The following is a 288,358-nucleotide window of genomic DNA, read 5'->3' on the forward strand; positions in this document are numbered from 1 at the left end:
TGATACTGGCTGCATATATAACTTCCTTTTTTTAAAAAAGAAAAAAAAAATCTCTTCTTTAGGCTTCTAGTATTTTTCATTTTATACGTAAACATATAACATAGTTAACTTGTTGGAAAATTTAAAGCAACAATACTTGTCCTTGGTTGTTGGTATGAATACAGATCATTCCTTCCAGGTAGTAAATATTTTGTGTCAATAATACTTAACACTTATGCACTGAAGTCTTTTTCTTTTCTAAGTAGTTTTCTAAATATTTCTGAAAATAACTCTAATATCTCTTTATTTAAATAATTTCATCGGGAAATTTTAAAGTGCTGTGAGTATTTCGAGATGAAAATTAGTAAATATCTAAATATAATTAAAGCATAACAAAGAACGTTTCCATGCAGCTAAGTAATAAACTGTACAAAATTGAAATGAATTTCAGATATAACTTAACGAAATTTCGAGAGTAATTCTGTCCGCCGCTGGAAGGGAAGGCTCAAACAGAAAAAAAAAATTAGTTAGATTACAAACAGATAAAAACCTGAGAGCATTAAGTCTGTGCTATATAGAGGGTTATTCAAAAATTTCCAAAATAATCTTTGCAGTTCTGTGCAAATTGGGGGGAGGGCGCCTGTTAGAGAAAATCAGCCCGAATTTTAAGCCTTCAAGTTTTAATCTGAATTAAAGAAGATGTTTAATGTCTGTCAGAAGTATAACCTTGAATTACGATTTCAAACGGACCGTGTAACAGCAGATCGACGATGTTCTGTGATGCAGCCGACATTTTGTGTGACCTATAATTTCAAATTGATTTTGAGCAATAGTTCAAGAAAAAAATGAAGAACATTGTAAAATTACTTGTAAATATGAACATGTCAGCGCTTTAACTGAACAGAATTTATCTTTTGTTTATAATAAAAATAACGAAAGAAAGTATATAATGGGGTACAGCGATATTAATAAAAAAGGAAAAATTATGAAAATTATTTAACAAATATAAAAATAATTTTAATAAATTTCAACTTACTCATCTTAATCTACTGTCATAAGATTGCCTACACTATTGATACTATTCGAAATCTGCATCTATTTCCCGCTTTAAAAGACTTAGAAGAAACACATACACTCTCTTACACATTTTTTTTCTTTTACTCAGATCTCAAAACATGAAATCTCAATTTTACACGATATAGCAATGATATATTGAGTGGGAGATAGGCACGTTAATATAAACTTAGAAAACGGTAGTGTATTCAGCATAAACAGTCACGGTTTCTTCCCGATATAGTGAAATGTTCAAAATGTCTGGTATTCATCAATTATTAATCATTTCCAACTTTTATCTCAAAAGAGCTCATGCACTTTAAGGTTGTACTGCACCTGTAAGCCCCCCAGAAAAAAAATCAAATTCACAGGTATACTTAATAATAACAATTCATGTATATTTATCGAATATAGAAAACAATTTTTTTACACGTTGACTGCCGTGTCACTCACATTCTCGAGATATCAAAAGTTCTCAGTCATTACAAAATTTAAAGTGAGTAGAACAAGCCTGTATTTATTTTATATCTCTTTGTTTTAACACATTGCTCAGCGTGTGGATCACCTGTGATTCATACATTCTATCTAATTAGATATTTGCTTCTCTACTGCAATTAAAAGGGAGCAAATAAGTAAGCACCGTAGCGGATAGTGTTCCGAATTACAAGCGCGAATCTTGGCAGCGAACATATTAATCTAAAATTAATATAAATTAATGTATAAACTTTATAATGTTTTAAAGGAAAATAATTTAAACAAAATTATGGTAATGGAGCATCAAACATTTCTTAAATTATTTAATTTCTCTGGATTATTAATGCTCTGGAAATCACCCGACGTTACTCAACTACTGAAAAGGAAAATACGTAAGTAAATATATTTTATACTCTGAAATGTAGAAAATAATATCAAAATGTGTTGCCATTCTGATGATTCTTTTTAGAATAAGGAAATGCTTTTTAAAATATAATAAAACTGTCTTTCCTCGTTTAAGCCTTATTTAGGAAATCTCATCCATCAGAATCCGTTTTTGTTATTTCTTTTACAAATTAATGCATCCATGAGATAAAATTTCCTAATTTTTTTCTCAAGACGTATCAAGGAAAGAAAAGCTTAAAAAGTGTCCTGTTTTTCTTTAAAAAAAAGAGTTTTTATCTCTTTTGCGCTGTCACGGAACATGATACAGGCTTCAAATTCTCTCGCTTTTTTATCATGTCTGAAGCGAGAAGTTGATTTTATCTTTGGCATATTCGAATTTTATTTCTATGAATACGAAATTACAGTCATTTCACGGGCTAAGAGTTAAAGACATGGATCGCCAGGATAAGTTTATAATATCTATCATCCTTGCCGATTTTTCGTGAGATTTTTATGCTTTATAAAAAGATGGTGTTTTTGGGACTTTAAGAATTATGGTATCAAAAATAAAATAAGCTACAAAAAAGGAGTGATGAATGTAAATTAGATTTGATGAAAATGATTTCTGTATCAAGGTGTACGTACACACTAGAAGATTTTTTTAAAATTTTAACTTTAAAAATCCAGTTTTTTCATAGTAGGTCATTAATATATGTTTAAACTCATTTCAGTGAGAAAAAACATAATGAACTAATTATTAATTAATTAAATAATATTTAATGAGCTAATTAGCCTATTTTTTGAAACATGATATCTTAAATTCTAATTTGTACAGACACACAATTCTATTTGGAAATTATGCCTAATATTAGTCTTCATGTTGTCTGCCTCAATCAAGTTATAAAAATATACAGTTATTTTTAAACAATTTTTTCATCAAAGATGAATAGAAAAAAGCGAGATTTTTTCTGTGATTTTAACTTTCAAATAGCAATAAAAAATTTATTTCTATAAATATAACTTTGATTGAGGCACAAAACATTCGCTATTTCATACAGATTATTTTGATATATAAATAACTGTATTTGGTTCATTTCTTGTTGAGTTATGGTTGTTTGAATGAAGCAACATAGTGGAAAAATATCATTCTTCATAAAATGAGTTTTAAAAATACCGTAACTAGAGTTTTTACTGAAAGTACCTCAAGAAAAATAATTATAACTCGAGAAATATTTCGAATATTGACAACATATTGGTATCGTCTGAAAGCTAAAGGATCAGAGAACATTATTAGGCAATAAAAAAAATATTCGATATTTTGAATGATTTTCGAAGTTTCAAGTGTGTACATACACATTTCAAAATAATTTGAAACCGTTCAATTGTTTTATGGTTGTTGATAGCATTAATTTATACTTGAGGAGCAATTCAAAATTGTTTATTAAAAAAGAATGGATTTAAAAATTATAAACAAAAGCTATTGTTAAAGCCAATGAATTTATCTTTTATAAGTATAAATTTCAGTGGTGAAGGAAGATTTAAGAAAATTATTAACAACTCAAAAATAAATTTTCATAAATAGAAACACAATTATCCGAAGATCAAGCAAGACTAGAGATTATAATTCTTCAATTTATTTACAAGATGATAAATTATCATTATTACCAGTTATTATTTAATGGGAATTACAATAAGAAATATGAAATTTTTTAGTATAAATTAAAGGACATTTAAATTTATAATGTACAAATGTCATTGCTGAAATAAGATTTAAAACATGTTAAGAATTTAAGTATCAGCAGGAAATTACCATTCTCAAGTGGAAAGTCAGTGATTCTAAAACAATTCGAAAATCACAAGTGTTTAATCCATAATAATTATTTTAATTATACTCAGAAAGAAACAGACAGTTTTATTGAGCTAATTTTATTCAGTATTGAAATGGTAGTATTTTGTTTCAAGGTCTTGCCTCTTAGTAACGCAAGCGCTCACGTGCTCCACGTGTTTGTTCACGTTTTTGTAAATGCACGTGTTTACTCCACGTTTTTGTGAATGCACGTGTTTGTCCACGTTTTTGTGAATGCACGTGTTTGTCCACGTTTTTGTGAATACACGTGCTTGCTCCACGTGTTTGTCAATGCATTATTTCAAACACAGAACGAATTAGACAAATGTGATTCAGTGAGTGTCTTCAGTTTCAGTTCCTGAAAAGTTTGTACGTCCGTGTAGACTTGAAAACAATAATTTATAATTGTTATTACCTAAACGGATACTATATAGAAGTATTATCAAACTTTAGATCCGTTTCCCGTTTTGGACTGTTACTAATTGATTTTTCAAGGTACCTTGTGTTTCATAAGAGTAACATTGTTGTACTTATTTTTAAAAAAATATAATAGGCAGAAGTTATATCATTTGTAAAGTAAAAACTTGAGCTATATATCTCTTTCTTTGTCATTTGAACAAGACGCTCTGTTTTTTTTGTTTTTTTTGACATTATCAGGCATTGTAGTATTTCATTTTAGAAAAAAAATGACTTTATTTATAGAAAGGAAAATTATCACAGGTTGAATTGTACACACTAAGTTGCAACTTAATGTGTACAATTAACTCGAGTACAATTTACCTGAAACTTGCATGCTTATTCTGCTTTTAATTAGAATTCTTTTCTAGAATAAAAGTGAAATTATGGCATAATGTAATAATTATATATTGCATAAATAAAATATTTTAATTCACTATTTATTCGTTTCGTTTCGTTTTGACATATTCAGTGCTTCTACTACAAAATGAACTAATTGCTCATATATTACACAAATAAAACATTTTGGATGAATTTCTAAACATTTTCTCAGATTTCCCGAAATTCATCTGTGTCATTAATTTGTAGACACACTGAAATATTATAAAAGCTTCATTTTGTAATTTATTTTTGATTATTTAATTTTATTCTTTCTAGCTGAATTAGTAATGTACAGATTCAGAATTTAAAAATAGTTAAGAGAAAAGAGAATCGGGAGACACTTTGGGGCAAATTATACATTATTACACTTTTTAAAAAATATGGTTAATATAAAAATAATAGAAAACATTTTTCAAAGAAATAACATAACACCCTTTTATTAACGAATTCAAGAAATAAATTTAATTCTGAGAATTCATAGAAAATGTCATACAATATTGTTTCCTCATCACTTTAAAAATAGAACAATAGAAATGAATTTAAATAAGAAAATAGAAAGATGATTATAAAATGATGTATATGTTATGGTCAATTGATTAATTGTTTATTATTAATAATAAATGGTAAATGTGATAAATTGAATAAACACTTTTACTATTAATTTTATGCAAAGTGCTTAACCATAAAAATTCGCATGAATGGAAAAAAAATTATCATTGTCCTTTTTTTTGTAATCATACAATAAATACAATCACGGAATAAATTTCAGAGGATGTCATTTTTTTATTTGAGAATAAGAATAAGATTTTCAAAAATTCCGTTATAAGAGAAAAATTATCTCAGAAAATTCTTTAGAAAACTACAACCAAAATCTTTTGTTTGTTTAGTTAATTTAAAAATATTTCATTCTTGCAGAATTCGATACGTTATAATTTTTCCTTGCACAAAATAATTTGTACAATTGATTTCTATTTTCGGATAAATATACGTTTAATTCATAAATAAAACTTCCAATTATATCACATCTGAAACTTTCATCGACATAATTTCACCGAGACATTTCAAACAGAATGATAGTAATTATCTTAATGGCTTTGGTTGTCACTTTTCAAGATTTTTACACACATAAGCCAAATGTTTTTATACAATTTTCCGCTTTATATTAATGAAGCTGTGTGATTGGAAATACATCCCGAGGTGCAATATCTAAGGAATTAAAAATGGTTACTTCGCCCAGTCTATAGACATTCTGATATATTGAATGATCGAAATGCGAAGTTATGGTTGAGCTTTGGAATCATCAAAGGCCTTAGAGCAGCCCCTTTCATAAGAGGTACATCCCGTCATCGGTAGATGCAATCTTTTGGTGCAATATTTAGAGAAATAAAATAGTTTTCCACTTTTTTGCCACACCCTATATATGAATTGTTAAATTTGTTTAGTAATATAATTGAAGAAATTTAGGCTCACATTATATAACCAATTCTTTTTCCGTATTTATTATTATTATTATTATTATTTGCTATAAAGGAATGCCATTCTAATGAGAGTCGGGCAGATGGTCAATCTTCTAGCGTCTTTTTCTAATTGACAGCAATTCGGTTTAAATTACTATAAAGGAGCTTTCTTTTTCCTTATGTTGTCGTGTGAAAATAAATGTGATACTACAATCTTGGTATGTTACAATTTAAGAAAACCTCAAACCAGATGTTAGTAGATTGCCACTATGATATTGGTTTTATTTTCTTGACAATCATATAAGTGTTGTATTAACTAGCATTTCACTCCCTCATTAAAATAATCTACATCTGCTCTAATCACTTAATTGATAGTGATATCATATTCATAGATTTTAGAAGTATGGAAAACTCAACTTATACTTTTACATCAAAATTTGTAATAGGGGTTTTAATATCTTCTCGAAGGGCAGGAATAAAAATGTTTTGAACTGTTATTAAACTGCGATTTCGGATTTAGTATGGCAATTAACTATTTCTAAAAAGACTATTAAGAATCTTCATAAAAAATACCTGTTTCCAAAGTGGAAGATCAAAGTATATTCTGTTGTTTTGGGAAAGTGCAAGTACTTTGATATATTCAACTTTAAGAAAGCATGCAAAAAGATGTTAGAAGAATATCACTATGATATATATATATGAATAATTTTCCATATAATAGTGTCTGGATACAGCAATCTTTCATTCTAACTCTTTTCCAAGATAATGTTTTTCTCTTTGAGCCAAGATTAATAGAAAGAGGAAAAGCAGACATCGTATCTAGCAATTACTTGAAAATCATGGAAATTCTTTCATTCTTTCTTTGTCAAAATCTAGGTAGGGAAATTATTATGAATTTATTTTTTATCTCCTAATTAAAAGTCTCTTATGTGACTTTTGCATTGACATTCGTGAATTATGTTGTTATATGTTATTTTTTGGCGTCATTCCAGGTTATGCAGACGAGGCAGCTGCCTAGGTGCACAAATCTCAGAGAGGAACTTAACAACCTGAATAAAAGAATTTTATTATATATTTATATGATTAATATACATCTGTATAAATATTCAAACGCTAAAGATTATAAAATATTAGGATAACATTATATATATTTTTTTAAGTATGAACACCAGGTTTCCAACTGTTTCATTACTTTCACTCAGTTATTACTTTCTCTATAAGTTCTGAGTGTCTTCTTAAAACTGTTTTATACAAATGTAGGCAACACACAATCATGAGTCATAATAAATGAATAACAAATATAAATATAACTAGAATAAGTCATTAACTTGCTTATAAAGTTATAAATGTACTAAATTTGAAACTAAATTAACCAATTTGTTATAATAGAAACAGAATAATGCGAAATGCCTAAAGTCACAAAATACCTAAAGTATCCACTAATGTTAATTATCTGTTTGCATAACTTTTAACCATTTTTGTTAATAAAAATATGATACGATAAATTATCTCATAAAATATTAACACCCCTTAATAATTCAATTGATCCCCGAATTAGAATTGCCTTTATTGTTCCAGTATTAAGGGAAAAATATAATAAATTAATTTAAAAAAATGTACTGTATCAAATATAGACACATTTGGTGGGATATTAATACGAAACCTAAATAGGCCTCTTAAAATATAAATCTAAAATAGAATGAATTATTTTAATTAAATATGGCATGTTATTTTTTCCGATAAGTGGCGATATAATAAAACTGTCTGCACTTAATATACCGTTTTATATCTTCATGTATCATAACAATTTAATGAGGCGTTACTAGAACGAAATGCTGAAAGCAAAATATGCAGCATTTTCTACTACCGTTTATTCAGAACATTAATTAAATCTCAAATGTAATTAATGCTTTGAATGCTTTTCGACTCAAAAATTGCAAAACAAAACTTGTTTTAGAGTTAGTTTCAAAGAGAAAACTTAGTTTTCCTCTACGAATTTTGTTTCTTGTTTCGTTTCAAATGAAATGAATAACATTTGTCAGTCGCGCTGTCATCGCCATCTGTCGGACAAAGACAGAATAATTTGTTTCTGAAAATAAATGACTTCGGTGCTGTTTGTACTCTAATTTCGTAAATAAAATATCAGTTACTTGACTTCCTTAAAACTCATTCATAGTAAAATATCTTTAGTTCATAAATTTTAAAACTGTATCGAAGTTCCTAATTATTTTAATCATAAAATAAATTTTTTACAACTATATAAGGGTTATTAAATTTGACATACTCCAGAATTTTCAAACAAAAATAATAATAAAAAAACAGCTATCAGTAGATATTTTTTTTGAAAATATTCTTTTTGATAATATTATTCTTTTAAGAAAAATATTATCAAAAGAAATTAGAAAATAGAAAAGAAATTAAGAAATTAGAAAAATTTGATTTAGTTCATTCATTTTTTATTTATGAGCATTTATTCCCAATTTTTGTGTTTATTTTACCTTAGAATAGTATACATATGATCTCGCTTTTTAGAAAAAAGAAATTCACTTTTTTCGCAAGTGCAATAATTTATACAGCATAATTTATTTAAAGGAATTCAAATAAAGAAAAATTATTTAAGTCTTTGATAAATTTGTATATATGTCAAATGCTAATTTTCTCAAGAAAGTAAAAAAAAATGTGTTGATATATGTTTATGCTGTTATAAAAAGAAATAATTTGAATAAAAATATTAATTAAATTTATTTCTTTTTATTTGAAACATTTAAACATTTTATCCCACATTTTAATTTTTTTTTCTTTCCTTGGATTATTTTGTTTTATTTCACTTTTCTTAAAGAAGAGAGTCACTTTCTGCAGTAAATTATACAATTTGTAATGCCACTTTAATTTAAGGGAATTCAAAATTTAAAAAAAAAAAGTAATTGCATTGCTTTAAGCTGAATGCTGAATATGGGCACGCTAAAGGAAATAGAAAGTCTATACTATTTATGTGTCTTTATAACGTTGTAAAAAAGAAATTATTTGAATAAAAGGCAAATAAAATTAATTTCTTGTCATTTATTAACTTTCTGTCTCAATTTTTGTGATTAATTTTTCCTCTGTATATATATGCATACTCTCGTCTTTTTGAGAAAATAAGATAGGAGATTTTTAGAAATGAAACAATTTTTCAATTAAATTAGTAGGCCATTTTATGATAATGGCCTACTAATGTAATTGGACTACTAATGTAACGCAGCAACTAATGCAATGATATTTGAATCAATATTTTTCTGTTTTCGGAATACATTTTTTTTTAAATTTAATTCATCATGCAATTTTTTTTATTAATATTTTATTAATTAATATTCAAATAATCATATTATTATTTATTATGTATTTATTTAAATTATTTTTGTTTTAATTATTAATATTTTAGAAAAATTAAAATTTGTAGTCCAGAATTTGAACATTTAAAAAACACTTCCAAATAAAAAAAAAAATTGGAATGATATGTTCTTTGGTGTATATCATCATTGATGTATTAGCTAGAGACAAGTAAAAGTTTAACAATAGCTCAGAATTTCTTTCCAGAGTTTAAATGGCAAATGATAGATTATTTTTGTGAAATTTTGTTTTCTCAGAGTTTAAATGTTGGATAAATTTATAAAGTTCCATCATTGATATTTAATATTCTGATGATTATTCTATATCTCTAACACATTAGTAACGCACAGTATCATTATGGCAGAGCCTTTTTAATATAAAAGGAGAATAAATTATATTGTTTTGCTGCTTTAAGTGATAAAATACTTTATAATTCAATACAAATACAAATGCTTACATTTCATTTTACCCTATGTTCTAAAATATAAATTTTCCTTAACTTATCAACTTTATTAAAGCATAATTTTCTATTTCAAACAGCGCCACATAAATGATGCAATATATATATATATTGTATGCAAGTGACATAATTTTCTTTTTTAACTAATATTGCAAAAAGTCAAGCTAAAATGATTTGCAAGTGATATAATAAGCAGTTATTATTGAAAGATTTGCATATTTAAAGTAAAAAAAGAAAGAGTAAATAAAGTTTTGCGTGTTAAATACACATTTGTTTTTAAACTGATCAATTTGATTTTATTTTAATATTGGATATATATACTCGAATTCATGAATTTGTAAGAGCAAAGAGTATTCGCATTTTCAATTTTTTTAAATTAATATACTATATTTCTTGATTGCACTTGAATGCTGATATTTCTTAAAATGGAAATGATAATACCATGGTTATATTTCCCCCCCCCCCCGAAATTCCTCACTTGCAAGATCGTTGATTCTGAAACAAATTTTATATGCCCTCATGTCCAAAATCATGATAGATCTCTAGAAGAATTCATCGCTTGAATCTACAATAATAATCCATATAACTGAGTCTTACCACTGATTATTTGGAATTTATTTAATGTAACTTTAATTTCTTAGTTAGAGTCAATGTTTAAGATGATTTTAAATTTTTCTTTACACATAAAATTTTCAACAAATCTCTAGCCAAATCTGATGTGTCATATTAATGCAAATGAAATGTTTTGAAACGATTTAACATAATCCTGATATACTTAATATTTTTTGCTCTAAAGAGTATTGCATATTAAAAAAAATGCCATTATTTAATTGAAATTACCTGTTTTATAAAATGAATTTTGATTAGCTTATTTGCTCTAAATAATTAAAAACAAACATTGCCAGAATAAATGTTTGATTCAAAAATATTTATTACATTTAATTAATAAGCACTATTTCAGTGAGGAAAAAGTTTTTCAGTCATAATAACCTCTAGTTGCATTGCCAAAATGAATTAAAATTCCTTTTAAGGCATTTGATTAATTAATGAATTTCAAATACTTACTTTATTAAAAGTGAATGTCTGCTTGTAATATAATTAATATTATTGTTATTTTTATGATTAGACATCACAGTTCATACTAATTACTAGGGTTGGATTAATTAATTTTGGGTAATCTTAAATATTTCAGTAGAATTATTCTTTTCTCAAAGATTTTTAAGAATTTGATTTTATTAACTATTAGTGAATTAGTATTTATATTGATGATATATTCATCTTGATTCCCTTTTAAATTTCTGGAAATTCACTGTAGTAAAAAATATTTTTAAAGTTTCATATATTTATGATTTAATTACTTTTTAATGGTACAAACTGAGTTTTAAATGATATAAAGATTTGAAATTTTGCGAATATTATACTATTTAATGAATTCAAATTTTTTAATTAGTTTTTGTTAGAAATTATTAGAATTCGTAATGATTTTATAATATTTTTTTACTCAGTTTTCTCTCTGAAAATTATAGTAGAAATCTTAGATTAGCTCAGGCTTACCAGACATGCTAACTATGGCTTACAAAAATCATCCGGTAAATGTGCATTATGAAAGATGTTCAAAGGTAAAATAATTGAACGTACACAATGTCCACATGATAGGTGTACAGAGTCTAGCACTTGCTGAAATACACAAAATAAACTGGCAGAACACAATAATAGTTCTCAGATTGCAGTAAAGGGGCTCAGTGCATGATCCGTAATTTTAGAAGGAATTCAAGGAATTACAATTGACTGACTCGTTTTAGCAATAAAATGTTTATAGATTTTCAGACATTGCATAGGTTCTTCTAAAAAATCTCGGGATGTCTAGTCTTAATTGAGTTATCGCCAAGACCTTTGCATTTTCTAAAATCTTGTTTGTGCCAAAGTCCCAAAATTACCCCAGGTTTATCGACATTGGGAATCATGAATATTGGGAAAAGGAATGGGCGTTCAGATTTCGTCCTTTTCATCTGCAAGATTCAAAATCAATGATTTACATCCCGAAATAGTGCAGTAATAATTTCAAATGGGGGTGCTAACATGAATTAACTAAAACTTGTTCAGTACCTTCATAATATCATATTAATTTGGTTTTTGTATCCTTGGTATAAAGATTTGTGTTAAAAGACTATATACAGATTGAAGGAAGACTAGAGTTTTCTAGAGAATAGAGTAGATTGCAGAAAATTATTCTAATTTATAAAAAATAAAAATATATTAATTTTTTGCTTTTCTTCTAAAACTTTTAATGCTTTGCTGAGATCAAAAGCCGGAAATTTTATTCGACGAATCATCATTTTAAGTTGTTTTAACTAAAATACAATAAAGCACTATTCTCATTTTTTTATCATTTTACGGAAAAATATTTAATTTTCTTACAGTACAATGGAATGATATATTAGCAGCATTTTAGCAAATTCTGCATATCTAATAAACAACGTTGATTGTTAAAATTTCAATTTCAATTGCATTTCATTGCATTTATATTTCATTTTGCATAAATCCCTTGCAAAATATATGAAATTCCAAGGTTCACTGTGAAAATGGAAAACATTTAATTTTCTGATTGAGATAACTTGCTATTTTTCTGCTTTCAAGTATACATTTTACAAAAGATATGAAGGCACATAAATGTAATTTTCTATATTATTCATTAGATCGGAAAGCAAGCGTCGTATGTAACAGAAATAAAATGCTCTTTCTTTCATTTCTTTTTGCATTTAAAATGGTTGCCGTCTTTTTAAATAAATCATTTATGCGAAATATTAAGAGTATATTTATTGAGGTAATATAAAATTTATAAAGCAAGAAATTCTGAATACAGATTAAAAAAAAATACTTTAAATATTATTTTGCATTGCTCTAAATGAAAAAGGTTTCTATTCAAAATTTTCATTTAAAGGAAAATAAATATTTAATTACGTTTATTAAAAAGAAATCATTATTAAATTTATTATTATATGAAATGAGAATACAGTGCTGAAATATAACTCAAATACTTTGATTAAAAGTGTCTTTGCCCTTTTTCTCTATGCTATTCGCTTGATTTTTAATAAGTTATAAAAAAAACTCTAAACCCACAGTTGATTATTTATCGATTATGACTTTTTTTCAGGATTTAATATTCTTGTCAATAAAGCTTTCTTCATAATAAGTAAAATTTTGTTTATTACATACTCACTAAAAAATCTTTTTCACTGTAGAAAAACTTGTTTACATATTCTTTACACATTTTTAGTCAAAAATTAATTAACGATTAAATATCAAAAACAACATTCAACAACAGCTGGTTTGTCCGTGTTTTGTGTCAAAGGAAAGCTGTAAATGTATTTCTAAAAAACATCAAAAATAGACTTTTAATAAATTTTATGCAGCTGCTTTTTTCATTTTTCAAAGCGCATTGTTTATTAATATTCTATTTATAAACAAATCAGCAAAGGACAATAGATCCTAAAAAATTCTCCAGAGTATAAGAAATCATATGTTTCTTCCAACAGTAATTTTAATAAATAAATTGCAACAATTATATCACAACCTTTTGAAAAAATAACTAATTAATTAAAAAATTTTGCTTGCCAATAATAAAAGTACTACAGAGAGTCAAAAAGTAAAAGGGCATTTTAGAAAAGTTGTAATTATTCTAATGATAGAAAACTCAACATGCAACTCAACACTCAACATTTTCTATATAATCGCCATGGACTCAACGTACTATTCCCAACGTGCTATTTTTTTTTTTTAATTTCAGTCAGAAAAAACTCTCTGTCGTATCTCTAGACAGTTTTGTACCACACCAATGATTTCTCCATCAGTTTCAAATTTCCTTCCTCTTAACGCTTTCTTCAATGGTCCAAACATATGAAAATCAGTTGGAACCAGGTTTGGACTGTATGGAGAGTGTTCCAGCATTTCGAATCCTAACTTCTGTATTGTTTCGGCAGGCAGTTGGGCAAAATGCGGCCAAGAGTTACCTTGCTACAGGATGACACCATTTCGCAGTTTTCCACGACGTTTGGATCTGAGGGCAGGTTTCAGTTTAGTTCGCAATACATCACAGTAGTTCTCACTGTTCGCCCTCAATGGTTGACGTTGGTGGACTGCCCGATCTTTCGTCGCCATATAAAGAAGTTCTTCTCTGAAGCTTTCTATTCATTCGTAGATCTTGCTTCGGGATAAACAGCTCTCACCACACTGAGCTTGCATTCGACAAATAATTTACACAAGTTTAACAAAGTTCGAAATCAAAAGCGCATCATTACCCTTATTTACTCTATGGTGCAAATTGACAATGGAGCTGCCATATTTAACTTTCTATTACATTTAAACTATTAATGAGAGGATAAGAGTGACATGTTGCATAGAGATGTTGACAATTACACTAATTCAGAGCTGGATACTAGCAGTGTTGCTAAACCCTGAAAAGAGAAATTGCAATTTTTTTAAAATTTTTCCTTGTTTATATATCTAAACAAATTTTTTAAAATTATATTTGAGAAAACTCTATTTCAGCACGATTTTTTTTCAAATGAAACACATTGTCAATAGATATCGTATGATTCTAATCATTAAATTTCTCGCTATCAGTCAATCGCTATCTCCCAAATCCAATTATCCATTTACATGGGTTGCCATTTTACAACCCCTTAACCATAAGAAATAGAGAAATATTGAATCGCCAGTCTCAATGGGGATTTTAGTGGAGCGAAAAGAAAATGTTCCCCCTTCTTTTCAAACGATTAGAACAAAATATCTCTAATCAATTTAGATCAACTTCAATGTACCGTTAACATACGGAGTAACTGAAAGGAACAAGGAAGTAAAAAAATCAACCAGATATTCCGGCATAGATTTGTTCAAAAAGATGAGTAACATTGTAATCTTTGTTTGGACGTAGTTGTACACTCCCCCACAAAAATGATAAAAGCTCTTTGGAAAAAAAGTTACATGAAGAAAGATTTTTTTTCTATCATTTTTCTTATTGAAATAATTAGAAAGAAGCATACTAGATTTCTTATATCTAATACGCTTCTTCTTTCTGTAGAACAAAAGTTCCTAATAGGCTTCTAGAATAGTAGATAGTTTAGTTATATCATGTATTTTTGGGATTTTTATATGGAAATTCATGGATTTTTTTAATATATAAAAAATAGAATCAATTAAAGAATATTAGATGAAATAATATTAGATAGTATGGAATTGTATGCAGAGATAATAATGGAATTAGAAAGTCAGTCTTTCCCTACATCCATGTATTGTATAACAGCACAATATCGAAATTATTTAGGTTAGAGAGAAAATGAAAAGATTATTTTGCAATAATATAATTCAATTCATGAAAAATAATCATGAACTGAAATAAAATCTTACATTCAACTGAATATTATTTACAAAATTTCACATTTTTGGAATTTTTTCCCAAAATTTAGAAAATAGGAAAAATTCATAAAATGTTTTTAATGTAACGGCGCTTCATTACCATTTAAGTAACGGAAGTTAAATCAAGCTATGAATAACCAATTTGAAATACAGAGGGCATCAAACCTCTATTCTGAAAGTTTGTTAAAAAAATTACCATTAAAAACTTCCGGCACATATTTTTTCCCAAATAGTTCAATTTAAATGACATTACATACCTCATTTATTTATTTTAAATTAATAAAAATTAATTACTGATCTTATTTTTCAGCTTGTGAATATAAATATCTAGAATGAAGCTCAGGGTATCTTCTGCTTATAGCAGACAATTAATTATATGTAACTTTTCCGCTCACAAACCAATTTCACATTGCATTTACTGAAGTAAAATGAAATACTTTTCTTTGTTTGTTTACTCAATAAATTGCTTTAAGAAGGTGATTTCAAGTAATTAACAAAAAAATACGTTTCACCTAGTATCAAAATCATTTTGTAAAAGGCTATTTGCATAGTTTTATTATGTGATCCACTAAAGTGGATAATTAATGTTTTTGATGACACTTATCTAAATGCTAATTCTTTCGAGCGTTTAGCTCTTGATTTATTTTTCTGAAATTTTATATCAAGCTTCAACTTTGATCTTTTCAAATTAGACTAGTAACTGCAAAACTACTTCCTTTAAAAAATATCCATTTGGCTGCATTCATACTATAGCATTTTAATATTTTTAACATGTTTACATAAAAACATTTTTCTAATAATAATTATGTATTTATCTCTAGAAATAAATTAGTTGACGAAGATAAGAGTCTATTACAGAGATAGTATTTAAAATAATAGATTAACTTATTTTAATTTTTCTTTTGACTTGATAACTTTTAAATGCATACCGACGATGTATAATTTTTATAAAATCTAATGTTGATAGAAATACTTTAATGATATTTCCTGTGACCTTGAAAACATTCAACCATTCTCCTTAATCAAACATTAAGTTTGGACCCTGGAATTCTTTAAATTTAAGATTCTCTAAATTAAGATTTTGGAGATAAAAATGTCAAATCTCGGGAATCAGTAGAGGGTTTGTGGTTAGGTTTTTTCTCCAAAAAATCTTACTAAATTAAGTATGTATCTTTGTATGACATGGAATTAAGTATCGATATGTGTTTCTGATAGAATATAAATTAATCATGCATTTCATTTACGTCAAAATTTCTATTCTTAATTAATTTTTAGCATGTTTTGGAAATATATATCTACCATATTAACAAGTTTTCAAAATTTATGGGTAACTAAATTTAACAACTCATCTTTTATTCAGTAGTTTCATTTATTATTTTTTATTAATTCAATAATTCAAATAAATTGTAGATCTATGAATAAATAAATAATAATGAATAATGACTTTAATTTTTATATTATGTAGATATACCAAATTCCTTGATTTTATGTTTCCCTGTATGTCATGTTTCAGAAGATTCGGGACATTTTTTTAGTTTACCAGACAAGTGTTCTGGACTTTTTTTGCTGTCTCCAGAGTACATTCTGGAACTTTGCCGGGCCGCGGTGGCCTGGTGGTAAGGTTTCAGGTTCGAGACCCGATTCCACCGAAGAACCGTCGTGTAAGGGGGGTCTGTTGCCCGTTAAATCCGTTCTGATCGAACGTCCTCCCACTCGTGTGGAGAGGGGGGTGTCAGCTCAGGTGTCGTCCTCGTCATCTGACAGTGGTTCAAAATTACGAGGGCCTTCCCAAAATAGCCCTAGTGTTGCTTCAAACGGGAAGTTAATGTAACTAAACTAAACTAAAATTGAAACACGTCTTTTTAAATACCAAAAGTGCATGCTAAATATCAATGATAGGATGTAGAAATGATTATGTTACATAATTATAAATAAGGAAAATAATTATTATAATCAATAAGTAAGGATTTATTAATTATAATAAATAAGGAAAATAAGAGCCCATTCTTACATATTAACCTAGTTCGTATCTAGTGAACTTTTCGAGTGATGATAATATGTATTATAAGGGTAAGTCGTGAGTTTCATGTCAGAGAAATAAATACTAATGGTCGGTACCCAAATACTAGTTTAATTATTTCTTAGAAAACAATTTGATGTTCATACTGTGAAACTTTACATAATTACAAATAAGGAAAATAATTATTATTAACGATTATAAGTAATATGTAAGGGAATTATAATATTAACGAATATAACGATCCGTTCTTACATAATAACTTAATTCATTGCTAGTAAAATTTTGGAGTGATAATAGTATGTATTATAATTGTAAATCGTAAGTTTTATGTTAGAGAAATAAATACTAACGATTGGTGCCCAACTATTAGTTTAATTAATTCCTAGAAAGCAATTTAATGTGCATAGTGTAAGCCTTTACATAATTATACGTAAGGTAAATAATTATCATAAGCAATTATTAGTAATATGTAAAGGAATTATAATATGTGAGAAAAATAAGTCTATTTTTACATTACCTTAATTAATTACTAGTAAAATTTTGAAGTGATAATAACATATATTATAATTGTAAATCGCAAGTTTCATGTTGGAGCAATAAATACTAACAACTAGTAACTAAATACCAGTTTAGTTAATTCCTAGTAAACAATTTGATGTTCATACTGTAAACCTTTACCATTCTCTTCTTTTCAATTTTTAAATCTTTATTTTTCTAGGTTCTAATACATATTATGCAATGATCTGACTGCTCTGATATCCCAATCAGTCTTTCTCATCAAAATTATCAGATCCTTCAGTGACTGTCTCGCTGGGGACATTATACTCATTAACTAAATGTTTCAGTAAAACTCTTTCTAATCGATGAATCCATATCACAGCTATATTTATCAGCACCTTTATCAGAGCAACGACAACACGAAACTTAGGTACTTGCCTAGGGGCAGGAGACATTCCTGAAAGTCATAATCCCAAAGGGACGAAGTTCGGAAAGTATTCTACTCCTCAAAGCTAGGATGCCATTGTCAAATATCTTGTTAACTGTCAGCGAGGATTACCATCGTTGTGTCTCGGGCCACAGGGATCCATACAGGGTGGAAGTTATTGCTCTCATGGAACGACGAGGTAGATCCCTTTACGAAAGATCGAAGACATGCATGCAATGGTGTGTGAATTGTAGTGAAGCGAATTCCCTTAAGGGTATCGATTTTACGTTGAGATATGATCATTCTTTTTCGGTAAAAAACGAGAAATATTAATTCTAGTGTTGTGAATTCTTTCGAATGATGAGATTTTGGGAAAAACAGTATTATTAAACACACTACTTTCGATTTTTGATTTGCTATCGTTAAACATTCTGAGAATAAACATATGTATCTAAAAATGTATTTATTTTTGTTTTAAGAACTTCTGTTTCTTAAGAACTTTTACAAAATCTACATAATAATCATTTGGCTTAAACTTTTGGAGCGACTTTCTGAACAGATATGTTATTTTGGGAGATAAATACTGCCTTGCATACTCATTTTTGAAAACATATCAGTATTTTCCTTGAAGAGCTATTACTAATAATAAACTTGCTTATAATCCATATAAAGTTATTTAAAGGCTTTTGATTTTGGTACCATAATAATTTTTTAAATGTCTGTGTTCCTCCTACATTTTAAAAATTAATTTCACATTTATTTCATTTAAATAATATTCACTATATACATAAAATATTGGATTGTATATATTCAGTGATTTGGTACATAGCGGTCACTTAATTTGAATATGGCAGTTTCTTTTATACTATTCATAATTACTACCTCCATGCTTTGGCATTCAGAATAATTGGATGCCTCTGTTTGCCACGAATAGAAATAAAATAATATAAACTACACACATAAATAATAATAATAGAAATAAATCGGGCTGTTTCGTCTGCGCATAAAAGCCAACACTAGGAGTATCACAGGTAATAATCTTTATAGAAAAATTTTTACCCATCAATACCAATAAACCCAGAAAAGCAATGGCAGCATCGTTTTGGCCACCAGGAAAGCGAGAACTTACTTTATACAGTAACTAATAATTGTCATGCATGAGATGTTGGCCGATTTGAAAACATTTATTAAAAGAAAAAGTCGAACAATCAAGGATTTTTTAAAGATATTAGTATTATATCTGAGATATTCCCTCCTTAGACTAAAGCTTTTTAGAAAGCCAAATATGCCAAATAATTAAAGATATTTTAAAGATCTCGGTGCTATATTTGATGTACCTTTCTACGTTCACTCAACTTTGAAGCTTATAATAATGAAAACATGTACACATATACTAAAAGTATATACATTTAAATAAATGATATGGACGTCGTGATGGCAATGAGATTGGAACTGAGTCATAATGACAATCAGTAATTATGGTACTCCCACAGAAAAGCAGGTACCTTATTTAACCCCCATCAAGCAGTAGGACCCTGAGTTAACCTGCACCGATATATTCTGCGATCAGCCCCACAATGGTATTATGTTGAATAGGTATGCGATGGCAACCACCATAAAAGGAACGAATCATCACATCTTGAGTGTTTGGGCAAATACTCAAAGGTATTTTAAAGATATTTGTACTGTGATTGAAGTGTTCCTATGTAGGTACATAACTTTTAAAACAATAAATCAAGTAATTAAAAATATTTTAACTTTATTTATAAAATACATTCATCAAATATAATAATAAGATAAATTTTATTACGTAGGGGATAAAAATAGATTCACTACTAAATGTCACCTAAAGAAATATTTTAATCGGCGATAAATAAATGTTTCTTCTTAAGGAAGCAGGTAATGTAATAAATATTTTCTATCAAAATTATATAAGACATAAGCGAATGTTGCACTATTATTCTAAAAATTTAATTCACGTTGATAGCAGAATATATTAAGGTTTATAAATATTCATAAAAAGAAATTCTACAAAATAATTAATAATTTAGTCGGTGCAAAATAATCATCATCGATAAATGTACAAAACATATTTTTAAGAAAAACATTCACAAACTTAGAACTTTAAGAAAAATATATAAGACGTTGACGATAAATTATTTTTTTAGTATGTTATTTAAATTTACAAATTTTTCAAGAGAATGAAAGTTTTATAGATAAAAAGTAAAATGTACATATATAAAATCCCATTTACATAATGTTTAGAATATCGTCGAGGAGTAAATGCAGTTTTAAAATCTTTAAGCGAATTTGAAGACAAAGAATAATATTATCCTACAATTCTGTTAACTCTGTTCTAGATTTAATTCTGAATATCTTGTAAAGAATTTTCTCAGCAATTTTTAGGTAGTTGTAAGATTTTCCTTTCAATATACGTTATCATATCTGATAGATTTTCACTTTTCTTCAAATCATCACCTATTTCTTTTTCTATGAATGTTATTTTTACATGATTATGTATGAAATTCAGAATTGTTATTATTCAGAATTTTTTTTATCATGTGAGAACATCATGTTGTTTTGGTTAGGGGGTTTTGAAGCTCGAAACAGCGTAGGCAATCAATAAAGCATAAATATAAATTTCCATCATCATCTTTTAATAGCATATATTCTTACCTGCTTTTACCAGTATTCCATCATCATTATGCATGCTTCTTTGAAATCAGATGCGTTTTTAAAAGGTTAATCTGCTTTTATCAGTATTGCTTTACTATTACGTGTGCTTCTTTGACGGCAGATGCCTTTTTAAAAGGTAGACGTAAAACTATGACATCATATCTGTTAATTCATCTCAAAATCGTTCGAGTTTCCAAAATTTATATATATATATATATATATATATACAAAAGTATTAGAATCAAGTTAATAGGAAAAACAAAAACCAAATAAAAATTAAACCAAAAAAATTATTAAAAAATATTAAAAAAGAATCCGGCCTGAAGACTTTTTCAAGGGTCACCCTCAGACAGGGATTCAAATAAAGGGATTTTTTCTGTGAGGACATACAGACATTAAGTCTAATAATGATTCCTCGTGACCCGAAAATTAAATACTATGAAGTTCCTTTTTGGTTTTAGTTTAAATAGGTAATAAATTTTAGTTGCGATTTCGAAACTGTTTTGTTTTGTTTTCATTTTAGTTTCGTTTTCAAACTTTTTCTTACTTTAGATTGGTTACTCGTTCTTGCATTTGGTTGGAATTTAGCTGCAGGTGCGCTGTTCCACGAACTGCAAAATTTTTAAATAAAATATTTTTAATAGTTTTTTTTGGTGGTGGTGGGGGGTTCAATAGGTTTTTTGGTGTATTGCCTAAAAAATTTAAGAATTTTCACTTCATTTTTCCTGATTTTACTTTTTCGAGAATTCCTTGTTTTTTGGCGTTTAGGAGATATATTTTCACTTTAATAAATAAATTAAACTATGCAAAAAGTTAATAACGAATTTATCATAGCGCATGGCCCGTCGCGCGCTCTACCAAGGGGCACTGTGGATAGCTTTGTGTCAGGAGCATTCACGGAGAAAAAATTACTGACACAATTGTTTTGTTTAAAAAATCTTAAAAATACAAAAAAATATAAAATTTGTGGAAACGGAAAGTGTAGGACATGTCCTTTGGCAGATAAGGAACAGATCAAAAATGAAAACTCAAAATTACAAACATTCTGTAAAAACAAAAATTTGATTTATCTCCTTAATTGTTCAGAATGTAATTTAAAATATATTGGCCAAACTAGCACCGAGCTTAATTTAAGAATTAACAATCACAGATCCGATATAAAAAACTTCATAAAAAATAGGACCACTGACTTCGAACTGGAGCATTTTCAAAACCATAACTTTAGCAATATTAATATCTACATTCTAGAAGACAATATTAACGAATTAAACAAAAGATTAGATCTGGAAAACATTTATATTTGCAACCTGAAAACTTTATTTCCTTATGGTCTCAATAGTAAATTAAATGGGGAAGGTTATGCAGATTTAAACAATAATTGCATTTATAACAAATTTAACATTTTTAAAAATTTTCTAAATAAAGATAACTTTTCTAAAAGATTTAAAAGAGGTAAAGGGAAAGGAGGCAATTTTCAAATTATATTTGAGGAATTTCAAAATTACTGTAATCTGGAACACAATAGTGAAAACATTCACAGAATTAGGAAATACATTTTTGGTCTTAGAAATAATAAAATGAAATGGTTTTTAAATAATAAATTCGGGGAATTAGAGTTTAAAAATTCGTACACTAAATGTATTATTCTAGATCTTATTAAATGTAAACTTAACATTGGAAAAAACGATTTACTTTTTAATAATAAAAATAATGTTTACAAAGAATACTGTGTGATTAAATTCTTGGATATTTACTTCGAATATCTTAAATTACCCAAAATTATACATAATAATAATATATTTTTTCCTCTTGCAGATAAAACTAATGTATCAATAGCGTTTAGTTACACTTCAACTTTAAAGAAAAAAATTTGTAATTATAATTACTATAGCAAAAATTTAGATAAAATAAATAAAACAGATTGTTACTGTAACAAGGAAAAATATAAAGATTTTATAGATATTGATAAAGGTCATATTATTACAGGTAATTTAAAAATTATTGAATCCAACTCTTTAAGAGATTTGATGGGAAGAGGCACAAAATTTAGATTAAGAGAAAAAATAAACCATAACAAAATTTTGATTTCTATTGGTAATGATTTGGATGTTTTTATTGCCAAATTATCTAGAAAATACCACTGGCCTACGGAAGGTTTCGGGGAATGGAAAGTGAGAATTTTAAAGGAAATTAAAATAAAATTGAATACTGATTTTGACAGATCTAAAGAACGTGGGATTTATTTTAGTAAAACATTAAAAAATGAAATAAAAAATTTAAAAGAAAAATTTGTTATTACAGTAATAGATAAATCAGCAAATAATTTCTGTTTAATTTGTAAATATTATTATAAAGAACTTTTAATTAATGAATATAACTCTAATGCAACTTATATGTTAAAGAACACCGGGAAAAAGGAATTAGATAAAAGAATGCTAGCTTTCGCAAAAAAAACCAAAACTAAGACTTGCTCTCTTAACTATCCTTATTTATTCCCAACAGTTAAATTTCATAAAAATCCATTAAAATTCAGATTCGTAACCTGTAGCACTGGTAGTTATAATTACTATACGGGTAAACATTTCTTTAAATACTTAAAAATTATCCTGGACAAAATAAAAAATGAAGACAACTTTATTATTTCTAGTAACAAAGAAGTATTGGATTTTCTTAAAGATAACAACATTAATAAACTTAATACTTTTGATTTCGAAAATTTATACACTAATCTACCTCATGAAAAATTAATAAAGGTCTGCACTTTTATATATGACGAATATTTAAATGAAAATATCATTCCTAAAAATAACTGGCTTGAGTTATGTAATTTTAATATTACTGAAAATTACGTGTTTAATGGTATTAATTTTTATAAACAAGTCAAGGGCATTCCAATGGGGACAGCTTTCTCAAGTGCTTTAGCTAATATTTTCCTGCATTACTATGAGAAAAAAATAATTAAATGTAATTTAATAAACGGGTGGAGATATATTGATGACCTACTTTTGATTAACTTCGACAATACTGATGTTATTACTAATTGCTATCCAAAAGATTTAATTCTAAAAGATACAAATATAAATCAACTTGAGGCTACCTTTCTGGATTTAAAAATCGAAATTGCTAATGATAAAACAATAGTTGGTATATACGATAAAAGGGATGATTTCAACTTTAAAATAACAAAACTATGTAACTACCATTCCAATCTAAACTCTAAAATTTTCAAAAATCTAATTTTCTCACAAGTTAACAGGATCAAAAGGGTTTGCAATAATAAAAATTCTTATATTGAAGCATCAAATATCCTCCTTAAAAATTTAATTAAAAATGATTTTCCTAGAAATTACTGTAATGTCAATTTTTTAATTAAACAAGGTATGGTTTGGGATTAATCTTTTGGCGTAAATAAAAATAGAAATTTACTTGCATATTGGATCACTCAATAGATGGCGCTGGGTGCCTACCTCTGTTTACATAATTTACCGTTAACTTTTAAAAAACAGGAAATCACAATCGATTGTTTTAAAGTTTCGTTCACTGTTGGATGGTATGTTCTGGCCTTTTCGTTTTTAATTTTAATTTTAATGCTGTTTTTGTTTTTATTGTTATTGTTTTTATTGTATTTTTACTTTGTGGTTTTTTTCTAATTTGTTATTTTGTATTTCCTTTCTGTTAAAATGGTATATCTCTTGAGCATAATTTCGGGGGATTTTCGGGTCACGAGGAATCATTATTAGACTTAATGTCTGTATGTCCTCACAGAAAAAATCCCTTTATTTGAATCCCTGCCTGAGGGTGACCCTTGAAAAAGTCTTCAGGCCGGATTCTTTTTTTAATATTTTTTAATACTTTTTTTGGTTTAATTTTTATTTGGTTTTTGTTTTTCCTATTAACTTGATTCTAATACTTTTGTATCAATTCATCTGTGTTTTAGAAGTAGCTGCAATTGCGCTCTCTAAATACTATGAAGTTCCTTTTTGGTTTTAGTTTAAATAGGTAATAAATTTTAGTTGCGATTTCGAAACTGTTTTGTTTCGTTTTCATTTTAGTTTCGTTTTCAAACTTTTTCTTACTTTAGATTGGTTACTCGTTCTTGCATTTGGTTGGAATTTAGCTGCAGGTGCGCTGTTCCACGAACTGCAAAATTTTTAAATAAAATATTTTTAATAGTTTTTTTTGGTGGTGGTGGGGGGTTCAATAGGTTTTTTGGTGTATTGCCTAAAAAATTTAAGAATTTTCACTTCATTTTTCCTGATTTTACTTTTTCGAGAATTCCTTGTTTTTTGGCGTTTAGGAGATATATTTTCATTTTAATAAATAAATTAAACTATGCAAAAAGTTAATAACGAATTTATCATAGCGCATGGCCCGTCGCGTGCTCTACCAAGGGGCACTGTGGATAGCTTTGTGTCAGGAGCATTCACGGAGAAAAAATTACTGACACAATTGTTTTGTTTAAAAAATCTTAAAAATACAAAAAAATATAAAATTTGTGGAAACGGAAAGTGTAGGACATGTCCTTTGGCAGATAAGGAACAGATCAAAAATTAAAACTCAAAATTACAAACATTCTGTAAAAACAAAAATTTGATTTATCTCCTTAATTGTTCAGAATGTAATTTAAAATATATTGGCCAAACTAGCACCGAGCTTAATTTGAGAATTAACAATCACAGATCCGATATAAAAAACTTCATAAAAAATAGGACCACTGACTTCGAACTGGAGCATTTTCAAAACCATAACTTTAGCAATATTAATATCTACATTCTAGAAGACAATATTAACGAATTAAACAAAAGATTAGATCTGGAAAACATTTATATTTGCAACCTGAAAACTTTATTTCCTTATGGTCTCAATAGTAAATTAAATAGGGAAGGTTATGCAGATTTAAACAATAATTGCATTTATAACAAATTTAACATTTTTAAAAATTTTCTAAATAAAGATAACTTTTCTAAAAGATTTAAAAGAAGTAAAGGGAAAGGAGGCAATTTTCAAATTATATTTGAGGAATTTCAAAATTACTGTAATCTGGAACACAATAGTGAAAACATTCACAGAATTAGGAAATACATTTTTGGTCTTAGAAATAATAAAATGAAATGGTTTTTAAATAATAAATTCGGGGAATTAGAGTTTAAAAATTCGTACACTAAATGTATTATTCTAGATCTTATTAAATGTAAACTTAACATTGGAAAAAACGATTTACTTTTTAATAATAAAAATAATGTTTACAAAGAATACTGTGTGATTAAATTCTTGGATATTTACTTCGAATATCTTAAATTACCCAAAATTATACATAATAATAATATATTTTTTCCTCTTGCAGATAAAACTAATGTATCAATAGCGTTTAGTTACACTTCAACTTTAAAGAAAAAAATTTGTAATTATAATTACTATAGCAAAAATTTAGATAAAATAAATAAAACAGATTGTTACTGTAACAAGGAAAAATATAAAGATTTTATAGATATTGATAAAGGTCATATTATTACAGGTAATTTAAAAATTATTGAATCCAACTCTTTAAGAGATTTGATGGGAAGAGGCACAAAATTTAGATTAAGAGAAAAAATAAACCATAACAAAATTTTGATTTCTATTGGTAATGATTTGGATGTTTTTATTGCCAAATTATCTAGAAAATACCACTGGCCTACGGAAGGTTTCGGGGAATGGAAAGTGAGAATTTTAAAGGAAATTAAAATAAAATTGAATACTGATTTTGACAGATCTAAAGAACGTGGGATTTATTTTAGTAAAACATTAAAAAATGAAATAAAAAATTTAAAAGAAAAATTTGTTATTACAGTAATAGATAAATCAGCAAATAATTTCTGTTTAATTTGTAAATATTATTATAAAGAACTTTTAATTAATGAATATAACTCTAATGCAACTTATATGTTAAAGAACACCGGGAAAAAGGAATTAGATAAAAGAATGCTAGCTTTCGCAAAAAAAACCAAAACTAAGACTTGCTCTCTTAACTATCCTTATTTATTCCCAACAGTTAAATTTCATAAAAATCCATTAAAATTCAGATTCGTAACCTGTAGCACTGGTAGTTATAATTACTATACGGGTAAACATTTCTTTAAATACTTAAAAATTATCCTGGACAAAATAAAAAATGAAGACAACTTTATTATTTCTAGTAACAAAGAAGTATTGGATTTTCTTAAAGATAACAACATTAATAAACTTAATACTTTTGATTTCGAAAATTTATACACTAATCTACCTCATGAAAAATTAATAAAGGTCTGCACTTTTATATATGACGAATATTTAAATGAAAATATCATTCCTAAAAATAACTGGCTTGAGTTATGTAATTTTAATATTACTGAAAATTACGTGTTTAATGGTATTAATTTTTATAAACAAGTCAAGGGCATTCCAATGGGGACAGCTTTCTCAAGTGCTTTAGCTAATATTTTCCTGCATTACTATGAGAAAAAAATAATTAAATGTAATTTAATAAACGGGTGGAGATATATTGATGACCTACTTTTGATTAACTTCGACAATACTGATGTTATTACTAATTGCTATCCAAAAGATTTAATTCTAAAAGATACAAATATAAATCAACTTGAGGCTACCTTTCTGGATTTAAAAATCGAAATTGCTAATGATAAAACAATAGTTGGTATATACGATAAAAGGGATGATTTCAACTTTAAAATAACAAAACTATGTAACTACCATTCCAATCTAAACTCTAAAATTTTCAAAAATCTAATTTTCTCACAAGTTAACAGGATCAAAAGGGTTTGCAATAATAAAAATTCTTATATTGAAGCATCAAATATCCTCCTTAAAAATTTAATTAAAAATGATTTTCCTAGAAATTACTGTAATGTCAATTTTTTAATTAAACAAGGTATGGTTTGGGATTAATCTTTTGGCGTAAATAAAAATAGAAATTTACTTGCATATTGGATCACTCAATAGATGGCGCTGGGTGCCTACCTCTGTTTACATAATTTACCGTTAACTTTTAAAAAACAGGAAATCACAATCGATTGTTTTAAAGTTTCGTTCACTGTTGGATGGTATGTTCTGGCCTTTTCGTTTTTAATTTTAATTTTAATGCTGTTTTTGTTTTTATTGTTATTGTTTTTATTGTATTTTTACTTTGTGGTTTTTTTCTAATTTGTTATTTTGTATTTCCTTTCTGTTAAAATGGTATATCTCTTGAGCATAATTTCGGGGGATTTTCGGGTCACGAGGAATCATTATTAGACTTAATGTCTGTATGTCCTCACAGAAAAAATCCCTTTATTTGAATCCCTGCCTGAGGGTGACCCTTGAAAAAGTCTTCAGGCCGGATTCTTTTTTTAATATTTTTTAATACTTTTTTTGGTTTAATTTTTATTTGGTTTTTGTTTTTCCTATTAACTTGATTCTAATACTTTTGTATCAATTCATCTGTGTTTTAGAAGTAGCTGCAATTGCGCTCTCTAAATACTATGAAGTTCCTTTTTGGTTTTAGTTTAAATAGGTAATAAATTTTAGTTGCGATTTCGAAACTGTTTTGTTTCGTTTTCATTTTAGTTTCGTTTTCAAACTTTTTCTTACTTTAGATTGGTTACTCGTTCTTGCATTTGGTTGGAATTTAGCTGCAGGTGCGCTGTTCCACGAACTGCAAAATTTTTAAATAAAATATTTTTAATAGTTTTTTTTGGTGGTGGTGGGGGGTTCAATAGGTTTTTTGGTGTATTGCCTAAAAAATTTAAGAATTTTCACTTCATTTTTCCTGATTTTACTTTTTCGAGAATTCCTTGTTTTTTGGCGTTTAGGAGATATATTTTCATTTTAATAAATAAATTAAACTATGCAAAAAGTTAATAACGAATTTATCATAGCGCATGGCCCGTCGCGTGCTCTACCAAGGGGCACTGTGGATAGCTTTGTGTCAGGAGCATTCACGGAGAAAAAATTACTGACACAATTGTTTTGTTTAAAAAATCTTAAAAATACAAAAAAATATAAAATTTGTGGAAACGGAAAGTGTAGGACATGTCCTTTGGCAGATAAGGAACAGATCAAAAATTAAAACTCAAAATTACAAACATTCTGTAAAAACAAAAATTTGATTTATCTCCTTAATTGTTCAGAATGTAATTTAAAATATATTGGCCAAACTAGCACCGAGCTTAATTTGAGAATTAACAATCACAGATCCGATATAAAAAACTTCATAAAAAATAGGACCACTGACTTCGAACTGGAGCATTTTCAAAACCATAACTTTAGCAATATTAATATCTACATTCTAGAAGACAATATTAACGAATTAAACAAAAGATTAGATCTGGAAAACATTTATATTTGCAACCTGAAAACTTTATTTCCTTATGGTCTCAATAGTAAATTAAATGGGGAAGGTTATGCAGATTTAAACAATAATTGCATTTATAACAAATTTAACATTTTTAAAAATTTTCTAAATAAAGATAACTTTTCTAAAAGATTTAAAAGAGGTAAAGGGAAAGGAGGCAATTTTCAAATTATATTTGAGGAATTTCAAAATTACTGTAATCTGGAACACAATAGTGAAAACATTCACAGAATTAGGAAATACATTTTTGGTCTTAGAAATAATAAAATGAAATGGTTTTTAAATAATAAATTCGGGGAATTAGAGTTTAAAAATTCGTACACTAAATGTATTATTCTAGATCTTATTAAATGTAAACTTAACATTGGAAAAAACGATTTACTTTTTAATAATAAAAATAATGTTTACAAAGAATACTGTGTGATTAAATTCTTGGATATTTACTTCGAATATCTTAAATTACCCAAAATTATACATAATAATAATATATTTTTTCCTCTTGCAGATAAAACTAATGTATCAATAGCGTTTAGTTACACTTCAACTTTAAAGAAAAAAATTTGTAATTATAATTACTATAGCAAAAATTTAGATAAAATAAATAAAACAGATTGTTACTGTAACAAGGAAAAATATAAAGATTTTATAGATATTGATAAAGGTCATATTATTACAGGTAATTTAAAAATTATTGAATCCAACTCTTTAAGAGATTTGATGGGAAGAGGCACAAAATTTAGATTAAGAGAAAAAATAAACCATAACAAAATTTTGATTTCTATTGGTAATGATTTGGATGTTTTTATTGCCAAATTATCTAGAAAATACCACTGGCCTACGGAAGGTTTCGGGGAATGGAAAGTGAGAATTTTAAAGGAAATTAAAATAAAATTGAATACTGATTTTGACAGATCTAAAGAACGTGGGATTTATTTTAGTAAAACATTAAAAAATGAAATAAAAAATTTAAAAGAAAAATTTGTTATTACAGTAATAGATAAATCAGCAAATAATTTCTGTTTAATTTGTAAATATTATTATAAAGAACTTTTAATTAATGAATATAACTCTAATGCAACTTATATGTTAAAGAACACCGGGAAAAAGGAATTAGATAAAAGAATGCTAGCTTTCGCAAAAAAAACCAAAACTAAGACTTGCTCTCTTAACTATCCTTATTTATTCCCAACAGTTAAATTTCATAAAAATCCATTAAAATTCAGATTCGTAACCTGTAGCACTGGTAGTTATAATTACTATACGGGTAAACATTTCTTTAAATACTTAAAAATTATCCTGGACAAAATAAAAAATGAAGACAACTTTATTATTTCTAGTAACAAAGAAGTATTGGATTTTCTTAAAGATAACAACATTAATAAACTTAATACTTTTGATTTCGAAAATTTATACACTAATCTACCTCATGAAAAATTAATAAAGGTCTGCACTTTTATATATGACGAATATTTAAATGAAAATATCATTCCTAAAAATAACTGGCTTGAGTTATGTAATTTTAATATTACTGAAAATTACGTGTTTAATGGTATTAATTTTTATAAACAAGTCAAGGGCATTCCAATGGGGACAGCTTTCTCAAGTGCTTTAGCTAATATTTTCCTGCATTACTATGAGAAAAAAATAATTAAATGTAATTTAATAAACGGGTGGAGATATATTGATGACCTACTTTTGATTAACTTCGACAATACTGATGTTATTACTAATTGCTATCCAAAAGATTTAATTCTAAAAGATACAAATATAAATCAACTTGAGGCTACCTTTCTGGATTTAAAAATCGAAATTGCTAATGATAAAACAATAGTTGGTATATACGATAAAAGGGATGATTTCAACTTTAAAATAACAAAACTATGTAACTACCATTCCAATCTAAACTCTAAAATTTTCAAAAATCTAATTTTCTCACAAGTTAACAGGATCAAAAGGGTTTGCAATAATAAAAATTCTTATATTGAAGCATCAAATATCCTCCTTAAAAATTTAATTAAAAATGATTTTCCTAGAAATTACTGTAATGTCAATTTTTTAATTAAACAAGGTATGGTTTGGGATTAATCTTTTGGCGTAAATAAAAATAGAAATTTACTTGCATATTGGATCACTCAATAGATGGCGCTGGGTGCCTACCTCTGTTTACATAATTTACCGTTAACTTTTAAAAAACAGGAAATCACAATCGATTGTTTTAAAGTTTCGTTCACTGTTGGATGGTATGTTCTGGCCTTTTCGTTTTTAATTTTAATTTTAATGCTGTTTTTGTTTTTATTGTTATTGTTTTTATTGTATTTTTACTTTGTGGTTTTTTTCTAATTTGTTATTTTGTATTTCCTTTCTGTTAAAATGGTATATCTCTTGAGCATAATTTCGGGGGATTTTCGGGTCACGAGGAATCATTATTAGACTTAATGTCTGTATGTCCTCACAGAAAAAATCCCTTTATTTGAATCCCTGCCTGAGGGTGACCCTTGAAAAAGTCTTCAGGCCGGATTCTTTTTTTAATATTTTTTAATACTTTTTTTGGTTTAATTTTTATTTGGTTTTTGTTTTTCCTATTAACTTGATTCTAATACTTTTGTATCAATTCATCTGTGTTTTAGAAGTAGCTGCAATTGCGCTCTCTAAATACTATGAAGTTCCTTTTTGGTTTTAGTTTAAATAGGTAATAAATTTTAGTTGCGATTTCGAAACTGTTTTGTTTCGTTTTCATTTTAGTTTCGTTTTCAAACTTTTTCTTACTTTAGATTGGTTACTCGTTCTTGCATTTGGTTGGAATTTAGCTGCAGGTGCGCTGTTCCACGAACTGCAAAATTTTTAAATAAAATATTTTTAATAGTTTTTTTTGGTGGTGGTGGGGGGTTCAATAGGTTTTTTGGTGTATTGCCTAAAAAATTTAAGAATTTTCACTTCATTTTTCCCGATTTTACTTTTTCGAGAATTCCTTGTTTTTTGGCGTTTAGGAGATATATTTTCATTTTAATAAATAAATTAAACTATGCAAAAATTTAATAACGAATTTATCATAGCGCATGGCCCGTCGCTTGCTCTACCAAGGGGCACTGTGGATAGCTTTGTGTCAGGAGCATTCACGGAGAAAAAATTACTGACACAATTGTTTTGTTTAAAAAATCTTAAAAATACAAAAAAATATAAAATTTGTGGAAACGGAAAGTGTAGGACATGTCCTTTGGCAGATAAGGAACAGATCAAAAATGAAAACTCAAAATTACAAACATTCTGTAAAAACAAAAATTTGATTTATCTCCTTAATTGTTCAGAATGTAATTTAAAATATATTGGCCAAACTAGCACCGAGCTTAATTTAAGAATTAACAATCACAGATCGGATATAAAAAACTTCATAAAAAATAGGACCACTGACTTCGAACTGGAGCATTTTCAAAACCATAACTTTAGCAATATTAATATCTACATTCTAGAAGACAATATTAACGAATTAAACAAAAGATTAGATCTGGAAAACATTTATATTTGCAACCTGAAAACTTTATTTCCTTATGGTCTCAATAGTAAATTAAATGGGGAAGGTTATGCAGATTTAAACAATAATTGCATTTATAACAAATTTAACATTTTAAAAAATTTTCTAAATAAAGATAACTTTTCTAAAAGATTTAAAAGAGGTAAAGGGAAAGGAGGCAATTTTCAAATTATATTTGAGGAATTTCAAAATTACTGTAATCTGGAACACAATAGTGAAAACATTCACAGAATTAGGAAATACATTTTTGGTCTTAGAAATAATAAAATGAAATGGTTTTTAAATAATAAATTCGGGGAATTAGAGTTTAAAAATTCGTACACTAAATGTATTATTCTAGATCTTATTAAATGTAAACTTAACATTGGAAAAAACGATTTACTTTTTAAGAATAAAAATAATGTTTACAAAGAATATTGTGTGATTAAATTCTTGGATATTTACTTCGAATATCTTAAATTACCCAAAATTATACATAATAATAATATATTTTTTCCTCTTGCAGATAAAACTAATGTATCAATAGCGTTTAGTTACACTTCAACTTTAAAGAAAAAAAATTGTAATTATAATTACTATAGCAAAAATTTAGATAAAATAAATAAAACAGATTGTTACTGTAACAAGGAAAAATATAAAGATTTTATAGATATTGATAAAGGTCATATTATTACAGGTAATTTAAAAATTATTGAATCCAACTCTTTAAGAGATTTGATGGGAAGAGGCACAAAATTTAGATTAAGAGAAAAAATAAACCATAACAAAATTTTGATTTCTATTGGTAATGATTTGGATGTTTTTATTGCCAAATTATCTAGAAAATACCACTGGCCTACGGAAGGTTTCGGGGAATGGAAAGTGAGAATTTTAAAGGAAATTAAAATAAAATTGAATACTGATTTTGACAGATCTAAAGAACGTGGGATTTATTTTAGTAAAACATTAAAAAATGAAATAAAAAATTTAAAAGAAAAATTTGTTATTACAGTAATAGATAAATCAGCAAATAATTTCTGTTTAATTTGTAAATATTATTATAAAGAACTTTTAATTAATGAATATAACTCTAATGCAACTTATATGTTAAAGAACACCGGGAAAAAGGAATTAGATAAAAGAATGCTAGCTTTCGCAAAAAAAACCAAAACTAAGACTTGCTCTCTTAACTATCCTTATTTATTCCCAACAGTTAAATTTCATAAAAATCCATTAAAATTCAGATTCGTAACCTGTAGCACTGGTAGTTATAATTACTATACGGGTAAACATTTCTTTAAATACTTAAAAATTATCCTGGACAAAATAAAAAATGAAGACAACTTTATTATTTCTAGTAACAAAGAAGTATTGGATTTTCTTAAAGATAACAACATTAATAAACTTAATACTTTTGATTTCGAAAATTTATACACTAATCTACCTCATGAAAAATTAATAAAGGTCTGCACTTTTATATATGACGAATATTTAAATGAAAATATCATTCCTAAAAATAACTGGCTTGAGTTATGTAATTTTAATATTACTGAAAATTACGTGTTTAATGGTATTAATTTTTATAAACAAGTCAAGGGCATTCCAATGGGGACAGCTTTCTCAAGTGCTTTAGCTAATATTTTCCTGCATTACTATGAGAAAAAAATAATTAAATGTAATTTAATAAACGGGTGGAGATATATTGATGACCTACTTTTGATTAACTTCGACAATACTGATGTTATTACTAATTGCTATCCAAAAGATTTAATTCTAAAAGATACAAATATAAATCAACTTGAGGCTACCTTTCTGGATTTAAAAATCGAAATTGCTAATGATAAAACAATAGTTGGTATATACGATAAAAGGGATGATTTCAACTTTAAAATAACAAAACTATGTAACTACCATTCCAATCTAAACTCTAAAATTTTCAAAAATCTAATTTTCTCACAAGTTAACAGGATTAAAAGGGTTTGCAATAATAAAAATTCTTATATTGAAGCATCAAATATCCTCCTTAAAAATTTAATTAAAAATGATTTTCCTAGAAATTACTGTAATGTCAATTTTTTAATTAAACAAGGTATGGTTTGGGATTAATCTTTTGGCGTAAATAAAAATAGAAATTTACTTGCATATTGGATCACTCAATAGATGGCGCTGGGTGCCTACCTCTGTTTACATAATTTACCGTTAACTTTTAAAAAACAGGAAATCACAATCGATTGTTTTAAAGTTTCGTTCACTGTTGGATGGTATGTTCTGGCCTTTTCGTTTTTAATTTTAATTTTAATGCTGTTTTTGTTTTTATTGTTATTGTTTTTATTGTATTTTTACTTTGTGGTTTTTTTCTAATTTGTTATTTTGTATTTCCTTTCTGTTAAAATGGTATATCTCTTGAGCATAATTTCGGGGGATTTTCGGGTCACGAGGAATCATTATTAGACTTAATGTCTGTATGTCCTCACAGAAAAAATCCCTTTATTTGAATCCCTGCCTGAGGGTGACCCTTGAAAAAGTCTTCAGGCCGGATTCTTTTTTTAATATTTTTTAATACTTTTTTTGGTTTAATTTTTATTTGGTTTTTGTTTTTCCTATTAACTTGATTCTAATACTTTTGTATCAATTCATCTGTGTTTTAGAAGTAGCTGCAATTGCGCTCTCTAAATACTATGAAGTTCCTTTTTGGTTTTAGTTTAAATAGGTAATAAATTTTAGTTGCGATTTCGAAACTGTTTTGTTTCGTTTTCATTTTAGTTTCGTTTTCAAACTTTTTCTTACTTTAGATTGGTTACTATATATATATATATATATATATATATATATATGACTTAAAAAATAATAATATTCTCACATGATAGCTTGAAATTATTTTTTTTATCTGTTGTTAATTTTGTTCTGCTCCCACCTATACATCCTTCATGCACTTGCGATTGTTCCGGTTCTCTATATATTGATACATGTGGAAAATGACTTCAAATTATTTGCTTTGATTTTGATAATATATATTTAATTTGAGAATTTTTGAAATCCCGTTTCCGTTGACAAGATGAACACATATCTGAATTTGCTTATGTGAAATATGTTTCTTAAATTTGTGACTTTGAGAGAAAAAAAGTCAATTTCTTCATTAAATTATATAAGTCTTTTTTTGCTTCTAATGGATTGAAAAGGAGCCTTATTGAAAAAAAATAATTATAAAATATTAAGATTGAATATTTCGACAGAAAAAAGGCAAGATTTGATTTAGCAATCCTTTATGTTATGCACAGCTTTAATCTAATGCATTTGAAAGCAAAAAATCAAAGGAACTCCAAAGATTTTGGGTGTGGTGTTAAAATTTAATCAGTTATTATTTGCATAGAACTTTAATTATAAATATTACATTTATTTTTAATATAGGGTCTTAAAATTATAATTTCCTTCAAAAAATAATAAAAAGCATAATAGTGGATGTTTCCTTTAGTTTCTGAATATTTGTGATTTATCTCTTTTCTGTAGTATATCGACTATCGACCATTTACAATTTTCAGTTATTTATGGCACACACATAATATTGGGCCTAGAAACATGACATAAAATTTTTTGCCCTAATAAATATTATTTATAAGTTAATAAATGACGAAAAGTATTGTCTGTTGTAGCTGTTTCTAAATTGTTCAGTTCCCTGATATGATGCATTTATTAATAGTTAAAAAAAAGTGATTTTTTTTCCTTGGGAAATACTATATATTACCAAGCTATTATATAAAAATCAGTCAAAAAAGGACTCACAAATTTAAGTAATTCCTGTCATTCTTTTCCCATTAGATAATTTTAATTCCAATTACTACAAAATAGAAGAAAAATTTATGCAAATATTTTTCCTACAGAAAAAAAAAAAAAAAAAAAAACTATATATATTTTATTTTTTAATATGATTCTTACATTACCTAAGGAATAAATGGATTCAACTCTATTTCTTGCAATAACAAACGATTTTCTTCCCTTCAACAATGAAAAATTAAAATTCAATATATATAATTTGAAATTTCAGACAAACCGATTTATACGAAGAATTGAATGTAGTATTTAATAAAATGCTGTGAATTTTAAAAATAAAACGAATGTTTCCTGAATATGAGATGATACAAAATTTTATAATGATTCTAAATTTCATAAATACTTTACCTTAATTTTATAATTATGTACATTTTTTTGAAAAACTATGAATACTAATATTAATATCTTGCAGCAGCTAAATATATTTTATTTCAATTTTGGAAGTTATTGACTTAAAAATATAGAATTGTCTTCTAAAATGCCAATAAAGTTCTTAGGACGCTTCATTGCTTTTTATAATCTACTTGACTTTCGCACCATTTATTTAGATGAATAGGATATATTCATTACTATCAATCTCGAATCCTTCATTACTATGAATCTCGAGTCATTCATTACTATCATTATTGTTATTGTTGTTTGTTCATGTACCATTTTCTACATTTTACTTTCTCGTGTATGCTTCACCAGACATATTTATCCAAACTGATTATTACTAAGTTCATTTTGATTTAAAAATTAAATTTATAGTACCAAGGCACCATTAAAATAAAAATCGTGAATTGAACGACTAAATGAAAATAAATTACTTGGCAAACATTTAAGTAACTCTAGAATGAGAAAGAGAAACCATACGTTTTATGTATGAAAAATATTTAAATGTTAAAATTGAACAGAAAATATTTTATTATCTGTTTTCTACATAACTTCTTGTAGAAGAATTAAATTATAATATTTATCACCCTTATAATAATATGCTACTATAGCAAATAAACTTTTTTATAGTATGTCTTCAGAAAATGCACTTGGCTTTTATGCATTTAGTATTGTTCTTTGATAACATAGTTCCAAACGATAAATTTTAAATATGATTACCTGTTTTAAAAGGCATTAGCATTTACCAGGAATTTTAATTCTTTCAATTCATTACATTTAATAGGTAGTAGTATTTCTCAGTTGCTACTCGTCATAAAGTTATTAGAAAATTCATTTACTGAAAATTACTGAATTATTGAATGAATTTGTTTTATTTGTAGTATTTTCAACATTGCGTATCTCGATGATAATTTTATTGATAATGAAATATGGCCTCTGTCTTTTAAAATGTTTGAGAGCAAAAAGCAGACAATTCCTCAAACGCAATTCAATTGAGGAAATTCTATTCAAAAACTTTTCAATTCAAATATAGCAATTGAGAAAATTGATGTGAATCCATAACGAATTATCAAGTTGGTGAATGCACAGTAATTTTCTAAAACGTCAACCGATTAAATTCCTCCTTGACACAAAAAAAATTGTATTAAAACTCTCCAATCATATAAAAGTTCACTTTGGAATAACGCTTAATAGAATGCTTCACGACTTCTATGAATCAAACTTCATCCTTTTTATAAAAGTTACTGTGAAGATTAAAGTTGCTACCTTTCAATGATTCATTTGAAAAAAATATTCATTCAAGAATTTTTGAAATACACTCATGAGAAAGATAGAAATTTGCGATTTGGCTTGAGAATTAGTATGCATCCTTTAAAACCTTCAAGGTCAAATGCACATATGAGGAGATATTCAATAATGCAATCATGAATTCATTTCACCCCTAGTATTTTTTGTTTCAGTGAATTAGCTTATTTTTCATTTCAAATATTTGTATTACTGAATTAAATTTGTATTATTATAATTTCAATTTACATTGTTATAATACTAGTTTAAAGTGGTATTTTCCGCAGATATTTATGAAACGAGCTGAAAGCTGAAACTTTGCTAAGATTTTCAAAACATTAAGCATGTCAGTTATAAAATATGTTTCCCAAAATTATTATCCAGCTTGCTTTCAACTCATAATAATTATTTAAACAAAACAATGAAGATTTTGGTGCTCAATAGAGTTGAGTTTCAATGAAATGTGAGGAAGCTGATCTCAAATGCTTTGCTAGCATTAAGCGGAAGCATGAATTTAATGAACTGCTTAGTAATCAGCGCCATTAGAAGCCTAATTACTTTCGTAAGACTTTAGCGGGCAGTATTTGTTCTCATGTCCATTCTTAGCCACATTGACGTATGAGAGGAGTTCGTGCCATTTAAGATCAATAAAATTTAATGATCAAAAACTCATATGTAATACCAAGTCCTGTTTATACAAAATTCAATTACTGACTGAGTATTATACAATCAAACATACATTAAAAATTAAATTAAATTAATTAAAAGTTTTTTTAAGGTTGCAGTGTTTTTTTTTAATTGTTTCAGCATTACAGCCTTATACTCGACAAATTTTAAGAAAATGATATTTGCTACTGCATAACAGGTATACCATTTAAAAAGCAATGCATAGAAAATAAAAAAAATTTCGACACAGAATGGAAGATAATATTTCTTACAGAAATGTGCTTATTTTACAGAAAATATCTTAATTCCATGTTATTTTTATTTTTAGAAGACGAAAATACATTACGAAATGGTTAATCATCCATTTAATTAAACCAGCGCTTGAATTTAAATTGTATACATAAAATATATACGTTAGACTTAAACATTTCACATTAATTCTTTAAAACTTTCTGATAAGTATTATCCTTAATGTTATAATGCCTCTCCGTCAATTATCAAAATAAAAACAATCTATAAATTAAATGTCTAAATCGTTGCTCCAAATAAAATCACTTTATACTGTAAATGACAATTTTAAACTGAAGTGCCTTTTTTCTGTAAAAAAATATATATATTGAATTTCTATTGCTATTGAAGTATATTGCGTCTGGGCTATGAATTTCTAACTCGGATATCAAATTAGAAAATTGTTTTCCTTCACCTATGAAAGTTATTTAAGACATCGCAACATTCTATCTATAGTTAATTGCTTTCGCTTAAGTGTGTCTTCTTCCAAGTTAAATTTTAAGTGACATTGCTGTTTTTGGTTCACTGTTTTACTTTCGTAGTTCGTTAAATCTAAAACTGAATTTTCAAAATTTCATAATTCACATAACATGAAGTAATTCTGACTTTTAAAGGTATTGGGGGAAATAATGGTTGTCTTAAAATGTATATCTCGTCGAATTACAAACGTTCAATGATTATAAAAGTTAATATATACTCGTCTATGAACTGTAATTCATCAATACTTCATTGTCATGTTCATTTAAATATTTAAACATGATTTAATTTTGAACATCGATGGCTTTTTTTAACCTAGTTTTTCGTGATGTTTTATATACACCTTTCGATTATCAATAGATTAATGTGATATGATTAACAGATGAATAAATTTATCTATCTTCCGGTGTTTATTAGTAATCCCCACGGTTATTATTATTAAAAACTGATGTATCATATTAACTGTGGCATGTTTATGTTTAATGCTTTACAAAAAATTCCAAAGAGCAAAAATATTTTTTTTTATCATGTGAGAACATGATGCTGTTTTCGTTTGAGGTTTTTGCAGCCTCAAAATGCATAGGCAGCAAATTGCTGAAGCCACAAAATGCGTAGGCATCAAATTGTTGAAGCCTCAAATAGGCAACAAATTGGCGATTTATGGCTTTTGAGACATCAATTTCCCGCTTTTAGGGTTATTAGAAAATAATGCAGACGGTTGTCAGATTTGCCGATTTATCGCCAACTAAAAATACAACTTTATTTCCAAATTGTTCATTCTCTGAATTCTTACGAATTGTATTAATTAATTTAAGTCATTAACCATTTTTAACCGGTTTGAATCAATCACTAGACTAGCAGATTACGCGAGACTAGCAGTGTCAATATTTAGAAAAACGCTGTTTTTTTTTTTTTTTTTTTTTTTTTTTTTCATCTCAAAAGCGGTCGAGCTCCAAAACTTTGTTTGCCATCTGAAATTGAATATATATATATATATATATATATATATATATATATATACATGTATAGACACATGCGTAATATATATATATAATGTGATTGTTTCAAACCGGTTTAAACTGATTAATGACCAAATAATGACTTAAAAATTATACTGTTCTCACATTATAAATTGAAATTTGCAATCGATTTCATTTTATAGTTCTTATTTTTTTCAATGAAAGGAAAGTGAGCAAGAAGAAAAACGGAAGGCTATAAAACAGAATCTACTGTACCAAATAGCATCTGCATGCTTGTAAATTAGTATTCAAAGCTTATTTCCAGATCTTATCTTAGAATTTAAATTAGGCTGATAATTTAATTAGTCAAATTCAATGAACTTAGGGAAATTGAAATCCTATTAATGTTATTTTGTATTAAATATATTGTTGTAAAAGGTGTTTTTTTAATAGAATTTGTCCGCTTAATTTGTATTGTTTCACATTTGTAAAATAAAATTTTGTAATCCCTTTTTCTGTAACTAAATATGTTATAATTTTTAAACTTTGAACCTAATTCGAAGAGAATGCCCTGTTTGGATACTTTTAGAATCAAATTATCAATAATTGATTTCTATAAATTTTGATTCTATGTACATTATGACATCTGTTAGTAAATGTGAGAAATAAATTTGAAATGAAGACCAAAATTTATATGTCTTTTTTATTTCTAAACATTATTACATTTTTTTTTCTTTTCATCTGTTCTATGCATGTTAAAGGTTTATTTACCGTGGTATTATGCGATCTGAAAGATAGTGTCGTTTCAAGAAAGCAAAAAAATAAGATGTGTTTTTTATATTTGATAGTGTATCGTTGCACCATAGAAAAAAAATGTTTCTTTTGTCATGATCGAAGAAATTAATATTTGCATATATATTTAAATTTTACATTATTAACCCATATTGGACCATTCATAAAAACAACCATAATAGAAGCGTAAATTTTTAAAGACATGATCAAGGAGAAGGACTTACATATATATATATATATATATATATATATATATATATATATATATATATATATATATATATATATATATATATATATATATATATATATATATATATATATATATATATATATATATATATATATAAAATAAGTATTTTTTTTAAATACAGACTTTTCTATACATAGGGCAACGTTCCAATACACTAATTAAAATTACAAAAGTTGACTTACCTTATTTTATGAATGGAAATCCGAATTATGAGTGGAACCTTATTTTATGAATGGAAATCCGAAAATCAGCCTCTACATGAATATTGTTACTAAAGATTTTCAAGAAATTTTTTTTTCCTCGAATCTATATCTTATCGTTTAGTTTTATTCAGTTGTATAAATCTCGAAATGAAATTAATTATTTCTGCTGATTCCTTGAAATTTTTATACAACAGAATTTCATTTCATAGAAATTTGATTAACTACAATAGGAATAAAATGTCCACAAGCGAATGTTTCCTTCTGTGAATTAAATCTAAAATTTTTTAAAAGAAACTGGCAGGTTGCATTGTAAATTTTAATCGGATTGAGTTCTACCTAAGTTAGATTAAACATTTTTCAACAGACTTATAATTCAATCAAAGTTGAAAATCGATTTATAAACTATTAATTTAAAAAAAAAATCAAGCTCCCAACATTTAGTTTTATATTCTTGAACCGAATCTTTGTTATTAGCGAGACAAAGATAAGACATACATATTTCTAGTGGCGCATGATAAGACAGGAATATGTGGATGCGTGATAGTCGTCCTTTCAAACTTGAATATTTATCAAGTTATGGTTAAGAGTCGTGTCTGAAATGTTCTCATGTTGAGAAGTGTCAGAATTTAAAGTTAAATTGCCATCACAACCTTATTACAGCATTCATATATTCCTTTGCATGAACTCGCTATGTACTGTAAGTATAAATTTATTTTACGAAGTGACGCGATATCCTTTGCCCCATACAATATATTAGGGTGTCTTATAAGTTCCTTTCATCTTTCTAATATGAAATGAATAGACAATGTTTACTGCTTAAGATATTATTTATTTTGTGTATAAGAACCCTTTTCCTCTATTAACTTCTTCTATCTCTCAGGAAGCCTCATTATGCTTTCTTGTTTGGATGCTTGTTTTATGCTTTGTTGTTATGTTTTGGACAAGAAATAATCCTCGAGGTAATAGAGCAATAATAATTTTATTTCACTGATGGATTTAAAGCTTTTATCGTGAAGTGAATTTTTTAAGGACAGAAAGAAGAAATAATCAGACGGAGCGAGATCTGGGGTGTATGCAGGAAGCGGTAAAACATCCCAATCAAAATGTAAGAGTTTCTGTCTTACGACTAATGCAATATGTGGTCTCGCGTTGTCATGATGAAAAACAACACCTCGTCGGTTCATAAATTCTTTCCAGTTTTTTTTAAATTTTATTTTTATTTATTTACTTATTTTGCTATGGCAGCTTTCAATTGATCCAGTTAATGACAGTATTTCATAGAATTTACTGTTTCATTTCACCAAGAGGAAGGACCTCGTAGTAAATTATGCCTTTCCAATCCCACCAAACAGACAAAAGAACTTTTTTGGGGAGTAGTTCCGGCTTTGCGACAGTTGAAGGCTTATTGTCTTTACACCAAGTGCACCATGACATAGACGGCTAATAGATAAGCCTGCATGTTTGCACAAGTAGAGCCGATAAGGCCATTCACAGTGGGATGAAAACTTATTGGACGCACACACACACACACACACACACACACACACACACACACACACACACACACACACACACACACACACACACACACACACACACACACACACACACATATATATATATATATATATTATTGTCAAACGATTATTTATTTTTTGAACTCAAAAATTTTATTTTTTAGTAAATTAAGTAAAAAGTGCTCGAATGGATATGATAATTATATAATAGTATAATGGATATAATAATAATTTATATAATAATGTAATCGTCATTAGTTATACAGGATTATTTGTTTATATTGTAAATCTTTTTATCTTTTTTATCATTAATTTCGATTTAAATAAACTCACAGCGATATTTATTGCAGTATCGTTTTCACTATCAATTTTAAAAATAATATGATTATTCATTTTACATTTAGAGATTCAATTCTTTAATAACCTTATAGTATTTTTAAGTGAATAATATTAATTATACAGAATGGTAAAATTAATTCACATTAATTCAGTTTTAAAATGAAGATATTTTTAAATGTTAAATTAACAAAAAAAGTTATTTTTTTTTAAATTGTATCTTTATCCATTAATTTAAATCTCTTATTTTTTATCGAATGGATCTTTATATAAAAAAAAGAATAATATTTAACATTCTACAAAAAGCAGCATTTTCTACTTTATAATAATCTGCAGTTTTTTTACGACTTTATCTACGCCTTTCAGACAAAAATATAGGATTGTTAAAAAAAAAAAAAAAAAAAAAAAACTCGGTACAAACAACAATAAAGTTCTGATATATTTGTGCAATGAAAGAAAAATAAGTAGAAAAGAAAATAAGGTACGAAAACCATCATTAAGACCCAACCCCCAAACCCTTAGATACACGAAGGGGAAACATCCCGGCGCTTTTTCCCTAAAGAAAGGGAAAATGAGCATCCCAAGATTCAACTCCGCATGCGTCAATCCGGGAGATGGTGAGAGCGGAGTTTCTATCCGGTTTCCACTAGCAGTAGTCGAAGCCTCTTGCATCTGAAAGGTATGAAACTCGCCCGCTCTCGATCAACCCTTCTCTCCTAAAGAAGGAAGATGAGCACAGGAGATTCCACCGTTCATCGCTCCCAGGTCTTGCTGGAGATGCTGTGATTAGATTGCTATTCTTTGCCATCCTTGACGTTTGGATTTTCCACTCGAATAGATAAGGCAAAAGAAACGTTAATTCATTTATCCCATCATATTTTTATTTTTGTTATTCTTTACTGCTGAATTCAGTTAGAATGTCAAAGTGTCCGATTTTTTGGAGTCACTTTTAACTCGTCGTGAGATCTGAGATTTCTAATTTAGACAATTCAAAAAAGAAAAAAAAAATGAGAGACATTATAGAAGATGAGAAAATGTAAATTGGTGTAAATTTATTTATGAATTTCATACTTTTGGAAGACATTTTGTATGAAATTATGTGTGTGCATGTTCGAATAGTTAGCGTTTTTAATATGAATTGGAAATTCAGTTAAGATAAATTTTGAATTCAAAAGTGCAGATCAAATAAAAAAAAACATTTTTAAGATAGTATTATTTATTTCTAAAACATTCATTGTACTAATTTTATTTAAAAATATGAAAACGGCTTAAGTTTTAATTTGCTTGATTCAATGTTATGAAGACAGTTTAAATCCCACTTAATTTTAAGACATTAAGTAAATTTTACATCAGATTTTAAAAGGAAATTCCATCTTCGGCTTTTAACTGATACAATATCATCTAAACGATACTGAGTGAAACGACAGAAGAGAATGATCATTTCGGAAGTATTTGCTTTGTTTCAGTTGCTATGGTGAATGGTAATATTTAATTCAAACATTTCGCCTCATAAATATATGGTAATTAAGATCAAATATAATCAGGAACTGCAACAATATCCATTTCGTGCGTAAACCAATATCCATTCATTCAGTCAGCGAACTCAGAAACTTCTGCTGAAATAACTGAACAGTTTATTTCACGATCTCAGCATTTCGAATATAATCACTCTTTTCCTGAATGTGCTTAGTGTATTTTGACTTACCTTTGGAATACAACTTGAAATAAAAGTGAAAGACTGTATTTTGGATTGCTTACAATATTGCCCATCGTTTCAAAATGACAACAAGCAGAGCTAGAGCAAGAGGCCGACGTGATTGGAACTTATGGCGATGGACTGCTGTGTGCTTGCAAACTCTTACTTTTGAATGTGTTTTGGTTTCGGTAAGGCATGTTGAACCAGATTTACTACAGCTGAGCTCAAGAGTGGTTACAACTCGCTATGGTTCCTTACGTGGTTTCATGAGTAATTTGTCAAATCGCCAACTTCAGCCAGTTGAAGTGTTTCTAGGCATTCCGTATGCCGGGGCTCCAAAGGGTCCTTTGCGTTTCATGCCACCAGTAACTTCGCCACATTGGAAGGGTGTCCGACTAGCTGACCAGTTTGGACCCGTATGCCCCCAAAAGTTTCCAGATATTGCCAATGAAACAGAAGCACTGCAGAAGATGCCTCTCGGTAGATATCGATATTTAAAGAGACTTCTCCCTTATCTGACCAATCAAAGTGAGGATTGTCTTTATCTCAACATCTATGTACCGAGCTCTGGTAAGTAAAGTTTTATTTATTATATTCGGAAAACTTTTTTAATGCGATTTTCGTTATATTAAATACATTAGTAAAATAACATTTTTAATTGCATAAATTCGGATATTGCATAAATTATTTTTTTAATACTTATTATTTAGTACTAACTACATTTGATTTAATATAAATAATCTTATGTTAAAATGTGGCGTTCTGAATTTTTTCTTCTCGGAATATGGATTATTTCATAAATTTATTTCTGGAAATATATTATGATGTTGAGGTTATATTTTATACAAGAAACTTCAAAAATGGTAAAAAGAATGAAAAGTTAAGACAGTCATCTATAATCAATGTAAATATACCTAAAGTATGTGTTCATTTTTATATTTAATACTAAATAGGTATTTGAATCTAAAATATTTAATGGCGAAGCGATAAATGTATTATCTAAAGCGTTTATTACACTATTTTGTTCAAAAAAAAATTAAGAATTCATGAACTTAATTGGCCCCTTGAGATATATAAAAGGAAGCACAAAAATAAATGCACTCCAGAAAAATCAAGTAAATTGAATTATTTCAATATTAATAATTTCGCCTGTACTACTATTCAATTTCAAAATCACTTTATTCAATAAATGTTCTTGCAATATATAAGAATAATTATATTATTTAAAAACTTTTTTTTTAAATTTTTGCTCAAAGATATTGCCTCCGTTATATGCTATAAAGATAAATATCTTGATTAGGTACTTCATACAGTAAAGATGACTATGTTGATATCGCTTTTATTATTTAAATCATTTGGAAATTAATTTAAGTATGAACGTTTCGAATAAAAGTGAATCTTGAAATTTAACAAAATATGTTTCATAATAATAATGATGCGAGTATGTAATTGAAAAACTTATATCAGTATATTATTGTATTTAACAACGTGTACACAAATTTATATAAAGTAATATTTTATTCTCTTTCATTTAAAAAAATCAAACTTTTACAAAACTGAATATGTAATTAAATTACAAAAAAGTACATACAATGCAATTAGCGACTATTTTAGTTAAAATATCAATCAAAACTGATGATAACAAAAGAAATAAGATAAATAACTTTATAAATTTTGAAGAATAAATAGATTGGAGTTGGATATCTATTCGAAAATTGCTTAATTATTTACATATTTATTTACGATACATTCATTTCGTCTGATATTAGATTTTTTTTTTACATTTTAGTATTTTTTCTTTTTAAATTTTCACTCTCATCTTTAATTCTATTCTTATATGTAGAACTAAAATCTTTTACTTTTAATACTAAATAATAAATCAGTTAAAATGCGATATATAGTAAACTAAAGGATGAATTAATGAAAGACATTAAATCTCAGACCCTAACGAAAAACGGCAATGTCTATTTCTTTAGTATTCAACAATCCTTTAAATTTTTATGAAGTTTTTATTTTGACATAAAAATCATTTCAATTAATTCTGAGATGAAAAATTAAAAATTATAACCACCAATATAATTAACAACTTATTTCAATAATAATTTCTCTCTCTCATTTTTTAAGATTTATCTATATGGTTCGACAATAATTTTATATTTCTTTTTAAAAATGATAATATCTGAAACTAACGGAATTTTTATCGATTCACAAATCAGTAATAGCTTCGACTTCTTCTTTGATCCATCTTACAAAAGTAGGCTATTTCTAATGAATCTTTGAATCACTGAACGAACGCTTATTGTTATGGTGTAATCATGATCAACGGAACCTCTATCTGTAAGTAACAGAAATGCTATTTTCCTATTCTGGGAAATTAGGTCAAGTAGTCTGGGCATTTAGAATCAGTCTTGACTAATATCTTTCATCAAATTAATGAGCTGGAATTTTTCAAACCTATTCATGCTGAGCTAATGTAACGAATCTTTATTAGGAGGCAATAACTTTCGCAAGACTCGCTCAAGAAAATGAATGAATCATTTTTCTTTATAAGATAATTGTATTCCTTTCTTTTTTATTTCATACAACGCTTCTCAAACTTTCAGCATCATTAGCTTTTTTGTAACAAGTTATAATCATCTCTAAGAAGCACGCTTGCGTGTAGAGCGTCTGAGTAACCATTGATCAAATATGAATTCGAAAAAAAAAAAAAATTGTGTATTTTTTTGTTTCGATATCATATCATATCCCTGACACTCCGACACGCCCGAAAGCACACGTGTAAAGAAAACTGAATGACTGGATCGCCGCAATAGCAACATTGGCGGGAACTGTGGTTGAGTCCTAAAGGCCATCACCGGCCACGGTACAACCCTTCCCGAAGGAAGAATGTCCCGCCATTGATGGAAGCTGCCAGATCCCCAGCCTATTTGTATTACCCACCTGGGTGATGAGATCCAACCACCATAACGGAAGATCCAACCACCATCATCGTATTTTCGAGATGCCTCCTCGGGGGGGAGAAGTTCTGTTTCGATGTATATGAGTGCAAATCAAAACTGAATCAAAGTATGTGGATGACGATTGTGGATCGTATACGCAGTATTGTTGAATTAACAAAATTCACAACTGAAGATTAATATGCTTTTATCTTATATACTAAACAATTAACACTACTATAATATAAAATTACTATGTATCACCATAATATATTATAAAATTGCACGAATACAATAACGTTGAATGCATTTTACTATAATTTAATAATATTTTTCCAGTTTTTTTGTTTTTATTAAAGACATAAAAATTATAATTAGATGGATTTATATCAATATTCATATCAACAACGTTCATATCAATATTAATATCAATATTCAATTCAATCAATATTCAATCAATCATATCAATTTATATCAATAACTTCTCTTATTTAGTGATGCTTTTCACAAAGTCTTATTGATCGAGAAATACTGACATTTAAAATCATAAAATGTTCTATGCACGTCAAAGTTCAGAAAAAAATGGAAGGTCTCTAAACAATTTCTCTGAATTCTGACGAACATCAAAGATTTATCTTTAAATAACGCATGAATAAACCAAATACAGATTCACTTTTAGATCAATAACGCTTTTTTGAATACTCCTCGGCTTATCCAGACGGATGAATAAATGGCAAAATATTTCTTTTCTTTCTAAACTTTCTGAGAAAAGCAATTGAAACCAAGCAAAGTATTGATGAACGCCACATAAATTTGAAACTAACTTTGAAATAAAATTCTCTTTCTTTCCGGACCTATAGTCAGTTCTTTTCAAACAATGGAAAGAATGGGAAAGTTCAATCTCTACGCGCGGATATTGCTCTAAAATCATTTTGTTTGTATTCGCCTTATCAGTGTTCTGTCTCGTAGTTCCTAAGAACTCTTTCAAGATATTTAAGATATATTTTGTTCTACATAGTATTATCAAAATTTGACGCTGAATTGAATTTATCTTTATTTCTGTTTCTTTTCACAAAGATTTTGATAAAATCGCTATTTCGAATTCAACTATCATGACAATAAAATAAAAGTGATATCATAAAATATGAGAAAAACAATAATTTTGAAATGATAAATGTGTCATGTATGTATAACAATTATTATATATATAAACTAATAATTTTCATAATTTAAGAATAAAGATTGTTTAAAATTCGATAAGTTCGCCAATTAATTGAATCTTTTAAGTATTCTACTTCCTTACATCTCAAAATTCTTCCAAATAAGTCATATTCTCAACTCAAAGGATAAGTGGTTTATTGCTTGAATAAAAAAAATTGCAAATCATCAATCATTAATTAATTCTATAGTTAAAAGAAATGACGAATATTGTTAAGTAAATTAGAATTAAATTTTTTGTTAATTAAATTTTTTGATATTAATCCACTAGTGATTTATTTTTCTAAATTAATATAGGTTTAAACACAAGAGTAACGTGATTTTGCTTTCGAGAAATTAAATAAAATAATAGATTCATTTAAATTTATGATGTTTTGTCATTTCTTCCAAATTGTGTATTACCAAAATTTTCACTTGTATCTGAATATCAAAAATGAAAAACATGTTAAATAATAAAATGTATTATCAGATTTGAAAGAAAAAATATTTAATCATTATTAGTATTTGAACATAAATCTATACTTATTTTTTATGAGGGAAGATTAATTTTTAATAAAATATGTCTCAGCAGTTTTCATTATTTATTATTCAGAAGAGTTTTCTGCACTTAAATTTTGTTTGAATGTCATGTACATTTACAGATAAAGATATACTTCTGTAAGGAAACGAAACATGAAATGTTACTAAATGTTTTCTTCTAAAAATTGGTACAATTAATATTTTTTTACTATTTTCTTAACAATCTTTCAATGTGCTTCAGACTTTCTACTTCAACGTTAGCTAATTAATCAATGACAACTTTATTCGAGATACCGTTAATGGGATTTCTACCTGTCTAGACATGCGCATATTCTAGTATATATGCAACAATATAATTACTCAATGAAAGCCAATAATACGATTTCTTTAATCAGATTGTCAATTCAACCGAAGTAATATTGCAGTATTTTCATCAAGAAAAGTAAGCTAAATAATACTGTCTAAGATAAACTGTTCTCTTTGACAGGAAATACTCACTTATTCCTCTCTAACCTTTCATTCTATTATGTTGTTCCTTTCATTAAAAAGGATGACTGCGGATTTTTTCTTTATATGATATAAGCAATATTGTAATTGAAAACTTGTCTGCAGATCAGTAATGAATCGAAGAATTAATATAATTTTATTTTTGAATCACGGAAATTCTATTAAGCTTTTTTTTACGTTGAATTTCAAATGTAGTAAATTAATTATTGTTCTAATATAATGTCACACACACACACACACACACACACACACACACACACACACACACACACACACACACACACACACACACACACACACACACACACACACACACACACACACACACACACACATATATATATATATAAAAAATAAACATCATGAAATAATTAAAAAGATACAGCTACGTAAGGAATTCAGAAATATGAAATCAAAACTCGATGCCAATGCAAGCATTTAAAAAATAAGATTAATAATAATCAAAAATTTTAAAATAATTAATATTGCGCAAATATATGATTTCATTGAAAATAGAATTATCCCATTAAATTATGCCCTTAAACTATTAACATTCGTATAGAACAGTGAAATGCTGTTCTTATTATTTAATATTATAAAGAAGTCTTATTATTTAAATATGCTTAAATCGTATTATACAATTAATTCGTTTTGAAAATTTTTATTATAATTTGATATCATCCTGATTCATATCTGTGATTTTTAAATTAAAATTCTTAATTCAATTCAGTTAGTATTTTTAAATGTCAAAATACAGATTTATATCAATGTGTTAGAATCATCTTACAATCGATACAAAATAATCTAAAACTTTAAAAAATAAAATTAATAAAACTTATTCAATTAATAAAATTAGTTAAACTTTTATTCAAATAAGGATTTGGACGCATGCAATTTATTAATTTATCATTCCCATTTATTTTCAACCGTTTCGTGAAAACCTATTCAATCACATAATTTCATACCTTATTATACATTTTAAATCTTAAAACTTAATCTTTAAAAATCTTTACTTATATCTTAAAAAAATAAAACAAGCAAAGAAATAACCTTCTTTATCACAATTATTTGATGCAGATGCAGTTATTATGAGGAAAACTAGAGATTTCATAATAACTATTTAATTCAGAAAATATAATTTAGGAGAAATTATAAATACATATGAATGTATAAGCGCGTTTAGCGACACTATTAATTTATCATTGTTTCTTTATTTTCAGATTGCAATGCTATATTTCTTCTTGTCTTTATTTCAATATGTCAACAAATATATAAAAACTTCAGAGTACAATAGTTTGAATTATTTAATATAGTATCCAAAAAGTATCAATACAGTTTTAAAATTTTACAACGACAGCTGATGAATAGATAAATCAGTGAAAGTCATAAAATGGGAACTTGACATAAAAGTAGTTTCGCTTCGTTTTACTCGTCCTATAAATGAAGCACGAAACGTATTAAGACTCGATTTTTTTAATCATTTCTCGATTAAAACTTGATAATTTTTATTCTGTCACAGATTAAATGATTGAATAGTGCATTTTTACATACCTGGTCATGTTTCCTTCATTTAATATAATAAATTAGCATCCATGTCTGTTTTAAATAAATATAGCACATAATGAGATATTTCGTTATATATAGATGCATACTAAGCAGTTCCCATATTTCATCAACAGCTGACTTTAACTACACAAATGTAATAAAACATATGGATTCTTTAACCCTCTCTAGGGCCGTGGGAAGTAGGCTTCCCACCAAATTTATCAATATCTGTATGAATTTATGTAGGTTGGCATAAGTTCTAACAATTTTTTTTTAGAAAGACAGAAACTTAGATGCTCTGGTTCTTTATTTTACGCAAAATGATGTGTCTTGATTTAAAACTTAATTATTAATTAACCAAATTAATTAATTAATCAAATTAAATTTATCTAATAAACTAAATGAATCCCTTTTCTTATTCTAATTTCAAGCCTAAAATATTTTAACATAATATGACTGGAAAAAAATGGCACTTTAAAGGGTTAAATGAGAAAAATGAGATAAATTTCTTTATATTAACTCATAATTTTTTATTAGAAATTGCATAGCTTATCTAAACGCAAATTCCTTTTTTGTAGATTTGAGACATTTCAAGAAACATTAAAAGGACAAATGGGACTTGTTAAGATATCTAAAAGCATCAATTCTCAAGAACACAACATGTCATAGTTTCAAAAGATTATATTCAACCCCACGCTATTGCAAATAAATGCTATAACAAATCATCTATAGAAGTTTCTGGAAATACTTCTAACGAATAAAACATTTCTACAGAAATGAAACATTTTAAAACAAATATAGGTCTTACGAAAATTCCACCAGATGCTGTTGGTTATAAAACATATTTATAAATCTTCTTCACTATTAAATTTATTAGTTTCTTGAATTTGGATAATGTTTAATACATATGTTGCATTATTTATTTCCCAAGATCGTTTTAGTGAGTGGAATGCGAGTGAAAGCATTTGGCTTAGGGAATATTTGCTGAAGAAGTACCTGAAACTGCTTACATGCAGAATGCGTTGTCACTTGCACGCAACGACTTCCTGATTTGAATCTGCATTAAATCAAATTAATGATGTCACGCAAGATAAAATGAATGAAACAGCCGATTGCTTTTCTTTATTGTTCTCCCGAGCAATCAATTAAATTATTTTCTTACTTTATCTTTCAGCGACTGGGAACATATTTTATGTACTCATGTACGCAGTAAAGGAATAAAATCGTTTTCACTGTTGTAATCTAGCTAATCGACTCAAGAGAGAATAGTGAAATATTCTGTTTAAATGATGATTAATATAATATATTCCATAAAATAATAATTCTTAAAAGTCTATAATAGTAGATATCCTTGATATTTTGCCTTGTAATGCAATTGTGTGGTTTCTTATAGATGCCCTCTAACGAATATATATTTCTTAAATAAAGTTTGTTCTTTTTTTATCTATAAAAATAACTTTACAAATTAAATAGTGTAATTTATCAAAAATTATATAGCAAATTCAAATTTTAAATAATATGCATATGTTTATTGCAGTCTTATAAATATTATGAAAACTAGAAAAATTGAAAGACAAACAATGTTTTTAAATCTCCCTCGTGTACTTTGAAATATTAAAAAAAGAAAAATAAACTAAATAAATTGATATGTCAAGAAATTAAAATAAGTATGCTTATATATAAAAAATCGAAGTAAAAAACACAGGAAAAGAAATATTATTTTTGCAAAATAAAACGAGAAAAATAAATGCAAAATATGTCGCAAATTATCTTGATAGTGATTAATAAAACGGGAACAAACTAATGTATGAAACCATTTAATAAATATACTGCGACCTGGGACACTTTGTTCCCGCCTATTAATAAATCCTGTCTTTTCCTGCTTATGATAATTAAGCCATGTGTCAGAAAATATTTATAAAAAATATCTTAAATGTATCTTCTCTTATGATTTTTACGTTGATTTTTTAATGTATTTTTAATAAGGTATTACATAAAAATATTATGTAAACAAATATAAAAGGATCCAATTTTCACTGTAACCAAAGATTTTTTTTATTTAAAACTGCAATATATGTTAAGAGATAAAAAAAATTGTTTTTAATATTCATATTTCTACAGAGGAAATATGTACATTTGATCAAGCATGTAATTTAACAAAAAAATGTGTAAATACTTTAATATATACAAAGCGCAGATACCTTAAAATACATTGAAAGTTAGTTGTGATGAAAATTTATTTAGATTTGAAAAGCTTTCTGAAATTAATGGAAAAAAATGCTAGATGGCAACATGGCGGCCATTGATGGAGGCATGTCATATCAGCATTATAAATAAAGATACGGAATTTTTGAAAATGTGCTTAATTTCTAAAGAATTTTGAAGAGAAAGTTGCATGGAGTTGTTAGAACTATTTTGGATGTCTTAACATTGCATATTTTGAAAGATTTTTACAGAATGGAGATATTTGTGGATGAAATACAGGCAATATTCCTTTGTTGAACCAATTGTGGCGCCATTTAACCTTTAGAATGAAAAATATAGAGTAAACCGCAATAATCTAATAACGTAACGAAACGTTATAGATTACGTTCGAATGAAAATAATTTCTCATCTGATTAAAATTAGAAAATAAACAGAACAGAAAATCAATTGAATTAGAAAACCAACAAATTCTATAAAAATGCATATAGGTGTTAGAAATTTGAAAACATTAGTAACAACCAACTGCTAGTGTAATGCATTCCAGACAGTGATATAAAAAGAATTTTGGATATTGTTAAAAACGTCCTATAGTGTATAAAGCAGAAAAATAAAAATCTTAAGAATCAGATTAATGGCCAAGGGATCTTCAAAAAAGACTAGAATAAAAGAACCTTTGAAAGAGCAGAATTTTATATTGGAAGAGTTTAAGATATTCTGGGAAGAAAGAAAGTTTATTTCACTGTTAAGAAATTTCAGAGCTCCAGACATCTGATTTTAAAAACCAATCATGCGTTTCCGAAAGTATGCCTCAGCGTGAAATTTGTGAATTCAGATCCAATCGGAATGACTGAAAAATAGAAACTTTATGGATCATTAATTTTGCTTCAGGTGCTTAGGATATATTTCACCAAAAAGCAAAGGACTGTGAAAAAAGTTCGCACTGTTGAAAATATGCTTGAGAAGACAAAAATTGTAGTTGCGATCTTTCTAATAATGTCGTAAATCGTAGTAGATTTAACCGAAATAAAAGATCCATCCTACAGTCCATCATGTAAATCATGGACTGTATTGTAGATCTAGTTACCAGCGTTTACAGCGAAATAGGTTGTATCTTAGATGCAATATTAGTCATTTTATCTTTCCATTAACATTTTCTCCATTAGCATTTTTTTATTTTTTATTTCATAGTTTAATAGATACACAGCAGCTGATTTTAAATGCAGAAGCTAAGAAAATAGCTGTTGCTCTTATTCAAGATCCCTATTTTGCCAACGACCTTTTTTCTTGAAGAATTATTTTACAATTAAATTTTTGAAATAGTTAACTTATCCGTTATCATCAGGAACGAATAGCTTTCAACATTCTCGGGCATAAATTATTTCGATTATAAGATTAATGATGTATAAGATCATAGATGCAATGGAATACAACTATTTTTATATATATAAAGCTGCACGAAGGAATACAAATAAAAATTTGGCACTATCAAATCAAAAGCTATGATTGCGGTTCGGAGAAAAAATAAAAATATAAATGACAGTCTCACTCTTTATGGATTACTCCTTTCCTGAGAGAAGGAGTAAAAGTACCTTTGTATTGTTCTAGATAGCAAATTTTGCTGAAAACAACATACTCTGCATCTATTTTACTGATGTGAAAATATTCCCCTCGGACTTAAAAGGGTTGCCAGAAATAGCTTTGGAGTCAAATCCAGCGTCAATCCCCACATTTACAAACTGAGCATGGTCCCATTTATATGTAATAGCTTATGAAAGAATATGTAAACTGCCGGCTTTTACGAAGAATTCAAAGAAGAATACTCCATCCAGTTGTTCCTAGATATCAAATAATATACCGTGGATATGTATTTGTTATTCTGATGTATTCTACTACTATTTATAATAGGAATTCAATAATACAATAAAGAATTAAATCTACAAATATCCACAACCCTTTTAGTTAACACAATTATATTCGGAGACGAATTTTCTGCTGTTTGCTTAATGCCACCAAAATAATTAAAAAATGTAGCCCTGATTTACGATTTTCAAAGAACAAATTGAAATATAACAATACAGAATGATACATTAACGTCATTTTTTTCACATCAATTGCTTTTTATATTACAAAGAATAATTGGGATTCGTAATAAAGTTCTTACAAAATACATTAAATATCCTTATTTGTATCCTTACTGTCTCTCATCTTTACAGACTTTAAATAAGATTTGGATTCAAAATCGACTTAATGTTAAACCCACATATTCTAAAATTAAGTCAGAGCACATGTGCATTAGGTCTTCTTTCTTTTGTTCGATGTTAATTTGTATTTATTGGAATGATCGTGCAAGTCGATGTTCAAAAGAAACAACAAAGTTAATTGTTCTGTATCTAATGAATTTTCAAATCTCTTATTGCAAAAATATTATTAAAGAAAATGTTATATTTGAGATGAACTATTTGCCTCAAATCTTATATTGCACAACTTGCTACTGAAAATATGTCCTCTATTTAGAGGTATTTAATGATTAATAATTCTAAATGAAATTTTAAATGTACACTGTTCCTAAGTAGGCATGTTTGTTTCTAAGCGTACTTGAAACTTTTCATTTTAACGACTAAACAATTCATTTGTCATCTACATACTTTTATACCGACTCCAGAAGTGAAGTCTAAAATAACAAGCATCCGGTACCTTCAACGATTAACAAATTTCTTCAACATAAGGCAATCAATCTGCCATAATATGAAAAAGATCTATGTTGCATGGGTTCCTCTTTTTGTTAATTTTTTTATAAAGAAAAGCAGTTTTCATATCATTTTAAATATATTGACAGTATTTTTTCCATATTACTTTAACTGAAAATTCTACATGTACATGCTTCAATATATTTCTGTTTTCTTTTACAAAATTTACTATTATGGTCTATTTGTTATGTCTTAGTAATGTTATTTGGTTTGTTATACATTCGTTTTGCTTCATTTCTTGTACATGTTTGTATTTTATCATATTATCTTATTTATTTTATTCATATGTCCTTCGATAATGTCTCATTCTTTTTACTTAAGATATTCGTACGCGTGCAGCAATTATTGTAAAATTTTTGCTTCTTTCTTAGTTAAAACTTTATCTTTTCTCATTGAAAATAACTTCCACTGTCAAATGAACTGATATTATTTTTTTTAAATTTTTTATTATACTTAATGGCAGAAATTTTTAACATTATTTTATCATTATTATTATTTTTAACATTATTTTATTAAATAAATTTTATCATAAATACCCACCCCTAACAACGAAAAAAGTATAGAAAAGAAAACAAATAATTATTTTTTCGGTCGAATACGACAGACAGAATGGTTTAAACTGTGAATATATATTTCTTTTATTATAATATTTTAACTTTTATTGTACTGATATCCTCATATAATTTCGATAAACGTTTGCGATATCATTTTGCTATTAAACACACATTTATAATAAAGAAAAATATTTTCTTATTCGCTGATATTTAGTTATGAAAATGTGTTTATTTGCCAAATAAATTTTGTAGTAACATTGTTTAATTTCTTGGCAACTACAGAGAATACTATCTAGTAATTAACCCAGATACATAAACTTTGCACAAGCGTTTTAGAAACACAACTAATTTAATGAGTGAATGCATTTGTATTCTGCTAAATAATTGTGTTTCGCCCGAACTGAAGCAGATGTACTGAAAAGTATTAAGTGAAAACGTGAAAATTCGTTTATGCCCCCAAATAATACTAAAGGGAATTATTTGTTAAACAATGAGCACAGTTTGTCAGGATACATTCCTTTAACATTATAATTTCCTTTGCTTCTTTCACATATCCTGGTATAAGTTAAAATAGATTGTAAGTTTGAATTAAAAAAATGCATTTTAAATAAATATATTTAAATTTTCTATTTATAAAATTTAAATTAGCTATGTTTAGTACATTTTTTTAAATGTTTAATTAATACTATTACTGTGGAATATTATGTAAGCTTTCCTGCTTGAGTCCTTTAAACCTTCTTCCAGTTTTCTTTTTATATTCGCTTCTTGATATTTTTTTATCCCGGCTGTTTTTTTTTTATTGGTTTTAGGTTCTTTTGCATTCCAGTGCTCATACGTATGAAAAATGTTTGGAATGGCTAGTCCTTTAATAGCTATTTAAACTCCGGTTTTTTTTTTTTAAATTTCAGTCTCTCTCTCTCTCTCTCTGCAAATATATATATATATATATATATATATATATATATATATATATATAGTATATGGAAAGTATCTCTTACAACCCCCCAAATATTCATTTAAATTTTTTATTAATTCAAATTTCAAATAAGCCTCTTGAATTGCACCTTCCCATTCCCAAATGTTTTAAATGCTAAATTTGAAAACTGTAAATCAAATGTCCCGTATAACGCCAACATGCAGACAGATGGACAAATATTCACTCTTATTATCAGTGGATCTCCACTAAAAACAAGTAATATATATAAAAAAAATTAAGTCATTTCCTTCTTAGGTCAACAAAAAAATTATTTTAGTTACTTTTTATTAAATAATTACAATTAATATAAATGTGAATATACATGCGTCAGAATTACAATATTGAGTGACAAAATTTTTTAATTGAATCCCTACTTATTTTCTTATATTATCTATATATATATATATTGTATTATTTATGATGGAGTGTCGCGTCAGTAATCTCAGAGCTTGGCGATAAACTTGGCGACCACTTGGCCATATGGCGACGGATTTGGCGACCAAATAGAAATTACTGGTTAAATTTAATTAATTAATTAATTAATATTTGAGAAAAAACTATATTAACATCAAGTGTCATCCACTACAAGTTCAAAAAAATATATTTGAACTTGAGTGGATGAATAAAAAGTATTTTATTAACGATTGAATATTTGAACAAGATATATATATATATATATATATATATATATATATATATATATATATATATATATATATATATATATATATATATATATATATATATATATATATATATATATATATATATATATATATATATATATATATATATATATATATATATGTATGTATGTATGTATAGGGAAAGTGTGAACTAATAGTAAGAATTGGATAAATATTCACTGAGTATTTATGATTACCGGAGTAGTTATCGTAATTACCACACTGGTATAATTTATCGAAATAGTGGTGATTTTTAAAGCATGTAAACATCTCCGAATTTCTAACATTGGCCATCATTAGAGAGAGTCAATATTAAATAAGTTTCCTTCCTACTAAATTTGCTAGGTTATTCGGCACTGGCATCAAACCTTACCTTATTGTATTCATCACCTTATGACAAATGAATGTCATATCCTTATTGTGGCTTCGTATTTATTCTTGTAATATTTATATCAGTGATTGCAAACTTTAAAGGCTTAGAATGTATAGAATAAAATATATAATATCTATTACTTTATCGTTTATTTTTTTGCAAAATCTGAGCTTTCTTTTAATGTTACTAACACAAGTAATTCTGAATGTTTTAAATTCAGAGTATATTGTTGTATTATTATGAAGCGGTATGCTTTCATATATTTTCATACCGCTCCAAATCTTCTGACGCAAAGATGGAATAGAATACAATAGTTCCATTCAGTTGTTCAACAGCGCAATAATTCTTCGGGAGCCGTCTTCGTGACGGGGGAATAGCTACAAACTAATGTGCACTTAGAAATGACCGCAATAAATCTGGTGTGTCTGATATATCCTCACATTTATAACTTAGTAGAGCGGAGTATCGATCATTTAGTATGAACTTTGGTGAAAGTTACGTAACTCCTCATAGTAGATTATATTTCCGTTTTGAAAACTGTAGTGCACAATAAAATGAACTTCGTGGGGAAAAGTTTTTTTGTGACGTGAGTTATATTTCGTTCCATAATATTTTTTTAATGCAAGAACTATATCAATCTATCATTTATTTATACTTAGTTAAGTTTAGTTATATCAATGTCTCATTTTAAAGCGACACTAGGGCTATCTTGAGACGGATTTCGTAATTTTGAACTGCAGTCAGATGATGAGGGAGACACCTGAGCTCGCACCCACTCTCCAAATTTCCACCCCACACCAGCAAGATAACATTTGGCCCTGACGGATTCAACGTAAACCAGACCCAACGGCTCTTCAGTGGAATAGGATCTCGAACCTGAAGCCCTCCGGTTCCGATACCTTACCACTAGGCCATCACGAATTCATTATTTATTTTTGCTTCGTGTTATTAATATCGTAATTTATGTGTTTGGAATATCTCGTAAGCTAAAATGTTAATAATATAAATTCAAATCTTTTGAATTAGGTTCTGAAGTGAGGATATAACAAAAGTTGAAACAGATAGAAAAATATTACGAAACACCAAATGAAAACATCACTGTATCGATGGAATATTTTTTAATATGGTTAAATTTTTCTGTAATAAAAAAGGATGTGTAGCTTGGTATTCAGTGTTTGGATTGAGTTACCTCCACTCTAATGACAGAATGCACTTGCTACAGGAGAAATTGTATCGAGGCGAGTCATGGGTATTTAGATTCAAAATAAGTTTCTGACTTCACATAGGACTTAGGACGGTAGTAAATCTGGCATGGTTGCCAATAAGAAACATGTAAATATAAATAAGAAAATGTTAGCCCTTATTTTAAGGCATACTTTTATAATTTTATAATATTATAATGAATAAAACCAGATATCCATTAATCTTATCATAATATATAGAAAATATTCTATTTCTTTAATTTAAATTCATTACCTTTCCAGAAGTGAAATGATATTATAGCAATCTAGTTCAAGCCTCATTTTTCTCTCCTAAATCTACTTTAATTCTAATTTACAGGCCAAATATATAATTAGAAGCGATTATCCATACCACGATAAGCTTATAAAATAGAGCTATATATAAATACATAAAGGTAGATTTATGAATATATATTTCAATGTCAAAGAAAATTTTTGTAAACGACATAAAAATAATTAAACATAAATAAAGAAGAAAATCCTTACTGAATATGTAAGTTTCTGAAACAATTTTATTAAAGAGCGTTTCATGATTGTTACATAAATGCATCAACAAAGTTAAATTAATCTATTTTTGTTACATTAAAAAATAATGAAAAAGCTATTTAAGGAGCAATTAATTCTGAAAAATAAAAAATATTAGTTAATTTGTATTAATCTTTATTGTTTTTAAATGGGCACGCTTCTTCAAATTGTAATGTTTCCTTTCTCAGCAAAAAGTATATTTTGACTTATTAGTGATGAATTAGATGGTGTTTCTAATAATTCTAGGACTTTGTCTTACATCAAACTTATATCCAGTATAAAGAACTAACAAATATTCCTTACTGGATATGTAAGTCAGTTCAAAGTTTATGATTCATTGAAATTAATATGAAAGGATTTATAATAAATCCTGTTTAATTGCCTATTTTTTTTTCAGAACAAACTGGTCAACGGCTCTAGAAAAAAATTGTTATACTCATATTTTAATCAATTACATCAGTATTTCTTAGTTTTGATATATTAAAAAGATGTATTACTTAATATTTTGCAACAAGCAAAATAAGCTGGAACTCGTTTCTTTTAATAATGATTATTTCCTGGAATTATTTTTTAATAATGATGCAAAGAATCATAATCATTATTTTTTGGAATTAGTTGGGTTTGAGATTAATCTTGTTTTATGCATTGCGAAAATTAACTATTTTTTTTAGCCTTATAAATATTAATTCACTGTCAGCCAAACAGAGAAAAATATTCTACTTTACATTGCATTGTTCGTCTTTCAGACAGTATATTGTGGTATTACATGTTATAAATTTTTATTAGTTTAGTTTACTAGTTACAAAATTAGTTTGAAGCATATCTTAAATGTGCATGAATTCATCCAATTCTATGGAGGAGACAGCATATAATAAAAATATTCTCCCGACAAGCTGGAAGGCAAAGGCATAATCTAAGTTACAATCGGGAACATAAATTGTTGATGTTAGAAAGAGTTAAAATTAGGCCATGAATACGCTTTTTATTTCCTATCTTCTAAGATATTGCAGCTATCGAAAAACTTTAAAGGGTTTGTCTTACTGAGGCGCTAATTTGACTAATTGGATTTATTTTACTATCTTCAATATTAAGAAAGTTATAGCAAAATGAAAATTTCAACTCTCTCCCCTACCACCTCTCTCCACTGCCTTTGAGTTAGATGGGCTATTTACAAACTCATCCGAGATATTTACATTTAAAACAACTTATCCCAAGAGAATTAAAATCCAAAAAAATTACTCTATTTACCCTGTTCCCAAGATAACATAGGCAAAGTGATTACAATAGTCTTCCTATAGGAATCTACCTAAAATCATCATAAAGCTCTGTATAGAAATGGAGGTGGAAACAAATTGAGTATCCTGATTTGCATCAAGAGATCGAATAAAAATTTTCATGAATTTGATGATATCAATTGTTTTTAAAAATGCTGCAATTTCGGCATTTTCTAATTCTTTTAAAGGTGCATGATCTGACCTTATCATTTTTTAAAAAGTAAATACTAACAGATTTGAAATAAAAACAAAAACTTTTTTGTGAAACTGAAACCGACAGAACTTAAGAATTTCACTTCTGTGAAGGCAAAGAAAAGTATTTTAGATAAAGTAGTTGAGAAAATGCATTTTCAGCTTATGACTTTTGTATGGGAAGTTGGCAAATGCAACAAAAATCATTCCGCTGAAGAATATCGGATTTCTGTTGGAATCGATAATGGAAATAGGAACTCTCCAGGCAGAAGAGGAAGGCGAAAAATTCATAGGAAAATTTTGTTTCTGTGAAACCAATTTCAATTTTTTTTTTCTTCTGATTTTTGATGTTGGATATAATTTATAAGGCTCCGATTGTTATATATTATTCTACATAGAAAATAAAATTCAGAAAAAAAATTCTAAAGTGCAATCTTTGTAAAATGCAAGGGATATTTGAATAAAAGTAATAATAAAATCTGCTAACACATTTGATAAAATTGGAAATTCTTATATAACATATATTTATATAAGTTAAAAAAATTATTAATTGACTCCTAACATAAAAGTTAATAATAAATAAAATATTCGTTTATTTTTCGGTTAGAAATTATAAGAAAAATTTTGGAGTCTAAACACATACAAGTCATAAATAAAAAAAAAATATATATGATCAATCTAATTTCTTTATAATGTATAATTTATAAATTTATATGGTTATAATGTTATTATGTTGAATATAATTTTTAAGATTCGAATGATATATATTATGAAGATAATATATACTTATATTTCTTATTTATGATAATACTTCCGAATAATATATTCAAAAATTATATATATATATATATATATATATAAGGTGAAATACTAAATTATTAGAGAATAATATCTAGAAAAACATAGCTTCTAAATTTCAACTTTTTTTTTTTATAATGCAAGGAATATTTTTATAAATATAGTTATAAAGTCTGTTGACATGTTTGGTAAAATTGAAATTATAGAGCATATTTCAATTTAAATTAAAAGATAAAGCATTGATTGACTCCTAAAATAATAGTTAATAATAAATAAAACAATAGCTTTGTGTCATGTTAGAAATTATAAGAAATGTTTTGGAGGCTAATCGCATACAAATGAGAAGGAACAAATATGCTCTACCTAATACCCTTATAGGATGAAATTTCGTATAATAAAATAATACAAATTGCTCTGTACTAATTTTGTCACTTATGTTAGCATCCCGTTTACTTTGCTCCTAAAATAGAATGTTTTTTATTATGTCTGAGTAAATTTCCCTTATGTGAAATAAAAAATATCCTCATCCTTTATTTTTTTTATTTCAACTAAACTCGACGCTTTTCTTCAGACGCTAATCTTTTAGCTTCTAAGAAGATTATAGCCCTAGAATTGAGTTTATTTTTACAAGTTTAAGTCAGATGATATTTGATTAAAGATCACTTTTAGTAATCTGAACCTAGTTAGAGTTAAACGTTTTATATAGAAAGACGTCTTTTTAATACTTCGTTATGTAACTACCTCTAGAGATAGAAGAGTTTATGTACTGTTTTTTACTATATTAGTTACGACATTTGTATCTATTATGTTTGATGTGTACTTTGTACTTTAGTATATATACTTTTAATAAAATGAAAACAGTTGCATCATGTCTTTTTAATTATTTAAATATATAACGCAGAAAATTAAAAAAAACAGTGTTATGTATGTATAAAATTTTATTCCTTAAGTATGCGACATAATTATTTATTTTAATTAACATATAAAAAATAACAACGATTGCAATTAAGCAATGCCAAGAACTTCATAGTTGACTTTAGGAAATGGAACAAAAAAGATTTATAAAGTATTGTTAAAATACGTTTTCTAAAGAGTTTTGGTTAAATATAGCGAAAGGTTTTGCACTAACAACTATTACCATACAAAAGTCTCTTTAAAAATATTTTCTGTATAAATTTAAAAAGAAATTCTTTAAACGAATAACAGTTTTTCGGTCTGGAAAAAGCCATTTCTTTCTCAGAAAAATAGTTCTTTTATATTTCTGAATTAATCTTAGATAAGCAAGTAATTTCCTGTTTTTCCTTCATCTTTTTAACAGCAATAAATTTCTTGCGATCGTATTCTCATTATTTTGATGTCTTTAAGAATAAGCTTGATTTATTTTGGGTGTGGATGGGCATATATCCTACAAAAGCGATAAAATCAAAACCAAAATATAAATCACAAAATCTTTACTTCTCACTCATTTTCGTTAGCGTTCTTCTTTATATCTTTTATTGATGCATGAAAAAAATCGTTTAAACTTATGAGTTTAGCTTTAGTTATTTTTTCAAAATAAATAAATAAACATAAAATTGAAGTCTGCTATCGGAAATTTCATGTTATGATGTGAGAACATTATTATTTTTTAAGTCATTGTTGACACAATTAATTTAAGTCATGAACCAGTTTAAACCGGTTTGAATCACATGACTATCACATTACGCATGCGTCGATATTTAGAAAACGATGGGCTATTATTATAACTTTTTTATTCATCTCAAAGCCGTTCAACTATTCGAACTCCAAAACTTTCGCTAAAAGCCTGTTTTTTTTTTTTTTGTTTTTTTTTTGTATTTGTGTGTGAAATTTTGTTTAAATTTGTTTGGAATGATTACTTAAATATTGTATTGCGCAATCTTTAACTTTTAGAATAGGGGACGGGTTTTTTTTTGTTTTTTTTTCATCTCTAAATCGTTCGAAACTTCTTCTGCCAGCTAGAAACACACACACACACACACACACACACACACACACACACACACACACACACACACACACACACACACACACACACACACACACACACACATTTTGAGGTTAACAACATCATGTTCTCAAATGATAACAAAACACTTTAGATAAAGAGAAAAAAAAATCTACTAGATCCTCTACCATTAATGGAATGTAAAAATTATTCCTGATTTAATAGGTAACTAATCTGAAACGTAATAACTAACTAATTAACTAATCTGAACTAATCTGAAAAGTAATTTTATAAATGAAATGGAAACTCAGAAGCAAAATTTCATAAGCATATAAATATATTTTATAGTAGATAGTTAAATATAGTAAATTGAATAACTATTAGTTAAAATATGCAATAATTGTTTTGTTTCCTTTATTGAGTCACTGTTTGGGTGGCTTGTTTGAACTCAAGTTTCGCCAAAGTATACTGTAATTCGCCAGTGTTAATTATCTTCCAATATGAATCTGTCATATGGAAGATCTTGTCTACAGTCAAGCAGTTTTCAAATGTTGTATCAAAAGTTGTGGTAATTAAAGAACAAATGTTTTCGTCATTTAAAGCACAAAATGTTGTGGTTCATTTCAAAATAGTCCTCAAAGTGTTTACTTAAGACAAATTATTAATGAAATTAAACTCACTAAGAAGCATACATTTTGATGCAACTCAATGAAATGCTTTTTACAAACTTATTTATCTCTTTAGAAAGAAAATTCTTATATGTTTTAATAAACTACTCTTCCCACGTGTTTCAGAATGTAATGATGTAACAAGAGCAACTCTCATGAAATCGTAGAAAAGTAATGAAGAAAAATCAGATGACTTCAAGATCATGTATCACTTAGACCAGACTGACGCAACAGTGTGTGAATCCGTCTGTTGAATAAAAACGAAATTGGTGGAGATTTACCGGATTAGCCAAGTCAAGTGAATTTCTTCTAAGAAATAAATAATAAATATAATAAGTAAAGCTACAGAAATCAAAAATTTCTTAACTGTTTTCTAAAGTAGAACCATTCTCTTTTGGAATAGAACTTTTTCGAAATTTTCTTTTCGAAGTAAACTTTAAATATATATTCCATAACGAAACTGTAAGGAAATAAAAATGTATACGAAAAGACCTTATTTCTAGTTGCAAATAACTCTTTCTAAAAATTGTATGTTTAATGATGTAATAAAAGATGTAATTGTAAAAAGAATAAATATAAAAATAGGAGATTTTTAATCCAAATTTTTAAATTATCATGGCACACTAGAAATAGCTTATTATTTTTACTACTCGGTTATACTAAAAATAAAAAAGTGAAAAATCGAATAATATAGTTAAATATGATTATAAAAACCCAAATTATTTGCTATAAACAAATACTATCGGGCATTTAAGTTTCTAATTTCTGTAGTTTTAGCTAGTGCTGTATTAAATGCCATTTAAAAACTATATATTTTCACATTTTTTTTGCATTAAATGTATTAACCTACATTTATAAGTTGATACCAAATGAGGTACAAATGTCTTTAATTCATAACTTTAGAAATAGGATAAAACAATTCGTTAGTAAAGATATAGTGCTTTTCTTCCTTATCTTTTGTAAGTGTGTATACTTATTATAGCTCATGATTTATTGGTTGACTGTATGGTAGGAAAAACTAGATATTAATAACAATAACTATTATGACTCAGTATTTCAGAAAGTTACCCGGTGAGTTTCTCTTCCTATTTTATATCCACAATTAATTTATTTTTATAGCATTGTCTCTAATGGGTTTTTATTTTTCTCAATACATAGTATTTGTGTTTAGGAATTAAAAGAGAATAGTATAACCCTAAATATTCCTGGATGGATGATTTAATATAAATATTTTACAATTGACTTCGGATTAAATTATATTTTAGTTTCCAGAATGTCAGTTGGTAGTTTCTAAAATATAAATTAATTTTAAAGTGGGATTTAAAAGTACTACTTATGAATTAAAATCACTACTTATGATTTAAAAGTACTACTTATGAATTAAAATCACTACTTATGATTTAAAAGTACTACTTATGATTTAAATGTACAACTTATGTTTTAAATGTACTACTTATGATTTTAAAGTACTACTTAAACATTATATGTACAATTATTTTCATACCTCAAAAAAACATTAAATGTACTTGATTTTGTATTTTCAAACATATAAAGCAGTAAAATATTCATATAGTTATTGAACTTATAGTCTATTACTAAACTTTCAAAATTAAATCATATCACCACATTAATATTTTTTAAGAATTTGTGATGTTGCTATCCTAAACGGTGAGAATGTCGGTGAGAACAATGGGAATAAAGAAAGCTCCGATGGAGGCAAAAGGATACCGACAGAATTATCTCTGGCCTTGGCGTAGAATTTGGCAACTTTGGCAACAAAATCGGCGATTTCAGAAATTGCCAGAATTTTGGTGAGAGATCCAAAAGGACTCAGGTTATGCAGATCTTTTTAGATCCTCACTTCACAGGTCACCATAACTATAAAATACCAAGAGACAAAGATATAGTCAATCAGTAATAGATTTCAACTCTAGATGATAATAAGTTGACAGTAGCAGACGTTTCGAAAGGCTTGAATAGTTCTAAAAAAACTCTCCCCACCGAGTTTTTTTCTGAGTGTTTTATGGTGTTACGTTTATTTATTAATGATTTGCTGCATTCCTGATTGCGCTCAGCTTTTGACTGCAAGTACTGTTCTTATGCAAACTTCAGCTGTGTTTTATTGTCAGTGTTTTCATGCATTCGAGTAGAATAAAGTGTTGTTTTTTGTTACTGAGTTTAGGGTTATTTTCATCATAAAACCCATGCCAGGAATTCGGAAGGATCTGCGTAATAATATGTTTGTGTCCATCCTAATAGTTGCCAATAACTATTTTCTAACCCGTAGTGAAAGGACGTGCACTTAAAATCAGTAAACCAAAATTAGTTTCTATTTTATGCTGTTTGTTTCAATACATGTATTGCTTAAATAAAAGTTACAAAATCTAAATTTTTATTCAGTGCGCCGATGTTATTAGTCATATTAAATAATAAAATGTTTCCGACTTTACACATACAATAAAAGAATTTTTTTTCTCTCTTAAAATTGGCCGAGTATTAACTGTTGAAAGTGAATGAGAACATAACATTTACAAATTTATTCATGTAGCAACTATCAGATTTAAAAAAAAAATGACTGAAATTAAAAACGTAATTGATTTTTTTTATTACTTTTAAATCATGAAAAAAATGTAAAACATATTTCATTTTATATGTGAAAATAATGGAGAAAAGTAACTGCTTTGTGCAGTAAACATCATAATGAATTAATTGAACAGTAAGAATTAAATAATTTAATTTAAAATATGATTATATGAAAAGCTCTTTGTAATTCAAAAATAAATGTTACTCTAATTTGAGCTTAAATTATTTTCTTTGTAACAAAAACTTGTGTTCGAAAGCAATTTCAGAAATTTCTCGAAACTTTTCAGAAAGAGTTTAATGATTAAAGTTTAATTATTATTTTCTTAATTATCTGGCATCATCGAAATGCATTAATAGCTATTTTAAAATATTTCTTTGTAAAAAAAAATTATGAATTGTGTTGTCATTTTTTTTAACAACGAAATATGCAATTCGTATTCTTTTTTTATTATACCGTAGAAAAAACTTCAGCTCTTAAGTTGTTTTATGAAACTATTGGAAAAATTCAGAGACACAACCAAAGGTTTAAGTTGGAAATGCATCTGTATATCAAAGACAGAATAAAATCCCATATCTAGGATAGAGATAAAAAAAAAAGACCCTAAGAAAACTCTGACGGAAGAGCAGATTCGACATCGAATTTGACGCATGAGGTGTTCAAATGCGTGATGGCACTGAAGAATATGTGAGAAACGGCCGTGTAAAAAATATTCCATGAGAAAATAAACGCACAAAAAGGTGAAAAAATGGGCAGAAAGTACACTGTACAGGACTGGATAGGAAAAGAAAATTTTTGGAAGTGATGGGTAGCTGGTCAATGTAAGTAGGAGTGTCAAGCCCAGCTGGGGTTTTTGGAACTAGAGAAAATTTTTTTAGCGTCCTTTCGAATAAAACATTTACTGTTTAGTTTAGATAAAAAAATAGGATGAGAAAGGAGGTTGAATCGGTTCTCGAATTTCTAAGTTTGTTGTGAATCCATAAGAGGAAAACTTTTTTTTCTTGGAGTATTTCAGTACTATTTCTGCTTACTACTACTTCATTACCTATTGTACATTTTCTTTTAGAAAGTAAAAATATAAAATATAAAAATGATGAAAATACACCCAGTTTAAAAAGAAGTGAAAGTTTTCTTCGAAAAACAATGCTTATAAATGCCAAACAAAATGTGTACATTTAAAAAAAAATTCTTTTGGTATTTATTCAAGTATATTGTTCGTGAAGCTATCCAGAGAAATAATTTAAATGATGATTGATTGGTTGGATTTTAATGGCGCCAAAGCCAGACATGGCTATGCAGCGCCAAACGTATGGTGAGCAAATAATTTAAATACCGTAGTTGTTAAAAAACATTTATCTTACGTTTTGTTAATATGAAGTTTAAATAATTTTAATTAATTAATTTCAATTTCTTTTAATTAATCATTTTAAAGTAACAAAAATTTAAATCTATATTTTCAGATGCTCATATTCTTCTTACTCGGGCTTTTACACTTTTAAAATATTTAAATTCGATTGTTCGACAGATATTTTATAAAAAATAATTAAGTCATTTGAAATTTTTTTTTTATGAATCGACTGCCAAATAAATATTTTTAATATTTATGAAATTCTGCATAAAATTATAGAACAGGATTTAAATTCACCATCACTGTCAATTTAAAAACTATTAATTGATATTTACTGATTTTTATTAATTTAGATAAATTTAATTTTGTGATTAAATTTATATTTTATCGTAAAATAAACATGCATGTAATATTCATTTTCTTTTACGTTCTTTCATTGTATTTTTTTTTGTAAGAATGCCGTGCTTTAAATTATTGAGATTTTTTTGCAATAATTTTATCATATACTGCCAAATAAACAATTATGGAATTCGGTATAAAAATACAAATAAAAAATTAATTTACTCACCAACGCCAATTTGAAAACTATTGATTGACATTTACAAGTTTTTATTAATTTAAATAAATTTAAATCTGGATTTAAATGTATATTTGTCATAAAATATATAGGTATGTAATATTCATATCCAATTATTTTTTTTGTAATTGCATTATTTTTAGTCAGAGTGATGTGTATTATATTATTTAAGAAAGTGCTTTGTTTAGATGAAATACAAAATAACTTGATTTACGTAAATATATAATTTAAATTTTAAATTAATATCGAATTTCTGTGATAATTCCATTTTATGATTGCAATTAATTTAATAGTTGAGAAATGCTTGAATCGAACGATTTTCTCTAACGTTACCGTGCATAGCTATGCATATTCATATGTTTCATTCTCTATAGATTTTCACTGCAGCACAATTAAATATATTCTAGCAACTGGCTCATTACAAACTGGCATTCCTGCATTGTATTCCTTCACAGCAAATAGTTAGTGTTTATCAATGTTTCTCTCCCAAATTCTACTACAAACAGCATTTAATTAACCGCGAGAGATGCAGAAAGTGCATTACATTCAGTTAATTAAATTTCGTAAATTCAAAAACTCGCAAACCCAAACGAACTGCAAATTCTTCGTATTCCGCCAATAATGCATGTAAAAGATGTTAATGATAATCAAAGATAATTAAAAGTTTTCCTAGTTTTTGAAGAATGCACGATCGTTATTCGTATATAATTGCGTATCTGAAAACCATTTGTCAGCCCTCGTGCTATTCTCTCTCGAAATTGAACGCCTTTAAATTGTAGGAACATCATAACTCTTTATAAGGAATGAAGGGTGAGTGTAGTGTCCCTCCTTTCTAATCATGAAAATCAATGGCATACGTCATTTATAAAAAAATTGTCGTTATAGGATAAAGAATGTCTTAGTTAGATATAAATTTAGGTTTTTAATGCTTTGAACTACCTATTCTTAAACTAAAGAATGGTTAAATAATTATAATAAGTAATTTGTTTCATGTATAGGAGCCAAAAATATATGGCAGCTACTTTTAGCCATTTTATACACAGAATTATAGTTTTCTTGCCTTCTTTTTTCATTTTTCTAACCAATTTTGAATATTTAAAGATACATAAGGATCTATAATTAAATTCAAAACGGTGTCATGCATAACTTGGAAACTAATTTGTACCTATAATAAACTAATTGTGGTGATTTTTTAGTTCAGAATCCAGCGCTCCTAACGGCGAAATAAGGTAGTAATAAAAATAATTCAAAAAATAAAGGAGATCAGCCAATAAGTCCTGCAATTAAAAATGTAAGCTAAACCCTTATAAAAACTAATTGGAAAATTTCATGAAAGTTATCTGTAAAATAGTCAGAAATATTTGTGATAAAAATTATAAACTTTCTTGGACTAGAGAATGGAGTTCGTCTAAAATTGATAAATTTACTATCCGATAATATCACAAAACTTTCACGAGTTAAGTAGAGGCGAAGTGAAATTTAAGCTACGAAGAAAGTAAACAAAATTTATATTAATAATAAAAATACCTGAAAAACGCACCTGGGGAGAGGGAATCTGTGGATACAATTTTAGAGAAACATTTTTCAAGTCACGTAAAGTTCATAAATTTAATTGAAATATCTCTGCCAATTTTAGAGATAGTTTCATTAAATGTTTCTATAACGTAAAGTTTTCTAACTGGACCTTTTGGCCACTCTCCTTTATTTTTTAAAGTTATTTCTTTATAACTTTTTTATTTTGCTGCTGAAGACGCCGTAACCTGCCTCAATAAATTCAGTTTAGTCATTTCACTATCAGTGCAGGTCCTGTTTATACGGAAAGACATTTTGAATTTTTCGAAGGTTTAAAAAGACTTTACAGGTAACTTATTATATATATATATATATATATATATATATATATATATATATATATATATATATATATATATATATATATAATTGCACATTTTAAGATTTAATTACACACACACACACACACACACACACACACACACACACACACACACATATATATATATATATATATATATATATATATATATATATATATATATATATATATATATATATATATATATATATATATATATATATATGCTGAATTTCTATTTCAAAAATGATTATTTCATTAAATTAAAATATTTCTATGTATGTGGGAGGATGTGGAAGCAAGGCAGGATTTAAATTAATTTTAATAAAATATGAGATAGCAAAAAAGTATTTATTTTTTAAAAATACACTTGAAATGCCAACTAAACATAAATCACCCTTTGTCATTACTAATTCGTTATTTAACTGATGAATTAATTACAAATAAACATGATATACCTTATTTTGTGTTGCTTGACAATCAGTTGTATTAAAAATATTTGTTTAAATGAAATAAACCGCTATGTAACATATTTTAAAAATCCCTCATTTCTGATTCTAGAGATACTAAATAACAATTGCTTCTGAATATTTCATGTATCTCATTTCAATTATACGAGGCTTAACTCATTCTATTCTGCCTACTATTATTAAAATATGATTTATTTATGAGTATATTTCTATAATGCAGATTAATCTATAAAAACCATTAAATTAATTAAATTTTATTTTAAAAGAAATAAATGTTCTTCCTTAAAATATTTATTATCCTTATTCATTATACATAAAAAATTGGTATTTATAAATTCCAAATATGTACTCTATAGCAGAACAGCAATTGCATTGTCCCAATGAACTATCTTAAGATTGAAAAAAAAAATCAGTTAGCATGAAAACAAATTTTCTCTCAACTGAAATATATTTGCTTGTTGTCTCCACATTTTGGATATAATGCAACAAAATAGTACAGGTGATACCAAAATGTTGGCATCGTTCATGTCGCAATAAAGCTGATGTCCTACTGTTGGAAAAGCGGTAGTATATATTGCAATGAAATTTCAAGTCAAGGTTTTTAGAACAAGATATGTGGATTTCAAGATATGTGGACATTTCCGATTAACATAGAAATGATCCAATTTCATTTTCTTTAGCTAGTAATGGTTGTAAGAAACATATGTGACCATGGGTTTGGTGTGTGGCGAATTGGTATGAGCGAAGTTAGAACCTGGGACCTTATGGCTCTCAGCCCAGTAACATGACCACGATGCAAAAGCAATTTCTCGGGTAGCGTAGTTGTTAACTGGCTCATCAGCTTTCACCACAGACTCCCCCTCCAGTGAGTCGGAACTGAGGCGAACGATATGGCGTTTGATTCTAATGCGCCTGTACCCAGTTGAATAGTGGCGGGCGTGTACGGGTGAGTGGTTGCTGATGCTTTTGCTGCATCAAGTGAGTCTGACGACTTTGGTTTGCTGTGGGTAGATGGCGCCACAACAGCTGTGCGAAGGTTGAGCGTTCAATGTAGCGGGTCACCAATGTAGCGAATTGTGATGCTCGAGGATAGAAGCTGGGACCTTGTGGTTCGCAGTCCAGTATCATGACCACGATGCAAAAGCAATTGATCAGGTAGCGTAGCTGTTAACTGACTTATAAGCTTTCACCACAGGTGCCATGCAATATTTTAGTAAATGGGCTATTGAATCAAATATTTGTGGTCTTCATAAAACAATCGTTTAAAGCAATCAAAGTCACAAGAAAATAACTTTAGAAGAGTTTCATAAGATAATATATATGCATATGTTTATATGAAATTGTTTTGAAGTTTTAATATACCTATTATTTTGAACAAACTGAAATAACCAAGTTCATTCCTCAATGAGAGGTAATTATAATACATCGATAGTTGTTTAATTGCATCTACATTTCAGGAAATCAATATCTCTCTCAAAATAGTTATGGGAAATTTAATATCATTATAAGAATTTGAGAAAATACCTGAAAATTATAGTTTTCTTTGTCATAATAGCTTGAAAATGGGATTTTTATTTATTATTTTTTTCAGTTCAAAATTGTTCAGCGCAGCAATTTCAGAAATAGATATAATTCTGATAAACCTTTAACATGATGTTAGAAAGCAGATGTCTTGTCATTGAATAATTCAGTACGCCTTGCATATTTAAAATAAAAATTGTGTCACATCTAATCATCATATTCTAAGAAATCATTATTCGAAATTTTGTGAAACATTAATTTGATTTTACAAATTAGACATCCTATAGACGTCACTTAATGCATACAATAAAAATAGTTTTATGGCGTTTCGGTCAATATTTATTTCTGTAAAAGGAAAAATTCAACAGAATATTTTGCAAGAGAAAATGGTGTATATATACCAGTTTCCTCCAAAAACACGAAAACTGACTTTCCGTATTGAAGCCATGAATCTGAAGCCTGTTTGACAGCCAAATATTTCATTTTACTCATAATGATAGCTACGTCTAATGCTTCGGAATTCCAGGATAATATTCTTTAAATGGGAAAACTTTCATCTGTGTGGGGAGGATGAGTGTTGATTGTTTGATGGAGGGACAATTTTGTCATGAATAGGGTACGGTATTTGGAGATAAAGTTCCACTCTAATTGACGTTTAGTAGAATTTTTGCCTCTTTCATTTCGGCAAATAAACCACATGAAAGGTATGCTAGGTGATTTAAGAATCCGCGAGTGCTGGTAATACACACTAATGGCATTAATAATTGATGTTAAGATGCCAAACTGTCATGAATAAATTATCAGTATTTGGTCAGGTTTTTGATTCTTTAAAAAAATAATTAATTATGGAATCTGGAAACGATAAAATGCAATAATTTTTCAGAAAAGTGATAAGACAGGCAAGTTATATTAATCGTCCGACATTCTTTGTTTTATATTTCTTTTAGGTTTCTGTCTTTTGTTTGGACTTAGGAAATAAATCATATCTATTAAAGAAACACAAATTCATTAAATGAAAGCATAATGCGGCATTTTATTAGCAATATGACAATGATTTTCAACGCACGAGGTTTGAAGAACAATGTGTTTGTCCAGTGATTTTAAAGTGCCAGTTAAAAGCTGGAAAAAGCACATATAGTTTTAGGATATATCTGATTCTGAACTTTGTTCAAATGAAGATTATTTTTAAATGAATTGGCTTTCTACTTTAATGCTGAAGCTATCTCATTAACGGGAGGACGTTTTTTCCAGAAAGCATGTATGTACTTATAGTATGTTGTACTTGCACTCTGACACATAATCGCATTCTAATAGAGGCTCATCAACTGATTTCTAAAAAAATGGTGAAATAATTTCATATTTCCAGTTAAAAAAATGCTAAGAGTATAAAAAATCATGTTTTACGTCTTTTGCAGTGTTGGCTAAATAAATTCGGAAGCAAATCTGCAGTCTTCTTTCTGCGGTACGAGATCATCTAAAACTGTTAAAAAACGGATATATTTATTAAATTGTTAGAATAGAATATTTTAAAAAAAAATTATATGGACTTCTGATAAAGAATTTAGATATAGCAACACATTTATTGATTAAAACCATCAGTCAATTTAAAGTCATTTAACGTTAATGTCATTACAACATTTAATTTTTTTTCGAATAGAAAGTAAATCTTTAACGTTTAGAAATTTGTTTCGGACGTGATTTAGAGTGGAAGCTCTAAATATTGTAATTACATGGGAAATAATATTAGGAGAAGCTATGGAAAAAGTAAATAAAAAGTAACTATTTTATTCTGAAGAATGATAAAATTTCCTTTTCTCAAAATAAAAATTATAATACAAATTCAATCTGGAGTTATTTCTAATATTTTAATAATAGTGTGTCATTAAAACTGATAAGATAAAAACGTAGAATAGAAGTAGAGAAGTATTCTAACTATGCTAAATAATAAATGAATTTAATACTTTTAATATTTTTGAAAAGACGAACATTATTTGGAAATTATATGAAAACAAGTAGTCAGATTACTATTTTGCAGTTATTATAACTTGAAACGAAAGGATGAATTTCTTTGGTAAGAGATATTTTTCATTTGAAATAAATTTATACGATTCCTTTTTCTTCCTGCAACTTAAATCATTATATGCAATTGTCAGGATTTAGTATTGTGAAAATGCATTTAGTAAGAACAACATAACTTTTGAAATACAATCCATAAGTCATGTTATAAGTATTATAAATTAAATCATTGTTATGGGATTGACATGTATTCTGCAGATAATAATTATAAATTTCTTAACTGCTATGCGAAAAGGGATATACTTATTTTGTTTTCTTTTCGATAAAGACAAAAAGGGCCTTCTGCATGTTTATTTTTATACAGTCTTTAAAATTTTCAATCCAATCCTCATTTATTTATCGTTCAAACGTTTCTACATATTGCGAAATACGCAGGATGGCTATTTTATAGAGTCAAAACGAGTCAGAGATTTCTATTTTATTCAATTATAATTTACTTGAATGACATTTTCGGTTGTATCAGGCTAAAAGGCTTAAGAAAATACCATATTGTTCTCATGGCAAAGACTTTGTCTATGGAAAATGTGATTTTAAAGTATGAATTGTAGCAAAATCAGCGAGTAAGTTGTTCTAAAAATTGTTTCATTTTAGAGATTAAAGAGCTAGTTAGCATACTTAATTCCCAACAACAGGCCATTGAAATTGCACGTACTCTATACAAAATTCGTTTGTCTGCTTGGACATAGTGTGGTGGATAACCGAGATGTTGTGTGTGGTGTGATGGCTTCGTTACGTGTGGTCATTGACACACGAGTGCACCAGTCTTGATATGAAAGAGTCACCCGCATTGTGGGCAAGTTTCGTTTGTGCTCTTGGACCGGACATGGTTGCTTTTCGCAATAGCATCCTTTATGAATAAGGCTTCGGTTAGAACTTTGCTAAGCAGTACTACATTTGAACCCACCGAATATAAAGCTTTTAGCAATTCATCACGAGACAAAAGGGATATTTAAAGTTCCAGGAAATGACTCATTGTATATAAACTGAAAAATAGAGTGTTCTTGTACTAAGATCTTCTTCTTATTTTTCTTTATATACTTATTACTTTGAGTATCAACCGTTCTAAAAAGGTGCCATAAAATAGTGTTAGTCGTAGTATCTTTACGAATATAAAATGAAATAATTTTTTGTATCAAAATTCATTAATTGGTATAACATTAACTGAAAACACAAATGAGGAACTGTACACAGTCCGTTAGATATCTGAAATATCTCAATTGCCATTGCCTTATTTATAAATAAACTTTAAATATACAAATTCAGTGTTTGCGAATTTATTACTGATAAGTAAAAGAAAATTTATAGATACCTATCATAAGAAATGTTATTATGTTGTTTTGTTAGTTTTTTTAGAGTTAAAAATAATCGAATATACTGAAACAATCATTTTCAAAAAAATATTTAATCATAATTATTTTTCGAATATCTTAGAAATGATGACAAAGAGTTTGCTTTTGAAATCCTCTTTATGAATAAAATATAATTGCTATGATAATGTTTCCATCAAATGTGTACTAACAATAGTATCAAATATTTGAAAATTTCATTTAATTATTTTGTTTTCCTCTAATAGGTGTCTAAAAAAACAACATGGATTTATGCATCTTTATATTTGTATTTAGTTTTTAAAGATGGCATTATATAAAAATACAAAGGCAGTAATTAATCTGTCAATAATCTTCTCATTTTAAATTATTTCCCATTTTCCTTGTTCACGAAACTGCTGCAAAAATCAAAATTTACGCTTCCTCTGATTTAAGAAATGCTCATGAAACATAGTGATTCTGAGAAGAAATATCCATGTTAATATTAAATTATTAATCAAATTTTAAATTGAGAAGCCATGTATAAATTCATTTGAAAGATATTTTTTTAGTTATTCAATATTCATAGTTGAGGTCAATACTAAAGATAATTGACATTCGTACTTCAAATTAAACTATATATCCTAGTTACTATGAATGGCGGTGGTTGATTTTTTATGCAATAGTGATTATTTTCATTAATTCCCAACTGCTAACACAATGTTTACAAGCTCATTTTCAAAAATCTTAATATATTAATTAAATGATTAATTAAATTTTTTTAAATACTATACATTTTTATTATTGCCAAGTTTTTATTTGTGTAATTTAATGAAATTATACTATCAATTATAATTACATATGTAGAAATAAATTCAATTCAACATTATGAGACTGATACTGATTTACTGATTATGACAACATTATGATTCAAATTTATCAGAATTATAGTGTAGTTCGTCATTATCATTATCTGTACATAATTCATTCTTATTTTTATGTTATGTAAAAATTTATTTTTCTATTCAAACTAATTTAATTCAGAAAATTTAAACCAGCAATCAAAAACGGGTGACACTTTTTGAAAGAAATGACTCAATACAAATTTTAAGACAAATCTTTTCATAAGCAAAAAAAAATATCATGTAATCTTTCGTATCTTTTACATACCAAAAATTAAATATATTTTAAAATAATAAGAGATGTTGGTTTCGATATGTAATATTTAATTCCTGAATGGCCTTCATCTTGTAGAAATTATTTAACCGACAGTACCAAAATTGTGACAAAACTTTCTTTTCCATCCCATAATCAATTACATCGTTTCCGGACACATTATTAAGATTTTATTGTTTTGTTTTAATGCGTCTCTAAATGCTTTGTGATAGATTCAATATAAGTGAGGTAAAGCATGAGAATGAAGTATCGAAGGCAATCAAAAAGAAAGGCAAATATTTTTTTTCGAATAACTTCAGAAGAAATACAAGCGTTTTGAGTTTTATAATAACAAATATAAAGGAATATTTGATAAACTATTTAAATATGATCTCAAGCCTAAATAAATATATTTCTAATAGATAAAATATCAATTTCAGCATATTTAAAAGTTAAATTGTCTGCTGACGAAATATACAGAAATCTGATTTCACATAACAATATATATTGATTATTTTCAACAATATTTAATCATTAATTTTTTTTTATTGATATTATATTAGATTTCAAAATAATATTTTCTGTATTCTGGATCCAACGGATATAGTCATTGAGAAACATTATCGCAAGATTCTTAATAAGTATATTGTCCTTCCTCCTCTCGAATGAAAATTATGAACCTTGGGAAAGGTCGTGGATATTGACATTCGATTTAATATTCAGTACTGAGCATGAACAATTTCTGCTTCGTGATATAGTGTAAAAAACAGACAATGAATTTTGGACGCTTTATTTACACCTTTTATTAACAGAGTAAAAACAAATTCTAGCAGAAAATAAAATTTCCGGAATAAGGAAATCGTATATCAATTTTCATTTATCTAAAATGCTGCTTTCAAACTATAGTGTTAGATGTATACAAATGTTCAGACATCATTATGCATTTAATCATATCTTTCTGTAATCATAGAAAAATTATTCATATATATATATATATATATATATATATATATATATATATATATATATATATATATATATATATATATATATATGAATAATAATCAATTTCCAATTCAATCTACCTCGTTCTTTTATACTGCAATAACTAATTTGAAAAGCAAATTCAAGTTCAAATTATCCAGATTAAAATATCCTGAAAACACATAAGAATGCTACTACTTTGTAGGTTTTTTCAACTGTAATATTTTGTAGTACTTTTCAACTACATTTCAAGATATAAAGAAGCGATTACAATACTTTTTTTATTTTACAATAACTGTTAAATAGATTAAAAGAAGTTTCAAAATTTTCTGGTATATTTACTAGCAAAAAAGTGCTATCTTCCATTACTAGCAAATAAATAGTATATCATGAGCAAGGACATCAATGTGTTGAGTACTCAGATTTTGATTTACAGAGCTCCACAAATGTACGTTTGCTGTTTCAGTGAATGGTAAAGAAAACCGAAGATAAATTTTAACTGCATTTCTTCAACTGATTGAATCAAAAATATGATACAAAAATGCAATTTAAGTGACAAGACCATATATTAAGTTTTGTTTATTTAAAACACAATATTTCGGAATCTTAATGTTTATATGCATTCGAAAATACGGAAACATTTACCTAGCAAGTAGATAGTGGATCTTGAGCAAAGACATGAATGTCTTGAGAACACAGATTTTAATTTATAGATATCCGCAAGTGAACGTGTTTTTTTTTAATGAAGAAAACAGAAGATATTTTTTAAATTTATTTCTTCAAATATTAAATTAAAAAATTGATTAAAAAGTACAATTTAAGAGACAAGACCACATACCAAATTTTGTTTATTTAAAAAAATTGTGTTAGAATGAAGATCATTATTTTCCGTGCTGTGGAAGTAAGAGGACGTTTGTTTTCGGGAACATTTCTTTAATGATCAAATTTCACACCAAACAAACACAAATGCGAAAGACAAGACATTAACACGAGCGCACCTTAGCAGAACAGCATCTTATCTCATTATTTACAATCGCAGAGCACCATGGGATGCGTACCTTATCAGGCATCGGCATCTATTATCCAAAAGAGAAGATAGAAATGAAGTTATAATATCGCATTTTGAAATCATAATGCTTATGTGCATACGAAAGTATGGAAACATTGTCAATCAACTTGGTGATGATTTAAGTTAGAAGTTGCATATAGATCTGCATTTAAATGCTAAAACCATACACTAAATATTATATCTTCAGTTTTATAGCTTTTGTGATTATTGTGCTCGCAGACAGACAGATAGACACATTTTAAAAAATGCATAATTCAGACTCAAAGTGTTTAAATGAAGAAATCCAACAAGATTTCCAGATCTAATTTTTTAAGCTTACTATACATTTCTTTTTCCCATTTTGCATAAGAAAAATCAAAAACACTATATTTATAATAAACCCATGAAATAATTCGGCAAACTAAACATGTGATACAATTACTGGGTTACTAATTTTGAAATCTCTTAAAGGACTACTAACATAAATATTATATATAAGCTGAACTATACTTCATAGATTTGGCACCACTTATCTAAGAGATGGCTTCAAAATAATGAAATATAATAGCATTCTAGCCATCAAACTAATCGGGGAATCACATTCAGTGAAATATTGCTGATGCTAAGGTGCAATACATCTATGCCATCTTCTGAAATTGCCTCTACATTTAGTCCAGAACTTTCCTTCTCGAGTAGCTGATTTTCCAAAGATAATTATTTCAGAGTTCCAGCCCCTTAGTCTACAAAGTTTTCGTCAGATTTAATACCATTTGGATTAGTGCCAAAAGGAATGCATACCCTATACGTAGCATTGTCTCGGGCACTTTAGTATCGAATAACATTATAATTGAAATTTTCTGATGCGTTTTTCAAACTTGTTTAGCAAACATAGATGATTTATAAGTAACTAATAGTGAAATCATTTATAATAATTGTTGAGAAATTGTATGTATAACTGGGTAGTTATGGCATAAAGGTTTCAAATAGCAAATAATAATCAGACAATTCGAAATCAATAATCGAGGACGATTTGCATGAAACAAAATGCGATGACATCTATAATATTCTTGAATAATTATGGGTATAATCTGAAAATTACGACACAAAGGGCAAATTTCAAATCAATAATCATAAATGATTTACACGAAACAAACTGGACTGATAATTTACAATATTCTGGAATAATTATGTGTATAATAGGATAATGATGACGTGAAGATTCAATTTAAAATGAGTATTTTGAGATGCTGCGGTTTTCACAATATATAGAAAGAAAAATTTTCAATTCTATTCGTTTATCCGTTATTACATTCTATCCGTTACCGGTGATCCGTTATTACATTTTTAAGTTGTTTATGTGTAATTGTAATCGATTTGATTTGAAACCGATTAACTTGATGCATTTAGACAAAATATTCAATAATGCTCTGTAAGTACATGAAATGATAACTGGTATCTAGTTGCATAAGATTGAAGAATTATTTTTTTCTTGTAAATCATTCTTGTTTCCTCTTATTTTGTAATTATTTCTTAATTTCATATATCTGATGTGATGGCAAATATTTTAATAAAAACTAAATTGTGAAATTTTGATAATAAATCCAAGTAGATTTTATTTCAAAATTACCAAGAAAATAATATATCTTTCTAATATATTTTTGATCATTCAGCATTACTATTTGAAATGAAACAAAACAATTCGTATTATCAACTTTATTATGCTTTTGGACAATTATGACAAAAAACCGTTTCAAATCAATATTTTGAGTTGATGCTGTTTTCCCAAAATATAAAAATGAAAATATTCAGTCCTATCTGTTTCCAAAATCAGTTATTACATTTCTAAAATGTCTGCTGAGTAAAAGGCAGCAAACGATTTGATTTTGACAGATTCATTTGATGCATTTAGAGAAAATATTCAATAGTAATATTCTGGTATCTATTTGAATAAGATTGAAGAATTATTATTTTTCTTTAAACTTACTCCTGTTTGGTTTTATCTTATAGTTATTTTCGTAATTGTCTAAAGTAATTATCTAAACTGAATTCTGAAATTTTAATAATAAATCCAAGGAAATTTTATTTCAAAATTTTCAAACGAACGATATCTCATTCTAATGTATTTTTGATTACTCAGCCTTTTTCATTTGAAATAAAACAAAATAAATAATATATTTTCAAATATTTCCAATCCATATTAATACAATAAACTATTATATTCACTTGAAAATTTTCTGTATAGTAATTGAATGTATTTTTTAATGATTTCACAGTATAATTTATAATTTGTCAACTAATCATTTATTATATAATTATTTAAATTTTTTCATCTTCTCAATATACTACAGATGCCAAATTATATTTTCAAGTTCCCATGCAATAAATTATCTAATGATTTATAATATGCTAAACTTCAGTTAAGAAGACACATTATATCAAATATAATAATGATAGCAGTAAAAAGTTTTCAGGGGATAAAGTGTAATAAAGCGGGATTTATTGAATAAATATAAATATGAATAGACAGATAAAAAGTGAAACAGATTTCGGTTATTACTTACTTAAAATATAATAGCACAGATAATTAAAATCCATCCATATTACAGGTATTCGCAAAATAGGGATTTTTTTAATTAAAATTTCATTACAAAATCACTGGGAAATGAAATTGCAATATCTGAACCAAATTACTAATAATTTCAAGTAAAAAAAAATCATTTCAGTTAAACCAAAGAACTATTAGATATTTTAAACTATTAATATATAGTTAAACCAAAGAACTATAAGATATTTTAAACTATTAACATATTCAGGTTTGACTGAAATTAAAAAGGATTTAATGTCATTTAATAAAGAGAAGTGATTATTGTGATTATTAATTTATAAATATAAAATATTATTAAAATATATATTCCACATTTCCATGATCACAAATATCCAATGACAGTTAGAAATTAGAAATAGTTTCAATTATATCTGCCATTGTTTTTTTGTCAAATTTTATTACTGTAGTATTAAAAAAATCAAATTTTGACAATACTTTTAGCAAATAAATTATATAGTGTAAAATTAGAAAGACAACTTGAGTTCAGATTTCTGAAAAAAAAAGATATATTTTTTATATTTATAAGAAATTTACAGGTTTTAGAAGAGTTTAAGATTCCCTATTTCTCAACGGATGATAAAAATTATTTTTATTCCGAAAAAAAAATCATTTTTGAGTAATTTAGTATATTAGAATTCTTCTAACATATGTTTCCTTAAAGAATTTGAATCTTTAGAAAAAAAATAAAAATATTTAATGCGATATATGTTCATATATTGGAATTATCACATAACAACTGAATAAATAAATGAAATTGTGCCATATTTACACCCTTTAGACCAGATATATCAGTATAGGGTTTGAAATAAATGCATCCAATTAAGAACAAATTATCATTTTGAGGTCAGCGGCTGTCCTCTACATATCTATGAGACAGTAATCTTTGGCCAAAAAAATATTTTTGCTAATTGCATTGTAATATAAATTTAATGAATTTTAGATAATATTTTAGAAAAATACATACATATGTTTATATATCAAAATATGAGCACTAGGTATAGTTTCAACTGCCCAATATGTTCGCTTTATAGTACTTAAAACGAAATGACATAAAACTGGTATCACTACTTTTTATGTGAGTTTTCGGTTATTTCATACAAACTATGATGAAATAACCGAAAATAAACACTAAAAAAACGAGGTTTGAAATTATTAATTTTATTATTCATCTTCGAAATATTGTATTTGCAATGATTAATATTTTATAAAAATTCATCACCATGCTTGTTTATTTTTTTTTATTTTTACATTTCTTTTTGTGATATATATATATATATATATATATATATATATATATATATATATATATATATCTTAGATAACATAAACGTCACTTTCCATGCTTTCTTCCTATTCCAATTAGAGAGATATTAGCGGATTTTTTTAGATCTATTAAAATAGTTGAAACACTCACAAAAAAAACAAAAAAAAACAAAAAAAACGAATGAACTCGTCTCTTGTTGAAGAAATACCTCTTATGTAATATACCTCTGATGTAAATACCTCCTACATCAGAATCTATAATATCACAATACATACCTCTTACTTCACAATCTATAATATACTGAAAGAAAGTGTTTCATTTGTCTTTTGGTGTAAATTATGATTCTGACTTTATGTTCACAAAAACATCAGATTTGAAATGTTTATTTTTATGTAGAGAAGAATTTCGTAAACTTCACGTATACTATGAAATGAAGCGCATTTCATTAAAAGAGGTATACCGAAACTGATTAAAATGCATATTTATTAGGTACAAATGTACCTATTGTAAAAACTTATCTCCAATCTTGATATATGGGAGAATATGATAACAGAAACATATCTCTGCATATAAATCAGCCTAATACATAAGAAAATATTACGTTTTGAGACTTATATGGTATATATATATAATTTTTATTTAATAAATTAAACTAAGTTTTTGTAAATAACATATTTTATGACAGCGCACTAATGAATAACATTTTTGTAAAACAAAAGATAATAATTCACTTTTATTAAAAGTGAAAAGAAAAAAAAATCTTAACGTTCCTTTAGCTTTTCATGGTAGAATAATGACATTTCCATATCATTTAATTTATTTTCTAAGTATGTGAGTAATTGTTTATTAACTAGAAGACTTAATGTCTTAATGTTTGAAAAAAAAAGATTTTCTTTTTACTTGAAAGAAACTAATGCGCATTCTTGCATGCGAAATACCAGTAATGCTTAAGGAGGATTACATTAAGTAAGTTTTGTTGAACTTGATAAATGTATCTCTAGTAGTTTCCTACAGTTAAAAACCAATATTTATAAAGATCATTTTTTTCAAAAAATAAGAAAGATAAAAATGAGCTATGAAATGAAAATACGCAGCACAAAAGATAATATGCAAGAGAGCATTTTTTTTTTAAATCCACAAGCCTTGGCTTACTGCTATATCATATATAACTTTTCAAACGATACTAAATATCAGAAAAACGTTGTTTTTGTAGTAAATGGTTTTTGGAGGATCTTCTATCTTTTATTAACTATGAAGTTGGAAAATTCTACACGTAATTTATTTGTACTTATAGTGGAGATTTTTTTCCAAAAATATTCAAAGATATAAAGTTTACTCGCATTTTCATACTTTAATGCGTAAAAGAAATTAATAAAAATTAAAAAGAAGTAAAATTTGAATAAATAATGATAAAAGTGGATATATGGAATAGAGTTGTGGACAAAATTAGAAATTTGTTGAAGATAATGTAAGGTTAAGATCATGAATTTAGTAAATTTTATTGTATGAAATGTTGATTAAAATAGATTTACTTGTGAAAATTAATAAAATGCTTAAATGAAACTGGGATTATATATTTTTTTCTTTATGCAAATACACATACGCTTTAAAAATATTAGAGTTGTCTTGTTTTATCAGCTTTCGTGTGCAATTTTTTAAGAAGCTGTTCCCTACTCACTAAATTAAAAAATTAAAACACTTATTTTTATATTTCTAAAAACTATATTTTGTGTGTTTTTCTTTAAAAAAATTAGAACCCTTATTTCTATACATAAAAGTTAAAAAATGCTTAAGTATTTATTTAAAAAATATAAATAATTGTAGAAGAAAAATAATGTTTAATACAGGGAGAAGGATTTGAAATATTCCTACTCATATATATGTAGAAAAATAAAAATAGCAATTTCTTATATTGGTATAGTGGAGTATTTATTATGTTTCCCTCAACAAATTATTAATTTCTGATGTTAAAAGATACAGCTAATTAATTTATAGAAAGTCAACTAAAATGCTAATATAGCATAAACACACTCTCTAACTTCATATCACTTTTAGACTTTCATCTGGTTCAAATATTTATAAATGCTTTAAGAAGTTGTTAAATGTATTTAAAAAGAAAATAATAAAGGATTCATATCGTAAAATCAAAAAGTAATAAATTACAATTCTATCTCTTTTTATCTAAAGTACCTTTTTTTTTTTTTTTTTTTTTTTTTTATCTAACATACCTTTTTAACTATTTGTGAGGTAAACGTGTTTCACGCTTTATATTAGACCAGAATTCTCTAAAATCACATGCCCTTTTTTATCTGATATATTGTAATTATTTCTGATATGTTAGAAACCTAAAATGCATTTATTTATTACTAATTGTCTTATTTTTACAAATTCATAAATGACTTAAAACTATTCACTATTCACTCTGTAATTACCAAGAAAGTTCTCAGAGGTCTTTGCAAAGATAAACAAAAAAAGTAGTAGAATTAATAATGCTAAAATCAGATCCACACATATTTGGGAAGAAAAATTTTCATTTATTTTCGTTTAATTAAATACAACAGCACACGACTTTATATTATGTAAGTATTTAAAAGAGAAAATGAAATGATAAAAAAAATTCTTTTGGATGTGATCGTTTGGAAAAGGATTCTCTGCCTTTAAGAATAACTGATTAAAAATGACCCTTGATCCTAAATATATATATATATATATATATATATATATATATATATATTCAATTTTCCACTCTTACCTAATTTAAGTAACCCCGGAGGGGCACTTGGAAATGAGGATGAGATGCTTCCGGCATAGTGGTTGGATCTCGCAACCCTGGAGGGTACCACAAATAGGTGGGGGATCTGACTCCTCCCATAGATGACGGGACGTATTTCCTTCGGGGATGGCTGTACTGTGTCCGGTAATGGCCTTTAGGAATCAACCACAGTTCCCGCCAATGTTGCTGTTGCGGCGGTCTGTTGTCCTTCAGTTTTATGATTTAAATATGTGTGCCTTCGTGGCTGATCGGAGAGTCAGATGTATGACTTACTTAATATAAGTTAGGGAGATTTTTTTTTATCAGAATAATTTAAATAGCGTTATGCCCTTGTCAAACAATTTTAAGAAGAGATGCAAAACAGGAATAATCAATCTGATAGATAGCTCATTTCTTAATGAGGATTAATATTAATATTGCTTTTTTTTTACACAATTAAAAATGGTGAAAAACCATTTAGGCATAAACAGGTGTTTTTATTTACAGTTTACTTGTGTAATGCCTTTGATATTGCTGACATTATATCTTACTTTAATTATATTACATGAGAGAAAATAATGATTAGATTATTTAAATTTGTATTTGAATTCTCAATTATTGATGTTACATATAGCATATAATAAGCCACAGGAATTTCAATTCGCAATATATTTTCTAGTGTTATGAAAGTAAAATAAATATTTTAAAGATTACTATAATTGGTTATTAAAGAGTAAATACTGCAAAATTACAAAATAGATATAATAGAATATATATCTTTATAAATATTTAAATAAATGTTTGGCTATACTAAAAAAAAAAAAATCGTGCTTCTGAATGCAATAATTTGGCGATGTATATTCCGAAAAAAATCATTATCCTTAAAAAAATATCGCATTATACGAACAAGTTTCCGGCATTTATTGATTGATGAAAATAATGTTAATAGAAAGTAGAAAACAGAAAAAATGATTGCAACTCAACATTGAAAAAGATTGCAAATTATTTTATTCCCTTTGTGTAAAAACACATAACTGCAGAGAAGAAATATTATTTGAAACTACTTTTGAAACAATTTTATACGTAGACGAAAGAATTATTTCCACGTAGTCGAAAGAATTATTTCCAATGAAAACTGAAATTTATTTTTAAAATATAATGAGCTTTTTCTTCAGTAAAAATGATTTCAAACCTTCCGCTTCAAAATATTTTCTGTTTAGCAACATCAAGTTTTCATAAAATCAAGAATTTGTTTATGTTAGTTTAAGCAAAATCAAGAAAAATTTTGAATTTGTGAATATATTATTTATTATACGGAATATGCTCTCAATTTCTGATATATATGTATATGAAAATGTTTAACAAAAAAGAAATTTTTTCAAGTAAAAAATAAAACTCATCTCGATTGTCAAAAATATTTGCTTTGAAATTTAAGTTTATAAAGCTCATAGATATTTATATTTATATTTTGTAATCATTTAAAATAAAGTTTCAAACTTTAATTTGCAAAGCCGAAAAAAAAATATGAAAATATTTTTCAACATTGAAAAGGATTTAAGAGATTGAAAATTGCAATAAATTTCCTAACGTTCTTTAAAATTTAATATTTCAATATATCATTTCATGTTTACAGCAACATACATGATGATTTACTGAGATCACATGAACATGATCTCAGAATAAAAATGATAAAGAAACTAGATGGAAAAATGTATAAGTATACATTTTCATAAATCTTTATCTCTGACTTATTATTATTTTTTTTCTAAATTCGTTGAATATTACCAACATCTATTGGAAATCCATTACTTAAGATTTTATATTTTTATCTCAGCATTCAGGAAGTTTAATTGGTATTTAACAATTTGCTATAAGAATGCTACATAAATCGGCATAAATCTATATCCATCCCCAGTCCTCCCCTTTACTTATTATATTTGAGGAAATAATAATAAAAAAAAATACTTTTTCCTGTTTGTGAAAATTAGTAGTACTTTATATTTTTATGCTTCTAATTCTACTGCAATTTTTGTCCTCACTAGAGTAATGATCAAATAATACACATTAAAATGTCACGGATTTAAGAAGAAATCAATTTAGCGACTTTGATTATATAAACGAAGGGCCCAAAATTTTTGAGAATTTATAGATAGTTTTATTAGAACTCTAGTCTCGGCGATTATTCAAGTAGACACTTAGCTCTGTCACCAAAATTTAAAAAGAAAGAAAAGATAGAATACAGACGTGCAAAGTCAATCAGTCATGCGAGTGGGTTCTAAGCGCTTTATAGTGTTATGGTTGTTTATTATTAATTTGATACTTGTGTGCTGCTGTTTTCTTTAAATTCTGTTCACTTCGGCTGAGCTTTTTTATCTGCATGTCCTGGATTCAAGCAGAAAAAAACAACATTATTTGCTAGTGAGCTTATTGGGCTTTCTTACATATAACCCACGCATTTCCCGTAACAAAATGAGCTATACAGATAACTCAAATGTCTGTAAAAACTATAATATTTGGTTTCTATGTATTATTTTCCATGTTTGCTTTATGTTTAATAACAATAATAGGAATAACACTTATAGACTTGTGGATGTAATATTCTATACTTCTAAATTAATAAGTGACAAGACAAAAGGTAATTTCTATAAAGCTTTTATTTATTAAAAATTCAATGAAATGATATTTTTTTGCATGTCATTATTTAAAAAAAATCCTTTTTATTTTAATTATTTGAAATCAAATTTATTATGATTGCAAATAAATCATAATAAATTTTTATAGTAAATACTAACCTGAAATAAAATTATTAATAAAAAATATGATCCTTCGAAATTGTTAGAAATTTCAATAATCTAAGTGAAATGCTTTCTTTATTGATTATATTAAAAATATATTTTTAGATAGGCAAGGGAAGCATTAAAATTATCTTATTATTTCAAATAATTACATAATTTCTTGGGATAAAAAATCAACTTCTATAAGACATTTGAAATAATTTTTCTAATTTTTCCATCGTAATTAATAATATTATAATCAAAACCTAATTCTGAACAAAATATAAAATAATTCTACAACTACGTGCAATCAGAAAAATCAGGCAAATTTTAGATAAATAGAAATTAATTAGCTTAAAGGAAAATATATATCCTTTCTTTGACTTCAACACAATTTTGAAACAAATTCTTTTAGAACACGGATGCTTAGAAACTGTTGTAGCGCAATTCCCTTTATGCTAGACATGGACACATATGCTTCTGAATAACTCTCTTTCAGTAATGGAGTTCAAAGTTTTGGAAATCATCCAAATGGATCGTACGGAAGAAAAGTTTTGTATACAGAAATGCACATACCATAACATAAGTGCGACGAAATAAATAATTCTTCGTCTATATTGCTTGGAATACTGAGGTTATTTGACTTTAAAATAAATTACTTCTTTTGATACCTAAACTTTAACCGCATTTATGAAACTCAGCGTCGCAAATATATCTATGTAAATTTTTTAGTAAAAATATATTTTATTTTTAACAGATTAATTTTTCTAAATATTTCTTATATTTAAAAAATGCAGCGTTTTTATTATATCATTCGCTTATAAAGAATTCAGTTCTGTAATTGAAAACCATGAAATTATTGAAAAAATACAATTTTTGTTATCAGTGATATTTGAATATTTCCTTCACTATTTCTATGATAGCATTAAACAGCTTGTGACATTTCCCTAGGTAAAACAAATAATATTAAACAAAAATGTGTAGAACGTATATAAAATTTAGGAACAAAATAAATACAAAGACAAAGACTAAAATTCATAACTATAGATGGTTAGCAAAATAATAAAAATACTTTAGATTTATAAAGAATCCTTTATTAGTATGGTGTATGACCGCCTTTGGCACGTAATATAGCTCGGATGCGCCTAGGAATCGATTCATACAATTGTTGAATAGCGTTTAGAGGAATATTGTACCATTCTTCCTGGAGTTATTGTGAAAGTTCTGGGAGAGATGCCTGTGGAGGACATAGATTCCATATTGAACGCTCTAAAATAGACAATAAATGTTCAATCTTATTGAGTTCGATGGCTGTGCAGGCCAAGGCAGAAATTTAACTTCACCCTCGTGTTCATCAAACCACGATTGGACAAGTCTCTCTGCAGGGATAGGTATATCATCATCATGGAAAATTCCAACTCTTGCAGGAAACAATGTTTACATCATAGGATGGACTTGATGAGCTAAAATTTCTCTATACTTCTCCCCAGTGATCCTTCCTTCCAGGGTTCCGATTGATCCAGAAGAAACAACGACATGGTTGCCCATATCATGAGAGATCCATCTCCATGCTTGAGAGTTGGAAGGAGACAATCACAGTGCAGGTGTCCTCCATACGTTCACCTGTCCCGTTGTAAAGAAAAGTGTGCAACACGATTCGTCAGACTCTACTACTTCCTTCCACTTATTAATCGACAAGATTTTGTGAGTGTGACACCGCTGTAGACGATGTTTACCATTAACATCTGTGACAAGTGGGGACTGCGTAACTTGGGAATTGCTGCTCTGCCATATATTTGTTCTGTTACTGATTGTGCCTTCTAACTGCAATATCTGACAATGGAGAATCCAGATGGGTATTGATCTCTGCGGTTACTTTTGCTGCTGTTGTTCGCTTTTAAGACATTACAATCCTTCAATACCCATCAGTCTCTTTCACTGAGCTTCTGTTTCTGCCCACTATTTTGCTTTGCCGAGCTTGTCTTACTCGCTGTGTGTATATTGTCATGATTTTATACAGCGTACCTCTAGAAACGCCTAAGAGTTGGGATGTCTGTATCACATTGGCCCCAGCTAGATGGGCTCCTACAATTTGGCCTCTTTGAAAATCTGAGGGGTCCCACATATTACGTTTTTGAAAAAAATCCAAGAATTACGAAGTTTTATAAAGCTAATGCATACTACCAGGATATATACATGGCTATTTATTAAAGATCTTGTGGCTATTATTATATTTTAATGCGCACAAAGCACATTAAAAATGCCACTTTTACTCACTTTTTTCCCATTATTTTGATAACCACCTGTACAATTTCTCTTCTCAAATATATTTAGAGCATTTGCCTGAAAAGTGAAAAACCATGTAAATAAGGATATAATCGGCCGAGAAGGGTAGCTTTGGATAAGGTTAGGGGCGATATTTATAAATGCCCTACACATAAAATTTAGAGCCATGTTTATTTAATTTTGATCACAGCTAAGACTAAAAGCATTCATTACAATTTTCAAGATGATATAGCTCGTCCAGATAATGCGTAATGTGTTCTTTATAAAGGCAGAATTGCTAAAAATTATAATTAAGATTATGCAAAATGCATAGGTTATGTTACAAAAAGTTAAAATTTTCATAAATCCAAAAATCTATTTGCTTATGTATGAGAATCGCATGGCTCCAAGCGTAACGAAATTTGTAGATGCCGATAATTTTCTTTGTAGAATCTATTTTTAGAACATCTTTAGGATACAATAACTGAAAAAGCCCCACAATAGATAAAGTTTGTGCATTGAACGAAATAAGGTGCTTGTAGATCTGGAAAGATTTCGTTTTCCAAAAGTAATCAAATTATAAATGATAATTTATCCAAGAATAATGGATTAACTGAAAACATTTAATTTATATTATACCGTCACCCTTTGGGAATATGGTGGACACATAAAGTTAGTCTCAAGCAAAAAAGTAACTGTTAAAAGTAAAAAGTAACAAACCAGCGGGAGTGCTCACCACAAAACGTTCTCAAATACTCTGTAATGAATTTATCATACTAGGAAACGTCTTACATGGCATTTACGTACAATAGTTATGATATTTTAACTTTTGTCATGAATTTTTACTGTTTCTATCGCCATCCTTTGCGAATTATTTTGCGACTCTTGCATGCATTATCCTCGGCATGCATTAATAGTATCCAAAACTTGAATTTGTGTTTTATGCCCATTTTTCCAAATTGATTGAAAGAAAATTTTGCATTTGTAGTCATAAAATTCCATGCCAAATTTGATATATTTAAGAAAGTGTGTTTTTGAATTATCGCGTTTACATGTTTCTGAAAGTACAGACAGACAGACAATTGGATTTGACTTAACTTTTGACAGTTATCTATAAAATAGATGTTAACTGCGTGTACAAAATTTTATCTATCTAATTGTCTTCATTTTGTTATTATCGTTTTAATATATATTCAAACAGCCGGACAGACAGACTTATTATGAACAGGAATTACTCAAAATTTGATGGAAATCAGCAAAATTGGTGTGAAAACCGTATACCGAATTTCAATCGTTTAGCTCAAGCGTTTATGAGTTATGTTTGTCGTAAATAGATAGACTGACATACATTTTATAAAAAAGGTGTTTTTTGAACTCATGGGGATCTAAAACGAGGAGGTTCCTCAAAATGTTTTAGTTCGAATTTAATTATTACACTTTCTGTTTACTACGTATACAAAAAAGTAAAAAAAAAAAAGAATAAAATGATATGTCAAGGTCACGGGGAACAGTAGCTGAATAGGTTTTTCTTTGCATGAATACAAGAAAATTACTTGAATAGTTGAGCATGGCCTCTACGCTATTTCTACTAGGTGAATGCTGAAATTGATCTAAAACTTTGTTCTTCTCATTTCCTTTTCCATCTCTACAGAAATCATGTTCTTTCTTATTCAGGATTAACAGAAAGACTAAATTTTTCTCCGAATCTCAAAATTATTTTTCCAGAATAGGGTATATGTGAAGCCACCCAAATTCTAAAATTTCCGGTGAATACTTGTATTGGATCCAATATTTCTGCACAGCAATCCCCTCCTAAAAAAATCACTATTTTTGGGATTTCATGTCCATTTCGAGAAACGTTTGCATTGTAAATAAATTATCTTTTAACATGTGCTGGATTTATAGCATCTACTGCTTCACTATGGGAAAAAAAGCTTACTTATTATGGTATACAGTTTCAACTTCTTCTGTTAGTTATATTTAAATAATCTATTCCGAAACATTTTCTACATTTTTTTATTAAGTTACACAAAAAATTTCGTACTTTTTTTAATATTCCTTTTTCACATTGTAGACAATTAAGAGTAAGATGAATTTAATTATTATATAGAAAATATCCTGAAAAAAGTATTAGCAATAATAAAAATACCGAGAAGCTCGAATTAAGCAAATTATTCAATAGGAATTTTAATTTAATTCAATATTATTATTATCACGATTCTAAATTAGTGTTTTGACATGTGAAACATTTATCTTCAATTTCCGCAGAATCAGAGTTCATCTATACACATAAATATTTATTATAAAACACGAGGCATATTTTAAAGCATTGCAAATATAGCTAAATTAAAACAAGGATGTAAAGTAATAATATTTTTCTTAAATGGCGTTTTCGGCATAAAGACATACGCAACTGTATACTTATGTATTTTTTCTCAATATTAAAATAAAAAAAAATAATATGAAAATAAATCTTTCAAGTTTTACTCACTTAAGTAAATAGTTTTATTAACATTAATAAAAAATTAAATTTTCTTTATAAGGGAACATTACTTCAAATAGTATTCAAATACAAGATATCCTTTTTCATTATTAAATCTAATCACTCTCTTTTCTTTTTTTTTCGTCTTCAATAATTAGTAGCAATCTCTGTACAAATAATTTTGGGCCAAGTACACGACAAAAAGTAGTGAGCAACTACCTCTGGATCTGTAAAGGCAACTTTTATGCATACTCCTGTCAAATATATTTCTGTTTGATATTTGTCTATAAAGAAATATCTTCAGTGTTGATTCAATCTATTTTAGTTAAAATCTATTTTAGTTAAATATGATGTATTTTTACAAAGTCTGCTTTGATAACAGTAGGGTCTATTTGCATCTAATGTTGAAAACTAAGTTTCTTTCCTAATACCATTTAAAATATTTTATTACAAAGAAAAATCATTCTTTCATCAGCGAATACATACATATCCTACACTCAAAAATACTATAATTTTAAAATTGTAAGTCACTCCCTTTTGATGCATGATACAACTTCTATATTGTATTTCTAAGATCATGAATCAACTTTTAAGAATAGGCCGAATTTTATATCAATTTTACAAGCATACAGTGTTGCTAAGGAAGGCTACTACAGAAATACTTTGAAATGAAATACTGCATGATTTCAATCTTTCTCGGTTAATATATGAGTCCCTGCTCAAAGAAAAGGAATGATACTTTTTGCAGATATTGTAAGAGATGAAATAAAAACCATCGGGAGTAGTCTACCCAAATCTTTTTCACATACTCTCATATAAAAATGTTATTCTTCATGTCACAAAGAAAATTGTGGATGCAGGACAAGGCCTAGAATGCTAATATAACATAGGCGAACAATAGTTACAAAATACAAAATTTTGGCATGGATTTAACATTGTTGTTGAATATATCGGGTGAGCCCCCATGATTAATCCCTGACTTGTAGTTAATAATACTCGTAAATCAGATTCTTGTTTTTGATGTGTTTTTACAAATCTATTGAAACCAAAATTTGACACTAAATTGCATTTGTAGTCACAAATTCACAAATAAAATTTCTTGTTTTTCAAAATACCATTTTTTTTTAAATATTTACATGCATGCGAAAGTACAGACAGAAAGAAAAGGTTCAAACTTTTATAGGAACTATATTTTAGATATTAAATCTGTGCATAAAATTGTATCTACCTAGCTGTTTGTGTTGGTAATTATCGAATTCACTTTTATTCGAACGAATTTCCTTTGAATGTGTCTTGTCTGAAATTTGTAAAAAAATCTTCAAATTCAGCTTATAGATTCACTGCCAAATTTCAGCCATTTAAGTATCTCAAAGAAGTTTTGAGCTATATTATTCACAGACAAAAATATCGACAGCAAAACGGGCAGATAATCAAATATTATGCCAAAAATATATTTTCGAACTCATAAAAGTCTAAAACACGGAGTTCAGTCAACATTTTGAATCGTTTCATGATTACAATACGTTCTTTATACTTAGTATAAATGAAAGTAAAAAAAAAAAACAGTTCTACTCTTAGAATTAGCTTTGCTGTGAAAAAAAATTAGGAATTTCAAATGGTAATACATTTTTTATTATTAGAATGTAAACTTTACAAAACAAGTGGAATTGGTCTCATCAAAACTTTTCGCATAATCTCTAATAAACTTGTCATTTCAGAGAACGATGTACACGACGCTGGTGCACAATAATTACACAATATTAGCTTTTAGCTTTTTTATTGAATCCATCATGTCATCTTTGACGAATTTTTTAGTGATTACTACCTGACCTGAGGTTAATAGTGTCCAAAATTCGAATTTGTGTTTTAGCTTGAAACAAAACTTTGATTTGCAGTCAACAAAACTACACTATATTCACAAAATCTCTTACCAAATTTTTTTGCATTTAAGCCATTGCGTTTTTGAATTATCACTTTAGCATGTTTTTGAAATTACAGACCTACATACAGTTAATCCATAGTTTGATTTGTCTAATGCTCCCAACGGTGTCTCCACAATAGATGGCAAATCTGTGTACAGAAATTTATCTATCTAGCTCTCTTCGTTTTGTAGTTATCACGTTAAATTATACACTTAACTTTTATAGAACTTGAGTACCGTACAGCCAAATTCTTCAGATGAAGTTCAATATATTTCATACAAAATTATAATTACAGTTTTGTAACTATAGTTATACTTTACTTCTACTTTAACCCGTAACTAGAGACATGAATTTCCTCACGCGGCCAGAAACATGGAGACAGACAGTCGAAATGACTCCACTGATATATATATATATATATATTTTCTTTTTTGTCTCTTGCAAGCAGCATTGGAATTTATTTTGGTAACACAATACATACTAGAAATCATCTAGTTACCAAAAATATTTAAAACTTTATTATTGAAAATGTTAATATTAAATGTTGGATAGATGTTACAAGAAAAGACAATATTCATTAAGCAATATTTTAATGAATATTATAATAATATTTTCTTAGATTAAATATTATAGAATTACTCTAATGTTAATAACTGTTAGAATTTTACAAACAAAAATGAAGAATACAATATTTTAAAATAATTTTTAAGAATATTTCTTTATTATTTTTGTATTATTCAGATTAAAAGCAGATTCAGAGACCCCATAAATAACAACAAAATCTTTGAAAAGGAATAACTCGGTTATACACACGTGTTCATACTTAGTGTTTTGCCATCATACTGCTGAAAGAACAACCTGAAGGGACTGAGGAGATGATTGTACTCAAAGACAAAATTTCATGCGATAATCAGAGCTAATGAGCAATGCAGAGTAATTTTGACTCCCTTCTCTAGTTATAGGTTAAAGAAAAACGAGGCGTAATATAACTTAATAAATAATATATTACCGTAAAAAGCTATTGAAATAAACTTTTCAAAATTTTTGCTGTCGAAAATGCTGGCCTAAATCATTCTTTTGATGGCAAATTTCTCAACATTTTATTTAAAATATATCTTTCAAAAATATTTATATTCATGAAATATTTGATGTAGACTTGATTTTTGAAGTCACATATTTTTACAATATATATATTATTATCAATTACAATACATTTTCTATAATTAAATTATAGTTCGATATACTTGTATATCACGTCAAAATACGTGAGGGAGCTCGATGCTAAATTTTATATAGGAAAAATGTTTCATATATCATCCGAAAAATAATATAACTTTATGGAAAATTCCTGAATATAAAGAAGTTTCTGGAGGCTTTTAAGAAAATATAAGGGCTTTACATTTTTGCCAGACGAAAACTATTTCATGTCATTTTATTTTGCTTATTTTATATTCATTTCAGTTAAGAAAGTTTTCCACATTTAAAAGTCCATTTTATTTTTCATATATTCTTTTTGAAAACTCTGCTTCAATTTTCATTTTTGCTGATTATAGTCGGCTAAATTTAAAATATAGTTTCAATTTGAATGCAGTTTAAATTAAATTTTCATAAAAAAGTAAATGAAGAAGAAAATCAAACATTTTCGAAAACATCTTTCTAAAGTTTCAATACATAAAATAATTGCTTTGCTTCAAGTAGAAGCGTCTTTAAAGTCGAGCTAATTTTAAGAACAATTGAAATTTTAAATTGGTAACACACTAAAGTGCAGTTTCTAGTTTCAGAATAAACTGTAATATATATATTTTTTAATTTAATATTGTAATAATACAAATATTATGTTGATTTATAAATAAATTAAAATAAAATTATCTTGGGGAAAAAATCGCTTTGTGCTTCATAATGGGAAAACATCAATAAGGCAGACAATTTTTGGATATGATTTATTTTCGCATTAAGTTATAATCCATGTTCACTTTTTAGAAAACTGAAGAAAAAATAAAAGAAATTTCATTCAATAAACTAACAATGGAAAACATGAAATTTAGTTGATTTGGTTAATATGTATTTTGCAACACAGACATTTTCCAAACAAAGCATTAAGTTTCATCAAAAAAATTCAGAGATTTAGAAGAAATTCGTTTTTGAGAAATAAATTATTCCAATTCAGTTTATCGATTTTCGACTGCAGACAGGCAAAATTTTCTTTTTACTTTAACAGAAAATGCATCCTACTTTAATGATCAAGAAAGATTTAAAATTTAAAATAGTTGTTTGATCCATTTTTTTTCTTCAAATTTACATAATTTTACTCTATATATGTAATATTTAAAAAGGTTTGTTTTTCGATTTTTCTTAAATATTGCTAAAAGTTTCGAAACTCACTTAATGGATATCTTCTTAATATATTTTTAATAAGAAATTATATAAATATAAAGTATTCCCTCTTTATTTGAAATCTGATTATAAATAAGAAAACATCTCATCTTATTCAAAATTAGAATTTCATTTAAAATGAGAGAACATATGTTTTAAAACTTTATAGATTGATAAATAATTAAATAAAAAAATTAACTGATTATAAGCAACATTTCTTAAAATTGGAGTCATACTATATCACGAAAATAATTGTCCATGCTATCTGACATCAAATTATGATTTCTGCAGGAATTTCCTCCTACCTGTGGAAATGTTGTATTGGTAATTAGCATTTTTCTTCTCAATAAATGATAACATATTTGGATATTAATTGTTGGAATATCCATAATACAAAATAATCATTCAAATATTGCAAAATTACGATAATTACAAAATAATATTTCAGCTTTATAATCATTATATTTCATGCTAATATTAACTATAATTTTTATCTATAAGAATGGGCATTATTTCATAGAGATAGACATATTTATATTTCCTTTTCTGGTTCTGATAATTCATATTTCATCAATTCACTAGACGACACGTACTTAAAGGAAATACAATTCATTATATAGAAGCTATAGAATGTCATTTGCATGCGGTTTACTTTATTGGTGCATATTGTTGTTATGGATATTCTACAATGATAATAAATAAAAAGTACAAATGATATTTAAAATCAATAATAAAAGGTAGAAAAGTAGAAGGCTGGCTTACATTTAACTAGTATTGTCTTTGCACTCCAGTATTAACATATATTGTGCGAAATGGTATAATAAGAAAAATATAAAAATTGTATAATATATTTAAATATTTAACATTATTAAGTAATGTTCCACAAGATTGTGTAGCCTTCTGTTCTGTGTGTCAGCTAATTTCAAACAATTTCCCAATATTTTTAAATGCCGAATGCCTTGATTGTCAGTTCCGCACTTTTATCGAAAAATCCAAGATTTCAAAACATGTAGAGAATATATTATGTATTCTAAATTTCAAAAGCCATGCAGAAGAATCATAATTTCATGTTTTTGTCTCATGAAAAAAATGATTAGTCTTTGCCTGCTGTTTCTGTTCATAAATTATTTACAGCAAAAGTGGCAACCCATTTCTGCAGTCGTAATTGGAAAGACTTTCAGAATATCCCCTTCATATTACTGACGTAATATGTTGATTCCTGTGAAATATGAATAATTTCCAATTTTATTCACTACATTTTTGTAGAAAAATAAGGCTATTTTCAAAGAATTACTTAATATTTTTAAATGTCAAATGCTTTGATTTCCTAGTTTGTAAATTCTGTAATTCTTTATCAGAATATTCCACATACTGGACAAAATAAGAAAGATTTCACATATTCTAAATCTCAAAGACCATTTCATTGATCATTATTCTTAGATAAGTGGTGCTGAAAATACTCTCTTTAATGCTTTTATATCTTAATTCGCAATCTTGATTGCTATTAGACTCGAGTTGAAAACTGAAAGTGCAGAAACCGAATAAATAAATAAATAATATTTGGTTTTTTTCCTCGCTTGATTATGGTTGAAGATTGCATTTCATATTTCTAAAGTTACATCATTTTAAAATCCGAAGATTATTCTATAATTCTTCTTTAAACAAAGGGCATGGTATTTTATTCAAAAAATATGAACCAATAAAATACTTAAATAATATGAACCAATAAAAGATTTATCGTTTTTCATATTAGAAAGTCTTTTTTATCACTTTTCTTTGAAATTTCTTTTTGCTTCCACTCCTTAGGAATCTATTTTACATGACCGATGTCAATGGTATGTATGAATATTGTCTTAACCTCATCATCTTATTTTCGATATACTTATAATGGCGTTATAATATAATATCTGATTCAAAAGTGTGAGTTCTTGTATTAGCTTTCTTGTAAGAAAAGGGCATATTTGCTTAAAGCTCCTTGATCTTTTAAAATAGTATCGTGCATAAAATTCAAATTTTGCATTTAGCAGAACGCTTTATTTCAAGGAAAGCAGATAAAGATATGTATTTCAAAACCATGTCATTTCATTCAATATTTGTACTTTCTATTTTGTAATTTGAATATTTGTTACTTGGTAATTTGTACTTTATTAGAACATTTTTTTTTTATTACAGAAACTGTTTTATCTATGTTTTACTGCGCTATTGTATCATAATATATGGTTATAATAATATTATGTGAACAGTAATATCATTATATACTTATTACTTTTTTAGTTCGAGTTTGTAGTATATCAGTATTGTAAACTATTTATGTGAGTAATGAAATTTCCTGCTTAACACTAGCTTACTTGTAAGCAATCTGAAATAAAAATGATAGTTGCCCATTTTTAAAAAAGGTTTTCTTTATGTATCTATTATCTATATGGAAAAAGAAATGAAAGATCACTGAAAAATAAAATAAAAAATTCCGTTTTTAGGTGCATGTCAATAAACGTGTTTAATATGACTCATAGTAATGAGTCTGCATGAAAGTGTTATACTTGAGCTTCCGAATACACAAATAGAGTTTAAGGTCATTTAATAAAGCTAAGAACATACACTCTGGTACCAAGATGATTTGAAAGAATTGAATTATTTTTTATTTAACGTTTGAATAGAAAAATGATTTTTTGTTGTTGCTGTTATTAGCAAATTTTTTCAATAATTCTTGAAACATATGACAATTCTTCATTCACTTGGAAGAAACAATATATGCTTTAGCTTTTCTTGAACCAAATATTGAAAAGAACGCTCAAGATTGTTGTATCTAAAATGAATTAAAATAATAATTGACACGCACCATCAGTTGGATTTGATTTCTGTAGTGAAGGCATTTGATCTGAGGGTTAATTCGGAAGCAAGATTCATAATAATTCTTAATTAAATTTACACATTAAATCTGAAATAATTTAGTTAAATCAAGTCATGTCAGTGAACAGATGAATAAAAGCATTTCACAACAAATTTTTATAATCATGCTTAATTGTATTTCTGACATTATATTCAAAGAGGTTTAATAATATATGACAACCATATTTTTTCATATTTGGAAGAATAAAATCCAAACTTCTATCTTTGGTCTCATCAAAGACAAATTGGGTGAATTCATAATTCTTACTCGTTAGAAAACTAACGTACACTCCACATCTCATATTTTAATCATGATTTTTTCAAGTACATCTTCCTTTACCATCTCTGTTATAAATATCTTAAAATGATAAGAATAATTAATTATTAAATGTAATATGTAAAAAAAGGAATACACGAACCACTTTACATAATTGGGGTAACGAGAATGGGAGAAAAACATTCGAAGAAAATTCTTGTTAAGGAGTTTATTTTCTAATAATGAATGCATTTTGATTAAGAAACTGACATCAAAAATAAATAAAGAATTACTTACATATTTTGAAATGATTAATAAAAAAAGAGAATATCAACTCATTAAATTCAGGAGTCTTTCATGATTTAAGCAAACTTCTCAAAATTACTGCAAAAGAAAATTTTACATCTCATTACTTCACATCTGACAATTTTCTTGCCACGCTGGTTGCATTGTAATTAATTTCTGCATATGTCATATAATAGGCACTTCAAAAATGGATATTTTCCCTTTCTTTTGATAAATGATACTTATTGCCTCTTTTATTACTTAAAGCGTCATTAGGAACATAACAGAATGACACACAAATACAGATTTTTTTTCTTCTCTTTGCAAACAAAAAAGTAATAGAAAGCTTTATTGAGTCTCAAGATGATCCAGAAGTTATTAAAATGACTTTACAATTTCAATGAAGCGAATGAAATGAAAAATGTCCGGAATCACGTTTAATTACGCTTTTTGAAAGCATCTTTTATATTGGTAAATTTCAAAGTAATGTTTTAAGCCTCTCTGATTATCAGTCTTAATAACATGACTTTAAAAGAAGAAAAGATTTTTTATATCTTAAAAAGGATAGAGTTTTTATTTTCATCTTACAAATGCTATTTGTCCGTTTTTGAATATTGGACTGTTCATGAAATCTGTCTTTAAAATATAACAATGTGGAAAATAATTTGTCATTTATACAAAAAATGAAGATAAGTTTAAAATACATCTTTTGACTATATTCTTTGAAATGTTCTTTTTTTCCTAAGATAAATAATAATTTTTTTAACAAATACTTATTACTGAAAACCATGCACTAAGTTAGAAATTTAAGTACTTTATTACTATTTTATTAAAACAAACGATTCACAAATTTATCTGCAAATTTCTAAAATCACAGTTGTACTTTAAGCCTTAAAAAAATATTAAAATTTAAATAGATTATGCTTTCTATTATTTCATTTTACAAAAATATCCATTCAAATTTTAAAAAATAAATTATTTTTCAATATATAAAATAATACTTCATATTTTATTAATTTTTTATTAGAACAAACGATTCACAAATTTATCTGGAAATTTATAAAATTACATATGTACCTTAAGCTTTAAACCTATAAAAATTTAATTTAATTGCACATTCTCTTATTTCATTTTACAAAAATACCCATTCCAATTTTAAAAAATTAATTATTTTTTTAATATATAAATAATACCTTTTATTTGCTGTTTCTTTTTTGTTTCTTGTTTGTTCTTTTTCGAACAATGCTTTAAAAAAAACAAATATTGAAAACGAATTTAAAAAAAAATTTGCTACAAGGATCGTCAGACAAATTTCCATGTTCATATAACTGAAATATTTTAAATGAATTTTTATTTGTTTACTTGAAGTTTCAGAAAAATCTAGTGTTTCAGTTTTAGAGATAAATAAGAGTTGATTTAACAAATGTCACGTCAAGTATTTAAGAATTCCGTTTGAAATTTTCATAATTCAAATGAAGAAAAAAAAAAATCGAGATTTTCTAAGAATATTTTAGTGTAAGTAAAAAAACATAAATTTTATTATTTGATAATACTTATATGAGCATCGTCATCTCTGTCAAAGATAATTAATAATTAAATAATTATTGATAAAAATTAATTAATATTAAATAAATATTACCTAATTAATGAAAAAAATCTTTAAATAAAATATATTATGGAGTTTTTAGAACATGAAATATGATTATAGAGTGGAATTGAAAGCTTGAAATGAGATTATAATAGGAGAATTTAAAGATTGCATTGCACATAATAATTTATGTGGAATGCAATGCATGTTTTAAACAAGCATTTTCTGCTTAATTTAATAAATATTTGGATAAATAATTATGTAAAACATTAATAAGAAAATGATGGAATACAATGTTGAGATGTTTTATTATTTTAGGAGTAGTTTATAAAAGATTGTATTAAGCCATATACATCTCATATACATGAACAAAGAATATAAAAGACAAAATTTGTCGTCAGAATAAATTTTGCAGTACTATTCATCCATCTCAAAACTTATTACTAAGAAAAAGACATTTAAATGAGTTCGTGGAATATCCTGCAGTTCCCTAGGAATACGAAAAACATTCCTGATACGTTTTTCACTAAATGTATTTTACGCTCTAGCCACTTTTCGTTTTCTATTAAAGTAAACGCATTTCAGTTTGCATTGCAAATTTTCTGAAACCTATTTTCATCTCTAAACAAAGAAATAAAGACAGAAATAAGGCTTCTGTGGACGCATGGGGCTTTATGCTGTTGTTCAAAAACTGTTAGATGAGAAAATGCACAAGATAAATAATTCATTTGGACGATTTGCATAATAAGGTATTGGAATGCTTATCCATTTCAGTGCCTGTGCATTTGTTGTGGTCCACATGCGGAAAACTTTCCAATAAGCAGAGATTTATCAGAAAATAAATTTTTGTTTACTGTTTTTTGGCTCAGTCACTTAACTGAATTCTTATTCTGAACATGATAATTTAGTTGATTTTTTTTTAGTTCGATACAGAAAATAGTTTTATCGATTAAAAATAATGTTTTTAAAATGGAAATTACAATGTATGAACTCAATAGATTTTTCACATCTCTAATCGTTCTTTAGCATCGCTGCGAATTGTTTGAAACAAAACAATTCATTAGATACATTTTCGTTTTTAGTTGTATCGTTTGAAGTTTAGTTTGAAGTTGAAGTAAGTTATCATCTTGAAAATCCTATTTAGTTAAAGGAATATTAGTTAAAGGCTGATCTTAACGGTTCAATATTGACTATCTACATAAAGTCTGGCGGTCTGCACGAATTTGTATGATAATGCAAATAAACTGTGCATATACGATAAATTTTGTGAATGAATCTTTAACATTGGCAGGCAGAAAAATGCTAATTTTAATGCGATTGAAAGGAATGTTAATGGCAATTTCCTTATTTATAGAAAATATTGTATTTAATAAACTTATTAATGATCAGTAACTGATAAATCAGGCTACCTTTCTTAATTAGCTTTGATTTTCATATTTTTTAAAAAAATCAAGATAATAAATGTTTCATTAATTTTAAAAAATAAGATAATAAATGTTGTTTTATTATAACAGAAGATATATGAAATATAAAATATGCACCATCTAACAGAAGCTAGCAAATAAAATGGAATTTTTAACATTTTATATTAGTTATTAAAAGAACAGCTACATAGAAAATTTGTATTCTCGCAAATACTATAATTTTAATTTTTTTAAAATATAAATAATGTAAAGAATGCAATTAATCTTGGTATCATCAAATCTAGAGCAGCAACTTAATTTAAAATATTATCACTATAAATGTATTATACATATAATTTTTAGTTTGATTCTAATTGTTAAAATTGAAAGAGAAAACATCAACATCATTGCAAAAGAAATAAGCTTAAAGGCTTGTTATTATTTTCAACTGATTTTGTAAAGCTTAAACATAGTTTCAAAATCAATATGTGTAATTTGCATTATTCTTCTTAATAAAAGTTGTTCTTATTTTTTGATTATTACAAGTTATTTAGTAAAAAACACTTTTATGTATATGAATTCAATTATAATTGCATCGCAAGCAAACTGATTATAACTGTCATTAAACATACAAAAGAATTACTTAAAAAATTTGACTTTTTATTTTGCTATCGAAATTTTTCGTTTTACGGAAAGGTTTTAAAGTTCAAGTTCAACATCATTCCAAAATGGAGTATACTAGAATATCAAATGCATTTTGACTGTCATTGACGAAGATGCTATCATTGTTAAGACATTTTTTTTTCAAAATAAAACGTTTTCTTTGATGTTCAGTCTTCATACATAGTATTTAAATAAAAATAATAATTCCTATTTATCTGTATTTAATTATCTATTTTACTTTTATTTCCTGCTAATTTGATTACAAATAAATTATGCACCTCAAATTTTAAATAATATCAATTATAATTTAGAACTAATCATGACTACCTAACAATTTGACATTCATGTAAAATAATGACAATATGTGCTTTGATGTAAAATCAAACAACAATTATTTTAATTAAATTCAATTGGGCAATGATTACTCGCAACGAAGTGAAAAATAGCCATGCAATGTTTTAGAGCAATTCAAAATATATCAGAAAATCTTTAATAGGAACAGAAATGCTTATTTCTTTTTATCCCATTGTTTTAAAAACGCATATTTTTTTGTCCCGAGTTTCATATTTTGACTTTTGTATTTTGCAAATACAGACTTAAATAATATTCCCAAAATGGCAATCGCTTGGCTCCCTTGTAAAATAATTGCCAAATTAGCCTCCGAAACTACCCTGGCCTTGGCACCGCAACAACTGTTATCTGCTATACTGCGATAATAAACTTTTACCTTCCAAATTTCATTAGCTGTGCAACTCGGCTTAATTTCTCATCCTCTAGATCTCTCTCTGTCGGCCCTCTAGCTTTCTGCTCTCGCATGTACAGATATAGATATACACATACTCCTTTTCAGAGCGTGTATTGATCCCTTATCCTGGTTCTAGCTCCAGGGTATCACTCAGTAATGGAAGGATCTCCGAACCGTAGCTCTAATCTAATCGTCGGTTCGTGAAATGGTCGCTACACACAAAAGAGTTTTAAAAAGAATTTCTCAAAATACTCAGTAGTAGGAGGGCATTAGAACTGGTATATTTTTTTAGGTATTTTTGTTCTCTGTGCAGTAAAAGTGGTAGCAGTAAATTATATTTTCGTTTTCTATTTGAAAAAGTTTTATTAAGTTGCTTTTTTTCCCACGATTTTTGCACCCTGGTGTAGCTGTTTCTAGACACAGGGATCCTCTGTGGGGAGCTGTAAAATTAAATTTCTCTGAAAGTGAGAAAATTTGCGAAGTAATGGCGATGAGTGGAGAGGTATTTGACTCCCGTTGATTTCATTACTGTATTTCTGTCTTCACCTTTTCTTCAAGAAAAATGATAATAAATTTACTTAGGGTGAAAAGAGAAAATGGAATGTTTTAGAGACATTCGGTTTCATAAGGTTTCCCATAGAAGTTTTTTTTTTTCAACGCACTGTTTTAAAATATTAAATATAGCATCTTTACGTGCATTTTATGCAAAGAAACAAGGCATATAATGTTTACTCTGTATAGGGATTATTCACGCCTTGTTTGGGAAGGGAGTGGTGGTTCTAGGCAAGAAAGATGTGCATTGTGGAATGTAAAATTAAATTTATCTGAAAATAATAAATTTTTGCAGAAATGTTGATGTGGAGGGTTATTTGGCAGTCATTGGTTTATTAACACAGTTCTACATTACTTCTTCATGAAAAAAAAAATGGTTAATGAATTTACTTACGGCGAAAAGAGAATATGGAATGTTTCCAAGACATCCGGTTTCTTAAGGTTTCTTGCGTATAATCTTTCATATTTTTGAATTTACTGTTTTTAAATATAACATTACTTTAAGATTTCTGTAAACTGAATTTGCACAAACATTCCACTCATTGAATGCCTATAATATTAAATTATTTATATGTAATTATTGTTTTTATTATAAAATATTAATAAAACAATTTTATCTGTATTGTAGAAATATTTCTCAAAATAAAAGAATGACAGATTAAGTATGTATATATTTTTATTTCTAATAAGATTAATGAAAGTAACTTTTTCAAAAACGTTATGTACCTTGAATAACGGCCATTGACGCATGACTGGCGTGTAAGATTATAATTAATATTCATAAATTTTATTCTAGATTTTCAGCAATATATTTGATTAACTTAAAATGTAATTGGAAAATGTCACTTCTTCAATAATTTAGGAAAAGGGTCCTTGAAAAGGCTTATCCAAACAGATTACTTAGATTTTATGTAGTGCGAAACAATTTATTCTGAGTGATAATTTTTTATGGAAATGCTATAATCATTTATTTAACAGAATAAATGATATTCTAATGCGCAGGATAAATTATGGATCTACTTCATATATAAATACTAAAAAAACAATATTTTGCATTTTTACATAAAGAATCATATATGACTCACTATAATTTAGTCATTTGGAATTTGATATTTTTTTCAGAATTTCTCAAATGTTGAACTGACTTTTTCAGAATTCAAGAATTTTCTTGAGTTCTGAAACTTGAGATTTTATATGTATTTAACAATGCCCTTTATTCGTATTCATGTTTACACTACATCCCGGGTGACATGGATAGAATGCATTAAATTTCTATATTTACTTGGGAGCCAAGTATGGAATGTTATTTACAATAAAGGAAACAAATTAAATTAGTCATTAAAGAAATAATATTTTTAAATTAATTAATGATGTCAAAATTGCTCTGTTGATAATTTCTGACATTATTGTTGAAAATCATCAGAGAAAATGAAAAAAAAAATCCTCTGAGATCGTCTATATATTTAAATAGATTGAAATGCTGTTTGAATATAAATATAAATGATAAATATGCTGTTTGAATATAAACAAAAAGTGTTAATAAACTAATTTAACTAACAATAACTAATTTAAATATTTTATTACAAATTTTTAGCTTAACTTTCTTAAAGCTGCTGATCTACGTTACGGAAATGTGGAATACATTCAAGTAAAAAAAAAAAAAAAAAAAAAGAATATTTAAGTTTATCTATATTTTCGCTTCTACATAAAAGCAATAAAAAAAACATTTATAAATTTCTCAATTATTTCCTTCTTTCTTATTGTTTTCTTTCTTTTTCGTATATAAAGTGCATAGAGAGAAATTATTCCAATCATAAAAACAAAATGCAAAATTTTGGTTTTGATGAATCTTCAAATTATAGTAGTAAATGATTAAAATAACACATTTTTCGAATTTTGTTCGCAAGTTCTTATGTGAATATATTAACTCAAACGCGCTTTTAGCTAGAAATCTTAAGTTTTTAATACGGCCTTTACAACAAATTTGTTGATTTCTTTAAATTTGTGCTCAAACTCAAGATGAAGTCAATCTGTCAGGTAATTAAATATAAATCAACACGATATCTTCCAAATAAAGAGATCTTCATATATAAATTTCATATAATGGTTCATTATTTCATATATAGTTAAGTAACAAATTGTAAACAAATTTGGTCCAAACGTTGACTATCGATCAGTCTGTATTTTCACAAATATATAGAGACAATAACTAAGAAGCTTAATGACTTAAATATATGAAATTCAGTGTACGATCTTATGTCTATAATTACAGTCTAGGGTGAAATTTTTGTTTTAATAGGTCCAAAAATGCGTCCAAAATGCACATCAGATGTTTGGGTTTCGTACATCCCTATACCTAATAGGCAAAAATTGCATTCTAGTCAACTTTTTCGTAACTGGTATTCGCAAATAGCATGCAGTTATAAATACTCAAGAACATTTATTAGAGAGTATACTAGAAATCTCGCGGATGTCGTGAGATGGATAAATTCCAGATTAATAATAAAATTATATCTGCATCATATTGAAAAATTTTCACTTAATGCTAATGACTGGAAAAGTAATTTGACTTTTCTCAAGTAACGGTAATTTTTATGACTTTGTCTATGTAGGAAAGGGAGAGATAACTACGTTTTATGCAGATTCTTTGCATGTTCTTTAATGCTTATGAATTTTATATTTAACAAAATCTCTTTTCAAAAATATAAAATACTTACAATGATAAAAGTACATTTCCTAAAAGCCAAAATAGTTTTTTTGTTAGATAAGAATCTCGTAATTATCTCAATAGAAGAGAAAATTACAAAGAAATTGCATGGTGAATTTTAGATTCATTCCTCATTTCAAGCATTTTAATATAAATGCAATTTCAAAACTATATAGTAAATATTACATAACTACATCTAATTGAATCTAAGACGAAAAAAAGAATTTTTTTTATTATATTATAAAAAATTTTGGCAAACAATATGATCACATTTTGGTAATTTGGCAAGAATACAAAACTTGATTCCTGTTTTAGTAATGGGTGTTCTAAAGATGCAAAATGGATGTTCTAAATTCTAAAATGACCAACATACTCAGACACGTTCAATTATTTTAGTTACCCAATAAAAAAGCTTGTCTAAAACATTAAATTCTTAATGCACGCTTCTTTTGAAAACAGTAGACAGTTGAATTTAAAATGCTTATTTCATAAAAATACGAGAATATTTTGATAATTTGGCAAGATTACAAAGTTAGTTTCATGTTCTCACGTAAGATATAAAATGTTTGTTCTCAATTCCAGAAGTGCCAAATGAATCTTATATGTTCAATTATTTTAGTTATTCTGTAACAAACTTACGTAAAACGATAAAATCTTAATGGACATATTGTTTTAAAATAGTAGTTTGTTTTACTCAGTAGGAAAAAAAGCTAATTTATGTTTACTATTAAAACCTTTATCCAATAAACAAACGGAATCTAAATTGCTTCATTTTATTAACGGATAGACATATCATTAGTTTCATAAATGCCGAAATTCTAACTACTATAAATAAAATTATTAATAAAGTATGTTTAATGCACATCTTAAGAAAGGCTACTTAAAGGAAAAATTTGTTAATGGAGCCTTATTTGCAATTTATTTTCCTAAATAAAATAGAATAGTAAAAATCTAATAATAATAAATAATAATAAGAATAATAAAAAAAATATGCTAGATATTTTATTCATCACAAATCAATAAAAAATAAAAAGACATATTTTAAATAAATATCAGTATTTTTTCAACCATTCTTCACAATTAAAGTTACGCAAAGCAATAATTAAACAGAAAAAAATGCTTATGCTTTTAATTTGCGTTCGGAAAATGAATCATATCGAAATAAAAATTATTCATCACAAAATCTCATGATTGTATAACTTATTTTATTACTTTGATCTGAATAATAGATATTTACATGAATATCCATGAAAAATAGCAAAACTTAACAGAACCGAATTGTTTGAATTATTATTGCCCATGTGACTACTCCTGCTATTCTGCTCGCATTTATTATATGGATGTATCTTTCGAATACATATTTCCCGATCACTCAATACTAAATTCAGGAACCTATATTTTCCTCATTATTTTCAGAACCAAGCATTGTATTTTGAAATAAATGAAAAATGTTTGAATAGGTTATAGCTAATATATTAGGAAAGTTAAAAGTAAATATCTAAACATAATGCTTATATGGTGAAATAAATAAATTTATTTTTTTAATATTCCTCCTTGATATTACCAATAGAAGATTAAAAAAAATACAAAATGCATCTAGCTGATATGATTTCATACTTCTTGCACAGTTCATTTATTTTATCTATTTTCATTGTTCCATGGGCATAAACTGAAATGCTCATCTTATAATTCAATTAAAATTTTACAGTGGTTGTTTATGACGAATCCTTTTGTCTACCACACCATAATATTTCGATTAAATTATTATTTTTTAGGGTAATATGGTCTCTCTTTCATTTTTTAATTGCCGCATGTCTTTTATATTGCCATTTGAAGGTTTTTCTTTAAGGAAATCATAATCTTTTTTTCAACTGCAGCAGATAACTTAACATCCGAAAGGCATCTCAGATTTTAATATCTATAATACATAATCGAACAACTCTTAAATAATGACTTAAAAAGATTTATCATTGTTAAACTTTTTTCAAGTAAAAATAAAATTATCTATGTTATATATTTCGAAAAAAATATTTCCCATGTATCACAAAAAAAAAGTAGCGTATTAACTAATGAAGTATCAATTTACTACAATGAAAAAATTATCTTTAAGTGTTTATAAAATTGGAGAATTTATTTAGATGTTTGAAATTATTAAACATATTTCTGATGTTTATGTTGAGAAAATTCCGAAGATAGTCTATATGACATAATGTGGAGAGAAAAGAGAAAATATTTCTTTCATAATTCATGGCATAAGACAATAAAATGTGATGTATATTGGCTAGCTCTCTAAGTAAAGAAATATATCACATATAATTCATATTTCAGAACCACATTGCCTTAAATACTCAGCTACACGTATTCTGTTACATTTGTTTTCCCAGGGTAATAAATTAAACTTTTTAACAGAATTTGGCGTATTTTCTTGAGAAAAGGTTACATGTTATGATAAGAGGAACCAGTTCATATTTACATTTTACATTAGTGCACACATATATATTGTTTAAATCGGTAAAATATAATAGAATAAACTCAAATTTATTTCAAAAATTTCTGAGTAATATTCATTTAAAAATTGATTCATTTACTATGTTTTTAAATATGGTCCCTAATGAATTATATTTCTACTTTGAAAACAAATATTCTTCTTAATATTTTAGAAAAAACACTTTGCAAAAAACAATATTTCTAATTTTGTGGCATGACTTTATTTGAAAATAAAAGGCTAGATAATTACGGGTAGAAATGAAGATGGTAATTATTGATATGAACGGAGAGGTTTCATATAAAAATGAATCGAATATAATGAACTGTGGTATGATGAGTAATTTAAAAGATAATAGTTAAGAATTTTTTTTTCTCCATATTTGCTGATTACAACTGGTGTAATTAAACTACAGTTAGTTTATTTAAAAGCTTATTTCAAGTTTCATTATTCGGTCATAAATTTACCGCAGTCTTTATTGTCTGTAAAAATAAAAAAAGAAAGACACATTAGACTATTAAAAAAAAATCGTCTGCCATATATTAAAATGGTGGCAACATAAATATAAAAAAACAATGTTTTAAAAAAATGCCTCCATTTTAAAGGAAATGAGAGAAAAATGATTACTTCGGTTGTATCAGTCAAATGAAAGAAAAAGAGAGAGAGAAAAAAAATTTCTTCATTAATCTTTGAAACAATAAATAAAAAATGGAGCGTAATTTCTTCTGTTCTTTTATTATTCTACAAATGCAGGGGGATGAAAAATTTCTGCCTAGAAAATGAAGCGTTCAAGATGCGTAATGGACCCGGTGATAAATTATGCAAAAAAAGTTCTTTTTTTTTTCTCCATTCTTCAGCTCGGTAGCTCTGTCTGATTAAAAATAAAATCGACGTATTTCTCATTCGAGACGCTTTGTTCTAACATAATGAAAACTTGGAACAAAACAAGTTAAGTAATACCCGAAAATGAAACGAACACAATCAGACAAAGGAAACACTGTCTTTATCTACTGATCCGAGACCGTCTTGCATGTTAACCTTAATAAGTTATCAACTTTTTGCCCGTGAAATACCAGCCTCCATGTATAAAAAAACATCCAGATTTTGTAAAAAGAATTTTTTAATATTGTTGAATATGCGAGATGATATAAAACATTCATTTTTTAAAAATCCTTAACCGTATAATTTCTGAAAAGTTTTTTCCGTCTTAAAAGCGAGAAGCATCAAAACGTCTTTCGGAAGAATTAAATGAATCACTCATAACTCCATAAAAATGACATTTTCTGTTATTCTTTAACAAAAAAAAAAAAAAAAAATTAAAAAATAGCGTTTTATGTTAATGCATTTAACAAGCTTTCTTTATATCATTTTGCTATAAAGAAAAATAGCAAAGAAGGGGAACAAGGAATCGTGAGATTTAAAATTAACTAAGCGTTATATTTTATATGAATTATTTGGTCTTCAAATATATAAAGAAGAAACAGTAAGACTTGAGTTCAATTATTTTCAGATATTTATAAAGGATTAATAATTTTAAATTTCTCGAGTGCGTGAGAGAAACATTAAAGAAAAATGTTGTTTTAAATTTTTTTACGACAGGACACTATGAAATCATGCATTTGACTATTTCTGAAGTTATTTTCGGCAAACCGTTAGTCAACGTTTGGAATCCGAGGCATTTAAAAATTTCTGAAAATCTGCTACTTGTATTTAAGAGATACGTATGGCCCTTAAGATGCGCTTGCTATGCAATCTTTTCTTTAAGAAAAATGTTTTTAAAAAAATGCAGCTATAATCAACAATTACATTATTTATTTAACGAACAACAAGTTGCTTAGTTAAGTAATTTGTTGGAAAATTACTAAGAAATAAATATTTACTATAACTGTCAAACGCATTTAGGAAAAAATACGGTGAACAAAAAGTGTTCTACTTCTTTGCTTCTAAGCGAGTTATGGCAAAAAGTATTCAAAAGACAAGCAGAACTGGGTTTGGAAGAAGTAAAAGATATGTTATCACGCCAAGAAAAATACAAACATGCCAAAAAAAAAGTTAGAATTGCAGGATTTAGTTGTGAGATTCACAAGAAATTTACATATTTAGAGCATTTGATGCACTTTTGTTAAGACTGCATGTTTGTGAAACCGACTTCATACCCTTTTTATACATATTTGAATTTCAATATTTCCATATATTATATTATGGATTATATATATATATAATATATATATATATATATATATATATATATATATATATATATAATATTATATATATATATATATATATAATATATATATATATATATATATAATATATATATATATATATATATATAATATTATATATATATAATATTTCCATATTATTTCTACAATTTTGTATTGTAAATGCAAGTATTTAAAGAGAAATATTTACACCTTGATTTATTTTTTTCACATCAAAACGCCAATTATTTGGTCATTTTGTGTTGCTTTTGAGTTTTACAATTACAATTACATTACATCGATTCCTTATTCAATAAAAACTATTTAAAATAATTTAACTTATTAATCTTTAACTGATCCCAGCCTAATTTTAATAATTAAACTCCTAAAATTTATATTTTTTAACGAGGCACCTATGAAATAATCCCTAGATAGATAAATAAAACAACAAATGAATAAAGCAACAAAACAAATAAAAATAAAGAAAATATTTCTACAGTAAATATTTTTATAATTTTTCATTTACTTAATATACTTGCCAGGAATACCAGTTTTGAATTACCCGTATTTGCCAATATCAAAATAATAAAATCCATAACTTGCTTTAAAAAAATGGCAATTCTCAGTAGATTCTAATGAATGCTAGTTTTGCATTTTTAATTTGGAAAGCTAAATAAAATGAGTATACATTGGGATCTCCTTTAATATTCTAAATATACATCCCATAATATTCTGCAGAATCTTATACATGCTAAACATTCGTTAAGTGAATCTATTTTTTTTTCTTCAAATGAATTCATGTAAAATAGGGTATTAAGTTCCATTCCTAAAAAAATACTCAAACAAATTTGTTATAAAATAATTCATGATTTTATAAGACGGTTGTTTAAAGATGCTTCAACATTTAACGAAATAGTCACATCATTACCGTTAAATTATCATTTGTAGCCCGCATAGCTATTACTAATGTTTCTCAACATACACTGCGATTTATTTCTCAAGCTTTCAGCGTTTTTCTTGTTTTATTGAGAATATATACCAATATACTGATAATATATATTGTTGATATATATACATACTAAGTATATATATCGTCAGAGATTCACTTTATCAATGATATATTACATAAAAAGTAATTTCCGCCACTTCTGATCAAATCACATCCACAACATTTTTCTGGGGCACAAAAGGCATCTTCATAATCTGTTCGGTAGTACAGGCTAAATTAGTTGTAGTAAAACCAGTTGTATTAATAAAACCAGTTGTTCGATGTCATTTCTATTCAAAAGTAGTTCCATAATCTTAAACAGATAGGCAATCCCGTCGAGACAGGCATTGCTCAAATTCTTTGAGGTCGCATTCGACAACTCAAGCCGATCAATACTTTTCCCTTCCAGGTATAAATATTACCTTTAAACTAGCACTCAACACTAAAGATAACTGCCTTAGAAAAATTCTCAAAAGACAGTTATGCGCATGGCGCCACGATGCATCCTCGTCACTCGTTCTTCACATTTTGTATTATTCAGTAGGCGAAGCACCTTTATGCCAAGTACTTCTTAAGCAGCTTATAGATTTTTTTTCTAATACTTAGTTAAATGAAATTTGCATTTAACTTCATATATTGCCGTACAAATCAAAATAACCACATCAAAATAACCACATTCGCCAAAATAACCACATGGCTTAAACGGCAATACATCTGATTAGTTGGTTCATAGTTCGAATCCCAGCCACGACTGGAATTCTTTTATTTAAAACGTATCAATTGTTTATCTAAGATCTTTCTTAAATATTCAAATTGGATTGTTCTCGAACATTCTATATATGTATAAAGGCTGATCCCCATCAGTGATGGGTAGGTTCTCAGTTTTGTGCTCAGTTGTGAGTCGCTTAGTTCTAATAAATCGAATTGTTTGTTTAAACTAACGACATAGCTCTTTACATTTTCTTGAGAAAATAATCTGGACATTTCTCTGTCGAGATCATTAAAAAAAAAACACACACAGCAACATAGAGAGCATTAAAAATCGAATAAAATCATTACAGCAAGATAAATTAATAAAATACGTATAAGAAATCACTGTCTTTATTTGTATATTTTGTCATAACTTTGAAGCAAACTCCTTATTTTCATATATTCAGTTTTGTTAAAATAAAAAGTAAAAAAGCAACGCATTCCTAGTATTGTATTTCCATGTATTTTTGCTTGTTATTTTTTGATTTCAATTATTTTTATTATTAATGTTATATATTTTATATTCCAAGATATTTTTAATACAATTCCTTAATTATAGTTCTACAATATTTTTTAATCAACATATATTTGTACAAAAATTATGAAAGTTGCAAGCATGCGATGGAAAGTTCCTTTCTCCAAATGAAAAGGAAAAAGGCAGCAAAGAAATTTAATATTACATCAGCGAAAAGGACAACAAATAAATGAAACTAAGTTTTATAGAAAGGAGGAAGCTATATTTTATGGAATACAAAAATATGCATGACTAGTTCAGCTCATTTGGATTTGGAGAGAAAATTTTAGCTTCTTTTTTATGTCCTATTTCCTTACTGCGAAAATTCTTTTGACAAATAAAATTTTGTACAAATTCAGAAGAATTGAAAATAAAAATGCATTTTTCGAAATAAAGATACAGTAACATAACACTCATTGAAACAACTTTGCGAATTTGAAATGTTTAAAATTACATGTAGGCTACTTAGATTTTGTGAACAATTAGAATAATTTGATTATATTTTACTTTGCTGAATATGAATTGAAGACTTTATTGCTATAGGATACATAATATATGAATTCAAGATCTATTTTTTAAAATCATATTTCGGACTTAAAGGAAAAATAAAGTGCAAAGTGCAAAAATGAAGTATAATTTAGTTATATTTTTCGAATATTTAGCCTTCTGTTTCCAAGATATGAGTCACTTAAAATTGTATTCTTATAAAGTAAAATAAATTGCCTTCATCTCAACCCTGGGAATATTAAAACTTTATTATTATTTAAATATATAAAATGAGATTATTTTGTTCCTCTAGATATATATATATATATATATATATATCAGGTTTAGAACAGATAAGTGATAAAGTTTAAAATGTTTGTTTAATATTAGTAATTAGTATTTATTACAAAGAACAGAATATAATTTCCACGATATTATAAATGTTTAAACAATTGTTAAAACTCAAGCAAATGAAAATAGAGAACATAATAACAATAGTAGTAAATGTATTACAGTTATTTTCATTTTTGTTGAACATAGTTCTAATAATCAGTGAGCAAAATAATACTAGAAGAATTACTTTTGCAAATAAATTTCCGGTATTTCTGCGAATAAATAGTGAATTATGCTGACAGTACAGAATAAATATATGTACAGAATAAATATATACCTTTTTCGCTATTTCTTCATTTTTTTAAGGAAAAGTGTGCGAAGCGAAATTTACTACTTTGAGAAAATTAAAATAGCGGCACAAACATCGTTAGAACATTTATATATATATATATACAAAAGATCTCAGTTTGTGAAATTTGTTATCCAGTTTTCATAGTCTTTTATTTAAAATAAAAAAAGGAACATAATGGCACCAAAGAAAATAAAACTTTAAAAGTTCAATACTTATTTTCCCTCTTTCGATTCTTTCACGTTAATCAATATTGACATTCTTCTGGATTGGACCTGGTATATTTGGATATTGTCTCTATGGATAAATTGGACATATTATTGGTGCCAATTATAGCTGACATAATTATGCAATGCATCATGATTCGTGCATTGCTGTGACCGATGCAGCAAATTCATGTCCATGTGCTACACATCAAATGTACAATGTCAGTTAAATTTTGGAATTTCTTAAGTAAAAAATGATGTGCTCATCCTATCGTAAAGTAAAGCACTGCAATGTATACAGTTACGTGGTTTCGGTATTTCATGAATTGGCTACAATTGCGAATCCTTATTTTTGAAGTAACCAATCAAGCTATCATTTACTTAATATCGGATACAAGTTATGCAGTAATGTATTAGGCACAGAGAAAAAGTTGAAAAAACTAGAACTATTCAATATGCAACATTCTGTGAATACTAATATAGCTGGCGCTTATCATCAATAATGGTTACCTTTAATTATTCATTGGATTGGGGACGGAATCAAAATGCACATTGAAGAAGATGTATTCCCTAAATGTTTAAAATATCTAATTGTAATTAAAAACTTAAATGCGGTTTACTACAATGATTTATTTCCAATAAATTCATAAGTAATCGGTCATACTTCAAATTACCATTATCTTCAATCTGATTAAAGTATACTCGATAATAAATATGAATGCATTTTGTTTCTACTGCAGCTGGTCTTTATCATTTGAATTTGAAATTATTTAGAAAAAAAAACATTATTTACCGACATTGTTTTCAGAACATATATGTACTGAAAAGATACCCATAATTATTTACTAGATTAATTATTTTTTATTAAAGAGTAGAAAGCTCTGAAACTAGCTTTCACATTGAAATTTAAATTTTATACTCATAACTTGCTTTCTATTAAAAGCTAGTTATATATCATTGAAGTTAAATAATATATTCATAATAGTGAATCCTTAATTAAACATGACTTAATTATAAGAAATGATTTATAATTTTTTAACTCAATACTGATTGGCACAAAAATAGTGACAAATAACCAACATAAAGTAACTGATGTTTTGAAAGAAATCAGTGGTAAACTTGACAGATTCTTTTCTTGTGATTCTTACATCAGCAAGAAGTCTAAAAATATCAAACAAAAATATATTAGAAGTGGTATTAATTTTTAGAAAAATAGAGACAAAGTAATAAAAAGGATAGCTACAAGAAACGATGTTAATAAAATCGCTGAAACAAGACCTGTCTTCACTTGGGTTTGGCATGGCTTACTATTCTTTTTTTAAATTAGATTCTAGAAATCCAGGGTTATTTTTAATTTCCAGTATTTGTCTTCATATTGCAAACGTAGCTGAGAGCAGCTTTTTTTTCTTCAGATTGTTTAAGGATAACACTCCATAAATTACTTTCAAACTGTGCCGGCGTCCTGGCATAGGGGTGGCACGACTTCCCCGTGATCTGGGCGTCCCGGGTTCGAGTCCCGGTTTGGGCATGGTTGTTCTTCTGTTGTTCTATCTGTGAGATGTGTGAATGTGCCCTCCTGTAAAAAGGGATTGTGCAAGCGAATGAGTGATGCGTGAGTAGCAAAGTCGTACTCTTGGCCCTAGTTGGTGCTGCTATAAAAAATAAGAGACGTACCCCTCAGGCTTAAATCGCTGTCTTCGTAACAGCGGGCTTGCCAGTGGCAAGTGCCATAAGAAACAAACAAACTTTCAAACTGTATTTAAGTTTTATAATATTCTAGAAATAGCAATTTGAGCATCAGACATAAACAAAGCTATTTCAATTTATTCAGGTTTCAATATATTTGTATAAAAAAGAACACAATTAAAAAAAAGGAGATTCTTACGATTAACGTATACTTCTACATTATCTTTTAAATCAGAGCATTGTAAGAAAAATCAATATCAAGACGCTGGAAGAATTCCGAACACAAACTTTAAGAGCGTATAAAAATTGACAATTTTTTCGGAACGGGACAAAGCGAAATAAGAAATAAGAGAAAAGAGGAAACGAAAACGCCAATGAAACTTGAGCCGAAACTTCCTTACACATTGTATGGAATCGAGTGCTGGTTTCAGACAAACGGTCGGAAAGCTTTTTACGACAATCGTCAAATTTGAAACTCCAGGAACAAATCCAAATTTTTGGAACCACTCCAGGACGAAAAGAGGGCTGATTGATCTCCATTTTCCTTCAAGCAGCGAATAAGAGAAAAGAATAAGATGATGCTGTACGAAAAATCGACGAAGTTCAAATCACTGGAACAATAGAACGCAAAAATAAAGTAATCTGGAAAGATGCTGAAAGTGCTAGAAATAAAAACGGTAAAAATACAGCGAGGGTGGTACAAGTTAGAATACTGTAAGGAAAGGCAGATACCGATCGAAAATTTTCTTTTCTTTTATTTTAAGCCGCTTTTATATTTCATTTTGTTTTACTTCATTTCCGATGTAAGGAATAAAAAAAATAATAAAAAGATTGCTTTCTCACAGATAACATCGTTGAAAATGTCTCAAATGATTCGTTCATTTCTCTCCAGGAAATCTATAATCAATACAGACTAGTTTTCGTTTTCCATAAAAGAATCGTTTATATTATTTTTCACTTCAACGGTTTTGAAAAGCCTCTTGATTGCAATTTCTTTACTTTTATTGTCCAATAGTGATCTCAGATAACCTCGAAACGCGGACAAAAGTCTCCTAATAGGACAAAAAGATATTCCGCTCCAGATTCGAAATAAAACAAATTTATAATTTCTTTTTTTGTGTTGTGACAGCAAATCAGAATCGAGCATTTCTTTGAAATAAACAGTTTGTTTTTGCCTTCATTGTTACTTTAAGCTTGAAAGACTAAAGATATTTATTTTTTCAAATGTTCAAACTCATTGGTATTTGAATAGAAACAATTAGTTGGAAAATCGAATGAATTTCATAAATATATTATATAAATAGTTTTCTGAATTTGTTTAAATCATGATGCTTCATTTTCAAAGGATAATATCAGTTTTACAAACAATACAATGTTTTGTTATATAAATATGCTTCTTTCAAATTTCAATGTAAGATTCCCTTTTAAAATAATTATTTTTCTCTTATGTTATGAATCGAGTGATCATTTTAAAAGAAATAAATCTAAGTTGAATTCCTCAGTTAATTTATTGATTTTGATTTTGTTTCTTACACTGGCAATTCAGATTCCTTTCATTGAAAGAATAAATTTGACAAGAACTAAATAAAATTATTTAAGAGAATTTGTGAAATGTGTCTAAAATAGAAATATTTATATTGGTGATCTTCATTCCTAACCAATGTATTGAAAATAATCATGTAATTGTCGCAATAAAAATTCAAAATTTTTCTTGTCACATAAAACATTATTATGTTTCCATCAGTTTATATTATACTATATCATCAATCTGAAATTTGTCGTATATCAAAAATTAAATATTTGCCAATGCAGTCCATTAGACAGAACTCCTTTCCTGTCGCCAACGGATGCTAAATCATTAACCTAACTTGATTTGTCACTTTGAAGACACATGCTTTGCCGATATAAATGGGTAACAGCTAAGGTATTTGAGCTTAAAGGAATCGTAATGTATGATAAATTGTTGATGATATATATTGTATGTAGTCACCATGCTGAAATTGTTGCAAAAGAACACTAACATCGTTTTCGAGCTTCCATCATGTTTTTAAAAAATGTATTTACATAACTGTTTAGCGATTTGAAATATAAAAATTCTTTAATTACCAGGGGGATAAGGTTTTATAAAAGAGATATAGATATTGCTATATTCGCTTATTTTTTTTGTCAAGGCAGTGAAAACTTCAACTTAATTACTGGTAGCCATACAGCAATCACAGAGTCTATGCACCCATATCATGGTCAATGACACGAGTGTTTTAAATGAATCACACTTCAGGTTGAATGAAACATTCTTTCCTCGGACACGCAATTCAGAATGTCATTTTAACTGAAATAAGAAAAAATCTAAAGAAGAAAATCAATTCTTGTATGAGATGCTCATCAATTTTGGTGATGGTATTTGGTTTGGTGTGGTATCTTTTGTGATAATTCTCATTTTTGTACAACAGTATGTTGAATAGATTTTCAGATTCCAAAATAACTCATATTTCCAGCTACTATTCATTGATACTTAGTCTAGTCATTAACAATACTTCAACACATGTAATCTCCAATAGGCGTTTTCCTTCTCTTCATATTTAAATATAAGATGATTGATAAATCTGAAATTCTTGATAGATGAATTGCCTTGCAAGGATTTGTTGAAATTTCTCCTATACCATATGACGTCACTCCTGTTGAGTTTTATTAATGTGTTACGTATATTTTTCTGTTGGAAACATGTTTCATGTAGATGTAGCAAATCTTTGCCGACGAATTAAAGTAATTTGTCTTAATGTCGCAATTAATAAGCGTGATCGCGTATACATAAATATTATTAGAAAAATGTTTAGGTGTTCAAAGATGTTCATTTTGAACACTTTTTACATACATGAATTCGCATGTAATTCAATTATTATTTGATTATGTTTTGAAACTTAATGAAAATAAATTTATCATTATACAAATGCACTACGATTCCGCCCTTTTATTAACATTTGGTGATAAATATATTATCCCTGGTTTGAACTATCTTTTAAAATTAACTCATTCTGAACTATGATAGTAAACAAAATCAGTAAACTGACATTTTACTGATTTTACTGATTATTTAATTACTCAGCAAATTTTTTAATAAGAAAATGATACTTGATGTATTTTTAGATGTTTAAAAAAACATTTTGCTCTAAAGATGCTAAAACATTTTTACACAATTTAATATCTTAATTGATCAAATTTTAGGATTGGAAATACATGTATAATGGCAATAATTAAAGAAATAAAACGTCGTTTCCATTTTTGGAGCATTCTGTTTATTTAATTATTTTAATGCATATTCAAATAAAGGTTATATTCTTCCTGTTTTTGATAGTGCTAGTACATTTTTCAAAATTGAAATGATAATTGTGTTATAAATTTAAATATTACTAAAATTAAATATATTTAAAATAAATATTATTAATTAAATATTAAAATGCAAAAAAAAATCATATTCAATTAGTAATTAATATGGATATGCATTATTTAATTTATGCTTACAAAAAGCAGGCACCGAGTAAAAAAAAAGAAAAAAGAAAAGAAAAAAAAAACTTTTTAAGAGATGATTATCTTAAATAAATTTAATGTTTTTTCCCTGAAGTTTAAACGTACAAAATGTATTTTTTTAAATTTTAATTGGTGTCGATTCCGTCTTTAAAGAACAAAGGAATAATTTCTTCATTTATTTCTGTAGTTATTAAATTAATTAAATAGCAGGCTGGGAAACATTGTTATTCTCCTATGTTTTCTAGAAAATTATTATATTTTAATTTGAACAAAAAATAAAGATTCAAAATGGCAGAAAATTTGAGAATTTGTCGAAAAAAAATGATATATAATTAGAACTTTGAAACAAATAAACATCATACCTTATCATCACAAAGATTCTAAATAAATTAGATAAAATACATATAATTGCTATCAATGCATAAATGAGAAACATATTAACGATGCTTTACTTCTTTCTACTTTAGCAACATATTTGACATCTTAAAAAATATTTTAATTCTTACTTCACTTAGACAGAAAGATATTTTAGACGAGAAAATGTTTTTAGAGGATTTGTTCAATGTTTTTAGACCATCATATTAGTTTTAATGGAAGATGACGACGTGACTTTAGAATGGCGCTTGAAGATTTAGCTGAACCATTGATATTACTAAGCCTCAATTCAATAAACCCTTTTGCTTGCCGAAGCGATTACTTTTAACGATATACAACAGAAGATGGCTCAAAATTGTATATTTAACATCAGTTTTATTCAGTAACATCTATTAAATAATATTCTTAATAATAATGGTTTTTGAGGATTTATACGGCGTGCCTGTATCGTTATGGTATAAGCCATATCATTATATTAGTTTAAATGGGGGATGACCACTTACTAGAAGTGGCATTTTGGGATTTAACTGAACTGTTGATATCGGATAGCTAAACATTTATAAATCCCGTGCTTTTAAAAGCAATTATTTTTAACGTTATAGCTCAAATGTTATTTTAATGTTAAGCATTTAACATTTGTTTCAGTCGGTAACAGCACTTTTAAATATCAGATCTAATATATAAAAATGAATGTTTGTTTATTCGTATTTTAGGCGTTGCCTTACCGTTCATCCGATTGCGATAAAACTGCACCAACTTATCGCTTTTATTTGCACTCTGGTTCGTATTATATTTGATGCCATATTGTTCATCCGATTACGATGAAACTTCGCCAACTTATCGTTTGCACTTGTACGAAGGTTATAGGCATACTACAATTTTGTTTGTTCGTATTTTATGCGCTGCCATACTATTCGTCAGATTATAACAAAACTTATCTTACTCTTGCACTTACTCTTACTCTTACTCCAACTTATCGATTACTCTTGCACTATTATAGACATAGTAAAATTATTATATTTTTGTTAGTTCGTATTTTAAGTGCTGCCATACTGTTCATTGATGGTGAAAAAATTTGGGAAACTTATTGCTTTGAACCTAGAAAATCCTGGTTTTTCGCATGGCCAGTTAGTTGTAGGTTTGATGATCACTAGCCGGACAGTCAAAAAATATATTTGTTTTTGCTGAAGACAGAAAAACATAAAAATATTGTTTGTCCTAAAATATACTTGAATAATAAAGTCAAAAAAATAGAATACATATTATTTATTCTTATCCTTTATACATAATTCAATTTCATTGAATGCAATCATTGTCGAAAAGAAAATAAATATCATTCTTTCTATCATACCAAAACAAACAAGATAACAATTTCAAATTTCAAACTATATTTCCAAAATTATTTTTTACTTCTGCAGCAACGCACCGGGTAACAACTAATTCTTAATAATGAAGATTTATGATGACTTATTCAATGTGTTTGGTTTATTTTGGTTTGGATCAACCGATTATATCAGTTTAAATGAAGAATAACGACCTATTAAAGTGGCATTTAAAGATGTATTTAAACTATTAATATCATTAATTGAAATTCTATCATTCAATTATGCTTGCAAATTAGTTATTGTAAGATCATAGCCAAAATAATAGTTCAAGATTATGCATTTATCTTCTATTTCGTTTAAATAACAATTTTTAAATATTATTCGTGAATGCAGAACTCGACACCCGGTTTAACAAGGTCAGAGTAAAAATGATTTATATGTATTCTATAACTTGAGAAAACCATTTATCCTAACAGCGCAATCCCTGACTCTTACCAACCATATGGGCCACTAACTCCCTAATTTTACTTCACTTCGCGAAATCTGGCGCAGATTGTAAAGTTATTATTTCTGAGCAATCTCATTAATATTCGCTCGAACGAATTCGAAACATGGTCATTAAATTTTGGCAATTTACTAAATAACTTGAACCTTACGACTTGGAAAAAGCGATGCCACATTTCTTTAGAGTATCGATCCAGCCTTTAAACACAAACATAACCCATTCGCAAACCACCTATTAAGCGAGCTTTCTCCTTTAGTCCAGCTGGCGTGAATTAAATTCTCTCTCCGCATAAAGCCCCGAATTAATCAAGCGCAAAATTCCAGTAAAGCCGTGCGCCCCTGGAGACCACTGTAGTACGAAGGGGCGCGCCAAGAAGGGAGGCGTTATTGAAAGAATGCAGATAATAGGTTGAGCGGGAGACTCTGGAATATTTTGTTCAATTAGTTATTGCACCTTTACCATACTTCAATGGGATCGCTTTCCGGAAAGCATTTGTGAGGGTGTCTCGGAAATGTATTAGGCTGGGATTCCCCGGCACCGATGTTCTTTTTTTGTGTGTTCGAAAGTTTATTCTCCAAGTCATTCTTCTGTGAAGAAGAATAAATTTGAGGTTTAAGATAAAGCTAGTAGATGGGCCATTTTTTAATTGTGATGGAACTGGAGTGATAAAAATTCCACTTGGGGCATTTTTTAATTTTTTTTCTTTTATTTCAAATACATTAGTTTAGTGTAACGTTTTTTGCATTTCATTTTATACAAGGTATACATTTATATTTCAAATGATTGATTATAAAGAATTTCAAAAAATGTCATTTCGATTCATTTGCTTTGCTTAATTTAATCCCCTTGTAATAATGAAACAGATCATTCAAATTTAGTTCATTATTGAATAACTGGAAATTAAATCCATCTTTCTTTCTTTGTAAAAAACATTTAGTTAAGATATTAGTAAAAGGATTTGCTTATTGGATTTAAAATATTCATTACTATTTAATTGCATAGATATATGATAAAATATGTACAGTGTCATTTATATGCCTATTTGTTAAATAATACAGTATTAAACTGCAATATGACAATTAATAAGGCAAAGAAAATGTATTAATTTAAACAGAATTAGAATGAATTGACATTTTGATTTTCCTTGAGTATTATTTAAATGTGAGAAATGTATTGAAAAAAGTAAAAAAAAAAAAATCAAGGGGTAGGAAGGATCCCTTTCTGTCATTTCCTTTCTCCATGCTCTCTTTCATTTTTGTATATTTTCTGGATTGCCAATGTATAAATGGTAATTGATTTCACACAGCATTCCAGTTGTATTGGAGATACTCAAGTTTCTATATCTTTGAGCTTTGGGGTTACTGTACACTATTTTTAGAGTTCCAGAATTCAATTATTTATTAGCATTATAAGTTAAGTTTTGATTTCATATGAGTAGCACCACCTGTTTGCGACTTCAGGAATAGTTCATTTTTAATTTTTACAACAATGAATTGTAAACTGAAAATTAGAAAAAAATTAAAATGATAAAGAGCATATTTTATTAAATTCTAAAGAAAGTTTCTTTTTAATAATTTTCATTCCTATTAAAACTGAAGATTCTTCATTTTGTATGAATTATTAAAGAACAATGCGATCGATATATTATCTTAGTAGAAGATAACTAAATAAAAGATAAGATAAACATACAAATGATTCGTAATATTTAATTTTCCTTTTTAAAGAAACGGAATATTTAAATGAAAGCTGTTAAGTAAGTTATTATAGCGCATATGTCAGCATTCATTGTTCAGGATGATTTTAATCCAAGATCTAATAATCAAATCGATTGAAGGATACATATATGTCCAGCTTCCAAAATACTTTAAATGTTTACAATATTTGGTAATCAAAAGTCCAATATTTGTACTGATGAAAAATTATGACATTGGTAGTTCCCTCACATTAGTGAAATATTTTTAATATTCAGAGATGTTAATCAAAACATTTTCGACTATAGCTTCAACTTTCGTTATTTTAAGACAACCCCCTTAATAAATAAGAATTGGCCATGCCAAATATTATAAATGAGATATTCAAATCTTCAAATGTCGATCAGATTCAATCTCAGAGGTATTGAAATTTTTTTAAATTATTGCAGTTTCAAAAATAGTTTACAAAATGTACAACTAAAAGGACAGACGGATTATAAAGAATGTTTAGAAATCGAAAGTTCATTCCTCAAAATATTTGATTTCAAAAAAGCCAAAATATCATTCATGTCATTTAGCGCATTAGTTCATATGATCATTTATCTATTTCTAACATTTACTTATTAGCTATTGGAAGATGTTTAGTCCGGATAATTTGTATATAATCTAATTAATAAAGAAAAAGCGATTTTGCTTCACATTCAAACAGTTTTTCCTTCACATTCAAACAGTTCAAACATACATGCTGTATATCGGATTGAATAGTGATTCATATAAAATATTCTAAATAGCTTTCTATTTAATTTTCGATAAATTTAATCTTTGAATTTATTCCATTTGTATATTTGACTTAAAGGCATAATTTCGCCTGCTGTGAGAAGTAAAAAATTCATTCTACATCTAATGGTATTTAAAAGAAAATAATTTCAGCCATTCTGTTTAGTCCTACTGAAAGTCCTATCACCAATTGTTTCAGACATCTGATAGAAAATTAACAAATACATGCCGTATATGACATGGATTTGTCAATTACATGGCATATATACACTCCAAATATGTTTACAATATATTGTAAATCTATTTAGAGCTGTAAATGTCTGGAACCATTTATCTAAAAGTTATGAAAACTGGTAAAATCCTGGATGAAAATATTGAAGACATTTGGCTAAAACACATTATTTTAAACAATTACAAGCATAGGAAGGCTTACTGATTTTACAACAAGGTGACAAAATGGCATTGTAGAACAGATTTCTCAAGTATTTATGCATTCATTAAGTTGGTCGTTATAACCAATATAATTGTTTGAATGAACACATATTAAGAAATATTAAATTCAAATGTCCTGCAACACAATTTCTGAAAATATTTTAGGTGTGACGAGAAATAATATCTTTGAGTTTGGGCCAAGTTTTTAAACTACCAAACAGCTATTTTCAGTAGTATATGTATATAAATCCGAGGATCTTGAGGTCCAGACATGAAGAAAATACTAATTGATGGCAGGGCTTTTTCAGAAATGCCACCTAAGAAACTTTTTAGTGGAAATAGCAATATCTGTGTGGAGTCTGCATCCTAAATGAAAGAGATTTCTTCAAGAAAATAATATGCTTGCAAAGACGGAAAGTCATTATCTAGCAGAGATGTATAGTTCTGTCCAGTTATACAGCATGTCATTTAGATCTCTCATAAAAACGAATCTAACATAAATGTGGGAGTGAAAATTTCATGTGTACTGAATTATTATCATAAAGTGCCATTAAAAGGAAATGTGTGGCAATAAAATATTCTTAAAAAATGTATATTTACCGTCTCTTTATCTAGATGCTTACACAATTTCACAGAATTTATATGAATGATTGTGGATAGAAAACTTTAATTATGTATGACCTTTATGACAGTTTCTGTGAGTAAAAACATGCTAATGCTTAAAATGCATTTTTTAAAAATTCTAACCAATGTGAAAGCAGATGACATTGTAGCTAAATAAATATAAATTGAAAATAAAATATAATAATATAATAGGAAACAAAGCGATTGAAGCTTTAAAAGTACATTATATAAAAAGGCAAATGACATATGGATGAATACCGGAGAAATTAAACGAAAATGTACGTAAAAGAACAACACGAAGAACGTACCTCGTTCTGCACTTTCATTATATGTTTGGCACGGTTTTCAGAAAATGCTGTCATTTCCTTTGCGATCCACGTTAATTTCATGCTCTAATAAACTGTTAATACGTTTTCATATTGTTCTTTAGATATTATTTTTTACCCTTAAAATTGATTTATGATTTGTTTCGAAAGCGCTTTGTGCATATACATTGTTACAAATCAGTAATGTTGCTTCCCAACATGGTTAATTCCTCCACTGGAAAGACCTTTTTACAATCAGCTCCGTTTGAAGCTGATCAGATCCCAAATCAGTGATCTCAGAGGTTGGCGACGAACTTGACGGCCATTTATCGTCGTTATTATTTATTGTCGATTTTGGTGACAAAATAGATAATACCGGAAACTTCCAGAATTTTAACAGTTGAGCCAATGGAAACCGAGATATATCTGATTGTTCCAGAACTTTCTCCGCCCACCTCCGGGAATTGTAAAATTAAGCATATCAAGCCGGAGATATAGTCGTGAAACGAGTCGTAATTGTGGAAAGAATCAACTTCAGAATATTTGGATCAGTCCGGTGAAGAGCAAGTGTTGTTTGTAGCTCAAGCAATTGTTGAATTGATCTGCGTGCCGATTCCTGGTGTTTATTGTGGAAGCAGCATCGAGTCGTGTGAGGAGTAGCCAGTCGTGTAGTAGTGAGTCGGCATTTGGGTACATTTAAAGCGAGAAGACAATGGTGAATCGCAGGCATTTGGAGAGACCGTAGAGTGAAGCTACGTAGATCCCTTCCTTCTGCTGAATTCTGTCTGATCGCTTTGTGTGTTGTGTTTGTCATTACTGACGATTACTACTTGTGGGCTACAGTTTGTTGTAGTGTGCTGCGGTGTGTTGCCTGTGGTAGTCTGGGCTGTATATTAATAGTCTTTGTATTAGTGTCTTCGTGTTTAATAAAGATCGTTGTTTTCTACTGAGAACTGTTGTTTGTATTTCTTCATCGAGCAACAAATCTGAAAAAGAAACAGGAGAATTTCCGAAACAATATGTTTTTTCCCCTTGTACTTCTAACATTTTTCTTCTTGTACTTCAGTTTACTTTCAGGTTTTCGCATTTTTTTTTTTTTTTTTTTTTTTTTAATTTTTGAAACACATACGCATACACATTAAAATCAAGCTGTCGAAAGTTCGGAATCAACACATAATCTGAATTTATTTTTATTTCAAATCTGCTTTTTTGTATTTGTCAGATTATGTTAAACATATCAGTGTTAATCAAAAGTTTTGACAACTGTATGGGGAGAAAAATTTAAAAACAAAGAATCAATCGCATATATTGACCTCATCATCTGATCTTGGTTATAAAATGCATGGCCCATTCCAAAATAAATCACGGAAAGTCTCAAAATAAGATATGTACATTTCTTAAGCAAACCTGTATGATATTGATCCTTAAGAAAATCTTATTTACTGTTATCTAAAATAGTATTTCTTTAAAAATCAATATCTAAATTTATTTGAATGTTAAAAACTTAAATTGATTTCGTATTACAGTAATAAGTGCCTGTCATTAATAACTTTTTTTTCTATTACACGAAACCTTTTAAAAGAAATAAAGATGGAAACAGCTTAAAGAAAACATCGAAAAAAATCACATTTATAACTTTAAATTACTTTGTCTATTAATTATGCAGTAAGATTCTAATATTCTAATTCTAATCAGTACATAAACAAAAAAAAATAATTTCAACGAAATGTTTATTGAAATTTTTTATGCCTCTTTAAAATTTAAATATTTTATAAACATAGTTATTTTCAATTTTAATATATTCTACTTACAAATTATACACAATACAATATTTAAAACTGGTCAATTTTATACTAAAAATAAATCATTTGGATTTTAACATATTTGATTAAACATAAACATAACTCAAACTTTTAGCATTAAGCATTAAAACGTGTTTTAAAAGCTGATACTTAAATACTAAAACATAATTATATTCTGAAAAACAGCAGCCTACTTGAATTTAATTATGCTTTTAACTCGCATATATATTCTTTACTATCTCTTGGTTTACTATATAAAAATAACAAATCCATGGAAGAAGAAATAGTAGTAATTTAAAAGAGAATACTAGAAAATGCTTTCTATTCTATTGTGTTGCCAAATTTGGGACTGCAATTTTGTTTTTTCAGATGAAAATTTACAAATTAATGCACGTTTATTCTTACCGTAAAAAGACCTTTTTAAATGTGAATCACGTTTTACTTTCTCTTTATACATATGTAAGAAACAACATTTAATGGTAAATACGTGTTGTTTAAATTTACAATGTAAAAAAGTATTTCTGTACAAATTCGCATGGGAATCTGGGATTTTTGTTTTTTTAACTTTTTAGAGATTCAGAGTTTAACTTAAAAGAATAAAATACATTTTATTTTCAAACAAATTAGTACTTTCAAAAGCCCTGAAAAGGGATAAAAAGTGTTTCAGTGAGTTAATTGATTTTTTTTCTGGTATATATTTTCGATATTTTTCCTTTCAGTAAAGTTATTCTGCTAATTAAATAATGTTAATGAATGAATAAAATTTTTTTACAGTATTTTATTCTTGATTTTTTGATTTTCTCTTTTTTGTGTGTGAATAAGAAGTATTTTTATCTGCACTTTTGTGAATTATTGAAATTTTGTGTTCTTTTCTTCCATTCAGATTTTTAAAAAAATGTTAATTTAGAATCTCGTGAAAAGATAACTAAATACCATAGTGTAAGCATTTGAAGTTGAAACAACTGTTAAATTCCATTAATTATGTAAGTTAATATTTTGCTTTAATATTTCTCTCTTATAATGGAAATGAAAATGATGAGATAAAATCAATTCTTTTAATTTTATGTGTACAATCACACTATTTAACATATTAAATCAAATTTTAATTCAAATACATCCTAAACTTGTATTCAAAGAAATTCTAAAATATTTAAACAATATTCAATCATCTATTCAAAAACATAGTTATTTAAACATAGTTAATTCTTATGTTTTCATTTAAATTATAAACTTTTTTTTTAAACTAGCTGCCTTTGGCGAACAGACGATCACCAATTTAATGCTAGTTAAAATTTTAATAATTAAATATTTTATGTAACTCCTATTTTAATAGCTTCTTCATTTTTCTAAATATATTATTAGTGAAAAAAGTAATCGCATTTGAACCAACATTTTCTTCTCAAATTACATGTTACAACAAACAATATTCTTGAAAAGACATATTATTTTTTAAACTATTTTTAATATAATTTTTTAAATTATAAACTTCATTTTTTAGTATTTATTTTCCAGTATACAAAGGTATATAGAAAACAATATAATGGAAAATTCTAATATATATTTGAACATATATATTAGAATCAGCCCAATGCGATCTTCCATCGGAAAAATGTTCTGTACACTTTTCATCATCACTCAAATCACTTTCTGCTTCATTTAAAAGTCTCTGGAGCTCTGCTTCATATCAAGGATCAGTAGGTTGGATGATGTTACGAGCACCAAATTTTAAAGCCATCTGCTAAGCCTTCTTTAATACTGGAACACTAAAGTGAAGTGTGGTCTTACAGACGTTGTTCGGAGAAATAGTTGAATTATTTCAAAAAGCATCTTCTGAATCCGGTTGAAAAAGTGCACGTGTATTGAAGGTCACAAAACAGGAAGCTACAGGGTCAATCCATTCGATTCAGCTAAAAATAGATGACCGGAACTCCATCGTCAGCGATCTGAGAAACCTCAAACTCTCCAGTTAAGGGTTATCATAATATAGAAACAAATTTCATTAGACATTCCAAAAAGGCTAATATAAAAACTAATTAATGAAAAAACAGTTTTTGATAAGTAATATAATCAGAAGTTCTTATGAAAAAATTTAAAAGTTAATAAATTTAAATTTAATGATTTAGTTCATTTTTTAATCATTTATGTAATCACTTACTCCTCAAAAATTTTACCTATGATTTGTGTATTGATTTAAACTATTGTTCCAAGCTCTAAATATAATTACATTAAAATATTTAAAAACAATAAATAAGTTTGAATTATTTTTGAAGATAATTTATAAAGTTATAAAACTTTAAAAGAAAAATCAAAATGTTAAAAGATAAATGCTTGCAAGGTATTTTTATAAAAACTGCCTGCATATTTTTTTTCTGCAAAAAGACGCATTAATTTATAAAATAATTAAAGCGTCGAAAATTGTATTCATCGTAATGATATCTTTCTTAGTCACACATAACATTAAACTTTTAAACGTAACATTAAAAAGTATATATTAAACCCTTAAAAATAAAAAGAGTATAAATATATATGCCGTCTTTTTACAAATATAAAAAATAATATGAAAATGAAAGATATCATGTCCATGATTGCTGCTTTCGTAAAGTATTCATCATTTTAAAGCTAGAGATACTAACTGGAAATTAAACTCGTTGAAATATTCTTAAACCTAGAGATCCAATATTTTTCTTAGATATTTTATTCTGTGTGATTTTTTTAATTAGAATAAATTAATATAAAATTAAATAAATTATAAAAAAACATTTTTGCTTATGTAACTAAACTCGATTCACTTACTGGTTTTTATGGGAGGTTTTATAAATAGAAACAAGTACGAAAGGTCTTCGCTGTTTTAATGAATGCCATCGAGAGTGAACAAGCCTCTGATCACTTCCTTTTACGGCCTCTTGGCATATCAGGATGTTTTTTTCAACTATTCAGATTTTAAGTGAATGTCCCAAACATTATTTTCCTAGTTTCCCCCTTTTTCTAAAGCATCATCATCGGAGTTGGGAATTAATTGGGGAATGATCATACCACAAAGATGCTAAGGCTTAAGAGGTATTGATCTTACGCATTTTATTCTGGATTTTTTAATGCAGGAGATAAATAGAATATTAAATAAAGAATAAAGCCGTTTCAAGTGTTTATGCAAGTAAACTCCAAACTTAAATTGCTTATTTTTATGATTTTGTTTTTTTAATTAGAAACAGATATTTAAACCCTTAAATTATTTAATGAATACAGATGTATTAAATAGGAATTGAAATTCTTATATCATTTTTTTTAAAGCAAGCAGTAAAGCGATTTAAAATCGTTTTTTAAAAGCAACATGGCAATATAAATGGATGTTACACAATGGATAATTCTTTTTTTTTGAAAAATTGGCAATTTATAATATAGTTTTATTTATTTTTGATTACTTTTCCGCACTAGAAAAAAAATATAATCGTTTAAAAACATCAGTATTAATTATTCATCTTCTTATATATCGATTATCCAAATTAATTGGGTCCTTTGTGATCATTTTATTGGCCGTGAAACAGAATGATTGCTGATTTTGTCAGTAGATTGGTTTAGAATGAGTTGATTATCAATGTGTTCAATCAACCTGATCTGTATTCCTTTCTTGTTATTTGAGCCTCCATATTCTTTTCTTGTTGTTTGGGCTTCGATATTTAATTTGAAAAAATGCCAATAATTTTTTTATCCAGTATTAAAAATGGAAGAAAATTGGATTGCAGGCATTTCACATACATTTTATTGTATGTGAAAATTGGTTTACCAAATTTTGTACTGGTAATTTTTTACTCAAAAATGCAACTATCTGGGCGCCTGAATGAAGATATTGTCAGCCATATCAAAACCATTATCGATTCAGATTATCATAGCGCAAAATGTAAGACGGCAAAGGAGATTAATGTATCGCCTGTAATCATTTAAAAACATTAAGACAACTTGGCTATGTTAAGAAACTCATGCCCTCATCAGATTGGGGAAATTCACTTGACTCAATGCATTAGGCAAGATTTCAGAACGAAAAATAATTAATCAATTTCTGAAATAATTGATTACTGACGGTGAAAACAATATGTATTACAACAACGTTAATAGAAAAAAATCGTGCTTGAAGCATGATGAAATAGCTGGACGACATCACAAGTAGATAATCAACAGAAAATATTATGTTGTCAGTGTGGTGGGATTATAAAAGGATTCTGCATTTTTAACTATTACTAAGAAGCTTTAATGCTAATTCAAAAATCTACGTAAAACAACTCACCGAGAAAAGAAATGCAATTCCTGAAACGTGGCCAGAATTACCGAATCATAAAGGTATTTTGTTTTCTCAACATGATAATCCAAAGCTCCAAACTTTCGGTACCCATCAAAAATTATTGAAGTTAAGTTGGGATGTATTGTTATATGCAATATATAGCCCTGACATGGCGATTTCTAATTTCCAATTATTTCTTTTAATGCACAAATTCTGAATTTATAATCACCATGATGAGGTGAGTTTAGGTAATTGTGAGGTAAAAATAAAGTCATGAAATGAAATTATGACGCTGACAGAAGGAGAGAAAAACTGCTATTGACAAACATGGACAATACCTAATTTCATAAAATTATATTTTCAAGCAAAGATTCCGAGTTTCTTTCTCATTTAAAACAATAAAATAAAATATAAATCACCTTAGAATGATTTTTTTTTACCTTTTCAGCTTTTCTTCATCGATCTTAAATTGATGCGTATTTGGTATTGAGGTAGACTATGTTTTGGTTTCATATATAATAATTTTATGTTGGAAACCTCAATTTTATTCACTTAATCCGAAATTTCGGGGCTTTTCTCTATTGTTGGCTTATATATCAGTATTAGGTTGAATGCTACAGGTAATTATTTAGTAAAAATGCATTAAAAATGGCTCGCAGTTTCTTTTGAAATCGGGAAGTTTGCAATTAAAGGCTTGATAGTTATAATACTACTTTCTTATTTGCACAAATATCTCATTTTAAGACTTGGATCAGATGAATAGGAAAATCCCAGAACTTTACATTTACCCATCTTTAAAGCAGTTTAAAAGAAATAGCTATGGATCAAGAAGTATTTTAATGGGAATCAAGCTATAGTTGAAGAAGTCATATCCAAAATAAACAGCTGTAATCTATAATTTTAATATTTGTGCTCACTAGAGATATAAATTTGTCTACTCAAAATGGTTTGCGATTCTTTCCCAGAAATATATAATTGATTTTTATTACCTTATTTTTAATAATTTTCCCTTTTGTCTGTGGTATATTTTATGGACAGAAAGTTATACTTCGTTACATGTATTGCATTCCTCTCTTTCAATTATTATTTGTATAGATTCCCAATATATTTTAAATACCGTCTTCACACATTAGATAGAAGTGAAATGTGAAATATATCATTTTTGCATGGATGTTTCTGAGTGAATGAAAATGATGAAAAAAGCAATACATTTATTTCAGTTATTCTATTTGATATTTAAAAAATGTTAGAAATAGCATGTATAAGATTTTTTTTTTATCTAAATTCATATTGCTATATTTAATTACCAGGAATTATTGTTTTCAAAAATGAAAAACCATTTGTCTTTGACTGAATTAATTTAAATACTACATTAATAAATTAATTAATTTAAGTACTGCACATAAGTTAATGATAAATTAACCATTTCAAAATGCAAACGATTTGGAAATAAAACGAAATTATTTGAGAAATGTATATTTTGGCTTTCAACATTCTTTGCCAAAATTACAATTTGAAGTAGTAATTGTTTTTTTGTTTTTTTTTTTAAATAAATTGAGTTTTATTCTTTTTTTTTTTTGTAAGAATTGTTGATATCCTATCTCAAGATTCTTTTCTGAAAAGCAAAAAAAAAAGCAAAACTTAATCCCCAACAAAATGTTGATTAAAATTGATAATTTTCCACGAAAAAAGATTACGGAAAATTACTTTTGAGATTGTCTTAGGTAACGCTGAGCAAGGTACTGAAGAGGGAAACAAGATTAATGTCTTTAAAATGACTTTTCCTCTTCCTCAATATCACTAATTCCATTTTTTTCTCGTTTTGTTACTTATATTTTATTCAAATTCAATTTTCCTTTTCAGCTTTTTATAATGAAAATAATTTTCTGCGAATTCTTAGAATAACAAATTTCAAGGAAAGGTTGAAGAATGTGAAAAAAAAAATGAAAATGATAGTTTTTTTATTTGGAATGCTTATTATGATAGGCAAGGGATAACATATTGTTGATGAAAATGGCTTTGGAAACTAAAAATAGGTATAATTTTAGAAAAAATATTATGTTTTATAAAAATTGAAATAAAAATGGTATTTTAAAATTTAATTTTGATACCATTATGAATTTAATCTATTTATTATCATTAAATAAATTTAAAATGTAAGATATGCATTCTAATATTTTCTTTAAGTGAAAAACGATAAAAATATGTTGGCCATTTTTTCAAACTTTGATGGATCAGACAATGAGAGAGAGAGAGAAAAAAGTGAATTTATTACCAAAAGTTATATGCAAACCTGGTTACTTGTTAACATAATCATGTGAAGATTTTTGCATTACTATGCCAGTAGATCGAGTTCCCGATTCCCTTTTTGAATAATGTTAAATGTCATGCTATGATATTTAAGTTTTAGCATTCGTTTGAAAATTAATCATTTATCTAGAATTGTTGGTAGAAAAAAAAGAGAAAAACATGAATTCATTGTCAAATGCTACGTGCAAACATGAAAGTGAAGAGAATTGCTTGGCTGTCTAACGTGTTCTTGATGAAGAGAAACAAATATGCATGCCTTTCTCTACTAAAATTTGTTAAACGAGTAGAACACTAAAAAATGGAAGATATTACAAACCAAGACAATGACCTCGGAGACTATCATGCCGAAATTGTGAATTTGGAAGAAGAATACTTAGATATTATTTTCACAAACTCTCTCTTTAAAAGAAAATTCAAAGAACTTCCAGATAATGAGAAGCTTTAATAATGCTTTCAGCCTATTTCACATCCCCTGATTCAAATATGCTGCTTTGTTCGAAGAGGGGAGTAAACACCTGTTTCATCGAGTTGAAAAATGCCTGAAACTTCACGACGGTTATGCCGAAAAGTAATTGTGTTTGTACAAATATTTCGATTATAAATTTATTTTTTCTCAACATTATGGCCCAATTTAAAATTTATGGCCCAATGAAGCTCAAAAAATGGTCCTCGTATTAGAGATCGAGTCAAATTATTAGAGGCTGATCAATTTTACATTTAAGTTTTCTCTTTCAAAGAAATTTGCTGCTCCATCATTTAGTAATTATACTTTAGTGATGATAAAAATCAATTCCAGGGTGTATATCAATTCAGATTTTAGAACCACGCATTCAAGTTCATGAGATGACATTTCACAATGACTACAGAAATATTTTACCTCCAACAGATGCATATAAGAATTTAACAATATATCTTCATTTCTTTTATCAAAAATCTTATAACAATTACCCTATAACATTTTGCATCACTGGGGCATCACTGTTACCAATTCGGCCCATTGCAAATGTTTTTAGTATTTTTTTTGAGAAAACATTCGATATAAATATGATTAAAAAAAAAAGAATCATCTTATCTATTCTAGTAATAAACTGAATCTAGAAGGATTCTGGAACTTCAAAAATGAAAATAATCCCATGAAAATGACAGGTATTACCTTAATAGTAATTAAACTCGAAGGGCGTGCTTCTATTAAATATAAATTTAACAAGAAATCTATAACTCAGAAACGGGAATTAGTTGAATTAAATAATAACTAAGAAAATCAAGGAATCGATACTCAACCTCCCCCTAATATTGTTCGATTATTTTAATCCCCGAATATGTCATTTTTGGTCGCCGTGCCCCCACCATCCTCAATTTTTAATAGAAAACTCTATTTCACTGCATATTCTTTATATAAATATCATTTTAGTCTCCCAGTTTCAAATGCAACAATGATTTCGACTCTTTGTATTTCATTAGAAATCTTTAATAAATACGCCATCATCGGACGGTCATTTAATTCTCTCTAACCACTATTTTTCAGATAAATCTTGAAAACTTTACTGCACTATGCATTTTTTATGGTAAAATTCTACGATAACCTAATCTCCAATTGTTGTATCAATTTTTCTTTTATTTCATTCAAAAAATGTTTTTAACATTAACTGCTTCACGGATGACTGCCTTTTTCCCTCTATTATTCTTTTGATCTATTAAAAATCCAATTATTGGAAAAATTCAACCTTCAATTCAACAATAAAAGCGATTTTGTCAATTAATATTTACACTTTGCACGCATAACTGACCAATCAGGTGTCATATTTTTTGGGTAAGTGTAATTTAAAATTGTAGTTTCATTTAGTATGATAAGATGTAATTAATAATTGTAAATTGGCATTATTAAATAATTACTATCTATATTGTTCGGATAAATTGCTGGTTGTCGAAGGCAATTGGTATATAGTCTATATAAAGGAATGTATAAATTTTAATTGCAATTTATCAAAATTAGAAAATTTTTGGCTAATATTGCGCAAACAATCCTAAATAAATGTAATCTTATTTCTGAAGAATATAATTGGTCCAATATGTCAGAATTTGTTTTTCTACCTAATAAGAATTTAAAGTTAATTTTTATCTATAATATCACCATTAACTGAAAAAGTTATTTAAAAAATTATGCTTGAAAAAACAATGATATAATGTAAAATCCTTTCTTATAACCATTAACTGAGAAGTGAGTTCAAATTATATATTACAAAAAATAATGATATAATGTAAAATCATTTCTTATCACCCTTAACTGGTAAGTCACTTCAAATTATATATTACAAAAAAGAATGATATAATGTAAAATAATTTCTTATTACCATTGTCTGATAAGTTTCTTCAAAATATATACTACAATAACGAATGGTAAAATGTAAAATAGTTTCATATCACCACTAACTTATAAGTTATTTCATATTATATGCAACAAAAAAGAATGCTATATTGTAAAATTATTTTTTATCACCATTGACTGATAAGTTATTTCAAATTATATACTACAAAAAAGAAGGATTTATGTAAAATCATTTCTTGTCACCATTAACTGATACGCTATTTCAAATATATGCTACAAAAAAAGAAGAATATAATGTAAAATCATTTCTTTCTTTCTACCCTTTCTATGCTCGTTCCTTAAAAGCACAGCAAATTTATCCATTTTAGTTTTAGTTTTTAATGAATGAAATACTTTGAAATGAGAATGCATTAATGTTGAAATCATTGCTTTTTTTCCTTCAGTTTTCTAAAGGCTGACGAAAAAAATTCAAACATGATTCAATAAGCGCCAAAAACGAATAATTGTTTAAAAAAAGTTTCCTGGCTTAAATCTGCTACATGACAAGTATTTATGAATTATTGTCAAAAGAGGAGAAAAAATGGTTCAGATCTTTCCAAACACATTTCAGGAAAAGTTTTATTGTTCGATTTCTTCTATGAATGGTTGAAAAAGGACAGTTAAACGTCGAGTTTGATTTGAAATTGTTTGTTTTGTTTCACTATAGAAAAAAAAACAAAAAAACTAGGGATTCTTTCCAACAGATTTAGTTTGAAAGGGGAAAAAATCCCGAATGATTCTACTGTATATTGTGTCTCCTCGAAAAAAAAAAAAGATCAAGAATGATTTTTATTGTATGTTTGAAATATTGTTCGTTCATCAATAATCAAAATTTATTCGAAAAGTTTATTGTTTCATGAAAAATAAGAATTCTTGACTGGAGAAGAAAATTCGAAGCAATAGTTCTTGACAGTAAAGACATTGCAGTGATATTAAATTAGAGAAAAGGAATAAGTTAGAATTATTTCGTCTTAGGCAATCCTTATATAAAAATAGTAAATTAGCGTGTGATTTTGATAAACCTGAATTCGGAATTATTGGTCTAATAATAAAATAATTCAGATTTTTTTTAAATTTTACTACATGGTATATTATTTGTATTATTTTTTCTTGCCTATAAAGGTTTACAAAGACGCATCCTTGACATTGAGAAACATATTGTCGGAACTTTGTCTGTCTGTCTGTCCGTCTCTCTGTATATGAGAAATATAATTCATAACTTTTCTAGATTTGATCTGAGAACATTTTATCAAGCTTGACGTTTACTCTTAAATTTTTCACACTACTTTCTGTATGTCTCAGACCATAATAAATAAATAAAAACTTAAGGATACTTAAAACATATGTTTTTAACATCTAAAGAATAGAACTGATTAAATTTTGAGCAATATACATTTACGAGATTATCGTCTGTGCATCTGAAAGCATATAAGCTTATTAATAGAAAAATGCCACTACTTAGATAAATGAAATTTGGTATGTGATCTTGTAAATAAAATTGTATTTTAAGCCAAATTTCATTTTAATCTTCTTCGAAAAGGCATTGGACTATATAGCCGATACTTCTTTGTACTACGAAGCACAAACCTCTCATATGCAGGACTGAAAATAAAATTCTGAGGACTTGTAACTTTCACAGTCTTGCTGAAGATCCGCGATTTTATAATAAAACATTATCTTAGATATAAAATTATTTCGGGTATTCCGCACCTACTCACTTTATTTTGTTGTTTTTTCATGCATATTATTGCATTTTTTTCCTTCTTAGTTGTAAAAGAAAGTATATTAAGGAAAGCAATTTAAATACAATCCAAATTCTAATTTTCAAATGCTCAAAAACGTGCAAGATGCATTTGTTTGAACCGTTAATGTTTATGGCTTTTTCAGAAACAATATATATATACACCTGTAATGATACATGGCCGCAAACATCAGATGTTTTCTTTTAATAATTTTACAGCTTTCTAATTTCATAAATGTGAATAACTTGATAAAACATAGCTCTATATTTAAAATATTTTGGAAATATATGGATTTTTTTTTTTCATTCTTTATTCATTTTCTCTTTGGAAATATGAAAATGCTTGGATTAAAAAGAAGAATATTATGCGTAAAAAACCGTTTTTTAGCAATATTTTGTACGTACAATATAATAATTGCTTTAAATACTAAAGTTTATTTCTTTTAGATTGATTTAATGTTATTCAAATTTTAATTAAGTTTGGAATATTTTATAAAGCATCTTTTAAATTTTGGAGCTAATGACAATATATATATATTCTTTTTTTGGTAACATACAAAGCTCACGAAATCAAAGATACAAATTTAGTAATTTATAAAGATGTTTTAAAATTAATTTTATCAAAAATATTTCAAAATGAATGGTTTTCAAAAATATATCGATTGCAAGAATAATGTTGTTTGAAATATGCAGAATGTATTTAAATAATGAAAACAAATGATTTGTTTTTAATAATTTAATGATTGAAGTGAATAATTGATATTATTAATTGTTTAATATTTCTATAGTACTAGAATACGATTCAATTTTATATTCTTACATTTGCTTGCAACCTAGTAAAATTGCTATGGTAATGAAAAATTACTAAATTTTTCCTAACTTTGAAATATTACTAATTTCCCTAATCATTTTATGTATCATTTATGTTTCTATGTTTAATGAATTTGTCTCCCTATGTCTAATGAATATTCATATTTATTTTGATTACTTTAGCAGAACGCAGTCAAAAGACACAAAATATCTTTTTTTTTTTTCAATTACATAATAAGTTGTGAATGAATTTCTAGATTTTCTGATGAAACTCGCTTCTCTGAGATTTCTTCTGCATTATAATCTGGATGTTTTTATGTCTCCGATGGATCTTCAATTCAATTTATAATTTTACATATTCCAACCATAAGACAAATAAGCAATCTGGTGGTCGAAATGAAATACAAAGTTTAATTTCTGACTAAAAATAATTTTAAAAGATACAAGTTAGTCCCTGCTCTTCCTAGAAAAGTTTCTTATAGAAAAGATATTTTGAAAATTCGGCGTTATTAAACAAGATATTTTGTTTGATCAAAAGTTATTTTAAGATTTTGAATTTTTGAGATTTGCATTGAACGGGTATTACAATAAACTAAAAAAAAGCATTTTTGTCATAATTATTTTTATATTTGATACGATTTTTTAAAATTCTTTATTCAATCATTGTGAATTAAATTTATGATTTTTACATATCAAATCGAAAAAAAAAACCGTGATGGTTATCGCTATATTCTGAAATGTATCTAATATAATAATTTTATAGAATCGATGACTCAATAATAATTTTAAACTATATTTAAAATGTTGAATGTCAGTTTTTATTTTTTGTCATACACTTTTCTTTTACACGTTAAAGTACATTCACTTTTTTTTATTTCCTGATTTTTATTTATTAGAAATAATTAAAACTATTTTGTAAAAAGTCTTTCACAATATACACATTTACAATATACACAATATACACATGAGAGTAGTGATTTATTTGTATTTAATGAAGAAATTGTATTTATCATTATATCAGTAGCAAGAAACTAGACATTTAATGTACAATCATCCGGAATAAACAAACACAATTGAATTGATGTTGAATTCCTTATTCATTTCTGAGCTTTCAGGGATTTCGGGGCTAAAGGAAATCTATTCCAGAAAAGATTAAGGGGTTAATAATAAGACCTTTCCGGAATCTCATGTAATGTAATGAAATCAGTCCCGCTTATTGGAATATATATTTTGTCACCCATAAATGTTCCAACCAGGCATAGTCCATTATCTCTATAATATCGCTCTGATCGTAATGAGTGCCAGAGATTTTCGACATGCAGATGGAATGTCATTTACTCATTTGAAAGGATATCTCATTTAGTGAAATGAGATGTATTCATTTGTAAGTTAAGCTCCGATTTTATCAAATAGCGTTTAGTTTAGAATATGAAATAGATATTATTATTGACTTCATTAAGTATTATAATATGTTTAAAATAATGCAAATAAGGTTTTCTAAGATCATTGTTTATTTTTGCTTGAAAATTTGGCGACATTTTAAATTTATGAAGATATCATACATTTCCTCTTCCATCTTTTTCAACTAATATACATTTGTATACGTTATTTTTAAGAACATCATTTGCAGAGATTTCTTTAATTACAAATAAAAATCAAATGAAAAGAGAATTAGAAAATATGAAGCATAAACAGACAGACGAATTACCGTCTGTATTACTGTAATGAAGCATCACTGAGAATCATTTTAATTTAAAATTTCTCTTCTGCATATACGTATAAAATTGAATTACTTTATTCATAAAAAATATTTTTTTAAATTTTTGTTATAATATAGATCAATTTAATTCCATTTTTTTCTTCTAATCTCAGTTAACATTATATTTTCTAGCTCGTCTTTAAAAATCATGGCAACTATACGGAAATCCTATTTAATCATTGAAATATCATATTAAATTTGTATTGGACATTATCTTATTGTACAGTCTAAAGCTATTGCCTTAATATGGAATATGCAAATTTCACAATTCATTCTTAGAAGCTTCTGTTAAATGAAGATATTTGAAGAAGAACATATTTGCAAGTAATTTGGATTTCTTTTTAATTTTTAACTAATGGAAAATATTTGTTTATAATAAAAGGATATCTATCTTTATTTTAGAGAATAGAAAATAAATATCCGAAATGTTCATAAATATGATGGGAAAATTTAGTGATGAAGAATTATGGCAAGTTGAAGTCTAATCGTTAAATGAATACCACTTAGTTTTTCCATAATTAATAATTTTTTCGAAAGGTTATTTAGATTTCCAATATTTCGAGCCGAAAACAACAACACGAATTATCTCAATTTTTCATATTATTGAGGATGAAGAAACTGAATTTTCATAATTAGTAATAACATTTCCGAATTATTTTCATGTCTGATATGTGATGTCACTTGCCACTACTAATGACTGATACACTATGACATTATAGACATTAGTATGTGACATAATACGTTTATAAAATTGAGTTAAGTGTAATAAATTTAAGTCTGTTTTACTAATCATTATCTATATTATTACTATCTTATCTTACTAATTATTATCTTTATTTCTATCTTTAATATATTTCCTGTTATTTTTTATTTAGTTACGTCACGATTTAAAATATAAATATTAAGAATTAAATTACAGAAATGCTTAATTGTTACACATGCATTATTGAAGGTTATTACATAGAAATAAATGTAAATTTCAAATCACTTATTAATAGTTAATGTCTAATGCAGTAATTTAACCCTTGTGTTCATTTTGTATAGTATACCATACATACATCTTTATAAAAATATACTACCGCTATAAAATAATTTTTAACTTAGTTTTATTAAACGATTTTTATTACACGATTTGTTATTTAGTTTTTGATGTTTTTTATAGCGTAAAGAAGCTACCTATATACATTTTTTTTTTTGCTTTTCTTCAAAAAAGCAATCTTGCCACTATAAGGGTTAATGATAATGAAATTATATGGTTATTATTATCTGTATTTATGATATAATTCGAAATAATAATGTGAAAGATGCAAAGTAATGAATCTAAGTTATCTAAGTTTATTTTCTATTCACAGTGTAATTGCTCAATTTTTTGGCTATTTGGAAATAGTATAGTTATGTTAGTGCATCGTTGAAAGAATTTGAATCATTTGAAGTCTTATTTCCATGTAGAATTGATAATTGGCAATTTTTATATTTCTGATAATATTTTATGCACCTAGAAATTTTAATAGCATGCTTTTCCCAATGTTTCTGAACTATGGAATAAGAACATTTCTTCCAAAAAATTATTCTACAATCTATAGCATTTTTATGCACCATTTTGAATGACTGATAAGCATAAAAGTAGCAAACGATATTTCTCATTTCAAAAAATAAGCTGCTACCAGAAATCGTTATTCTGAATCATTTGCTTTTTAAAAAAGTATTTATCAAAATGGTTGTAAAAATATGTAACTAAATTGCGATCATTGCTAGTTCCATTGAAATAAAAGTAATTTAAATACTTTACTGTAATAAAATTGAGCAAAACCATTTTTAATACAGAAATGAATGCGACAGTTTGAAAGCATTTATTGTCTGATCCAAAAGCAAAATACAGCCATGAAGAGCTACCAAATGAAAAATCCGGGATACTATTACTACAGCGGCTTTTATCATTTTCCCTCGAAAGCTATTCAATCACTTCTTTTCCCCTTTTCTTTCTTCGATCATCGGTCAAATATTTACCTTCACTCTGGGTTCCACTTAGAGACCAGAAGTTCTGCCGCCCAAAAAGGGAGCTCTAGAGAGAATGGTAGGATGTTTGGCTCTTCAATCTTCTGAAATAAAGGGGGATTATTTCTCAAAACTCACCTTTTTAAGGGTAATACACAGGAAGTAAGGGGTACGAAAGCTCTTTTTAAGTACTTTCATGGACTTAGAAAATTTTTTAGCTTATGTATAATCTTGAACCATCAGGTCGATAACGAGAAATTGTTGGAGAAAGGAAGAAGAAAGCTTTTAAATGTGTGCTTCGGTTTGTATTAGCGAAAGAAGCCTAAATTAAACATGGCATTATTTTGATAAAAGAATAATTAAAATATATTCTCGGACATTTTATTATTATTATTTAAGTTAACATTGAATGCAGGATTAAATCTCTATATACCACTTTATTTATTAAATACAAGTTAAAAGCATTTTTATATACTGTCAAATGTTGAGTTCCAGCAAAATAAAAAAATAAAAAATGTCAATGAAATATTTACAAAATGAAACAATCATTTCATTTTCTATATATTAGAATTTTTAGCATTTACTATATTCACACAAATTAGAGCTTTTTAAAATACTAATTAACCTGATTTGCACAGAAAAAACACTGTATATATAAACTAGATCCATTTATTTTTATGATTAATATATATTTTTTTAAATTTAGTCTTTTTCTTGCCGGCTTCCTGGCATAAGGGTAGTGCATCTTACACGTGATCAGGGCGTCCTGGGTTCGAGTCCCGGTTTGGGCATGGCTGTTCTTCCCTTGTTCTATGTGTGAATGTGCTCTCCTGTAAAAAGGGGCTGTGCAAGCGAATGAGTGATGCGCAAAGACGTACTATTGGCCCTAGTTGGCGTTGTTATAAAAACATGAGACACTCCTCCACCTGCTTAAATTGCTGTCTTCGTAACAGCGGGCTTGTCCATGGCAAGTGCCATAAGAAACAAGAATGACAGTCTTTTTATTAGAATGTACATATATATCAAATGTATATTCCGTAGAATGTATATTTTATAAAGCTTGAAGCATTCCATAAAATCTATATGATAATACTAGGAATAAAGCACAGAATTAATTCTATCAAATGTATTGTTTTATAAAGACGAAGCTTATTCACAAGTACATGATTACCCACATATACTTAATATTTCAAATGTGTAATTTCCATTTAAAATAACAATTACATGGCACACATTAATCAATTAAATTTTTAAAAAATCTTATTTATTCCATATTCCCGAAGTCTTTAAAATTCCCAGAAATGATTTGTATTTAATCTATAAAACGACAACCACTACGATATTTTATCTTACTGATTAAAACTTAGAATGATACTTGGATTTATTTTTAAAAATATGTCATTTATTGCCCGTATATAAAAAATTAGCTGTTCCTTATCTTTTTAATGAAAATAATTAACTACTTTTGTGGCAAAATTATATTGCAATTATTGGAATAATGGAAAAATATGGAAAAAAATAATCCATATTCCAGACGTATAAGAACAATTTATTATTTTAAATCAATAAAATGCATATTGCATTGAGAAAATCAATTATCTCTCCGCACACTGCTGTATTTACTGATCTACCATTTCAAATAAGGCATACTTCTTTGTGTTTAAAACTCTATTAGATTGCAAATTTCCATCAAATAGCTTTCCAAACACCTGTTAAACGAATGGCATTGATTGATTGCAAAACAAGCTCAGATAACTTCGGTGGAGGTTTACTGGCGGTTTAATTCTCACTGGCATTCTAGAAGCACTTTCCTTTGAAGTTTTGTTATCTATTTTCCATAAAGGCTGGACATCAAATTAATTTTCCTCAAATTGTTTGAGCAAAAGAAGGCGAGCAGATGCTCATAATTTCCTGATTCCTGATCCTATTTGTTTGGTCTGTGTTTCTTGCATTCTGATATCATAGATTGCAATCTGAAACGACAGTGATTGTTTCTTATCTTATAAATATAAGAAATGGTCGGGATTGCGTGCAAATGATGTCAGTAATCCCTCTTTCTTTTAACTTCCTTTTTTTATCAATTTGATAAGACATCTTCGAAAACATCGAAGATGACATTAGACATGGAAACAAGATGGTCTTTAATGCTTTTATTGCAAGGTAATAAAATCTCATTCTTTTAAATATTTTAAATAAATTTTAAAAGACATTTTTATTCTTTATCGAATATCTGAATGTAAAAATATTACATAAATTTGTGAATTCCCTATTAGCAGTAAATGTAGCTATCATACGTCCAGCAATACTATCGGATGTAAGAAAAATCTCTATGCAGGGTAGTTAAAAGTTTATTTAAAAAACTCATCGTTGGGTTTAGGATAGTTCCAGTTTTTATCCAAATAACATAGTTTCGATTACATAGTTTCTATCGCACTGACCAATTAAGGTTGTAATCTGCTTCGTGCGTTCAGATATTACAAGTTGAAATCTGAAACGGACATGTTTTTTATATTATATATATAAAAAAAAAGATAAACATTTAAAGGATTGTACACAAATGATGTCAATAAGCCCTCTTTCTTCTAACTTTCATTTTTTCCCTGAATTTAATGATAAAACATCTTCGATAAAAGTAAGATAGTTTTTAATATTTGTGTTCAGGATAGTAAAATCTCAAAACATATTTTTGATAGGAGAATTATTGTAAAGAAAATTAATTTTTTTTTCATTTTTTATCAAATCTCTTAGTTTAAAGATATTTCCTAAATTTCTGCAATTCACTTATTATCTTCATTTATTATCAAATCTCTTAGTGTAAAGATATTTCCTAAATTTCTGAAATTCACTTATTATTTTCATTTTTTATCAAATCTCTTGGTGCAAACCTGTTTCCTAAATTTCTGAAATTCCCTATTAGCTGTAAAATAGCGCCAGTTCTTGCCAAATAATACATTTTAGATATTAATTTTATGTAGTCCGTAAAAAAAAGCTTCTCTCTGAACCGACTAAAGTAATAGGATCAGAGAATTTTTTTTTCAAATAATGCAAATCCCATTTCATTTGAATCTTAATATGTGATGTAGAAACTAAAAAAAAATATGATATAAAATGTGAAAAAAAGAAAGGTTTCAGAATATGTATTATCTAATATAAATATCTTATAAGATAATAAAAACTGGCATGAATAGTATCCGCTGAAAATTTAGAAACTAAATTGATATGTTATCATTTAACACTTTTGATTTATTTGATAAGTCGTCATTTATATAATTTAAATACATAGGTAACAAAATCGTATAATATTGTTTCGAATACTTAACTCTACAAGATTTTTTCATATTCATTAAATAAAATGGGTAAATATAAAGAAATAACAATTGTTATAAATAGGAATTTAACTTTACATATCTTTATAATTTTCTTATGTACAGTAATATGCAAGAATATATACACTATTATTCCAAGTATCTGGCCTAATATGGAAACAAAAACACCAGATTGGGCAACAAAACCTCCAAATTGGCCAACACTCTATGAACTCAAAATCTCCAGATAACAAAAACTAACAAAAACGCCAGATTGGTCAACGCTCTATGAACTCGTTTCTTTGCCAACACGAGAAGACAAAGTTTTAATTTCAAAATTCACTGTTATAATTCATATTTTCTCACTTCTTATTAAGTATTAAGCCCTCCATTTATCTCAAGATAAGTAGAATGTGAATGTGACCGGTGAATCGTAAAAGCAGTTTCTGGTAACGTGCCGAGTTAAAATAAAAGGCTCTGTATTAGTATTAGTTTATATACTGCACTGCATGTTTCAAGTATTTAGTAGATAAAAAGTATGTTAAAGGATATAAACTGTTTACATTTCATTTCCACATTTCGCATTACAACTCCTAACTCCGAAGCTATATTTTATGCTTTATACCAGAGTCTAGTCGCTGTATAACACGTAATTTCTCCTCCATAGTCATTAAAACTTTATTTGTTTATCATCCATTTTGAAATCTTTTTTTTTACTTTGATATAATATAATTAGATCTTTGATTTACTTAAAATATCCTTAAGCATACCCCGATAACAATTTACGAATACTGTACAGTTATAAGCAGCAACAGCGGCAACAATTGAAGGTCAGACACACGCAGACGAAACAAAAAGCAACTAGCAGAACGCTGCTGTTTTCCTCTCAAAACTTGTATTTTGCACACAGAACATAGGAGAATCTTAAGAGGATCGTATTGGCAATGTTGCCAATGCGACGCCTTGTCTTCCTCATTTAATTACGATGAAACTAGGCCGTATAGTACGGAACCCGAATAGTCGCAACCTGATACTTGGGAGTGTATTGTATCTTAATGTCATTTTCATTAAGTCATATTAATACGAAGTAATTGAAACTGTATATATCACTTATTTGTGTATCAATGAAACAAAAGTTTGAAACTACTACAGCTTTCTTTAATAATTCATTTAAAACAGCTCAGTCTTTTATGCAATCTTCTGTAAATTTAACATAATTAATTTTATAGTATTTCAACGGTTTAATAATTCTCAGATACTCATTATCATGCTTTATTTTTCTCGACACTTTATTGTATCTTTTTAATCCCGATGTAATAGAACAATTCATTAATAAAATTGTATATTTGAATACAATTTAATAAAGTATATAGGAAACGATACTATATTTTTTTAGCTTTAGCGAAGATATTCCTTTAACTTCTCTATGCTGTTTGATTCAAAGAGTCAATAAGTAAAGATCCTTTCTCTAATGAGATAAATACATAGTACAAATTCTTTTGTTAGAAATGTGCGAATGTTAAATATTTGATTTAGCTATGAAGTTAGATAAATACGAGCCATTTAAATCTTCATTAACTACTAATGAATAAATTCGTTCCAAAGGAAATTCTCAGTAATTCAAATTATTGACAATTCATAAATTACTTTAGTTTAGAATGCATTTCAACTTAATTTTTATCTCAAATAATAGTTAATTAAAAACTCAACAGGAAGAATAAATTCAATTCAAATTGAGAGCAGAAACATGCCGAGAAATTATAATTTAAGTTATTCCCATCAGTTATTTGTATTCCATCAAAAATAGTAAAATCTCTTCGGGAATCCGTATCTGAAATGAATTTATATTTTTCGTGATTTATCTTATATAATTGTATAATTCTTTGATAATTCTAAGGAATGAATTATTGCTTAAGTAATATCCATATTAATTCTTCGTTTAATGTATATTATACTAAAATACAGAAGTCTAGTAAAGAGGATATCATTTTTCTAAAATACTCAGGCATAATAAAATCTCGAATGCACGATGTTTTATAGTAATAGTATGATATATGAAATGTTATTAAATGCCAAAGGATTGTGAGATAAGGACAGTATGAAAGCCGTCTAATTAATTTAAATTAATTAATTTAAATAAATAATTGGCTAAATTAATTTAAAAAATAACTAATATCGAAGACAGGCAGGACATTTTCTGAAAAATTTAACAACAACAACTTGGAGTTAACTGAAAAAAAATATATTAAAGAATTATAACAAATCTTTAAAATTCAACAATAAAAGCAAAAGTTTCGGTTTTCAAATCTAATCAAAATGAAATCCAGTACAAAATATAAATACAAATTTATGTACTATTTTATAGAAACCTTTAAATATAAATTAAATGACCATCCTCGTGATGTATATGTATCTCAGGTAATTTGTAGTTCACAATTCTGCGATAGTTTGTAAAGCAAAATGGACCCCGTTATGGTACAATCATAAAGTCACCAACCACGAGGGGGTGACGACCCGTCATCAGTATGTAGGTAGCTTGGCATCCCATCATTACTATACTTACTGAGAAGTAAGACTTTTTTGCTTATATGGCTTCTCCTCCTCCTAGGAGAAATATGTCTCCTTAAATGGGATATAGATATTTCATTATATTGTCTTCATTTTCATCGAATTTCGAAGAGTATTTATGCATTTACTGCTATGCGAATCAAATATATTTAAAGCAAATCAAATTTAATTTCTAATTTCATTCGTATTGTCCTTTTTTTGAAAATCTCAAATGTAAAACTTTTATAAATACAAAACTTTCACTTCTACAACTTTTCCCATTTTTTGAAAAGGTTCCACTTATTTGTTCCCTAAAACATTACAAAGATAAATATCCATGCTTCAGGAATTTAAATTGCATCTATCAAGTTTGATTAGAAATGCTCATTTTTGAAAAATGGAATATCAATATTTCAAAATTCTACATCTCTGTTTATATTCACAAGAACTGAGATGCATCGCAGCAATACTGTTCCCATATTCCCAAGCAACACTTTCTGCGAATGTCAACCGACAGATGACAAATGCTAAGGAATTAAGGTCGGTGACAAAGTGCCAACTCTTGGCCCTATGGGTATTAGAAATGCTATGTTTCAAAAGTAAAGCATTTATATCCTCATATCTTTCATCTTTTGGAGCAGAGCCGTGTTACTCGACAGTGTTTTCTCTTTGGAATGCTTCCTAGCTCCGCAGTGACGAGCGAAAATATCGATTATTTCCTAGCGTTGTTTGTTGTACTGAAGAGTTTCAGTGTTATGTCTTAACCCTTTGCAATTAATTTATACGGCATGTGTAATAAATTGGTTCTTTGAAAACGACACGCAAATTGCGATTGTACAGTTCAGACGTATGATTGGGTTTCAATAGACATTTAAAATGTTAGAGAGATCTGTGTAAAAAAATACAGAATATTATAATTAAACTTTACCTTTAAACAGCATCCTACAATGCAAACGGATGAATGGATTTCAGAGAAATTTGATATATAAACTATACACGAATTGCGCTCATAAAAATTCGAAAAAAAATGTTCCAAAATGTCTTCCAGGGGATGCCTTTACCGGAAAAACATTAAATTTAACACAATAAACGACTAAAGCGGAATACAGAAACAATATTAGCAATTCAGAAAAAGAATTATAAGTAATAAAATGTAAATTTGAGAAAATCTATCAATTCTAGGGGGAAAAACATGTCGAGATTTTCATGCTTGTGAAGAAGAGGAAGTTCTGTGCAAAACAGATTAGGGTAAGAAACGTTTGCAGTCGTTGTCATGTTTTGTGTTTCCGGTTTAAATGACCATGGTATCTTATTGCGACGTTGAATAACTGAAAAAATTATGTAACGCTTCATGGGAGAAGCATCACAACTGATCAGTTACGATCTGCTTTTGAACTCACTATCCATCGACTTGAAATCTTGCAGGTGAATGAGGGTGGCCATATGGAGCATCTTTCCCTACAACATCCTGGACATGATTAACAATTGTTCCTCTTGTGCTATTTCGTCTTAATCAGTTCTTGTTTCTGCAAACTGAACTTTTTTTTCCCCTCTTCTAACTGCGTACCGTTATTTTTTCCTTACCTTTACTTAACGAGGTTCGATGACAAGGTGATCAGAAACTATTCAATAAATGTTAATATTGTATCTTTATTCCATTTTGGTCATTCATTGTATTAAAATTAATGTTTTTCCGAAAAAGGCGACCCCTGGTGGATATTTTGGAACTAAAATTGTTTTCTCGAAATTCCATGAGCGCATCTCGTGTATCGTCTATATACCAAATTTCGTTGCAATCAGTTTACCCGTTTAAGTCGTATGATACTGTTTATAGGGGAAGTTTAATTATAACCACCCTGTATTTTTGGGGGGAAATTTCTTAGACTTTTCCAAATAGTCTTTGGGAGAGAAGGGTCGCTTTAGCTCATTAACTGTTTGATTATTGTTAGTTAATCATTTGTTAGTGCTATGTTTCTAAAATAACATTAATATTTAAAAATTTACAAGACATACTTGAAAGAAATAGGTGGGAATGTTTGCGAATATTTGAGAATTTTTAAAACTAGTTACGGATTTCGCTGTGAAACTACTGGTGTTATACATAACATTTCAATTTCAATCCTGAGGAATCTTTGTTCCTCTCTTCTTTCTTTTTTCTATCTCTCTTTCAATGTGAATTTGTACTAATTTTTAATCAAACATGCTTATGGAAATTTATGTTCGTATAATATTAACGCTTACATTTCGTAGATTCTTCTTTCAGAGTAGAATGAGTAATTTGTTTTTTAGCATAATTTTCAAATCTTTCTTTATTCCTTCCCATATAAAATATAGAGAAAGTATTGCAATAGTCAAAAAATTTGAGTTTGAAAAATACATAATTAATAGAATTTTTATCTGTCTGCATTTGAACACGATAACTGAAAAAGGCTTTGAATTTTATGAATAAAACTGATATATGAATTTTAGATCAATTTTGTGGATTTTGATCATTTTTTTTCTCTGTACTTTTAAACGAAATGTATTAGAGGAAATTTAACTATTGAAGTACACATGGAATCGAAAACTTCAAAACTTAAAGAACTAGAATAGATACAATTTAGTTCATAATTTAAGGATCTAAAATTTAGATTTTTATCAAATTTTGAAACAGATCTGCATTTTTGCATGAGTGTAAATACAATAACTCATTTATGCAGTGACTGAAATCAATGTAATCGTTTAAATATATCTATAGTTAGTGTCGAATTTTGATTTCAATAAATCGGAAATATGATACCTAAAATACATATTCGCACGATATATTCATTAAAATTGCTATATTCACTTCTTCTTCTTCACTAGCGCGATAGTCATGGCCTTTCACAGAATTCCATTTCTAACTATACTTGACATAATTTGCCACTTTAATTGTTTTCAAATCTTTCTTCCAGGCTGTCAATCCACTTAAATTTTGACCCCCCCCCCCTTTTTCTTCTGGTACCAAATAGTTTAGCTACACCATAGCTAAACCATTTGGTATAATCCATGATCTAGTCCATGATTAAATAAATTTCCATAGGCATAATTAATTAAGTGGCTCGATTGGCATCGAATCTTATTAAGTATTTTGCCCATTTAATTTTTATTGCTAATAATTAATAATAATACTTGGTTCTTCAAATAGTTCGTAATTTCTAGGGATAATTCTTCTTCTACAATAATTATCACATTTAATTCCACCAAATATGAGTCTTAAAATTTAGATTCACGTTAAATATCTATATTTCCCGTGTCAAGTATTTATATTCATGTTAAGTATTTATACCATGCAAGGCGAATGCCTTAACCTTAATAGTTAACTTAATTCCTCATCCTAGGTCCAAGATTTCATGCATGGGGATAGTGAAATATTTTATTCGAGAGTATGAAATAAAGTTTCGGGGCGATTACTTCCCATGTTTTACATCAATAGTTTCTAGTTCAGAAGTTGTGTGGCAATTCTTAGAAAAATGCTTTAACTTGAGTAGTATAAAAATGAATTAAAACAGAAAAAAAATAAACAGACAATAGAAATTTTACGAAAATTTAAGTTTTACTGAAAATTTATATTTTTGTACGTTTTATAGTGAGAATGTAAAGCAACGTTTCTGATTGAATATAAAATGTACCTTATTAATTCAAGAACATAATCCAAAATCATGAATTAAGTGTATCTTATGAAGCAAAATTTTAAATAGAGAAGCTCTTTAAATATCTTTAAATTGTTTTCTACATGTTATAATTAATCAAAACTATATTTTCCGGATAATGTTATTTATTAAAGAGTTATTATTAAAGAGTAGTTTAAAGAATAAATAATGCGAAAATGTCTAATAATACAGGTATAAACGCGCACATATTTTTATTGTCTGTAATTTTAAAATACATATGCAAAACTTAGTATTTTTTAATTCATTACATTTAAAGGCAGCAATATTTTAATAAAAGTTATTTTTTAAAGCTATAGAACAAGTATCAGTAACAAAAAAAAAGCTGTTATATTAAGTTATTCATCAAAATATTTTATTTCGTAATTCAAACTACTTTTTAGCAAGGATTTGTCTTTTATGCGAAAAGCTGTATAACGATCTTAAAATTCTCCAAAATTGTTTTATGTTATAGGGAATATCTGGTATGTTATTTTAGGAACGAAAAATAATTAACGTGGGATTACATTTATTAATTAATTGCCTCATTTCTCAAAAAAAAACAAGATGGAAAATTTTAAGTTTCTTCCATTTTTAATAATCGTATAAAAAGTCGGAATTTTTGAATAACATTTACTTAATCAAATTTTTTCTCGCACATAATCATTAAAATATGCGATTTTATTAAAATATTAAAATAAATTTAATATTATAATACATATTAAATTAAAAACTCTTATTTAAAGTTTTATTTATTTAAGAACTTGCACATGATAATTTAATTTTCTAATTTTTTAAAAGTTATTTTTTGTATTAAAATGTATATTTATTTAAAAATACTTTAATTAATTTTGTAAAATTAACTTACATTTAAATATTTAAAACTTTTAATTAATTTATTAACGTTTATTTATGATACCATTTGCTACTTTCGAAGAAATTAAATGAAACACAATCATCGCACCTTATATCTTTATTTATTAATAAGTCAGATATATTTTTATTTCTTTGTTAAGTTTTTTTGTTTGTTTGAGACCGCTGTCTTTTCAGATGACATTTCTATAATTCTAAAAATGTCTTACATTCATTTAGTTTAATATTAATGACTAGAAATACAGAAATACAAATTTCTAAGAGGACTAAATTTAAATTTTCTCAACACTTAAATTAATAATGCATTAAGATGACTAGACTTAGGTGTATTTGTAGGGAATGTAGATGTCATTATCTTTCTTGTGGAAGAAAACTTTATTTCAGCTTAGAAACAGGTTCTCTAAATACTGAATGTCATTGTATCTGAATGTGAGAGATAAAGCTTATTTTCTAATTCTATCGTTACTGTATCGTTAAATACAGTTCAGAAATTAATTCGGCAAAAGAAATTCGTTCTTGGATGTTCATAACCTTGGGATTTGGGTTTTAATTCTGTCCAGGCATATTAAGCAGTATAAGAAAAATCGAGCCGATATATACATATATATGCATATATTCAAGAAATAGTTCATAAATCGCAATGAAAAAATGCATTAAATTTATTTAATTAATATAATTATATTTAGAAAAAATATTTTTCAATATGAATTGCAAAATCTACTATTAAATCTTGAAGTCGTTCTAGTAATTATTTCGCATTTTAAACTAAGTGGCCTTTTTAATACCCACGGGGAATAACAGCTTAATTATAAAATATAGTTCGAAATTTCAATGAAATAAAAAATAAGTTCCTCAGAATTGCAAATATACTTATTTATGTATATATTAATATATACTCACCCGCAGCAATTATATTAATTATAATTATTGCAGGCTTTATTTATAAAAGTAAGTATTTTAGTAACAATATATCGTAAACATTTGAATGTAAATGAATATTTTTAAAGATACATTCGAATTGTTCCTGCATTATTATCATCATTCCGTATTCATATTACATAATATTTCGCAAATTATCATTGCATAATTCATCATTGTTATTTAAATAACGTTATGCAAATTGTTCTTTTTAGAATTACCCATATAAAAATTACAATAGTATGCAATTAACGTGAACTATTTTATATAACTAATAATTTCAGTTAAGAATATGTATAAAATTTATTATAGTATGAAATGCGATTAAATCATATTTTATACATAAATATTTTTAATATAATATTTCGTTTATTTTATATATACATGATATTTTATAAGTAAATGTATAATATTTGATGTAACTTTTGAATGTAATTTTAATAATAAAAGTGATTATCTATTATATCTGGAAATATCTATTTTCAGTTATTCGTGGGGCTTCAAATCTTCCTGTTATGGTATATATACATGGGGAATCTTACGAATGGAATGCTGGGAATCCTTATGATGGACGAGCTTTAGCAAGTTTTGGAGGCGTCATAGTTGTTACAATCAATTACAGACTTGGAGTATTAGGTATGTATGTAATAAATAATTTTGTATCAATACATTGAAATTTAGAGTATAATTAGAAATATTTATTTCATAAATTGAATGGAAATCTTTCAAAAATTGAGAAATTTGCTTACAAAAAGTTGTCATATAATAATATATTCTTTAGGAATTAAAGTGATTATTCATCCGAATGCTTCAAGTACTATGCGTTTTATAATTTTTATCCAAGAATATAGCATTCTTGGTGAAGTTTTCATCATAATGTTTAATAAATGTATTTAAAAAAGCTATCTCAAAGCATTACTTATAAGTTTAAATAATTCCTTTATAACGTTATTATCATATAATAATTAACATTATTATGAAAGAATAATGTACTTATATATGTGCAAAAAATATATAATAAAATATTTCCAGAGTTTAAAAAAATAAATAAAATTTATTGATTAAAATATCCGGTAATTATAATGAGAAAAATGCCTGTATATATATATATATATATAAGCATTATTTTATGTGAAGCAGAATGCAGTTTGAAGACAGTGAAGATACTTTTAATTTAGTGACGTCGTTTTATTTCATTTTGAAGAAGCAGGCATATGTACAAGCGATGAGCACACAGGACGACACAGAAAAGGAATGAGGAAAAAGCCATTGGACATTTTATCCCTGGTCTTATATAACCTATGATTTTGATAGGGAAAACATTTCTTCATAGTACTAACATATTACGAGATTTCGATAGGGATTTTTGTTACACGCGCAAAGAAGGCAGGGGAAACACAGGGAGATTTTAAAAAAGAATTTGCCTCATCAGCGGTATTTTTGCCTCTTCACACGCAGTGTGGGAAAGTTAGTTTTTAGCTGATTCAACAATTTAACAAAGCTTCTCTTGAATTAATTAAATAGAGACAGTGGAATTGGATCACGAAATAAGAGAATGAACTTACTATTGGCTAAATTAAGATAAAATCTTGGAAATTAATTAAATTGAAATTAGAGTTAAAATATCATTATATATATACAGGGTGTTTATAAAGTCCCGGACCCATTTTGATGTTTAATAACTCATAAAATAATAAAGATATAAACACACTTATGGCATTTATTGATGGAATAACTCATATATTTTCCTTTTCAGGTTTGAATATTTTTACTTTTGTAAATATCGTCTGCGCGTGTGGTTAATTTCAGATAATTTCATTTTCCAGTCTAAATATCTGTACTTTTCTAAATATCGTCTGCTTATTAATTGCATTTTTCTCTCTTTTGTTTTTGGCAACTATTGCAATGTTATGTTTACTTTTGATGTGTTTGTTCTATGTAGTACTTTTGTATGTGATGTTTTATTCGAGCGGATATTAAGGAGAATGCATACACCACAAGAGAAAGCACAGATTTTATGGTGGTTCATAGAAATGAAATCGATAGTGCAAGCACAAAGAAATTTCAGAAGAATTTACCAAAAAGATCCTCCATCCAAAAACAGCATCTTGCGGTGGAAAAAGAATTTTCTAGAAATTGGAAGTATCGAAGATAAGAAACGTTCCAGACGTCCTTGCACAAGTGATTTTGATGTTGAGCGTGTCAGAGAGACATTTTTACACAATCCTAGAATATCTGTGAGATCAGCGGCAACAGAATTGGATATGCCAATTTCGACGATGTACAAGGTTATTAAGAAAAAAATTAAGACTGCATGCATACAAAGTTCAAATTGGTCAAGTTTTGGAACCGAACGATAGGCCTAGGAGGATAGCCTTTGCAACAGATATGCTAAGGAGGATAGAAGATGCTGCTGATTTTCTGAAGAGCATAATGTTCTCCGATGAAGCATCCTTTCATGTTTCTGGCATTGTTAATCGCCGTAATGTGCGCAAATGGCTCTGTGGATGCCGACATGCTTGTCGCTACCTGGCGTGAAATTGACTATCGACTTGCTATTCTCCGTGCGACGAAGGGGGCACACGTGGAAGTTCATTGACAAAGGTCATGAAACTTTTTGAGTCTATTTAACCATTTATGTAATTAATTTAAATCTATCTTTATTATTTTATGAGTTATTAAACATCAAAATGGGTCCGGGACTTTATAAACACCCTGTATATATATATATATATATTAATATACTCACATCCATAAATAAAACAAATGGAATTAAGTAACGAATTAACTGTTATGCTATATTGCTTTCATTTTCCAAATAAATGGACAGAGCATGCTTTTTATACGTAGATAAAAATGCAGAATTACTTCTTCAATTATTTATCTAGATATTCAACTTACGAAATGAATAAATAATGCGACCTGCTAAAATTTCCTTCAAGAAAAAAATAAGCTTGCTCAAGTTTCATTCAAAAATAACAGCATGCTTTTACTCACCCATTCTGAAGAATACTTTTCAAGTAAATTATTTCCATATTTAATATGCCATGGTATAAAAAAGGGTAAAAAATTCAAGTTAAAAGACATTTTTGATGATGGAATTCTTTCTAAAAAAATGTTAAAGTATTTTATCTAATGTTTCAAATATATTATAAAACTTTTAATGTAAGCTACACAAAATTCTGAAATATTCAGTAAGCAATGAAAATTTTAATAGTAGGTGTTTTTTAGGAACTAAAAAAATACTCGTACAGATTAAATTTAAATAAACCAGCAAATAAATTATGTTGTAAATTTGAAATGAAACTCATTCATGATGTTAAATATAAGGATTTATTTTAAATGAAATGTTCAAGCAAATATTTTATTACAAGGAAACTGTATACAGAAAAAAAATAAAAAGCTAATTAAAAATTTAATAATTTGCAGACGAATGAAGACAGAAGTATAGAAAAGATGAAAGAGAACCACATGTATTTGCTATGAAACCAGATTTGATTATTAAGATAGATTTCAATTTAAACAACCAAAGGATTTTGTATTCGGTGGAGCAATGCGTTATGTATCATAAAATAATATTACGAATTTGTTTTATTGCTTCCTTGAGATGTTACATTCATGGTAAAGAAGATAGTTTTAAAAATAACTCTAACGATATTGAATTAATGCATCTCGCATGAATGTCCACCGATCTTGGCGACAAACTTGGCAACTTAGAATGCAAGAAAGCAGAGCACATATTATTCGAGAATTTCTCATTTAGGAAGCGAATATGAAATATCCTACTAGAAGTGCCTTCAGTCTTCTAGATCTTACTAGAAGCGTTCAGAGTCATCGTTCGATACTGAACCTATTGGACGATTCATCCATATCATCAACAGACACTTTCTGAAAACATTCCTTAACAATATTGATTAGAGCAATGGACTTTAAGTGTTTTGATTGTCCTCCATCGTATAAGAACATGACAGTAGGACAAGGTACGATGATTTTGTAACCTTCAGGATGCATAATAGAATACGATCTACTGAATGTATATTTACTAATGTGAAAATTTCATTTTTTTAGCTGATTTTTTTTTATCGAAAATGACATTTTGGGAATTTTCAAAACATTAATACTATTAATATATCATCCGTTGTTAAATATAACTTCGAAAACATCAGAGAACTTAATCTTTGAAACTTTGTCTTTTTAGTTTTGGAATTTTTTTCTGTTTGCAAAAGCAGCAAACAAAACAAATCTAAACAAAGAAATACAAAAAGAATTATAGAATGCAACTTTTCAGCGATTTTTCTATTGGTTGTTTAAATTGTAAAAAGAATTGGCAAAAAAATTATGACTTAGTGCCAAAAACATTATGTTTAATCTATGTTTTCTGAGGATTTGGTATGATTTTAACCCATTTAACTTCATCCGTTATTAATTACTAATCTAAAAAATTTTCCACTTTTTTTTAATCATGTTGCTTATCTGAGATATATATGTTACCAAAAGATTAGATATTTTTTAAAAAAATGTGAACTATTAATATTTTACGTATTTTCTCATTATTTTCTGTAATACTAAATGACAAACTAGCAAAGAATGAAATGCATGGATGCTTCGAATTTCCTGCGGCAAGGCGCATGACTTTCAATGCTCACCTCAGTGGCGTTTTATATTTTTCTGAAACATACAAATGACATTTAAAGTTGTGCAAGGTATGTCATAACATTAAGCATAATAAGATCAATATTCTCATTCAAATAATTTTCATGTTTTATTCTTTGACTAAAATTGCCACTTCAATCCCCAATTGTATTACACACTTTTGTCAATATACTTGAACTATATAGACAAAATATTCATCTTTTAAATAAATTCCTTATCAAGGCCTCATTTCCGTTTTCTTGCCGAAATATCATGATTGATTCTATGGAAATCACATTAATAATTATTTGTTTATAATACCTTCGAGAAATAAGTAATATATTTAAATAATTCTCATATTTTATGCTTAGACTCAAAATGCCATGATATTCTACGAAATGATCGCATTTTATATAATTTTATATATTTGGAGCTGATAAACTAGATTTAAAGCTATGTACGATATGTCAGCACGCTTGATAATATGCAAAATGTTAATAATATTCAAATAATTCTCATATTTTATTCTTTGATTAAAAATGTCACATCATTCTACGAAATGATAGCATTTTATATATTTTCTGAAATATATAAAGTATATTTAAAGCGGTTCAATGCTGGTTTTTGGATATATTTAATGCCTCAAATCATTATAGCATTCCATAATGATTTTGGATATCATCAGTTCATTTGCAGTGCTCATTCCAGGCATGTTAATAGTTCAATGTTAATTGATAGTACGTTGGTGAAGTGCTGAGTTCCATCCTCTTCCTTATCATCAACACTCAATCATTACATGTTTGGTGTTGACATACAAGTTTCTCTGGGTCTATCCTGTATTCCCAGAATATCAACAATCGAACGTTTATTAATTGAAGTGAAATACCACTTCATTATTTCTATGGAAAGAAGTTTTATCGGATAAAATTTATGATTAGAAATTAATTATTTTATTTAAATAATAAGATAGTTAATTGAAAAATTGTCATAGATCAGAATTTTATCTCATTTAATGATGTGTTGAAAGCATATTACTAGGAAATATAATTTATACTCTTCACATTTAAATACCTTGTGTTTGTGGTATGTGCTATATTGATTAACTGTTTTCACATTTTAATAATAATCCTATTTGCCATATCAGGTTGGAACATTTTATTTCCATGGTAATTCACATGAAGTGTCTAGACTTTTTTGCAAAAACTGTATTAATATGATAATATAAAGGAATAAAATAATATGCATATTTTTAATATTTCTGTGATTAAATTTATACCACTTGAAAGGTTAAAGCAGAAATCTAGCTAGCTATTCAATTTTTAATCAGTAGTTATAATTCATCTTAAATGTAACTTTAACTAAGTATAAATTAAATGAATATAAATATAATTCATTTTAAATATGATTATTACTAAGAAATACAGAAGACAGGGATAAAAAATAAAATCGATATTATTTCTGCTTACATTTATGTAATAAAATTAAATTCATTTCATGAGATAATAATAGTAGCATATATGTTTAAATCATGGTAAATTAATTAATTAATAATTAATATATTCTGAACATTTTATAATTCTAAAATAAATGTCAAACAATTATTATGCTCAATAAATATTATCGAAATAAAAGTGTATAGCTTGAAAACGTATTCCAGGAGATTATGAAATAACCCCAAGAAGAAAATAAGTTCACAGGTAAAGTTTTTCACTTTCGTCTGCCTTCACACAATAAAAGTTTCCCCATACAGAAAAAAACACAAAATAAACAAGAAAAAAATGTTTCACATTCATCATTTGTTTTTCCCCTTAACATTCCCAGCTATGCTCTGTTTTCCATCACAAAGTTTTTATATATAACACCCTTTTTTCCCAGGGTTAAAATAGTTAGTTTGGAACAATAAAGATAAACTGTTTTTTCCTTAAAGAGCACGAGTTCTTATTTCTTTAACTTGCAAAGGTCATTAAGTATATTTATTTGATACACGGGAATATCTAGTTGAATGGACATAACCATTGAGGAGGAAAACCATGTAACTTTTCTATAGTAATGCTTCAAAACACTTTGATAGAGTGCTTTTAATCTATGAAGGGTGCAAAAATGATTGATTACTCCATCGGAAGAAAAAGCGCGAAGCAATTCAACATGTTTACAAGCAAACTCTTCTTTTTCTATGTATAAAAAAAATTGACTATCTTCGATCTTAATGACCAGATCGTAGAGGAGTAGAGCCATATTTTTTTTTCAAAGATATTCATCTCTTTTTTTTTCCTAAAGTATGTGACTGAATAAAGAATAATGAATGGTGTTTACTTTTTTCTGACGCTAAAGTAAGAGATCTGTGTTTCATTGTTAGTCTTTCTGTTAGTCTCAAATATTTTAAGTAAATATTATTAAGTGCTTTTTCAGATGATTTCAATTGATTCAAATGCCTCTGAAATCTTGTAAATGTAAACGATCAATTCTTGTAGATATATATAAATTTATTTCGTGTATCTCGGAAATGGTCTAACGATTTGGATCAAATTTTACATTTAGATAAGGTTTTGCTTTTTAAGTTTATCTATAAAGGTGTCTTTCCTAAAAAAATGTGATTTTTCAGAAAAATCATTTTTTATAACTAACTATTAGGGTCTTTTTCTATCTGCTTTAATGCTGATAATGTTATATAGCGTCATCTCGTACCCGATTTCAACATAATAAAACTGAGTGTAAGTTCAAAACTATAAGTAATGATAGAAAAACTGTAAAAGAAACACTGTAATATAGCAGATTGTTTCAAATAACATGCTAAACTAAGTGCATGCATTATTTATTTTTTTTTAAATTTAAATCACCAGTTTATATGTAGGTCAGATTAAAAACTATTACAATATTCATGTGTACTCAGTATGTGATTCGTATCAAAGTATTTTCTCCAAAAAAACACTATTTTCCAAAAAAAAAAAATGAATGAAAACATTTAGTGGTTTTGTCATCTGTCACTTGATTATTATTTACTTTTATTTTACATATGAAATGCAATTTTTGTTTCAAGCCCTGATTAATCATAAGAAAAGATAAGAATAGAAAAGAAAACTATGTTTATTAACATGTGATATGTAGAAAAATTGTTACTTTTCGTCATACTCGCTGTGCAGATTCAGTAAATCAGGTTTTTACTGTATCAGATAATGCCGGGTTTCTGCTTTCCCCCACCTCCGATAAGATTATATGCCACATATTATGTAGGATGGATCTTAAATCTCCTTATTACTTCCTCCTAAAGGAAATTCCTTCAGTTTTCTTTTATGAAAAAAAGATGTAGCCAGAAATTAAACATTCATTCTTAAAATAACAATTTCTATATTCTAGTTGGCTAGTTCATTACCCATTTACCGACACCCTCCTTTTCTTTCAAAAAATGCGATCAATTTCTTGAATAAGTTCGTTAGTTGCCACAGGCTTGTCTACCGTTCTTCATTCTCTTCATCAAAATAGTCTTACAACCGAGTGATTTTCATCACTAATCTGAGTTGAAGAACTGAATAGGAAGACAAAGTCAATTAAAAAAAAGTTAAGATACATCTCTCACCACTGATATTAACACTTTTCTAAGACGAGATCCGAAATCTGATTCATCAATATGAAAAGTATATAAATTTTAAATGCTATTATATAAAAAAAATAACCAAGTTTCTACAGAACGTTTAGTAACATATTTATTTTAAATTCTAAATATGTCTTTTTTTATGGTTCATTGATTCTGACACAGAGAAATGGCCCTTGTATTATGGACAATATTCAACAGTTAAATTATAATTATCAATATTTGAAATTATTATCTTTATTCTTTCAGAGATTTGTAATCAAGTAAATATGTGGTAACATTTAAACAATTGTTTTTCCAAATACAGAAAGCACCTTTTATAAAAATAATAAAGGTTCGAGGAACTTTTCAATGATATTTTTTCTAATTTTTTCTTAATTTAATTCTGATAAATAGCTTTCACAAATAACATCGCATTTTTAAATAAAAAGGAAAAAGCAAGATACAATACTGACATAATCATTCTTTTGAGCATTTGTTGTGTATTCTCTTCATGTATCGAAATTTTCTATATGCGTTCCTAATGATTTATTCCAATAGAATAATGTAATTTAATTGATTCATCAATAAAGAATAGACTAACAATTTAGTTTATTTCACCACATGGTTATTTATGAAGTTTCATAAGAAAAATTTCCATTCCCAAGTTTCACAATAATTGAGAATATTTAATAGAATTAATGCTGCAAAAAAATCTTAATGTTATAATATAAAATCATAGTATAAAGAATACTTAAAATTTTAATCAATAAGTAATTTTAAAAAGAACGTTTAAGCTGTGATTAGTATATTCTAGAAATATAGTTTAATGAAAAAATTAATATATAAAAACTTTAATTTTGGGAAAAATTGACAAATATTTTAAAATCACACAGATGCATGGAATAAAAGAAAGTGAAATATGTTTACATACAAATTTACTAAATTAGAAAATAAAACCGTTTTAGTTAAATAATTAGAATCAATTATTTTCATTGATTATAAGTTTTCATTAATTTTAAGCCAAAATCAAATTTTATACATCCCAGTCTACCATAAATTTAATCCTAAGAGGCGAAATAAAAAAGTAAGAAGAAAAAATATTTTTCCAAATTTTTTTAGCAACAATATAAATTGTTTTTCAAATTTTTGTTAGAGCATGAATTTATTTAGTGATATTTTTAAGTTACACATTTGAAAATATATACACTTAAAATAATACACATCTGAAATATATATATATATATATATATATGCAAAATTGAGTAATATTTCCAGTGTTTCAAAAATTATGTGTATTATTCTTTTTTTTATTTTAAAACTTCAACCTTTATAAAAGTAAAATAGACATTAAAAAATTATTAATAAAATAATAAGAAAATTTTTAGTAGATGAAAGTTCATGGAAATGGCATTTAAAATATTTTCCAAGCAATTTTCGAACAATTAAAATTTGTTGCATATACAGCTCTTCTCAAAACAAGTTCCAGTTCACTCCAATCAATCACTTTTCTGAACTTATTGAAATTTTATTATCACCCATGCACCCAACTGAACTTTATTTGCAAATAACTACTATTATTTCAATCAGTAATAGTACATTTACCCTAGATGCGATACATATTTTCTTCAAAGATCTCTTGCATGCTGTCTACCGGTCATTCAGCATTTAGTTTATAGTATAACAATTACTGATATTTCCGAATTATTCTAATTTTATTTCTTGACATTTTTTAACACATTTATGAAACTGAAAACTAAATGCTACGTATATTTTATTAAACAACTTTACCCACATGATGATTGTTTTCGTTTACAGAATGATATTTGCCCCACAAACAGAAATGATTCAGTATATAGTCTCTAAAACTTATAACAAATAATTATTGTAGAGCCTCTAATCCATACTGTTTCATTTAATCTAATCCATCAGTGTCCGCACAGTTTTCAGAGATGCTTTCTAACTCTCCAACTCTTCTATATCCCCAAATAATGATCGTTACCGCAAGCAATAAGCTTGCACTTGATATCTGATGCAGAGTACTATGTTCTCCCCCAAAGGATTCCTGCCGGCTGTGGATCGATCCGCACGAGGCAACTACGGCCTGATGGACCAGGTGGCTGCACTCCATTGGATCCAAGACAACATTCGGGAATTCGGCGGGAACACGAGGAATGTCACGGTCTTTGGACAAGGCTATGGTGCTGCCTGTGTTAATCTGCTTATGCTCTCACCTATGGCTAAAGGTAGTAATTTCTGCTTTCCTGAGACTCAGTGGTTATTCTCATAATACCACTCTACTGTTATTAATGACGTCTCTGAGGCGTAAAAGGTATTATATGCTCTCTAGAGACGTTTTTAGGTTAACTTTGGTTTTCATTCAGTCTGTTGGGAAGAGATTCCTTTGGATATGAAGTATTTCCCTAATCTTAAAAAAATATTCAAGGATCTTTCTTATTATACTGATGTGATTCAATTTAAATAAGAGTTATTTTTTTTAAATAAAGAAATTAAATAATGATGTTTTTCGTAGAATGTTGATTAATTTAGAATATTCTAATTCATTCTTTGTTTCACCAACATATTAAAAATAATGAAGATGATGTTTGGGATAGAACTAATAACTAGATTTGCATGCATATTTGATGAATCGTTATTACCCTAGTTTAGAAAGAACTCTCAAATCGTTTACGCTACGAAAGAGGCATCAACGATTCAGAAAAATAACTTCATTTTATTTAGTCCGTATATCCGCGTTTATTTATCATTTATGCTTTGAATTTGAATTGGAATCGTTATTATATTGGTTCTAACAGAAATAAAATATATAGAAATGTCAAAAGATATATTCAAAACTATGTTTTATGTTCATGAAAATGGGTAAAACTTCCATATTTTAAAATAAGACGGTAATTTTCAGTTTCAATTTTTATAACTATATTATATTAATTAATTAAGTTAACTTTTGGAACTATCTTTAACTAACTAACTAAACAAACTTTTAAACTAACTTTGAATATCTGAAATAATTTTATAATATCAGTTAATTAATTTTAATAATATTTACATATACAAGGTGCTTTTTCTAATAAAATTGAAAAATTTAAAAGAATTTGATAAATTTTAATCATATTTAAACATAAAAATAATTAAAGCGTAATAAATAAAATATCTTCATATATAAAATATATTACAGATACATAAAACAAACAAAAAAATATAAGAAGGCACTTTGTAAAAATTCAATGTACAAGTTACATCTTTTGATTATATACATTTTGTAGATTGATAATAACTTTTTGCATTTGCTTTCTAAAATTATATAGATATATTTTTCTAAAGCATTCCAAACATGAAACAATATCCATTTTAAATCTTTAAATGTATTCTGTATAAAAATATATAACACATTTTACCTTTTATTCTTACTTTAAAAGTCAGCTCCTCATAAAATAATATAGCTATAATTATTTCAGGAATAATAGTTTTAATTCATTTAAAAATACAATACAATAAATTACAAAATACAATACAATGAATATAAAATACAAAAAACTGTTCCTAAAATACAATGCAATAAATTTAAAATATAAAAAAATGTTCATAAAATACAATACAATAAAAATAAAATACAAAAAATTGTTCATAAAATACAATACAATTAATATAAAATACAAAAAATTGTTCATAAAATACAATACAATTAATATAAAATACAAAAAATTGCATATAAAGTAACATGGTTATAACAATTATTTAATAAATATTATACATGTTATTATTTATTTTTGACAACAAATTGTTTCAAATTTGCCTAACTTGTTATCAACATAACTAAATTCAATATTTTCTTATATATTTCTTTTGAACATAGGTCTATTCCAGCGTGCTATAATGCAGAGTGGGTCCGCTCTGAGCTCATGGGCCATCGCGCGAGATGCAATCACTCATACGATGCACATCGCCAGAATCCTTGATTGCCCCGTTCAAGACAGCATTGCCCTGGTGGAATGCATGAGAAAGAAAAAGCTCGAGGACATTATGGGAGTGCAAATACAAGTACCAGATCATTTATCAGGCTTTGGACCAACCGTTGATGGCATAGTCTTACCCCAAGATCCCGCTGACATCATGCAGAAGAGTACATCTTTATTCACGCAGTACGACCTCATGTTCGGAGCTACCCGCGTCGAATCGTACTTTCATTTCACGGCATTGGAGGAAAAGTTTGGAATAGATAGTGGAAGAAGAGACCGCCTCTTGAGAACACTTGTCAGAAATCTTTACACATATCATCTGCAAGAGGTAGGCAAATATATTCTTGTTATATTTTCTAATTTTTTGCTTCTCTGCATTTATTTCTTGAAGATGCCTTCAGTTATATAAGGTCCATACTTGTACTAACAATTATAAATTTCGTTACATAGATTAACATGTAATTTATGAAATTAAATTTATAATATGTATATTATAAATTGAGAACACCTTCAGCTATATTATATCCATATTTGTAGTAACAATTATAAATTTTGTTTCATAGATAAGCATATAATTTATGCAACTAAATTTATAATCTGTATATTGTAAATTGAGAGCACCTTCATCTACACAAGGTCCATACCAGTAATAATAATTATAAATTCGCTATATTAATTAATATTTATTTTTTATAAGTGAATTTATAATTTGTGTATCATAAATTGAGAATCTAAATTTATCTGCATATTATATTAATGAATATATAATATACATATTTGATTAAAATTGCAACTATTTTTACGCTTTTAAATGTTGATCTTACCTCAGTATTTCCTTATTTATTTAGGGGGGGGGATTCTAAGTAAGTACATGAGAGGTCATCGGTTAAGTAAACAGGTTCCCGTTTTCCCAGTATGGCATAGCAATGATTTTTTTTGGTATATGTGTGATTTTAGCAGTTGTTTTCAATGAAAAGAGAGTAAACACTGAATTTCAGTTTCAGAAATATATATATATATATATATATCATATTCGATGCAATAGAAACAAAAGCAAGTTCACAAACAAGTTAAATACCTCATGTTTTCAATAATTTTAAATAATTTCGTGTTAAATGTAATGATTATTTAACATATTTTTTTTCAAATGATATATATCTTATTTCATGTTGATAAACAACGTTCATTTGCGATTTTTTCATTTTGTTTATCGATATTTTTCATTGCAAATAAACAAAAAAAAAAAAACTTTTTCCCAATGTACACTTTTGTAACTATACATTTTGTGATATTTTTATTGCTTCACCACGATTGTGGTTATCAGTATCAATGTGATTATGGAATGCAGGAAAACAATGAGAAATAAATAGTTTTCAAATATACTATATTATTAGTATCACTGAAAAAACTATTGTACTTTTAATCTATTAATATATCAATTAAAATATTGCTTCATTGATTAAGTATTAAAGTATTCAAGCTTATTAGGAAAACGATACAAATTTTTAAAAAGCAAAATAAAATCCTGGGCTGTAGTAATACAGAAATTACGAAAATAGCACATTTACTAATACTGAATCCATCATTGTTTCTTAAAGCTATACTCCCTGTGACACTATGTATTTTTGATACAAGACTTTGCATTTCACACAAAAAATAACAAAGCGAGAAGTACAAAATTGAAATAAAAAATATATAATATGCACTGGTCATAATACATAATTCAGAAAATGATTTAAAAAAAAGTATTGTTCAAATAGAACTGTTTGAATAAAGATCAGATCATTATATCGCATTCCGAAATTTGATTGAAACCGAACCATAAGGATTTTATTAATCCTAGGAATCCTAGAAAATTTGTGAGGAATTTCAGAATTCTCCAAATTTCATTGCAATTCATGGTAGATTATGCATATGACTACACATCCCCCGTGATATATGTTTCGAGAAATTTGAAATCCTTTTGTAAATAAAGTATTGAGAACGGGTGATTATTTTGGGATTCATTGTCCTAGTGAGAGACTTAAAAACATATAGATTGAAAATTTGGTTAAATTAGTAGATAGTTAAATTAATTATAATATTAAAAACTAAAGATCTTTCGATCAATTCTTACGAATCAGAATTTAATACAAAAAATGGTTAGTGATCTAATAAAAATTACGTTAATTTCAAAATTAATTTTTAAAGCAAAAAAAAAGCTCAATTATCATCTTTATTTTAGATAAAGATATTTGATGTAATAATATACTTAATATAAGGAAAAAGTTTTAAAGAATATTTTCAAGGAAGATAAAAATTAAAATATATAACTATTTATATATAGATATAGATTTCCACAAACTTGAATATAGTTTCCGCAATTATGTATATAACTTGTAGAATAGTTGTGCTAAAAGTTATATTCATTCCAATTATCATCCAACGAGATTGAATTTTAAAAAAAAATCATATATTACCGACCAAAACTTATTATTTTTGCAATAACCATTTTTTTTGTTTGCTCAAATTTCACCTTTTTTAAATTAATCTATAGTTATACCAATTACCACACAGCTGTTATGTGGATAAAATATATATGGTAATACTAATCTGTGATGCAAACATGTAGTTCGGTTAAATGTCATTTCACAAATAAATAAATAATATAAAGAAACGTTCACCAATTTTTAAACATTTTTATTTAACCTAATTTTGAAATAATAAATGTGTTAATAAAATATCCTATCTTTTCCCTTTGTGCAAGGAATTTGAAATTTCTCATGATTTGTGTTTTTATTAAAATAGATTGTTTTAATAATTTTAAAACATTGCTAGTTATTAAATGAATTAATTTAGTTAATTTTGTTCTCTATATGTAGCAGCGTCTTGTTGGGAATATTAGAAAAAATTGTTTTAGAAAACTTTAAAATTTAAGAGAATTAATTATAATTTATTTTCTGAGATGTTGAAAATAACCGAACTAAAGTATTTCCATTACTATAGACTAATTAAAGTGTTGGTTTGTTAGATATTTTTATCAAATTTATAATTAATTTACAAAGTTATATTTCTAATATTAATTTTCTTTGATGAAATAAAACGTTTTAAAGAATTAAAAGGCGTTAACTTAATTAGTTCTACTAGGTGCTACTAATCAAAACCCTTTTTTTTCCGCAAAGATGTTTACATCTTGCAAACCGGTTTCAACATTTTCATGGCTTCTATTCTGCATCTACTGTAAAGAATTAATTCTATTCTGAATCTACTGAAATATTTTTTATTGATTTTATCATAAATTTACAAATATTTCAAAAGTTCAATATATTCTTTAAAAAATATTCCTTTATATTCTTATATTCAATTAAAAGGATTCCCAATATTCTCCAGACTAATGTGCTTCATTTCTTTTTTCATACTATATTCGCATTCATTGAATTATATTTTCATATAAATGCTGTTTTTCACCTTTAAACTATTCATGCTTGTTTAATATTTTTTCCTCTTTAAGCATTGGTAGATTATTCTGCGAAGAAAGCAAGATTTCACATATTTAAGGCTTCTTTTAAGAAGTCTTGTACAATATTGTCGTTTCATACAGATTTTTTTTGGCATTTCATTAAAAATATATTAAATTTGGAAAAAAAAATCACTATTTTCTTCTTTATAATAAATTCTGATTTTATGGCTTCAGTTTATGAGACAAGATATGAAAGTTCTTTCGGTTTGTTTTTCGTCATTTTTTTTGAAAATAATATTTTTTTTATTAATAATCTGAAGATAGATTGTTTTTTTTAAAATTATTTTTAATGCACTAAAAATTCAAGAAATTCAATATTGATTGATACGGTTACTGATATTATTTTTACTATAGTGCATAATCTCCATAATCTTATATTGTTTGGTTGATTGTACGTGTAAATAGTGATTGCTTAAATTATTGTATAGGTTATAAGACTATGCCTTATTTAAGGCACTATACTATAAAAATAATTTTAAAATGTTTGAGCTAATTAAAAATAAGTTCTTGCGTTACTTTATCATTGCGAAAAATATTTCTTTTTTAATCTCCGACATCATCTTCTACTTATCAGTATTGAAGTAGCAATAAATTCTAAAGATGTTTAAAGTCTACTATCGTCGTATAAAACTAATAATAGCATCATTATTTATCTTATGATTAACTGTACTTGTTTTTCGAGACATGTCTGGGATAAAAATGCATATTCCAGAGCGTTTTCATAGTATCTAATGCCATTGATTGTTCTTTTTATACCAATTTTATATATTTTAATAATTATACAAAACTACTAACTCTGGGGTTTTAAATATTTTTTATGACTAAATCTCTTTTGTCTAAATGCCCTTTAAATGTCAGAAACTTTGGAAAAAATATATTCAAGACAGTTTTTTTTTATTAAATTTGATTTTATTAAACTGATTCTTCGTTTTATTCGAACTTTATTATTCTTAATAAGAATACAAAAAATATTATATGCTTTTCAATATTTTTATTCCTAAATGTCTTTTGTCTGAATGTTCCTTGAATGTAGAGAACTTTGAAGAAAAATATATTCCAGTAAGTTTTCTTTAGTAAATTTAATTCTATTGACTCTTCTTTTAATTCGAATTTTATAATTCTTAATAAATATACAAAAATTTGGTATGCCTTTCGATATTTTTATGGTTAAATGTCTTTTGCTTAAATGTTCTTTAAATGTCACTTTCATATTTTATTTAATGTTTACTATAATTTTAGTATATCACCATTTTCTTTTGCATTTTCATTATTTTCAACTTTATAACCAAATTTTTAATAACATGCATTCTCAAATATATAAATAAAAGATGACTTCTTTTTTTAGATATTTCTAACAGTTGTTAATGAATACATGGATTGGTCTCGTTCATTTCTGCAAGCATTAGATATATTTGACGGCACCGTCGATGCTCTCGGAGATGCTTTGGTAGTAGCACCGGTCATAAGAGCCGGTACCTTCCACAGTGGCGGAATACCACGTGAAGATGCATACCCATCCCCATCCTTACAACCTGCAAGTAAAGGGAAGAAGAGTTTCTTCTACATTTTTAATCATCAGTCAGAATTCGCTGACTATGCCACAAGGTTAGGATGCATACATGGGGAAGATCTGTCTTATGTATTTGGTGCCCCCTTAGTGGATACGTTGTCACATTTCACAACTAATTATACCAGAGCAGAAACTACATTGTCTGAAATTGTCATAACATATTGGACAAACTTTGCCAAATACGGGTAGGTATTTATTTGAAATATTTATATCATTAATTGCTTATGATAATTAATAGAATTTTGCATTCGAAAGCAAACCGATTTTTGTGTGTGAAAATTTGCCCTTATTTCTTATATCTGCGCTACCTTATCTCTAAATTCTATCCTTAGTTTTATATCAATGGATCGTTCGGCATACGGAGAATGATATTTTGACTATCGATTACAGTTCTATAGTATAATAGAATTGGCACAAAAGTGAAATTTCTGCCCAGTCTCCTAAGAACGAAAAAAAAGAAAAGAAAGAAGTTAATCAATGGAAAATTATCCTTCTTATTTACAATGTCTATTTTAACATATATATATAAAATTAGAAGAAATATTCAATTGTAAAAAATTACATCACACATGGAAAGGAATACATTGAAACTTCAAGAATACATCTATTTTTGTTACATGTAGAATATTTTTTCTTAAGGTTGAAAGATGACTGCATTGTTTAAAAAATATTGCAATAAAAAGAAACTATCATGTTTGTAAATAAGTAAAATTTATCTTTTTAAAAATATGCAGCAAATTGTGTTCGATATTCAAATCAAAAGTATAATCTATCGTGCCCCCCTTTAAAAATTAAATCTATAAATGGTTTAAGTATAAATTGTTTTGTAAATGATCAAAGTTTTAAAAAGCATTAGTCCTGGAATTCTGAATATAGGATCGAAGTTCATTAAGTTTCGTCGAATTGGTATTCAACTCCACAGAAGTTATCTTATCTTATTATTATTTATCTTTTCAATGCTAATGTGCCAAGAGATTTCTTTCTTCCGAAACTTTGATATTTTTCAACTACTTTATAAGTAAACAGCTATTCACATTCCAGTTCAAAGCACGGCTAAATTTATTTTGGATAAAATTCAAAATAATGAGCGCACACATATAAAGAAAACTTTACTTAAGCTTTTAGAAGTTCACAGAATGCAAATAACTCAAGAAAGTACAATCGCATTTCAAAGTATTCAAAAGGAGGGAAATTCGCCAAGTATTTTTAAATCTTATCGAACAAACAAACAAAAAAAACATCTTTGAAATCTTTCATTTAAAAAGTGTATAAAATTCCTGCGTATAAGTGAGGATTGGAATGCTCCCAGTTAGCTTGGCGTATTTCAAGCAGAAAACAATGAATAATACTCGAGCTTTTAAATGATAGAAAAAAATAACAAAATGAAATCAGTTTTGAATTCATTGCTTCAAATAAAAGTCTCGTCCCCTTCAGCTCTTCTTTGAATAGTAATGATCATTTTGTTTCTTCACTTTGCTCCGAAATGAGAATTTTTCGTTCGCAGGGCATTGGGGTACAGACTTTGAAAATAAGGAAAGTATTTATGTTTTTCTTAAGTTTTTATTCTGCTTCTTCTTCTTCCTTTATCTTTTCTTCCTTCGAGTTTCTTAAGATCTTTATATAATTTTTTTTTCATTTTGTTTTCTGTTCTCGTAATCACGATTGAGGATGGTCTTTGTTTATCCTGGACGCGTTTCGAGATGAGCTCTTTAACTTGGGAATAGAGTAATATTTCCAATCGTTTTTAAGGATCTTAGCAATTTTTTTTCCCTTTCTTTCTTTATCTTCAGAACGGTTCCATCAATTTTGAAATTCTAGCATACAAAAATTTACTTAATTTATACATTGCCTCTTTATAATAATTCAGATAAAACTATACAACATCGTTAGTATCTTTTCATCAATTATGTTGTTACAAAGCTATTGGTCTTTGATATCACAAAACAAGCCAAAAAGAAAATATTACACAATGCAAATTTTATTTAATGAAATTTAAAAAGTTAACAACATAAGTTCTTATAATCTGGCTTTAAGTACAATGAGGGCTAAAACCCCTCATTGTACTAAATAGTACCCTTCAAGAGACCCGCCCACTTTAAATGAGTGCTGGTGTCCCAATCCCAAGGTATCCAGGGATCTTTTCTCTTTACTTCACTTGGATAGTTTTGGGGAAGATACACCGTTTCGTTAAGATTTCTAAGCCTCATATTGATGAGTAAAGTGAACTTTTGACAACGTATGCAGTATTTAGTGAATTACGAGCACACGGTGTGGAACAATATCAGAAGTGTTGGAGTGGGTGGCAACTGCAAGATTTGATATCAGATGTGCGGGAGAAGGATGGGGCATTAGAGTTATGCTAGACATAAAGCAGATTTTTACATTGATTCGCTAATAAAGAATGTTGGTTGAAGTTTGTACTTTTTCTGGAAAATAAATGCATTCCCGATCCACTCACAGAAAAGGTTACAAAGACCCATGGGGTTGGGTAAAATAGATTTTTGCAGACAATGTGGGAAATGAATTAAAAGGTTGTGTTTATCTTGAGTTTCCAGCATAATGCATGGATGAAAGTTATGGATAATGACGTCCGGTAAGCCATATATCTAAACAGGTATGGAGGTTTTGATGAAACTTTGATTGGGTATTTTAATGGATTTGTCGGAAAATGTGTTCATTTAGTTTGGAGAGTAGATTGTGTTGAATAATAAAAAGGAAAAGTGTAGCAACTATATGAGTCAATTGTTGAAAACACCTCATATGCGGATAAAAAAAAAAGTTATTGGAAGTTGATGGGTCATATTCACCCTTAGAAAAGGCTTGAAAGATCCATATGGATGGGTAAAGTATATTTTTGCCACATAAGAGGAAAATGCGCGAAGCGATATTGAAAGTTGTGGGCGATGGTGACCATTTGGTAGTAATAATCCTGCATTTATGATAGATGTAGAGAATTTGGTCAAAGTTAATTTGGTGGCTAGAATGAATTAAATGGAGTTAGTTTAATTAATGAAAAGTTAGTTTCGTGGATCGATTGTGTTGTATAATAACGAAAAAAAATGTAACATCAGATTAAAGTGAGTTAATTGTTAATAACGTCTGAAAAGTTGATAAGTAGGAGAAGTTAAGTAGAGTTTGGATCTCGGTATTTCGAGAGGGCAGGTGAGGAAGACATGTTGAAGATCGGGCTTAATCCCAAGCTTATCCCGACGAAGAAGGTGGTCGACAGACGATGATGACTTCAAGCACAAGATTGTTTCGACATAATGTACTTATGGAGAAGGGGGAGAGGTTCGCCCTCTCATAAAAGATTGTCAAGTCTGGAGCATTGACTGCCGGTATAGCTGGATTGCGATTGCACGTATCAGTAAATCACAATAAACCCTGCTTTCACAGTTTAGTTCTGTGGAAACAGGGTGGCTGGATGTGATCAAATTATTTATTAAAATACTGCCGCAAAAATATTATCAAGCAAAATGGGAAGTTCTTTCCGCAGGAAGGTCAATGAGCCTTGTCAATGCAGCTATACTAATAGTGAGTGTTAACCAAGCATATGGTGGCTGCAATCATTAAAATTGCTATTGGTCCCAACGCTGTTAAACAACGGTTTTAAAATGGTAAAACCGGATAGATCATGAACAAGATTTCGAAATGGAATAATGGATTTATACAAAAATGAAGCGATTCTTTGTGTGTTTATTTTTTTTTCTTTTTTTTTACTCTCAAAGTGTATCTCTACTTATTTTAATACAAACAGTATGCTTCAATTTTTTGTCAGTCTCTTTTGAAAATATTGGAACTAATATTTAAAACTGACACTACAGTTGAAAATTTGAGAAGTGTCTATGCATCAGTATTTAATATTATAAATCCCAAATTTTAAAAACTGAAAAACAAAAACTAAATGCATTAAAACCACTTATGTGTCATCAGAAGTAAAAATATAGGGCAATGGGTATCTTTCATTGCTTTCATAAAGAACCATAGTTGTTAGCAAAAAAACATTGGTTTTTCTAGTATATATAATTTAGCCTGCATTTTCATGTTGTAACTGTGGACGCATATTCACTGTGAATTTTTTTTTTAATTTTTTTTTTTTTAACTTTTTATTATGGGTAAAAAGACATTTTATTTCATCCAATCCAATGTTATTTTCTGCTTCTAAATTTAATATTAATTATCTATATGTATATTCTTCTGGCAATTGGTATAGTATATTAAACGCTTTAACTTTATTTAATAACCCAACTGTGAATACATATCGAATGTGACCTCAAGTCCGACTAACGCCATGGAGCAAAGCAAAACTGTTAACGTTAACACTGATTCCCCAATTTATTTTCTCTAGTCCTTGAACTAGACGATTCCCATGAAAATTTCGAATCGAAGTCCGATCAGTTCAGGTGGCAAATAAGTTGTATTACTTCGGTTTTCAATATACTTGAGAGATTAAAAATAAAGTAATGAATTTGATTTTTCTGTTCGTATTTCTCTACCAATAACACCAATGTTTTTCCTGTATGTGCTTTTCACTGATTCCCGAATTTAAAGAGGCCCCTGATACAAAATAAACTAGAAGAATCTGTGAAGAAATATAGCTTGAGAAGACTGATGAATTCGGCTGGCAAAAAGATTTATCGTACTGACAAACACAGTATATTTGAAGATGGATATGTGTGTGATAGATATAATTTTTCTGAACAATTTCACCACATTGTGTTCCTGAATTTACTTTTCTTCGATATTGTAATTCGTGATACGCCTATATTCTGCTTAACAAATGAATAACGTATATCTTTCACATGCATATGCAGGTGACTTTCAAATGCTTTGAAAAATTAAAATATTATTTTGTAAATTTGTTTGTTTGATTTATCTGTTCATTTCATTTCAGTGATCCAAATGCATCTGGTCACAACGGTGAAGTCCACATGGACAATGTTCGCGGACGTTACGAAAGAATTGTTTGGCCACCATATGAACCGATTCATCAAAAGTATATCAGTATATGTAAGTGATTCTTTCAGCTATTTCTAATTTAGAATAAGTCAGAACTGGGACGGGTGTCCCTGTGGCAATTTCTTGCTTATTCTCCAATAAATGTCTTATAACTTATTCTCCAATAAATGTCTTATAACTTATTCTCCAATAAATGTCTTATAACTTATTCTCCAATAAATGTCTTATAACTTTTGCCCTACAAAAGATTTTTGAATTTGGAAAATGCCGCAAATACCTTTCATAGAAATGGCGAAAATTAATTACAAAATTTAGATCTCTAGCGTAACTGCAAGCCATGGTGGGGCGATGGTTAGGTCTTGTCTTTGGAACTCTGGGATTGAGACCGGATTCACCCAAAGAACTGCCATGTAAACGCGTCTTATGCACAGCTAATCCATTTGGTCAAATGAAAAAAAATACTGGTACAGTAGACTCCCGATTATCCGCGGAGCGGATTATCCGCGCCTGCCACACTAAGTGTTTGTTTTTGCTTCCAAGCAAAGAGAAAATGCTTCCAAAGCAAGAAGCAAACACAAATGACTGATTTCTTCAAAAAGGTGTAGTTTTACAGTTATGCTTTTGTAATTACATAATATATTACAGTATTCAAACAGTACATATGTATTAATTTTTCTGCGTATCCTTGACGACTCTCGTAAGTACAAAGCACTTTTCTGTTTTCACTAACAAAATGCATTTTAGGGTAGTTTTGAGTGATATACTAAAATAGTAAGCGTTAGTTAAACATTTAATGCTGTTTATTTTACGTTTTATTGTACATAAAACGATTTTTCAAAGTTGGAATGACTGTTTTCTCTTTTGCTATACCCGTTTTTAGCTTTTTTCGGATTATCCGCGATTTTTGTTATCCGCGGCGGCCGCGCCACCCAATTCCGCGAATAATAGGGAGTGTACTGTATTTTAAATTCATTCATGCTTAATATTAAAGAATGGTTTCTTTTTGGGGTCCGGGTGGCAGATTTCCCTAGAATGGATTTGTTTAAAATATCATAGGAATCTACAAATTTGATCTTATGTCTAAATAACAAATTTCATTCATCTAACTCAAAAATTTTTTTACGGATAGACATATTGCCAAAAAATATTTTTTTCAAATACAGATAAGCCTGAAATGTGGAGATAAGTAAAATCTCAAATTATAATTATTTTGACGATTACGATATATTCTCTATATTTTGTATAACAGAAAGAAAAAATCTTTATGTAAAAAAATGTAGTGACAATATACATACATAACAATAATGGTGGCTCAATCGAACCTTTTCCACCTCTTTGCCACTGAACGGCATCCTTTTACCAAGTATAAAAAGGACATAGAACATATTTGTATTTCACCCAGCTATGTCAATAGAAAATAAAAACGTTAAATTTATGTTTACATAATGTGAAGTATTCCATTCAAATTCTTAAATTACAAAATGGAAATTTCTAAGTTAATGAATATATAGAACTTGAGAAGCTATTTCGTATTTTAATAAATATTTTATGATTTTTTTTTATTAACTCTGAATATTATATATATTTGAAACTCTTTCAGTATATATCTTTTCCATATTGATAAAAATTTTGATAATATCAACATTTATATGTAATAAAAGAGTATATCAAATTTCTTAATTATCTCATTTAAAATTACAGTAGTTTAATTAATTAATTTCACATAATAATTGTACACTTTCGTGGTAATTTTTAAAATTGGAAAAATCAAATATAATTCATCCCTCTTCAATATAAATTAAGTGCATTTTTGATAAATTTTAATCCCATTAAAGTACTGGTGGACTAATTAATACTTTAATTAATACTTATAAGCTTTCCATTATTGAACGAGATTAATACAATAATTATAAACAGATTCCCAGGAATATAATCAGCTGATTTCTGCAATAGATGCGATAGTTGCAATAGATGCACTTATACCTCTTAAATTCTTCATTAGTTATTAAGAAATACTTGTTTTAATGCCTTTATTGATAAATATAAGGTAGAAATTCTATCCTGGGAAGAGCATCCCACAAAAGATTAAAATTTCCAATTAAATAGTATTCGTTGAGGTAATTAACGTGAAAGATGGCAGAGTGCAAACAAGCAATTTCTTTCTCTCAGGGTTCTCATTCACTTTCTCTTCTCAATTTCCTCAGCACCTAGTATTCTTAGGGTAATCTTCTCCAATTACCATTTTGCTGGAAGGGATAGTTTGAAAACTTAGGTTTTAAAATTAACATTTCTTCTCATTACCAATCCTGAGCGAGTGCGATTAATGCATCTAAAACGTTACTGGTTCACAAAAGAGTTTATTTGGTAAATTAACCGTACGTGGAATATGTGCAATTTAATAGGGATTTCGCAAAGCAGGATTAAGGCCCTTCGTTGCTGAAATTAGAGGGGATTTCAGTGGGGATTACTTGTAATCGCTCCACAATTGCAGGCCCCTCTGCCGATGGGTCAAAGTAATGACGATGACTTCTTTAAGAGATTCTGCTTAGGAATTTATTCCCTACCAAATATTCCGGGATCCTAAGAGAGTCATAGAAGATCTAGGCTCTAATTTCTGCTCACATATTCTTCGGAAGCTGTTTTCCCCCGTGGCATGTCGAAAATGCTCAGGATGGTTTCCGGAAGAACTTGAGGGTTTATTCCAGGCATCTTAATACCTAAGCTACTTAAAACTAAAAGCGCTTGTGCCCTACTTACGTAAGAAGCTTCTAGCAAGCTTTCCACTCAACAGAAATTAACCTTAGTTGGACCAGGGATGGAATCTAGAATTCCACCAAAATGTATTATGAAGCATTCGCTTAATTGGTACAACAGATTAAGCAAAAATCTCAATTTAAATGTTTTCATTGTTTATATTAAGAAGCTATTCTGATTCACTAAGTTTCCAGCAGAAGAAGACTCATAACAAACTGTATAAGAGGATAAACGATGTATATTTCTAACATAAATACTTTCTAACTTTTATCACACAAATACCTTAAAACTTGGATGGTTCATACTTTCAGACTTAAGATAACGGTGTTAAGCTTTTTTTTAAAGATAAATATCCTTCCCTATCATATCCTTTCTAAAAACAACGAATGAAGATAATGGTACCTAATTAATGTATTATGGTCTTAGGAATATGAATCAACTAATGTCAACTAGCTGAACTAAAACGGAATTTAACCTACTACCAAACTATAGCATGTCATTTATTTAAGAGTATAACAGATGAGGTAACAAGCAAAAAATTCTTTTTCGTAATATATATAATGGAAAAATATTTGTCGATTTTTCCAATATTTATTGAATATGAAATAGCTAAATGGCTTTGAGAATGTGATATGAATATTTACATTTACTCGATTAATATTAAATATTGTGCAATCTTCCAGTCATTAACAACTTTCAAAAATACATTCGATATTAAAATATAATACATTTATAGATTCGTAATAGCTTAAAACATGAATACTTATATCGCGCCATAAAAACTGCATTTCTACTATACATCCAAGCAATATGAAACTAATTGAGATAAAATTATTCTTTTCATAAGGACATTCAGTATTTTAAAATTAACAGAACTCAAAATGAAATATAAATTTTTAAAAATTCTATATTAATGCAATTTTTTTCAAAACAAAAACCGTTACTGATTACATATAAAGCTTTATCGCATAAATTGTGATATCAAATGTAATATTTCATAATTGCGTTGCCAATATCAAATATCCAAATTAACTATCATAAATAAGTAGTTTCGACAACAAATATAATGAAACAACATTTTTTTCAAAAGTAGGAAATCTTCTGTTTCTAAATTTTGTAGGTTCTTAATAAATTATTTACGCAGGTTGTAAATTGTTATGTACTGCCATTATTATTTCAAAAACATTAAAACTTAATTTAAGATGTTTTTTAGAATAAAGACCTGAGAGTTTAGTTACTACTTTACCAAAGATATATCAAGTTTTATCCATTTAGGCTCGAAAAATCCCATATAATACCCATTCATTATATAGTTATTAATTTCGTGTATTCTGCTTTTTTTCAGTCTTACATTTGAATTAAAATTATATAATACAGATAAATTTTTAAAGGGCATGGTATCCAAAATAATCAATTGAATGAAGTCATTAGAACATTTTTTTTTTTCAAATTCACTCAAACCGTTTATAAACAAAAGATTTTGTAGAAGAATATTATTTCTTCTATATAACAAGAACTGCAGCATAAATTCTTTTTTTTTTTACATTAACTCATGTGATAATAGAATGATTTCGTTTAATTTAAAAATCTATATACGCTAATACAGAATAAAAGTGTAAATATATTGCATTATATATCATACATCTGTTATAAATAAATATTGTATTATATGTCATATATATTATAAATATATTGCATTATATATCATACATCTGTTATAAATAAATATTGTATTATATGTCATATCTATTATAAATATATTGCATTATATATCAAGTGTATACATTCTACAGCCATGAAGCCCAGAATACGTGACCACTACCATGCCCACCGCCTCTCCTATTGGCTGAATCTGATACCACGCCTCCACGACTCTGGTGATGGGAACACTTCTATACAGCACCACCGTCTCCACGATCACGATAACCCATACAGCTACGATGGAGTGGTCAGACACAGGGACAATTCAGGAAGTCTCTATCCGGCCTTCACCACCCCCTTCCCCGAAGAGGAGAGGGTCCAAATAGTGGAACCACAGCCCAATGAGACGTCGAGGAACGTTAACATAACAGTGAAAATCGAAACGGAAGTGGTCCCAGTCCAGGAAAAGCATCCTCTAGGGAACTTGACCAAGACGTCCAGTGAAGATCCAGCTGTGTATTCGACAGCCCTTATCGTTACAATAGCTGTCGGGTGTTCCCTGCTGGTACTCAACGTCGTCATATTTGCTGGTATCTACTATCAGAAGGAGAAGGACAGTCTGGAGAAAAAACTGCAAAAGACATATTACGAGGTTCGTATGTTGCATGAAATACTCCTTAATACCTTTATGATATATAATAAGAATTAATAGAGGCTAAATATAAACAATCTAAAGAAAGCAATTATTATGAAGTCTTAAATTAATTCACTTAATTTGCGTAGAAGCAAATATAAATTCAACTTTATGCTTGGTTGAAAATAATAAGAATAGTTATAATCCAATTTTGAATCTATAAATTATATACAGGGGTAAATTCTCATATTTCGAAAAAAGTAGCCGAATGTGCTGAAAAGGATAAGAAAAAGCACATATTATTCATAAAAAATATTTCATAATCGTGGATTTATTTAATTTCTGAAATTGTATACTTTTCTATTAATGAGACCATTTTCAAAATTGTGATTTCCCTGAATATAAAGAATAAAAAAAAAAAAAGTTCTTTGCAGACTTTCCGGTTTTGACTTTTTCAATGCTATAACGTCTTTGCTTTGCCAATTAATATGAATAAGATACTATATTAGTTAGAATTTGCGAAGAGAGGATTCTGTTACTACAGTGAAACAAATTGCATATCATAAAAAGTATAGTAAAGAAATTTTATAAACTATGTGAATATTGGCCTTATCACTGAGCATTTTATATCTCAGCAGTTATAAGAAAATAGGCTGTATATACAGCTAATTAAAATTATGAACAATTGAATATATATTATAATTTAGATCAATTCATCTATAGATGCTTAAAATATTCCTTGATTTATTTCTGTCTATTTCACCTATGAATGAAAATATATCTTTGATTTTTCAACTAAATCCTGCAGATTAATTCGTTCAATTGATTAAATTATTCAAAGTGGTATTTGAAACCATTAGAGAATACATGCATAATATCTTAATACATTTACATATTACTGTATAAGCAGTTCTTAGCGACTATCAGAACTACGAACATTTGATTCCAAGGGGATAAATATAGTGAAAACTGAACTTAAGAGTACATTTGTCAAAAGAGAATATTTTTCTTCATTCATATCGCTCAAGAAGTTTCGAAATCTTTTGAATAACATTGCAATCAGGCCTATTTACCAAATCACAAATTCACAAGTCCAAAAAGATACTTTCATATGTCCGTTATTTTACAATTTATAATTTGTAACTGAATTCCCCGCATTCAGTTTTATAAAAATTCCAAAATTTCTTACTTTCTATTCTGACTCATTTCCATAAGACAGAAATGGTTTTAATTTTTAATAGTCATTACTTTAATATCATTCAGAATTAGGGCATCTACAATTTAAAGAAAAACAAAAGCTTAGACCTTAAGGCACACGAAAATCCAAGGCGCGTTGGGCCTATTAATCAGTTAAGAATGTAAACCACAATTTGCAGGGCTTTGCTTATACCAATGTTGCGACAATTAGTTAAGTGCCGTGAAAGTAATCTTAGTTCCACTGTCTTTCTTATCAGTCAAGTTGAATGAGGATCTTACTCAGAGTGGGGAAATGATAAATTGCACAAGAGTTCTTCTCCTCCACGCCTCTTGCGCAGCCTCCCCCGCCTCCTTTTTCCGGTAGAAGTGGGCAACAAACCAAGTGCGGTGGCTTGGAGCGATAATTCTTTCTTTGCCACATAACAAGCGGAGATAAATGGCATTCTATTTTAGCAGAATCTTCGATAAAGTTGTTTATAGTATCCATCTCTTATAAAAAAATATCCTAGAGGAGAAAACTTTTAGTCTAAGTTTTAATTAACAGGATTGAAATATTTTATGTGCTTCGGGATTTTGTTTTTGCTTTGTATGGAATGATGTTTTCGAAGATGTATGTTTAGGCATGAAAGTCAATGAAATTTATGATTTATGGTTTTCTTCCAGTAAGAACTTACTTACATCAGTATATTTTGCTTCGAAATGCTAATTTAAAATTTGGAAGGTGGATTCTTTAATGCTTTTTAAAAATATTTCTTCTTGGCTCACAATCCAATAAGAGTCGTAAAGTGATTAATTTTCACCTTAATAAAATAATAAATTTTGACCAAAAGTAAGATTTAATCTAAATAGAAAGGAATATTCATAGTATAAATCTGAATCATAATTATATTTCAAATGTAAACTTTGCAAAAATGATGCAATGATTGTATAAACTACAGACTGTTGATGCTATAGTATATCATCAACATTTTAAGTTTAGTTTAGTTATATTAATATCCCGTTTTAAAGCAACATTAGGGCTATTTTGGTACGGACCTCGTAAATTTAAACCATGGTCAGAACCATGACGAGGACAACACCTAATGTGCATCCACCTTTCCAAACTTCCGCACCACACCAGCGGTAGGACGTTTGGCCCCAACGGATTTAACGGAAACTACACACACTACGGTTCTTCGGGGGAATAGGATCTCGATCGTTAGACCCTCCGGCTGCAAAGCCGACACATAACCACCAGGCAACAGCTGCCCGTTATAATCTGTAATTGCATCAAATTGTAGAATAATTCAAAATCCAAAAATAATTTCGAAAATCTTTTGAAATTAAAGTGAACCTGCAATAAATTATCAAAAATGTGCTCTGCAAACTTATATGAATTAGAATAAAAATGAAGGCTTTAAATATGATGAAAAATCTAATTAAGGGTCTGGAAAAATTCGTAATTCAAAGATTTTATAAGAAGATTGCTTCAAATAACCTTGATATTCTTTGAACCAAAGGCTTCTTTTCTAAAAAAAGCAATTTTGTATGATGTTAAAGTTTCAAAAATATAAAAATAAATATATGTAATTAAAGTAAGTAAAGAACACGTATTACACACTCAAATAACAATATAAATTTGTAATTTTCTAACTTTGTTCGTAATCAAAGATTTTAGAAAAAGATAACATTACTCAAAAGTACAGACATTCAACCTTTTAACAGATCTGGTTTAAAACTTGATAAATATCTTTATTTCAGATGTTTAAACTGTGCACCAAATTTTAACTAACAAGCTCTTAGCGTTTTGAAATTATTTACCTATCTATAATTGAATGGTCAGACAAACAGAGAATGGATTTCGCACACAATTTTATAGATATCTTCAGTTGTGGTAGGAAGACCATATATCAAATTTAATTCGTCTAACTCAAAGTGATTTTCAATTACTGTGTTCACAGACAGCCAGACTGATAAATAGACAGGTAGGGAGGTCTGAAACATAAAGATTCGCCAATTTTTGACGATTACAATACCCCTTTTATACCTCAGAATATAAATAGCAGAAAAAAGTTACTTCATGACAGTTATTTCAATTCTTTAGATCTCACTAAAGAATTGAAATAGAATTTAAGCATTAAATGTAACTTTTTGTTGGGAAAAATTCTTAGAATTAACATTTTAAAATGATACGATAAATACGATTTTAACATAAACTATTTTTAGTTGCTTTTCCAAGCATAATCAGGAAGAGAAAGTGAGGAAATGTGAATTAAGGGAAAAAAGTATTTTTTTGTGGTCGAAGAAAGTAATAAATGATGTTCACAACTGTTCGCGAAAACTCGATTTATAGAGATTAAGGAGAAAGGAACCTTTGTGAGATCTAACAGAAAGCAATAAAACGGCTTTAATAGCGTATTTTATTAGGAAATTCACACTATTTTCGAAGTATTGTACGAAGGATGAATGTTCATTTTAAAAGTTAGAATTTATTGTTTAGTTCTTAATACAGTTCTTGATTTTGTATTCTTTGAAGCAATAATGAGCTATTAATACATTTTATTAAAATCGAACTATTTGAAGAGTTTTCTAATAGAAATCTTTTACGACGCATATACTTTAAAAAATCATGCGAATTTCATTACAAGTAATATCAAAAACTTTAAAATATTGTTTTGCTTAAAGTTCTGTAATAATATTTCAAAATTCAAGAGAGTCTTAGTTTAGTTAAATTTCAAAAAAGTGCTTTAATATAATTTTTAAGTTCTTCAATTTCTCTATTATTTTCAGTTCATATCTTTTAACTCATATATAATCCAAAACTTTATTCATAATCGTCCAGCTGGCTCACCGACATTAATATTTAAAAAATACTTCAATTAAATATTTTATATTGCTTTCTGTTGATGATTTTCTAAGTAACATATTTTTAAATTTAAGAGACATATCGCGCCTACTAATTTAAAAGTTTTACACCATTCCATACATTCGACAGTATTTTTTTCTAATTGCTCGTAATCGCAGAAAAACGTAAGTTATAATTTAAGAAAAGGAAATATTTAAACATTTACTCAAAATCCTTGTTTTATATTTGAAGTATGAGAAAATAGACTTGAATCTTTCAGCAATGAAGTTTTATGTGTATTACGTGCGTAATATTTTTCATATATTATGTAAAAGGTTACAGCTTTATAAAATAAAACTTCTTTTTGATTCAGAAAGAAATTCATTGCACTAAAATAGAACAACAGTTTTCAATAGATAAAGATGATTATATTATATTATATTATACATTAATTTATATTACATTAAAACACAGTGGAGTTCTAAAATGGGCGCATTTCATTTTCACTTCCTCATAAGCGATTTATTTCCATTGCTTAATGTTACTTAGGGAAACAAACTACTTAATTGTAAGCGCAGTTGAGTTAAAAAAAGTATAGTCAAGCATATTTAAATAAAAACCTACTCACAAGAGAAAAATAAGTCTTAAATTAATAAATACATCAGCAATAATTGAAGGGCAAAAAAGGATAAAGTATGTGTAACATCAATGAAAATGATTTAAGTTTCTTTACGAAAGCTATTTTCTTTATAATTTTGTGAAATTTGATTATATGTTTAAAAATTAATTGAAAATATATAGGAAAGAATTATAAGTTGGTATCAATGAAACGATAAATTAAAAAAAAAATATTCGTAACTACGCTTTTTTGTTGTTCGGAGGTGGGATAGGGTAATATGTTTTTAATTTCTAAAAATAAAACTCGGGTGTTATCATATTTTGAGAAAATAATCTTAGGAATGAGAAGATTAAAATGAAAGAAACTTTTCACCAAATTACTCTTATTTTTCTGGAAAAATTGGAATTCATATATCAATATTTGTGCAAACATCTAATACTATTAAAATATAAGTTACAGTAATAAATTGCATGAAACTTCTTCTTAGATCCGATATTCTTCCAATATTTAGCATTTCATACAACAGGAAGAAAATAGCATTTATGCCAGAATAAAATTCTATTAATCTTCAGCTGTAAACCCTTATCTCATATTTATGACTTTTTCTTCTTTTTGGACAAATACTTGTACCAGAAAAGGAAGTAAAGAACAGGTGTACTGTTTTCCAATACCAGGTATTAATACTTTAGAATTTTCTTGGACACTGATTGTTCGATTGTTAACACGAGTCTCGAAAATTGAAAGTGAAGTAAGTCAAGGCATCTGAAGTTTACGACTTGTTTTATAGATTTCCAGAAAACAACTTTGTAACAATAGTTGCAGAAACTTAAAAATTTTAGAATATAAAAAATTCTTGACATATTTGCTTTCTATATGATTTCTGACATATTTTCTGTTTACATATTTGGCCTCTATTTTAACAAAACAGCTATTTAAACAAATGGGTAATGAAACATTGTAAACACGTGCTTCGTTAATGGAAAAAGAAATATTTCGTAAATTTTTGATGGAAGATGAATTAATTGATCTTGTCAAAAGGTATTTTTCTCCTTTTTTGCATTCCCTATGTATTAAGCTTTAAAAAGCAACTTTAACTTTCATTTGTTTCTATTTGTAATATCTCTTTAATATTTATTTATGTTCGTAATATTTCTTTTAATCAATAAAAATGCCCCAAAAGTAAGCATTTATGGTGGAAAATGTAACAAAATCTTGTAACAAGTTGCAACATATTACAATTTGTGAGAAGTTAATCGATTTTTTGATCTAAATATTAACATACATCCTAAAAAAATTGGATCTCTTACTAAGGATTTATTTCAGAAAGAGTCTAACAAAGACTCTTTTAAAGATAAAAAATAACCACACCTATATTTTTAAAAATCTATGAACTCAAGTTTGATTATATTCCATATTTTTGTTTAGATGCAAAACATGATAGATAAACAATTTCAATAATATCTATACAGAAACCTTAAAACTATTTTGACTGCCAATTTTCCATCTGTTACCTTAAATCTTGTCCATATCGATATCTCTCTTTTTTTGTGGAATACAACAAATGCTTAAAGCATGATGAAGTCGAATTCTTGCATCATTAAACCTCTTCCTGCAGTTAGTCTCCTTCTCCTTACAGGAACGTCGAAGTGAAGAAGACGAAGGTCATCCATCTGGTGAGAAGCCTTTTCTTGTGAAGGACCTCTCGTCTTCAATGATGCTCAACCAGTACTGCCCACCTGCGGAATTCGATGGCAGCCAGACTTTGGACCTAGTGCAACCAAGCAAAGCCAAACACCAACAGTACCAGGCAGCTGGGAAAGGACCGGAAGGATGTGAAGCTCAGTTTCATCTAGGCCCAAGGTTACCCCAAGGTGAAAGGGAAATAGGCATTCGAGAACCACTCTTGTCGACTTCAAAGCAGCATGCAATTACAGCTAAAGTGGACTGTTTGCAGGCTTGGGAGCATCCAGCGCAAGAGATGACCGTGTAAGTGGTTCTGCAAATGTCTCTCACATATATCGGAGAAGGTACTATTTACTATATGTATGCATAAAATTATTCTAGCTTTACTGTAAGCTTTTATGAGAATTTGTTTATTTATTATTTCTTCTCAAAAAACGTAAATTTTATTTTGCATATTAATTTTATATGCAATTTTTTATGCATATTAATATGTATTAAATTATTTATTGGTAATCGTATTATTTTTCAGTATTTTGAACTCAAAAAAATTGAAATGCCACCAACTAAAAATTAAATAGAATAATTTTTTAACTAAATTCCATATTCTCTTTTCTTAGCTACATTCAAAAGAAATAAAGTCGAATGAATCATCTCATTATGTTACATTTAATTTTTATACATCAAAATTCCTCCCGGTTTTTAATTCGCTCCTATTTCCTTTATTCTAGTTATTATAGAGGCCTAGAATTAAAAAAAATGTATTATTGAATAAAATTCTAAATGAATAGTATTTTTTTTTTTTTGTAAAAAAATATATATCAAAATAAATAAAAATTTAAAACATTTGCATTATTTATATATTTACTAAAGTTAAATCTAAATTTAATAAAACAGAAGATTTGGTATATGCAAAACAATAAAATATTGAATAATTTTAATATTTCAAAAATTGTATTTTCTCCAAGAAATTTACAAGAAAACATAATGTAGTTTAAAGCACATATTTGAGTTGGAAAATAGAATGAAACTATATAGTCAAGAATTAACTAGTCTAGAAAATATTCAGAGGAAATATTTTAACATAAAAATATAATTCCATTCTTTCGAATTTATATTATTCTAATACTTCCAATGTATAATGTATTCCTTTTTCCTCAAAAAACTATTATTTTATTTTATTGAATGAATTTAAAACTTCTAACGTCTAATGTATGTCCTTTCTCTACTTAGAAACTTTTTACATTAAAAAAAAGTTGTTCATAGAAATCATTTTATAATTTAAAATCTCAATAAATAATTTTAAAGAAGGAAAAAAAAAATCGTTATTTAAATTCAATAGAGTAAGATAGTTTTGTTGTAAGTTAAATATTACTCAAAATATGTAAAACTCAAAATGAATATAAAGCAGAGTTTAAATAATTTTTTTAAATAATAAATTTAATGTATTGTTTGAAATGAAAGGTGTAATGACTCATTTCTAATTTTTTGCTTAAGCAGATTCATCTATAAATCACAAGAAATAATTTTTTTTACTATCAAGAATTTTGCTCCTGGATTTTACAGTTCCATACCAATAAAAGAATAAAAGACATGATTTTTTATATTTAAATATTAAAAATTTTATATAATCTTAAATATAATATTATTAGAATATTAAATATTAGTAATTTTTTTGAACAATGTTATTAGTATAGTGTCATATGTACTAAGTATATGCTACCAAAAATGCATGCATTTAATAGAATGTCTTTGGTTTTTAGACAAAATAAATAAAAAAAATTATTTCAATATGCTTTATATTTTTTAGTCCAATCTGATTGATAATTTTTTTGGAAAAATTGAAACAGCAATGTTATCGATTTAAGTTGCCGACTTGGCTATTCTAAATGGGCTTTTAAGTTCGTATTCGGAAATGTTAAGAGATAAGGTTGAGGGTGGTTGGGTGGGTGGAGGTTCTAAAACAGCATATAAATGAAAATCTACTAATCGTAAAAAAAAAAAAAAAAAAAAAAAAAAAAATGTAGAAACAAACAAAAATGTAAATATTATAAAGATTTATAAAATTATTTATGAAACTGATTGATAACCCAATTGCACCAGAAAAAATTTTAAGTAAATAAAAATTCTAAATTTTTTCTTTTTTTTTTAATTTGAGCAAAGATTTTAAAATCTTAATTAAATAAGCGATGTATGGAAGTTTATAAAAAATAAAGTTATAACGTTATCAGCAATAGTTTTTAAAATATTCACAATTATTGAAAAAAAAAAAAAACTGAGAATCGAAAAATGCCCTTAAATGCTTTTCTATCAAAAGTTAGATCATTACATAAAAAAGTTTTGAAAATCTGATTAAGTCCGTGTTATGTACTAGAAAGGAATTATATCAATACCTGAAATATTTTGCATGATTTTTTGAACATTCGACATTAGTCGAGAAGAAAAACTGCTCTTCGAAAAATGCCAATTAACATTTATCAGATGGAATCCAACAAAAGAAAAAATATATATTCTGAAAGAATATTATTCAATTATTTCAAATGACGTTCTACATTCAAAAACTGCGGTGAAAAATTAGAAAAAGAAAAAAAATATCGTTCTGACGAGTAATTCATGGAAAAAAGTTATATAGCAGCATTTGGGAGACAAAAGGTTATCGGAAAATAAATTCACGGTTTATAATTGAGACGAAATGTAAATTTCAGATTTAATAGCCGTAACTTAATTTTTTTTTTTAAGAAAAGATCATCATGACACAATTAGAAATTATCAAAGAAATCATTGAAATTCTTTTATTTTTCTTCTAAGATCAAAAGTATTTATCGGCATTTTTCGACAATCCTGCTTTAATCCTACACAGTTGAATTTTTCATAAAGTAATGCAGAGGTCGGTGTAAAGTTTTTAACAAATATTTCCTTTTGCATAACTCGAACCAAAGTGTAATTTCAAAAGTTTAGTGAAATTTTTTTTCCACTTTTTAGAATTTACTTCTGATTTATGAAAATGAAAGTTAATGTTATATTTTATACCTCACTTCCAAGTTTTTATAATATTTACAATGATTTTAATATACTCTTTTTTCTATAAGTTTAATAGCTATTTATTTATATGTGAAAAAGGTGTGTTAAAATATCCACTCCTTATTTTGAAACATCTCGAGGTATAAACTTGGAAGTCAAATTTGTATAGATACTTTAATTCTAAAATCAGTAAGATTATTGGTAAAAAAATGACATTTCATGATAAATTGGATTGACTATTTTTAATGCATTTTAAGCATTCTATGCAGAGACAAATATTTTTAAGGCAAAGAATAAAAATAATACCAAAAATATCTTCTTATAAATAATGCAATCATTATAGAAATGTAGATTTTTTTTTTTTAAATTAAAAATGTTATTAAAGTTTCCTATACATGCAAAAAAAAAAAGGAAATTGTGGGAAAAATTTGAAAATAATATAACGAAAATTCATCAAGAAATAAATTAATGCTAAATCAAAAAAAAAAAAAAAGTTCTTAATTACACTGAACTTTATTTCATTTAAGAAAGCAAAACTATATCAGGAAAAGGTCTTTATTATAGGAGTCGATGATGCATTGCATATTTTGCCACTTTGTATTGTACAAAAGGCTTAGAAAGTGTTTAAAATACAAACCGCTTCATATTCTACCTAAAAAGGCTCAAATATTCTATGAAATGAGGATTAACATATGTCTATTAATATTAATTACAAGATTTAGCATTTTTTTTAAAGATTGCAAATATAAAATTTTAAATATCATCTTAAGCCTTCCACATAGAATCATCTTCAAATGTTTTAGAAGTAAAATAAAGCTTTTTTTCCTATCATATATAAATAGATTTTATTATTCTGCATAGTATTAAATATTATATTATAATCTTATATGCTCTGTATGAAATGGAACTTTATTACGTAAATTTAACCCAGGATCTTTTTTATTTTAATTTAATTATTGTAGCAATAGAATTTAAATAGAAGTTCCATATTTTTTTATCTTGTTAAAACTGATTGCATTTTAAAGTTTTCAGATATTACAATGAAGAAGGGAGTGGAACAATACGAAGCTGCTCCAAATTCTTTAGTTTTATAAAATCCATATTTAGTCTGAATTTTTCTACAGAAATTTCATTTTAGTACTTATTAATTATCTTTATAATGATACACAAAATAAGTTGTTTTCTATTGTAACTTTTTTACAGAAAACAAAGCATTTTCTCCGCAGAATGGAGTTTATATCATAACAATGAAGGAAAAAAAAAAAAGCGTTTCATCAACTTTATCTTCTTTACCTGCGCATGCGCCAAGATCCTGTGACTTGCGCTATTTTCACTTCATATCCTCAGTAGACTTTAAACTTAAATAAAAACACTTAACTTAATCCAAAAATAAATTTCTTCAAATGGAGTGGAGAGCATTAGTATTTTCAATGTTTCTAATGTTTCAGTTTTTTTCATCGATTTTCAAATTATTTGCCTATATTCAGCTGTATTAATCAAGAAAGAAAAAAAAATGTGGATTATAGGATGGTTCCTATCAGATTTACACCACTGAAAAAAAAAGTATTGTCCTATTTATATTTCCTCACCAATAGGTAATAAATAATCGGTATTTTCGAAATTATTTAACTTTCAATAAGGATATTTAAAAAGTATGTAAATTCATCGATAAAGACTACATTTTTAACCAGAATTTAACGATCAATATACAAGATAATATTATAAACAGAAATACCATTCTATGTGAAGTTATCAAAAAATAAGTTTAAATTACCTCCATCGGCCACATAGTGAAAAGGCGCAAATATGCTTTCAAGAAATAGCAAAATTCTTCTTTGAAAATTCTTGCATAAGCCAAGCGACTCAATCAAAATGGCTGCTGACAACAGGAAAGCCGCCTGCTTTTTCATTTCTCTAACCTCTATTCTACATAAGCGTTGTAATTCGTGAACTACAACTCGATAATTACATCTTGTCCCATTCTCCATAATGTGACAATTTTGCATCTTTATACTATTAAGTTTCATTTTTTTCAGGTTAAAAGAAATTCTTAAACTTATTTTGTAGATTACGTATGAGGCATGGCTGCTTTACTTTGGCCCAAAGTAGATATAGTCAGTTATTTAGCCGAAAACATGAATAAATCTCTTGAAAGCAAAATATGGCATTGTTGCTTTGATAGTGCGATTTCAAAATCAAAATAATGCACAACTGTATTTCAAGTAACATATTTTCGATAAATATCATTGCAATAAAAAATGGTGCAAACTTAAGACAGCATTGTTTGGATACAGATTTCTCCAAACAGTTTCTACAATAATTTAAAAAGACGTTTTTGATGAAGTACAAAATTTTAATTCAAATATATCATAATATAAAAAATATATATTCTAATGGCATTTTTCTATTTAATGCTGGAAAAAAATGGCTCAACTGTCAGATAATATGAATATAATTTAGACAGTATAATTTCGTTTTATGGAATTTCTTGAAATATATGAACTTTCCTCATGTAAATTTAATTTTTTGAAACTTATATTTATTATACTGATTATAGAGTTATTATAGTGAAATTAACCATGACATAGGAATATTAAATGCGGCACTATGTCATCTTGCATGAAGATTACGAAGGGCATTTTAAGAAGTTTTATAGATTCAGTAAGCTTGTCCGAAAATATTTTTATTGGATGCTATATTCTACTTATTTTAAAGTCATATGGTTATATTTATATCAATTTAGATGAATAACTATAATGTGAACACTACGTACTCATATTATTTAAATCATATTCAAATTAGAAATTAGCAAAAAGATCTATGTTGTGTAGCGCAAAAAGGCTGAAAATACAATCTTTTATTTTTATTATTATTAAAGATTTTTAGATGTGCAGATGTTTTTGGCATCCGATAAATGAAATTTAGCTATAGGAATACCAAGAAACCCAGATTGAATTACTGCTCAATACAAAAATATTTTTCTTTTTCTTCTAGGTTTGGCATAGACGGTCGCAGCTAGGATACAAATTACTTCCCACCAAATCACTCTTCCTTTTCAAGTATTTCATGTGTTGCGCGAATGTTTTTTGTCGTCAATAGGCATCTAATTTGCTCATTCTTCTGAATCCGGAGCAAGGACAGACTTTTATAGCGGATGTGGGGGAAAAAATCCACAATTTTTGTTGAATGGAAATAATTACACCCATTCCGCCCATGGTTGGAAACCTTTACTTAATGGAAGTCATTTTGTGAATTTGTTGTCTTTTACTGTGATGATGGAATATAAATAAAGTTGATATTTTTTGAAAAGACTCTGGTGTGAGTTACTCTTTTTTCCTCCTTTTCCCTCAAGCAAAACTTTTGTTGCTTCCTGAAGAAATTTTCCTTTTCAGAACATTCATTTTTTCAGTTAAAACAACTCTAAAGATGTGTAGAAGATAATGAAATCAAAAGAATAATTAAGATTTTTTTTGAATAATGTAAATATAGGATAAAAAAATCATTCAATTTATAAAAAGTGACAACGTTTCTTTCTAATGATTTTTAATCGTTTTCTTAATTTATTTATACTTAATATATATATATATACTTAATAAAATGTTTAACTACTATGAAAAAGACACGGAAATTAAAAATTGTAAAATTAGACGAAAATGTTACGAAATAGTTCTTTTTTTTTTTTGGTATTCATATTCTCAATCCCTTTGTTATTTCCGTTTATTCAAGCTTTTCTACATTAAACAAATCTCAGCCAAAATATAAAGTATGTCTTGGAAAAAAACTGTACAATTTTCATTTTGCCACATGCTTAAAAATTCGAATTCCTCTTATCTAATTTTTGCTGAACAAATTTGAAAATAAGCTTCTCGAATCTAATTTCTTGTTAATATTACAGCCGTTATTTGTAAACCGTGCTATTTGAAGGAACAATTGTAAATAAAAATTTTAAAATTATATATATATATATATATATACATACTTGCAAAATGGCCAAAGCAATAGAGGCATAAATACTACCTTAGTTGTTTCCAAACATTTAAAAAGAAAGGTTTAATTATAAAACTTACCAGAAACTTGCGTTTTGTTGGTTTCTTTATTTGAAATTTTCGTTTACAGATATATGTTGCTTGGCAGAAAAACCTCATTACTGATTAATTAAAAAAGAAAAATCATTTCTCGGTTGTTGATTTTTTTTTTGTAAATTTTTTAAGGAATGTTATCTATAGTATTGAATTTGGTCATTGAACATCACACAACGTTTCAGGTGTCCGAATTTTAAATGCAATTACAAATTGTTAGAGACCTAGCACAAGATGACAGATGGAATCTTGTGTAAGGTCACAGAAGACCTAAAATATTCATTGATGACCGATACCTGGCACTAAATGCACTTTTCCTTTGAGAGGAAATTACTAGATAATTTTGTCGTAAGCTTCTGTTTCGGAATGATTACTTCTAGGAATACTCTGAATAAACATCTAAATAGGAATTTTTCAGTCCGGATACTTGCGATACATATTCCTCTCAGTGCAATGAAGAAGGACCTGGGAGTTTTTACCCAGAAAAAGCATTGTTGAAACTTGTAAACTCAATGGAATGTCTTTTTCGCTGATGATTCGAGGTTCATTACACAGAGTAATTCTGGGCGCATCTTTAACTGGATAGGCTGTGTTGTAGGACACTATCCTTTAATATAAGGGAATAGATTACTTCTATGTTATCATATAGAATGGCTTTTCACATACTCATATATTTAATAAAGGTTCTGCAACATCTCTGAGGTGCATTGACAAAATTCTCAAAACGTATCAAAACAATACCGGGGCGCTGTTAGCAAAACTTTTAATTTTTTCAGCGACAATGCAACGTCACACAGAAATGAAATTAAGAATGATTTTATGGAAAAATAAAATATTGCACAATGCTGTGACTAATTATATTAATGAATCGCAATTCCATTTAGAATGTTTTGGGTGCTCTAAAATGAACCAAAACACAATGTCAATATGCCTTTTGATATTTAAAATTCTTGAAGACAAAAGTATGGATTATGTGTCACAACCCTAATGAAAAACCAGTTCCCTAATCGAAGGTTGTTAAAATATCAATCGTTTTTCTCGATTTCTTTTTAGTCTAATTTAAATGCATAAAAAAACTCTGCATTATTGACTACTAGTGATTTCCTAGTATTGTTCCTGTAGGTATAGATGTTTTAGAAATATTATAAGTTTCACAATAAAGTTTATTTCCTTAATTGTTACAATTAGGCATGTACTTCCTAATACAGATATTCTTTAAATAAGGTACACAAATATATGAAAATAATTTAGTTTCTGTAGAGTTTAATATTTAAAAATTACAAATATTAAATTATTATATAGCCTCCAGAGCAAAAATGTGTCTATGAGTAAAATATTGTCTTACATTCATATATTAAAATATAGTTTCAAGCTTATATCTGCAAAATTTATCAGGAAATTTATAGGGAAATTTATTGATTTCGACCATTTTTCCATATTTCCGACCAATGTTTCAGTAAGTATTTCATTGCAATTTTCAGATTTTATATACACATAAAAATATTATTAAAAAGGCAGGGTCAAAAACTAATAGCACATTTATTAGCTTACATTAAATTAAAAAAATAGATAATGCAATAATCGACGTGCTTAAAAGCTTGTATCCTATTTAAAGTTGGATTCTTTCCATGATATTTCACAAATGCTATCCGGCTCATCAAATGTGACTAAAAGATTAGCTTTTTTGAATTAGTCGTCATATTTTTAGCAGAGTGTGTATTGTCAGTGCTAATTCATCCATTAGTTCAGATATAATTTTAATCAACAAACCAAATATATCAACGGCCATTCAGGCAGTGTATCTGATCGTGCAACAGCACACATTTATGAAAAATTAGCACTGATACCGAGTTTCTTGTAGGAAGAATGTATTTTACCAGTATAAAATTGTTAGCCTTGAAAATTATTATTTCTGCTTTCTTTAAAGCAACATTTACTTGTCCAAGTATCATTTATCACAAATGGAGGATTCTATTTTAGCTAACGTATTACTCAATTATTAAATTTTTGACGTCGGTCATGGCAATTATATCAGTTCATGGATTTCCCGAATACCGTACGTATTACAGTTATTTCGTTGAACTATTTTCTATACTTCCTGCTTTGGAATGATGATTTGTGCATTAATTGTTCGTAAACTAACAGGAGAACATTTGGAAAAAAAAATCGAAATATCATTATCTAAATCATATCTACATAAATATATGACACCTCATTCTCCTCGTTCCTCTTCAGTGAATAAGAATTGTGTAGATTGTAATCACTAAACACTTCAGTAAATATACTTTCTAAAAAAAATGCCCGATATTTGAAAAACGATTTAACTTTTCTGAAATTAAGCCGGTATTACGATTACGTGCAGTATTAATCGTTAATATATTAAAAAAATACTTGTTACTGAAATACACCTTATATTATTTGAAGTCATGATAATTGGATGATGATTGATTTGATAGATACATACATATGACATTTTTTTCTGTATTGAATAAATTTTCATTTCTGACATAAATTTTGTCATGCAAATTTGTGATTAGTTCCACTAAAATTTAAAAATTAGCATATATCTGCAAATTTTATAAGCAGAAGCGTGAAAGTAGTCTGTGCATAGATGAAAGTAACAGAAAACCTTTTATTAATTATTATTTTTAGACTACGAGAACATAAACAATTTATTTTATTTTATTTTAACATTAAATTTATAAAAAAAATTATAATCAACCTCCTCAGAAGTCAACTGTACGCTTTATTTAATGAAAGTTTGTTATTAAAGTATATGTATAAATGAAAAAAAAATATAAAATTATTTTCCATTTTTTGGGGACACCCTGCTTTTTTTTCTTTGGAAAGATTGATATTTTTTGTATGTGAGTTATCCATTTAGCGCCAAAAAGTTATTAATTATTAAAAGAGAAAAAACAAGCAGAAAGATGAAAATATTACAAAACATTTTATATGCTACCGCTTATTTTTGAATTAAATTACATGCTGTCCATTAACGTCATTGTTTTAATTAGTAAAATCCATCTCAGTAAAACAAGAAATATATTTCGAAAAATGGAAGTGCATTTTAGTAAGTTCAGGACGTTTGCATTAATTTTAGTTATTGGATTCTACATATTGGGAAAAAAAGATGGCAATTAAATACTCAACATTTACTTTTAAGTTTACATATTTTCAGTATTTTACAAGTAAATCTTTAATTAATGCTTTCATATATTTTAGTCTCAATAATTATATTTTACTTTTAATTCTGATTTGTGTAGCATGTTTTTATCATGACTTTGAAAAAATACTTCAAAATTATTTAAACGTAAAATATTTTTTTAAAAAAATATTAAACGCTTTGAATTGAATTAAAGATCTGGATTTCATTTTATTTAAATAAAGTGTGAGTATGCCAATTTTTAAAGATTTAAGTTTTTAATGATATTTTAAATGATAGCTGATATTTTGCAAATTAATATATTTTCAAATTTTATAAAAAAAAACAATTTTTGATGTACTCCAATCAATAAATGTTTATCATCTATTTTTGATTATTCTAGATTTTTGATTCACCTAATCAAGTATCAGTATCATTTTTTCTCTATTTTTTTATAATGACTGTGATATGATGTTCAACTGCATTAAGATTACAGACTGCCTTGCTTGACTGATGTAAAGTAAAAAGTTCCTTGCAATATATCACATTTACTTAGTGGCAAGACGATGATTGTTAAGCATCCTTTTCCTAACATCTAAAAAAATTCGTAGTACGATATATCACAAAATGACATAACGCTGATATTGTTCAAACTGTTGGAAATTCGTTTCAATGGAATATATGTCATGTCGTTTTGTCACTCTACTAAGACATTACTTTCTTATCTTCATATGAGTTTTCTTTTTTTTAAAGAAAAAAAAACATTTACTGATATGTCACAAGGTATAAACCTTCCGGTTTCTCAACTTGTCTTCTTTGATTTGATTTCAGAAAACTTCTGAAGTCGTATGACAAATATTGGAGAAATAAAAACGTATACAATCTTTCATTTCTTTCAACTACATCCTTAAAGACTCGAAAAATATCTCTTAGACTGACAATATATATATTATTTATTTGTCTGAAAGTATAAAAACAAACTCATGGGCAATATTTAATATCAATACACAACATGCTGCCTTGATGTTGACTTCATGGTTCCAAAGCACTCTTGCTGCAAATTTCATTAAATGTTTTCTTTATTGGAATTATATTAAAGTACGGAATTCCTCGTGTGATTTATGACAATTTTCGGCACAGTAACTAAATTTATAGAACAGCATAGTTTTCTAATATTTCTATATCTTTAACAAAAGTTTTATGAACTACGGACGACATGAAAGAAATTTTGAAATATTATTTTAATAATTCTACAGATCATAACTAATTTGAATCAACCGAATTTGACAAGGTCACATTTCTGGCAAAGACTAACGTTGATACCAACAGTATCTAAATTCTCAACATCACACACAGAATTCTTGTCTCACAATGAAACGCCATATGAGCCGTTTATTTTTAAAGTGAGGCAAGTCCATTTCTGAAAAAAAATGGAGATAATGGTAGTTATAGATAAAACGTGTCATGATCTTCTTAATTGTATACAATTTAAGGTAAAAACAATCAGATTTTAGTATTTTGAAGATGGAAATTTTAGCTCTTAACAGTATTGAAAATTTGTTTATTTTGTAAGTGGTGCAAGTTCATCTTAGATTGAAATTATATTTGATCAAATATATTACGGCAAAATTTTGCTCCGGTTTCTGTATGGTGAAGCAAATGCTGCAGTTTGATATCATGTCTGAAATCTAGGGTGTTTCTATCTATATATCTTTGATAATGAAAATCGGTGGTTTTACAGTATTGTTCAGTACCGATTGCTCAGTCCAGTCACAATTAAATAAATATCATTGATCACAAATTTTTGTTGTCAAGACATTCAAATTTATCGAATTATCGTGATTTTGGAGTAGTAAAACTGACAATCCGGAAAATCAGTTCATTGTATATTCCCCAGGATTACTATAAAGTAATACGAAATTGTCGAAAACAAAATAAATGTTTAATACAGGAAATGAAGCGCGGATATTTATTTTCAATCCAACCTCTGGAGAAGCGGTTTTAAAAAGAAATAAAAATGCCGTTGAAGAAACAGTGAATTGTTTAACTAATATACTGGATCAGATTTACAAGGAATGCACCATACAAAATGTTCTACAAAACTTTGATAGAACGAGATGTTGAATTTAAAATTATAGATTTGCAGCCACAAAGAGGAAAACCAAGTAATTTCAGAGATATGAAATTATATTTTATGTATGAAAGAAAGGTGATTTTTTACATCTGAAAAATGGACGGACATGATGGATTTATTTCCGTATATATCTCCTGTTCATCATGTACATTTTAAAATGTTAAATCCTGAATAAAATTCAATTTAATTATATCTTCTAATAAACTGAAAATGTATAATTTCATCGAAATTCTTAATAAAATGAATTATTTATTGTTATGTTATATTTTCTATAAAAATATACGATATTCGTGTTGTTTTTTTTTTCACTTTTTGTCAAATGAATAAATAATTATAAATTTTTGAATAGTATTTTGTTTTTATCATTAAAAAAAAAGGCTGGTCCAATTGAAATATTTCCCAATTAAATGAACGTTTACAATAATTCATTAATTTTGAAAGTGAGGCATGCCCATTTAGTTATAATAAAACTCTTATTTTTTTTTAGTCAGCACTGTAAGCACTATTCGATTATAAACTTACATTATCTGGTACCCCAAAATACAAAAAAATATGTCTATTAATACTTATCAATATTTTGAAATTTGTAGAAATGCAAAACATTAAATATCTCATAATAATAAAAAAAAAATGGTCTTCCCCATTTTCAAAATTAACGGCTCTATATAGTCATCGCAAATTAACCTGTTATAACTAGAAATATGCATACATAAGGGAAATCCATTACAAAAATCTAGCTTTGTAATTGACAACGCAATAGTTACTTTTTTCATGATAAATTTTAACGTAGAAAATATTTCGTATTTAATTGAAACTGAATATAACAATACTTTTTGAAAAGCAAAATGTTTTGTATGACGATAGAAATACTTATTCTTTCTCGAAAAATTGCAATTTATGTAATCGAAGTAATAACTTTAACATCAACTGGATATATAAAAAAATCATTTTGTTATTGTTGTTGTCTTCATAAAAAGTATAATTTTATAATATTTAACAAATTACTGTAATTGTGTAATGAAACAAAATTCTTAAATCCTTCTATTTTAAAATACGCCGATTTTGCCAAAATATATTTTGTCATCTGAAAAGATTAAACTATCCAGAGCTACATATAATTTTTAAGATTAATTTATAATCTGGTTACTAATATCCTATAATAGAAGTAAATGCGTAAATATGCAAAATCATAACTAATAGCATGTCATAACGCATCAGTAAATCTTTATATTTGTTCTGATTACGACTAATATATTATGCATAGTATTAATTGCTAACTAACTATTGTCCATATCATTAAATGATACTAATTATAATAAATGTTATTTATTGCATAAAATGCATAATTTTATTTATATTAAATCAAAATATTTTAGATATATTTATTAATTTTAAACGAGTATTGCGTTTAATCATATCCCATTTTAGAAGTTATTGAAAATATAAAATTAAATTATAAATTATTTTTTCATATTTGGATTACTATTTTGAGTAAAATAATAGGTATGCAAACTTTGAATTTTTTTTGTAAGAAAAAATATTATGTGGAGGTGTTTATTGTAAAAACTTTTAATTCGAAGAATTAAAGGCTTTGAAATTATTATTTAACCTTTTTAATGGAATTTTGTAAAAATATTGATTATTTAAAAGCAATAAATAACTTTTTTTAAATTTTCATGGAATTTCAAAGGAGACCCAGAAATATAATTATAAATTTTTCAGCAAAACATTTAATTTTTCAAAATTGCTAAAATTTCTAATGCATGTAAATATTGAAAAAAAATTATAATGGTTTAATGTAAGAACTACAAAGAATAACTCGGAACTCTTGTTTTAAATAGAGAGCTCAATTTAAATTAATATTAATTTTAAATCATTCAAAAGCTTAAAATATCTTTCACCATTTAGGGAATTTCACAAGACACTTTTTTATTTTTTGCTTCGTTTAATTCTTATAATTCTTCGCCACTACATAAAAAATTAAGAAAAGATAAGCAGATTTTATTCTAAAGATATTCATTCAAGTTTTAATATTTTGACACCAATAAAAAAATTTCTTTATTAACATTCTTTAAGCGATAATTCAGAAACTTCTACTTCACTAAAGTAACATACTTTACTTTTTGGAATTTTTTCTTTTATGTTTAAGAGTAAACAAAAGTTATTTTAATGTATAATCTTTTCCGCTAAAATTGACGTAAACATGCTGACGATATTTATGAATATTTTGATATTATCCAACGAACAAAAAATATATTTTGTTATGCCGCTGATAATGCGATTAAGGAAAAATGTGCTGCATTTCTTTTTGATAAAATTTGTGTTTTTATAAAAATATATGTTATTTTAAATTTATTTACATGCAGCATTTAGCTATTAAGCGTGTCTGTACATAAAATAATTGTTCGGCAAATAAACAAACGTGAAAAAAAAATAAGACAAAAGTCAGACAAAGATAAATAAATTTCAATTCATTTTTTTCTATTAATTTTATTCTCTGTTCATTGCATACAGAAATGAATTTAAACATAAGCACTTACATCAATGATCAACTTTGAATTTACGGATTAGAAGAAAACTGAAAATGGGAATATTGCTGAAAAGAAGAAAATAGCTTTCTCCATTTTCCAAGTGATCAGAATAAAAGACTAGGTGTTTCTCTCAGTTTTCTAAAGAATCTCTATTCTTGTTTCTCTTAGATATCCCCACATGTAAATTGAAGAGAGTTATAAAAATACAAAATAAATAATGAATGAGAATTTGAAAAATACATACTGAGAAAAAAATAAATCCAAATCGTTTACTGATACATCAGTTAATCAAGTTCTCAAACATATAAAAAAATAATTCTGGTGGAGGTTTCTGATAGCGAGCGAACAAAAAATGAAGTCATTTCTCAAACATCGAATACTGAGTGAATGTGTGGTGAAGATTTCAGAAAGAAAATTTGATTTCTGATATTCCTATACTCAATGTCCTCATTAACGTTAGTATGAATTAATAAAGAAAGCCTTAATGAATATCTGAATTCAGTCTAGATTAATTATTTCGTAATATTAAGAACACTTAATCGTATATATAAGAATCTTCAATATTATGTGTGACCAAACAAAAAATTTGAGTAAAATATTTTATATAATTCTCTAAATTGCCCTGATAGCAATCAAATTTGTTCTTGATTCTCGAAATTTGGGATATGTCTTGATACCCTCTTAGAAAAATGGAATCTTCTCTTGCTTCATAGTAGGCCAGAAGTTTTAAAAGTAGCCACTTCTCTGGACGTTTTTCAAGCTTAGTAATGCAATTTTAATGTAATAGCAGAAACATTGATTCATCTGAAAAGCTGACAAGGCGACGGTATATGGATTATCCTTGCTTACTTCGAATCCGAAGATATCACTTTATAGTAATTGAAATTGTAGTAATTTAAAAATGAATCGATATTCTGCAATTAATGCTAACAGAGTAAATTATCCTTTCAGCAGTTTTGATTAAAACGTTATGGGTGAATATTCTTTTCAAGTATTCATCTTCAGACTACTCATATGTCTTCTTTTTTAATTGTCATTCCTTGTTATTATTGCTCATTAAATTTTACTTGATAAACAAAATTTGAGTGGGTTTTAATGTAAAAGTTTCTAATTTTCAACTGAATATTTTGATTTGTTATGTAACAAATATTTTTTAAAAAATGAAAAAAAAAGTAGTGGTAGCACAAGTAATAATTTTGAACGAATGATCACTTTACTTAACCCTTTAAAGGGCCGTTTTTTTTCTACTCATATTATGTTAAAATATTATTAGGCTTGAATTTAGAATAATAAAAGGGATTCATTTAGCTTATTAGATAAATTTAATTTGATCAATTAATTAATTTGGTTAATTAATAATTAAGTAACAAATCAAGACATGTCATTTTGTGTAAGATAAAGAACTGAAGCATCTAAGTTTCTGACTTACTAAAAAAAATTGTCAGAGCTTATGCCAACTTACATAATTTCATACAAAGATTGATAAATTTGGTGGGAAGCGTACTTCCCATGGCCCTAGAAAGGGTTAAATTGCTCAGTAGTTCAATTTTTTTTCAAAAAATTCTTTATATTCTGTTTTTTATATTGCAGCGCACAAGCATTTTTTGAATACTTCAACTGTCAAGTTTAACCATATTTTAAACGCAGATAGTGATTGTAGACCTAATGATGTCATTGTGGTGCCTAAGTTGTCGGAATGATCAAGCTAAAATTTTGAAGAGTTGGCATGCCACTCTTATTTGTTTTAGGAACAGTTTTCGCTTATAAATTCGAATGCTTTGGTAAGATTGGTATTTGTGATGTTTATCGTGTAGCGTACTATGTCGTGAAAATCTTCACTTTTGGAAACTCTGGAGGCTTGCATCTAATAACACCTTCTAAAAGTTCATCTGGAATCATGCTTTTTCAGATAACAATCGAGTCTAACATTGTATAATCTTTCACAGATAAGATGGGTACTTATAAAAATTTATTATAAAAATTGAAGGAGTCATACTATAATTACTTCTGAAGGGAAGGAATTGAAGGAGTCAAAATGGAAGACTTCCTTCGAGTATATGAGTTGAAAAGGCCTTTTCACATGACATAATTTTTGGGAATGACAAGCCTTGAAATGAATTCTCCCGTACGAAGTTACTTAAGTACTAGTGAATTTAAATTACTAAGCCACGCAGAATAGTAACATTGATATTCAGATATGTTACAAATTATACATTATTGATCCCTGTACAGAATCTTTCATATAGAAGTGAATTCCGTCTTCAAGAATATTTTCATAATCAGTGCCGTATTCCCAGGGAAAGCAATATCTATCTAATTGGAATGGACTATTTCTCATTCACATTCGCATGGTGCATCCTCTGGAGGTTATTTATAATACTTCGTTTAATCACGAGTACGTTTAGTAAGTTGAATGGCCAACCCTCTTCAGATAATAAAACGGGTACTTTCAACTGCACACAGGGTGTCATTATGATCGTCACATAAGAGAAACCTCCACAAAGAGGTACATTAAATCAACGGCGATGAGACTATTGACCAGTTAATACTACTATTAATATAGTGCTACTTATTATGATACCCTAAGCTTTATTAATTAAAGTTAAATTCACTTATTAATTGATCAGATTAGGAGGATTCAATTATAATTCACTTATTTATGATGCAGATTCTTCTTGTTCTCCAGATAGAACCGAAGAATTTATCCAATTTCTGTATGCATTTATCTACTTAAAAAAATTATATCGAATCCAAATTGCTGCCACGGTTGTTTACTGTATTTTTTCCCAACGTTTTTCTACCTGAACTACTGCTACCAATTATTGATTTTTCCTCTTTAAAGATAAACATTTGAATATTTTTTTTTTTCTGTTTCAGTTATATCTTAACTAGATTTTCTCGAAAATCTAATTATCTGACTGAATCTAGAATGTGACTAAACTATCTGACTGAATTATCTGACTGAATCTGATTGACTTTAATGCCTGTCACTACAAAGAAATTTTATAGCGAGATATTATCTCCTATAAGCATATATTACCCCCATCCCACTTTATCAATATTTACAGTTATGGAATATTTATAACAAATGTTTCATATCATACAATGCCAACGATTTCGATTTTTCATTTCACATTGAATTAAAAATTAATATCTATATTTGTTTGTTTGAAACTATAATAAATTATTAAGAATAGTTAGTGAAAAGAAAGTACTATAGATCTCTCTTAACTGTCTTTTTTATTTTTATTTTTTATTCTCCATTTCTGTACTTTTTTTCTGGAGAACTTTCAATAAAAAAATAACAAAATACCGAAGCAATTTTGAAAATATTATCTGTTATTTTTTTAACGTGATTATATAAAAGAAGGTTTACTAAACATGCTAATCTCAATGTTTAAAATATTAAAGAATTTAGAAAATTCTATTTATTAAATTTTTTTTGCCATATTCTGTACGATATTAGAATTGTTTTGAAAACATTGTTGGGTTTTATCAAAACACTATAGACTTGTCTGATGAGGGAAGTGTTAGGTTGTTACGAAAATAAACACTTTTTATGTTGTCTCCCTAAAACACCTTAAAGAATTTTTCAGCATTTTTTTAAACTTCCTTTTTTGCGAAAGAAAAAAAAAGTTGAGTACAAAATTTCATTTCTCTCTGGTCGGCTTGATAAACACTATGTTTAGATTCGATGCCTAAGCGAGGTCAAAGAAAATGGAAAGAAGAAAACAAGTAAGAACTTCTAGAAGAAGAAGAAGAAAAGCCTTTTTTGTTTATAGTGAGTTACCTTTTTCTTCGTAAAACTAATTACACTGCGGTTTCTTCTCTTTAGAAGTAACCGACGTTGGGAGCAGAATAAAGAAATGTTTTAAAATCCCTTGCCTTGGAATAACATTTAATAAGGGCAAGCGCCTAAGAAGATGAGGCAGGAGGGTTGAAGAGTACAGAAGAAAGGAAGTGAAGAGGCATGGAGTGCATAGTGAAGTAAAGCTTTGTTTTGTTTCACGCTGACAAGATATGCTATTCTTCTCCAAGCCATGCATCTGTTTTCTAAAGAATTCCTCTTGAAAACGTCGGAGCAAAAAGTATTCAATTTGCGTATATTTTGAATGATAAAGTTATAAAACAAACTTAGTTTTCATAAATAATTCAGTGCTGCTCTAGCAAAATAAATCTTTTAAGAACTGTCTGTTTATTCTGCACATGCAGTCATAGTTGAATCAAAAAAGCCTAAAGCCAATGTATAAAAGTAAACAGTAGTTTTAGTAAATTTTTGTTAAACAGATTTTTAATATGTTAATCAGTTGTTTTGTAATTTTCTGTAAAAAACTAACAAAAGTTAAAATGTTCTCTCTTAGATAAATAAAACAACCATTCTTTTCCAGGAAAAAAGACTATTAAACTTGATGTTTGCATTTAAACTGAGTATATAAACCTTACATAAATAAACAAAAGTCAAAAGAATGCTATATAATTTTCTAAAACATTGGTTCTTAACTCATTTCTGTGAACACGGCATTTGTATTAGCTTACAAAGTGACTTGCTTCTTTTTAAAATTTAGATTCAAGATTTTTGTAAATCGTTATAAATTTTATCTTTAACCCATAAAAATATAGGATTTTTCAACAGTAGACCAGTGCTTCAAATACTTAATTATCTTCATTTTGATTTCTATTTTTGATAACCTGATTAAGAATCCATCTGAAAGTTGAGAGTTGGCATTAGATAGAAATATAGAAATACATACTTACGCTATTGTTCTCATGCCCCTGCTTCCTGTAAATTTATGATTTTCATCGATCATGATCCGTAGAACACAATATGTGCTCGTATATCTTTAAGATAATCTTGAATTATTTTAAAGTTTTGGACTTACTCAGGTTATCTTTGTAAAAAGGAAAATTTGAGTAATTTTCACCAGATTAAAGGACTTAAGTTGCTGGAAAAATGAGAATCTTGGACAGGTAAATTAATGGGGCATTTAGTTAAACCAGTGGGAGTAGTTTTTCAATATTTTCTCGCATATTCTCTAATAACTTATGTAATATTAACTTTTGGCGGTAATTTAGCATTTTTACTGAATCTATCGTATCATCCTTGGCGAGTTCTTTGGCGATTACTCCCTAGCATGCATCCCTAACATTAATAGTAACCGAAAATCGAATCTGGGTTTTAGTCACATTTTTGTAAACCGACAGAAAGCAAACATATAAAACTGCTCTTATTAACAAATTAATCACATACAGTATTTCATATATTTAAATTATTGCATTTACGTATTTCTTAAAGTACACGGCGGACAGACAATCAGAGATTTGGCACAAAATTTTACAGGTGTCTACATTATAGATGTTAAATCTGTATACCGAATTTTATCGATCTATCTCTCTTTGTTTTGTAATTATCGTGCTGTCAGTCTGGCGAACAGACTGACTGAGAGACTTCTTTTGAAAATATTTTACTCAAAATTTGACAGAAATATGCAAATTTGTTGTAAAAATGCAATATCAAATTTCAACTGTCTATCTCAAAGTTTTTTCAGTTACACAGACACAGAAACAGACGAACTCACAAAGTTGTCACAGACAAACAAATGTTTTCTGAAAAAGTTTTTCCAAACTCAGAGAGGTTTAAAACTTGAAGATACATCAAAATTTCGAGTTCGAATTTTAGACAATTACAGTAATTTCTCTATATTATTGTACATATACGATAAAGTAAAAATGTTGGAAATGGGCATATATTAAAGTTTTCTTTTATCATAAATTCTTAATAATAAAATATAGAAAAAATAATTCAAATTAGACCGGTTGTCGCCTTATCATAAAGAGTAATTTTTGTATTGAGCATTTTTCAATTATTGCAAAATTTGAGTAGTTACGAGATGAAAAGTAATTTTCACATTCAAATTTCTTCCTAAGCTAAATTTGTGAAATATATTGATTTCATTAGTTTATTTCTTTTAGTCTTCTTTTATCCTCATTGACCGAACTCTTACGAGGTTAGATAAGACATTAATGGACGTCAAAGGGAGGGTATTCAATTTATTTGCTGATTTGCAAAGCTTACTTTCATTTTTCGCTTTACTAATACATTTTTTTGGATATGTAATGATATGTAAGAATTAAAAACAACACTGAAATTTATTCAAAGCAAAATTTAATCTATGGAAGATAAATAAACAATTTTTGTTAGCCAAAACTGCAAGCTCATCATTAATTTTTTTTTTATCATTTAGTGCTTCACTGTGATTTAGGTTTCCAGCATTATATTTACAGTGACTATTTCAAAAATGCGGTCCTTCTGGGAATGTAGAGAAAGCCTTTTCAAACTTTTTAAATTAGATAATTTTTAAAGTAGCAAAGCGCCATTGCAAACCTTGTTAAGCCTTGAAAAATTGCGAGTGCCATAGAATAACGTAGTTAGTTGCTAAGGTAACAAAAATAAATTGCCGAAATTTAAATGAATTCTGAAAGTTACTGAAGCATATTTAAATTCCAAGGATGTAATAGAAGAAATAAAGAGAAGATGCATGATGAGCGCCGGAATTTTTTATGCAATTACTGTTTATAACAAAAAACGCAGGATCTTTTTAAGGATTATTTTTTCTTGTGCAAGAATGTGGTTTTATTTAACATTTTTGAATAAAACCTTTCCTCTTAATTAAACCAGGGATATTTGTGAAATACATTTAATATGTCATTTAGCGCTTACCTCCTTTGTATTTTTGTACCGCTAGTTTTATTAAGAAAGAAATAGTTTCCATGAATAAAAAGGTTTACTGCTAAGAATACCATTGAATTAAATTTGCAATACACAGAAAATTAGAGGTAAGTTTGAATGGAACGGAAAAAAGTTAAATTAGTCACTTTTCAGAAGAATAAAGTAAATATGAATTATTCTCTTCTTAGTAATAAATAATAAATAATATATTAGTTCTTATTGCTTAGAAGTAATTTTTTTCTCATTTATCATTTTAACAATTTAGAATTATTATTTTGTGTGGAAAAACAAATAATATACATAAATAATTTTAATCTAAACATATTATTATTATTTATTATTAAATTATTATTTCATTATTATTATTTATTATTAAATTATATTTTTTTATTATTTATCATAATTATCATTTTTAATATTATATCATAGAATTGAAAAAATTTCCATAATTCGATAACAAAGCGTATCAGTTAATTTTTGTTAAATAATGCTTACCTTCCAATATGATACAGTGATGTCAATTTTTTTTTAAAGAGTCTAATTATTGGAGCAGAGATTTGGCAATATTGAGCCATATCGATATGACGGAAGAGGATAATTGAAAATTATTATTATTTTTTTTTAATTTCCAACTTTATAACCGGTGCAAAGTTTTTGAAGTTTGACTGATTAAATGTATAATAGGATTGTATTATTTTGTGTTATAGAATAAATAACGTGTCTAAATAATTATAATTTAAAATATTATTAATATTATTAACATTATTATTATTATTTATTAGAATTGCAAAAATTTCCGCAGTTCGATAGCAAACCTATTATCAGTTAATTTCGATTAAATCATATTTATGTTCCATTTTGATACTTCAATATCATTATTTTTAAAGAAGCTAATAATTTTGGCAGGGGCATATTAATATTGAACCATGGCGAAATGATAAGGGCAATTGAAAATTCATTCTTAATTTCTAACTTTACAATCGATGCAGAGTTCTTTTTTTAAAAATCTTCATTGATTAACTGTACAATAGGATTATATACCTCTGAATTCAGTTAAATAAGTTCTCTAAATATGCGGTTGATATCACTGTGATCTTCTCGTTAATATTAAAAGTTGAATAATAATTTTTTTTTTACGGATAAACCAGTTTTCAATTATTTCCTTAAAATGTAACTAGAACAGTGAATTGTTCCATTTCACATCATTTGGAAATAAAATTCATATTTATTTATCCACTAGTAGTGTCATCTGTTATCTAGGATCACAGTCTCTCTTATAATAACGATTTAGAAGAATTTGGGCAATCAGATGCTTTTCGCTTATTGCCAAAGAAATGGTTACGAATAAATTATTATTTGTTACATTGAGGGCTTTAGTGAGGTAGAATACAACCAACTATAAGATATAAGAATTACTACAACATATTTATTAAAGTTTTATCTCCACGGGGGCACCTCCTAATTGAGTGAGAGAAGCTTCCGGCCTGGTGGTTGGTTCTCACCACACTGGAGGGTACACGAAAAGGTACAGGTCTGGCTTTTCCCATAGATGACGGAACGTACTTCCTTAGGGAAGGATTATACCGTGGCCGGCGATAGTCCGTAGGACTCAACCATACTTACGGATAAATTTATCCTACCTACATGAAAAGGTAGAGGTCTGGCTCCTCCCATAGATGACGGAAGATACTTTCTTAGGGAAGGATTGTACGGTGGCCGGCTCTGCTCTTAGGACTCAACCACAGTTCCCGCCACTGTTGCTGCAGCGGCGATCCGGTCATTCTGTTTTTTTATGCGTGTGCCTTCGAGACGGTTCGCAGAATCAGTGATATGATTTATTAAGGTTTTATCTCAGGCGACTTAATGGTACAGTATAACTATGCAAGTTTCAATGAAATAAAAATAAATATCAGGTGCAATATCGTTATTTAGAGAAGCACTAGAACATTCATTATATTTTATAAATAATTAATTCCTATAATAAAATGCAGTTTAAAAACATTCTTAGCTCAAAAATTTAAATATAATTACGAATGTGTAAATATAACATTTTTCATATACCCTTTATTGTTTAAACTTTTGAAGATGATAGACTTTGGTAAACTATTTCTTTGTAAAATTTGATTATTTTTAGGTTTTTATTATATATATATATATATATATATTTATATTATACGTTTTATTTATCATTTTACAACCAATATGTAGAGGACAATTCCAGTAATGTATGCCTAGATGAAAACACAGTACATATATTCCTGATACATTATCTTCATTAGAAGAAATTAGTTTAACTGTTAGCCATTAGAAGAAAAAAAGTATAACTAACTCATGTTTTAATATATATAAACAATTAATTTGTATAGTAAAATACAGTTTCAAAAATTAGCTGCTTGGAAAATTTAAACATAATTACGAATGGGTAAATGCAATATTCTTAATATACTATTCACCCTTTAAACTTGTGCAGATTCTTCATATTGATAACATTTTTTGTAGCATTTAGATGTTTACTGCATATATATATATATATATATATATATATATATATATATATATATATAGACCTATTTTAAACCATATATTTATATTTTGCAACCTAAGTGTAGAAGAAATTAATTTCAGTAATATATGTCTATAAGAAAATATTGTATATTTATCCCTGATACAACATCGTTACTAGGAGAAAGAAAAAGGTAAACGATTAATTTTTTAATATTTTTTAAATAATGATGTTTTTTAGTAAAATGCAGTTTAAAAAATTAGCTACCTGCCAAATTTAAATATAATTACGAACAGCTAAATGTAATATTCTTAACATAGAATTCATCCTTTAAATTTCTGAAGAAGCTTGACTTTGGTGATATTTCCTTTGAAGTATTTGATATTTTTAAGGTTTTTATTGCATACATATATTTATATCTATTTTATTTATTTGAAACCATATATTTTTATTTTACAACCTATGTGTAGAGGACACCAATTTCAATAGTGTATATCTAAAAGAAAACATTGCTCAAATATCTCGTAAAAGTTTTATTTAATGCAATAAAATTTCAGAGCTTGGTTGCCGATAAAAAAGTAATAAATAAAATATTTCTCCCTTACTTCAGTTCCTTTTTATCTGATTGGTTTCTTTAAATAGAATTTTCCTGTGACGATATTTACTAGCCTAAGTAAAACCTAAATATCAACATATGATATCTTTAATTATCAAAATAAATTAAAAAATCTTATGATTGGAAAATATTATTTTTCTTTCGAACGTCCAAATGATAGAAAGAAGAGCTTTAAAATGATTTCAGATTTTATAAATTAATCTTAATTTATCTTGTAATTAAAGTAGTGAGATATTTAAAAACTTTTTTTATTTTATGAGTCATGTCTAGAAAGCTATAAGTGACAAATTATACGCTCAAAGCTCGGCGATTAAGATTTGTTATGACATCCTTTTGGTATTAAATAATTCTTTATTCCAGTAACTAAGCAATTAAATTTAAACATGTATTCGAAATCATTACATTCTTATTTTGTAGCTGTAAACTCCCCCTAAGGTAAGATGCATATATGGCTTTTTAACCTTTCCAATTTAGTATATTTCCTAACCAATTTATTGACTACCGAGCATACTATTACAACTTCAATTTTGAATTTGATTTCCTCAAAATTAGTGGAAGACATTTCATATTACTTAATTCAATTTTTATTACTGCTTTTAAAGATTTTCTAAAGATTTAACATTAATTAAAGAATTTCCATTGAAAAGATTTACTATATACCTTATTATATTAAAAAAAACGTTATAATTAATATATCCGTTAAATTAATTAATAATCTATTAAATTAATTAAACAATAAATAATGGATATAATTAAATTGATAACCATTAAAGTAATATATGCATTGTTGACATAATTGGAGAATATATAATATGAATATTGTCAGAGAAATTTCATAATTCGAAAGAATATGTGAACTAAGATTTTTTCCACCTTTAAAATTAGCTAAAGCTTTTTGGACAAAAGAGAATCATTGGTACTGAAAAAAAATACAATTTTCACAATCACTGAAACTGAGAATGATGAGTTCTAGAACTAGATGTACTCTGGCAAAATTCTCAAGCAAGGTAGTGCAACTCTGTGGACATTCCAAAAGAGAAAATAGCATGAAAATGCAAAATTTATCAATGAAATATAGCTTATTTCACAAGCAAATCATAGAAAATTCTCATGTTTTGATCTTTAAAAATAACTGTCAAAATGACCATTCGTAGCCTTTCTAGATATATAGAGAGCGTCACTCTTTTACTGTTAACTTTCATTAATGTTTATAATTTTTAAAGTATGACTAGTTATTTTAGTTCTCATGATTTAGGCCAATTAATTTTTTATGGTAGTGCTTTCAGCATGATGCATCGTTAATATAATTTATTTATATTAATATTAAAATAACATATTAATAATATTAAATTAATTGTTTCTCAAATTTCTTACTAGATTTTCACACAATTTCTTACTCAAATTTCTTGTTGAATCCAATTCTAACTATATTTAATCAAATAATCAATAGTGTAGATCTAAAAAAATAAGTAATGTAGTGTACAATTGTGGAATTAATAATGTAGTGTACAATTGTGGCATTAATAATGTAGTATAAAAAAACTCAGAACTGTGTCACGTCAGGAAAGTAGTAAATTCAATAAAATAATACAATTTACAAAAATATGAAAGAATTCAAGTTAAATAAAGGTATTCAAAAAGAAAATTGTTCAACTTTGATGCAAGGTTAACATTTTGAAACTCCGTTTAACTTAATAAAATTAGAATAATAGAGACCTTTGCCCCGTATTTCATGTTACAATCTGAGCAATACGTAAATGCTATTCTGAGAACAGAGAGCACTTCCACCAATAAACTTGCACCATGATTGCGTGTTATTCTGTTAACTTTAGATCCACAGCATATCCACCAATACCCAAGACAACCATGTAAACCTTCCTGTATGGTATTGCCGGGATATTATCTGGTTGATTTCATCTCATTGTGGAATGATCAACCGGGAATGAACAGATTTGGATGAAGTATGTGTTGACCATGTGTTTGGAAGCGTCTTAAGGAAACATGCATAAGCTCATCATGAATAAATTGATGGCGAGTAATTCAATTTTCGAAGATCAAGGGATGATATGAATAATTCATGATTCTAATTTGTAAGTAGATGTAGTTGCCCAAGCGTCTTATTAAGGGAGATGTGGTTAGACGTCAAAGCTGATACAAGGCAGCGTTGCACACTAGGCACATTAATCATATCCTAGAAATAATGGCCAAGAAATACCTAGAGAATATATGCAGCTAAATAGAGTACATCAGCTGCATAGATAAGATGTGTAGAATTATGGTGTTCTTGGGACTATACTGGTTTCTGCTTTTAATATTTAAAGACAATACTCTATTTTTATTTTCAATTGTTTAATTAATTTTTACTGAAATAATTTTTTAAATCAGCAAAATATATTTCAGTTAGATTCTTTAACAACTAGGATTTACTGTTTAGCTCGTTTATTTTAAGTTAAATTATTGGAAAAATATCACACATTTTTAAAAAAATATTTATCAAATAATTTTATTTAATAAGTTGTTAGTCATTAAGAGTTCTGAAATAACATTATTGAGTGTTTGGTGTGGAAATGTCGAAATTCTAATTTTATGAGTCCGGTAAGTGTATGAATTCAGGCATCTCAAAACATGAGGGGGGATGTGGAATCACAAAAATGGAATTAATTCGCTCCTTCTTTCAGAGAAATTAGAGGATGAGGTTACTTATTGAGTTATCAATAAAATTCGCTATCAATTTTCTACAAAGAAAAAGCATTCTGCGTTGGTCATTTGCGATTTATTAGCAGGTTTGTGGTAGTTGCTATAATTATGTTTATGCATATTATGACAAATTTATTATATTTTTGTGGTCGCGTACTATTACTTTTATGGAATTAAGAGAGAAAAATAAGGAAAGAGAAATCAAGTAGGAAAACACATCATGCTAGGATACTTCTGCTTTATATATATATATATATATATATATATATATATATATATATATATATATATATATATATATATATATATATATATATATATATATATATATATATATATTGTCGATTGCAATATAGTGAAGAGAAAATATGCCTATCATAAAACTTTTTGTTTAACAATATTTTCTTAGCTCGGATAAGAATATCAGAGTTCAGAGTTCCATTTTTTCCAAATAGCTAGCATATTAGTGCTTTTCAGTTTAAATAAATTCTCTTACTTCTTTCCAAACAAAGGAAACTAATTTCAAAAATAAAAGTACTAAGACGAAAATACAAAGCACTCTTTGAAGACATTCGAAAATAAATAAAAAATATTGCTAGCTGCCGCTCAAACAATGTTAACTTAATTCATTCACAGTGAAAAAAAAAATTGAAACAAGGAGATATTTTTTAAGAACTAGGATATCATATCAGATTAATTTCGGAATAAAATTTAATGCTTTCTATTTAAATACTTAATTAGAACATACTGCATAAATATTTTAGGAATCAATCATTATTTGCACAGCATTGGGTAGTTTCTTATCAGAAAAACAGATTACATGCGATAAGACAAATTGAGCTTACCGTTCTCATATAGACTTTTTCCTACCAGTTTCTAATTTTACAATTATGTACAAAGTAGTTTTTTTTTTTTTTATTGAAATTGAATATTCCAAATTTTATTATATTTCTATATTTTTCAGAATTGACTTCAATTATAATTGATAGTTACTATGTTTTTCTAATTCACTCATTAAATTTGTTTAAAAAGTTGAAGAAAATATTTGCAATATAGTTAATTACATAATATATAACTAAAGTCGTGGAATATAAGATGAAAAACTGATTAACAATTAGTTTTTCTATTAGAAAAAATAAAACTGAATAATGTCCCAAAATAAACAATTTATATAAATAAAGATGTGAAAAAAAAAGCTTTTTAAATGAATTTGCTGAAGTAATTAGAAATCATTGTAATTAGGTGTTCGTAATAAAACACATAACAAATTTCAATTTTTGATAGAATTTAGAGTTTTCTTTACTGAATAAATACTGTTTCACATCCGCTCTTTTATTTTTTTTAGCTTCAATTACTATGATTTGTAAAAGGGCTTTTCAATCAAGGAACCGAAATCCTATGGATACTACAAGTCATCCATTACTTCAACCTCTAAAACTCGCCTGTGCAACCAAAAGTGCCTAAATCCGGTTTGTGGCACATTCGGGTTCATAGATCTAAGTAACATATTTTTGGAATTTAAACTAAGGCTTCACTTACGTCATTAATTTCGAGCATGCTCGTTAAAGCAATGTAAGATTGTGTAATGTGTGTAAGGTTGATGACGTCTCTACTAAATTTGATCTGAGTTGAATCCGTGTAAATTTAACAAACTTTGGCCACATTTTAGAAATGATATTTTAAATTTATGATTTATAATACTTCAAATAATTTTCTCGAATAATAATTCTTAATATATTTATTTAAAAATTGTATTATTTAAGATATAATTATAGGTAATTTATAATAAGCATTTTTAACTCTCAATTATCCTCTTAACTCCGCAAATACAGTTCGGCTGAACATTTAAGTATGAGTTATATATTTATTTTGAATACATATCTATATTCTATCGTCAAGCTAAATATTACTTTTTTAATGGCTGTTGTGAATTATGAGTTCATTTACGAACTTCTCCGCAGGCAATATTTTAAGGAAATGGAAATAATCTACTTGAAGTATTTTGGAACATTTTTAAATGAATTATTCATTTTTTTTATGTATAGTTAAACAAACTCCGTGTTATTATCCACATAAAAGAAATAGTTCTCTAAAATAATACATAGCTTTTTTTGCCATGAATGCCACCTTAATCTTTATATGATTTGTTTCTATGAGAAATATTGAAAATTAATTTACTAATTTATTTGGGGAATCTTACAAAATAAAATGAAGGAAGATAGAAAGGGATATTAAATTAACAATGGGGAACTAAAACTTAAATGATTTTCTAAATTGAATTTTACGGTAATGCATTAGGAATGAATTTATTTTTAATATTTAGAAGTTGAAACTTCAAAAATGTTAAATTTGATCTGTGTTGCAATCACTTCAACAAATTTGACGATATAATCCTTTCACATCCTTTATAATATACGCAAACAAATTGAGAGTTATTCAACAACAAAACATATAAATAATAAATAAAAATAAAATAATGTTTGAGAAAAGAATTTAATAACATACTTATACTTTTTGAAGAAAATATGAACAACATTTTAAATAAACCTTATCATCTGCATGATTTAAATTCTGTATTTAGAGTAAACAAATGCATGAAACATTTTATAGCAAAAATTATTTTCTTATAAACTTTTTGGGCTTTCAACTTTTAAATATTAAATAAATAAATTCTTGCCTAATGCATTAGCAAATATTTAATTTGAATAAAACTGAAAACACGTCACAAATCTTCAGTATTGTATTTGTAAATATTATTCATGCTATGCACATCACATAGTGATTTTAAAAACGAATTGGTCTTTAAAGTATCCAAAGAAAGCTGAAAGTTTTTCTTTGAATATACTAAACTCGTTTTCTTGAAAGTGAATCTGAATAGTAAAGGCCTAAAAGCTTCAACATTATTTAGTAAATATAAATATTTAAAACTAATTGCAATTACCGTATGCGAACTCGCTTATAAAGTGCCTTGTCCCAGAGTGTATTCCCCTCACAATGCGGGAATTGCAATTATTCCCTTGTCCTCAGTCGAATTCCTTGATACATTATAATTAAACTTCTGAGGAATATATTTCTGAACAAAATCATTCCCTAGCTCGAATATCCACACTCCAGATGCGAATAGTTTGCAGAATTTTATGCACAGTGTCTATTCGGTTGGGATTCAAATCATTATTGCTTGTGGATTCATCTGCCGTTCGGAGAAAATTACAAATGCTTTAAATTACTCTGGTAGGCAGGTCCCATAAGTCACTCTCTGTGTCGACATCTTATCGACCGATACAGAAGCAGCTTTCTCTTTGAGGGCTTAGATGGGCTTCAATATTTAACTGCGATAGGCTACGCCGAGATTAGAATGGCTAACATTATTGGTTTATTCCGGTAAACAGTGAAATAGAAGCGATGTATCAAACTATCGAGTGAAGATTGACTTATAGGAGAGAAATAGCGAGCAGAGGATTATTTATTATTATGCTCAGCGGCTGCCCCAGATAGTACTCCTTAGATATTCGATATTAAGTTATTAAGTTAGTCTAGTATACGTATAGTGAAAAACATCTGCATCATTTCAGAAAAATAATTAAATTTCTTTTTTGTCTTGTTATTGTAAAACAATAAATAAACAGCTAATTGACTACATAAATTTGTAATAATTAATAATATATTTGAAAATAAAAACCAATACTAACTTTTAGGTCCTGATCAGTGATAAACAAATAAAAGTTAATACCACTTTTCCAAATAAACTAAACATATAGAATTTACCGTAAATTGAAAGGAAAATTAACTCTTATCTCTAATTCAAAATGTTTGCTCCTTCTGGAATAGTTTACATATAGTCTCTATTTCGCGTTTTGAATTCAAATTTTTATATCTATGTGAAGAAGGCTCTAATAACTTTCCTTCATTTTAACATCTGCATATGATATTTAACATTTCATAGAGAAGATAAGTTTGCACAGTATTACAAAGTAATAAATTGTATTAACCCAACTATTATGCAAAATATTACATTCCTTGTCTCTAATCTAAATTAAAATCTCTAGTACATACTATTTATTATAATTATTTGTAGACTTAGGTATGCCTTTTACAGGAAATTCAAGAAATTAAATAATTAACATATATTCAATTTTTAACATCTTAGAATAGCTAATACTATAGTTTTTACATAATTATATAAAAAAACAATATGATTTAAAATTTTCATTTTAAGACATTTTACCTTAACTACCGTTGATCATCATAATTTTCACGATAATAATAATTTTTGGAAAAAAATTGTAGGTGGTTTTTCCTATTTCAACAATTTTTCAATATCCATTATCAATTTAAGATCTGTAACTAATTAGTAGTCGTTTTAATAGCCATATGGAGATGTATCCAGTGGTAATATGACATTTGTATAAAAATATTTTGGATCTATACTAGTTTCATGTTCTAATTTTTGGAAAAAAATTAATAATTTATTTGGATAAATATTTTCTTTCTCTCTAGATCAAATTTTACAACTAGATAAGTGAATGAAAAAAAGGATGTTTAATTCTACAAGTATTGACTAAAAACTATTATTCTGATAATATAAGTTATTGAATTTTTCATTTGTATTCATTTTGTTTTATTCTTCGTTGTATGTAACGCTGGTGATAACTTTCAATCCAATATAAAACATTCATTAAAGTAGTTGAAATCCGCTATTTTTTCTTTTATCTTCGTATTACAGATTCGTTGCTACGAATCTGTAATAATGTATCTCTACACAGTTATACCCCAATGAAAGAAAATACGTTTTGTATATAAATCCAAAGTTTCCTCAATGAACTCTTGGTCCTCAATGGATTTTTTTTTAGAATTTTAAATTTTAATTTACATGTAACTTATCCTGCTCATTACCTGTAAGTTATCCTGTTCATTGTTCAACACCTCTTTTTTATTCATTTTGTCTAAAATATGAAAATTAGTTTTGAAAGGGGAGTATTTAAACTTTAATTACTCTAGGAACAAGCTTGCTAAATCAAAACACGTTTATTAAAAACAACAGAAAGAGGGATTAGTTTAGAACCCATATTTGCAAAAATATTAAAATTTGAAGAAAAATGAAAGTTTGAAAATGTTAGGAGTTTTATATTCTATAATTGAGAGTTTTTTTTTTAATAAAGTTTAAATGAAAACCAGGAAACATCGCTGCAACACCAGTACCGATGTTCGCAGAGCGCGTTGTCAAATTCGAAAGATAAATTCCGAGTAAGAAAAATAGGCATTATGTAGATGAAAAATTACCAGAAGATATAGGGTCGCAGGCAACGTATTTCAATGAAAATTGTAAATCGGCTGGTGTTCACACGCCGGATGCTTGATGCCGCACAGAAAAATGCACACTTTTCTGCTATTGTTTTATTCCCAGATGAAGCCTGCTTTCCGGGAGAAGGTGTCTTCAACGCGCACATTTGGTCATTCGAAAATCCCCATAACACTATCTCGGCGAACGTACTACTCAAGATTGATATTAACATCTGTGCAGAATCATTTATGGGGATCGTATCTTTTGCCCGAACGCCTCAGTGGCACAAAGTACTTTCTTTTCTTGCAGCACGTTCATCATAATTTATTGCAGGGAACGCAGACAATTGCAAGCCGGAACATTTGCTAAATGCATAATGGAGCACCAGTACAATTTAGTTGTATTCATGAAATTTGACTTGTTGTTTGCGATTGAAGTTTAACGATCATTAATTCTGCAAAGCTCAGTAAGTAATACTTACCCGTTGCTTTTATTTTTCTCGAACTCATGAAAAATTTACTTACGAGAAGTTTCTTCTCGATTACCTCGCATTCATAAGGTCATTATCTTTACCAGACTCATTGTCTTTTCGACGTCTGTTTTTGCGATTTTCACTGAATAAACGTTACCTTCGACCCTATGTTGTCTGGTAATTTTCCATCAGCTTAGTGCCTATTTTCCTTGTTCTGAATTGATCTTTCGAACTTGACAACGCTATCTGCGAACATTGGTACTGATGTTGCAGCGATGTTTTCTGGTTCCCATTTAGTTTTCTTTAATATTTTTAAAATTCCACACTTCTCACACTACACTTTTATAACAAATCATCGAAAATAAAATTCCTTACATTTTCAAACTTTTATTTTTCTACCAGCTTTAATTTTTCTTCATTTATATGGGTTCATTATTTATATTCAAATATGTGTCCTAATTTACTTTTTCGTTTTCAGTAATTTATGACCTCTTAAATCATCAAATCCACATATGACCAACATAAAAAATAAATAAATAAATAAAATAAAAATAAATAAACCCTTTATGAAGGCACTTTCACTTAAAAAAAAATTCTCGGCTGAACCACCTTTTGTTAATTTTTTACAGTTTCCAACAATTCTCCGGCGTCCTATATTTTTGCGATTTACCCCCACTAAACGTCGTTTGGGACCCCATGTTGTATGGTGATTCTTTATCCTCTTGATGCCTACTATCATCCCTGTGAATGTGTCGGTCGAATTCGGTAACATCCTCTCTCTCTCTCTCTCTCTCTCTCTCTATATATATATATATATATATATATATATATATATATATATATAAATTTGGTGTTGTTCCGGATTATGTTTGTAAATTATAGCAAAGAAAAACATCAAAATCTTAATTAACTTTTAATTAAATATCTAATTAAAATTGCAAAACATTCTCATGAAGTTGCACATTTCCTTTTTTTTTTTTTTTTTGACCAAAACTAATCTAAATGATCTTGTCTGTAGAGGAGCAACTCGTAGACAAGCACATATTCGAATTTATTATTAGTAAACTATAATTATTAACAAAATTCATTTCATTAATGTACTAATTTTGTTTTTACACTCATTATTATAGATAATTAACATAATTAAAATTGCACATCTTAACAAAAATATCTAAAAAAACTCTTGGCATTGTGTAAGCAGCCAGTTTTCTAAAAATTAAGAAAATTTAACAAAACTAATATATTTTGGTGGACGAGCTACTTTTTCTTGCAGTAGTAAAAAAAAAGTTTTAAGGCATAAGACTAAAATTGCAGTAATTAAAGTAATTAACTTAATTTTATACTTTCACGAAACAAAAGATATATTAGGCATCTTGTATCCTGAAAAATGTAGCAAATTATTAAAAATAAAATATTTTTTTATTTTTGGTTTCTAGAAAAAAGCATCTAAATATAAACTGAGAAAAAATTTTCAACATTAGAAACAAATATGAGATTTTTTCGAATTGTTATTTTTTATTCTTCTCAAGATATTACATATTTTCTCTAATTATATTAATTATTTTCCGCTAAGGAGATCGTTTAATACAATGAGCTTAGATTTTTATTGTCGAAATTCCTAAATAATGCTTTCAAATATTTGGGGGGGGGACTGGTGTAGATTATTACATCCTTATCTGAAGAATGTTCATAAAAATTTATTATCCAATATATTCACAATTAAAATATTTGCCTTTATTTCATTTAACTCCAAACACTCATATTGGAGTTTTCCACTCAAAATGGATATTATGGTTATGTTATATTTAATAACCATTTTGTTTAGGAAGTTAAAGTGCCCATATCTTTACATCGTCCTTGCATAAAGCAATATACATTCTGTTTTAGTATAAATATACATTCCAATAAAATTTTCCAGAAATTTTCTCTAAGATTATTTGCAGAATAAATATTTGCTTGGTAATTCCAAATATCTTACATTAAATATTTGCATTTATAAATTTAAATGGCAATAAAAATAAATAATTACTCTTTATTTGACTTTTATACATTTTATTGTCTTGAAAATGTTTTCTAGTACTGGTAATAGCAAAATTTGATTTTTCTGTGTAAAATAGTTTTTATTATTTTTAATCTTTAGAAAACAAATTCAAAAATCTACTGTTGATATAATGTCTGAGACACATAATAAGTTTTAAAGTATAACATCACTGTAGATAGATATTTAATATACCTTTATCTTAAATTTAAGGCTCTATGATTCATTCACCATTTTCATGCGAAAGCCATAAAATTTTTTGAATAATTAATTATTTTAATGAAAATTGTTTATTCTATCGAAATGCAAAACATTCCATTTATGATTAATTTGAAGATGCATATATATTTTTTGAATATTAATTCACGAATACTTTTATAACTCTAAAAATGTTTTAATGCAACTATTTTTGAAAAAATAATTGTCGCCAAAATAGAAAATATTTCATACAAATATTTATTTAAAAATGTTAACATTTTATTTCCATAGTGAAATTTTCATCTTACATTAAATTAACTTAAAATAAATGTTGCTATTTAAATAAATCATAGCATGCATTAATACACTAAACAACGTATTTAATTTCGAATTAGTATTTGATAATTTTGAAAATAAAAATAATTAAATATAATAAATATACAACACATGACAAGAAGAATTTCAAATCACAAATATTTAACAATTTCAAATTTCAAAGAACGTAATACTTCTGAATATTCCTTTAAGTATTGTGAATTCGAAATTATTACAGCCATCTACTGACACATTAAATTCTTGAAATATAAAGCTAACATTTCTTCACACGAATTTAGAATTACTGCAACAACTGCGCCATCTGGCGAGAAGGAGAGTGGAAAGGGAGAGAAAGTAGAACTTGAAGAGATATAGGGAGACCCCGTCCTAAAAATGGTGTTTCTGTAACATGTTTCTCTTGGATCAGTTGTCTATATAAATTTTACTGCTATGATATATGTGTCAGTGTTTCCATGTTTTATTACAGCTGAAGGTAAAGTGCGATGGATAATATATTTTTTAGATATTTATATTTTAATGACTAAAAGATGAAACTCAACTCCTCCAGGAAAGTAAAATCTATACCATATGCAAGAATCTAAAAATAACTCCTAAAAGTCATTTGAATAAGGTCAAAACTTTTAATGACTAATCTTTAGACAATCTAACAATCAAAAATGTTAGAGATTGATGCCTGTCAGCTATATACCAATGACACTTCGAAAAGATCTTCAGCCCTGATGGACAGTAAATGAATTGGTGCGTTCACTAATAAATTGTGAGAGGATTTTTAGCTTTTTCCTGAAAAGTTTATTCTTGAATTATAAAGATTCTCCAAGAATTATACGAAAGTACCATGTACGGATGAGTAGAACTTTCCAAAACATGTTTATTTCCATTTTTAATTAAAACTTAAGTGAGCACTTTGTATGTATGATGTTTTAGAAGAAGCAGTTTTGACCAAGGTTTCAGCTAGCCCAGTACCATTCAGCTCAAAAAGGCTGGAACAAATTGAAAGCGAAAATTGAATAAATTTAATAAGTGAAATTGTGAAATCGAGTTTAATAACCGAAATCCTTAAAAAGTCCTAGTCGAGACAATTATGGCCATCAAGTTATGAGATTTAATTAAAACCAAACAAATAATAGTTGTAAACAATAATAGTTGAAGCAGTTCATTGCCGAAAGTGGCAAGTGTTTCTCAATAAATCTGAGAAACAAACATTCTAACAGCAAGTTAGATTAACAACATAGATGCAAAAAATGTGAAAGGATTAAAGCAATGAAACATGTGTCACGTGACAATTGTGTGTTTATCGAAATGTTAATGACTTTGTACGTCATATTCCCTGATCTTATGCAAAGAAGAAAATTCCACATATAGGAAAAACGCACCAAGCCTATATAGGAAAAGTTGTATCTGATTTACAAATAACAATTCAAAATTAATAATTTGAGAAGTAATACTTCAAAACCACCACTATAATAAAAAAATGAGAAAAGAACATTCTGCCTAGAAATTTTACTCTCCCAACACTGAACGGTTCTAAGTATCTGTATAATGAATTACAGCAGGGTTTGAGTCGCCTGAATCAAATCAAGAAATTGTCATCCCTTTTCGTTAAGTGTGACTCGAGGCTCAGGGTTTGTTCATTGGAGACGCTCACTTAGATAAATTTGGAGAAAAGAGACGCTTTTTAGGAACTCACAAAAAATGTCAGAACATATATCTGCAGGGAGCCTTTAGTTAATCAGGATCATTTTTTGTACATCAGCCTCTTAAGAACACGAACTGTTATTATTGTAGATTTGAGGGGTCTGGGTATTTTTCTGAATTTTGAAACAGAAATTCAGGTGTTCCGGCATTCTGAGGTAACTGATCTCATCTCGAAAGATTTTGTAAATGAGAGGGTTAAAGCGAATAGTGATATTTCTTTAAATAAGTGGAACAATGAATATATAAGCTTTGAATTAATTGCGAAATGTATGGGAGTTAATAAATAATTAATAAAAAAAAGATTTCAAGCGAAAAAAAACCCCCGATAAAAATGACTATAATTTCACCAAAATATTCTTATTTAAAAAATAAATTGGAAGGTATCAGTGAATGGAAAAAAAATAGTCAGAATATTCAATTGCTTATAAAGAAAATATATTTAAAAAAACGCAGATCATGAGTTCTTCGAGTGAATCTGATTCTATAAAATTTTCTTTTTCCGTTATCTGACAAGACTGCATGGTTAGTTGAGCGCAAAGATTTAAGGAGAAGAAAATGGATTGAAAGAAACTCAAGAATTCTCTTTCAAATTTCAGGATATTCCATCCGAAATTGTTAGCATGCTTGTTATTTTATTTATTATCGATTTTCCCCCCTTTCCGACGATGTTTGTATTTTTCGTTGTGAGACACTATCAATGTAACGCTTGAGTGACTGGGTGTTGTTTCTGATGGAACTTGAGAAATATATTTTTTTCGAGTCCGTGCGCATATTTATTTGCTTACTTTCATTCAATCTTTGGAGCAAAATGTTATTGTTGTTTGCGAATATTGTGGGATGAAACGGAGGCTTTGCCTCAAAATGTGATTAAATTTTCTAGAATAATAAATTAGAAAGAAAGCCACAAATATTTTTCTACATGTTTTTTTATGATTGTGTTATCACATGCTTTATCGCTTCAAAAAATGATAGGAATTTATTTTTAGTCCTATTAGAAAAGAAACAGGTAAAAAGGATTTTTTTATTACTTTACTTTATTATACAAAAGCAATGACTTCACATATTTCATCATCTCGTCAAATATTTCGGTACTGTCTCATATATACTGCATAACTCTGCTACACTAGTAATTTCACATAATCGACGTACACAGGAGTGGTACGTTGATTATCTTGTCGGCAACCTGTAGCTCAGCTATCACCAATTGTTCTTTAAATGAATACCTATGATTATTATTTTTAAGTTAATAAATAGTGCATATCTAATGCAATAAAACATATAAAAGTCTTAAAAGTGGCTAATCAAGCACTGACTACTCCAGCCAGACCGGAGGCACACGAAAAAATCTGAATATCAGGAGACCACCGCAATAGATTGTATTGGAACTAAGGTAAAGTCCTAAGGAATTCACCGGCCACATTACAGCTCTTCCCGTAGGAAATATGTTCCGTCATCAATAGAAGGTAATCGATCTCAGACCAGTTATATATCCACGAAATAGCGAGAGCCAACCACCATACCGGAAGCTTCTCGTCCTCAAATATAAAGTGCCTTTCGATGATATCTAAAAGAACATAAAAAGAAGCTAACCTTGAAATAAATTATTATGTACATAATTTTTTGAAAAAAATTCGCTAAAATATGGGATGAACTGTGAATGTTTGGTGTATTGTTCGAAGTAAAATATATCATATTCACCAAATTCCGATAAAATTTCTTGAAGATTTCAATAATAGAAATCTTATTAAAATTCATATATAATACCTAATACGTGAAGTCCTTATTTTTTTCCTCTTTATAGTCCTTATAGTTCTCTAGGTGAAGTCCTTATTTTTATTCAAGTAAATGAAATATATTATAAATTTTTTGAAACCCAGGAAACGATTTGACGAAACAAGAAAAAAAAGGTTATTAACAACATTCTTTATGATTTTTTATAATTTGCATTTATAATTATATTTTATAATTATAATTATTGTAGCATAGATAGTTAAATAATTTAGGTATAATTAGTAGAGCCTTTTTTTTCCCTTTATAATACCTTTAAGCAAAAAAAAAAAAAAAAAAGCAGAAGAATAAAAAAAGCAGAATATGAATTTCAAAAACAAAAAAAAATGTCTGCCAATAAATTTAAAAAAAAAAATTGAGTTCATTTTTCAAAATTGCATATTTTATAATTCAATTTGCTGATTTGGATCTTTATAACTGTCACTTTAGTAAAGAAAATTTTAAAAATAGCATCATGCGAATAAAATGCTGCAGTATCCAGCCTACCAGATAAGATATAGTATTAAGACATAGTAAAAACCGAAAGAAGAAGAAGAATTTGGTTCGTATCCCCTGCCTGCTTATTTAAATATTATGATTTAAAAATTGTACATATATAGTAAATTAAGTGCCGAATTACTCGCAGGGTTTTTGGGTCTATTCATGATTATTTTTAAAAAAATGAAACACGGGCAGTTTGTATTGAAAATAATTGAAACAGAGAACCTAACTTTGTATACTGAAGTTTGCCAACACTTTTGCGTCAAATGCTAGGCAAATAATCGATGATCGCTTTGAAAATACTCAGTTCACTTTCATCAGGAAGTCTTGAACCAATCAGATAAAGTGGAAATGAACATAACATGGCTTCCTTATATTGCGCACTTGTTACATTTCACATTTCTTTATTAGTAAATCGTTTAAATGTCAGCTGTGACATGAATTATATTAATAACTCTCTGATACATATAAAGTACTTCTTTCGATTTTAATGATAAATTTTGCATGTTGAAGGAAATAACTAGACTGAGGTATAAAAACGGCATTGATTAAAAAAAAAAAACTGCAATCGACTCTCAGCTATTTTACTAAGAAACTAGACAGAAAAACATAGTGTAACTATAAAGCTACCTGGAAAGACCATATCATACGATCGTAATTGAAATAGAATTAATATTACTGGTCTAAAGTGAAGGTTTGGACAAACAAACAAACAAAAAACAAGGCTACAAATGCAAAAAAAAAATCCTTGTAAACTAGAGAAAATATATTAAACATAACGAAAAAAAACGAAAAAGCAACACCATTTATCGCACCGATATTATGTTGTATGAAAAATCTAGACATGATCTTAAAATGATAATTTTGTGAAAAATTTAAGAACATTCTTTGATTCCATTCGAGAAAATGTAACTCCTTCTTGAAGATTTCTAAATATATATATATACTTCATCAGTATGAAAACAACCCATACGATGTTAATACGATACAAGAGAATTGAAAGTGAAAATGTGTTAAGTCTTTCTAAAATATCAATGTAAAATGAATAATTTAATCTCTGTCAGAACATTCTATAATATGCATATATTTCATATTTTGAAACTAATAAATTTAGTAATCTGAAATATTATAGCACTCCATTGACTCTGTCATAAGTTCAGCAAAGTGTAATGGGGTAATTTTAATTATCTGCCTAATATATAACTCACCTTTTCATGGTATAATTACTTTAAAGCATTATGTTAGATAAATTATGTCCTGCTTATTAGCTTACATCAATATAAAGCGAGCTTTAATATAAAAACTTATTTTCATTTAAAAAAGTATTTACAATAATTTTTTAAAAAAGTTTCAAAAAAAAAATGATTCACTTATCAAATTTAATGATTTTTATACAAATGTTCACATATCAAATTTAATGATTTTAAACAATGATTCACCTAACAAGTTAATTGATTTTAAAAATGATTAACTTATCAAAATATTTTAACTTTATAGTTGTGAATGACTCACCAATTCAAAAAAAGCCTTTGATGGATAATGACAACTTCTGCCACCAGTCTATTATTTGCTTTTTTTCATGTATAGAATATATACTTTGTCATAGTCAGTGATGCTGGTTCTAAAATATTTTTTTCATCAGAATTTTAAAAACCAATGATAATAAATGCATTCCTCAAACATAAAAAAGAGAAAAATTCCAATGTAGATAGGAACAAAAGACGGACTCTTTGGTACTGAATGTACATGGTTATAAGTTGAGTGGAAATTATGCTGGAAATTGCTATTTGTGCTAGTGTACATTAGCATTGTCTAGTTTTATTATTGCATTATGTTTGATAGAGTGGTGTTAAATGAATTTAATGATTATGATTTCTTGTTATTTTAATTAATTTATCTCTATATATTAATTGAGGACTTTAAAATTCCTTAATTAAAATATATAAAAATGAAACAACTCACTCTTAATCCTTGTTGCAGAAAAAAAGAAATGGGCATCAAGGTCAAAACATCTTTCGCGATTAATTGCTAAGATGAATCACAGAAAATATGTTGAAAAAGTAATTGTTTCTAAAAAATAATCAATCATAAAATAACAAAATCTGCAGACAAAGCAAAATCATTTGTAGTTTTTCATTCCATATTTTTGAAATTTATTTATTTATTAAATTTATTATTTATTTAGGAAATTAATTTATTAAGCTTACTAACAATATATTTTACAAAATAAATCTCCAAAGTAACATTTAATCTGCACAAGATTATATTTAATAAATAAGCAAATCATAAATTTTGATAAAAACTATTGAACGTTTTTTCTACTTTCTATCATTTTGAAATGACAAACTTATCGATATTATTATTCATAAAAAAAAAAAAAAAAACCTTCAATGAATAACCTTTGACTAAATTTGCGATTTTGATATATCTAGTATCGAAATTTGGAAAAGAAACTTGCAATATATGTTACAACTTAAACTTATAACATAATTCATCTATTAAACGCTTTATAAATGATACTATAATATAATTATATATAATAATACAGTTATACTATAAAATACTATAATATCAAGTTGTAATATTATTCTATCTATTAAATATAGCCAAAAATGTTTCTTTTTCAATAGATTCATAAATTCATAATATTTAAGATTTAATCAATATTATAATTAAAATAAATAAAAAAATAGTAAATCCTTCTCTATAAAGGATTTATTATAATGTAACTATAGCGACCCATTTGTAGCTACATGGGAACTGAAATAAAATTCCCATTATTGGCCTAAAATGCAGGTTTGAGCCATCAAGCAAAAAAAAGAAATCGGACTACAGAAGAAACAAAACAAAACAAAACAAAAAAAAAAATAGATATTCGATGTAGAAATGTATAATTCGATGTAACGTTTCAAATATTGTACGAAACATAATTTCAAATAGCATAAAATTTAGGCTTAATGCATGAAACGTACATTTAGAATTTAAAACGAAATACATATAATTCATCAGATTTTTATTTAGAATAACGTTATGCATATATAATACTAAATTTCAAGCATCATGAAAGAGAAATCAGGCATAAATTTCATATGCAATTAAGAATTTCACCTACATTGTTTCAAAATATCATGATGAAATTTATTAAAAATAAACATAATGTAATATACAGTTTGATAACATGTATATTATTCTATATACTAATTCAAAAAAATAATTAAATAACTCCACTTAATTTCAAATTTATTTGATATAATTAAAAAAATATACATATATTTCACATATATGCTGGAATGATATTAACGTTTCTAGGTTACTTAATTAAGTTTTCGTGTCAATATTGATATGATAAAATTCTTTTTTTAAAAAAATATTTTTAAAGTTCATAAGCCGAGTAATTTTGTCTCAAGTGGAGCAAATATATAAATGAGGTTTAATAAAGCTTCTCTTATTTGTTTTTGCGTACTCCACAAATAAGGATTTTTAATTTGAATAAATTATATTTCAAACGTAATACTTTATTTATTTAATCCAATATGTGCGATTTACCTTTTATTTTTAAATTTATTCATTATTAGTGGTTTTGATATTAATTCTTTTCATTGCAGAATAACAAATTTCCATTCAAATTTAATAATATCACTAATTTGCATGTAAAGAAATTAAAAATGAATCTTTAGAGACATTGTTTTCTAATTAGAGCTAAATCTGATATGTAGGTATTTTTTGGATTTTAAGTTATTATATGTAGTCATTACTGGATAATTTTGAAACAGATCTTATTATTTTGTGACATGATCAGATGAGGAAAATATATGGGCATCTACTCTCATTCTGCGAGATAATTTCAGTTATTAATTACCGAAAAAATGACAACTTAAACGATATTTTAAAAATTCTAAATATGAATTTGAAATCCAATAAAATGTGTGCTTATATTATTTGAATGAATAATTAAAAAAGGAATTTTTATTAATCTCATTTATTAGTATTTCAAAAGAATTTAATTATGCACCATAAAAATGAAAACTAAACAAGCATAAAACTCAGGTCATACATTCATAATGTTCTTTAAAAAGGAATATTGATACCTAGTAATTTAAATACCTGGAATTTGAAGTAAAAAATTATTTTTTTAAGAAAAATACTGTCTCTCTAATTGGAGGACTTCTATTATTTTAATATTCGCACAAGCATGTTTATTAGAAAAAATAATTGATGATGTTAATGTTGCTAATATTCACTAGGAATTTATATTATTTTTCTTGCGTTCATTTTTTTCTCATACTTTAAATGTTATGCTTAAGTTCTGAATTTTTTGTTTATTTGTATTAAACAAAATAAAAAAATATGCTTTTGATGTCTTATTACATGATGTCTTAAGACGAAAATAAAATGATATAGATTTTATTTTATCCTCAAATACTTGTTGGGGTGACTATAGATACCAAATAAAGTATGTTAATCTAGTTCTCTTCAATTTGACATAAAATCGATATTTCTAAGGGATAATAACAAAATAAACTATTAATAAATTAATTACAAAGTTCTTACTAATAGTTCTGGCAAAAGCTTTTGGAATATTATCGGAAATAAATGTGTATTTAAAATTAACTATAAATCTGAAATCTTATGAAAATAGACTAATGACTCATTAAATTCATTCATTGACCTCATGAGCTCTACATGTAAGAAAAAAATAACCCTATTGTGATTAAGAAACTATCAATCCATAAATAAATAATGTGCCAAAACACCTATATAATTTTTCTGAATCTATATAATAATAAAATATAAAATATACATTGTATTTAGAGAGCGCTAATGCTACTACAACTAAAACACAAATGAACTTAACTAAATTAGAAATAAATATTAAGTTAATAGTCAAAGAATCAAAAAGAAAGATTAACTGAATCCGGCCCGAAGACTTTTTCAAGGGTCACCCTCAGGCAAGGATTCAAACCAGGGATTTTTTCTGTGAGGGGTCTGACTTTCGTCCAACAAATTGACCCCTCGTGACCCGAAAATCCCAGAAAATTGAGGTTTTTAGAGATAAATTAGTATCACAAGATTCAAACAAGTAAAAACACTAGCAAAAAACAAACCAAATAAGACCACAGCAAATCAAACCACAAAATACATGAAAAAAGAACCAAAAAAGTAATATAAACACAAGGCAAAATACTTACAAAATGAAATCACAAATCTGAAGAAAACTACTTGAGGTTAAAACGTGCTATTGTAGATGTATTTCGTTGAACTAAACTAAGATTTAATTTTTCCACGTTTACAGCTATATCCGCCTCCCACGTTTCGTCATAATGTATCGTCATCAAACTTGAAGCGCCATCTATTGAATTAGAACTCAAAGCTAACAAACCGGCGGAAGTCAGAAATTAAACAGACCGTCTCTTATCAAAACTTCTATATTGCAAAAGTTTTTAGGAAATTCGTTAATAGCTAAATTTTTAATGAGATTGTTTGTTGCTAAGATATAAGAGCTTTTTTAATATTGCAGATTTTTTTAATTCTGTTAAATTGTGAAAATATCACATTTTTGAAAATTTTAGAGTTTAAATTAGAATGGTAGTTACTAAGTTTAATTATTTTAAAGCTAAATTCATCCCTTTTATCATAAATACCTATCAAAGACAAGATATGGATATTTTTATTTCCAAATTATCTAGGAAATACCATTGGCCTCCAGAAGGTTTCAGAGAATGGAAAGTAAGGATTTTAGAAGACATTAAAACAAAATTTAATGCAGACAACGTTAGAACTAAAGAACAAGGAATTTATTTCAACAAAACTTTGAAAAAAGAAATAAAAAATTTAAAAGAGAGGTTTGTTATTACAGTAATAGATAAATCGGCAAATAATTTCGGTTTAATTTGTAAATATTATTATAAAGAACTTCTAACTAATGAATATAACTCAAATTCAACTTACAAATTAATTAACACCGGGAAAAAAGAATTGGATAACAGGATGCTAGCTTTCGCTAAAAAAATTAAAATAAAAACTTGCTCTTTAAACTACCCTTACCTCTTCCCAACAATAAAATTTCATAAAAAACCAATAAATTTTAGATTCGTAACTTGTAGCACTGGCAGTTACAATTACTATACGGGAAAACATTTATTTAAATACTTAAAAATTGTCCTAAACAAAATTAAAGAGGAAGATAATTTTATTATCAATAGTAACAAAGATATTTTGGACTTTCTAAAAGATAACAATATTAATAAGCTTAATACTTATGATTTTGAAAATTTATACACTAATCTACCTCATGAAAAGTTAATAGATGTCTGTACTAATATATATGAAGAATATTTAAATAGAGATATTATTACAAAAACTAATTGGTTAGAGTTATGTAAATTTAATATTAAAGAAAACTATGTTTTTAACGGAATAAATTTTTACAAACAAGAAAAAGGAATTCCAATGGGAACAGCTTTTTCAAGTGCGTTAGCCAATATTTTCCTACATTATTATGAAAAAGAAATAATTAAACTTAACTTAATAATAGGCTGGAGATATATTGATGACTTAATTTTGTTAAATGTGGATAATCCTAATGATATTATTAATTGTTACCCAAAAGAATTAGTTTTAACTCAAACAAACGAAAATCAACTTAAAGCTAATTATTTAGATTTAAATATAGAAATTGACAATGGAAAAACTTTGATAGGTATTTATGATAAAAGGGATGAATTTAGCTTTAAAATAATTAAACTTAGTAACTACCATTCTAATTTAAACTCTAAAATTTTCAAAAATGTGATATTTTCACAATTTAACAGAATTAAAAAAATCTGCAATATTAAAAAAGCTCTTATATCTTAGCAACAAACAATCTCATTAAAAATTTAGCTATTAACGAATTTCCTAAAAACTTTTGCAATATAGAAGTTTTGATAAGAGACGGTCTGTTTAATTTCTGACTTCCGCCGGTTTGTTAGCTTTGAGTTCTAATTCAATAGATGGCGCTTCAAGTTTGATGACGATACATTATGACGAAACGTGGGAGGCGGATATAGCTGTAAACGTGGAAAAATTAAATCTTAGTTTAGTTCAACGAAATACATCTACAATAGCACGTTTTAACCTCAAGTAGTTTTCTTCAGATTTGTGATTTCATTTTGTAAGTATTTTGCCTTGTGTTTATATTACTTTTTTGGTTCTTTTTTCATGTATTTTGTGGTTTGATTTGCTGTGGTCTTATTTGGTTTGTTTTTTGCTAGTGTTTTTACTTGTTTGAATCTTGTGATACTAATTTATCTCTAAAAACCTCAATTTTCTGGGATTTTCGGGTCACGAGGGGTCAATTTGTTGGACGAAAGTCAGACCCCTCACAGAAAAAATCCCTGGTTTGAATCCTTGCCTGAGGGTGACCCTTGAAAAAGTCTTCGGGCCGGATTCAGTTAATCTTTCTTTTTGATTCTTTGACTATTAACTTAATATTTATTTCTAATTTGGTTAAGTTCATTTGTGTTTTAGTTGTAGTAGCATTAGCGCTCTCTAAATACAATGTATATTTTATATTTTATTATTATATAGATTCAGAAAAATTATATAGGTGTTTTGGCACATTATTTATTTATGGATTGATAGTTTCTTAATCACAATAGGGTTATTTTTTTCTTACATGTAGAGCTCATGAGGTCAATGAATGAATTTAATGAGTCATTAGTCTATTTTCATAAGATTTCAGATTTATAGTTAATTTTAAATACACATTTATTTCCGATAATATTCCAAACGCTTTTGCCAGAACTATTAGTAAGAACTTTGTAATTAATTTATTAATAGTTTATTTTGTTATTATCCCTTAGAAATATCGATTTTATGTCAAATTGAAGAGAACTAGATTAACATACTTTATTTGGTATCTATAGTCACCCCAACAAGTATTTGAGGATAAAATAAAATCTATATCATTTTATTTTCGTCTTAAGACATCATGTAATAAGACATCAAAAGCATATTTTTTTATTTTGTTTAATACAAATAAACAAAAAATTCAGAACTTAAGCATAACATTTAAAGTATGAGAAAAAAATGAACGCAAGAAAAATAATATAAATTCCTAGTGAATATTAGCAACATTAACATCATCAATTATTTTTTCTAATAAACATGCTTGTGCGAATATTAAAATAATAGAAGTCCTCCAATTAGAGAGACAGTATTTTTCTTAAAAAATAATTTTTTACTTCAAATTCCAGGTATTTAAATTACTAGGTATCAATATTCCTTTTTAAAGAACATTATGAATGTATGACCTGAGTTTTATGCTTGTTTAGTTTTCATTTTTATGGTGCATAATTAAATTCTTTTGAAATACTAATAAATGAGATTAATAAAAATTCCTTTTTTAATTATTCATTCAAATAATATAAGCACACATTTTATTGGATTTCAAATTCATATTTAGAATTTTTAAAATATCATTTAAGTTGTCATTTTTTCGGTAATTAATAACTGAAATTATCTCGCAGAATGAGAGTAGATGCCCATATATTTTCCTCATCTGATCATGTCACAAAATAATAAGATCTGTTTCAAAATTATCCAGTAATGACTACATATAATAACTTAAAATCCAAAAAATACCTACATATCAGATTTAGCTCTAATTAGAAAACAATGTCTCTAAAGATTCATTTTTAATTTCTTTACATGCAAATTAGTGATATTATTAAATTTGAATGGAAATTTGTTATTCTGCAATGAAAAGAATTAATATCAAAACCACTAATAATGAATAAATTTAAAAAAAAAAGGTAAATCGCACATATTGGATTAAATAAATAAAGTATTACGTTTGAAATATAATTTATTCAAATTAAAAATCCTTATTTGTGGAGTACGCAAAAACAAATAAGAGAAGCTTTATTAAACCTCATTTATATATTTGCTCCACTTGAGACAAAATTACTCGGCTTATGAACTTTAAAAATATTTTTTTAAAAAAAGAATTTTATCATATCAATATTGACACGAAAACTTAATTAAGTAACCTAGAAACGTTAATATCATTCCAGCATATATGTGAAAAATATGTATATTTTTTTAATTATATCAAATAAATTTGAAATTAAGTGGATTTATTTAATTATTTTTTTGAATTAGTATATAGAATAATATACATGTTATTAAACTGTATATTACATTATGTTTATTTTTAATAAATTTCATCATGATATTTTGAAACAATGTAGGTGAAATTCTTAATTGCATATGAAATTTATGCCTGATTTCTCTTTCATGATGCTTGAAATTTAGTATTATATATGCATAACGTTATTCTAAATAAAAATCTGATGAATTATATGTATTTCGTTTTAAATTCTAAATGTACGTTTCATGCATTAAGCCTAAATTTTATGCTATTTGAAATTATTGGCTATTGTGATTAATATACCTATCAATACAAACAATGAATATTTCTTGATGAATGACGAGTCTGGAATCATTCAATTAATATACCTATCTATACAAACAATGAATATTTCTTGATGAATTACAGGTCTGGAATCCTTCACTAATTCAAGAGAAAAAATGGCAATTTTAATGATTAGAAACGATAACAAATTGTATATACCGAATTCTTCTTTGTTGCCAAACATTTTTCAAACACTTAGTAATATAATTTAATTCTCTAGTTCAATAACGATCAGAAAAAGGTACCTAGTAAAAAACCATAGCTGAAACGTTTTCTAACATTTATAAAAGGCCTTTTAAGATGAACAAAACGACCATCTTAGTCCATTAGAAGGATAAAAAAATTCTAGTGATAAATTAGAATTTTAAGTTACTTTATAAGTTCTCTTTCTATCAAAGTTTTTTTTTTTTCGTTCCATTTCCATCGCATACGATTTTATTCATGCATGTAGCTATCTTTTTTTAAAAAGAAAATTCACCTTTAGGGAAGAAATCTGGTGAAAGTGGAACCCTACTTTTCATTATGTAAAGTGTAAATACAGAATATAAAACAAAAACGCTCCTTACACTTTTAATTTTTTCCAAGTTCCTTTCAGAATGCAAGTTTCCTGCAAAAAATTGCAGAATTCATTCTAAAAAAACGCATTTTTCTCTCTGTTCTATTCAAGAACGAAATTTAATATTTTTTTTTCAGTTTCAACATTTTGAAGTACTTTAAGTACCTTATTTTTATTCCTCATATAAGCCCTCTAACGCTTTGTATTTCTTTAGAAGCGTTTCTCTGAACTCCTTCAACGTTATATAAGCCGAAGGAAACATCACGGAGAAAATTAGGTTAATATACATATTGAAATTCGGAATGTCATAAATGACTGAAGAGATTTTTTTTTTAAAAAAAAGGACATTTTTAAAAGAAATAAAATATACTTTCGTAGAATCATAGTTTGTTTTTCTATTTTATTCACTCTTTTCAATCTTAGTTTTCTTCATCGAAATTCTCATTTTCGGAAACAAAACTCTTATCATTATCATTTGTATTTAAACTATAATATTTTATGCCTTGATAAGGGATGTTTTAAACAAAATGTTTATGGAAGTTTCCCAAAATTTTATACATCATTTTTTTATATTAGAATTCAAAATAGTAAAAAAAAATCTAAATGTGTGGAATTTTTCTAAAAAAAATGACAAAGCTTGATTGTTATTTCGATTTATGTAAGTGACAGAATAATTATCTGTAAATGTACAGATACAAGAACACAGAATAATTATATGTAAATGTACAGATACAAGAACACATGTACAAGTTTTTAAAATCGATTGCAGTTTAAATAACAGTACATGAATTTGTTTCTATTTACATTTACAGAGGATGATAATCAATATAAAATGAGATTTATAATTTAAAATCAGATAATCATAATATAAAATCGTTTCGTTAAGGAACTATAATTACAATATTCAACTTTTTGCAATAAATCATGTTTAAAGATCATTACATATTACGAATAAAGAAATTGTTAACATTTTGAATAATAAAGTTAAATAATTTTAAGTTTATTAATAAAACATAATTAAAATCATACGAGTTTCTCAACGTGAAAAAAAATATTTGAAAATAACAATTGCAAATATTTAAAGATAATATGTTCGGTATTTATTTGAATTTGTTGTTAAAATAAGCACACAGTTTGCAATTTCTTAATATATAAGTGAATGCTAAATTAATTTGTTAACAGGCCGAAAGCCAGATGAAGAAAAACATTTTGTGATTTATTTTTCATTACATCTAAATACAGAATTAAAATCCATCTATGGAATGTTTTTGACCAGTTATCCCTATCAATTTCTGTTCTAAGTTTTTTTTTTTTATATATTTAAAGTGCCCTTCTTTAGTTCTGATAAATATTTTACTGCAACGGTTATAAACTATTTTGTTAATACATATTTCATAGAGCTTCGACCAGAATAGCTGTTGACTAATAAAACATGAAAGCTGTTTATTATATGTCTCCATGACACAAGATTCATATATTGGTTACACGGCGACCAATGAAATGTTATATTTATTTTTATCTTAATGAAATGCAATAAAGTTAACATGTTCAAAACTAGTTATTGGAGAAAGATTAGTGGAAACTTCTATTTGATATTTATTCAAATAATAGTTTCCACTTTATCACGTATCTCTTTCATATAGTTGTTTCCATATATCTTGTCACTTTCATTCATACAATTTGATATTCAATCAAAATGTATGAATGAAAGTGACAAGATATATTTGTACAGGGCAATAAATTCCAGCTGGTTTCAAAAGCAGAAAAATACGAGAGTGCCTGTTATTTCTAAACACTGAGAATAGTCCATAGTTGTTTTTTAATAAAATTGAAACTTTGTTCTTTGAAGATGGTCAATTTATTTGAATATAAAAAAAGAAAGAATCTTTCCATAATACGAGAAGCCGATACTTTTTTTATTATATTTCTTACTAAAGAGTTTTATAACAATTCCAATTAATTATATATTTCAAGGACCTATATAACAATTTTAAAGGCATGAAGTTAGTTTTAGGTTTATAGATTCCAATTGTTTAGATAGTTAAAATTAAAAATAAAATATCTTGATATATTTTTCAAGATATTATGCAGGCATAGCTGAGTTAGTAAAATAAGAATATTCATTTAGCAGCTTTATCAATTTATTCATTATCATCTTTTCCAATAAAAACAGGGACATCCTACAAAACATGAATGAAGTGATTGACCATACACACACAATTCTCGATTGCATCAACCGGTCTTTTATTCTTCAAAAATGAATGTTCATATTCGACGTACCACAAAATATCTTTCTGTGTTGATTTTGCTGATTGTTCACATATCTCTTCATTGTTCTCATTCAGTGCTGACTGCTGAATCAGCGATTTCTGGATGTTATAGATTCCATGAGATTTTTTTTCCTTCACCACTTATTTTCTATTGGATAATATCTGTCACTAAATAAGTGAGAAATATATTGAGTCGTTTCAGTTAGCGGATTTCGATTGTAAAGGAATCTTTTGATTCATTTTCTTTTTACATCAAAGTGAAGATATCGCCAGACCTATAATACCTACAGGCTTTAGAGTGGCATGTGTAATTGATGTAATTGAATATCAACGTAATTATTAATATAGTGATAAAATAATCTGTAAGGAAAGTAGTTTTTGTAATATACACTTTACACTCATAATTACGTTCAGATATTCCTTGTAAATATTTTTATACCTTATTCCCAAAAGAAAAAAAAACGATTGTGTTATACTAATCATGTAACTCAATTAAATTTATTATTTCTTACCATTTTTTGTTATTAAAAATTCCTTGTCAGAAAACTCAATACTAATAGTTATCTTATCGCAATAAACTACCCAGAGAAAATCTTGAATTGGAATATACGAGATATAATAAGTGATGAGAATTATAAATTTGTGATTTATTGATATTTATTACTTTTTTAAATATTAGATCATGAACTATATGGAAATTAAAAAAAAAACACAAAAAACAGGTAATGTGAAAAAATAATAGCAAGTATTCTTGAATTATTAAATGCACGCACAATTGAACAACAGAAAAAATTCGAGATTAATTTCAAGTTTAAATCTTAATATTAATAGATATTAATATTGTATAGTAAGAATATAACATCCTAATCTCTCAAAAATCTTTTAACAATTTAAAACAATTGTAGTTGTAAATAGAAAACTTTTTTGTACTATTTTAATATCCAACTAATGCTTGCGCATTATGTTACGTATGATATCAGCAATCTTAATAAATTAAAAAACAGAAAAATTTCAAGATTAATTTTAATATTTAAATTTTTATGTTGTATAGAAAAAATATAAAATCCTAATCTATCGAAAATCTTTTAATAATTTTTGTATATATGTCTACGAAACAAAATTTGCAGGTATGTTCAGGAAACGATAATTCTTTACTCTTTTCAAATCCATATAATGCGTATGCATTATGTTGCATTTCATGTCACCGAGCTTAATATATTGGGGAAAAAAAATCAAGATTAATTCCAAGGTTTAAATTTGAATATTAAAATATATCAATGTTGTATAGTAAGAATATAATATCTTAGTCTGTCAAATATTTTTTAACAATATGTTAAATTTTCAAATTATATTTCTTTCTCTTAATATTTCTACACACAGAAAAATAAAAAAAATAAAAAAAAAATTCTTTTTTCAAACAAATCAGAAAAAATTATAATAATTATTTTATATTATATTTGCCGCCTCAGGTGACCAGCTGTTTCGCCATGGTTATTGGTTATATTTGATTCCAGATAAGTGGTTTAGACATGACTTCATGTACATGACCAGGCCTTAAAGCTTGCCTGGCATTAAAGCTTTTATTTTATTTTAATTGTCTTACTTAAGATCTGTTTATTTTGTGCATGGACCTTGTTAACAATGACAGTTTCAAAGCATCACAACACTGTTAGAAACGCAAATGTCCATTTCATCTGTCATCGAAATTCCTCGGTACTGAAACTTACTTTTTTATTCTTCTTGAAAATTGCAATAATATAAAACAGAATCCTTCTTTTACTCTTTTTCTCTTTTTAGCCATGGAAGAAAAACACTCCTCTCTTTTATGCTTGATATTTATATTTCTCACCATTTCACAGAACTCCAGTTATAAATTTGGGGGAGCAAAATATAATCTCTTCCTTTTGCCATAAAATCAAAAATAATAACAACTTAACATAACACCTAAAAAATTAAGTTGCAAACTACACTGCTTTGAATTGGTATAAAAAGAAGACGTAAAACAATTTAAATATCATATACATTTGAAAATGAGTTACAGGAGGAATGAATTGTACCCAATGAAATTTTTCACATAAACTCCACAATAAATAATACTTTATTATATCACATTGATTTCTTAGCCTTTCCAAGTCTACAATGGTCTGGTAGTATGTCTGGGCTTCAGAAGCTTTGGGTTATAGGTTCGGGATCTGATTCCACCGAAGAACCTTCGTGCAAATGGATTTGGGACATGTTGAATACGTAGGGGCCAAACGCCCACCCGCTGGCATTATGCGGAAGTTAGGAGTAGGGGTGCCGGCTCAAGTGTAATCCTCGTCATCTTTTAAAATTAGGAGAACCATCCCCAATCAGCCCTAACCTTGATTTAAAACGAGCCTTTAATACAAATGAACATATCATGTTTTCATCATTTCATATAGAATAGTCATCTCAAGTTTATATCGCCATTTATCATATTATTTTCTAAGGTTTTTAAGGGTTTTTTTTAAGGTTTCTAACAAACTATTTTTGAAAATAAAATATACTTCCCTACGAAAGAAACATTTTATTCCACGAATATCTTGGAATGCATTCTATTTTGAAAATATCTAAACTTTGCCGCAATCACTTCGCTCTCCTTTTTCTGAAGAATTCGGGAAAAGATTTCAATTTGCGCAATGAACGAAAACACTATTTATCTTTAGGAGATCTTTGAAAGCACTTTAATGTACCCAGCATTTCCTGAAGGGGAAATTTGAGTCTAAAGTAATTTCTTCCTTTTTTAAACGACTTGACGCCTATCAGTCAATGAGTGTTTTTGTAGCCATAAGGTATAAAAAATTTCTTAGTATTTTTTTAACCTTTTACATCAGATCTATTCTAGGAAATGTGGGCCAAGTATGTTTTCTTACTTCTTAGAGAATGAGAACTCTTCCTTAGCTGAATGAGGTTATTAAATGTTGGAACATTGGAGTTTAATACAAAAATCAGTACAGAAATAAGGACTTAGTGTTACATACATCTGGCTCTTTCTTTCGCATAGATGTATTTTTATATAAATACAATAAAATTGATTTGTTTGAATCATTTTAAGGGACTGAAAACAAATATTGCTAACACATTTTTATTTTTAAAAAATACTCTATCATTTATAACATTTTTAAGTAACATTTAAATTCACTTTTTACTTTAATAAAAAAAAACAACATTTGTTGTATTCTTAACTATTTTTTAATGGTTTCCTAATGTAATTTCGTTGTGTATCAATCGATAAGGACTTCAATAAAAAAAAAAATCAGACTTTTAAAAATAAATGTTTGCATAAATATGGCATCGAATACCAGTTTTTAGTTGAAATATGAAATTTTATTATCATGATATATTGCTATTCATTAAATACATCAAAATAAGATTTAAATCTATTAGAATAAGAAAAAAAACTTATACTATATTTAGAAGCAAAATTTGAAAACAACAAAAATGGCAGCTTTAAATTGTAAGTTTTGTAAAAACATTTCTGAATGCTTTAGAAAATTTCCACAATTAAATTAAAGTGAAACTAAAGCCACTGTGGAAATTCCAAATACTATAACACCAGTACTTAAGTAAGCGATAATTGTTTCTAAATATTACATAAGGGCTGAAATATGAATCATACTTAGAGAATATTAATATAGTTGACAATTAAACATCTCCTTTGTATGTTTAAAAGTTTAACAAAAAGAACATATATTTAATATACAGGAATATACAGGATACATAATACATAATATACAGGAATGTTATAACTAGAGATATCTTTTTTTAGATCACTCTATTTATATTAGAAGATTTATGAGTAATGAATAAAAACAAATTTCGCTAATAAAAATCATAAATAATATAAACAGTCGAAGCCAAAATAAAAATTAAAAAAAATAAAAAAACATTGGTCAAAAAATATTGCGTCTGTATGTGATTCGTTCTTTGAAAATAATTTATTAAATATTTGGAGGAAAATATATACAATTGTTTGATAAAATTATTTTCAAATAATTCGAAAAGCTATAAAACGAGATCTTTGGTTTAACACAATATAGTAAGAAGTAGATAATGTCATGTGTTGCAAACTAATCTAAGAAGCAAAATTAACATCACATTATGCAACATTAAGTAATAAGTTAAGTTTACGTACGTTAAGTAACATCATATTTCTTAATTTAAAGATTCATATGCTATTAATTAAATATTAAAATTAAAGATATTTTTTCGAACCTAATATCATCCAACAACAATTTTATCCAAAGATAAATGACTCTATCTGTCTTCCAAAAAAGCATTGTAATCTGAAATCTCATGGTCCAAAATTATGCCATCATATTTACTTGTATCACAGTTTTGTGCAAAATGGTGTTTTAAGTAAATTTGAACGAGTTATATGAGGAGGTGCACCCTCTTTCATAAATATGGTATTTTGAAATAAAACCAATTTTGGATTCGGAATTGAATTTCGGCTACACTCCAAAAATAAACTTAACAAGCGAAAGGTTTAATTTTTTTTTCAGTATTAGTAGAAGAAAATATTGGAAAAAATCTCCTTAGATATTATAACGGTTTCATCTTTGAACGAAACTTTACCCCCACCCCCACCCCCTTTTTCTTCACAGAGACCGCGTCATATTACTGAAATATTAACTCGTTTGGAATCATAATACCTTCTAAATATGAAAAATATAATTACATTAATCGTGCATTTGTATGCAAAATAAGGAACTTATTAAAGGAATAAGTTCTGAATACGAAGTTTGTCAAAACATTTCTAAATAAGAAGGTTTCTTAAGAAGGTTCTTAAGAAAACCTTCTTGTTGAAATTAATCTGACATAACCAGCACTTCTGCAGAATGAATATTCGCGTTTATGCAAAAGAGATGCAAAACTAATTTATCCTTCTCTTTCTATTAAATGAATACTTTAGTCTTCCCAGGATTATTCCTCATTTCGGAATTTGTCTTCAGAATTAGCAGGAGCTAAACATAGCTCAAATTAGAACTTGTACAACAACTCATCATACATACAGCTGATGCCCGTCTAATGGGGCAACCAGCCATTATGGCACGTTGTTAAGGTTACTGCTGACTCTGCCTCGAAAGCCATAACGGATAAGCTAATAAAGTGTCCCCTGTGGGCCGCCACTGGCAGTACCAGTGGTCTCACGTTGTGGTAGGTTGACGACGACTGGCGGGTCCCTCCAGTGGTCTACTAATTTGCCGTTCAGTAGTTGGGGAGGAATGAATTCAACACAATAGGGCAACATTTAGCAATAGACTTTTGGAATTCAAAAGTTGGGTGGTAATTGAATTGTTTGACTTAAATTCGATAAATTGGATGCAGGTCTGCAATCTTTGTGAAATATTTAATTATTTTTGTTCACTTATAAGTGATTGAAATTATTTATTTGTAATTTAAATTTTGTCACTCATTTTAAAATAAGAAAATATCTGTAATTTCAATAAAGTTATATGATTAGAAAGACATTGACAGCATACTCCAAATTTCAGAGAAAAAACTAATATAAAATAATTAACATAATTTCATTTTGAAGGGTTCATAATTTATGGGCCAATTTATTATTATGGTAAATATTGAAAAAAAAATTATACAAAATAAATTCATTATTGTTTTAAAACTATATTTCGATTTTATGTTCTTTATTTTCAAAAAAGTGAATAGTTAATTTCGGCAGAAAGCTAAATTTTGGTAATTATATCAATTTCCCGAAATTTTTATTTAATTGAATATCGCAGGTATTTTATTTTAAATCTCTGTTATTGGGTAGTGAGTGGATTCAGTATAATCCGGCATTATTTATCAATAGGCATTTACTATTCAAAATTGAGAGTTAATTGAAATGTTTCATTTAAATTTGAAGAAAAAAGTAGATGCACTCTTAGAATCTCTGTGAAGAATTTAAATGTTTTTAAGCATATAAATAAAATAGGTATTTTTTATTAATTATTAAATTTATTAAAATATAATGAGAAATAAAAGTGAATTTTCCTTATTTTTTTTAAAATTTGTTTAGTATTTATTCGTCATAAAAATAATCTTAAATTATTTTTTACTGAGCTGTAATGTCTGTGATTGAAAGTGACATTATCAACATGTTGCTTTAGATTTCTAATAGAGAGAACATTAAAAAAATAAATTACATATTTTTATCAAAATTGCCATATAAGTTCATGAGCATGCAAATATTATCAATTTAAATTACGTATATAAAATTTCTACTCATGTTATTTCCATTTTGCGTTTTGAATTAAAATTTACACTTTAGAATGGAATAATAGTTATTTTCAACAGAATCCCCAGGCTTGGATTCAAACACTTTTTTTAATCAAAAATCATTGTTAAACTATTATTATTATTTAAAGTATTGTTATTAGTACTTTTTTAAATATTCAATTTTAAAAAATATTCAAATATTTTCAAAATAAATCAAATAAGTAAAAAATAAATGTTTTTTCAGTTGGAAACTTATCATATTTTGTTTTCAAAGGTAGATTGAAATTGCAAAATGTATTGATCCTTCTACTGCGATTTTAAACAATCCATTTCACATAAAAATGGATAATGGCATTTTACACAAGAGCATATTTATTATTAATTGATTGTGAAACTAGCATATAATTATTTTATGAACATAAATTTCAGCAAAAATATTAAAATATTTTAGAAATTATACATAAAAATCATTTTAAGTTTCTTTTTAAGCCAACATTCAAATGATTAAATTTGTACTCCATCAAAATTTTCGATAAAGAAAAAAAAATCAAAGTATTCACAATTATAATTTTTAATAATGGAATTTGCCCCTAGTTCATTCATTCATCTAATAGACTTCGATTGTGACATCTTCGATGGATTTTATGTCATAAGTTAGCTTCATGATTTTCGTTAGTATCTGTTTTGAAATTATTGATATTGACGCAGGCTTAGATGCGCTTTTGTTATTGTTATAGCCGATATAATAACCACTGGCAACTTGTCAGTTTCTTCTAAATCATTACTTGATAGAATTGTTTCTCTTTGGATCATTGCCAACATTAATAAGGAAATTCTAGATGAAATCAATAAAGGAGATGTAAGTCAATCATTTTGACAGTATGTAATCCATCAACAACTAATTCGCAATGATAAGCAGAACTGCAATTTGAGTAGAACCTGAATATTTTTTTGCAAAATTTCCATCCTATTTTTCATCAATTTGGTCTAAAATAACAGTTTTAAAACATATTTTTAAAGAATAGCTATAAAAAATGTTTCTTTCTCATACTAATGATGAAATTAATATTAAAATCTAATATTTGATTAGGAGAAAAATATTTTGAATTTGGTTGCAATTAACATTTTGTACAAATATTGAAAAATTTATAAATATTCTAAATTTGTCCACATGAATTATAAAGAATTATAATGAAAAAAATGTAGAAGATTGGAATCTTCTTTTATTGATTAATTCTCCATTTTTTTTTAATCTTTGAATACATTTTAGAAAACTTCTCTATTTTTGAAACAAAAATCAATAGGTGACAACTTGGTACAATTAGTTTTTAGCAGAGAAATGAAGTTATTTGGATTTATATAGAAATACAATTTAAATTTTGTTTATTAGATTACTTTTATTTAGTAAGGTACAGGTGGTTATCAAAATAATGGAAGCACCTTAGATTTATAAAGAATCATTTATAAATATGGTATAGGAACGCCTATGGCATGTAATACAGCCTAGGAATCGATTCATAAAAATGTTGAATAGTGTTTAGAGGAATATATTACCATTCTTCCTGTAGATATTGTGAATGTTCTGGGAGAGATGCTGGTGGAGGACATCGATTCCATACTGAACACTCTAAAATAGACCATAACGGTTCAATCATATTGAGTTCGGGGACTGTGCAGGCCAAGGCAGAAGTTTAACTTCATCCTCGTGTTCGCCAAACCATGATTGGACAAGTCTCGCTGCAGCGATAGGTACATCATCAACATCATGGAAAATCCCAACTCTTGCAGGAAACAAAGTTTGCATCATAGGATGGACCTGGTCAGCTAAAATTTCTCTATACTTCTCCCCAGTGATCCTTCCTTTCAGGGTTACGATTTGTCCAGCAGAAAACCACTACATGGCTGTCCATATCATGACAGATCCACCTCTATGCTTGACAGTGGAAAGAAGACAATTATGATCATACGCTTATGCAGGTGTCCTCCAAACTTGAACTCGTTCTGATGTAGGGGAAAATGTGAAACACGATTCGTCAGACCCTATTACTTTTTTCCACTTATCAATCGACCCTATTCCACTTATCAAGTTTTTGAGTGTGACACCACTGTAGACAACATTTACAATTAACATCTGTGACAAGTGGCTTGGGAATTGAGGGTCTGCCATAAATGTTCTGTTTATGAAGGTGCCGTTTAATTGCAATCACTGACACTGGAAAATCCAGATGTGTATTGACCTCTGTGGTCACTTTTGCTGTAGTTGTTCGCTTTTTAGACATTACAATCCCCTTCAAAATCCGTCGGTCTCTTTCAATGAGCTTCTCTTTACGCCCACTATTTTACTTTGCAGATCTTGTCTTGCCGCGCCGTGTGTATGCTCTCAGGACTTTAGATGCTGTACCTGTAGAAACGCGTAAAATTTGGGATGTTTCGGTCACACTTGGTCCAGCTAGACATTCTCTTACAATTTGACCTCTTCAAAAATCTGAGAAGTCCGACATATTAAGCTTTTGAAATGAATCCAAAAATTACAGAATTTTAATAAAGCTAATACATATAACCAGAATATACACATTGCTATTTATAAAAAATAAACAAACTGGAAGCTATTATTATATTTTAATGCTTAATGTCACTTTCAGAAATGTCACTTTTATTCACAGGTGACCATTCACACACCATTCGCAGGTGTTGCCATTGTTTTAATAACGATCTGTATTTTGCATCCATTTTCAAGATTTTTTTAATTATGTTTTTTTTGTCATAATATATTTTAATTAAGATATTCTGTTAATTCATAAAACCAAAAAATGATAATTCCATAGAAATGGTTATTCCAACACATTTCATTTCATAAAGAGTTTTAAAAATCTCAAAAACATATTGATAGTTACTTTTTTTTGGTAGCATGGTTGTATAATACGTTTTATACGTACACCGTGTAATTACGTGTACATACTACGGACATTGAACACAATATGTATTGTGAAAATATAGAGCAGACTGTATACAGTACGCGAGTATAAATTAATGTTCTGTATATGGATATATTTTTTTCTGTACGTGAATGAATGTATTTTATAAAATATTTTATATTCTTCCATGTATAGAGTTTGTTATATAAAAATCGCATATACTATTACTTTCTAATTCACATAAATGATTCCTCAGATTTCTGCAATGAAAAAACTAATAAATTGCAGATTTTTCTAGACTACAAATTTAATTATCCATATAAATATCTTGTTATAAATACAAGCTTGTATACCTAAACATTTACCATTTATTATGAGGCGTGTAATAGTGCTTATACTTATAAAGTTAATACATATTATGGCAATCAATTTATCTATATGCAAAGCTATTTGAATGTTTTGAAGAAAAAGAGTTTTTCTTCATAAGATGTATCATTTTGAATTTTAAGCTGTAAATTATTTGTGATTCCATATATTTATAGACCAACGAAAACATAATTGATTCGTTAAATAATATTAAAAACTAGGATAAGGTTACTTAATAGTTTCTTTAGCTAAAATATAAGTATTAAAATTTACTAAAAACATGTGTTAGCAATGTTATGTACGACATAAAAAGAGACGGTCGTTGAAAAGAAAGTATCATGTATTTCGAAAATCAATCTTTTCCAGGTATCCTAGAGCGGTAAATTCTTTAAATATTTTGAAGAAAATCAGAATTGAATTCGTTCTTTTTCTCTTAAAATATTTTCTTGCAAAAAAAACTTCAAGTTCCTCTTTGTTTAAAGTATAAAAGAAGGAAATATCAGGAGAAAAATAAATCTTCCGTGAATTAACCATAGCGTGCTAAAAGAAATTAAAAGTATACAGTTTGCAATTAGTGAAGCTTATTAACTAATGTTACGCGCTCCGTAACGGAATTCATTTATTATCACAAAAAAGTATTGCGTGCAAAATTAAGTTTTCTCGAAAAATGAAAACTTTTTTTTAATTTACCGAAGCTTCCTTTCTGTTTACTTCTGTTTATTTGTTTATTTGTGAATAAACTAATAAATCTTAAAAATTTCTTTTGTACATCAGCCGGAGAAGAATTTAATTTCTAGTATAATTTACAGGCTTCAAATCCATTATTAATAACGGAATACAATTTGTTTGAAACTGCATTTGCAAAAGCTTCACCATTTATCTGGGATTGATTATTTCTGAATAAATAAACAGCACATAATGATTTTACTGCAATGCGCATAAATACAAATTTAAGCATAAGAGAAATACTGCATACTGAAAACACACAATTTTCGTTTTGCGATTTATGAATGGTAATTATTTCTTAATGTGTTTGATGGAATTTATGCCCACACTAATTAATGTTATGTTATACAAAAGAAGAAATAAAACAAATTTCACTAATTTTAAATTTTTATCAAATGCTTTGTTGATCTCTTAGCAGATATTTGAGAAAAACGTGTTAAATTGTTTTGTTTTCTGACTAGCCGCCTTTGGCTATCAGCTAATTCTCTGGAACTTATGTTTAAGTTTAATTGAATCAATAAATTTCTTATGCAAAACTTGATGCTAATGATTTCTTTAGATAAATATTTTTTTAAATATTAAATTGTGATGGACGTTACAGTCGTGTTCATTTAATAGTCTTACCCTTTGTATATACACGAGTCATATTAATATAGGTCAAACCCATAATATTGCCACATTGAAAAGAGACGGTCAACTCTCCATGGCCGAATGATCATAGCACTGGACTCAACATCAAGCGATCATGAGTTCGAATCCCGCTAGCGACAATGCGATTTACAGTTTGTGTCAATATTTAATTTCTTTATTTCGTGTTCCAGAAAATTCTGGACATTTCTTTAGTTTGCCAGATAAGTGTTCTGGACTTTTCTTACTGTCTCCAGAAAAGTATTCTGGAACTTTCCCTGTCAGTATAAAAGCAGAAGATCTGGCAGTCACTGTGTTCTGAGTTCAGAGTTGAGTTAATAAATTGGTTTAGCTCTACTTCTTGTGTGTGTCATTGCGTTCCAGACTAAAGTGCCTACGTGACAATATTTTAGTGCTATTAAAATCTACTTACCAATTTTACACAGCTTTCCGCATTAGTCTATATTCCGCTTTTTATTCCTCACATAAATTAAGCGAGTAATAAACATACATTTTCTTACTCAGTTTCCAATAATAGAAGAAAAGCGAATATTTCATGAAGGAATGAAAATAATTTAAATATACAAAAGTCTATTTTGAAAAAAAAAATAGATAAAATTTAAAAGAAAAAATCTGCAAAATAATTAAATTGTTATAACTGATTGTTTTTTTAATTAAATTTCTCAGTTAAGAGATAATCGGTTTTGTTGACCTCCAATATTGTTTGTGTTCAATTTTAATAAATATCTTAAGAAAAGTTTGGCATTCATCGTATTCTCAATAAGGAAATATTTTCGTAGCGGTGTTGAGTAACATGACATCATTAAGCTTTTAAAAACATAACTGTAAAAATTCTCCATTATACATAAGGGTAAAAATTTCACTTTACACATAAGGGCAAACATTTTTCATTACTTTATTTTAGCAATAATATGAATAAACTTTTGTATCTTCCATATAAATTGTGCAAGAAATTAGCTCAATTATACTTCGTAGCTTTCAGGAATTTAAGAAAATCATACGAAAATGTATTTCGTGGAACAATGAAAAAGGTTTGAATTTTACTGCAACATCCATATTTAGAATATATGAATATTATGAATATCATGCAAAAAAAAATTGTTTGAGAAAATTGTCAAAATTTAAGAAAATAAAATGCTTGGAGATTAAATAGGTATTCATAAAAAAGACAACTTCTTGAGCATCAATATTTTACTAAAAACCGGTTTTATGAAGTGTAATTTTTTTGAAATATTTTAAATTTATTAAACATATATTTTAATTAAAATAAAAACACCCATTTGCATTCAGAATACATTTATGCAAAATTTGGCTGCGGTAAATCAAACGGTGTTTTCTAGAGCACTAACACAAATCTGGATTACACGAACACAAATTTTTATTGCAACATGCATGCCTTGTGTTGGATATCATACAAAAATTAGTTTTAGAAAATAATTAAAGTTGAAGAAAATAAAGTGCATGTCAATTAAATTGATTTTTTTTTTTTTTTTTTTTTACATAATAGCATAAATTTTAATTATGTGAAAATATTTCTACATTTGTTAATAAACATGTTATTTCCACATTTTTAAGAGGAAAATTTTTCATCCAGAAGATATTTATACCAAATTTGACATTTTCAATTCGAAAGGTGATCTTTCACAGTGGAGTGTTAATACAAACCTGAGCATATATATTCTCTTTCATCATTATTAATCAAGAAACAATTCGTGCATACCAGTTTATAAAATCGATTCATGCTCATGAAATAGATGTTGACTACTTCATGTTTATTTAATTTTCGCATTAATTGTCGCATTTCTTGTTCGAAGGAAAATTCATGACAATGCACTACATTTTCGTTTCTCCATTATTCTATTTTCTTCTAATAACAAATTTTCAAAAATATTATTAGACTTAATATATGTAAAATGGACGTCCTGTTTACATTTTATTTACCGCAGACTATTCAATTCTCTTTTATTTATTGAATGCTCAATTTATCATCTTCAAAAAAAGGGCGTGAACGTAAGGAATGAATTTTATGTAAGAAGTACAAACTTGAAATCACTCTCATATTCAGGTTTGTCAAAAAATAGAATGATATACCTGGAGTTCCCTTGAAAAATATTTACAAAATATATATTCAAATTTGCATCCGAATCTAATCAAATTTTGTCTCCTAGTTATTTTAAGCCTGAGATTTTAATTTAAGAGAAATAAGAAAATCCTTCTTTGCTTAGATCAACTACAATTTGGAGATTTAATATACGCAGTTGCCTTAATAAATTGCTGGAAAGCATCACAAAAACAATATTTCCTCTATAAATTTTATTTAGATAAACTTCTGTTAAGTTTCTCAAAACTTTATTTTCAAAAATTATAACACTATTTTATTTATTTAATATATTATATATGTATCACTATATTATATATTAGTGATTCAGACGGTTGACTTATCAAATGTTATAATACTGACTTTTTTAACAATATATTATTCTAAAATCGCAACAGTTTAACATTGATTTGTATCACTGTATGACTCTTCTAAGTGGTTTGACGATGAATTTCATTGCAATTAAATGTGATATTTAATATATGTTGGCCTGGAAAAAATTGCACATTTCTATGTGCACATGTAGATTTTACTGTTCTGAGTATGAGATATTCAAGCTCACTAAACCACTTTAATCAACTTCCACAACAAAAAAAATTATGGCAGAAATTTTAATTTTCTAAAACGCTTCGACTAATGACATAACAAACTATGAATTTACTATCGTATTTTTTTCTTTACAAAAATTTGAATTATATTTCTTTTTTTATACAAATTGGAACCGCATATTTTAAAAGCGTGCAGATAAAGTCTGGTTACTTTTGGCTGAAAAAAAAATCTTATAATCACATTACAATTATCCAAACTACTTTACGGTCACTTCTTCAATAATTTAAATAATTAGGTTATAAATATAACAAATGCTAAATACAAGATAATATATAATTTTTTCAAAAAAAATTCTGCTTTTATTAAAAAAAAAATCTTATTTAATGCCTTTCCTAGTATAATTATGAATATATGAAAAGATACCACCGTGAATTAAATTATTAATCGAAAAAAATAACCTAAGCAATAAAAAAAAAAAACTTCTTTCAATTCTATTTTATCTTAAGCTTCAATCTCGGAGAGTGAGATATTGATTATCTCTTTTAATTAAGAGCATATCAGTCTCAAAGGATCGAACTTTCATTTGAAATTTATAACAAACGATCCCCGGGGTGTTTCTGGTTTGGCGGAAAATAATCCTTTCTTGAGTTCATTCAAGCGAACAATGCTATGTTAAGAATGTTCGATATTTCCGGGTGCTGTCTATTGGAAGGACATGATTAGAATGAATTTTAAAAAGAACAATTCCTCGCTCATCGCCAGGAGCTGGATTCAGAAGTACATAAATTCTTGATCTTTAAAGTGTGAAATGTTGATATTGTGATATTTTGTATTAAATACTCAACTAAAAATCGTCTGTTAATCCTTTCTTAGCCTAAGGATAATAAGAATTTTACTAGAAATGGAAAATGCTGACCTTACAAGAAACGGATTTCTTGGAATAATTTAAAGATGTATTATAATTCTGATATGACAAATAGGGATTACAATTCTGTTTTGATCTACTGTGAGATTGATATCAGCTATTAAATATTCTGGAAACTAAAATAAGCTTTTATTTTAATGGCTATTTTTTTTTCATGTTTCTTGTTTATATTCAGAAAAATATTTGAATTTGTCATATAAATCTTAACTTTATGTTCCATGTTTAGATCATGTTTTCTGTTCCAAAAAAAAGTAAAATAGTATTATTTAAAAATTTTATAAATTAATTTAAATTATATTTAAATGTAAAATTTGAAACTTACAAACGTTCTGATACATCAACAAGCATTTTTATTGATGACATAATTGTTCCATTTTACATTTCTCAAAAGTAAAACGCCATTTACATCTGTCATTCTTTTTGCATTAGTGTGCGAGAGCCGTTAGGAACGATAGTCTTTTTTCCCTAGCTACGATGGACCATAAAAAAGATAAGAGTAGAGGAAAAACATGAATTTTATTACCAACCATAATGAACAAACACAGTCATCTTCCGACATAATCGTCATGAAAATTAACACATTTGTCAAGTCGATGGACAAGGTTTTATATCTCCCCTTCGAAAAATGATGCTATCAGTGATGTAACGCGTGCTTTAACGGTCATATGCAAATTCGTAGCGGATTCTGATGCACGATGAGCGAGGATAGAATTGGGACCTTGCGGTTAGCAGTCCAGTAACATGACTATGAAACAAAAGCAATTGCTCATGCAGGGTAGTTATTAACTAGTTTATAAGCTATTCACTACAAATCGTCATTAGTCTAGAAATTCTTTGAAATTTTTAAAGAAAGACTATGGAACACGAATATCTGGACATTTGCCTTCGAAAGTTTCAATTTCGGCATGCTTCTCAGACAGCTCATTGCTTGGGCTATCTTTACGCTTTCTTTCAAAAGATTTGATCAATTCGTTTAATCTTCTAAAATGGTAGTCTCGTTTCTTTATTCCTGTCCATCGAGAACGCATCTTAGAGTCGAATGCTTTTCTTTTCCTTTTTAATTGAATAAGAAGAACTCGGAAGTCCAAGTAATTAAGTAATAAGAAATTTATTAATGAGGAACTCTAAAATAACACTATGTGTCACCTTCCATTATTGGTGTTAATGAATATCTGAAGAGGAAGGCAGGAATTGGCATATTTGAAGAGGGAATCGGAATCTAATCGATCGATAAATTGAATACTCGAATATTTACGGAGAATATATGGAAAATTTACTACATTTGTACATGTCCTTTTATAATAAATTCATGTTTTTCCTCCACACTTGTATTTGTATATAGATAAATTCGACCATGAGAAAAAACAAAACCCTTTTAAAATCTCGACTAATTTTACTAAGAATAAAGACTGGGTAATTTTGAGAGCAAAGAGTTATATAGACCAATTTGACCATGAGAAAAAAAATCCCTTGCAAAATCTCGACTAATTTTACTAAGAATAAAGACTGGGTAATTTTGAGAGCAAAGAATTATATAGGTCAATTCGACCATGAAAAAAAACACATTGAAAAATCTCGAATAATTTTACTAAAGACTGGGTAATTTTGAGAGGAAAGAGTTAAATAAGCTTTACTTAATTAAAATATTTATTAATAAAAGTTATGTCACTATTGTTTTGTGTGCAATCTTCAGAAATAAATCTATCAGTACAATTTGATACAAAGCAACAAATTTTGTCATTTTTCTTTCAAATAATATAGAAATGGTACCTTTATTATTTTAAATATTAGACTATTTCCCTTTATTATTTCCCCTGTTGGTTCTTTTGTAACTTAATGTGCTTTGTTTCCAAAGTGTTAAGGATGATATTTTTAATGCTTTGAAACTTCATATTAATTTTCTGTTTGCTAAATTTACACAATATTAAGCTTATTTTGCATTTTTCAGTTGTAAGAAACATAGAATGATATAAATATTTTTCTAAACACTTATGATGTCATTTATTAGCCTTTTCCCCTTTCACACTTCAGATGCCGCACAAATAAAAGTCTTTATTTTGAATAAGATATTGAAGAATTATTGTACTGACAAATGGGAGGCATATCACAGCCCTGGCGCAACCCAAACTGGCAGCATGATGATCACTGGACTATAATTGTATTCCTATTTCTGTCTAATCATCTTTGTTTAATGAATAGATGAACACTAAGATATAAGATAAAGAGGAACGATTACATCGTAAGTTCTTAAATCGATCACAAGTATCAAATTTTATTAACTAACAAGTAGGAGTGGTCTTCTCAAAACTTTCTTGCATGCTATTCAGAAAAGATCATATTTCCTTACAAAATTTATTTCCATTTTGAAGATTATAAAGTAATTAATTAGTAAATGTATATAGAATTATATTCAGTAGAATTGGTAAAATATGAATTTTTATATAATTAAACATTTAGTGGAATATTTCCCTTAGTTAAATATTTAAATACTGAAAATATTTAAATATTTAACTTAGATACTTCTTAAAACTGAATTTAAATTCATATTTTTGTAGCTTACTGTAATTAAGTAAATGTGTATTCAAGTTTTTATAGTAAAAAGAATACCTAAAAATACGCAAATATCATAATGAAACATAAATAATTTCTGATTTACAAATTAGATAAGGTTGTAAAAAAATAAAACAATAATGTTACCTTTCAAACGACCTATGTTTATTTATTATTTATTTTCTATTACTAAACAGTGTTTATCTAAGTTTGATAAGATTTATGACATCACTGCTAAAGAGCATAATTATCATTCATACATCGAATACATTCTGTTATTCAGGTAAAAATCATTAAATCTTTCCCACGAGTAATAATTGCTAACATATGCTAAAAGAAGTGCCAAGCAATAAACAATGACTCTCATTTCTTAATTGAAAAAGAATTCGATAATCCTTGTTCGCACCGTAAGGTCAGTATCTAAATGCCCAGACACATATGGAAAGAGATAATTAAAAGAAACCCGAATCTTTAATTCCGATAAAAAGGGCACTCAAACAAATGAAACAAAACGGTAAATACAAATTAATAAAAGATGAAACAATCGCAAGAAATCAATGTAGCGCTTTGAGCAAATACCAAGCAATAACCAAAGAAGAACAAGACAGAAGGAAAAAAAAAGTGGGGAATAATCATTCTTGGACAACATTTCCTTCGTTTTTCCTTCTGAAAACAAATTATCGTAATGGCTTTTCGTCGCCTTTGGGGCACAAACCTTGAGATAAAACGTTAAATAAATGAATCGATCTAAATGAAAACACTTCGACTTCTGAACTGCAATCCAAGTTACGCTCGAAAGATCCATCACAAGAACATTGATCAAAATGCGAAGATGGTGTGCGTCGTTGTAACTTTAAAGGCGGATCTCTAAAATGGAATTATGGTTAATTAACTTAATGGAATCATTTAGAGAACGCTGTAAAACGACTTAAATGATTAAAATCCAAGAGGGTGAAACGAAGCATAATGAATATAATATATGCAAATGTAGAATTTTTTTTAACATGTATTATGATTTGGAACAATGACAATTCGAATTATTCGTCATTAAATGATTATTATCTTTGCAACTGCTTCTAGCATATCGTGACAAAAAAATTTTCGTTTCTGCAACGTTATTAGTCATAATATAACGATGGCGATTACGATTAAAATGATGGCATGAACAGCTTTCTTCGTGATTGTTTTTAAAGAGAATACTTTTCAGGCAGCTTAAGTTGCTATTCGAGCTCTTTAAGTTATTTCAAGCCATTTTAAAGGCACTAAACAAATGGTTTTCGTCTTTAATAGAAGTCATGTATAGAAAAATGAGTTAATCTAGTAGCAAATGGTAAAGTGATGTTAAAAATTCGTAAGAAATCACTAAATGTCATTAAGTCAGGGACTGTGAAGCTTTATTTTTTTGACACCAATAATAAGATCTTTAATTATTTGTTTAAAATTGTAGATTAGACAAGTCAAATTACAGAAATTTTGCAAATTCGTAAAAATTAATGTTTCATTATTTCTAAGAATGTTTGAAAAGCCTTTTAGCTGAGCATTTATAATGTTTTATAATCATTTAAGCCTTTAATATCTCGCTAATTATATTTATTTTTACCTTCACACAATCATGTTCAAGCTGTTTTTGAAACTGTGCGTCATGTCATTATTATAAGTTTCGTTTTTATCTTTTGTTTATCAGCGGAACGTGCCTTTAGGGGAAAATCTTTCGACGCTTAAAATGTTGTCTCGGAGCTAATTTTCTTTTTTTCGCATTATTTGCTTTCAGAAAATATGATAAAAAAGAATATTCTCTTAAAATATTTTTTTCAGAATAACATTTTGCAAGTAATTTATGAAATGCCTTCTGGTCTTAAACTTTTTCCCAAATGTTTTACAGTTTGAAATAATATAACATTTAGGGATTTTTAAGAATACAAAAAACAAAATATATATTACTATCACTCATATAGAATTATTCTTTTTTTAAATTATTACTTATATAATTTAAAAAAAGAATGTTTATGTTTAGACACATAAATGTGTTATAAGAATGAAGTCAAACTAATTTGATATCCTAAAAATTGATCGATTATTTTAATGGAGTTTAATTGCTTAGAAATAATTTTTGTTTATACTACGGCAAGCATATGATAAGGATTAAAATTAATTTTGAATAATAATAAAAATAATTTTTCTGTTTTAGAGTGTAAAAACTTAAAAATATGAGGAACTCCTCAAAATTTAATAGATTACAATATATTTTTCTTTAAAAAAGCTATAGTTTATAGATCATTTTCTAATCTAAATCTCTTAAATAAATTTACTTTAATCATTTCATCGACTTTCGTAAAGAATATTAACAAATGCATAGAATGATTTAGAATTTTTTTTCATTTATTCGTATTCAGAAATCCAAATTTAAATTAAAACGATGGAAGCAAATTCATTTTATATCTCTAGTCAACCCCACGCTGCCAGTGCCTTAGAACAGGTTAATTTGTCAGGCATAATATTTTTAAATATAAAATCACACTTCCACAAGATGCCATACATTATTTTCATTTGTATGTTTTGATAAACATAGGATCAATATAGTGTACAGCAGTAATTTATCAATTAAGATTTGGCTGGCATTGTTGGATGTTCTGTGCTCGATTCCAATCAGAATTTGAGACTTTTTGAAACAGTTAACATTTGAAATATCTGTTTATTGTATTTTGTGAAAATTTATGATACATTTGTGCCTTCCAATTTTAAGGTCTGTGTATTTTTGGAGTCATTTAGAGGTTTTGTCTACGTTTTTTTTAATATGATATTTTGGGCAAACATAGAAATGCTTGGACCCCCTAGTGTGTATTTGCAGGTGAGATGATTCTATGAAACATAATGTTTCTGTTTAGTTGGAGATAACTTAGCACTCATTAGGTGGAAGATCTTGCTGATTATTCGATATTCTGTATGTCATACAATATTGTGCAGATGCAAAATAATTTTGCTGGGAATTTTATGTTAATAGGATATATTATAAGATCACAACATGTATTCTCATTAGTAATTATTTAGTGATAAATAATAAATGAAAGATAAATCTTCCAACTTACAAAGTGTATGAATACCATCTCAATAATAATCGTGACTTTCTTATTCGAAAATTTTGCACTTCACAAATTAGACATTTATTAAATAGTTATCATTTTATTGGTTATCCTCTATCTGTAATAACGTCATTTTAAATTACTGTATTCCAGTTAAATGTTGAATAAAATGGGATTTTATTAAATGTGGTGTTAAAGCAAATTTTGAAAAAATTCTCTTTTATAGTAAATCCACCTATTTCCTTTTATGTAATTCTTAGGAATCATGAACAAAATATGCATATTTTTTTCATGATTCAATAAATTATTCTTTCTTCAGACGTTTTAGGTTTTTACATATATTCTAGAAATTTTTCTATAATAAATGATAAATCTGAATCCATTCAATCTTTATGTCTATAATAAAAAATATTGCCGAATCCTTTCAATGGCAATCATTAAAATTGAGGATTTTATTACTTTGTTTCAATATGATTAAATCAGAAATTTATCGACAATGATATTTAAATATATCTTAACAGAATATGTTTGTATAATACAATGTTAATCCAAATATCATTCTTTTGACAAAGCCTTTGTATATGGAAACTAACGAAACTCATATATATAGTTTTTAGAAACAAGTCTAAATTAGGTAACATTTAAATTTATTTAAACAAACATATTTTTACATAAATGTCTACTTCTAATACCGAAAATCAATAAGCACGGAAAATATTAGAACCCGATAAATGACATAACGAATCTCATCAATCTTACTTGAGGATTTTTGTATTTTTATTTACGCCTTTTTCATCTTATCCATGGAAAATTTTCATTAATTCGTAGAATTCTGAATTTACTTCGAATTTTGAAAAATTATACATCATTTTCTGGCATCTGCCGTGAAATAACTAATGCCTTTTAAAGCAATATATTTTTTAAAGTGTTGCAGTTTATGTAGTTCATCAATTTCATTGAAAATATGAATGTTGCCAAAAGTTACAAAACGAAAGAAAAAAAAACTGATATCTTTTTATGTTAGGATCTGCGCCGAAATTATTGTTATACATTTTATTGTTTATTTTATTAGTTATATTAATTTAATTCAGTTGAAATACAATTTTTCAAAGTCATGCATTTCAATTTATTTCACCATATCTTTATAGAAATCTTATAGAGATATCAAAAATAAAGCATTCTAAAAATATTGTCCTTAAATTTTAAAAAGTACATAGTTCATCATTTCTGCACTATTATAATTTCTAAATTCTGCACTTCTATAATTTCTAAAAAAATGTATGGCAATATGATAAGTAAATTATTTTCGCGTTCAAACGAAATTCTGCTGCTGTAATTATTTATATATACTACAATAAAATATACATGTATTGGCATAATTACACAAAAACCCTTAACCCTTAAATGGGGAGGTGAAATTTTAGGACTTAACTAGGGAGGTACGGTCTATGAGACCGCATATCATTTACACTCAAATTAAATTTTCTAATGAATGTATTGGCATGAAAAACTGCCAATATATTTTGCAGATATTTTTCTTGATAAATAGATATGTTTTAGAAATTTTTCAATATATATTATCATTGAAAAAAGTAAATGCGTGGGAGCATACATTTTCTTCTCAAATTACATGTTACAATAAATAATATTCTTGAAAAAACTTATTACATTTTACTTTTTAAATCATATTTATTTTTACAATATATGAAGGTATATAGAAGACAATATAATGTAATATTCAACAATTATATGAAAAATAAAAAAAAAATGACAATGGGTAAAATTGGCCCTTTTTTTTATCCGTTTGTGTGACTTTCATAGCACCGTTTTCTAGGTCATTTTAAACATACAGGTTAAGAACTAGTATAAAAATCAACCTATAAGTTTTGTATATATATATCTTGGTATATTAATATATTATTTAAATTTTTCAAAATACATTATCATTAGAAACATTAATTATGTTTGAACATACATATCAGAATCAGTTGAATGCGAACTTTCATCGAAAAACTCTTCTGTACAATTATCCTTATCACTAAAATCACTTTCTGCTTCATTTAAAAGTGGCTGGAGCACTACTTCATAATAGGATCAGTAAATTGGATGATATTTCGGGTCCAAAGTTTTGACGGCATCTGCTAAGCCTTGTTTATCACTGGGACACTAACAGGGAGATGCGGTCTTAGAGACGTCGCTAAAAGAAATAACTGAATAATTTTAAAAACACCATCTGCTGAAATCGGTTGAAAAAGTGCAGGTGCATTGTCATGAAACAGGAAGCTACAGGGTCAATCCATTCAATTGAGCTAAAAGTAGAATAGGGGTGACCGAAAATACCTCGCTATTGGTCTCACAGACCGCACGTCCCCAGTTAAGGGTTAAAGAATATTTAAGTTATTCAAATTATTTATAAATGCTTTGCATTATTTATTGCTATTTATTTACTATATTGTAGTTCTTTATTTAAGCATTAAATAATTATTCAAACTGTTGTTATTTTTACCAAAATTCTTCAGCTAAACAAAAGCAGAAGAAAAAAAAAATGCGAAAAATATATTGTAGTGTTTTGTCCTGAAGTCACGGTGATAAGAAAAATAAAACGAAAACATTTAACTAAAAGCAACCTTTAAAATAAATCATCCTTTCAAGTTATTCTTCTGCGAAGCATTAAATGCAGCCGACTTTACTGCTAAACAATAAACAAAAACTGCCTGTTTTAGGGAGATCACCGCTTTATCAGCAAATCGCCCCGTATTCAAACATTCGAAAGAAATAGCGAACGATCAATCCTTCCTGTTTGCGGAATCCAAAGGTAGGTTCCTTTTTATACAGTAAGACATGCACATTACCTAATAAAGTTAACCGTTGCTGCTTGGGAGAATAAAACGTTCAGAGAGATAAAAGCCAAATTCCCATTCGTTTTTATTTGCCCTACTAGGATGGTATTGCACATAACTTTCTGAGCCACAAGGATTCTCTTGCTCTTCTTCTTCCTCGGCACATGCATAAGTAAAGACCCGGCAGGGAACCATTGCTATACTGTCTTTCAGGATTCTCTGCTGGCGACAATGGTATAAGTAAATAATTCCCCATAAATGGTATTGAAAAATAAGTGGTTCTTTATGTCATGTACATTTTATTTACTTATTCCTTTTTAAATTTCAGTCACTCTTCGTACACCATATATATGCAATACGTGTCTTACAGTCGTAGGCATATTAAACAACCCAACCATTGTACTAATCAAGATCCTTTCAAAAGAGAAATAAATAAAATAAATATAAAGAACAAAGCATCTATATAAAATAGTTTGAGTGGAATTATAGAAATGAATCATTAAGATACTTAGCATATGAACAATTAAAAAAATATTTCGCAAAAAATAGCATTCAGAACTTTTTAAAGTATAAAAAGAGAGTATGTTTATTATATAAATGAATTCACGGAAAAAAATAATGGAATAATTATTATATTTCAAATTAACTAAATTATATAAGTTTTATGTATGTGTAAAGAAATAATAAATGTATTCTTTTGCAAATTCTATTTTTCAGTTAATGAATTTAATATATATATATATATATATATATATATATATATATATATATATATATATATATATATATATATATATATATATATATATATATATATATATATATATATATATATGTATATATATATATATATATATATATATATATATATATTTATATATATATATATATATATATATATATATATATATTTATATATATATATATATATATATATATATATATATATATATATATATATATATATATATATATATATATATATATATATATATATATATATATATATATATATATATATATATATACGGGGTGTGGCCGAATTCGATCTACAAATTCAGAGAGGTGATAGTAGGCATCAAGAGGATAAAGAATCACCATACAACATGAGGTCCCAAACGTCGTTTAGGGGGTGAAAATCGCAAAAATATAGGGAGTCGAAGAACTGTAGGAAACTGTAAAAAATTAATAAAAAAATAAGAAATGGTGTTTCAACTATGAATTTATTTTTAAGTGAAAGCACATTCTTAAAGGCAATATTTTATGTAAGTAAATGCTGATTTGGTAAACCAGGGGGTTGTAAATTATTGAAAATGAAAAAGTAGTTTAGAACCCTTATCTGCAAAAATATTAAAACTTTAAGAAAAATAAAAGCTTGAAAATATAAGGAATTGTATACTCTTTAATTTGATGTAAGTCTGTGGTGTGAAAACTGAGGAAGTTTTAAGATATTCAAGAAAAACTAAAATGTTTGCCGGGAAACATCGCTGCAACATCGGCACCAATGTTTACAGAAGGCATTGCAAAATTCTATCAAACAATTCTGAGGAATAATAGTAGGCATCAAGGAGATAAGAATTTTCAAAGAAATATAATTGCAAATGAAGGTCAAATTTATTTGCTGGAATAGAAATACAGCATGCATTTACAGCACACCCATTTTAACATAAGAAAGGAGACGATGAGAAACTTTTATAAAAATTGCTCATTGTTGCGGCCGCGAAGGTCATTACACAACCGACACCGACGTTTAAAGGGCCACCGGACGCGCTCAAACATACCAGATGTGCTTGCGAATTCTCCAGCAGCGACGACGATCCGTGCTACGAGATCTTTCAATTTATACAAAGGTGTCTGATAAAAAAGAGATTTCATATGGCCCCAGAAGAAGAAATCTAAGGGATTAAGGTCCGGGGAACGTGGAGGCCAATCATTAGGTCCGCTACGTTCTAGCAATGACACAGAATATGTATAATCTAGGAACAGAATTAAAAAAATGCGCTGGTGCATCAACATGCATTAACCACATGTTATGGCGTGCAATGACCGGTATTTCCTGCAGTAAACCGGAAGGACGTGCTGCAAGAAAACAAGGTACTTTGTGCCACTGAGGCGCTCGGGCCCTGCACTTGGCCTCGTTATTTTGAAGGATCCTGTCTCCCGCAATGGTCTATTAATATTTGCAAAGGTGCTGTGGTGTGGACAACGCCTACTTGGATATTGCTATTGGTATATTCTTTGTGCTAGCCGTCCATTACCATCCACTCGGTCGTAAATTAAATGTATATCCGCATATTCGTCATTCGTGAAATATGACATGTTGTTTACGAATGAAACTTATCAACAATCAATTCTGCACTGTTCTTTAATGAATACAAGCTACTTTTATATTCCACGAACAATCAATTCTGCAATGCTCGCTGCTTTTATATTCCTCGAACGCCTGGAAAATTTAGATACGAGAAAGCTTCTTCTTCTCGACTACCTTCTTCCAAATCCTTGCATTCTTAGGGCATTTCTCTTAGCCAATCTAATTGACTCTTCGATGTCTGTCTTTGCGATTTTTGCAAAATAAACGTCACTTGCGACCCTATGTTTTATGATAATTTTTCATCTCCTTAATGCCTACTATCACTTTTCTAAATTTACCTTTCGCATTTGGCAACACCCTCTGTAAATATCGGTACCGATGTTGCAGCGATGTTTCCTGGCAAACATTTTAATTTTTCTTGAATATCTTAAACCCTCCTCAGTTTTCACACTACAAACTTATATCAAATTAAAGAGATTAAAATTCCTTATATATGCAAGCTTTTATTTTTCTTAAAGTTTTACTATTTTTGCAGATAAGGGTTCTAAACTACTTTTTCGTTTTCAATAATTTACGACCCCCTGGTTCAACAAATCGGCATGTTACTTACATGAAAAATAGCCTTTAAGAATCTGCTTTCACTTTAAAAAAATTCATAGTTGAAACACCTTTTGTTATTTTTTTATTAATTTTTTACAGTTCCCAAAAGTTTGCTGACTCTTTATATTTTTGCGATTTTTACCCCCTAAACGTCGTTTGGGACCCCAGGTTGCATGACGATTCTTTATCCTCTTGATGTCTCCTATCACCCTTCTGAATTTGTCGGCCAAATTCGGCAACACCTTGTATATATAGAGAGAGAATCAGCGTGCTCAAAAACCACACATATGTGTATTGGATCATAGCATTCAAGAAACAGGCCTAATATTTCATTAAATTAACCACACCTTTGTTTTGTAAAGTTAAATAACAATTAGGGATAGTTATAAAAACTTCGAAGAACAGAGTAAAATATTTGTGGCCTGACAAATACGTGCACGGTAAAATAATCAAAACTTCCGAGGGTCTATTTATTCTTCAATATAGTCTACTCATGTAAAATAATATTGCATTCAGAATTTAGATATTAAGTTAGGAAAATAATATAATAATGTCTATTTGAAAAATATATCTTTCAGATATGATTCAATGTCTACAATTTTTTTAACCTTTCTGTGAAATAATTTAAAATTATTTTTGCAGAAAGTCTTTAAAAATATAAAATCGAATATCATGTTTTAAATTTTATTTTGATATAGATATTCTTTGAAAAACGCCAAGAGACTAAAAATAGCACCACATTTAAATTAGTACCACTAAAGAGATGTTTCAAAGTTTAAAATGATATAAAAATCATTTTTATCTTTTAATATATCTGGAAGTTCTGATGGAAGACGCTTCAGATTTTCTTTTAACGTTTAATTAATTAAATTTTAAAAAAATACTTCCCAAGTGCTAACGTCTTCCTCTAAAGTCAAATTTGTATCAACATTTCTCAGATCTAGGTCAGACGGTCCGTCCTGTTAAGCGCCAATTCACACATACACACATTCTTTGATTAATAGTAGAGATAGTTAGTGCAATGTGATTTAGAAACTGACTAATTTAAATTCTATCGAGCCAGTCATAATACCATTTAATTTAATTTCTAAGGAGCAAAGTATATAATAATTGAATTTTGTTCCGCACTGGGAATATGATGCTTATTCATTCCCATTTATTGCAACAACTTTTTTACTCTATAAAACTTTTACTTTTATTTATTTTGTATTGATATTTTAACCATATTTTCCGACTACTGTTTAAAGTCTTTTTAGCCAATAATTCGATTACTAGCATAACTTTCCTCTGCTGAAAGAGGATTAACATTATACAAGCTATTGAAGATCGTATATAATTAACAACACTCAAGTAGAAAATTCATGCATGCAATTTGAATGTAATTGTAAAATTATGTTTTTTTCTGTTTCAGCATTATGAATTCGCATTGATATCAGATCTATGATAAATTAAAACCTCACTTTTTAAAGAAAGCTTACATGTCGGTTCTGAAAATTCTTAATGTTTGAGAAAATTCATTTTTACGAGATTTAAAATTCCAAGCACTCTATATTTATTTATATGTTTTTGATTCTCGATGTATATATTGCTTGTGTACCAACAAGAATACTACAAGGCTTATAAATAGAAGTCAATTCACAAATGATAGCGAAAGAAATTTCAAATATAAAGGACGCTGGTACGAAGGCAAAGAAACATGGAGGAAAATAGAAAATACACAATAAAAAACAAAAAATAAAACAAAATTGCTCACATACGAACGGAAATATATATTAAATGATATAATATAATTGCAGAAGCATGATCGAATATAAGTAAAATATCCAAAATACAAATGCAAAAACAATAAATGTGTATATGCAAATGTACGAAGTCAAAAACGCAGAAATAAAATCTAAATAATACGGAGAAAATGCTGCTAATATATGCACTAAAATAACTCTTTATTAGCTTTCTTTTCAAAAAGAATACATTTCAAGTAAATATAGGCCTCGTGTGTCATTCGGACGATATAATTTCTGAAAAATGAAATTATAACTGTAAAATTGCTGATAAAAATTATAACTACAAAAATAATTTATTTAAATGCTTTCAATTATTATATTGATGAATAAATAACCTTCATTCAAACAAAACCTTTTATACCCTTGCTTGAGAAGAATTTTCATCTTAAATCAATACAAAAACACAATTTTTTTTAAGAATCCAAATCATATGACTTAGCATTCCTATGAGAAATGTAATTGTGCACGTCACTCAAAATGTGACTGAGTGATCCATTCTGTCTCTCCTATATACTCCTTTTATACCCTTGCTTGAGAAGAATTTCCATCTTAAATCAATACAAAAACACAATTTTTTTTAAGAATCCAAATCATATGACTTAGCATTCCTATGAGAAAGGTAATTGTGCACGTCACTCAAAATGTGACTGAGTGATCCATTCTGTCTCTCCTATATACTCCTTTTATACCCTTGCTTGAGAAGAATTTTCATCTTAAATCAATACAAAAAAAAAACAATTTTTTTTAAGAATCCAAATCATATGACTTAGCATTCCTATGAGAAATGTAATTGTGCACGTCACTCAAAATGTGACTGAGTGATCCATTCTGTCTCTCCTATATACTCCTTTTATACCCTTGCTTGAGAAGAATTTTCATCTTAAATCAATACAAAAACACAATTTTTTTTAAGAATCCAAATCATATGACTTAGCATTCCTATGAGAAAGGTAATTGTGCACGTCACTCAAAATGTGACTGAGTGATCCATTCTGTCTCTCCTATATACTCCTTTTATACCCTTGCTTGAGAAGAATTTTCATCTTAAATCAATACAAAAAAAAACAATTTTTTTTAAGAATCCAAATCATATGACTTAGCATTCCTATGAGAAATGTAATTGTGCGCGTCACTCAAAATGTGACTGAGTGATCCATTCTGTCTCTCCTATATACTCCTTTTATACCCTTGCTTGAGAAGAATTTTCATCTTAAATCAATACAAAAACACAATTTTTTTTAAGAATCCAAATCATATGACTTAGCATTCCTATGAGAAAGGTAATTGTGCACGTCACTCAAAATGTGACTGAGTGATCCATTCTGTCTCTCCTATATACTCCTTTTATACCCTTGCTTGAGAAGAATTTTCATCTTAAATCAATACAAAAAAAAAACAATTTTTTTTAAGAATCCAAATCATATGACTTAACATTCCTATGAGAAATGTAATTGTGCACGTCACTCAAAATGTGACTAAGTGATCCATTCTGTCTCTCCTATAAGTGTTGAAATATATATAAAAAAATAAACAAATAAATTGACTCACATTATTTTGGCATGAATCTAGAAAATGATTTTTTTTTTCTTTTTATATAGCTGAGTGACTCACTTTTTTATTATCTCACTGAATATACATGTTTAATAAAGGAAAAAATTTAAATAATATTAAAACCACATTTCTTTGATGTTTAAAAGGTAGAACTGGTGCAAAGTGAAAAAATTATTATTTTTCTGATGCAATGTGCAATTAATTATTTTTTAAAAAATAATAATAAACTAAAATTTAAAAAATAACAATAAAATAAAAAATAATTATAATGCAATAAAATTATAAAAATACAATAAAATTATTAATAATAAAATAAAAAAATAATAATAAACTAAAAAAAGAAAAATTATTTCCTATTTTTATTTTTATTTTTATTTCTTACTCAACTAAATTTTTATAGCGTTTATTTAAGTTTTCAGCTTACAAATAATTACACAATATTCGTCGTTTGATAATATAATTTTGTGAAAGAGATTATCTGATAATTTTAACTTCTAATTATTTATAAACTGTCTTATATTTTATTGATAAATAGTACCTCATATGAAACATTAATTTTACTAGTATTTATGTCACTTTTAGGAAATAAAGATGATATATTCATTGGATTTCAGTTCCAATTTCGAAGCGCTGAGCCACCCGGTTGCATAACATTTCCGAACTAATCATTAACATTTCTAATAGATTACTGTGGGAAGTGACAGTCTATTAGAGCTAATGATGTGATTTAGAATAGGTTTCTGTAATTTATACCAATTACAGTTCAATAATCCATATGCTAGTTCCAGCTTTAAATTAATTATTTCCAGGAAGAAGTAATGACTATTGCAATACATCATTAGAGAAATGATAAAATTTGATGATGTTTTAAAGGGAAAGAAAATTTTAAATTTTAGTTTATAAATTTCAAGTAAATGATATTTTGCCACTGAAAAATAAAAGCATATAGACATATTAAATGTATCAACAGTAAATACACTATTTTGATCCACAGATATTGTATTCCATAAATGAGGAAAGATCATTTATTTATCTTAATATTGCACCTAGTCATTTAATTCCAATTGCAATGTTTCATTAAATAAATTGGAAAATTGTATGAAAACAATTCGACTTTTTTGAGGGTTGATAGTAAAAAAAAGTTTAAAAAATACTTCATTTTGATATATTTTTATAGTGTATAAGCTTCAATTAATAAAATATTTCTTTTATATTCACCTATGTATACATAAAGTTTCACGTTTTCATCTAAAACACTTTCTGAGATGTACTTGCTTTTAAATTTAGGAGGATTTAATCATAAATTTAGATTTATATGTTTATTTCAAAGATAGGGATTTCATAGGGATCATAAATTTAAATTTAAATGTTTATTTTTTTCAAAAATAAGGATTTCCAAGATATTATAAATTTAGAATGAAATGTTTATTTCAAAGATAGGGATTTCATATTTATTATAAATTTAGATTGAAATGTTTATTTCAAGCATACAATACAGACAAATTGCCATGAGCAAATATTTGTCTAGTAGCACATAATCGAATCATTACGGATTGAAAGAAATTTGCTAATGGTGCGTTATGTTACTCATTTTGATTAGACGACCATTGCTTTCACTTAACAAGGAACTGAACATTGAAGGTATCTCAAAAAGGTAGTTAAACTTTAATAAAGAAAAGAAAATTATTTGCTCGCAATTGTGTGTGTATTGTGTGTGTAATTTCATGCTTTCCTAAAAATAATATGTCTATGTAGCAAGGAATAATATTGATGAATTATATTATATATAATATATTGCTTTTGCATTTATTGCCAAATGAGTGCAATATTATATAGGTGACAAAGATATTTATTTTAGAAAAAGGTTGTAAACACTACAAATAACATTTATTTTTTTAAAAAAAATTAATAATAGTTAATTATTGCATAAATATTGCCCCTGCCCGTTTAATAATCTGTTATAATAACATGCACCAACATACCCTCAAATGTGCAAACGAAAAATCCGTTCAAACAGTTTGAGGCATAGAAACGTTATTCAAATCATCAAGATGATTGCATGAGAAATATTCTATTTATTGATAACTTAATAATACAAGGTCACATAAAAAAAATTAATTTCTTTCGTTTTTTATTAAAAAAATCTCTAAAACAGAAGGCAAATTATATTTATTGAACTGCCGCCACATTTTTAAAAGCACCGTTAGAAATGTAACGTTCTGGATAGAATTATGTATAGAAAGAAATATTTCTTTCACATTTTCGTGAAAACTCTCATATCATATACTTCTTTAAATTGTACCCTATATTAAAAATTAAATGGGAAATTGAGTTTCTACATGTATGCCGAAGCAAAGAGGACTGCCTCAAATTTTGGATTCAGAGGATTACAGCTATTACACAATACACGCATACAAGCAGATGTGTTTGTTATGTTTATGTTTTATGCAAAATATACCTCTGAAAGTTACAACAACCATGTTGTTATGACGCAGAATGTAATAAACTATTCAATCTTAGATACCATTCTGATGGATGTATGTGCCCTCAAAATTATTAGAAATCTGAAAGTATAACCATAATCTAGATAAAATTTTTGCTTGCAGGTTCTCTCAACTTATAAGACCCGTCAAGAAAGCAAATATATACGTTTATTGATTATTATTGGACATTACGTATAAATAATTAATCGTAGTAATTAACTTAAAATAATTAACTTCAATTGTGTTAGAATGTAAAAAAAAAATCAATTATTACTTAGTAAATGAAGTTTGAAACATGAACTTTGAAACACAAAATAGAATTTTCCTGCTTAGAAACATTTGAATAAATTCTCATTGAAATCATTATAATTTATTATTTACAAAATACTTCATAAAATCAGCAAAATCTTTTTTTAAAATTTTATTTTAGGTAAAAGATATTCTGAGTTTAAATTTGAAAGATTTAAATTCTGAAAGTATGATTTCAGTAGTCTTACAGCTCGTGAATCAAAATTGTTTGAACTACATTGCACATCTAAATGTCCATGCTCTCTAACATTTCAAAATGTAGGCAAGACTCATGTTTATTGAAGTCTTTTCGCATCATCATGATAAGATAATATTGAATCGCTTATTGTTATATTGTATAAATATTTTTTTTAAATATAATTTTAATATGTTTTATTTCAAGGGAAAATGTTTCTATATTTCAATGAATGAAAAATATACGGAAATTACTTAATTTTGTAATATTAATTATGCATTAAAAATTGAAATTATAGATTATAACAAATTTCATATATGCATCATTCTAGAAATAATAAATTTATCGAATAGAATGTTATAATTCTAACTAGCTAAGAATCATTTTTTTAAGTTGGTACTATTTATAATGTCATTTTTATTTAAGAAATAGAAAAGTATATTTGGGCTAAGATTAAAAAACAAACAAAAAAAAACCATTCTGTATTTCCATAAATAAAAAAAATCTAAAAACTGCTTAATTTTATAATTTCGGTTATGGATGAAAAATTCAAATTAAAGCTAATAATAAATTTCGTATATGCACTACTCTGGAAATAATAAATTTATCCAATAGAATATTATAATTCTACTTAGCTAACTATCTTTTTAGGTTGATATTATTAATAATAATTTTATTTTAGAAATAAAAAATGGTTTGGGTTAAGAAATAAATAAAAACTTTCTGCCTTTCTATGAGAAAAAATAAAATAAATAACTAAACAGAAAATTGCTAAATTTTGTAATTTCGATTATGGATAAAAAAAATTGAAAGTATAGAAAAAATAAATCTCATATATACACCCCTCTTGAAATAATAAATTTATCCAATAGAATATTATTATTATAATTAGTGAATAATCTTGTTTTATGTTGGCACTATTTATAATATCATTTTATAATTAAAAGATGGACAAGTATATTTATGCTTAGAAAGAAAAAAAATGATTTATGCTTTTGGACGCATCTTATATCTTAGTTCATAATTTTTATCATTTAAATAAAAGCTATTATCATGCACAAAAGAAATTCACCTCATTAAAATTCATGTCACTGCAAAGAAAATAAACATCTTGTTGAAAGCATACAACGAGTTTGAATTCTTACAGCAAACATGAAATGCACCTTGAAATATTAAAATTCCTCTTCAGCTCGCAATAGAAGTTTTCTCTGATGTAGGAAAAGAGAATATTTCTTCATATTCTCGGAAGGAAAAGCTAAGATGACAAGATGCCATCTCTTTTCTGAAAAGGGACACTTTCACCTTTCATCTAAAAAGGTGACACAAGATTCAAGATTGACAAACCTTTTAGAGCTTTTTGTCCTTGGGGTAGAAAAAAAAAACTGGTCTCCTTTCTTTTATATTTGTAGAATAACATCACCATAAAAGTTTGGGAATGAAGCTGTCTTCTCCTTTCACAGCTTAGTTTGCTCTTGCTTTCTTTTCCTAACAGAATAAAACAAAAAATAAATCAGAATTCTTAAAGAATGTAACAAAAGATATTTTTCTATAAGAATATTATATTTTCTTTGTTCTATATCTGCATACATGTGCGTATTAATTCATTTATTACTTTATCTACAATAAAAATAAATATAAATAAATATAATGCTATTCCTATAAATAAACATAATGCTGTTAAAGTTCATTTCAAATCAATTACCAGAAAAATAGTAGTATGCATCAATGTATCTTTGAGAAAATTAATAATAAATTGCATTGTTTATCTTCTTAAAAGTGTGATGTTCAATTGTTTTCAAAACATGTCCGACAGTTTTTCGTTAAGTTCGAAATATTTGTAATAAATAAATAAAAAAAAATAACTATGCCTAATCTTATTCACCTTGGTGTTCGTTTTTCTCCTGTTTTGCTAAAAACGAATATAATAAAAGCATCCTATAAATAAAGATTCTTCTATTATTATAAATAAATAAATAAAATAAGAATCCTTTTGCTAAAAAAGTATAATAAAAGAATACTTATTTATTTAATTTTTCATCCATTATAAATGTTTGGAAATTTCTGCATCTAATACATTATTTCAGTTATTTTTATAGAGAATTTATAAATAAAACATGGATTTTTCTTAAGCTTTCATATTAAATTTGTATTTCTTCACAAAAATATTTCTGACTAGCAGCATAACACACTAAATGGTGAAGAATCAAACGTAAAATTATGATCGATGCCTTACTATTTTTTCTCTTATTGGAAGAAGCAAGAAAAATCTTGAGAAATCTATAGAGTAGTAAGACAGTATTAGTGCATATGTGCTGAAATCTACATTTGTTTATTTTTTGCTATAACAAATTCTATTTTTTTTCTTCTGTTTTTTCGAAGGCGAAAAGAAAAGACGTGTGCGTTTTCTTCGTCTGGGAAACAATATTTTAAAAGGTGGCATTTATTTTTAATTTTTAAGGCTAATTCATTTTGAATCCAAATGATTTTAAATACAAGTAGCTTTTCAAAGGTATTACTCACTGATTTACAATTCCATTTAAGGGGGTCCGGGACACATTTTGAAATTTTTTTTATTAATTAATTTAAAATTTTGAAATTTTTTGTACTGATTAACCATCTTATTAATAAGCACAATCACAACACAAAAGTTTTCAAAATTTTTTTTTAAATTTAAAATTTAAATTTTTTTTGAAAAAAGTGACATTGTTTTAAATTGATATAACTCAAAATATTTTTGATCAATTTTCAAAATTTTTTCATTAAATCAAACACAAATATATATTCTTTCATTTTTATTCGGCAATTTAAAAAATATTAATTTAAAAAAATTAAAAAAATTTGAATGAAAATTTTGAAAAAATCTTGGGTACTTTTTTTTAAAAATTCATATCTTGAAAAGTAATTTTTTTTAATTTGCTGAATCAAAATTAAAGTAAACAGTTTGAAAAGTATGTGTTTCAAATTTCAGACCTCTATCTTTATATGATCTGGACTTATATCAATTTGATCACAACAAATAATGAAAAAAAGCAACATGGTTAAAAATGCGTTTAAAGTTTAAAAATAAAATTTATAAGAATTAAAACTATTTAAATACCTTTAAAAGCTTCCAGATGCATAAGAGACACCTCCCTTCCTCACAAGTGTTTGGTTTAATTTAATTTTTGCAAGTTCAACCTTTTTCCGATATAACTTAAAAGTCTCGGTCGACTTAAATAATGCCTTTCGGAGATGTCGCGTTTGCACTTTTTTTAACATACTGAGAGACGATTGGCATGGGGAAAGGAAATCAGAGTTGAACATACTTAAAGTTGAGGGTTTGATTCCCTTATTAAAATCTGTTATTCCTATAGCCGCAGCAATGTCAACTCTAACTTTTGAACCGTTCATATTTTTGGGACAACGGGTCCAAATCATGTTGTGCAGAGACTCATTTCTGTTTTGAGTTTCCTCTTTTGAACAACGCTCTAAAAGACTATCCGAGGAAAGTCTTTGAAAAATAGGCATCATTTTCACAATTATATTTTCACGCAACGGGGTTTTTAAAGCTTTTTTATGTGCAGCAGGTTTTTGATTTGAAGCAATGGCTCGTTGATAAAAACACCAAGATTCTTTTCCAGCAGGGCAAGTTGTATGTTTTGGTTTTGAGTCTGTAGAGCTGCAGTGTTGAAGAATGGCATAAATATCCCTTTTCATAGCTTTAACGTTGTTTTTATTTCTTATAATTGAATTACGGTAATACCTGGTAATTTTTTTTTATTGTTGCGTCACATAGACTGCCCTATTTCTTTCCACCGAGTGTAAAGCCTCTTTTCTTTTCAGCATCTACTAAATTTCTCAAAGCAGTCCCCATCCTTTTCCCAACATGATTTATGCATTCTATTTTTTGTATCGAGACTTCCTTACCATAAACATTTGAAGCTTTTAGCTCGAGGAATGTTTTAGTGTCTCCATCTCCAACCAGTTCCACGTATCGAAATCCTAGTTTTTCGGAATTCTTCCATAATTTCAAAGCCATATTTACCTCCATTCCTCCAGAAGATCCAACGTAATTAACATCACAAGATGGAGCATGACCTTTTTGCCACACAGCTAATTCCGGTGAATCTTTACCTAAAGCTTTCTTCGTTTGAATACAGTGATTACAAACTTTCGATGAAACCTGGTGCTCAATTACATATCCGGTCAGCACGTCGATCACACAACCCACAGCGTAATTTGACATGTGACCTCTTTTATGCCAAGTAGCATCATAGCTTACAGCTATATCCAAAATATTAGATGAAGATTTGGATAGAAGGGCATGAACTTCTTTAACTTTTTTTAAAGTGTATTTCTGTTGTTCTTGAAAGTTTTCTAGAGTAGAAGAATGAAAAGATTTTAAATGTCTAGTGAAAGATTTAGAATCCATGCAAGGCAAGTTCATTATACAAGAAAATTTTTCAAGTCCTGCATGTCCTTTTCCCAGTTCAGTCATAGCAACCACTGTTCTGCGATTAATATCGTATGAGCTTTTCTTATTTTCAATCACATTCGTAGAAGAGTTCTTTGAAAATTTAGAAAAAACAGTTCTTGCAAGTTACATTTATATCTTGGGCCAAACCAAACTGTTTGCCAATGTGAAGTTCTAATGTATTCTGTTTGCAACAGATACAACAACAACTTAATAAAATATCATGCAATACAGACTGTTTTAAAATGATGTAATTTTCATTTACTTCTTCAGGCAAGTTTTTCTTCACTGGAGAAATTATGTTTCGCTCATCCAAACGTTTAACAACTTTGCTTTCAGCAGCTACCAAAGTATCACAATCCAAGTTTTGTTTTCGATTTTTTTTCATGATTTCAGACCGCAAAAGTTGAGATTTCCTTTTTCTGCCCATTTTAACAGCTTATGAAACCAAATAACTGCGTAAACTTTCAGAAAAAATTAGAAGAAAACAAACTTTAGAGCAGGGAACTAAAAAGCACGTTGTCTCATGAAATGTAAACACAGAGGTTCAAATAAACACTGAATCTCTTCGTTTCATTTCATTATTGAAGGAGTTGAGTTATATACAAACTAAATCTAGGATTTAAAATAAATTCTTTAAAAATTTATTTCCAAAAAATCAAAAATTACGCTAAAACAACGCCAGGAAATGTTTGTTTACATTTAAAGAGATGAAGTTGCCATGGCAACGCCTTTTTGACAGTTGGAATTTCAAAGCAGTGGTCAACAAAAATTATGATATCTCCCGTTCTAACTAAGATAGAAACATGATTTTAATGTTATTTTAAGCAGAAACGCATACAGGATTTTTTCAGATAAAACAAATTTCGAAAATTTGACGATTTATGTGTCCCGAACCCCCTTAAAAAGAAATTGTAAAATGTTTGTACTATTTAAAATAGAGTGCTTGTGGAATCGGAGAGAGAGTTTTTTTTAGATACAATATGACTATACATTTCTTGAAAGAGGGAACTGAGCAATGTATCAACGATATTTAATTTTTAATTTAATTTATCAACAAAATAATCAATTTAGAAACAAGTCCTAAACAATACTAAACAAGTCCAAACGAAATGAAATCATAAGATCTGGACAGTCAGTTCTGATTTCCGAAACGGGAAATTGTGCAACAGGAAAATAGACGAATTGTTTATCGGATTGTATGGCCTGTGGAACCGACTATAATGTGTCCGAAAATTACGAATTATTCATTGTTTTTAAATTCCTTTGTTATTTTAAAAATATTATCGAATGATGAAAATGCATTGTTTTTTGTGTAACTCTCCATTTTTAATAATCATGAATTCTCAGTTGTCATTGTTTCATTGGCAACAATTTATCGCACAAATGGCGCAAAATTCACATCTTGTGGTGAATTTTGAAACACTGTGTGATATCGCTTTAATTATCTATAATACCAAATTATTGTTAATATTATAATGATTAATTCCTCTCTTTCAATAAAATAAATTTTACTTGCATTTTCTGTTATTAAAAAACTGAAAGACCACGCTTCACTTGACAGGTTTTTTTTTTCTTTTCCTTTTTGCAAAATCGTTTTTTATTGGATAAATATTAAGATGCGCATCACTTACGGAATACATATACATATTTTTCAGTCCTACATATATATGAACTAGTCAAATATAAATATGCACTTAATTCAACATGTTATTCGAAACAGTCTGCTATATTACCGCATTCATTTTACTGTTTATCCATCATTACTCATATTTTTGAATTTACACTCAATTTTTATCATGGTGAAATCAGGTCTTAACACAAGTACAACAAAAATTTACGAGATGGCGCTGTATGACATTGTCAGCATAACAGCAGACAGAAAAAGGCTTTAATAATTAATTACAAAAAAAGATGTGTGTGTGTATTTTTGTATATTTGTGTGTATAAATTTGAAAAGCAAAACCTCATCTTAATGTTAAATTTGATCCAAATCAATCGAGTCGCTTCCGAAATACAAGAAATAAATTTGCATAAATACAAGAATTGCTCTTTTAAAGTTATAAGATGAAGAGAAAGATTGATCAGTTATATAAATGTTCATTTATTTTACATCTTTCGGAATTAAGTACATAATTACCCTTTCACAAATACGATTCAAGAGTTTTTAGTTCTTATACAAAAACACGTGCGTTTTAAATAAGTAAACACAACAGTAAAAAATGGAAACGTTACAATTGAAAGAATGGAAAATATTCTAGAATACAAAGAACATGTAATCCAAAAATGTTAAATATGTAAGACGAGTTTCAAACCCAATTCACGGGAAAATTTCATAGATTAGATTATTTGATTCCTCCTACTAAATTGAAACTGAGCCACACAGTTTCAATGATCTTGCTTATTAAATTACTCCTTTCAGCCCAAAACGCCCAATATTAGTACGATATATATTAATGATAATATATTCAAAATATCTATTAATATTGCGGAAGTATTATATAATATTATGTGTTTATATGGATAGTCATTTGGTCAAATATAATTAGCTGATAAATTTCTGAAAAGCTCTTAAACTTTGACAATTTCTATCATTGTATTTAGCACACTATTCTATAAATAATTATTTTTTGATCCCCGACCGATGTTTACTGAAATAATCTAATAAGGGTCTGTTTTATATATGAAATTAATATATTTTTTTATCAATTTCATAAAGTATTATTTAAGGTTTGTGATGAATTTTATGAAAAACATTCGAAAATAAAAATTATTTCTGAATATTTGCATAGAAAAGATTGAAAAAATCTTCTATGAAATCAAAATATACGAGTTAAATAGCAAAAATGTTTTTTAATGGAATTTTTTTTTTTTTTTTTTGCTGAAAAGAAGTATAAAGGAACAGCCTTCTTGTTTAGCGTTTTATCTAAAGTAGTATCAAATTATTTGCTTAAAATTATGAATAAAGCTTAAGAAATATATTATCTAGTTCCTGAACTATAAACTAAGCTATATCTCTATCCATTCTTTAAACATTGGAGTTAAGTTTTAAATAATACGACATTTTCAGTTTATGAATTACTAAAACAATTATAAAATATTTCCAAATGAATAGATTGCCTATTCTCTAGTTCAGGAACTGCAGAAAATATTGAGAGATTATTATATGAGATTTGAACAGAAAATATTTATTAAATTTTAATTTATGAAGTTTTTTATTGGAAAATTCTAGCAAAGATTAGAATTTGTGAAAATAGCATCTAAAGATGTAAAAATGTAGAATGAAAAAGTATGTAAATACAAATATAAAAATTAGTGCAATTTCCGAAAAAATAAACTTAGAAACAAAATTTCAACGGTTTCATAAATAACCTTATTAACATTAAGAATATTAAATTTTTAAAAAAATTATAATTCCGGAAAAAAAAATCAAAGCAGTAGCTTACCTTAAAATTATAATTCCTATCAACGAGCATATTAAATGTAAAAAGAAGCATTTGCATTAGTATGTGTGTTGCTTTTGATCCAGAAAATTGTTCCAATTAATAAATATGTTCTTTTATAGTGATGTAACCTCATTCCAACATATTCATATGTGTTATTTAATGCATTTAAATTTTTCAGCAATCAAAATTATTCATAAATATGTAAAAAGTCCATACTTTTAACCCATAAATGGAGACATGAATTTCCTCACGCGGCCAGAGATATGGAAGCAAAATGACTCCACTGTTATTTTTCTTTCTTTGTCTTTTGTAAACAACATTGGAATTTGTTTCGGAAACACTTTGCATTCTAGAAAACATGTAGTTACTCAAAATATTAAAAAAAATTTTAATGTTATGATATTAAATGTTGGAAATATGTTATAAAAAAATCTAAACAATCTTTTAATGAGTATTTGCTTCGTTAAGATATTATGGAAATACACGAATATGAATAATGTTAGAATTTTACAGTAAAAAATGAAGAATAAATATTTTAAAATATAATTTTAAGAATATTTCTTTCTTTTTTTTGCATTATTCAAATTAAAAACAATTTCAGAGACATGGAGTCAATGACACTATAAATAACAACAAAAACTTTGAAAATGAATAACTCTGTTATACGCGCGTGTTCATACTTAGACTTTTGTCAGCATACTGCTGAAAGAAGAATTTGAAGGTACTCAGGAGATGATTGTATTCAAGGACAAAATACCACTTGATAAACAGAGCTAATGAACAACAGGGAATCATTTTGACTCCCATCTCCAGTTACGGGTTAAAGAGTGGAGGTCATGTTTTGGAGTGAGTGTTATACGGAATGGGTCTGTAGGAGTACTTAAAAATAGAATTCAGTTAGCTAAAAGCTTAGACTATAATTTCCAAATCTATAAAGCATTTTCGAAACATTGAAATTAACTAGCTATTAAAAGATTGAAATCAGAGAAAGCCTCAATTTAACGATACGGAAATAACTTTTTGGTGCATCTTTAGTTCAAAGGAATGTTTGAGACATTTTCCTAATTTATATAATTGTGTGCCATAAAACACCATCTTATATCCCCGAAGATACAACTATTAAGAATGCCAAAGAATTTAATGGATATGAAATTGTTATTTTCTCTCTAGGATCTCGAAATAAATAAATGAATAATAAAGATGACACGAGTAAACGCAGTTGAAAATAGAGCAATTCATAACATCTGCTTTATTTGAAGAAATTATTGCCTATATGGCTTAAGAAGTCAGAAAACGAGACGAAATTAATTTACCAATAGCAAAACAAGATGAAACAAGGACTTTAAAACATATATTATAAACAATAAATAATAACAATAATAACAAAAAAAATAACAATATCAAATCAATATTGAAACATTTGAATTCCAGACAGGAAAAAAAAAGAAAAAAAAAAAGATAAGACTGACGTCAGCTCTTAAATTCAGTAACCGGTAATCTAGGCAATGAAACTATATATTTACAGGAAACGGTGTTGACATTCATGGCCGCCTTTCTCAATGTTTAAAAAACATTTATACATTAAAGGAATATTTTACACCATTTATTAACAAAGCAGCGTCTCGTTTTCCCTGAATCATTGGTGTTACATGTAAATTTACCTTGTAAAACTTTTGAGTAAAACTATACGATCATGAAGGTGCGAAAACCTTTATTTAGTAATAACTCTAATCTGTCATCATTTCCATCAGGCCTTTTCTTCCGATCAGAACATTTTTTTTTTTTTTTAGAAAAACGATAAATATGAACAAAAATGTTTCTTTTATTAAATATTACTTTTAATTCGTATTAATAAAATAAAATTTTAATAATTTATTATGAGTTTTCTAAAGACAAAAATAAATAAATTCGAAATATATATATATATATATATATATATATATATATATATATATCACCAACACGCCTACACAGATTACATATTCCAATCAACACAAACAAAGGGAGAACGTTAATGGACGTTCGTTCCAGAGAATGGCTGAAGTCTCCTCAGAGAAGAAATTATGTAATACTTATATGATTCAATTTATGTTTATATGATTCAATATATATTAATTTTGATTAATGTTGTAATAAATATAAAGAATAGGAAATAAATGTATATAGCTTATCCGATCTCTTTTTATAAAGTATGTATCCGTATCTAATGCCTGATGTCTCTAAAAGATAAAATCAATTCATAATTTTAAAAAAAAACATAACAGTTAATAAACCATCTATTTGAAGCCATAGATAGAACAAGACTAAAAATTTTATATTTTCAATTTATGAATATGGATGACAAGTTGATGTATTCATGATGGCGTTTCTTAAGAAAGTGAGATGTATTTCATAGTTTATAAAGATAAAACGCCATCATCTCATGCAAGTATTCTTGGGAGGTATTTCAATTTTATGGCAGTGGAAATTGCAAATTATAGAAAAATATAAAGTCAACCTGTATTAGTGTTGTGTATTTGGAAAGTTAGCTTAAAATATTTCGCGAAGCCTTCTCTTATCCATCTAGTAGCTGAATATGGATATATCAACAAAATAAAGATTTAGTTTAGTTTACATCAACTTTCGAAACTTCACTAGGGCAGTTTTTAGATGTACCAGTTAATTTTAGTTGAATAATGAAGACGACATTTGAGCATGTTCTTTCTCTTCAGACTTCTCTGCAGCACCAACAGGATATTTTGACCCCATGAATTTAACTTCGTAGAAAATTCTTCAATGGAGTTGAGTATCTGACATAGAAACTTCCAATCCCAATGATTTAACAATCAGATCACTGCGGTAATAAATGGTTAAGAATCTGTACGTACAAAGTTTCGTCTCGCTGATAGAATTTGAACTTAAATTTCTTCATATTAGGAACTTCAAATGGAGCTTTACCAAAACGATAAAATATATTTTTCAGTTGTTTTATCCATAACATTGCTTCAGGCATGGGTACTATACTATCCATATTCGAAATATGGATGTTTTAGGACATATATTTCAGCTCCATATAAAACACGCAGAGAAAATTCTTTAAATTTAACTGATGAAGAAGTATTAATGAGCAATAAAATTTTAATCAAAAATAAATTACAGGAAGCCGAAGGATTTTATTCATTTCAAGAAATTTTCTTCAACATAGTTTCAAAATTTCTTAGCATAAAGCAAAAAATAAGCGATCAATAAAAATCATTTCAGATGCAAAAAGCCTTGTTCATTCTTCCTCAATTTCAACCCAAGAGATTTATCCATCCAAATTTCGGTAAAATTTCGTTTTCAATCACTTTCTATTGATGGCTTAAATTTCTTAGCTGACACTTAGTAAAAAAACATAAATCTCCCGAAACTTATCCTCTACAAATACCGCCGCCATTCCGAAATGAATGCAACATCCCACGAGAAAAGCCAGAACAAAAATACTACTAACCCAAAGTTCGGCTTCTTTCCATCATAATATACTTCCTTGAAGTATATCATTCATGCACCACTAAAAATCTTGGAAATTCCCACATCCCGTTATTTCCCAATACAGGTTTTCCACCTCTGGCGCTTGGGAGGAATATATATCCACTCACTATATGTTAACTTTTTTTTCCTTCTTTTTTTCTTCGTATTCTGTTCTTTTTTCATTATTCATTGGAGCGTTAGGGTTTTCTTCTTCCGCCGTGGGACCGACATAAAAAAGTGGGCTTTGGGCAATAAATTCCCCAAGTAGGATAACTTCCAACACACTTGTGTGGGAGCTGATCTTTATTCTGCACTTTTTGAAGTCTCTTGGCTTAAGTCATTTCTTTTGTTATACTTCTAGTTTGGTGCATTCTAGACCTATCTTTACATTCAACAATAGAGAGAGAGAGAGAAAAAAAAACGTTTTTCAACCTTAAAATAAAAAATTTAATTGCAAAATAAAAATTTCTTTG

The 288,358-nt window shown here is 27.4% G+C and overlaps 1 protein-coding gene across 2 annotated transcripts; it reads left to right on the top strand.

Annotated features, from left to right (window-relative positions):
• Positions 1-44,416: 44,416 nt before the first annotated feature.
• LOC129967058 (neuroligin-4, X-linked-like) lies at positions 44,417-198,650 on the top strand. 2 transcript variants are annotated; one of them, XM_056081704.1, is made up of 9 exons: positions 44,417-46,015; positions 159,253-159,402; positions 169,027-169,212; positions 170,841-171,271; positions 175,788-176,197; positions 180,907-181,022; positions 185,519-186,018; positions 192,277-192,667; positions 198,336-198,650. In XM_056081704.1, exons 1-8 carry the CDS (start codon positions 45,529-45,531, stop codon positions 192,628-192,630), a joined length of 2,634 nt encoding a protein of 877 aa, XP_055937679.1. In that variant the 5' UTR covers positions 44,417-45,528; the 3' UTR covers positions 192,631-192,667; positions 198,336-198,650. The 2 variants fall into 2 exon arrangements, with proteins under 2 accessions (XP_055937679.1, XP_055937678.1); XM_056081703.1 differs by having other exon boundaries at positions 192,277-192,626.
• The last annotated feature ends 89,708 nt before the right edge of the window (positions 198,651-288,358 follow it).

This window comes from Argiope bruennichi, chromosome 4, assembly GCF_947563725.1.
Source record: "Argiope bruennichi chromosome 4, qqArgBrue1.1, whole genome shotgun sequence".
Lineage (NCBI taxonomy): Eukaryota > Metazoa > Arthropoda > Arachnida > Araneae > Araneidae > Argiope > Argiope bruennichi.

Coding starts and splice junctions, on each gene's coding strand:
- LOC129967058 (XM_056081703.1), top strand. CDS start 45,529: ATGACAACAAGCAGAGCTAGAGCAAGAGGCCGACGTGATTGGAACTTA. Junction 171,272..175,787: donor ACACATATCATCTGCAAGAG/GTAGGCAAATAT, acceptor TTCTTTTTTTAG/ATATTTCTAACAGTTGTTAA. Junction 186,019..192,276: donor TGCAAAAGACATATTACGAG/GTTCGTATGTTG, acceptor TTCTCCTTACAG/GAACGTCGAAGTGAAGAAGA.